At 44.8% G+C, this 288,358-nt stretch overlaps 2 protein-coding genes across 2 annotated transcripts; one reads left to right on the top strand and one right to left on the bottom strand.

The window, feature by feature from the left end:
- Window positions 1–99,514: 99,514 nt before the first annotated feature.
- On the bottom strand, window positions 99,515–136,758 carry LIG4 (DNA ligase 4). The gene is made up of 3 exons (XM_086934165.1): window positions 136,516–136,758; window positions 100,017–103,230; window positions 99,515–99,932 (listed from the first exon to the last, which is right to left on the bottom strand). Exon 2 carries the CDS (start codon window positions 103,205–103,207, stop codon window positions 100,472–100,474), a length of 2,736 nt encoding a protein of 911 aa, XP_086790291.1. The 5' UTR covers window positions 103,208–103,230; window positions 136,516–136,758; the 3' UTR covers window positions 99,515–99,932; window positions 100,017–100,471.
- Window positions 136,759–137,077: 319 nt separating this feature from the next.
- ABHD13 (abhydrolase domain containing 13) lies at window positions 137,078–229,530 on the top strand. Its single transcript, XM_086934164.1, has 2 exons — window positions 137,078–137,213; window positions 227,277–229,530. The coding sequence occupies exon 2, from the start codon at window positions 227,313–227,315 to the stop codon at window positions 228,324–228,326; it is 1,014 nt and encodes a 337-aa protein (XP_086790290.1). The 5' UTR covers window positions 137,078–137,213; window positions 227,277–227,312; the 3' UTR covers window positions 228,327–229,530.
- Window positions 229,531–288,358: the final 58,828 nt, after the last annotated feature.

The following is a 288,358-nucleotide window of genomic DNA, read 5'->3' as shown; positions in this document are numbered from 1 at the left end:
TCCATAAAAAAACAATATGTGTAGTGATAATGATAGGTAATTGTCTATTGTTAGGAATAAGCCTGAAAAAAAATTTGCACAGAATTGCCTCATAAACTTTTTACTCTGTCTAACGTGACTCATGTCTCCTCCTACCTGGTTCTCATCTTTCCCCTAACCAAAAATACATTTTATTTTAAAGTAGTAAAAAAGAAACCTGACTCTTCTAGTGATCTTTGTCCTGTCACAACTTTAAAATAAATTCACTTCTTTATTCAATTATTTAGGAATCTCTCTTTCTCACAAGCTAATGGCAGGTCAATTTACATTTGCCAGGTGGGATTTTCATATTTACAAAACGTGAAGCAAATCCAGCCACCATAATTCTCGAGAGACATGTTGCCAGGCATATTTGTAACTTCTTGGAATCTGATATCACTTTGGACATCAAATAGGCAGGGGCATGATTCAGGGTTCGGCAGGGGTCACAACAGTGACCCCCTAGGGCAACCATTACAGCCCCTGATACCATGCTTGTGACCCCTTAGCCCGCATAATCACCACTCACTTCTCACTCTTGTTTCCAGCTTCCTGGGGCCGGACAGCGCGGACTTAACGATTATTTAAAAAAACAAAAGAATTACCACCACATGGGCACCCCCTAATGGTGTGTTTGCACACCACGTGACCTTCCCAGTGGTGTGTTTGCTCACAAGGCTGTCAATCTGTAGGAGCTTGTGAAAGCGCTACCAATGGCGGCCCTTGTATAATATCATACCTATCATATTACTTTGTCCTGCACCCGTGCTCTCCACCCACCCTGCGTCACCTAGTCAAACACCAGAGCCTCGCCTCCATCCTCTTCCTCCTATCACCACCGGCAACAGGAAGCACCTGGGCTCCCAGGCCCCTCATAGCCAATCACAATGTAGCAATGGAGCATTGTGATTGGTCTGAGTGCCATGTATCAGGGCTCAAATGGGGAGTGGGAGGCTTTGCATGTTCCTCACTGGGCTGTGTAAAGCAGGCCTGGTGGTGAAGATGCAAAGTGCGCATGACTGTTTCGGGCCAGCCAAGCAGTCATGTGCACTTAAGGAGTGTAGACCACTCCTCTCCCTGCTCTGGTTAGCCCCGCCAGAGAGCCACTGACTTTGGTAGGAAGAATAAAATGATGATAACAATAAGTTATTATGATTGTCTTTTTCCTTTTGAGTAGTGGGGTATCGCTCCTCCGCCTTAGCGGAGGAGCCACCACTGGTCACATGGTATCTGATGTCACTTCCACTGCGCCTGGCATTTTGATGAACCAACATCCATGCACATAGGCTGTTTTTTGGCCAAAGTTTTAGCACTGAGTCAGTGCTACTAATGGTCTTGGACAACTTCAGGATGGAAGTGGAACTGGGCTATGTCACGGAAGTCATCCAATGACCAACTTCAATTGGAGATGCTCCCTCCTTTACTAGCATACTTAGTGTCTGTGAACTGTGGTGCTCTCCAGGAATTCACCTTATCATCTCTCTGATTCACGCTCCATAGTTCAGATATGGCAAAGCTCATTTGCTCTGAAAGCTTTCTTTTATACCTGTACTATGATGACACCCAGTTTATCATCAGGCTGGGAGCATCTGTAATGGCATCTTTCCAAGTATCTTCATGTAATTTTCACCTGATGATTCCGCAGGAGCAAGATTAAAGGAATGATGCAAGGTCCCAACTTCCCACACCCACCAGAGTTAGCCCAACAATGTAAAAGCAACACGGTGGAGATGGAGGTAGAGGGGAAACAAAACAAGGAAAGGTTAGGCCTGGGCGAAGTTTGCAGAGTTCTGCTATGTGGAACTCCATAATGTGACAAAGAAACTTTGCGGGGTTCAGCAAGTAAAGATTGCGTGGCACGAACTGCAGTTCGCACTGATCTTCCCGTCGCTCGGGTAAAAATTCTACCAGAGCAGGAGCTCGTAGTCGCCAACTTAAGTTGGTGAGCACAAAAAACAATCTGCTGTGCTACGCGGAGCAGAGTTGTCTGCACTCCGCGCGTTCCACAGAGTGCAGAAAGCTCTGCTAACCCTGCGGAGTTCACCGCCCAGGCTTAGTAAAAAGGGAGACATGTCCTTGTTGTGCATCACAGACGAATATCCTTGTGAGGAGAAATGTAGGTGGTTTCTGTAGTGAAAACAAGAGAATAGTTGTCAACATGTACATGCTTTATGTTGAGACAAAAGATCAACATTTTGTGTCTTTCCCACAAAATATAACTACCTGGGTAGAATCCCTCTTCCATAAGGCTGCAGACAGGATAGCAGAAAGCAATTATAGTTTGATTTATATAGAAAGGAAAAAGCTTATAGTTAGGTGGTGTGCGTAATGTAACAGCAATCTATTATATGTACAATAAAGAAGAATTAACCTCAAATATATCATGTGAATTCAATAAAGCTCAATATTATCATATGCAATAAACAATTAGAAAAAATACAAAAACATATTTTCCCATACTGGATAAAAACATGACTGAAGAGGAGCTCTGGAACTCCAGTTCCCCCTTTGTGTTGCCCCCGAGTTGTGACAGAACTTAGCCATCCCACACTGGATTTCAATCGCCTGGAGTGGAAATGCTTCCCTGGGTGGTTGTGGCTTTTCCTTACCTGTACTCCAGATTGCTTTCCTTATAGCGCACTACACGCGGGGAGGTGCCTGGCTCATGCCCGGTAGCGGACATCTTAGGTCAGCATCTCTCAGACTGCTTTTACTTGGTTTTATGTGTTTCTCTTTCACCCTGTTTTAGTTTGAGTATTTATTTTCATAGATCCTTTGCTTTTCCACGAATTTCAATCTGGGACGGGAGGTTCCCTGACTGAAGAGGAGCGCTGGGCCTCCAGTTCCCGTATTGTGTTGCCTCCAAATTTTGACAGAACATAGCCATGCCCTTCTGGCCTCAAGCTATTCAATCATGTCAGCTGCGCGGAGCACTGGATTTCAATAGCACAGAGTAGAAACGCTTTCCTAGATGGTTGTGCTTTTTGCTGGTGATCATCTTAGGTCAGCGTCTCACCGGCTGCTTTTAAATAGGGTGAACAACTGGTATAGGTGCAAATTCAGGACGGTGAGTGTAAAAATTCAGGACATAGGGACAAAATTCAGGACAAAAACTCAGGACAAAGGGTCAAAATTCAGGACAAAACTTCAGGACAAAATTTACGTTTTACAGACATGTCAGAGGTGGTCGCGCAATAGTATATAAGTAAGTAAATAGACAACCACCTAATTACAAGTCAAAATAAGTTTAAATTAGGTTGAGACAACTGTGCACGTCACGGTTTTTCAGTATGGCCACAGCTTGCTATCTTAGACGATTCAAAATTTGCATCTCGCTCCAGTAGGTACATTAGTCACCAGACAATGATGAACCACACCTGAATATAAGTGAGGCCACTTTTATTGTTGTTTGAAAACTACTGGATATACAAGGGGATTTGCAGTACCAGCCCCCAGTAACAAAAGCGCTCTCCCCCCCCTTTCCGCCTCCCAGTGAAACACCCAATGCCCGGTCCGGCCAGTCCGGCCTTGCTACCACCCTCCGTTCGTGCCACTCATCTTCACTTAGACCGTCTCTCATGTGTATTTAATTTCTTTTATAGTGTTACTCATCCCAAGTATGTAGGGCAGGGTGTCGGAGTACGTTACATCACACACACATTATATAGAGACAATGACTCATATTAACGTGAAAGTCATTGTATAGGAAATGTTACTTAAGATAATGGGTGCTACAAGGTGCAATCATTCTTTCATCCATCATTCAGTATTTCACCATTCATTCTCTCCTTCCATCTGTGTGCCCATCTATATCCAAACATATTCAACCATTTGCAAACCTATCCACCATATATCCTTCCATCCATCATTTCACTCATCCATCCCTTCATCTACCCTTTCACTCTTCCATCATTCATCTACCCACCCTTTCACCCCATCCATCCATACAGTCATCCATCCATACAGTCATCCATCCACTCTTCCACCCATCCATCTATTCACTTACCCATCCAGCCATTTACCCTTTCACCCATCCAGCCATCCATTCACTTACTCATCCATACATCCATTCACTAGCCCATCATCTACCCCCCTCCACCATACATCCATCTATTTACCTTTTCTCCCATCCATACTTCCACTCATTCACTCATCCATCCTTTCTTTAATTATCTATCCATTCACCCTTTCATTCATTCATTCATTCATTCATCCTTTCAGTAATCCATCCAGCCATTCACACATTCCTTTACTTATTTACTTTCCCACCGTTTCACATTATGAGCTGAGACTTTGTCTGCAGAGTCACAGGCAGAAGAGGCCCATCAAGAACTTAAACTCGCTGTAGTTCCTAAAGCAAGGGGTGGGGAAGGGTTCACTATGCCCCTGCACATAGGCAACATTGAAAATGTATAAATAATGAGTCATGCATGATACACAGTGCCAGGATGTGAGGTGATTGTGACATGGTGTTGTTTCCATGGCTTTAAGTGGTGTAAAAAAACTTGGGGGTCTCTTCAAAGCGTGTGTTCGATGTAATTAAGGGCGTGGTTTAAAACACCTAGGCAAAATCTGCGCTTAGCGTATTCTTCCGCCCGACTGGTATTATGTTGTTTCTGTCATTTCTTTTTTGTATGTTCTTATATAGCGCTCGATCACCTGAGGAGGTATCTCGGCGCTTGCCTTGGGAACCCGTCCTGGCTTTTCCCTGTGAGATAGCCCCTACAGGGCATCCCCAAGGTGAAAGCCAGGCATCCCGCCGCAGGGGGGGGGGGGGCATTGTGGAGATTAAGCAAGCTTAATGCCCAGAGTTGCAGAGTGTGAACCCATGATTAGGTCAGGCACCGAAGCGAGAATTATCGAGTCCGTGGACATTTGAGCTCAAGACCCTGCCGCCTCGGGAATTGAACCCTGGCCCCGGGTCTGACCTCTGCTTCAGAGTTTGCCTGCTCTAACCAGTGAGCCACACTTCTCCTCTCATCCAGTTGTATAATACAGCAAGTATCATTACACCAACAAGAAGCCAGGACTATTGGCTTTGTCAATGGGTGTTAGTTGCTTAAAATAAAAAAAGCAGTACCCAGGGCTTTGTTGAATATATTATGGCAAATACCTCACTCTAAAATGATGGGACAGTAAAAGAACGATAACGCCTTCTTTTTAACTTGTTTTTCAGGCTTCTTTAAATAACCAGTTTTTTCACGTTGCAGCATGGGCGTTTTACCTTTTTTCTAACAGATTGCCCTGCTGTACACTAAGGTAGGAGGAGGCTGCCACATGCTTTAGCACCCCCAGACTGCCACATTGTCATTCTGTATGTGGCAATCAGCCTCAGACAGAATGACAATGGGCGGGTGGGGCTGCTCTTGTGCTCCAGGAGGAGTGGGAGGCGTCCCCATCAAGGGGGGTGAGGCCTCTCACAGGGGAGCAATGCTGCTCCCTGTCACGGCCAAAATACGGACAAAAGGCGTCCGTAAAAGAGATCCTCACGGACAACGGACGTGAGGTCCCATTTACAGACGGTCCGTGAAATTTACGGACGTTTGGTCACCCTACTTTTAATTGGTTGTATGTGTTTCTCTTTCACCCTGTTTTAGTTTGGCTATTTATTTTAATTGAGCCTTATTTTTCCCAGTACTTCAATCTGGGAGGGGAGCTTCCCTGACTGAAGAGGAATGTTGGGACTCCAGTTCCCGCATTGTGTTGCCCCCGAGTTTTGACAGAACTTAGCCTCACCTTTCTGGAGGCGGGCTATGTAATCATGCCAGTTGTGCGGACGCACTGATTTTAATCACCTAGAGTGGAAACGCTTTCCTGGGTGGTTGTGCTTTTTGCTTACCTGTACTCAAGATTGCTTTCCTTGTAGTGCACTAGTTGTGGGGAGGTGCCTGGGTCCCGTCCCTGTAGGGGCCTTCCTAGGTCAGTGTCTCACTGGATGCTTTTAATTGGTTTTATGTGTTTCTCTTTCTCCTTGATGGTTATGTATTTTAATTGATCCTTTCTTTTTCCCAGTACTTCAATCTGGGAGGGGAGCTTCTGTTCCTGATGTGCGTTGACCCTGAGTTTTGACAGAACTTAGCCACACCCTTCTGGAGGAGGGCAATTTAATCAAGACAGCTGCGCAGACGTGCCATTGGCACACAGAAGGTGCACCGAAGGCAAGCCCGTTTGTGCCCGTCCGCGCCTGAACGGCGCCATGGGCCAGAACCTCTGGTCCTTCTACCTTAGGGCTGATATCTTATTTTGCAAGGAAAATTGTTGGTATTGTGTTGCCCTACGAAGGAGGCTTTCTTACACTCTCTCACTGTGCTATCTAGTCCTGAGGGATGCAGCTGGTGTAATTTCTCCCTGGTGGTTTCAACCTTGAAGGGTACTCAAGTTAAGAACTGGCAGGTGAGTTCAAAGGTCAACCAATGCAGGGTACTAAACTGCCGCTCAATGCCTAAACATAGTACGAGACAGCAGACTTAATTACGTGGTATCAACCTGCAGCGTTCTTTTTAGTTGTAAAGTTGCTAACGGCTTCCGCAGCCCCAGACATTCTTGATGCTGTTCCTCCGCTCTATGCTATTCCAAGACTTGATCGCCCGCTGAAACGGGGTGTAGGTTTGACAATAATTTTTAAATGTAATCTGAAATGTAGACTGATGGAGCTGGACATTGCTAACTGAGGGGCAGCTTTTTTGTTTTAGCATTTTCTAATCACCGCACTTTAACAGGTTTGCTAATATATCGTCCTCCTGGTCCTGAGGCCAATTTTCTTAAGTCTCTCCTGGATGTCATCTCTGACTATATGGTCCAGTACGCCAACCTCTTGATTGTGGGAGACCTTAATATTCATATTGATGATGACACTTGTCCTGTAACCAAAGGTCTGGTGGAGGATCTTGGAATGCTTTCATTTAAGCAACTAGTTTTGACATATATACAGGTTCATGGACATATTTCAAACCCTTTTTTTACAAACTCTAATTTGATAACAAGTGCTCCGATTCTTGTGACTTGCTCAGACCATTACATGGTCCTTTTGATATCCTTGAACATCCCCCACCATTAGCACAACCTCCTAAAAGGAGTGCCCGTAAATGGTCCTGTGTTGCATCCAAAACGTTCATGGCAGCTTTGAAGCAGGAAACACCAGTACTAAACCCTTGTCTCCAGATTGCAAACAGACAACTAATGAGCTGGATTAATCAGCCCCTAGATGATCTGGCTCCCAGGAAAACTATCACTGGCATGCACTCCAAGCCATTGGCTGCATGGTATACGGAGGCATTACTGGTAAAAAAGAAATCATGAAAGCAGTTAGAACGCATATGGCGCAAAGACTAGGAAGAACACCACAAAATGACGTATCTGGACTCCCTGGAAAACTGTCATAAGGCTATAAGGCATGTACGCTGTTCTACGCTCAAAAAATCGGGCAGTCAAAAAATGCCCCGAAGGAACATTTCCAGACAATTAAATCTTTGACATCCCTGGAACGGACAGTGAAGTCAATCCCTTTCACCACTGCCCTCTGCGATCAGATCGCACTTTCCTTCCTTAGACAATATCTACTCTTCCTTCCCTGAGAGTGTTAGGAATTTCCAGTTTGCTGCATCTGACTGGACCGATACAGCTGGTCCAGGTACTTTTTTAAATCTTAAAGCAGTATCAGAGGCTGAGACCCACAGCCTAATGTCCAAAATAACTTCTGGATCACCTCTAGACCCTGCAGCTCCGGCTATACTTGAGCGAGGCTGATGTTCACAATTTATCCTTTCTCTCCGGGCAGGTCCCTCAGGAATGGAAGTGTGCCATGTTAATTCCACTCGTAAAGAAACCTACCTTAGATCCCTCTGTTCCCTGAGAACTTACGACCAATATCCCAGTTGCATTTCTTTGCGAAGATTGTGGAGAAATTCGTCAATCAACAGCAGATGAATTTTGTGGAATTAAAAGCTCTTCTACATGATATGCAATCTGGTTCCAGGCCCCTTTTTAGCACAGAATCTGGCCTCCTATTCGCATCGGAATCTTTCCGCTAAGCAGCTGATGAAGGTAATACAGCTGCACTTGTCATGCTTGACTTAAGTGCAGCTTTTGGTATGGTCTCTCAAGGACTGCTGCTAGATAGGCTGCAAAACTCAGGGGTGGGTTACCAAACAGCCGCACACAATCTAGGTTTGGATGATGCGTAAGGGAGTAGCTCAGGGCTCTGCTCCGAGTCTGACCCTTTTTAATTTTTATATGCAACCTTTGGCTGAACTTATTGAGGATCATGGCATTCGTACAGTGTCCTACGCCGATGACTCCCAATTGATCATCACGCTGGCTCAGGAGAACAACCAAGCAGCTGATGATTTTAAACACTGTGTAATAGATCTGGCCAGTTGGATGAAAAATATCTGTCTGCGAATGAATGCGACCAAAATTGAGATTCTGGTGGTAGGGAAACAACCGTCCATCTGGTCCACATTGTGGTTGCTAAATGAGTCAGGTCCTTTGCCGACCCCAAAACCTAAATTGAAAAACCTAGGAATATGGTGCGACTCCGCTCTATCTTTTGGAGATCACATCTCAACTCTTGTAGGTATGTGTTTTGGCACCCTGGCAATGCTCCAGAAGATCCTGGGGCTTCTCCCAGAATCTGCAAAAAGAGCTGTAGTCCAGACTCTTGTGTTATCCCAGCTAGATTACTGCAACGTTCTCTATCCGAGGGCTTCTAAAAGGTGCCTTCTATTGCTCCAGCGGATACAAGAGGCAGCAGCTCCCCTGTTGCTGACTAAACCTAGATGTGCCCCAACAAGGTTAGCCTTGACCAAACTCCATTGGCTTCCCATTGAGTAAAGGATTGCATTCAAAGCCATGTGCTTCACCCATAGGATCCTCCATATGAAAGGCCTTGGCTATCTCCATCCTCTGATTCAGCCTTATCTCCATGGGATCAGCTGGAATAGGCTTTCTTAGAACGTGTTTTGGTGGCAGCTCCTTTAGATTATTAGCAGCTAAATAATGGAATAGTTTGCCATCCCATCTCAGATTAGAACCTTCGGAGGCTCTTTTTCAGAAGCACTTGAAAACTTGGCTATTCAGGAAGAGCCATGCCGACTAACAACTAAGGGAAGCCTGCCGCCAGTTATGTTGATTGAAATCTAGTGCGAGGACACTCCGGATTGGAGTAACCAGGCGCTTTACAAACTGCTAACTTAACATAACCCTGTGATTTTTGTAAATCACTTTGTACATCTGATTGTTATTACTGTGATATGATACAGCCCATGTTCTTCCAAACTAATGCCAGGACATTTTAGTAGGCATACTGTAGTGTAGTTCCTATTTTCCCTATAGGCCCTGCGCATTGGAATAACATAAACAGCAGTGTAGACGTAGAAGTGCGGTCTTCCAGGTCTCTACTGACTATGTTAAACTTAATTGGGTTTGTACCAACTAGCTCAGAGGTCACTGGAAACTTTCTTGACTGAATAGGAAGTGATCAGCTTCCCAGGCACAGACAAGAAGGGATTCAGTTTTCCAACAACCGAATAAACATGACAACTTTGCTCCTTAGAATAAGAGTCAATCTCTAGAGACGTGTGAAACAATAGACAGCTATTTCACTCAGTCAGTTGTGCAGATTACTTTCACCATTATGCAGAGAATAGAGAGACGGGCGTTTTCAATAAAAGGTATTATTTATTGAACAGTCTTTCTTCTCATGCAAGAGAAATGAATTGCCACAATTGCAAGACTTGTTATTATAAAAAGTGCGTTCAGTAAAAGGAGGATTGCGAAATAATACTGTAAAAGCATTGATATGGTTTCTTAACCATACAATAGTTAAAATGAATAAAATATATACATTCATATATACATTTAGCTAACGTCCTCAACTGGTGCTTCTAACTACGCCTACCGCAGTGTACCTGACCTAAGCCTAATACTTGGGAGGGAGTAAGTAAGTAGCAGTTTAAGTTAAGTTGGTTTGCCAAGGGTTTGCTTCAAGAATTCTCTCTAAGGGTTTAGTTAACACTGTACCTCTGGAATAGAATTTTGGAGATCTTGTATCTCCTCTCAGGACTCGATATCCCAGTCACCCACAAGGGTAGGCTGGAAACGCCGGAGCTGCATTTTCTTGGCAGGAGAAAAGACAGCGTCTTTCTCAGCACGTCAAGGAGGAGGAGGGGCAGCGTCCGTGGGCTTCTCGCATCTACTGGGCTCTGCAAGGGACAGCTGTTCTGCTCCTGTATTCTCTATCACCACCACTGCTGTGTTTGCTTAAGGCAACGTTGGTATTATTTATACCTGGAAGGTGCCTTGTTTGACGTAAGTTTTTGGACATAAGATGTCAATAAAGATGTCACTAAGAACCGGTCGTTCTTAGAGTGCTTATTAGATTTCTATTACTAATCAAAACATAGCAAGCGGGGCTTTCCCAGGTTGCTGGAGGTTTTATCTGTTGAAAGAACTCGGAGTGTAATCTAGGAATCTAAGATAGTGGCTTCTGCTGTGTCATGTACTTTAATGAGCTGCAGAGACGAGTTTCTGAAATATAGCTGAAATATGGCTCTGATCGTTTATGCCATTATAGGGGTATGGATTGATTATAGCCGTATAGGGGCATAAGGTCACAATATTGATCGGGGTCCTGGATAGAACACGACACCCACTCCACGAATTTATGTCCATCAAATTACTAAAACTAAAGCAATAAGATGCGTGTGTAATACTTCCCACCCCAAAATACATGTTGCATTTGAAATGGCGTAATTGAAATACATGAAAATATAGGTGCTGTACGTCTTTAAGCATAGAAATCATTCAAAAATTATAGCATATGAAAACAGTTGAACGATTTTGCGAAAAAAAATTACACATGAAATATCTCTTTATACAGAAAAGAAGGGCGAGATCATTTCATCACATATAAATGCATTTGCTGTAAAATGTGCTAGAGGCTGAGGTAAAGTTATTTTGTCTCTAGATTTACTAAAAATAGAAGTTCTGTTCTTTATGAATAGTTCTACTTTAAGCAAAGGTATTCGTGCCAGGAAAAAAGGTAAATATTTTGAAAAAGTGTTCAAAAAACAAAATTTTCAAGGTGAACGGAGGAATAGAGTTCCAATGCTTTTCAGTAGTTTTTGTTGATCAAAACTGAAGGCCAAATTCAGAGTTCATGAGAACGCTGTGCGCAGGAATGCTTTTTCCAAACATTCATTGTTGTTGTTCAGGGGAGAACATCATATCAGACAGGCTCTTAAAGAACAGGTCTACATATTCAGGTGACAGTTCGACCAAGGTCGATAATGCTGTAACTTGGCAGGTGTGAGAATGATTGCTATCATCGATGTTTGGATCAGCAATGCTCACAGAAGGCCGTACCTGGGTGATGTTGCTTTCATGTATCGCTTCACTGCCGCCACCTATTCGTAGCGCAGGAGTCTCAACAAATGCCGTCATCAGGATTGGTAGCCGCTGGGGACAACACGATGCGTGAGCCGTTACAGGACTTAGCAAAGTATCGATATCCATTGGTACTGCTGATGGTAGTGCAAGACAGGTGTCTAACACGCATTCTTCGCCGCATAGCATACATCGAAGCACAGGTAAGATGCAGTTCTGCCATATAGGTCTGAATGAAAGAAACCAGGTCATGTTCAGATCTCTCAGCCTGGCCAATCTAAGGACTCTAGTTATGCGGTCCCGGTAGCGTACTGCTAGGATCGTTTCTTCCATCCTTGCCAGAGTCATGTCTGTGTTTTGGCTTGCCATATCGGAGCAGGAGGGTAAAAAATAAAATGCCTGCTACAAGTCCCAAAATTAGGGGTATGCCGCCAAAGTCTGAATGGACAAAATTGGGAATGATGCTCAGAATTGCTTTGAATGGTGTTAACAGTCCCGAAAAAATCGTCTTAAATACGTTTGTGAGACCTACGGTATCTGACATATTTAGAATTTGGCTAAGCATTTTTGTGAAATGCACGGGGCAATTTGTTGATAAAAGGTCATGTATCTCCAAAGCTGTCCTTGCATCTTGGAGATCATACGTCTCTTTTGATGACGTTATGGGCACTGTTGTCTGTAAAAGCACAGACTTCATTCTGCTTAAAGTATCAATTCGTATAGAAGAGACATTCAAAGGAGGCCAAATCGGCGTCTCGGAATCTTCAGGGCCGTTTGGAAACAATGCTTGCATACAGCAAGTGACCATGGAAGTTACGCTTACGAGATGTGCTTTCCCTGGCATCAAGCCACAACAGCTTTGATCCGTTATTAGAATGTAACTCCCGTTAGAGAGTTGCTTAAAGAAAGGCTCTATCTGCGTTGCAGGTGTGACATGTTGGTGGCATGAAAGGCAGTTTGAAGTTCCTTCACAGGCCCCCTGTAAATTAATACCCTGGCACAAAAGTATACCGCTTAGTGAATGTTTGCAGTTTTCACCACTAAGAAATACATTTTTGTTGCTGTCACTATAGCATGTGTGTGTATATGGTAATTTCCATGCTGACTTAATGTACCCTTTACCCAAATGTTCATACTGGCCAGTCGGTATATATTCAAGGCGATTTTTAAATCGGAAAGTTGTTATCGGAATTGTGATAATCCCGTGTATTATTCATTCAATGACAGGTCTTTCTGACATTGTCAATGACAATCTCTCAAGTTTTTCGATGCTCAGGATTGTATAGTCTGCTCCTTTCTGTGCCAAGCTGATTTGTTTATCAGTAAGGTTAAAAATGGAAAACAATGACGTTGTGTTGATTAAACGCCATGGCACATAGCCTGAATGAAGATTTTGCAGTGTCCAGCCTAACTGTACAATAGAACGCAATTGCGACTGGCCATGCTGTAACATTAGCAAGTCTTTATCTATTATATCGATGGCAGATGATACAATACTGTCCACTGAATATATTCTGGAGGACAGAGTCATTAACCCATTGTCCACAACAGAAAGTGATTTTTCCAAATTAATACGATCAATTTCTCGTATTTTTTCAGCTGTTTCAATTTGTGTTACTTTCCAAGCCTCGTTGTATGCCGCATATATACTTGCTGCTATGAAACGCTTTTGATGCTGTTTGCGTGGTCCCAGAATGAAATCGCGCAAATCAGCACCATCTTTAAGTAAAGATAAGTGTTGCTTAATTTCTGCCAGTGTGGATGATTCTAGCCATTCAAGGCACAGCTTCCCTACACTGTATGTTGTTACTATCCCTGGATGTTGTCTCTGGGAGTATCTAGGGTCTGGTCTGGTCATTGTTAACCCCTGTGTTTTGTTCAGGAATCTATCTTGACAGTTATTTGTGTCAGTAGGCCAGATTAACCACTTTTTCCAATCAGGATGTGTTCTGTTTTAGATGTAAAATTTTAGATATGTCTATTTCAATATCTGTTGTTGCATTATAAGGTATTGGCTTTGGAATAGACGGTTTGTTAAGGTCTTTGATTTTAGCTAGTCCAAGACAGGTTGTTTGGTGAATTGTGTCATTTAAGAACATTATTTGTTCTGGGATCATGCAGGCTCGAAATAATGCTTCTAGGCCTTGTACCTGCCAGTCTTTCGTACCCCAGATTGTTTTTGTTTCAATGTTATTTTTCCAAAAATCAAAACCAAATGTCATCATTTTTTCATAAAATGCTTCTGAATATATCAATTTAATATTTGTCAGCATGGTTTTTGTCCCTGTTTTATCCAACAGTTTATAATAAAACGTTTCTGCATCACTTGTGTTAAACCCTGAGAAGTACTGGAATTTCTCATAGAATGTTTTCGAACTGCTTTTAGGTGGAGTAGCACAATGTTCCCATTGGTTATATTTAAAAACATTTCTAGGTTGTGCAGATTTAAGTAAGTAATGGTCTCCGTAATGTGAGAAGCAGTACATCTGTTCATAATTAGACGAACTTTGTAAATAATCATGTTCTGTAAAACTGGCTGACAACACTAAATCTGGCATCATATTATTTATACTTTCAAAATCCCAATCATCAGAGAATGTACTTGGTTTTACAAAGTCATTTAATGAAACCTTGAACTGGTGAGGATATTTCAAGATCTCGACAGGGCCATATACTTCATATTCAGTCTTGTCCCATACTACCCTGCCGGGTATTGGAATGGCTGTGACATTTACAGATGATAGTCCTCTTTTCTTCACGTGAGATGATCTGTGAGGTTTCAGGACTAAGTTGATATTCTGACTTGCTGTGTCCATTGAACTGTATTTACCTTCAATGAATTTTCCCAAACAAAGTATCATGATGAGCCAAAGCAGGAGGAAAAATACACCCAGCCCAAACCAAAACTCTAACCATGGAGAAATAAGGTAAATTTCCTTGAGTTGATGAAAGAGTTCTGTTGCTTTTTCTTTAAAAGTTTTTGTTTCTGGCGTTACTTCAGGGTCGTTTTGATCTTCAGAAAAAGTATCGAAGTTGATGAAGTAGCCAGAGGCAGTTCTGTCACTTGTTGGAATTGTTTTCTCAATTTGTCTTTCACTAGCACATTCTGATGCCACATCATTGTAGACTGGTGTTTCATGATGAACTGTTTCAATCTGTGTTTCAAGAGGCACGAGTTCCATGGCATTGTTGCATAGTCCCTCTCTGTGCACTGTAGGTTTATCAAATGTGATTAGTCTTTCAGTTTGAACCTCTTGGATTGTTGAAAATTTGGGTATTCTGTTGTTTCTTGGGAGTCCACTTGGCCTACTGTTGATTATAGGCCACATGCTGGTGGTTTTACCAGGTCGATTGATACAACTCGGTTCTCCTTTTTACCAGCAAGAGGCGGCAGTACTACTGATCTTGTTCCGATGATTGCCAAGATAGGCACTGCTTTTCTGTAAGAAGGCCCAAATTCCTTCTTCACCGCTATTTTCTCTCTGACTAGATCCCCAATCTTTGGAATCCAGACAGGTCTTGCTGGGACAGGTGGTGTGTCTTCAGTGGTAGTTGGCTGTTGCTTTAACTTTATGTTGCTTAATGATTTTCTTGTTTCATTCAAGTCCTGTAAAACAGCCAAACAATCTTTGATGTCAAAGTCTTTATTCTCTAGTCAGCCGAGCGCTGGGGACACATTTTTTTAGTGAATGTAGTATTAAATAATTAATAGGACGCTGGATTGCATATAGACAGCATTACGCTACCTACATACCAGGCCATGGCATTACTCGGCTTGATTCGCTGCTGCGATCTCTGTCGCAGTCGGGACAGTTCTTAACATATTTATAGTGGTGCAGGCTCATCCCTGGCCACCAGTATACTGATTGTAATTCAGTCAGAGATTCCTTCATCTGTTTGTGCCTTGGACCTTCACCCATGTGTGCGTCTGCTATTAATAACTTCCTCCGATTCATGTTTGGAGTGACCCTATCCCCCACTCCAGGGATTCGAGCAAAAGGAACGGAGTTTGCATCAATTACGTATGTATAATTGAGTGGATAGTTCACGGGTAGTGCTGCACAGTCGCCTTTTAAGGACGTCTTTACTGCCAGCATGGTGTCCCTGTCTATGTACTTTTCTGAACGCTTTTTTGTGGCTACGGAAGCCGGTTTAGTTGCTTCCGCTGTGGCTGTATTAGCCAATGAATTCCCTGCAACGTGAACGCCATCACTTTGATGACTCAGAGTGTGTATCATGTGAGTCTTTTGTAGTTCTTTCTGTAAAAGAACTACCTGTGTCCAAAGCATTTTATGCTTAATTGTGGCACCTGTGTCATCTTTGTAATCATTTTGAACCCAGCTCTGTAACTTATTATTGTAAGAGTTGACGCAAAAATGCGAATCGCACACGATTAGTGTCGGGAATTCACGTTCTGCATTTTCAAGCGCCATCTTTAACCCCTTCCATGCTCATGACGAGCTCAGCTCGTCATGCAGTACACTGCTCGTGTGCTGATGACGAGCTCAGCTCGTCATGAACAATGGGGATCATTGATCTGCAGCACAGAGGGGAAATTGCTGCAGCAGTCAAGGTGTTAAGGATCTGATTTCAGCACGCTGAGCCGAACAGTTTCTCACTGATTCAGTTTTTGTTATTTTCGGTCTGAATTTACCGCACATCCAGCGACCTTTAACAATCGCGCATGCTGCATCATAGGATTTACTTTCTACGTTGTAATGTTGTACAAATCTGTCTGTTTAGATTATACAGGAGTACTGTTGGAGAGGCAGAATTTCGATTGGCAGAGGATATTCTTTTTCATAAGTTAAATCATTCAGTTTTTTCATGTGCGGGGCGAAATAGTATTTTACGTCTTCCGCAGGAAGAGAATTTTCCACTGTATCCATTTCGGATCCAGTGACACTGTAGGCAGGTTTACTGGGCTGAATAGCGCCTCGAAGGTGGATTCCGCCGTGAGGACAATGATCCTTTTGCCGTGTGCTAGTTCTCGTTCATTCGCTATTGCAGTTTGCACTGCTTTCACAGTATTTTCTGTGAGACTGAATGTTTTTTCTGCTTGTGTGTACAAGTGAGATTTGTAAGCTATTGGTACCGTTTCTCCCTGATTAGAGGTCAGGTACGTGAATCCGCATCTTCCTGGGATGACTCGGATTACAAGGTCGATTGTATTGTCACGTGTATCTAATTTTGTTTTTGCTAACATGTCTGTTTGCAATGATCTCAAAATTTCTGCTTGTTTTTGAGTCCAGTTGAATGGTTTAAAATCAGGTTTAATTAGTTCGTAGAGAGGTTTAACCCTCTCCGCATAATTTAGAATGTAAGTTCTTCCGAAATTCAGGAAACCTAGAATCGATTGGAAGTTCTGCAGCGTTTTTGGTGCTTGGAGTACAGCGCACTTCTCTAAGAAGTTGTCCGCCAGGCTTTTCCCTTCACTTGATAATTCGTATCCTAAAAATAATACTGTCAGAGGGGCAATTCTTGACTTTTTGAAGTTGAATTTGTAACCCTCTGCTGCGAAACCAAGCATTATGGTGTTCACCCTTTTCAAGTGAGTATCCAAGTCGTCATCTGTGAGATAGATGTCATCGACGTAAGATAATGCCTCATCATCATATATTTGTAGTAACTCTGTTACTCTGGCTGAGAATAGTCCTGGGCTGTTCTTGAATCCCTGTGGGAGCCTACAGAAATTTTTCTGAGACCCCATTACTGAGAAAGCGGTCAAGTATCTGCTTTCTGGTGCAATATTTTGACAAAAGAAACCATTAGACATGTCTAGTGTTTTATATTTTTTCCGAACTATGTTATTTATTAGTGCAGCACTATGCAAATTTTGTACTGCAAATGTTTTGCAACATGAGTTAAGGTGTCTGTAGTCCAAAACTAGACGATATGAATCGTCAGGTTTGGAAACAGGAAACAAAGGATTGTTCATTTGGGAGGTGCATGTTTCAATCACCCCCTGGTATTCAAGTTTATCTAAAATCTCCCTGACCTGTTTTTTAGCTTCTTGCTTAATTGGGTACTGCCTTTGTGCAGTCGGTTGACTTTTTAACTGGATTTTGTGAGGAGTAGAGTCCTCATGCCATCCTACATGATTTTTATATAGTGCTGGTGCCTGGGCTACTGCCCATTTCCTTGCATATATGTATTTAGTGTGAATCGGAATGTGATTCGGGAAGGCAGGCATAATTATTTCTTCACCACGAGGGCACTCCCTGACAAACTCTGGGGGCCAATCTTTTTCAGCTAACAGGATGTCATAGCCTTTTGAGAGTTTATCCCAGAATAGACCCCTTATTTTTCTAGTCTTATCTCCCTCTATACGCAGTGTTATTTCGTATATCTTATGAGGTTCGCTAACTCTGGTGTCTGCAGTTTCTACTTGAATGTATTCATTCGTGTCCACTGTCTCCAGATGACTCATCAGGATCTTGCGAGCTATGGTGATTTCTGCTGCACTGTCTAGCATTGTCTGTGCCCACTCCCCGTTTTTCAGCTGTGTCCTAAGTATTCTCGGCATGTTCGATTACTCTAATACTGGCTACTTTCTTTCTTGGAAATTGTGATTTTTTATTTTGAGCACGTTCCTTGTCTTTGGACTTGGTGTGCTCTCCTGGGTCTGACCGTCCTCTTCTTTCCGATTTCTAAGAAAAAGATCGAGAGGGACGTGTATCAATACTTTGATATCTATCTGGCTTTTTCAAGTTATCCCTATTTCTAAGGTTATATCTTTTGTCAGAGGGCTCCCTCTGGGGAGACTGGTGTTCTTGAGTCGGAGTTCTTTCCCTCCGTCGAGGAGACCTTCCTCTGGACTGGAAAACTTTTTCCTTGGGAGTGGATTGTTTATTTCCATCCCAGCTCTTTTTAGGAGTGTTTAAATTATTTTTAATAAATAATTTTTCAGGACTTTCGAGTAGTTGGGGTTTTACTGGTTTCCCACCCAAGCTGTCTCTACCTAATTCTTCATAGCATTTTACTATAATTCTGGCAAGCTCAATTGGTTGATCTGTTATATCTGTTTCCTTCAACTTCTGGCGGATCGTCACAGATGCTGCTTCTCCTTTTATATTGGCTAGTAATATAGCCGAGACCTGCTTGAAGTCTTTCAGTAATTTCATACCAAGAGTTAAAGCAGGTTCTGGACCATATTCATTCTGAATCTGTTTTAGCACATCCGGTATTACCGCCATTGACGGAACACCATGTGTTTTTGTGTAAATGGAAGCAAAGACTGTACCCCAAGTGTCACAGTCCTCCACGTGTGGTGCGACCCCCCATTGGAAGGCAGATGGTCAGAATTCTGTGTTTCTCAATAGGGGTAGTATTCGGAAATACTGCCTCTATTTGAGTAATTTTCTGCGCTAACCAGAAAGGAATTTGCTCCCGTTTTATGGGTGTTTTACCAAGACATGATTGTATGTTCTGTGGTGTAATTTTATTTGTGTTCCCCTGATGAGGGGTCAGCTGTGGAACATTAACAGCTGTTTGGACTGTTGCAGTCCGCATTACATATTGGACTAATTGTCTATGTATTTTGATTAATGTTTTTAGCTGTGCTAACAGCTCTTCTTTAGACATTTTTTCAATGTTCGGGTGTGGTGTGTAGCTGGCTAAAACCGGCCACGTTGCTCCTGGTCTACCTAGTGGACAGAGCCTGGTAATATGATCATCATGTTTTAGGGCACCTTTAAACCAGAGCAGGTGCTCTTGGTATTTTAATGGGATTTCAATCTCCTCGAAAGGAGCGTACTCTTCCGGTGGATCCTCTATTTTGTAATAGTGGAACTCGTGTGTTGCAGCGTTTGCCGCTGGAAATTTTATCCAAGAATAGAATACCTCTGTCTGCCGATATTCGTGTGCCTCTATCACAAAGACGACTGTGCCAGCTTGTGTGGTCAGTCCGTTTTCTATAAGTTTTAACGTTATAGTTTTACTTATGTTGACCGGGATGATTATTGCACCGGACTCATTAATTTCATTCGGATCCTGCTGAGTCGCATTTACTGCGGCATCAGTGGTTCCGTTGTTCCCGCCTTCTCCTGGCATTTTACTGTCAGGAAGGTCTTTTGTTGCAGATCAGGTTTCAAGAAAACAAAGATTAGGTGCACAATATTTTGGAACACTGTATCCTTCAACGTTGAATAAACCAGAGCTTTACATAGGAATCTCTTCCTACTAAGTTCGGGCGGATTTTAACCTTTCACCCACTCCAGACGTCTATTGGAGTATTTACGGTAGAAAGGGTCTGTGTATAAAAGCACGACTGAGTTACTCTAACGTCTTGCGTTAGTTTTATCGCCTTAGCAAATGTTGGGCGCCATGTAGTGTAGTTCCTATTTTCCCTATAGGCCCTGCGCATTGGAATAACATAAACAGCAGTGTAGACGTAGAAGTGCGGTCTTCCAGGTCTCTACTGACTATGTTAAACTTAATTGGGTTTGTACCAACTAGCTCAGAGGTCACTGGAAACTTTCTTGACTGAATAGAAAGTGATCAGCTTCCCAGGCACAGACAAGAAGGGATTCCGTTTTCCAACAACCGCATAAACATGACAACTTTGCTCCTTAGAATAAGAGTCAATCTCTAGAGTTGTGTGAAACAATAGACAGCTATTTCACTCAGTCAGTTGTGCAGATTACTTTCACCATTATGCAGAGAATAGAGAGACGGGCGTTTTCAATAAAAGGTATTATTTATTGAACAGTCTTTCTTCTCATGCAAGAGAAATGAATTGCCACAATTGCAAGACTTGTTATTATAAAAAGTTCGTACAGTAAAAGGAGGATTGCAAAATAATACTGTAAAAGCATTGATATGGTTTCTTAGCCATACAATAGTTAAAATGAATAAAATATATACATTAATATATACATTTAGCTAACGTCCTCAACTGGTGCTTCTAACTACGCCTACCCCAGTGTACCTGACCTAAGCCTAATACTTGGGAGGGAGTAAGTAAGTAGCAGTTTAAGTTAAGTTGGTTTGCCAAGGGTTTGCTTCAATAATTCTCTCTAAGGGTTTAGTCAACACTGTACCTCTGGAATAGAATGTTGGAGGTCTTGTATCGCCTCTCAGGACTCGATATCCCAGTCACCCGCAAGGGTAGGCTGGAAACGCCGGAGCTGGATTTTCTCGGCAGGAGAAAAGACAGCGTCTTTCTCAGTGCGTCAAGGAGGAGGAGGGGCAGCGTCCATGGGCTTCTCGCATCTGCTGGGCTCTGCAAGGGACAGCTGTTCTGCTCCTGTATTCTCTATCACCACCACCGCTGTGTTTGCTTAAGGCAACGTTGGTATTATTTATACCTGGAAGGTGCCTTGTTTGACGTAAGTTTTTGGACATAAGACGTCAATAAAGATGTCACTAAGAACCGGTTGTTCTTACAGTACTCATTAGAGTTCTATTACTAATCAAAACATAGCAAGCGGGGCTTTCCCAGGTTGCTGGGGGTTTTATCTGTTGAAAGAACTCAATGTGTAATCTAGGAATCTAAGATAGTGGCTTCTGCTGTGTCATGTACTTTAATGAGCTGCAGAGACGAGTTTCTGAAATATAGCTGAAATATGGCTCTGATCGTTTATGCCATTATAGGGGTATGGATTGATTATAGCCGTATAGGGGCATAAGGTCACAATATTGATCAGGGTCCTAGATAGAACACGACAATACAGGGGCTCAAAAGCATAACCTAACATATCTAAAGTGAAAAGAATTTATAAAAATAATGTACTCTTATTTCTGGTGCACTACACATACAGTAGAACAGTAGCGGCTGCCACCGGACAGATTAATGGGGCGAGGAATGAAAAAGAATTGAAAAAAAATGACTAACCTGGTACCGGTCGGCCACGGCCTCTCCTCCATCCTCTTCATCTTCCTTCTTCCTGTCACCAGTCCCGGCAGCAGGAAGCACCCGGGCTCCCCTAAGTCACTCACAACGCTGCGATGCAGTGTTGTGATTGGTCTGAGTGTCGTGGTTCGGTGCTCAGTAGGGGACTGGGAGGCTGTGCATGTTCCCCACCAGGCTGTGTATTCACAGCCTGGTGGGGAAAATGCAAAGTGCGCTTGACTGTTTGGCCGGCCCAAGACGGCGGCTAAACGGTCATGCACATCTAGAGGGTGCCACTACTCCCCCTGCTTTGCCCAGCCCCGCCCTGCATGAAACAGAGCCACTGACTTCAATAGGAAAAATAAAATTATTATAATGATTTTTTTATCATTTTATTTTTCCTTTTGAGGAGTGGGCTATGCTCCTCCGCCTTAGCGGAGGAGTCACCACTGCAGTAGAATAATCACTAGTTTGACAGACCAGAACCAAATGTAGTCTCAAATATTGTTCTTAGTTTGGCAAAATATTTCAGCTTTTTCAAAATTCATATCAATCGTTGTTTCGTGTTACTTTAAATATTATGGTAGAGCCATTTTGTTACCTACCAATACTTCAAGATTCTCGTAACCAACATTATATCAATGGGGAATAGTCACAAAAGCATTTGAAGTATTTTAAGTAGCAGTCCTGAAGCACACCTTTGGGTACTCTTACATGTCTTTGTGAATTGGCCTCGCAACATCTGAAATGGGAATAAAATGGGTGTTTCGTGGCGGATTCAGAGACATATAAACGTAGGTAAAAGAGAACTTCTACAGTACTACTTCCCTTACTCACAAATGCGTTTGGGAATGGGTCCCCCAATTTTCTCTAGGCCCCATCATTTTTGATTAGACCATAAATAATGAGACTTTGCTGATGTTTGCATGTATTATTTTACGAAACGTGGCAAACAAAATAGTTCAATGTTTTGCAAAACATATTTCAGTGGAAGACTTCAGGAGCAGATGTCACATTTTACTTTGAAGGAACAAGCTTGGCAAATTACGGCAATTATTTGTAATAACAGTTTTCCACGGTTTTAGATGGCTGGTTAGTCTTACTGAAAAAATGTTTTATCTTTCTTTCAGAAAAAATTATGACCTCACATGTGCACATCGGAGACTAGAAGATGTGTTTAGGTCCATTGCAGATGTAAAGAAACAAACAGCACACAGTTACATTATACCAAGGAATTCAGCCACATCCTTGTCTCCTAAGCAGATCAATTAATATTTGTATTTAGTTTATAAACCTTGCTAAAAAAACTTTCTAAAAGTAAACTTCAATTACTATTTTGCTCTTTCCAAGCATATCTTATCTTTACAACCGATAATTACATTGGGTTTCAGGAAAGAGTCTCGCTTTTTGTTAAAGCTGGTGCTGAAACTATAAATGGGAAAAATGCAATTCCGAAAGCAGACCTGTGCTCTTGAGACATGACACAGGGTGAAATAGGTTTCCATAAACGATCTCTTTTTTTTGTTGCAATAAACCACTGAACCCTAGAGAAGCTTGTAGAATGGATTTCGCAATTTGACCCCTTAACTGCTATACTTTTCCATACCCAGTGCGAAAGCCTTGCTTTGATAATAAAAGTCATTTAAAATGTAACGTTTTAAACCAAAAAAAACAATTAAATTCACCTGTTGTAGTTAACTGAAGTAACTATTCCTCGACCCCCACCATGCATACTGTTCATTTCAATTGTCATCAGTGATGTTATTAATGATGTCACAGAACATGTCATGAGTTTCCCAATATGTATGCTCATAAGCACTGCATGACGAGGGTGTGAGTTCCACTTATTTCAGCAAAGCATAACTGGTGAATTCACTGTTTTCTTTACTTTAAAACATTACATTTTAACTGACATTTCCCCTAACTATAACATCATTTTAACCTTTGTTTTGTCAGTGAATTTCTGAGTGTTTTTTTTTAATGTAAAGTTAGATGTTATTACTATACCTAAATGTTGGACCTGGCCCTCTCTCTGCAGGGTCATACCCAAACATTTTCTATACACCCCTCGTATTTGTATGAATTTGGTTTTGTTGGCTTTAGGACTCAGTGCACTTTACCACTGCTAACTAGTGGTAAAATAATTGTGCCCTCTCCCTAAAATATTTGAATATTGGCCTACATCTGATTGCCACATTTAATATATTTGTGCGTCCCCAGTATAGGGTAATACATGTACTCAGGGCATGTTAAGTGAATTCTACTAGTGGGCCTGCAACTCACATTATTTGACTCGCTCAAGTAGGCCTTTAAAATGCACGTCTCTGTCCTGCCACTGCAGCATGTAGTACAGTTTAAACTGCCACTTCGACCTGGCAAAACAAACCTTTTGCCAGGCCTAAACCATTCTTTTTAATACGTTTTAATTCAATCCTTAGGTAGGCCCTAACAACTCCGAGGACAGGGTGCATGGTATTTAAAAGTAGGACATGTGTACTTTAGTTTTACATTTTTTATTTTTTATTTTATTTTATTTTTGGAGTTTTCTATAGCGCTGGCCAGACCCGAGGGTATCAGAGCGCTTGACAGTCGTTCTGGAGTACAAAAGTGTTCATACAAGATCAGGGGTTAACAAACTTCTTTGGCGCGTGCGGGCGGGGTTGAGGTAGTGTCTTTGAGGTAGTCAGGGTAGCAGGGTGAGCTGCTGAGGTAGAGTTCGGGAATGCGCGATTGAGGTAGAGGGTTTTTAGGCGGCTCTTGAAATCTGGGAAGGAGGGGTTGGTTCTGATGTCCACTGGGATGGAGTTCCAGATTTTTGGGGCGTTACCAGCAAAAGAGCGGTTTGCGGTTTTTTGTTTCCGTGTTTTCAGGGGGATGAGTAGTAGTGAGTTTGAGCTTCTGAGGTTTCTGGATTGACCCGCTTTCTTGAGCTTGGAGGCTAAGTATTCCGGTTTCCCTGTGTGCAAAGCTTTATGCGTGAGACAGGCCGTTCTGAAGTTGGCGCGCATTTCCACTGGGAGCCATTTTAAATCCTTGAGTGCGGGCAATATGTGGTCGATTTTTTTTGCACCAGAGACCATTCTGGCGGCTGCGTTGAGGGTGTTTTTCAGTGGCACAAGGTGGGATAGGGCTGTGCCGGATAGGGTTGCAATCCCATAGTCTAGTCTGGATAGCACCAGTGCTTGTGTGGCTTGTTGGAGATCCCTCTGGGGGATGTGTGGTTTGATTTTGTTTAGGAGTTTCAGACTGAAGAAGGCACTCTTTGCGGAGTTCTTAATGTGGTTCGTCATTGACAGTTTGTGGTCAAGAGTGATTCCGAGTGATTTTACTGAGTTGGTCAGGGTGAGATTTCCTTTGAGAGCGTTAATTGCTTTCACCCATTCGGTGATATGGGGGTTGTCATCTTTGTTTGAGATGAGTAGGATCTCAGTCTTTCCTTGGTTGAGTTTGAGGTGATTCGTCCCTAGCCAGTCTTGGATTTCTATGAGAGTGTTGTTGAGCCTTAGAATGTCGTTGAAGGAGGTTGTTTCTATGTAGATCTGTGTGTCATCTGCGTAGAGGTGGAAGGGGATGTTAGCTTTCTTCAGTATGATGGTGAGGGGTACCATATATATGTTGAACAGTTGAGGGGAGAGAACGGATCCTTGGGGGACCCCTCTGGTCACGGGGAGAGGATCGGACGTGAAGGATTTTATTTTGACTCTTTGAAAGCGGTTCTGAAAGAAGGAGTCGAACCATTTCAGGACCACACCGTTTGCACCTACTTGTTCCTTGAGGGCCTTGATGAGAAGCTTGTGGTCAACCGTGTCAAAGGCCGCTGACAGGTCTAGGAGGATGAGTAGGCAGCATTGATCCGAATCGAGGGAGTTGCGAATGTCATCTACGATGTTCAGGATTGCGGTTTCGGTGCTGTAGCCTTTTCTGAATGGTGTAGGAAAGAAGGGTCCCAGTAGAGCTTAATACATTTACATGAATTTATTATAGAAAAGTCAAAAGTAGTCACACACAATGTCAATTAATCACAATGCATGAGCCATATCAGTTGGTCAATAAAAGTGCCCCAAGAAAGGAAAGGGAGTGGGATAGCGTGATGCTGTGAGGGAAAAGGACAGTGAGGGAATAAAGTTCGTGACAACTTATATATTGCAATGTTAATTCAAAATGCAATACAGTTTCATGGCTTCAGATCCCTGAGCCAAAAAATGGGGGATTATAACATATCCCAAAAGTTCATACTATTTCTGTTGACACAGAAGAATTCAAAATAATGGGGGAGTGTCAACTGAACAGGACATAGAGGTAGCCGTCGACGTTTCGACCCCACGCTACACTTGTAGGCGTTTGTCTAGCCTTACATCGGGGTCTTCATCAGGACAGGGTGGTCAGCAAAAGGGCACTACAAAATCTGGAAATATAAAACAATGAGGTGTAAAAACGCCGACAATCTATGTCGAGTTTACCGTTGTGAGCGGTAAACACATTACTAACGCTGTTACCATGGCTATTTGCGGGCAGAAAAATGCAGATGTTATGACCAATATCTATGAAATGACACGCACAAGGAATTCATCATAGCTGAGATATACATTTCAAACAGTTCTGTACAACCCGTCATGGGTATCTAGTTGTAAAATAAATTTTCGACGTATACAAGCTAACATACATAAACACAACAATCCTGACTCGGCCAGGGGAAATCAATTAGTCCAAATAGTGACCTCTTCAGATCACATTAGTCCATTCTGTTAGAGATGCTATATCAGAGATGACATTGCAGCATGATTAGGACCGGCCAAGAGTAGATGAGACATGGGGGACTCAGATTACTTAGCAAAGTTAAGGCAATATAGGACACAAAGAACATACCTGCTCAGATTCGAGCGAGTGGCAGGATTATGTCCTCATTATTCTCGTCGGGTAATTGGGCTGGATCTATGGGCAGTGGGACGGGTATTAATAGACCAAGCGACATTACTCTTAAGAAGTACTGCATTTTGTAGGAAGTGGGGCTTACCTCTATCATCACCAAAGGTTAGGAATATCCCGCTCCTATACCTTCTTTCTGTGACGGCGATGCGTTATTAAGAAACATCTGTGGTGGGCCGCGCCTCTAGATGGTAAATCAGGAGAGGGGAGTTTTAAGGCCGGCTCATCAATATAGTGGCTAGCGCCAGCGAGAGAGATTGAAGTCTCACCTTATTTAAGAGTCACGAAGTTTAAAAATGAAGTCTTCCACGGTTTTTCAGCAGGTGAGCGTGGCTCGTTGTAAGAGTTTGAATCACGTCACACGAACACACTGGGTCTGTGAACGGGTGAGCTAGTATAAGTGAAACGGTTTTTAATATGAGCGTTAAATCTTAACACCATAAGGAATCAAGGCTTACCTATGTAGCACATAAAGATCGAAGTGTCCTTATTTTACAGCTCAGCAGAGCGTCATAGCGATCGCATCAAAATGTGCCGCATCTATGGAGCAATTGGGGAGAGGGCGGGGTAAGTTGAGGTACGCTCGTTAGAGTTAGTAGACTGGGAGAAGTATAAAGAGAGGGGGTTAATCTTACCTTTAGTTAGTAGTCACGGAGCTCTCAGTAGCAGCCTTCCCGCGGTTGCTGATTGCAAGCGAGTGGGCGTGGCCAGTTGGGAGGGGTTTAAAGATAGAGAAAGGCCAGTGAATCAGGAGCGTTGTCATGACAACATGACGCTCCAGGGGCTGTTCGTGAAAACAGAGAAGGGACATTGAGTCCTAAGTGTTGCGAATGGTAACCTGACACATCTTAAATGTCGGCTATAGCCGCGGTGTGCCCATATAATTTTTAGTGGCCGAGAGAGATGGTGGTTACACTATGTCACGATTGCAGAAGCGGCCTAATCATTGCAAAATACCTGGAAGAGGTCACATTATTATCTGCGTAGAGGTGGAAGGGGATGTTAGCTTTCTTCAGTATGATGGTGAGGGGTACCATATATATGTTGAACAGTTGAGGGGAGAGAACGGATCCTTGGGGGACCCCTCTGGTCACGGGGAGAGGATCGGACGTGAAGGATTTTATTTTGACTCTTTGAAAGCGGTTCTGAAAGAAGGAGTCGAACCATTTCAGGACCACATCGTTTGCACCTACTTGTTCCTTGAGGGCCTTGATGAGAAGCTTGTGGTCAACCGTGTCAAAGGCCGCTGACAGGTCTAGGAGGATGAGTAGGCAGCATTGATCCGAATCGAGGGAGTTGCGAATGTCATCTACGATGTTCAGGATTGCGGTTTCGGTGCTGTAGCCTTTTCTGAAGCCTGATTGGTTGTGGTCAAGGAGATTGATGTTGTCGAGTTGGTTGTTAAGTTGGTTTAATACACATGTTTCTAGGATTTTCACTAGGAAGGGCAGGCTTGAGACTGGTCTGAAGTTGTTTAGGTCGTTGGAGTCTAAACCTTGTTTCTTCAGAAGGGGGGTAACCTGGCCGACTTTGAGGCAGTCCGGGATGGTGCCAGTTTTTAGGGATCTGTTGATGATTTCACACCAGAAAGGCGCCAGGGTGAATTTGAGGTCCTTGGCCATTTGGGCGGGGATGGGGACGAGGTTGTGGGAGAAGGGTTTGGAGGATGAGATAAGGTTGATTATCTCGGCTTCGTGAACAAGGTCGAAGCAGGACCAGGTGATCGAGGCGGGGCTCGTAGAGGTGGTTTCAGTTGCTGTTGGGTCGCTGTTGATGGTCGTGTGAGGGCTGACGTCAAGAGATAGTTCGATCTTGGCTGTTTTTTCATTGAAAAAACGTGACGAAGTTATCACACAGAGCTTTGGAGGGTTGGGTAAGGGCAATGGATGGTTTGGATGTTTGTTTTTTGATGATGTCAAAGAGTTCTCTAGGTCTGTTCTTTGCCTTGTCAAGCGCATTGCAGAAGAAGTTAGTTTTTTCGATGTTGATGTGATTTTTGTACCTTCTTCTAGTTGCCTTGAGTTCTTCTCGCCGGGTAGAGGAGGGGTTCTTTCTCCAGTGACGTTCTGTTGCTCTGAGGGACCTCCTTTCCTCGTTGATATCTTTGTTGAACCAGGTTCTCGATGGGATGTTCCTCGTTTTTTTTAGTTTCAGGGGTGCCAATTGATTTAGGATGTCGGATATGGTAGTGTTGTAGTGTGAGGTAAGTTCAGTAGTTGAGAGGCTTTCTGTGGAGATAGGCAGGGAGGAGGCTATTCTTTCTTCCAGTTCGGTTGTGTTGATTTGAGATAGGTTCCTGGACCAAGTCGGGGGGGCTGCGATAGGTGGATGAGATTGGATCTGTTGCGAGAGTTGAAATAGGATTAGGTGGTGGTCTGACCAATCTACCGGGAGGATGTGGTCAATAGAGATAGCATCCTGCCGGGCGATGATGGCGTCCAGTGTAGCCCCTTTGTAGTGGGTCTCTTCTGCGCAGTGTTGGGAGAGGTTTTTGGAGTGTAGAAGTTCGTTGAGGGATTTTATAGTGGGGTTGTTTTTGTTGTTCCAGTGAAGATTAAGATCCCCTAGGATGAGGGTGTTGGATTCTTTGAGAGAACAATTGGCTATCAGGTCTGAGAGTTGTTCTGAGAAAGTTACGTTGTTCCCTGGGGGGTGATATATTAGGTGGCATTGCATTAGACGGTTGTCGGTGGTTTTGATTTTGGTTGTGAGGCATTCAAAGGAGTTATAGTCAAATGCGGATCTTTCAGCCACCGAGAGGTCGTTGTTGTGGATGATTGCCACGCCTCCACCTTTTATTTGGTCCTTCCTATCTTTGTTGATGATGGAATAGCCCGGTGGGACAAGCATATCTAGAGTAGGTGTGGAGGCGTCGTTTAGCCAGGTCTCAGTGATGAATGCTATGTCTATGTTGTGGTTGAGGATGGTCTCTGCTATCTCTGTGGAGTGTTTGGTGGCAGATCTACAATTTATGAGCATGCAGTTGGTCCGTGCGGGGTCTTTTTTTATAGGTTCGGTAGGGATGGTGATGAGGGAGATCGGGGGTCTGGGTGGTTTGCGGGGGACGTTCTCGTTCCTAAGACTGGTGATTACTTGAATAGAGGATTGGGGGGGGGGGGGGAGGCTATTGGGGCTGGTGTAAGAGACGTCCAGATTGAGTGCCTCTTCCGTGGTCATGGCTTTCGCTGTTCTATTGGGTCTCCAGGCTTGGGGTGGGGCGGGCTGGGTCTTGGGATTGGGGTTGTGGGAAGTCGAGAGGTTGGAAAGGATAAGTTTTAAGCCTTGTATTATAGTGTTGATTTGGTATTCGATATGTGTGAGGCGGGAATGCGTCGCCTCCTGCGGGGGGGAGTGTTGATTTTGGTAGTCAGGTTGGGATGAGACGGTAGCTTGGGCCGTGGTCTTTGGGGGGGATGTGTGGTGCTTGGGGTGTGGGGGGCGGTTTAGCTTGAGGGAGAGTAGGGGTTGGATGTGGGGGGGCTGGGGTCTGTTCTTATTGACCGCTGTGGCTGGAGTGGGGGTGTTCCGCCTCGGGAGTGCTTCTGGCTTTCGGGCTTTGGTGGTGAACGGTGCTGTGTCCTTGTGTTCGCGGTGGTTGGGGAAGGATGGGGGATGAAAAGGGGTGACTGTGTTCATGGCCGGTGGGGTTGGGGGGTTGATCGTGTGTGGCTGGTGGTCTTGGTGGGCGTCATGAGTGACAGGGTTAGCAAGTAGTGAGGGGAATTGGCGGTCAAAAGCCTCCAGGTTGGCGTTGTTGGCTTGGATCAGGACTGTGCCATTGGAGTAGATGGTCACTGAGGTGGTTCCGTAGTTGGGCAGGTGAATCGGGGTATGGATAGAGAGCTTGCAGCTGTGGATCGTCTTGGTAGTTTTTGTTATTAGACGCTTTTCTCTCAGGATAGAGATCCAGTAGCTAGGTCTGGCTGTGTGGAAGATGAGGTCCATTTTTATTTGACCTTTTGAGGGGCAGTGATAGACATCCGCAAAGAGGGATTCGGGGAATTTTCTGATGAGTTTATGTTTCAAGGCTTTTCTAGCATTGGGTGAGAGGTTGGATGGGGGGGGAGATGGAGAAGGAGTTGGGACCATGGCGTTTTATGAGGGGGGAGGAGAGAGGGTTGGGGTTGGTCGTCATGTTGCAAGGCGGTGGTGGTGGGGAGATCGGAGGTGTAATCCTTGCGTAACTGGGAGGAGACACTGGTCGTTCGTAGGCTATGGGCTGTGTGTGTTGGCGGTATAGCACTAGGTGTCGGTATTATGCTCGTGAGTGGCTTACCTAAGGTGTTGATGGTGTTCGGTCGCAGCTGGGGCCTGTGGGGTCGCTTAGAATGAGGTAGCGTTGGGACTTTCTTCAGTAGTGGTGCTTCTTGTGCTCCAGTGCGTCTGGGAGTGCGGAGAGTTTAGATCAGGGATAGCGTTTTAGGTTCTTGTTTCGTTGTTGTGGTGGGGTTCAATTTCCAGTTGAGATTGGTGAGTGAGTGTAGGATATGGCTACTGGGTATTTCCGAATCAATGTCCTAGCTTGGGCGCCATCTTGGGGCCAGGCTAGATGAGGAGCGTCGGGTCCGAGTAAATCAGCTTCCAGAGTCTAAATTTGTTTATAGGTGCCTACTGCTTTGTCTTGCAGATCCGGCAGGTGATTAGTTCAGGGATTATACCCCTTTATTCCTACGTGGTACTAAATAGATATTTGTTCGTTATCTGGACGTTTGCCTAGGTTTGGGCGCCATCTTGGGAACAGGCTCGGAGGGGATCGCCTAAGTCCTTTCTTCTGCGGCTTCCTTCGTCCGTGGCTCGAGTTTCTGAGGTGTCTCGCTTGTTTTTTCTTATAGGTCTCGTGGGGGTTATAGGAAGTCTCTATTACCCCTTTGATGTTCCGTGTTAGATGGGAATATTGTCCAGTTCCGGGGTGGTGTCCTTATTTGGGCGCCATTTTCGGAGCAGGCTGAGTGGATATCGACTGGGGATGTGTTTCTACAGTTGCCCCTTGACAGTGTCAGCTCCCGCAGCCGAGGTTTGTTTATGGGCTCTCTTGTGGATCCGGGGGAGGGGTTAGTTGAAGGTTTTTTTTCTCCGAGATAGCTGCTCGGTAATGTGTGTAAAGTTCATTACCGGGACGTTTTTGTGAATTTGGGCGCCATCTTGGGGACAGGCTCGATGGAGATCGTCTGGGACCTCTCTTCAGCAGCTTCCTTGGTCCGTCGTCCAAAATTCTTAAAGTGTGGCACTTGTTATTTTATCTTTTTTTTTTCTCTCTATGGGTCTCGTGGGGGGGTTCTAGGTAGTCTCTTTTGCCCCTATGATGTTCCGTGGCAGATGGAGTTGTTGTCGATTTTAAGGCGATGTCCTTACTTGGGCACCATCTTGGGGCCAGGCTGGTAGGATGCCGTCTGGGATCGTGTTCTTTTCGTCTACCTCGGTCCAGAGCTGATTATCGGTGTGCAGCGTTTTCTTCTCCTGAGGCTCCGGTGGGTGTCCTGGCGTCGTGAGAGGCAGGTGGAGGTGCCGATCATCTGTGGTGGCAGCAGGAGTCCGCTGGCGTTAGATGTGGCTTATCTCCATGTCCTCGTCGGACTCAGGCTGTAACCTGCCCGGGGATCCGGTAAGTTATTTTCTTATTTTGTTGGGGGGTGTGGCGGCATGCTGATTCAGCTTGTTGGTGGGGACGATCAGTTGAGGGGCTTGGTTGTGTAGTTACTTCTCCGTTTGATAGGTCATCCTTGTTATGGTGGCGTTAACTCCGGATCCCTGGTGGCAGTGGGGGTCATAGTGGTATCATCTTGTGGCTGGTGTCTTCCGATTTAATATCCATGTCAGGGTTGCGGAGAGGCGGCGGTGGGTTGAGAGATAGCTGGGGGTTAATCTGTCGATGGTGAAGAGCTCATCGTTCCAGCGGCCATCTTCATGCTATTGGTTGCTCCATATCCTGGCACTGAAAAAACCCTGAAATAGTTTTCCACTGTGGAGGGCCTATCTCTCCTATTGACTATCACTGGGTCACCTTATTACATACAATAGGTGCTAACTATAGATCGGGAATTGGGAGCAGGTAGAGATATGCTACTTAGACTCAAATGAATTGTAATTTAAATTTCCCTTTAATGGTAAAGTCGCATTTTAAGTCACAATTCTGAAAATGTAAATTTTAGAAAATTGCAATTTTCCTGTCCCAACCATGTCTTTCTTCTGCAAGTATCCTGGGTCACTTGGCTGTGAATGGCTCTGTTGCTGGCGTTTGTGTATTCTTCCCAGGTAGTATCACAATAGGCATTAGATGTGGGCAGGATGGATCATCCTGCCAGGAAGTCTGGAGTAGAGCTGTAATCTGAGTAATTTTCACTTTGAAGAGCCTTACCTCAAGCCCACACAAAGTTACGTGACAACCTGCTTTGTCATTTCAGGCAGTTTGGCGCCTTGACGGGGGAAGAGACAAAACCAGACATGAGGGTAGGACAGGATGTTCCCAACCATGGAAAGGCTGGCACCAGATATAAATAATGGACCTGTGGAAAACTTAGAAAAAAGGTTGCTCTGCTTCCCTGATGCTGGAAGGACTGACTTCCTGCCCTGTTGCCTTAGGAAGGAAGACTGAACCTGCTCCTTGAACCCATGCCCTCCACAGTGACTCCAAGGGCTAGTTGGATGGCCTCCTTTGTGAGCTACAGGGAGACAACACGCTCCATTGGCCTTGAAACCTGCTAATGGCCTCTGCTGGAGTGAGTCCTAACCCCCCAACTAGTGCCTCCAGGTACTGGACCCTTGGATGTGTCATTGATCGTATTGCTCCTACCTAACCCGAACATCTAAGTACTAGAACATTTTTCAAAAAGAATTGCTATGAGAACTGACAGGAGACTGGGACCTACCTGCAAGTCAATCCAACTAAGGTGCATTGCCAGTGGGCTGTGATGCAGCTTCTGCTAAGTTCTTGTCCGTAGCAGTACATTCTTTTCAGCGGGAGCGTTCCACAAAGGTATCCTTGTGAAGCTCTCTGCAACTAAAACCTACTGTCATTTCCCACTGGAGGAATTCAACTTCCAAAAGTTAAAAATCTTCACCATGACCTCATCCAGTAGCTCCCCGTTAAACTCTCTTTATACACACTTTGCTGCCTTACCTTGCTGAAAACTTTACCTTCTGCTGGAAAGCTTTGTGATGTTGAATCTTTAAGAATGATGTTAAGTTTGAAAGTAAGATGATACTGGGCCCAAAACCAGTGCTTCTTCAAGGTTGGCCTTAAATTTTAACTTTGTCCCATTGTCGCGCAACCACATACCCCTCGGTTGGCATTTTGATATTTTAGGTGCTATTTTTCCACTAACATTTTTTTAAAGATCATAACTACAGTTCTACAGATTGGACTATATATGTCTTGCTGTCATTTGATGTATTAAAATAAACAGTGTTTCTAAACATGTTTTGGATTTATTTGTGGTGGTTTTACTTTGTTACTGTTTGTGTGCTGCATATATAATTTACACATTGCTTCTATATTAAGCGTGACTGCTGTTTGTGTCAAGCTACTAGAGGGTTAAGCACAGGTTACTTTAGTGACTTTTGTGGTTCACCCTGACAAGGATTATGGTTCCACCAACCCCTAACCAATGACCCTATTTTTAAGACTGACTATAACATAATTTTAACCTTTATTTTTTCACTGAAATTCCGAAGGTGTTTTAACATAAAGTAAAAATATAAAAGGACAGTGGGGCTTTGCCTCACTGCTTTTTCACAGTGAAAGAAGGCAGAAACATAAAACAGCAAAACTTCCATTTTATGTATCAGCCTCTCGCACTGCGAGAAAGCAGAATGCCTGGAGTGCCTGGTTGGGGGCGGTCCTTCTCCAGGGCCGGGGTGGGAGTAGCTTTACCCACTGTTGTGGGTAGTGACTGTTTGGTCAGCCTAAGAGCCGAACATAGCAGTCATGCGCACTCCCCCACTTTCTCTATGTAGGCTGCTGCATGCAACCTACATAGAGACAGGAGCGTAACAAACGCCCCCGCAGGCCCCGTGGTGCGGGGGGCCCCCCAGGCTTCAGTAAATGAAGGGGGCCCGGGCCCTCCTCAGCTCTTCGGTGAAGCTGTGAGAGAGGCTTGCTGAAGCCTCTCTCCCTCTGAAGCAGGTGCAGGCTGTCTGCTGCCTGCTTTGAGCCCCTCGCCCCCTCCCTCTGACTGAAGAGAAACAATGTTTCAACTTACATTGTTTCTTTTCAGTCAGAGCCGGAGGCAGGCCCGGAACAAGGGTGGTGGTGGTGGCCCCAGAGACAGCATTCCCCACAGGGCTCTGCTCCTCTGAGAAGTATCAGCTACTCCGACTTCCCACAAGTGCCAACCACTCACTCTGCCACCAGTGTCAGCCTCTCACACTGCCACCAGTGCCAGCCTCTCACTCTGCCACCAGTGCCAGCCACCCACTCTGCCACCAGTGCCATCCTCTCACTCTGCCACCAGTGCCAGCCTCTCACTCTGCCACCAGTGCCTGTTGCTCACTCTGCCACCAGTGCCTGCCGCTCACTGTCACCAGTGCCAGCCTCTCACTCTGCCACCAGTGCCAGCCTCTCACACTGCCACCAGTGCCTGCCGCTCACTCTGCCACCAGTGCCTGCCGTTCACTCTGCTACCAGTGTCAGCCTCTCACACTGCCAACAGTGCCTGTCGCTCTCTGCCACCAGTGCCAGCCTCTCACACTGCCACCAGTGCCTGCCGCTCACTCTGCCACCAGTGCCAGCCGCTCACTCTGCCACCAGTGCCAGCCTCTCACTCTGCCACCAGTGCCAGCCTCTCATACTGCCACCAGTGTCAGCCCCTCCCACTTCCCACCAGTGCCAGCCGCTCACTCTGCACCAGTGCCAGCCTCTCACACTCCCACCAGTTCCAGCCTCTCACTCTGCCACCAGTGCCAGCCTCTCACACTGCCACCAGTGACTGCCGCTCAGTCTGTCACCAGTGCCAGCCTCTCACACTGCCACCAGTGCCTGCCGCTCAGTCTGCCACCAGTGCAAGCTGCTCACTCTGCACCGGTGCCAGCCTCTTATTCTGCCATCAGTGCCAGCCTCTCACACTGCCACCAGTGCCAGCTGCTCACTCTGCCACCAGTGCCAGCCTCTCACTCTGCCACTAGTGCCTGCCACTCTCTCTGCCACCAGTGCCTGCCACTCTCTCTGCCACCAGTGCCAGCCTCTCACTCTGCCACCAGTGCCAGCCTCTCATACTGCCACCAGAGCCTGCCGCTCACTCTGCCACCAGTGCCAGCCTCTCACTCTGCTACCAGTGCCAGCCACTCACTCTGCCACCAGTGCCTGCCGCTCACTCTGCCACCAGTGCCAGCCTCTCACTCTGCCACCAGTGCCAGCCTCTCACTCTGCCACCAGTGCCAGCCTCTCACTCTGCCACCAGTGCCAGCCTCTCACTCTGCCATCAGTGCCAGACTCTCATACTGCCACCAGTGTCAGCCCCTCCCACTTCTCACCAGTGCCAGCCGCTCACTCTGCACCAGTCCCAGCCTCTCACACTCTCACCAGTACCAGCCTCTCACTCTGCCACCAGTCCCAGCCTCTCACACTGCCACCAGTGCCTGCCGCTCAGTCTGCCACCAGTGCCAGCCACTCACACTGCCCATGTTTGCTACACTCCTGCCCAGTGCCAGTTCCTGTACAGTGATGCCACCTATATCACACTGTGCACCAATGCCCAGCAGTGCCAGCTCTGTGCACTGCCCTCATGTTTACGTCAGTCCCCCTCAGGTAGTTGATGGAAAGGTTTAGACTCCTTGGCCAGCACTAATATTTGTTCACTGTCTTGCAGTTTATCTTTTTTAGCCTACGTTTTCACATGAAATCCCCTTAACTCCGTGCCCAGAATGCATTTGAAAAGGTACAGTCAAAGCGCTATAACTTAAGATGCCTCCTTCATTCCATAAACTTCTCACTACACAAAAGCCAAAGCAATTATCTCCATTAAGTAGGGTTCGATGAAGCAGTTGGAGCAATTAAGACAATTAGACACGCGGCTGTGAAATTCATTGGGGCCTCTTCGCAAAGGTAAGTTTACACATGTACATTTACTCAGGGCACAAGTCCTAAAAAAAGAAGTGGGGGGCAGGGGGTTGGGGGTGCTGTCGTCACAACAGGAAGTGACGTCACGAAAGGTGGATTGCACCATCAGACTCATTGCCTCCCCTTGCTCACCCCTTAGATGCGATTGCATCAGAGAAGCCAGCGCATGAGCGGCGTTCTGAATGAGCTCCGATCTCGCCCCAGAGAGGCCAAAGAGTGAATGTGTGGCTCCATTTGCTCCAGTTATCGAGATCCCAGTAAAATAAGTGGGGGGAGGCCGTCCACACGCGTGGTACCCTGACTCGAGCCCTGCATTTACTCTTGTAAACCCCTGCACCTAGGTGTAAATCTAAACCTTTTTGCCATCCAGCATATCCTACTGTAGATTTACACCTAAGTGTAAACTTACATGTTTCCACCCACTAGTGGACTTTCCTTCAATAGGATTTATGAGTCTAAAATAACTACTAGTAACTTTTCACTCGTAGGTAGTGATTTCCACCACTGTAGTGGAGAAGTATAGGGAAATTATTAAAGCTTATTTTTAATTTAAAAAAAAAATGAAAATATTGAAATATAAAATATAAATGTAAATTCATTTTGGATATTTATAATAAATATAGATGTAATAAAATAAAATGTTGCAGCTGGGGAGACAGTGGAGAGAGAGTGGAGAGAGACAGTGGAGAGAGAGTAGAGAGAGTGGGGAGAAAGAGTGGAGAGAGAGAGAGTTTAGAGAGAGACACTGGAGAGAGAGTAGAGAGAATGGAGGGAGACAGTGGAGGGAGAGTGGAGGGAGACAGTGGAAAGAGTGGAGAGAGAGAGACAGTGGAGAGAGTGGAGAGAGAGAGAGCGGAGAGAGAGACAGTGGAGAGAGAGTATAGAGAGAGAGAGAGAGAGAGTGGAAAGAGCGTGGAGAGACAGTGGAGAGAGAGAGTGGAGAGAGAGAGTGGAGGGAGACAGTGGAGTTAGAGTGGAGAGAGAGTGGAGAGAGAGAGAGAATGGAGAGAGAGAGAGAGAAGGGAGAGAGGGTGAAGAGAGAGAGTGGAGAGAGAGGAGGGAGACAGTGAAGAGAGAGCGGAGAGAGAGTGGAGAGAGAGTAGAGAGAGAGACAGAGAGAGAGAATGGAGAGAGAGAGAGTGGAGAGAGAGAGTGGAGAGAGAGTGGAGAGAGAGAGTGTTTCGTTTCGTTTCAAAGCTTTATTCGACTTTTAGTCATAAAAGCAACCTCCTAAACATCATACAATAAATACTTAAAATACTACATTAAAAAACATATTAAACAGCAAAAATCGAAAAGCTAGTAATACTATAAAATGTATACATACAGTTTTATAAAATTCCATATAGAAATGTTAAAAATGGACAAGGAAGGTTATACCAGCAGTTAATAAATCATATTATTCAATAGGCCGTGAAGCACGAGATCTTATTACCCACGCCCATGCAAGGAATTTTGCTACGCCTATTACCAGTGGTATTGAGGTGTCAGACATTAAAATTCTTAGGGCCTGTAAGCAAGAACGAGTACCCAAATTCCTACAGGTTGGTTTTAACCACTTTTGGCGCGGGGTCACATAGAGGGGGCAGATGAAAAACAAGTGTGCAATGTCCTCTATTTCATTTTTACAATGATTGCAATAAGCGTCCTTTAGTGGAGACCATTTTTGTGTAAAAGCGTTCACTGGGAGAGTTCCCACCCGAAATTGGAAATATAGTTTCCTATCCAATGGACGTTCAACTACATCCCAGTATTTTTCGTATGATGGAATTTGTTTTGTATCCAAAAAGCGTAAGGTCAGGGAAGATTGCAAACCTTTGCAGTACAGTGTTGCATATACTGACTCCCAGTAAATATCCTTGAGTTGTTTTTTTGAAGGAAATAGGGCAACATCCTTATTACCCCACAAATGGTCCAGACCCAATTTCACCAGCATGCTCCGCAGTTCATTTAGCCATACAATGGAATGAAAGCAATCAAACTTCACAACATCAAAAAAAGCAGATGCATAGTGACTTAACTCTGGGGTTACCATTAACCGCCTCCAGTATAGCAAGGGACGTAGGCGGGCAATGTCTTCAATATTTTTCCTACCTAGATCCATCTTAAGTGGGATAATAGGTGTACTTTGTGGGGCCCTAACAAGCCCTCGTAAGAATCTATTTTCCGCCCGCCCTAGGTCACCTAGATTTGAAAAACCCCAGAGCTCAGACCCATACAGGCATGCACTTACTACTTTCATATTATAAACTTCAAGTGCACAATTTATAGGTCTTGTCAAAGAAGTATTATGTTTGACTGTAACTGCACCTGCTAGCTGGCTAAATTTTAAAGATGCCATGTTGATGTGTGAATTCCATTTCATGTCATTTTGGAGGGTGATTCCTAAATAAGCAAAGGCATCTACTTTTTCCAGTGGTTCACCTTTGTATTTTATCGTCCCCTTAAAACCTGTTTGGGAGTTCAGGCACATAAATTTAGTTTTGCTGGTATTTAATTCCAGGCCTCGACTATCGCAAAAAACCCCAAAGGCATCAACCGCTTTCTGCAATCCACTAGGCGTACGTGATAATAAAAGCGTATCGTCCGCGAACATAAGTACGGGGACGTGTACACCTGCCATGGTTGGAGCATCAGTTGGAGATTTATTTAAATGCTCCACAATTCCATTTATGTAGATTGAAAAAAGCGTTGGGGCCAGAACGCACCCTTGCCTCACCCCTCGTTCTACTGGGAAGGGGGATGTCACTTCCCCGTTTGCCCCACCTTATTTTCGCATAATTATTTTCGTGAAGGCGCACCAGCAAAGTGAGGAGCTCAGGACTTATTCCCACCTCATCCAGGGTTTCCCACAATTTCTCTCTCGGCACCAGGTCAAACGCCGCTTTTAGGTCCACAAAAACTGCATACAATGTTCCCTTTCGCAACGTGACATTTCTCCAATACACGGCTAGAAAATAAAAGACTTGGTCAACACTACTAGTCAAGGGGCGAAAACCCGCTTGATAAGGTGACAGTATATTTTGGTCTTCAATCCATTGTTGCAGTTTATTCTGGACTAGTCGACCCATTATTTTCTGCGCTGTATCAATCAGACTAATGGGTCTATAATTTTTTGCCTGGGTTTTGTCCCCCTTTTTATAGATAGGGATGATTTCTGCCCCTTTCCATGAGGCTGGGACTTCTCCACCCATAGCGATAGCATTTGACAGCATTTTGAAATATGTGCACCAAGAGGCACGGTCAGATAGAAAGACGTCAGCTGGGATGCCATCCATGCCTGGCGCCTTTCCACCCGATACACAATCTAGTGCCAAGTTAACATCCTTTTCAGTGAATATATGATCGCTGAAAAATATAGCTTGGGGGGGAGATATGGATGCATATGTCGAGGCTCTTGCGTACTGAGGTTTAAAAAAATCATTCCAGCCATCTATTGGCACATGATTTTGTGGTTGATCTGCTGTCCCACCCCTATTCCATTTAATTAGGGCCCAAAACCGCTTGGAATCTTTGTTAGTACATGCCTGTTTTAATTCGCTCCATCCCTCTTCATCCCATCTCCTCTTTGCTTGTTTTTGTGTCTGCCTATAGATATCCCTTGCCCTTTTAACAGCTGTTGGGTTTCCTATTTTTAGTTTTTGACTTAAGTTTTGCCTTGCCATTCTACAGCTTTTATCGTACCAGCCTTTAACGGCTATGGATTTTTTGGCTGGGGTATGATCTACTGTTTTAATAAAAAAGCGTTGCAATTTATAGAATAGGTTTTTATGAGCCTCCATCATGTATTCCTGGAAATTACGAGTCCCAGATTGCACTATGATGTTACTCACTTCCTCTCTTACTTGACTTTTCATATTTTCTAGGTTCCTTTCATCTCTTAACAACATTCCCCATTTCAGGTGTCTTTGATTATTTGAGCAGGCAAGATCTCGTGTTACCATCAGCTTTTTATTAGTGGGTACTCTAGACTCTTGATAAGGATGGAAAGTCATATAGAGGGGTGGTGATCACTCTCTAATCGTAGGACGACTTCCATGTCTAGTAGTTGGGGCCATGCTCTTACATCAATTAAGAGATAATCAATCCTACTTGTGGCACGACCATTGTCAAAAGTGGAGTTCCCTTTTTGGTCGGATTGTGTTCTCCCATTCACAGCTCTCAAGCCTCTAGAAAGGCAGAGGCTCTTAATTCTAATGGCCGTGGCACTCCACCTTTTTATAGGAGGGAGCTCCAATTGTGGTATTCCCCATCTACTATCCTCCTCCTCCGTTAGGCTCCCATCCTCTTCACCTAGGGGCTCAAAGGTTGAGTTAAAATCACCACCCACTATAATGTGTGGATTAGAACAGAGGGTTTCAATGTCTTGTTCTAAAGTGGAAAAGACATCAGAAGGAATACCTGCACTAACCCCCCTGGCATAGATATTATACAAGGCTGTTTCTTGTCCATTAGGCCATTTGATATTTAGTGCTAGAATATCATTTGATGTTATTTGCCTTTGTGATATGGTACAGGACAATGCTTGACGAACCCATATCGACAATCCTCCAGAGGGACGTCCCTTTCCACCTTTAAGTGCAGGTTTAAAAAAAATTTAAATACCCCACTCGAAAAACTGGGTCGACTGACCAGGTTTCTTGTAACATAACTATGTCGTGCATGTCTATATAATCAAGCCAATCAGGGTTATCTATTTTGCTAGCTATACCTGCTATGTTCCAGGATATAAAAGTTAGTGTACATGCCAACTCCGTATTTATACTGACATCCCTTCTTGATGGGCCCCCCTGCTCAGGTCCTGTATTAACCCCAGCTACTGGACTAGTGTTGATAAGATCCTCTGGCCCTAATATAAATATGTTGCTATTTGGACTTTTGGGGACCATGTGGCCGGGATCCATGTTTTTATTATTTTGGACCATAGGATTGTCTAGTTGGCTTGTAGGATGTCGTACCTCATTTTTCACTAATAGTCCTTTATCCATTACGAGTCAGTCACACTCATTTAGATTAGACAATGCTGTATATCTGTTATCTAAGTTTAATCCCCAGACATTGGCTAGGCCCCCCTTCGCACATCTACTGGTCACTGTTGACCATTTAGTTCTCAGGATGCTCGGGTTTGATGCTAGGCCTTTCCTATTATAAAAAAAGTCCAGGGTTAGTGGGATTAACTCCGCTGTTCTGCGTTGAGGTGGAAAAAGGTTATTCAAGATTTCAGGTAAGACTTCAGGGCCTTTAAGACTCAGGATCACACAGTCCCCAGAAAATTTCTTAGTGCTACTCCCTATCCATTTTACCCGTCTTGCGGTTAATAAATCTTCTGCCAGTTTATGGTCGCCCCCGGGACACATATGCATGTTATTACTTAACCAGTTAAATGCCTTGTTTAATAGAGATTCTGGATGTTCTTGTTGACCTATATTTAAGGGGGGAACATTGGCAAGAACCAGGATAAGGGGTGAAGCTTCAACAATTAGCTCCATAGGGCTGTTTTCTATGTAGGGGCCCTGCAGTAAGCAATTGCCTTCAGGCTCGATTGATGGAATGGTAGCAAGGTTAGCTTGTTGTGGGCCACGCTCGGGTCGAGCTTGCTCGTTCTGAAGTAGCTCTATTTCACCTTGGGGTAGAACTTCTAATTGAGTTTTTTCAGCCAGCTTTTCTACCAACATGGTTGGCAATTCCCCCATTTTATTGTTAGTTGCTATTACATGGTCTTCCAATTTATTTATTTTAGCAGTTAGCTGATCTATTTTTGAGATTAAGGGTTTTACTAGCTGGTTTAACTTAATATCCAGCATACCCATGAGTTTTTTTAATATACCCTCTTCATCCCATCCTTGATTCATATCTCCTCTATTCGCATTCCCATCTACATTTTTCCTGTTAGGCGGAGTAGCTGGCTTTCTCCTGCTAGACCTTAGCCCTTCTCTTTTTGTCAGGATCTTGGCAATAGCTTTTGTTACTCTTGGAGCTGGAACAGGAACATCCGGTGGGGGGGGGGGAGGAATCTACTATCTCCAAATCTAGATCTTGTTCATGCAGGGGGGGTTCTATGTCTAGCTCAAAATCTCCAGCTGGTGTTTCAATAGTGGTAGCTAAGTGCTCTATGGCTGATACATTTTGTGGTAGCCCCATGTCCAGGTCATGGGAGGCTGGAGATGAAATAATCGGGGTGCCCAGAGCAATTAAATCTGTATCAGAGATCTCATTTTGGGGCAACGATAGTGGGGAGCTCAGACCCAACGAAGCCCTCCTTTCAAGATTAATTTTTTCCACCACTTGTACTAAATAATTATCCATGGTATTCCCCGGAACGTTAGGTTTTTTTGCCTTCGACATTTTGATGCTAGTGGTAATAGCTTACAATCTTTACCCCTCTAGAGTCAATATAGTCAATCAAGGTTACCAAAGAAGTCTTGTTACCTTCCTGCTTGAATTCCCAAACAGTCCCGGATCAGAGCCGACTGCGATGAGGGCAGCAAGTAAACACGGATCCTGACGGTAATGAAATAATGAATGAATAATGAATTTTATTTGGAACACGTAAGAGGGGTGGCCCGTCCCGTCACCTTAGGTCCCCTGAGGGCCACAGAGGGCCCGCCCTTTGCCCGGGGTTAGCCCCGGGCGTCCCGCTCGCGTCCCGCGACGCGAAGTTCACCTTCGATTTTAAAGCGCCTCCGGGCGCGCAATGGGTGGGGGCGGCTTCCTGCCGCTGAGACTGATGGTGGTTGTAGTGCCAGGTGACAGAAGGCACGCAGCAGCGGGAGGAGACCGGCAAAAAGAAACAGGCAGGAATGTCCCAGCTGCAGGGCTGAATCAGGTACGGCGTCCGATAATGCAGGGAAAGTGCTCCCAGTGTTCTATAAAGCAACCCGCTCCTCTGATGTTCACCTTCGATTTTAAAGCGCCTCCGGGCGCGCAATGGGTGGGGGCGGCTTCCTGCCGCTGAGACTGATGGTGGTTGTAGTGCCAGGTGACAGAAGGCACGCAGCAGCGGGAGGAGACCGGCAAAAAGAAACAGGCAGGAATGTCCCAGCTGCAGGGCTGAATCAGGTACGGCATCCGATAATGCAGGGAAAGTGCTCCCAGTGTTCTATAAAGCAACCCGCTCCTCTGATGTTCACCTTCGATTTTAAAGCGCCTCCGGGCGCGCAATGGGTGGGGGCGGCTTCCTGCCGCTGAGACTGATGGTGGTTGTAGTGCCAGGTGACAGAAGGCACGCAGCAGCGGGAGGAGACCGGCAAAAAGAAACAGGCAGGAATGTCCCAGCTGCAGGGCTGAATCAGGTACGGCGTCCGATAATGCAGGGAAAGTGCTCCCAGTGTTCTATAAAGCAAGTGAGAGAGTGGAGAAAGAGTGGAGAGAAAGAGTGGAGAGAGATAGAGTGGAGGAAGACAGTTGAGAGAGAGAATGGCGAGAGAGAGAGAAGAGAGAGAGCGTTGAGAGAGAGAGTGGAGAGAGACAGTGGAGCGAGAGTAGAGACAGAGAAAGTGAAGAGAGAGACAGTGGCGAGAGAGTGGAGAGAGGGGCAGTGGAGATAGAGTGGACAGAGTTGAGAGAGAGAATGGAGAGGGAGAGAGAGAGCGGAGAGAGAGTAGAGACTGACTGGCTGACTCAGAGACTGAATACTGACTGACGAGAGACCGACTGGCTGAGTAACTGACTGAGAGAGAGAGAGAGACTGGCTGACTGAGAAAGTGACTGACTGACTGACAGAGAGAGAGAGAGACTGATTGAGAGTGAGACTGACTGACAGAGAGAGAAACTGACTGACTGACAGAGACTGACTGACTGAGGTAGAGAGATAACTGACAGAGAGAGAGATTGACTGACAGAGAGAGAGAGAGGCAGAGAGAGAGGCAGAGACTGACTGACTGAGAGAGATAGACTGATTGACTGTGAGAGAGACTGACAGAGAGAGAGACTGACAGAGAGAGAGAGAGAGCGAGAGAGAGAGACTGATTGATGTAGAGAGAGAATGGCTGACTGAGAGAGACTGACTGACTGGGAGAGAGAGAGAGACTGACTGGGAGAGAGAGAGACTGACTGACAGAGAGAGAGAGACTAGGAGAGAGAGAGAGAGACTAAGAGACTGACTGGCTGAGAAAGAGACTGACAGAGAGAGAGACTGACAGAGAGAGACTTACAGAGAGAGAGAGAGACTGAGAGACTGACCTACAAAGAGAGAGACTGACTGACAGAGAGAGACTCGCAGAGAGATAGAGACTCACAGAGAGAGACTGACTGACAGAGAGAGAGACTGATTGACAGAGAGAGAGACTGACAGAGAGAGTCACTGACTGAGAGAGAGGGAGACTGACTGAGAGAGACTGGCTGACTGCGAGAGAGAGAGAATGACTGACTGAAAGAGACTGACAGAGGGAGAGAGACTGTCTGGAAGACTGACTGACAGAGAGAAAAAGAGTGAGAGAGAGAGACTGACAGAGAGACAGAGAGAGAGACAGATAGAGACTGACAGAGAGAGAAACTGACAGAGAGAGGGACTGACAGCGAGAGGGACTAACAGAGAGAGACGGACTGACTGAGAGAGAGACGGACTGACTGAGAGAGAGACTGACTGAGATAGAGACTGACTGAGAGAGAGACTGACAGAGAGAGAGACTGGGACTCTGACAGAGAGAGAGACTGACTGACAGAGAGAGAGAATGACTGACAGAGAGAGACTGACTGACTGACTGACTGACAGAGAGAGGGACTGACTGAGAGAGAGAGAGACTGGCTGACTGAGAGGAACTGACAGAGAGCGACTGTGAGAGACTAACTGACATAAAGGGAGAGACTGACTGAGAGACAGACTGACTGACAGAGAGACTGACAGAAAGAGAGAGATAGAGAGACTGACAGAGCGAGAGAGAGACTGACAGACAGAATAACTGACAGGGAGGGAGACTGACAGAGAGAGAGAAACTCACAGAGAGAGACTGACTGACAGAGAGAGAGACTGACTGACAGAGAGAGAGAGAGAGACTGACAGAGAGAGAGAGAGAGACTGACCGAGAGAGAGACTGGGACTCTGACAGAGAGAGAGACTGACTGACAGAGAGAGTGACTGACAGAGAGACTGACAGAAAGAGGGACTGACAGAGAGACTGACGGAGAGAGACCGACTGACGGACTGACTGACTGAGAGAGACTGAATGACAGAGAGATTGAATGACAGAGAGATAGACTGACAGAGAGAGAGAGAGACTGACTAAGAGAGAGAGACTGACTGACTGACAGACTGACAGAAAGAGAGAGAGAGACTGACAGAGAGAGAGACTGACTGACTGACAGACTGACAGAGAGAGAGAGAGAGAGACTGACTGACAGAGAGAGAGACTGACTGACTGAAAGAGAGAGACTGACTGACAGAGGGAGAGAGACGGTGATGGAATTGGGGTCAAAGTATGTATGAAGCTATGCAATGTCTCTTAAGATTGTTATTGTCTAATAATAAAAATGTATTATCAAAATGTGCTCTTTGTAGTTACATCCGCTTTCGAAATACTGCTTTGTCGCATTGTCTAATGTTTTCAAACAAAAAAATGAGAAGCAGCAGTGGATGCACTTTTGTCAAAACCGAACGATGAGTTGGCCCGGTGTTGTATATCATGACAGGAGTCTGCATCAGGAAACCCACCTAAAAATGGGCAAACTGCCCCGGACTGCTGATGGCAGGGGCCCTGTAATGAATGGACCACCACCTATGATAGCCTGCGGGCAGACTAAGTCCAACCTTTAACACCACCATCCAGTGTTACTTATAACGGCTGTATTGGTGACAGTGGCGTAACAATAGCCCCGCATCCTCTGCAGGATGGCGGGGCGCTGGCCTGAGAGATCTAGACTGGCACGGAGAATGGGAGGGGGGGCCCCTTCCATGTAGTTTGCAGGAGGGCCCCCTCAAGTTTCGTTACGCCAGTGCATAGAGAAAATGGCCTGGCTGGGGCGCTGTCCTTGCCAATCACAACGCTGCCATGGCAGCGTTGTGATTGGTGGAGGGGAGGGAGGCTGCCTGCGGGTGGCTTTCCTGTTCAGAGCGGAAAATGCGGGAGTCGGAGCCAGGAGCTGAGGTGGCGCACGGCAAGACGGTGAGTTTTATTTTATTTAATTAAACCCCTCCCGCCTCCCCCCTCCCCGACCCCGACTACCCCATCTCCACCCCCACCTGTCATGCCGGTGCAACTGAATGTAACCTATTCAGTCGTGCTTTTACTTTTAAAATTGGCCCTTTGGTTTCTGTTATAAATGCTAGCCGTAAAAACTAAAATGTACAGAAAAAGAATCGGTATACTTGCACACCAATATACAAATCGCATGTTTTTAATGCACAGTTTAAGCAGGATCCGACCTGGCTGGACCTGCTTCATCTTATGTTTAGAGCCAGTGCAGAGGAAACGGGGGCATCACAGAGCAGGCCCCGGGCACACACAGGCCAGGGTTACCGACCTCTGCTGCTTGTCAAACGGTCCAGGAACAAGCCCACCTCCGTCAATCATTGACCCTGAGGGACTTTCTGAGGGGCTTGTTTATTGCTCCCTGACACTGTCATGACCTGACACACAGACGACGGACAGGGCAACAGGACAGTAGGGACAGCGGACACTAGGACCCTGTAGGTCGTGAGGGAGGTGACCAGGTCACCGGACACCACATCCGGTCAGGGGACAGGAAGAGGACATTCAGACTAGGACCATAGGAGGGGATAGACGTGCTGCGACCCGCTCCTGTATGATAAATAAAGAGAAGCTGTAACTACATACCAGTGTCCTGTGGTTTGTGCATAGCGTGCAAGGACCAGCAACATGACATTTGGCGACGAGGGAAGAAACGATCGTCACGACGTGCGAGGAAAATCGTCGTGTGTGGAATAGCATCGTGGAAACATAAAGGTGACGCCAGGAGCTACACGGGAGCCCACCCCGATCAGCGTCCTACACACAGTGACAAAGCGCGGTAAGGAGCGCTCAGGAGCAGCGGAGCAGCGCTAGTGCCGAGCAAAGTTGTAAGGCGATCGCGCTCGCCCATTTAAACGCGAAGTCTCGCGAGACGTGGAAATCCCGGCGGCCATCTTTGGATCAGGCAGAATAAGCCAATGGGAGCCCAGCAATAACGTGGCGGCCATTTTGAAGTCAGGAAAGCGAGATTTAGAGCGCGAAATCTCGCGAGAACAAGGGGCGGCCATCTTAAATGGGACAAAAGTACTAACAGCAAGAAGAAAAGGACAGCGGCCATTGAAAGGGCAGGCAAGAAAAGAAAATAGCAGAAAAACAAAGAAAAGTGAAGAGTAAAGGGGAGAAAACAAAGAGAGATCGCCCAAAAGCAAAGAATAACTAACCTATCAAAAAGAAGAAAAAGAATAAGAGGCACAACAAAGAGTGTCACAGTAACAGGAATACAACAAAAGAACAGAAAGGAGAAGAAAAAGAAAACAAAAGGACAAGAAAAACCTAGAGAAGGATAAGAATAACAGAAAGAGAAAGAAGAAGAAAATAAAAGGACAAGGAAAAAAGGGGACACAAGAGAAAAGAAAGTAAAAAAAAAAAGTTAAATCAAAGTACAACACAAGAAGAAGAAGAAGACGAGAAAGACGATAAAAGGTAAACACAAGAAGACAGAGCAGATAAAAAAGAAGAAGGCGAGAATGGCAGATCCAAAGCCCAGCGCACAATACAGGAGACCACTACCGTTCAACTTATCGGAGCCACAAACAGGAATAAGGTGGGAGAAGTGGATCAGACGGTTCGAAAGATATGTAGAAGACACAGATGTAGCAGCTGGAAAGAAGCTGGGACTACTGTTGAATTTGGCAGGGGACGACGTCGAAGAACTTCTGTTGACACTGCCGACCGAAGAAACAAAAACATATGACCTACTAAAGAAATGTCTAACAGCCAAATTCGACCCGCAACGAAACATTGATTTCGAACGATATACTTTTACCATTGCATGTCAACACGTCGGCGAAACACTAGACGACTTCGCGACACGGCTGAGGAAATTGGTGACCCATTGTGGGTTTGACAAATTTGATAACGAGCAAGCGATAAGGCTACAGATCATAGAAGACTGTCGCGACACAGGATTCAGAGCAAGAATACTTAAGGAACCGACCTCATTGGAGAACATCCTGTCACTAGCCAGAGCAGAGGCGAGAGCAACGGAACATGCCAAGGAGATGGAAAGAGGGAAGAGCGTTGAAACAGAAACCGCGCACTTTACGACAAACAGATATCGCACAGACCAACGAAAGAATGACTGGAGGGAACAAAAGGAGAGGAGACGACCTGAAAGAACATGCTACAAGTGCGGAATGGAATTTCCGCACAGAGGTCAATGCCCAGCATTTGGCCAGACGTGCAGAAGATGTGGTGGAAGAAACCACTACGCCAGCATGTGCCAAGGTGCTCCACTAAGAGACGACAATGGGAGAACAGGAAGACAACAGGAATCGACAACAAGACATGTCAGGTATGTCGACAATGAAAGGAGGAGTTCATGAAGAGGGCCAGGCGAAGAAGAGAAAGTAGAAAGACTATATCACATGTCGGAGGTGCACACCGAGCAGAGCGAGGAAGAAGAAGCAGAAGAAACAACACAGCCAGCAGACAGAAACACCCGAGGAAAGATAGACCATGCAAAGATAAGAGTAGGAGTGCATGAAACAGACTTTGTATTGGACAGTGGTGCAACCTGCAATGTCATGTGCGCATCGGAGTATGAGAGAATGGAAGTGAAGCCGACCCTGAGAGCGTCCAAAGTAAAGATTTTTACCTTGGGGGGGCAAGGAAAGAAGTAACTAACCTGGGGAAGTTGACAGAGGAACTGAGATACAATGACAAAATAAATAAGGAGGACATTCATGTTCTACAAGGCGATGTCCCAGGGCAGGAAAAGACGACTAAGAAAGGGATGCAAAGGGACAAAGAGACTACGTAGAGATATCTCTCTCTCTCTCTCGCTCTCTCTCTCTCTCTCTCTCTCTCTCTCTCTCTCTCTCTCTCTCTCTCTCTCTCTCTCTCTCTCTCTCTCATGAGTAGAACCTGACAAACAGACGACGGACAGGGCAACAGGACAGTAGGGACAGCGGACACTAGGACCCTGTGGGTCGTGAGGGGGGTGACCAGGTCACCGGACACCACATACGGTCAGGGGACAGGAAGAGGACATTCACACTAGGGCCATAGGAGGGGATAGACGTGCTGCGACCCGCTCCTGTATGATAAATAAAGAGAAGCTGTAACTACATACCTGCGTCCTGTGGTTTGTGCATAGCGTGCAAGGACCAGCAACACGACAGACACTGTGGGAGCTGCAGTGGAGTCTGGAAACATGGTGGCCAGGCGGCTCACTGGGGGCGTCCTGTGGGCTGCAGGCTTCTTCCTTCTCGGCTTTACTTGGACCGGTAAGAAACACCTGGCTCTGATACATGTGTGTCTGATCAGGCCCTGTGCACGGCGCATTACACACACCGGGTATGTCTGAACGCAGGTCCTACTCACGGCGCACCACACACGCACCTTGTGCCACTGAAGGCAGCCCCTGCACATGGCGCACCACACGCGCACATGGTGACTCTGAAGGAGGCCCCTGCACACGGCGCACCACACACGCACCATTTGCCTCTGAAGGCAGCCCCAGCTCACCACACACGCACCATGTGCCTCTGAAGGCAGCCCCTACAAACGGTGCACCACGCACGCACCTTGTGCCTCTAAAGGCAGCCCCAGCACACGGCGCACCACACACGCACCTTTTGCCACTGAAGGCAGCCCCTGCTCATGGCGCACCAGCTCACGGCATACCACACACACCGCACCCTGTGCCTCTGAAGGCAGCCCCTGCTCACTGCGCACCACACACGCACCTTGTGCCTCTGGAGGCAGCCCCAATACATAGACTCCTTTCCATAATATTTCGGATAATTTCCTTAAAAAAATCAAACTTTTCTTGTGGGGATGAGCTCAGCATATATGTGGCAGATAAATCAAAACATATTATAATTTGATTTCAGTACTTATCGATTTTTAGTTAATTTATGTGCACATTTTGCGGTACAATGCAGCATTTGGTTCTTCTTTTTGCAGTATTTTCAGAAGAGAAGAACCCCCCCCCCCTAGCAGAAATCAGTATCACTCATTTCGCTTGCTCACCAATTCCTGTCCGATGCAGGTTTCTATGCCTCACTAGTTTTAAAGTTCACCAGCCGCCACTGGTTAAAGGATGTCACTTTAATTAATGCTGTAAATGAGCAATTTGAGAACTAGTGTAGTTTTAGAACAACAGCTCCTAATTGACCAGCTTCTCAATTAAACTGCCTTCATGCCCCATACTATGTTGATGCGTCATCAGGACAAAAACACATTTGCAGAGCATATAAATAGAACCTGGACAAATGAAGTAAAAATGTAGTGAGGAGAAATTAAAGGGGACTCAAAATAGTTCATCAGTGGTCTCCTAAGAAATTTTTGTTATAAAATTATACCAAAAGAATTGTGAAGAACTGTCCCTGCAAAAGGATAAATGGAGGAGCAACCATCAAATAATTGACTAAAACAGTGCTCTAGTGATAAAAGGTGATATTGCAATACTGTGTGCACTGTATGCAACTGAGAAAGGGAGGAGCTTTCTCGTTCTGATTCTGCAATAGTAATTACATTTCATTAAGTTATAACTGAAAAAGCTATAGCCTAGGTTATTTGAAGTTAGTTAATATTGGTAAAGAACAATCACTAACTCAGGGCAGTCCATGAAGTATCAGTACTAAAATGCTTAGTGACTTGAATAAACAAGAGCAAAAGGAGGATTGGTTAATTATTTTCCAGTCAGCAATGGCAAGTATTGCAAAGTCTTGATTTAGCTGAAAGCTACTGCTTTCATAACATAAGCACTTACTGCATTACAGCAAGTCAGGCTCCTGGTCTGTCACAGAGGACTGAGTCCAGCTGATAGCCTAACCATGTCAGAATTACCAATACACAGAAGTGAGCGAGTTTTGAAGGCACTCCATGGTTATATGAGGTAGAAATAGTCCTTTTTTCGTTTTTATTTAGCGTGCATTTCGTGTTTTTTACCACTAACTATACTTTTGTAGTCCATTTGTGTCATTTATCGATGGTTTTCCTGGGACTGAGTTGCAGTAAGTTGATGCTACTAGTCGAATAAGGTTAGACTTTTTTGTACGTTTTCCATCGGGTTGGGGGTTGGGGAGATGTAGGTAGAACCAGTTAATGGCATTCATTATGTTGGTTTAAATACAAATGGCTACAAAATGTAAAAAAATTATTGAAAATCTTATAAATATGTAAAATGCCAATTTTTTTAAAATGAAAATATTAACTAAATATGTAATGTATAAATAATACTAGAAAGAGTTTAAGTTATACAGTGTTATTTGTAATATATGTAAAAAACAATATAAAAAATATTTAAAAAAATATGTTGGAAAAATGTATATACTTAAAAAATATAAACGTACAATAATAATGTAAAAACAAAAAATGACAAACAATAAGCCTGATTATGATGTTCCTGGTGTGAGAAGTTGGCCTAGCTTATGCTGCCACTATTCTAGTGGCCACCTTGCACAAGTCCAAACGACCTTTATTGATGATAGGTTTAAAGACAACCGATATAGAAACCTATCCTAGTGGTAGCTGTGGAGAGCAGCCTTCAGGCTAAATCTTGAAAGAATGTAAAGCAGCTTGTTTTACCAGTCGATAATCTCATTAATGACCAAATAAAAGGAGAACCACACCAGGTATATATTTAAAATATATGTATTTATTCTAAACACATCTCTCTAGTCTCTTTATGAGGCTAGAGGGAAACGTGCATTCAGTAAACTTATTTAGTACACAGTAAATTAGAACACTATATGGTTAGCCCTGGGGCGTACCAAACTATATACTAAGAAAGTGGTAAAATGAACCACGATAGACATAGAGACCAGGCCTAGAGCCTGTAAAACCGCTGGGGCAACCAGGAACCACCCAAGGTAGTGACACAAGGGACCCACGGGGGGACGTGTGCAGTGTCTAAACACAGCCGCAAATCACCTTTGACTTCTACGTAGAAAGTTGGGATTAGAGTTTTAAAAAATAGGGTCACTTAGAAGTGGACTTGGAGCAAAACCCACAGGAGCACCGGAGTACTCGAGTTACCTCACCCAGGAAAGCCGGGTGCATCGGTGTCTTTTCGTCTCAGGTTTTGGCATCATTTTCGATGGCGAGCTGCTGAAAAATGCTTAAGGCGACCAGGTGGAAAGTGTCAGGATGGGCCAAGGGTGGATCAGAGATCTGAAGAAGGGGGACAGAGTGTGGGTCACTTGTCAGTGACCAGGAAGGCGATGAGAAGATGCCAACCAATGTCTGGTGATTTCAGGTGAAGAAGGTGAAGCTTGAATCTTCAGCCACGAGGACCAGGAGGTGTCAACGACAACCAGGAGCTGAATTTGAGCTGTCCCACAAAGGATGTCGAGTGCTACGGTGTCGGTTTCCGGATTGGAACCAACAAGCCTTGGCAACAGCAACCCATGCAGAAAGCAAAGATTGGCTTTGGTGCAGACCAGCAAGGTCTGAGGGACTCACCTTTTGGAGGGGAGTCAGGGCACTTCTTGATCAAGCAGGGAAGCCCACGAAACAGAAGAGTTACCTTTGTGGGACCCACCAGTCAATGGACCAGGGATCGCGAAGGGGCCTCAAGCAGAAATGCTAGAAGCAGGCTCACGGAACACTCGTGGAGTGTAGGCCCACAATCTTCCGTGCAGATGGTGCTTAGGGCTTGGACTACAAGTAACCCAATGCACAACTTCGGGAAAGCTTGGGAAGCTGATGCACTAGCAAATGTGCACGGTGTCCAGGGTTCCGGTTCCACGTTTCTCGTGAGGGCTGCGGGTCTCAGCTTTGCTGGGATCTCATGTTGGCCTTGGAGAAGTCTGGAAGTCTGGGTCCTGTGTCACAAATCCATTGGGATCCGGCAGGAAATGCAGACTGGCAAGATGCTTCCTTGGTGCCTGCTTGAACAGTGGAGTCACTCCCTGACCCCAAGGGAGATCCTTCCGTCTTCTAGTCAAAATAGAATGTCAAAGTTACGGGATATATGTTGCAGGGTTTTGTCCAGGTATAATCTAAAGTCCTAAGGACTGAGTTCCTATACTTATACTAAGTTTAGGGGTTGGACTTACTCTAGCTTCCCATCTATGGGAAGACCCAGGGAGGGGGTGGTTACACCCCTTTCCCTTTGTCCAGTTTCGCACCAGAGCAGGGGATGAGTGTCCCTGCAACCGGTTTGAACTGGGGTATGCACAGGGACACCAAGTGTGCCCCCAGCACTGTCTTAAAAGCATTCTATGAATGCACCCACCCAGGCCCAATACACTAAAGCCTGTCTGGGAGGTGGTTACACCTCCCCGTGACACGAAACCTATTGTCCAGGCCTCCCCTGCTGGAGTTTCATCCAGCAGCAGGAGGTCAGACCAGTGTCTGTGGCATTCATTTTGTGATGCCAGGGCTCTTTTTAAACTATTACCGGTTGAGAACGTCTGTACATGTCTTCTCCCTCTGGGAGGGTGGAATTCTACCCCTGCCATAAAGACTGGCAGGGGGTAGGATTCCAGAGTGTTTGACAACAAACACAACATGTTTCCATGCAGCCGTTCCAAAGTAGGCATTTACCGCAAGGTTATTATGCACTTAAGAGTATATGGTCCGGCTGCATCACAGAACAGCCTCAGAGAATAGATTCCGAAAGCTGCAGAGGGGCTCAGCTCATGTTTGGGAACCCGCTTACATAAAACCAAGCACTCTGCCTTCAGGATTGATAAGGCTTGCTATAGGAGTGACTTAAAGGTTTATATGTTTCAGTGATTAAAGATAGATATAGGTAACCTATATCCTAGTAAGGGGTGCAAGCACCACCTTACCCAGGCTGCATTAGCAGACCTGTGATGCCATTTTGGAAGGCTTACCCAACAGTGGCATAATACATGCTTCAGCTCCTGGTATTCCTCTGGGGTACACATGCCCTTAGTACCTAAGGTACAATATATAAGGGACTCGCAAGGGTAACCCAGTAACCAATCTGGAGTGTACCTAAAGTATATGCATCAAGTTAGAGAGGAAGCAGCTAGGCTGGGGTCCTAAATAGCAGTGCCCCAGCCAGACTAAAGTCGAAAAACAGTGAAACACCAGCAAAAAGGGGGGTTAACCATAGTAAGCAGATCCTACTCTCCTACACAACCCCCCCCCCCCCCAAACGCAGGGACATTAAACTAACCTTTACCAGTTGAGTCTTCATGTTCTAAGTGGAAATATCTGGAGAGTCCATTTGCATTGGCATGGTTACTCCCAGGTCTATGTTCCACTGTATAGTCCATCCCCTGTGGGGAAATGGACCACCTCAAAAGTTTGGGGTTTTCACCCTTCATCTGTTTTAGCCATAAGAGGGGCTTATGGTCAGTCTGAAAAGTGAAGTGAGTGCCAAACAAGTAGGGCATCAGCTTCTTCAGAGCCCAAACTAGAGCAAAGGCCTCCCTCTCAATGTCTGACCAACGTTTCTCTCTAGGGGTCAACCTTCTGCTAATAAAAGCTACTGGCTGGTCCTGACCTTCATCATTCAATTGTGACAGCACCGCCCCTACCCTAACTCAGATGCATCTGTTTGGACAATGAGTTCTTTGTAGTAGTTAGGACTTTGCAGAATTGGTGTAGTGCACATGGCCTGCTTCAGGTCATCAAATGCCTTTTGACAGCTTACTGTCCACTGAACTTTCTTTGGCATTCTTTTAGAAGTTAAGTCATTCAGGGGTGTCACGATGGAACCATACCCCTTGACAAATCTCCTGTAGTATCCAGTCAGGCCCAAGAAAGCTCTGCCCTGAGTCTGGGTAGTTGGAGCAACCCATTCCATGATGGTTTGGATTTTGCTCTGCAAGGATTGAACATGGCCTCCACCTACAAGGTGGCCCAAGTACACATCCCGACTCTGCCCTATCTGGCACTTAGTAGCCTTGATAGTTAGGCCTTCATTTTGCAGGGCCTCCAAAACATTTCTCAGATGGACCAGTTGATCCTCCCAGGTAGAGCTAAAGAAAGCAATATAATCTAGATATGCTTCACTATAGGCTTCCAGGCCTGTTAGGACTTTATTCACCATCCTTTGGAAAGTGGCAAATGCATTCTTTAGACCAAAGGCCATTACCACAAATTGATAGTGCCCACTAGGGGTTGAGAATGATGTATTTGGCTTTGCAACATCAGCTAGTCTGATCTGCCAGTAGCCAGCTGTAAGATCAAATGTGCTCAGTAATGTGGCTGATGCCAACATGTCTATAAGCTCATCTGCTCTTGGGATTGGATGGGCATCAGTACTAGTGACTGCATTGAGACCCCTGTAGTCAGCACAAAACCTTCTCTCTCTTACCACCCCGGGTGTGCGATTTAGGTACCAAGACTACTGGACTAGCCCAAGGGCAATCTGAGGGTTCAATAACTCCCAAATCCAACATTTTCTGGACTTCAGTCTTGATACAGTCCCTGACATGATCAGGCTGCCTGTAAATCGTATTTTTACTGGCAGACTGTCCCCAGTGTCCACTTCATGAGTGCACCAGGTGGTCTGACTTGGAGTCAGGAAAAACATATGTCTGAACTGATTGAGAACTTGTCTGCAATCAGTTTGCTGCTGGTTAGTGAGGCTACCTGCCAAGGCTACACCATCCACTGACCCATCATGAGGGTTTTGTGAGAGCAGGTCAGGGAGTGGATCACTCTCTTCCTCCTGTCCCTCATCAGTAGCCATGAGCAAGCCCATGTCTGCACTGTCAACATATGGTTTCAGTCTGTTTACATGAAGCACCCTATGGGGGCACCTGGGAGTTCCAAGATCCACCAAGTAGGCAACCTCTCCCTTATGTTCAATAATATTGTGGGGTCCACTCCACTTGTCTTGGAGAGCTGCTGGGGCCACAGGCTCCATCACCCACACTTTCTGTCCTGGCTGGTAAACGGTCAGTACAGCCTTTTGGTCATGCCAGGCTTTCTGTAATTCTGGCTAGCCTCAAGGTTTTTAATTGCCTTTTTCATGTACTCAGCCACCCTGGAGTGGAGACCAAGTGCATAGTCCACAATGTCTTGTTTAGGAGGCTTGAGAGGTAACTCCCATCCCTCCTTCACCAGACACAAAGGGCCTCTTGCAGGATGCCCTAACAGAATATCAAAAGGGCTGTAGCCAATCCCCTTCTGAGGAACCTCCCTGTATGCAAACAAAAGGCAGGGTAGTAGGATGTCCCATCTCTTGCTACAACAGGTGTTGTAGGGGTCCTAAGGGTAATAGCCTCTGGGTACCTAGTGGCATGGTCCACCACCACTAGGATAAACCTGTGGCCAGATGCTGTCTGAGGATCCATTGGTCTAACAATATCAATCCCCACACTCTCAAAGGGAACCCCCACCACAGGTAGTGGTATCAGGCGGCCTTTGTAGGGCTACCTGCCTTACCACTGGCTTGACAGGTGACACAGGAGCGACAAAACTCCTTTGTGTCTTCAGATATGTGGGGCCAATGAAAGTGAGGGACAATTCTGTCCCAAGTCTTGTTTTGGCCCTGGTGTCCTGCTAAGGGAATATCATGGGCTAGTGTCAATGGGAAGCCCCTGAACTTCAAAGGTATAACCAACCTCCTGGCTGCACCAGGCTTGGGGTCGCCACTCTCTGAGTACAGGAGTCCATCATCCCAATACATCCTATGGGTGCCACTAGCATTCCAAGCAGCCTCAGCAGCAGCCTGCTGTCTGAGGGGTTCAGGAGAAGGGCAGATCGGCTGCTCCTGACTCAGATCTGTCCTGGAAGGGCCCCCTGTCCCCAAGAACTCAACCTGATCAGGCTCAAGCTCCTCTGGGACAGTTCCTTCTTCAGGAGCATATCCATCTCCCACAAGTGACTAATCATCACTCTGAGTCAGGGGAAAAAGCACTGCCTTAACCGTACTGCTCCTTTACTTGGAAGTCACCTGGTCCATTATTCCAGAATCCATGGCCTGGTCAGTGTTAGACTTTTTAACTTATGACCTAGTCACAGCAAACACATGTGTGGAGATCCCTAACATTTCTGCATGGGTCCTAAACTCCACTTCAGACCAGGCTGAAGTATCTAAATCATTCCCTAGCAAGCATTCAACAGGGCCGTCTGCACTTACCACAATTTTCTTGAGGACAGTTACCCCTCCCCAGGAGAAATTAACAACTGCCAGGGCATGGTTGGTCCTGACATTGTTAGCATTGGTCACTTAGTAAAGTTAACCAAGTATGATCTGTCCAGGGTCCACAAGGTCTCGTGTCACCATTGTGACACTTGCTCCTGTGTCCCTTTAGGCCAAAGCCTCTTTTCCATTGATCAAAGGCTGTTGTCTGTATTTGCAAGTTACTGGGACTCACACAGTAGGACATATCCATGCCTCCATCACAGACCAAGACAGCCTGAGTTGTTACTCTGACTAGGCCAGAGCCCATCTCAGTACCCAGGGTTAGCCCTACTACAACCTTCTGCTGAGTACCACTACTTGAAGCTGGACTAGGGAGAACAGTTGCCTTAGTGGCAATTGTGGCTGGAGTTACATCTTTCTTAGTGCAATCACTAGTCCCATGGCTATTCTGCTTACAGATTTTACACCATGGTTTCATTTGGCCTTTCTTTTTAGAAGATTGGGAATCAACACCAGTAGAAGACTTTTGGGGGCCTTGTGAAGACTTCTTGTCTTTACCCTTCTCCCCACCCTTATTAGGACCGTGTTTCTTCTGGTCACCACCTTGGTTCTGTACATTCTGCTTCACACTGGTTCCGACCCATTTGTCTGCCTTTTTTCCCGATTCTTGGGGAGAGGTCAGATCAGTGTCTACCAGGTGCTAATGCAACAGCTGATTCTGACAGTTATTAAGGATCTGCTTCCTCATGATCAAGTTATACAATCCTGTATAATCACACACTTTACTTCCCATTAACCAGCCCTCCAGAGCCTTAGCAGCACACTCAACAAAGTCAACCCAATCTGGTGTCTGTGCCTTTTGGATATCTATGAACTGTATTCTATCAGTGCTTAGGCCAAGCCCATCTATCAGTGCACTCTTCAGTACTTTGTAATTATCAGCATCCTCTTCTCTGACAGTGAGGAGCTTGTCTCTACCTTTGTCTGCAAAGGAGAGCCACAAGATTGCTGCCCACTGCTCCTGGGGTACCTTCTGTACTTTGCAGGCCCTCTCCAGTGCAATTATCCATTTGCGGATGTCATCCCCACTCTTGTAGGGAGGGACAATCATGCTCAAGTTTGTATGGTCATAAGACCTATCCCTACCTCTAGGGACATTGCTGCCACCGTGGGACTATAGTCCCATCTTTCTTCTTGCTCTTTCAAGCTCCAGGGACTCCCTTTCTAAGGCTAACCTTTTTTTCCTTATCTCCAGTTGGGCTTCTTTAAACCTCAGCTGGTTCCCTCTCTTCTCCTGGGAGGTGTCCCTCCTATTAAAAGAGACAGAGGTCCTTACAGATGTGTCAGAATGGTCAGATTCCACTAAGGTGATCTGGGCCTTCTAGGCACAACCCAAACTCTTCCTGTGGGGACAAAGACAGGGCCACCTTGGCCATCTTCATCTCCAGTTGGGTCTGGATTGTCAGGTCTAGGTCATTGTCACCTCCCTGGTCAACATCAGAGTCTGAACCCTGTGGATTGGTACTACTGGCCTCTTCCCCTTCTGTTGCTTCCACCCCATTGTCTACCCTTTCAGCTTCTGACATCTTCCTAAGGTCATCCTGCAATAACACCTCTCTGAGATGTTGGGTGGTTGCATTATTTGGTGTCTTTAGTTTCCTCATAGTACACAGAGCCCTGAACTCTAGAAAAGGGAGTGTGTCATACTTGGATGTCTCTAACATACTGACATCTGGCAGGGACACAATGGTTTCTGGTCCAAAAGACATAACTAGTGAGGTCTGGTGTATGCACTACCTACTCTAGTTGTTTACCTACTAAACTTTCTTGAGTTGTAGAAAGGGTGTGCTTAAGCCCTTGACACACAACTCTAAGTTCAGTAGAACTTACTGTATTTAAGCTTGTATTATATGCACCACGGGTACCTTTAGTGATTTTCAAATTATCAATCACTTGAGATTATCTGGTAAAACAATGACAAGCTGGAATCCCACACGCTGCACACCAATGTGAGAAGTTTACCTGGCATATACTGTCCACTATTCTAGTGGCCACATTGTACCAGTCCAAACGACCCTTATTGATGGTAGGTTTAAAGCCAACCTATATAAAAAGCTTTCCTAGTGGTAGCTGTGGAGAGCAGCCTTCAGGCTAAGTCTTGAAGGAATGTAAAGCAGCTTGTTTTACCAGTCTATAATCTCATGAATGACCAAATGAAAGGAGAACCACACAAGGTATATATATATATATAAAATATATGTATTTATTCTAAACATACCCCTCTAGTTTCGTTATGAGGCTAGAGGCAAAAGTACATTCAGTAAACTTATTTAGCACACAGTAAATTAGCACACTATATGGTTAGCCCTAGGGGCGTACTAAACCATATAATAAGAAACTGGTATAAGAACCACGATAGACAGAGACCAGGCCTATAACCTGTAGTACCGCTGGGGCAACCAGGAACCATCCAAGGTTGTGACACAGGGGACCCACGGCGGACGCGTGCAGTGTCTAAACACAGCTGCAAATCACCATTGACTTCTAAGGAGAAATTTGTGATTAGAATTTTAAAGAATAGGGTCACTTAGAAGTGGACTTGGAGCAAACCCCTTTAGAACTAGGCAGTTCTAGAGTCAATATCCACGGGAGCACCGGAGTACTCGAGTTACTTCACCCAGGGAAGTGGGTGCATAGTTGTCTTTTGGTGTCGGGTTTCGTCGTCATTTTATATTGCAAACTGCTGAAAAATGCTGCAGGCGACCACGTGGAAAGTGTCCGGATGGAAACAAGGGAGGATCGGAGATCTGAAGAACCTGAAAGAAGATCGGAGATCTGAAGAACCTGAAAGCAGAGGGGACAGAGTCTGGGTCACTTGCCAGTGACCAGGAAGGCGATGAGAAGATGCCAACTAATGTTGGGTGATTTCAGGTGAAGAAGGTGAAGCTTGACTCTTCAGCCACGAGGACCAGGAGGCGTTGAGGACAATCAGGAGCTGTATTCAAGCTGTCCCAGAAAGGATGTCGAGTGCTGCGGTGTTGGTTTCCAGATTGGACCCAACAACCTTGGCAACAGCAACCCACGCAGAAAGCAAAGATTGGCTTCGGTGCAGACCAGCAAGGTCTGAGGGACTCACCATTTGGAGGGGAGTCAGGGCACGTCTGGAGCAACCAGGGATACCCATGAATTAGAAGAGTTACCTTTGTGGGGACTCACCAGTTGACGGACCAGGGATCGTGAAGGGGCCTCAAGCCGAAATGCTAGAAGCGGGCTCACGGAACACTCGTTGAGTGTAGGCCCACATTATTCGGTGCAGAAAGTGCTCAGGGCTCGGAATACAATTAGTCCAATGCACAACTTCGGGAAAGCTCGGGAAGTTGATGCACTAGCAAATGTGCACGGTGCCCAGGGGTTCTGGTTCCACATCACTCGTGAGGGCTGCGGGTCTCAGCTTTGCTTGAATCTCATGTTGGCCTCGGAGAAGTCTGGAAGTCTGGGTCCTTTGTCACAAATCCATTGGGATCCAGCAGGAGCCTTGGAAATGCAGACTGGCAAGATGCTTCTTTGGTGCCTGCTTGAGCAGCAGAGTAACTCCTTGACCCCAAGGGAGATCCTTCAATCTTCTAGTCAAAATAGAATGTCGAAGTTACAGGATATATGTTGCAGAGTTTCGTCCAGGTATAATCTAAAGTCCTAAGGACTGGGTTCCTATACTTATTCTAAGTTTAGGGGTTGGACTTACTCTAGGGTCCCACCTATGGTAGGACCCAGGGAGGGCGTGGTTACGCCCCTTTCCCTTTGTCCAGTTTTGCACCAGAGCAGGGACTGAGTGCCCCTGCAACCGGTTTGAACTGGGATATGCACAGGGACACAAAGTGTGCCCCCAGCACTGTCTGAAAAGCATTCTATGAAAGCACCCACCCAGCCCCAAAACACTAAAGCCTGTATGGGAGGTGGTTACACCACCCTTTGACAGGAAACCTATTGTCCAGGCCCCCCCTGCCGGAGTTTCGTCCAGCAGCAGGAGGTCAGACCCATGTATGTGGCATCCATTATGTGATGCCAGGTCTCTTTTTAAACTATTACCGGTTGAGTAAGTCTGTACATGTCTTCTCCCTCTAGAAGGGTGGAATTCTACCCCCACCACCAGGACTAGCGGGGTAGGATTCCAAAGTGTTTGACACCAAACACAACATGATTCCATGCAGTTATTCCAAAGTTAGCATTTACCGCGAGGTTATAATGCACGGTCTGGGTGCATCACAGGACAGCCTAAGAGAATAGATTCTGAAAGCTGTGGAGGGGCTCAGCTCATGCTTTGGCACCCTCTCACACAAAACCAAGCACTCTGCCTTCAGGATTGATACAGCCTGCCATAGGAGTGACTTATAAGTTTATATGTGTCAGTGATTAAAGGTAGATATTGGTAACCTATATCCTAGTAAGGGGTGCAAGCACCACCTTACCCAGGCTGCAGTAGCAGACATGTGGTGCCATTTTGAAAGGCTTCCCAGGGGTGGCATAATACATGCTTCAGCCCTTGGTAGACCTCTGGGATACCTATGCACTTAGTACCTAAGGTACCATATTACTAGGGACTCCCAAGGGTAACCCAGTAACCAATCTGGACTGTACCTAAAGTACATGCAATCAAGTTAGAGAGGAAGCAGCTAGGCTGGGGTCCTGAATAGCAGGGCCCCAGCCAGACTGAAGTAACAAAACAGTGAAACACCAGCAAAAAGTGGGGGTAACCATACTATGCAGATCCTACTCTCCTACAGGTGGGACCGCCACCAACAGGCCATCAGTGGCAGTCCCACCGACAAACAGGCCATCGGTCCAACTGCTGTATTATAATGCTGGGGGAAAACTGGGGAAGGCTTGGGTCCTGTCACTGTCCGGCCTGGACCACTACTATGAAGTAAACAAAACAATAGCAGGGCAGCTTGAGTCTCTGCAATAGTACACAGCCTAGTATAATCAATTGCTAGGTTGGACAACCATTTGTATTTAATCACTTTTTTGTTTTATAAAAGATTTTGAAAACGTTTTTTGGCATCCAGAGATACAACACAACATTTACAAAAATACAAAAATACATTCAATATACTGAAAAGAACATGTCAAACAAAGTACTTCAAACAAGAAAATTGTAACAAACAATTAACATGGACAACTGTACTATGCCTCAGGTTAATCAATCGTTGGGGCACCAATCCTGAATACAGACTGAACAAGTGGACTAACAGAATGAAGTAATGGCCTACTTGTTACCACCTACACAAGATACACAGTAAATTTGACACAAAGTGCTATGAATAGGAATAACACAGGAACTGATCAGCGATTTGTAAGTGTGTTAATTAAATTCCTATCAAGCCCTAGTTATTTGGTATCTTGGAGGTAAGAACGTCGACGCGTTTCGAACCCAATCACATTTAACGGGTTCTCCTCAGGACATGGACTGGGGGGTCGTTGTCACTTATTGATGAGAGGTTCGGATCACTCCCTCAAGGATGCGCAAAGATTGCGGATACAAAGGGGGGTGCCGGCACACGTCAGTTGTTCCATGTGCAGATCTATATGACTTAGTTTTGGGGCAATTATGTCCTCACTGCAAGGGTGTAGAGGCGGCGGCCGCCGCACGGGCTTGTGAATTTTCTGCAGAGTTTGGAGACGCTGCGGTCCGACACCCAACTCGTTCTGGAAGACAGCTTGTTATCCCGGGGGGCGTGGCAGGGGCGTGGCAGTCAGAATGCAGAGATCAGGGAGAAATACCACTGCCTCCAACAGGATCTAAGATCCAGTCAGGTTGGCAGTTGGAGCACTCATCCCTACATGAGGCGAGGCTGACTCAGCGACCACCATCAGGATTACGATTTTCCTTTCCAACAGGCTTTTCATGGTGGTCCCACAGCTATTAAAAGGCTTTAAGAAAGGGACTTTGGGTGCCCCAAACAAGGCCCTTGAGGGCCACTGCAATATAGCCCTAGGGGCACATGTACTGCCCCCACAGAAATCCATGCACCATATACATGGTGCATGGATGTGCTCAAAGTACTCCTAAACACTGCAGCTTGTGCTGTAGCCCTTTTGCTAGGCTTCAGCACAAGCTGCAGTGTTGAGGAGCACTTTGAGACGACCAACCTGGCGGTCATATTAAATAGGGGGGTCAGACCACCTGCATGCTTGTCTGCACTCTCCTGACAGCAGCAACTGGGGTCGGCGGTCCAACCGTGCCCCCTTGTAATGAAACGTAATGTTCGAAAGGAAAATATAACTTGTATTTTATTTGAAAAAAATATATTAAAATGTTGTTAAAAAATAACAATACATGTTTTATTCTTATGTATAAAAAGATATGTTTTTAAAAATGTATTCTTAGACTGAATGAATGTTGAAAAAATAAAAATTACAAACTGTGTCATGTTTGTACCTTTATTAATTAAAAGAAAATACAAACATTAAAAATGTATGTCAAAAATTCAATACTGACTCCAATCTAAACAAGTTTGAGGTAAGGTGAGGGACAATAAAGGGGTGACATTTACCATTCCCACTCAATTGTATGCCATTTTAAAGAAAGTGTTGAAAAGGAATAGGGTGAAATTAACTTTATCCACTCCCATCTTATAAATCTTTTTAGCATTATTTCAGTAAAAACATAAAACATATAAATTAAGGAAAACTATGAATATAAAAAATAATATTAATACAAATTAATACCTATTACATAATATGTTAACATAATCTAATAAATGAAAAAACAACAAATTAGCAATAAAATATATATTTAAAATTGAAATAAATAATTATAACACATACATAATATATATATTCATTCAGATTTAGACACATAAATATTTGTATTTAATGGAAAGTACCTAAATCAGAAAACTACAAACACATCAGTTTGTTACATTTACAAATGTAAATAAATATTATACCAAAGACAATAATACTATACATGATTTAAATAAATTAAACATACATTTCATTTTATGTGACATAATTGCATACAAAATCAAGAGATCACATAAAAAAGGAATTTTAGATAAATCCTATCAAATTTATATTTACAAATTATTAATTAATACAACATTAAATTATTAGTAAGAACTAAAGCATACCTTGAAATGTATTGCTTTCCTTTCACAAATCAAATTTTATATCAATGTATCTAATATAAAACAATATATAAAATACCAAATAAGCAGATCAAAGTGAAAATGTTCTTTGTAAAACATAAAGACATACATTCATATTATAGAGGTAAACAAAATGTTCTTTGTAAAACATAAAGACATACATTCATATTATAGAGTTAAACTTGCATTATTAAGGAAACAATAAATAAAATGCAAATTAATAAACTGTTCAAAAATATTCATGTATAATACATAGACATAATTTATAACAATTATAAGATTACTTAAATATTACAATTTTTGTACGCATTTATATAACAAATTAAGCAAAAAATATTCATAAGAAATTAATTGTGTATTTTAGTCAATTGTTCATTTTCAAAACAAATATGAAAATCTAAATAAAGTGAAATGTATTCATTAAACAAATTTGCAAAGTCTCATTTATATATTTTAGTAATCTCCCTAACCTCTTCCCCTACAAACCCAACATCCCATTCCTATAACATATGTTTTTTAATAATGTATTAGAACGAATAATAATAAAATTGACCTTGTCAAAATAGCAAAACAAATAACACCGCATATTAAAATTAACATACATCACTAATACAATAGTACAAAAAAGTTATAAAATCCATAAAAACAATATACCCTACAACATTTTACAAAATTATATTTTTACAATAATATTAAAAACATTTAAAATGATATTCTTACTTAAAATATTCCCATCACAATATTTTTTGCATTGCAATATTCTTGACACAATATTTATGTATCATAATATTGTGAATTAATATTTTGTTCAAGCACCCCTTTTTCTACCTTTCAGCAAATTCAAGAGTCAAGTAATACTTACCATTGCTTATTCTAAAACAATTAGGATCTGGTTACGTGTTTGATGGTCTTACTGCCATAACACCACAGCGGCAGTCCCAAGAAGACCGTTGAGTTGGCGGTCTTCCACCTGCCCTATTACGATGCATGCACCTGAACTGCAGACGGCGTTGACGAAGTGCGTCCACCTGCAGCGCAGCGGACTGCAATGTTGGCAATGTGTACTCCATCGCCATTAGGGCTCCGCGTTTCTGCTGAGCCGATTTTGAAAACACAGATGTACTGGCGGTCCCCTTGCAGCAGTTCCCAGACTGCAGTAGTCTGCTGCGGTACGCTCTTAGTAAAGCACCATAACAATGGCAATTGGATGCATACAAATACAACATACCTGATACATCTGCAAATCGCACTATAAAACACCACCCATTTCAGACCATGATCCTTTGCCACTCTACTGCAACACAGCAAGGCAGAGCCCACGTTTTTGGTAAGAGGGATAGGCAGCCCTTTTTCCTATCCCTCTCCACACTTTTTGTTGAACATTTTTTTGTTTTGTTCCTTTTCTCATTGTCACTTACTCTAATTTCTAGTTATGTTACACCCAAAAAATCCATGTTTTTCAGAGGCAGAGTTGTTAGTCATGGTGAATGAAATGATAGGAGCAGAGCCACGATTGTTTGGAGCCCAAGTCCAACATTCTACCCTCAGTAAGAAGAGGGAAATATGGTTCAGAATAGTTGACAGAGTGAATGCTGTAGGTACCACCCTGTGCACACAGGAAAAAATTAGGAAGAGGTGGAATGACCTGAGGGGAAAGTGCATTCCCTGGCCTCCAACCAACACCTGAAGGCCCAGAGGAGTAGTGTTGTTCCTCCCAGCACCCTCATATAACTGTTTCCCTGGGAGGAGAAGGTCTGGGCCAATCCACATTCTGAGGGCTTGACAGGAATCTCTGGTGGAGTAGAGTCTGGTAAGTTATACCTCACTAACTGTCACAATACCCCCAATTTCCTGTTTGCTCTCGACTCAGCTTTTTCCATTGTGTCAGGTACCTAGTTTCCCAACGTGCAATCCTCGAAGTATCAGAGATGTTGGTTTGTCGTCATTAATGTGTATTATTGCATATAAGGTCACATGTATCAATCTCCATTACATGCCACATGTTGGAAAGGTATCTGTAAGTGTATTACTATATAAATATCATTCCAGGACCCATGATATGCGTCAAACTGTAAATGTATGGTCAATCCCAACTTCATTTGGGCAACAGGTATGCTACACTAACCATTTTGCAAGTTGTGTCAAAAAGAGATTGAAACAACTACAACTACCTTTAGGCCCTGTTATGTAACTTAGACTGAATGAATGTTGAAAAAATAAAAATTACAAACTGTGTCATGTTTGTACCTTTATTAATTAAAAGAAAATACAAACATTAAAAATGTATGTCAAAAATTCAATACTGACTCCAATCTAAACAAGTTTGGGGTAAGGTGAGGGACAATAAAGGGGTGACATTTACCATTCCCACTCAATTGTATGCCATTTTAAAGAAAGTGTTGAAAAGGAATAGGGTGAAATTAACTTTATCCACTCCCTTCTAATAAATCTTTTTAGCATTATTTCAGTAAAAACATAAAACATATAAATTAAGGAAAACTATAAATATAAAAAATAATATTAATACAAATTAATACCTATTACATAATATGTTAACATAATCTAATAAATGAAAAAACAACAAATTAGCAATAAAGTATATATTTTAAATTGAAATAAATAATTATAACACATACATAATATATATATATATATTCATTCAGATTTAGACACATAAATATTTGTATTTAATGGAAAGTACCTAAATCAGAAAACTACAAACACATCAGTTTGTTACATTTTCAAATGTAAATAAATATTATACCAAAGACAATAATACTATACATCATTTAAATAAATTAAACATACATTTCATTTTATGTGACATAATTGCATACAAAATCAAGAGATCACTTAAAAAAGGAATTTTAGATAAATCCTATCAAATTTATATTTACAAATTATTAATTAATACAACATTAAATTATTAGTAAGAACTAAAGCATACATTGAAATGTATTGCTTTCCTTTCACAAATCAAATTTTATATCAATGTATCTAATATAAAACAATATATAAAATACCAAATAAGCAGATCAAAGTGAAAATGTTCTTTGTAAAACATAAAGACATACATTCATATTATAGAGGTAAACAAAATGTTCTTTGTAAAACATAAAGACATACATTCATATTATAGAGTTAAACTTGCATTATTAAGGAAACAATAAATAAAATGCAAATTAATAAACTGTTCAAAAAAATTCATGTATAATACATAGACATAATTTATAACAATTATAAGATTACTTAAATATTACAATTTGTGTACACATTTATATAACAAATTAAGCAAAAAATATTCATAAGAAATTAATTGTATATTTTAGTCAATTGTTCATTTTCAAAACAAATATGAAAATCTAAATAAAGTGAAATGTATTCATTAAACAAATTTGCAAAGTCTCATTTATATATTTTAGTAATCTCCCTAACCTCTTCCCCTACAAACCCAACATCCCATTCCTATAACATATGTTTTTTAATAATGTATTAGAACGAATAATAATAAAATTGACCTTGTCAAAATAGCAAAACAAATAACACCGCATATTAAAATTAACATACATCACTAATACAATAGTACAAAAAAGTTATAAAATCCATAAAAACAATATACCCTACAACATTTTACAAAATTATATTTTTACAATAATATTAAAAACATTTAAAATGATATTCTTACTTAAAATATTCCCATCACAATATTTTTTGCATTGCAATATTCTTGACACAATATTTATGTATCATAATATTGTGAATTAATATTTTGTTCAAGCACCCCTTTTTCTACCTTTCAGCAAATTCAAGAGTCAAGTAATACTTACCATTGCTTATTCTAAAACAATTAGGATCTGGTTACGTGTTTGATGGTCTTACTGCCATAACACCACAGCGGCAGTCCCAAGAAGACTGTTGAGTTGGCGGTCTTCCACCTGCCTTATTACGATGCATGCACCTGAACTGCAGACGGCGTTGACGAAGTGCGTCCACCTGCAGCGCAGCGGCCTGCAATGTTGGCAATGTGTACTCCATCGCCATTAGGGCTACGCGTTTCTGCTGAGCCGATTTTGAAAACACAGATGTACTGGCGGTCCCCTTGCAGCAGTTCCCAGACGGCAGTAGTCTGCTGCGGTACGCTCTTAGTAAAGCACCATAACAATGGCAATTGGATGCATACAAATACAACATACCTGATACATCTGCAAATTGTACTATAAAACACCACCCATTTCAGACCATGATCCTTTGCCACTCTACTGCAACACAGCAAGGCAGAGCCCACGTTTTTGGTAAGAGGGATAGGCAGCCCTTTTTCCTATCCCTCTCCACACTTTTTGTTGAACATTTTTTTGTTTTGTTCCTTTTCGCATTGTCACTTACTCTAATTTCTAGTTATGTTACACCCAAAAAATCCATGTTTTTCAGAGGCAGAGTTGTTAGTCATGGTGAATGAAATCATAGGAGCAGAGCCACGATTGTTTGGAGCCCAAGTCCAACATTCTACCCTCAGTAAGAAGAGGGAAATATGGTTCAGAATAGCTGACAGAGTGAATGCTGTAGGTACCACCCTGTGCACACAGGAAAAAATTAGGAAGAGGTGGAATGACCTGAGGGGAAAGTGCATTCCCTGGCCTCCAACCAACACCTGAAGGCCCAGAGGAGTAGTGATGTTCCTCCCAGCACCCTAATATAACTGTTTCCCTGGGAGGAGAAGGTCTGGGCCAATCCACATTCTGAGGGCTTGACAGGAATCTCTGGTGGAGTAGAGTCTGGTAAGTTATACCTCACTAACTGTCACAATACCCCCAATTTCCTGTTTGCTCTTGACTCAGCTTTTTCCATTGTGTCAGGTACCTAGTTTCCCAACGTGCAATCCTCAAAGTATCAGAGATGTTGGTTTGTCGTCATTAATGTGTATTATTGCATATAAGGTCACATGTATCAATCTCCATTACATGCCACATGTTGGAAAGGTATCTGTAAGTGTATTACTATATAAATATCATTCCAGGACCCATGATATGCGTCAAACTGTAAATGTATGGTCAATCCCAACTTCATTTGGGCAACAGGTATGCTACACTAACCATTTTGCAAGTTGTGTCAAAAAGAGATTGAAACAACTACAACTACCTTTAGTCCCTGTTATGTAACTCCAAACAAGATGAAATCGTGATTGTTCTCATTCTCACTTTTCTGACATATTACAACTGATGTCCATGTCTCAATTTAGCAAGTATTTGTAAGTAGGGATTGAAATGACCACAACTACAAGGAGACCCTGTCTCTGTAACTCAGAACAAGATGAAATTGTGATTGTGCCCAGTCTCACTTGCCTGATATGTTACAACAGAAGTAACATTCTCATGGCATGAGCAATCTACATGCAATGCTCAACTCAGAGACATTTCTGCCTACTTAGCTCTATGTTGTCCTTGTCTCCTGTCCTCAACTAAAACTATTGATGGTGAGTGACCCACCACATCAAGTGTGCAGGCCAAATATTTGTAAGGCATGAAGGTAACTCAGCTGATTGGAAGTGGCAGGTGACCCATTGATTCTGCACTGCCCACACGATGAGTAATGCTAAATATACAACCACGTTGTGTGATCAGCTGTTGTATACACAACTAGACCTTGTAAAGGTCAAATACACATTACCTCTCCACTGTGTTGGCTTAAATGTTTGGGAGATGTCATGCTTAATACTTAGTCCAAAGTACAACATCTCAGGCCATCCAATAAGCTGGTTAATGCAAGGACATATATTTAATGTCTCCAAATGTATTGTTACGAAGTTCAATAACACTGAAATATATCACAATAGCAATCGGTACCGATTTTGTTTTTCCTAGGTTTCTACTTACTGTGTCACAAAACATTTGGATGTAGATACCACACTTCCGCCAATAGCAATGTTCTCTATTTCACAACAGGTCAATCTGGCAAAACACCTCGCCAGAGTCTGGCCCCCGAAGAAACTCCACTCAACCCCAGGATCAAGCCCTCAGTGATGACAACACTCCTGGAGAATGAGATCTGGATCTGGATGACATTGCAGGTCCATCTGGTATGCCTGGGCAAACTGCAACAGTGAGTCTCACTGTGTCCACACCAACACCTCCTACCCCAGCTACAGCACCTCAGCCAACCTTAGTTCCCCCCACAGCACCTAGCACAGTTAAATTCAATGTGTGCCCCCAGTCCTGGATCCCGGGGTAGTAATCACCAGCTTAACTAGAGAGGAACAATGAGCCAGTGGGAGAGGGTACCCTGGGCCACAACAAAAGACTTGTGGGTGTAGGGGTAATTGGAGGGGTACTGTAGATCAGCTGAGCAAGGCCACTGGGGACACTCACACCCAGGCCACCATGGAACAAATCTTTGGAATCTATCAGGACTCCCAAGGCATGATTGACCAGGTACTAACTGAAATCTAGGAGATGAAGCAGTTGCAGAGGGACATACACCATTAGAAGCAGGCCCATAACACCAACATGGTATCTCTCATAGGGGTGCAGCAGGACATCCACACACACCTGAGCAGGTTTCTTCTGAAACATCTACCTCTTCCTGTGGTCCAACATCGGGCCCATCTATATCTGTGGAAGCCATAGGAAGGGAGGCCCTGCTAGATGAAGACACACATGCAGACACCCCTGTCCCACAACTGTGGATCCCCCTGCACTGCCAAGCGGGACGTCCTTGTAAAATTCCAGGAGTTGTGAATGGCAATACCTCCACTATCACCAGCAAGAAACCTTACACGTAATTTCCTACAGTGTGTTTACACATTCACTCTGTGGACTATTTCAGGACACATTTACCTTTCTAATGGCAGTAACATGGTCCTCTTGTGCTGCTGTAAATAGTATCTGTGAAAGCAAAAACACTTTAAGAATGGGGAATCCTGATCTCGCTCCCCAACAAGCTTGTTATCCCGTAGCCTTTTTGAATAAGGAGCACAAACCCGATTCCAGCCCGACATCCATTAATCATGTAAATGTCTATTGATGCCAAGACAGAGATCCCAATCACAAACGAGTGTCACTAGTAAGAAACAAAACTGGTCCGCTACAATCATTGGCCCTAATACACCAACAACCATTAATCATTTCCCTGACTAATAAGCTTGGAAGACAGTGCACCTTAGCCGCTAACCAGCAGAAAAATCTCAGTATAACTGGGGCTGGCTTGTGAAAACATTGGCCATCTCAAAAGATCACTGACATGCATCCAGATCTTGCAACAAATCTAATTTAGGAAACAAGATAAAGTTCTCAACAATTTCCATAGTCTCTTGGAATGTCACTGGCCTTGAAAACCTTCTAGGCAACCCCGAAACAAAGGGCTTCTTAACCTCGCATGACATTATATTTATCAAGGAGTCCTGGCAAGAGATAGAGACATCAATAGAAGGATACTGCGAGTTTATTGCCCTGCAACGAGATCACACACAAATGGCAATGCAATGGGGGGCCTTTCAATTTTTCTTTCAATCCATTTGGACTTTAGAGTTAGGGAGAATGTCACCAGCTATAAAAATCTACAATGTGTGGAAATCAACAACTGGCGACACAAACACACAATCTGCAACTTATTTTTAATAAATGTTTATATACATCCATCAGCTGTGGCAAAACAGCTTTGTGTGAAGAAGCTCGAACAACTGATAATGGGCATTAAACTCAATCGCATGAATGCTCACTTCCTACTAGCCGGAAACTTTAATTTAAATCTGTTACACAACCCCCAGCGAAGCATCACAGAAAAAAACAGCAGACAATGGTGGATTCCTTCACAGGACTCAAGGCCGGAAAGAGCAGACTCTTGGGGTGTACTCTGCTTGCAGCCCTAGAGGCACTGTCGCTGCGAGCATTGAACGGATGCTTTTTCAAAGACCACCCTACCTGCCCTACTCATTTCTGCCTGAAAAGGCCAGCAGTGTTAGATTATACATTCAGTTCAGTTACCCTATTTATCACCATTCAAACTTATTCCATCCAGATGAGCTGTGAAATTGACCATATGCCACGGGTCTGGATTTTAAGACCTTCAATCAACAGCAACACAACATTAATACTATAATACACACTACATAGAAGAGGGTCCAAGGGCTGGTTTAAAGACTCACAACTAGATACGCGCCCCTAGCAAAGACGCAAAGACATGAATTACATAAGAAGTATCTAGGAGTCAGACAAAAAAGTGAACTCTTTTCACCAAAAAACCTTGACATGACAAAAGCAAGTATTGTGAGTTAAATCGTTGGGTAACACCACGTGATTAGATATGACACCGTGCACGTGATTACTCTACTGGGAAAGACAAACCCAAGGGTATGTGAAAATTTTCCCATCAGTTGTCGATCTGTACCGCCACTTTTACATCATATGAGTTCTCCTTACCCAGGAGCTAGTGCAATCACAGTCACAAGAGTGTGGGAGGACTGTGAGAGCCGAAGACCCTTTGTTAACACCTAGTGGGCGGTGTCAGTGTGAAGAGACAACTGAAAAAAGCAGTGCAAATATGTGACTTGTGATAGAATAAAATTGGATAAGACTGAGTAGAAGTGTAAATTTTAATAATTTCTCTCAGCTCCCCAAGAGTAAAAACAATAGTGAATAAACAGATTAAACAAAATATCTGTTAAGAAAATAGTGGTCAACATGTTTCTGCATAGATGGAAAGTACCAATGCATTCATCAGGACCTAGGTGTTGCTACTGCTGTTGAATTAATGAGAAATATAAAAGATAAAATGGAATCATATCACCTGCATTTCAGGTTCAAAACTCCGCCACAATCCAAAATATCGTCATGTCAAATGGGAAGAAAGATAAAAAGAGACACACATTTTTTAGGAAAAATACACTCATCAATAGTCGTATTTCCTTTAGCGAATTTTCGTAAATCAGTATTTATATATATCAATATGTGTATATATCAACATATTGTCACTCACCCAATTTGTGTGGGGATAGAGCCTCACCTCACCTGGCTGCATCTCAGGTAATGAGGAGCACCGCTCTGCTTTGAAAAAATATATACATTCGTAAATATTCCACTGTTTGTCCCACATAGAAGTGAAAACATCCTTTCAGAAAGGTATTTTGAATTAAATTCGAAAGTCACTGGGGTACATGTTCTTAACATTCGGTGTCTTTTCTGTGTTATGATATGCCACGCTACACCGTATAGTTTAAACCAGATATAAGTTTTTTCTTAAAAGCAGACAAATCTCACTAAAGTCTGACACTCAGGTCACACCCTGCTCGTTACGACTCTGAGATCAAGCCAAGGCTGAGCAGAAAAACGGCAAATAGTTCTAACAAATATTTTTGAAACCAAGTATGCCGTTGCACAGATCGTATCATTGCAGCGAACCGTAATCTTAAATCAATCCAAAGCTTTTTACTCGGTGCCGGGCGGGGTAGCGATATTTAGTGAAAAACACCCGTTGCTCCCGCTTACCTAACTAAAATCTGACACTCAGGTCACACCCTGTTTGTTACGCCTCTGGGGTCAGAACAAGGCTGAGCAGAGAAACGGCAAATAGTTCAAATAAATATTTCTGAAACCAAGTATGCCATTGCACAGATCGTATCATTGCAGCGACCAGTAATCTTAGATAAATCCAAAGCTTCTACTTGGTATCGGGCGGGGTAGCGATATTTAGTGGAAAACACCCATTGCTCCCGCTTACCTCTCCGTCGGTGTCTCCCGGCGTTCCTCTGCGCTAACTGGGGAGGCACCGAACGGATGGAGAAAGGACTATTTGTTTGTGTGTCCACCTATGCGCTCAGGTGATCGCGCAAGGGATGTTGGACTATGTAGTTGATACTAAAGTTGTTATTATAAGTGGTGTAAAAGAAACACTCGTGGAGTTGTTTGGAGTTTATCGCCCAAAGAATTCAATTAATTTTATGTGCACACAGATGAGACATTATTAGGATGCATAAATGTAAATGCATCGCATTGTAGAAAGGAAATTATTTTTGTAGCATATACTGGCGTGCTTGAATTACCACTTTCGATCCGGGGATAGGGTAATGCATGCAACTTCAACTATGGGCACTCCCAGAAATGTCATTCGCCTCCTCTCCACCCCTCTCAGTCGGGTTTTCGAGCCCATCATTCTACAGAGTCAGCCCTACTGTCCTCAACAGAAGCCCTACGAGGATATGCTGACAAGGGCCAGACGGCGGCACTGATTCTCCTTGATCTTAGTGCCGCCTTCGACACTGTAGCCCACCACACACTGCTATAGTGTCTGAAAAATGGAGGAGTGAGAGGGAAAGCTTGGGAATGGATGAAATCTTTCCTAACCGACCGAACCTTCCAGGTCGCCCAGGGACAGTTCAAGTCTAAGGAAATAGAACTCAATCAGGGAGTGCCACAGGGCTCCAGTCTCAGCCCCACTCTCTTCAATCTATATGTAGCCCCCGTAGGAGGAATTACTGAGATGTTTGGGGTTGAGACAGTGTCGTATGCGGACGACAAGCAACTGACCGTAACCCTAACACAACCTGAGAAGCAAAGTGCCTCTAACTTTGCAGCTTGTATGCAGAAGGTGGCACGCTGGATGGCAGACAACTGCCTTCGTTTAAATGGCAACAAAACGGAGGTACTGATTATAGGCAAAGCTCAATCAGTTTGGACATCAGCGTGGTGGCCGGAAGAGTTGGGTGATCTGCCCACACCTAGCCGTTTAGCAAAGAACCTAGGGGTCTGGCTAGACTAAAACCTCACGCTCGACCACCAGACCAAACAGGTAGCAGGACCCTGCTTCGGGATACTACGAGTCCTCAGGAAAACGCTTGACCTTATGCCTGTATCGGTGCGCCAGACCATAGTCCACAGCCTAATAACATCTAGACTGGACTATGGGAACGTTCTGTATCTTGGAGCCAACGAAAAAAGTCTTTCCAGACTCCAATGAATACAAAACGCAGCGGCCCGTCTGATCTTACAACTTCCTAGGCGAGCTTCTTCTAAAAAAAGCTCTGAAAACGCTCCGCTGGCTCCCGATCAGGGAACGGGTGACTTTTAAGGCCTTATGCATAGGTCATCGCATTCTGCATGACAAAGGCCCCAGTTACCTCCGTGGTCTTCTGAAATGGTATGAACCCACCCGACAACTGAGATCAAGGGGGACGGGACAGGTGTATGTCCCGAGGGTCCAGACAGCCAAAATGGGCGGAAAATCCTTCAGAGTCCAAACGGCTAAGAAATGGAATCTACTGCCAGTAGAACTGCGGACCGAACCTTCAGAAACTAAATTTAGGAAACATCTGAAAACAATACTCTTCCCCAACAACTAATATCGAAAGTAGCGTCAGCAACGAACACCTTTTATTGGCATTTTCAGCGCGGGGACACACTTGCTAGTGTAACCAGGCGCTTTACAAAATACTAATAAATAAATAAATGTTATTGGGAGTTACGGCACTAATGTTGGATATTATTAGTAATAGATGGTCATTCTCACTTCTCTGATATTACATCCACACATCCAAATGTGAATACTATGAGGAATAACAATTTATAAACGCATAAGTACATGCGGAGAAGTGTAGATGCATTGTATGTGGAGACAACATTTAGATTTTGATGTTTAATGTATAACTATTTGTCAATATATGCACTTCAGTGTGGACTAGTATTTGCTACATAACAGAATATACTAATTTACAAGATCAGTAGTAAGTTTCAGGCTGTTCCATCTACAGGGATCACCCTATTGCTCTACAGCGACATCCAGGGTATTGGTTCATTTAAACCCTCTTTGTCGCTGGTGAGCTTATAAACCCATTTTTGTTCTTTTTTGAATAAAAATGTACTCACATTGGGGCAATGCTGGGCTGTTCCAACACAGTCCATGTGAAATCATTTGGACCATGTCCCACCTCTAGAAAGTGTGATGTTAAGCGCACTGCTTGCTTCCGACACTGTACTGTACTTTTATGTTCGCAGATACGGGTTCTTATTTTTCTTGTCGTCATGCCTACATACCTCTTTAAAGCTAAACCAACAGGGGTGGCTGGGCCTAATGGAAGAGAGGGTAGGCAGGGCCACACTAACGTGAAAAAAGAATTTTGCCTATGCCTCCAAGTTTTAAATTAAGCACTGAATGATTATGGATAAACAACACTTTAATAGTTTACCCAGACAATAACTTGTGTCGTTGAATCAATACTTAGTTGAACAGTTTTTCCATTCTAAAACAACAGACATTGAATCGCCATCAACTTCATATCTGGCCATATGTGATTCAAAAAACAATTTGTGCATATGTACAGTGCAAGGGTTCAAATATAAAACATTTAAAGGAGAAAAAAACATTTAGTCATACATATACAGTTTATACATGGACAAAATAAATCTTGGACATAGTGAGAAAAACTAATCAACAATTCACAGTAGAAAATCACAAATGTGAGGGGAGCAGGAGGAAATATTTTTCAAAAGTCGACTCCCGACTCCTGAAACGAATTCATTCTCTAGTATTCAGGAAAAGAGCCCATTTTATACATAACTGACATGGACCACTAATGTCAGATAGAGTGCCGACGCGTTTCGAATCCTGTTGCGTTATTTACAGGATTCTCATCAGGGCGGTGTGATTCTAGTCCATGGGAACTGTTTATAAAAAGAAAGGGGGAATATTTGTTTAACAAACTTGGTCCTCTAGCCAATTGTACTCATGAACAATACACGCATCAAAGTGCGGCATACCTTTTATTTAATTGCCCCAAGTGGCTTCTGTTTGGATGAAGGATCGTCTATGGCAGGCGGGTTTGGGCTGCAACAGAGCGAGATTGGAATAAGAAATTCATTGTGGAGAGTTAGTACTCACTGAAAGCGAAGTGCGTGGGTTTAACAGTTACCTTCAGTCTTCGCAACCCTTCAGCTGGTGTGCCGGTATCAGAAATTAATTTTCATTGCTGGAGTGTTTGTTTCTCTGGGAAAAAGATTGGGAAAGGGTTGGAATCGATATCAATCGATAAATCATGCACGGAGGCGGTGGCGCCTCGCAGGGGAACTTACTTTTGGACGGTTCAACACCGGCGTGAAGGATCCTCACCGGTATTGGGAACTGCCTGAAATCAAATCTGTGGGGCAAGGAGAAAAACGAGTATCACTATTGTGAAATTCTCTTAACTTTAAAAAAGGAAGACTGCAGTTTAAGCGCAAGTCACAGTGTGCGGGGGTCATGTTCTTACCCTAAATCGTCGCGGAAGGCTCCGCTGGTACATCCTGCTTCCAACCGGCACACTCTGTTTTTGGTTGTCCGGAGCAGAGCAAACATAAAACATGTGATCCGCTCTCGTCCAATCAGAGCCACAGTGGTTGCTGGTGCCTTATGGGAAATGAAGTCCAGGATTTGAATTTATGCCCGATTAATTTCACTAAGAGTGTTAAGACCCTTATTCACACTGTCAAATCTTAGAATTAGGTATGCCTCCTTGCGTAGTAACATAGTTTCGACATCTGGATAGCGTTTAGGGTCTATCCAAACAAGTGATGTCCATTTGAAATCATTTTCAGTGTGGTTATTGTTTGAAAAGTGTTCCACCATTGGTGCAGTCATGACTTTTTTCTTAATACGAGAACGGTGTTGTGTTATTCTGGCATGGAAACACGAGGCTTTTACAAATTGCAAGACCCGAGATATCGTCTATGCAGTGGTCTATGCAGTGGTTTGTCCATGCGACAGAGTCTACATTGGAAAAACAAATCAACCCATTAATGCCAGAATAACACAACACCGTTCTCGTATTAAGAAAAAAGTCATGACTGCACCAATGGTGGAACACTTTTCAAACAATAACCACACTGAAAATGATTTCAAATGGACATCACTTGTTTGGATAGACCCTAAACGCTTTCCAGATGTCGAAACTATGTTACTACGCAAGGAGGCATACCTAATTCTAAGATTTGACAGTGTGAATAAGGGTCTTAACACTCTTAGTGAAATTAATCGGGCATAAATTCAAATCCTGGACTTCATTTCCCATAAGGCACCAGCAACCACTGTGGCTCTGATTGGACGAGAGCGGATCATATGTTTTATGTTTGTGAGAACCGGCTCTGCTCCGGACAACCAAAAACAGAGTGTGCCGGTTGGAAGCAGGATGGAAAGGGGCGACCATTCGGTCCCCCCGAACGTATGGTGGAGTACCACGATCCCCCCGGGAAGCCATCTTGGGCGGGAGGCGAGTCTCGGCTGGTATGCCCGAAGCGGCGTAGCCGGGGCGCGCCTTTTCCCGCCCTGGAGTGGGTTGTCCTAGACACTGACGCGACCGGCCACGCCCTCGGAGGCAGGCGGGGGCGGGTTTACGCCCGCCCTGAAGACGGATAAAAGGAGCAACAAGCCAAGAAAGCATCCTCTTGTTCCTGTGCTCTGAAGCTGCACCTCCCCGCTGCACGTGAGCTCGAGACGGAACGAAGAGCCAATTTTGACCCACCCACCAGCCCCTGAGGACAGCTAGTTGTTTTGAATAAAGTTTTGATGTGGTAACTCTATTTTCTTACAGGTTGTGATGATTGTCGTGATATTTTTGAATATGCAATAAAGATGGTCACTTTCAGTATGTTTTGCAAATAAAGTATTTTGCACTAGTGTTGATCAGTAATCATGCTTGTAATAAGTTATAATTGTTTTTGTAATTTAGTAATTTAGGTAGATTTGTCGTATTTATTGTCGGGCGGTAAGGTCATGATCGGTGAGCAGTAATTGGAAGATCCCTATGGGGGGGCGTCACCCATTACGGATGGGAGCGCTCGGGGGAGGTGGCCATTGGCCCCTCAACGGGGAGGCGGTCCCGTCTAAGGATAGGCCGCTGGAAGGAAAGGAAAGGTGGTCAAGGCCCCTTCCTGGATAGGAGGGGCTACGGGCCCTCCTGGGGGAATTTCCCGGGGCCAGGACATCTGCGACGGCAGATGGGTAAGTTGTGTGGGGTTCGGGAGGGGGTTTACGCTACCTCTTAGACACCTCACACGAGTCCTCGGACGACCGTTAAATGGCGTCGAGTTCATTGGGGCCCCCGTCAAGTCCAAGGGAAATTGGTAGATGCACTTGAGGTACGCCTCTGTGCGGTTGGTCCCCTCACAAGTGAGGGTGGTATTTCTGGTTTAGGGATCTGACACCGGTTATGACCTTGCCGTTGGCCCTTAACGTTAGGATGTACAATTTCAAGTCAAATGTTTTGTAGGATGTTAGTTCGGCTAGGAGAACCTTTGTATTAGAGATCTGTTAAGGTTAGCCAAACATCGTAATGTGGAAATGAAATTGTACATAATATGAAACTGTTATTTTAATGTTTTGATTTTGTTTCATATTTTAATAAATACGGCCGGAAGGGTCACTCCCTCCCGCCTTCCAAAAGTTCAGAACCGTTTCCGGTTTCCCATCCTTGGGGATTGTGTTGAGAGGGGGTGGCGGGTATCTCAGCCATATGTACCAGCGGAGCCTTCCGCGACGATTTAGGGTAAGAACATGACCCCCGCACACTGTGACTCGCGCTTAAACTGCAGTCTTCCTTTTTTAAAGTTAAGAGAATTTCACAATAGTGATACTCGTTTTTCTCCTTGCCCCACAGATTTGATTTCAGGCAGTTCCCAATACCGGTGAGGATCCTTCCCGCCCGTGTTGAACCGTCCAAAAGTAAGTTCCCCTGCGAGGCGCCACCGCCTCCGTGCATGATTTATCGATTGATATCGATTCCAACCCTTTCCCAATCTTTTTCCCAGAGAAACAAACACGCCAGCAATGAAAATTAATTTCTGATACCGGCACACCAGCTGAAGGGTTGCGAAGACTGAAGGTAACTGTTAAACCCACGCACTTCGCTTTCAGTGAGTACTAACTCTCCACAAAGAATTTCTTATTCCAATCTCGTTCTGTTGCAGCCCAAACCCGCCTGCCATAGACGATCCTTCATCCAAACAGAAGCCACTTGGGCAATTAAATAAAAGGTATGCCGCACTTTGATGCGTGTATTGTTCATGAGTACAATTGGCTAGAGGACCAAGTTTGTTAAACAAATATTCCCCCTTTCTTTTTATAAACAGTTCCCATGGACTAGAATCACACCGCCCTGATGAGAATCCTGTAAATAACGCAACAGGATTCGAAACGCGTCGGCACTCTATCTGACATTAGTGGTCCATGTCAGTTATGTATAAAATGGGCTCTTTTCCTGAATACTAGAGAATGAATTCGTTTCAGGAGTCGGGAGTCGACTTTTGAAAAATATTTCCTCCTGCTCCCCTCACATTTGTGATTTTCTACTGTGAATTGTTGATTAGTTTTTCTCACTATGTCCAAGATTTATTTTGTCCATGTATAAACTGTATATGTATGACTAAATGTTTTTTCTCCTTTAAATGTTTTCTATTTGAACCCTTGCACTGTACATATGCACAAATTGTTTTTTGAATCACATATGGCCAGATATGAAGTTGATGGCGATTCAATGTCTGTTGTTGTAGAATGGAAAAACTGTTCAACTAAGTATTGATTCAACGACACAAGTTATTGTCTGGGTAAACTATTAAAGTGTTGTTTATTTATAATCATTCAGTGCTTAATTTAAAACTTGGAGGCATAGGCAAAATTCTTTTTTTACATACCTCTTTAGGCATGGGCAAGTAATGAGATAGATGGTATTCTCGCTGTTGCAATTAGTGAATTTGCGCTGCTGCCAGGGTCGACCTGTCCCAATATCAACTGTGGTGGACTTAGTTGTTTGTGGACAGACAGAACAATTTCCACAGGGGTGATGTCCTTCTACAGGTGGGAGATCCCACAGAGTCCCCACCTGTCTGCTGATTTTGTTTTTGGGTCTGGTATGTATCAGCTGATCTTTTATATTCTGGCCTCTTTTGAAAGCAAAAAGTGGCAGGGGCAGTTTGTCACCACTAGTGTTTAAAATAGACCAGTGTTTCTTCACTATCTTTTGGACCTGATTAGACTTAGTATGGAAGTTGTTCACAAAAGTTATCCTCTCTGTCTTCTCTTTAGGTACTGTTTCATCTAAAAGGGCTTCATGGTTGTTGTTGGATGCCCTTTTCTTGGTTCTGACACCAGAGACGTAACAAACAGGGTGTGACCTGAGTTTCAGACTTTAGTTAGGTAAGCGGGAGCAACAGGTGTTTTTCACAAAATATCGCTACCCCGCCCGGCACCGAGTAAAAAGCTTTGGATTGATTTAAGATTACGGGTCGCTGCAATGATACGATCTGTGCAACGGCATACTTGGTTTCAAAAATATTTGTTCGAACAATTTGCCGTTTCTCTGCTCAGCCTTGGCTTGATCTCAGAGTCGTTACCTGAGCTGCAGCCAGGTGAGGCGCTATCCCCACACAAATTGGGTGAGTGACAATATGTTGATATATACACATATTGATATATATAAATACTGATTTACGAAAGTTTGTTAAAGGAAATACAACTATTGATGAGTGTATTTTTCCTAAAAAATGTGTGTCTCTTTTTATCTTTCTTCCCATTTGACATGACGATATTTTAGATTGTGGCGGAGTTTTGAACCTGAAATGCAGGTGATATGATTCCATTTTATATTTATATTTCTCATTAAGTCAACAGCAGTAGCAGCACCTAGGTCCTGATGAATGCTTTGGTACTTTCCATCTATGCAGAAACATGTTGACCACTATTTGCTGAACAGATATTTTGTTACATCTGTTTATTCACTATTGTTTTTACTCTTGGGGAGCTGAGAGAAATTATTAAAATTTACACTTCTACTCAGTCTTAACCAATTTTATTCTATCACAAGTCACATATTTGCACTGCTTTTTTCAGTTGTCTCTTCACATTGACACCCCCCACTAGGTGTTAACAAAGGGTCTTCGACTCTCTCAGTCCTCCCACACTCTTGTGACTGTGATTGCACTAGCTCCTGGGTAAGGAGAACCCATATGATGTAAAAGTGGCGGTACAGATCGACAAATGATGGGAAAATTTTCACCTACCCTTGGGTTTGTCTTTCCCAGTAGAGTAATCACGTGCACTGTGTCATATCTAATCACGTGTTGTTACCCAACGATTTAACTCACAATACTTACTTTTGTCATGTCAAGGTCTTTTGGTGAATAGAGTTCCCTTTTTTGTCTGACTCCTAGATACTTCTTACGTAATTCAAACAACATTAATAGCCATTGACTCAAAAGAACAAGAACTCAACTGGAGATGGATTAAATAGAGTACGGAAGTCACCACAAAGTTTGATAACTGGAAAACACTATTATCTGATCATGGCAGGCCCTTAATCAACACAATCAGTGACTGGGAAGAGCTAACACAAAATATACTCTCCGTCCTTTCCAGTAGCCAACAAGGCACCTCTCCTATAAATCTCAGGAATACTAAACCAAGGTACACAAAAAAGCTGAGGATGCTAAAAAGAATACTGGACAAAAAGGGACTATAACCTAAAACCCAATCAAACCCCACTTTACACTCCGGGGTCGAAACCATGCACATTTACGCTAAAAAACTAATTTGGAGAGCTAAACGACAATATTTGGAATCACTCCAGACCTAATTGTTCATGTTATGTTGAAACAAAAATGCAAGACGTTTCTGGTTAATCATAAACAGGCTCAACAGTGGCTCAAATTCAACCCTGTTGAATGGAAATAATATCACTGCTGAAAACTGGAGCAAGCATGTCACCATGTTATACAAAGCCACATCTACAACGCCCAATCAACTTTCAGCCTCCAGTAAACAAAATTTAGCACAGCAGATTCCAATGCCTATCATTGCCAAACATCATCAATATGTGACAACCTTTAATGCCACCAGGATAGCAATATTAATTCGAAAAAGGGGGCAGATAGTGTGCTTGGCCCTAAAGCCATCCCAGCATCAGTCTACAAGCACAACATCAATTACTGGCCTGGTGTGCTGAAAAATCTATTTAAGAGATGCATAATCAGTAACATTGTTCCATATCCTGGCAAGGCTTGATTCTCCGTCCTAAATATAAAAAGATCTTATCTCTCTCTCAGACAGCTATCGACACATCGCACTGCTGGATACCAAGGCAAAAAAATGGGTCAGGCCCTGGGGGATGGGGTCTCAGGGCCCAAAAATTATTAATGGAAGGGGGGGCAAACAGAGGTAACAGAAGGTCTAGTTGGCCCCCAGGCACACTCAGGAGGCAAGGGGATGTCATCCCCCAACCAAGAGCTCGACAGGAGGTGTGTTTACAGTGTTGGAGAAAGGGGCATGGCCCCTGTCCACCTCTCAACAATCCCACTGTGTGGGGTTAACTGGAGGTAACAGGTAGGCTAGTCGGCCTCTAAGGACCCCCACAAGCGAAGGGGACTTTACTTCCCATCCAAGAGCATGCCAGGGAGCATGTTTGCAGAGTGGTGGGCAAAAGGGGCATAGCCTGTTATGAGAACTTACCAATCCTGCTGTGTGGGACTTAAAGGAGGTAATAGGAGAGGTAGTTGTCCCCCAAGGATATTCTTGGGGGCCAACTACCCCTCCTGTTACCTCCACTTAGTCCCACACAGTGGGATTGCTAAGAGGTCTTCGGAGGTCAAGCCCCTCTTTCGCCACCACTCTGCAAACAAGCCTCCTGGCAAACTACTCATTGGGGGATGAGGACCACTTTACTCCTGGGAGACTTTGGGGGCCAAGAAGCCCTCCTGGTATATCATGTAAGACCTATGCAGCCAAATTCCTGTGCACTGTTCGGAGGCCCAGCCCCCTTTCTCCACCACTCTGCAAACGCGACTACTAGTTAAAGAAGCATTTGCAATGTAATAGGTCTCGCATTTGCTATAGGTAGAGCTATTGGTGTTGTAAATGTAACAGTTTTTTACTAATGTTTTTTGGAGTGGAGTGGATGTACGTTGTGTGTAGTAAAATTATGTGGTATGTTGTGCAGTGGAGTTATGTGGATAGAAAGTATGTGGTATTTAGTGTATTGGAATTATGTAGAGTGGGATTATGTTATTGTTATTGTTAGTGTCAGTTTATATAGCGCCAAATCACCGGCAGGTCTCAGGGCGCTTTTGACCGCAAAACACAACAACCTAGTCAGCAACAGGAGAACGAGTAGAAACTATACTGAGATTATGTGTTATGGAGAGTACTTATGTGTTATGGTAGACTCTGCTGTGGAGTGGTAGCCTCAGGTTTAGTCTTCCTCATTTCCATAGAAGCTAAACTATAAACTCAATGAGACAAAAAAAGAAGGAACCACTGAGGAGCACTTCTGTACCTAGTCAGAGGTAAAAGCAGTGCTACTGGAGTAATGCAACTGTTTGACTGCACCGTCTTTCGGACAATTATACATTTTCTGCATTTATCATATAATCGATAATCTGCTGCATAATCTGCAGATTTAAACAAATGGCTCAAACGTTACCAAAAGTTCAGCAACAAATGTTACAGCATGGTGGAAGGCCCTTTGCAAATATAGAATGGTCACCTGTTACTTATTGCTAAATGTGGGTGTTAAATTGGTACTAACGGTGTGCAAACCACTCTTGCCTCTTTCTGAATTTCTCTTGCTTCTTTCGGGTACCTTTCTTCCTTTTTCTGCATTTCTCTTGCCTCTTTTTGCACATCTCTTCCGATTTCTGCATCTCCTTTCTTTCTGTACCTCCCTTACTTCTGTCTGCACCTCTCTCGCTTCTTTCTGCACCTCTCTTGCTTCTTTCTTCTACACCTCTCTTGCCTCTTTCTATATATCTGTTATTCCTCCTACATTTCTCTTGCCTCTTTATGCACTCTCTTTCCCCTTTATGTACCTCTCTTGCCTGTTTCTGCACTTCTCTTGCCTCTTTCTGCACCTTGCTTGCTTGCTTCTGTACTTCTCTTGCTTTTTTCTGTACCCCTCTTCTCTCTTTCTATACCCTCTTCCCTCTTTCTCCACTTCTCTTGCCTATTTCTGCACCTCTCTTGCCTATTTCTGCACCTCACTTGCTTCTTTCTGCACCTCTTGCCTCTTTCTACATCCATCTTCCTTCTTTCTGCACCTCTCTTGCCTCTATTTGTATCCGTGTTCCCTATTTCTGCACCTCTCCTGCATGTGTATGCACCTCTCTTGTCTCTTGGTGCACCTCCGTTGCTTCTTTCTGCACTTCTCTTGCCACTTTCTGCACCCCTCTTGCCTCTTTCTGCACCTGTTGCTTCTTTCTGCATCTCTCTTCCTTCTTTCTCTACCACTCTTGCCTATTTCTACACCATTCTTCCCTCTTTGTGCAACTCTCTTGCCTCTTTGTGTACCTCTCTTGCTTCGTTCTGCACCTCCCTTGCTTTTCTGCACACCTCTTGCTTCTATCTTTATCTATTTTCCTTCTTTCTGTACTTCTCTTGCCTCTTTCTGCACACCTCTCACCATTTTCCTGTACCTCTGATGGTTCTTTCTGCACTGCTCTTGCTTCTTTTTCTGTACCTCTCTTGCATATTTCTGCATCCCTCTTTCCTCTTTCTGCACCTCTCTTACCTCTGTCAGCACCCCTATTCCCTTCTGCTGCATCTCATTTGCCAGTTTCTAAAGCACTGTTGCCTCTTTCTGCAGTTCTCTTGCCTCCTTTTGCACCTCTGTTGCTTCTTTCTGCACCTCTCTTGCTTCTTTCTACACCCCTCTTCCTTCTTTCTGCACCCATATTACCTGTATCTGTAACTCACTTGCCTCATTCTGCACCTCTATTGCTTCGTTCTGTACCTCTCTTGTCTATTTCTGCACCTCACATGCATCTTTGTGCACCTCTTTTTCTTTTTTTCTGTATGTCTCGTTTCTTTCTGCAACTCTTGTCTCTTTCATCACCTTTCTTACTTCTTTCTACCTCTGTGCTTCTTTCAGCACTTCTCTTGCCTGTTTCTGTACTTTTCTTGCCTGTTTCTGCACCTCTGTTGCCTCTTTCTGCATCTCACTTGCCTATTTCTGCACCCCTCTTGCCTCTTTTTGGAACCTTCTTCCCTCTTTCTGTACCTCTTACCTCTTTCTCTACCCCTGTTCCCTCTTTCTGCACATCTCCTGCCTGTTTCTGTACCTCTCTTGCCTCTTTCTGCACTTCTCTTGCATCTGTCTGCACCTCTGTTGCTTCTTTGTGTACTTCTCTTGATTCTTTCAGCACCTCTCTTGCCTCTTTCTGCACATCTCTTTCTTCTTTCTGCACTTCTCTTGCCTCTTTCCGCACCTATGCTGCTTCTATCCGTACTTCTCTTGCTTCTTTCTGTACTTCTCTTCCCTCTTTATGCACCTCTCTTGCCTCTTTTTGAACCTTTTTATACCTCTAGTTTCTTTCTGCACCGCTCTTGCTTCTTTCTGCACCTCTGTTGCTTCTTTCTGTACATCTCTTGCTTTTTCTGCACCCCTCTTGCCTCTTTTTGGACCCTTCTTCCCTCTTTCTGTACCTCTTACCTCTTTCTCTTTCCCTGTTCTCTCTTTCTGCACCTCTCCTGCCTGTTTCTGCACCTCTTGCCTCTTTCTGTACCCATAGTGCCTCTTTCTGCACCTCTCTTGCTTCTTTCTGCCCTTCTCTTGCTTCTTTCAGCACCTCTCTTGCTGCTTCTTTCTATACCCCAGTTGCCTCTTTCTACACTTCTGCTGCCTCTTTCTGCATATCACTTCTACTGCCTGTTTCTGTACCTCTCTTGCCTTTTTCTGTACCCCTCTTGCCTCTTTCTGTACTCTTCCCACATTAGTCCAACCATTACTTTTCCAACTATTTGATGTTATTGGAAACTTTGGGATGTGTGACTACAGTTTTGTTTGTTTCATCCGGATTGCTGATACATTCGAAGTGGTTAGTATGTTCTGACCTTGGAACCAGTGCTGGAGTTACATAGGAAAAGGGGAGATTTTCAACGGATGTTTATGTTGGATGAATTTCAATTGGGGCTAACATTGCATTGGGTGGGATTTCATATGGTAAGTATTTCAGCTTGGCTTGGCCAATGTCAACATCATTTAGCTTGCACTTGTCACTAAGATGTAGGTTGGATATGTGTTCGGTGTGTGAAAGTTAGTTGTTTGTTATCCACCCATGAAGGTTGTTAAATTGTCAAACCATTTTAGAAATGTTTATGGACATGTGTCCATTTTCGTGTGTGTACCCTACACCTACTTCACATAAATGTGAGATAAATGTTGTTTCTGATGTGCTTGCTTTCATAACTAGAAATTACACAATACCCACACATGCATGGCACTTGGTTATGTTATTGGTTGTCCCAGATATACTTCAAGCCACAAATCTTGTGCACATAGAGTTTTTGAGGCATGTGCGAAGTGGACTGGGACCCAGTGCTCTAAGTTTTCAGGGGGCCTGCTGGTAAATACAAACTATTCTACAGAAAGTCTTTACATTGTGACCTCTGAATGCTTCTCACACTGATTAGTTGGAATCCCATTTGCCTAACATTACCTTTTAATATGTGTGATGGGTCAGAGCACATTACAGAGATTTAGCTGAGAAGGTGTGTTTTTGTTTCATGACACATCCATACAGATGTATCTTTGATATCCCAACAGGACCTTGCATGTGAGCAATGTAAGGGTGTCACAGAGATTAACAGCTGTGATATTGATAAGGAATGACTGTTGTGTTACACAATTTCATGCAGACATCATTATCACTGATTATTAGATGTAAACATGTGTTGACTTTGGTAGTGTGTGCCTATGCTGTGACCTGGCCAAATGTGCATTATAGAGCTGTAATTGTATCATACATTCTGAAGTATTCCGAACAGGGGCCCACAAAATATGTTTGGGCCAGGGACTCCAAACCTCTTACATGTCCATGACAGTGAATCTATTTGCAGAGGAGTCAATGGAAATGGGTAATTCGTCATTCATACTTTATTTGATTTGTAAAAATCATAAAAGGGTGGATCTTACCACCATGCAATGAACATCAACATCTTTGAATCAACTTAAAAACAACATAAAATGGCACAATAGAATGACTCAGATCATTAGCGACATTGCACGAATATGCAACAAATTATAAAAGTAGTATTAAAAAACGCACAGGTATGCCTCTGTGAAGGAGTTACTATCTCATTAAAACATCTAGACCAACAAATGAATACTGTGCAAAAGGATGCAATTTTCATTCGGAGGTTGTAGTTAACCAAGTATAACTGTCACATGGTCAGACTGATAAAGTGCATTTACAGAGAGAGATGGGGAGGAAAATGTCTATTAAGAAAATAAGAGCGAGTCCAGAATCGGCCACGGTGAGACCATGAAGCCCAGATCATCTTACATTGCGGTATTTTTTTCTAGCTCTTGGGCAGCGAAAGCCAGGAATTATATCGTTTTGCAGGAAAGTTGTATCGAAGACCTGCTGAGGCATTTTATCACCGCCGCCCTGCAGGTCCTGACTTGAGCTTCTCTTAAGTGTGATTTCAACAAGGACTTCCTTAAGTTTAGTAATGCCTGGCAAATACATAGTAGGTGCCATAGCTACTCATCACCCTTCTCACAAAGGCGGCAGTCTGAGGTTGGCCAGGTCCGTAGCCATCTGGGGGTAAGGTCATTATTCATGAAATAACCCAGCCTCAGGAGGCTTAATTTTCTCTTGTAGTGGTCCCTAAAACATTCTTGCAAGTAAGGTTGTTGCTTCAGTTGGTTATATGTTGGCATCACAATCCAAGCGTGACTTTTGCCAGCCACTGAGCCTTTGTCCATTTGCAGCGATGCTTGTTTGACAGCTATCTTAGTGATCTGTTTAAAAGCGTTGTAAGACATTGGTGAACGCCAAGCTTCTTCCAGATTTAGTGATAGAAGCGCTTGCCTAAGATACTTACATGTGTAGTTGGAATGCCTGGCCTGTTTTTCGACTTCTTCCCAGCAGAGGTGGGCAAGTGTGTTTTCTTCGGCATCCCTCATACGCAAGTAGTATTTGGCCAGGGCCCCTTGTCTTGCCGGAATCTGATTTGTTAACCCGTATTCCAGACGTATTAAAGCTTGTGAAATATGCAGCGGAATCGAGAAGAGATTTTTGAACTATCTTGATTGGGCAAGATTTAGCATTGTAGAATCCGTAGTAGCCATCAGTTCCGAGCCATATGTGAGCGAGGGCAGAAATTTTACTGCTACGACCTTTAGCACGTGACCCGTTGAGCTTCCACTTAAATGTTTTTGTACTGTTTTGAAAGCAAATTGAAGTTGTTTGGCTTTTGATTTCTCGAGATCTAACTGGTATTTGTACTTTAGATGATGGTCTAGTAGTATTCCCAAGTATTTGTATTTATCTACCTAGGTTAAGGGGCAAGAATTTAACCAAAAGTCTAAACAGGATCCCTGGAAAAAACAATTCATTCACTCGCACTAATTGTAATCACTGGTCACAAACTAATTTATACCGTTCACAGACTTATTTTTATTAAAAAAATAACATACACATATAGATAAAACAGAATGCATTACATAATAAATTTTGTTATTCTTAAAAAAACTGGCACTTTATGCAATCAATAAAAAACAAAGTTAAAAATAGTTCATCAATGTATACAGATAGGACAGCAGAAAAAAACCTTTTTAACACATTTTAGAGTGTCAACAAATCCTACCAAAGTTTATCACAACTTAATCTAAGGCAGACAATACAACACCTATAAATCAAAAAGCACAACCCCAAAGAGTCAAGAATATCTATTTCTAGTACTGATTGCAAGATTCAAAAAGCCCTTGCTGTATTTCTAGGACAAATCTCATTTGACAATCAACCTTATTCCAGAGATTTACTGGGCTTGAATTCTGACAACAACAAAAAAAGAAAGCGTCGACACGTTTCGGTGTCACTGCCTTAGGATATTGGCACACCTTCCTCAGGACAATTTTGTAGTCATTTGGGGTTGAACTCTTATATCCTTCCTGTGTGTTAGAAAAGGATTGGTTCAATACATGAAAAAGACGTTTCTAATACAAAATAAAAGACATTTCCTTATCTGCATCGTGTGTTATTCATACAGCTATAATACTATAAACACTTTGTAGACAGATTTTCGGTTTAAAATTTCGGTCATGTCCATTCCTCACATTGCATTACATATACTGATGTTCTCTAAATTACTAAGAGCTAATCACATACTCTGATACATTGTTCATCTCTTCAACCCTCCGTTATAACCTAGTTAATGACCAGTTCGATCTAGATCCACTCAAACATTCCATTCACTCCCATTATTACTGACCTTAAAATTAAAGTTCTGTTCCATTTTAGATGGATAAAGAGCCAAATCCACGTAATGCTGAGTCCTAGATAGGTATCTCTGGAGTATACGTGGTCTGGAAGGACACAATGTTATGTATTTGTTAGTCCTAGAAGTATACCATGTTCTGGTTTTTAAGTCTGAGATCTCTAAAGATATTTGTAACTCAGGGTATACAGAGTTAGCTGGTGTATTACCGTAAAGGGAGAATCCCTTGCCCTTACGTCTCTTCGGGTTCGTATGGTCGCCCTGACTGTATGAAAAACCTAGTAAATCACTCTCTAAAAAGAGCTAGATATTATAATAGAGACAGTCTTTTGGACAAAAAAGAAAAAGACACTAGTCTGGATAAAATAGTTATGGTCAGCCAATTCTCGACAATTGCAAATCAAATAAAAAATTTAATTAACCATAATTGGAAAATTTTAAATGAAGGAACTGAAACCAAACTTCCTAGACCTCTATATGCCTTCAGAAAAAACAAAAATCTACGGTCTACCCTGGTTCACACCTATAGAGAGGATACACTAGGCGGTCAAAAGACCTTATCAGGTAATAGAGCTAGAGGGAATCACAAATGTGGCTCATGTAGCGTATGCGACTCCTGTCTGGTGACAAAAGAAATATGCCTAAATGGAGTCACCCACAAGATAAATACTTTAAACAACTGCAGAAGCAAAAATCTAATATACCTGATCCTGTGCCCTTACGGCCAGAGATATATAGGCGAGACTGGCAGAGAGCTTAGGATACGTGTAGGAGAACATAAATCAGCTATTAGGTGCAACAAACATCACTCTGCCTCTAAGACCATCAAAGAGCTGCATTGGTTATCCATCAGAAACAGGATAAAGTTCAAGACCCTGTGTATTGTGTATAAGGCGTTGCACAACCAAGGACCAGCACATCTTGTCCGTAATCTGACCCCTTATCGCCCGCTCAGAACACTACGGTCATCTTGCTCAGGAGATCTTGTTATACCCCGGACAAAAACGGTCTCATGGGGCGATAGAAGATTCCTGGTTTCAGCCCCCAAGCTAAGGAACACTCTGCCACCAACGATTAAAGCCAGTTCATCTTTATGGTCCTTTCGGAAACAACTTAAGACCTGGCTCTTTAGTCAATAAATCATTCATTCTCCAGGGTAAACACTCAGACACTTAGCGCCGAGACGCCCTTGGGCCATTGTATGCGCTCTACAAATATCATAAATAAATAAATAATAAAGAAAATGCCCCGTTAGTGAACCACTGGAAAGAAAAAGGCCATAACGAATCAGAAGTCAAATGGGCAATACTTGAGCTAGATCGAACTGGTCATTAACTAGGTTATAACGGAGGGTTGAAGAGATGAATAATGTAGCAGAGTATGTGATTAGCTTTTAGTAATTTAGAGAACATCAGTATATGTAATGCAATGTGAGGAATGGACATGACCGAAATTTTAAACCGAAAATCTGTCTACAAAATGTTTATAGTATTATAGCTGTATGAACAACACACGATGCAGATAAGGAAATGTCTTTTATTTTGTATTAGAAACGTCTTTTCCATGTATTGAACTAATCCTTTTCTAACACACAGGAAGGATATAAGAGTTCAACCCCAAATGACTACAAAATTGTCCTGAAGAAGGTGTGCCAATATCCTAAGGCAGTGACACCGAAACGCGTCACACTTTCTTTTTTTTTTTGGTTTCAGAATTCAAGCCCAGTAAATCTCTGGAATAAGGTTGATTGTCAAATGAGATTTGTCCTAGAAATACAGCAAGGGCTTTTTGAATCTTGCAATCAGTACTAGAAATAGATATTCTTGACTCTTTGGGGTTGTGCTTTTTGATTTATAGGTGTTGTATTGTCTGCCTTAGATTAAGTTGTGATAAACCTTGGTAGGATTTGTTGACACTCTAAAATGTGTTAAAAAGGTTTTTTTCTGCTGTCGTATCTGTATACATTGATGAACTATTTTTAACTTTGATTTTTATTGATTGCATAAAGTGCCAGTTTTTTTAAGAATAACAAAATTTATTATGTAATGCATTCTGTTTTATCTATATGTGTATGTTTTTTTTAATACAAATAAGTCTGTGAACGGTATAAATTAGTTTGTGACCAGTGATTACAATTAGTACGAGTGAATTAATTGTTTTTTCCAGGGATCCTGTTTAGACTTTTAGTCTGCAGCACCCTGTTCCCTGGAACTTGTGGGGTCTTCTCTCTTCGTGTTGGCAAGAATTTAACCTCCAAACAAATTTAGAACGTTTTTTCTGGAGCTAGAGAAACATAGAATGTTTGATTTTTTTAGATTTATTGTTAGTTGTGCATTGGAAATGTACAGCGCAAGTTTAGAAATCAACCATTGTAAGCCACGCGGGGTTTGTGAGAAGAGCACAATGTCGTCTGCGTATTGCAGACTCACTATAGGTGTTTGTCCCAATTTTGGTGGATCTCCCTGGGTTGTGCGTAATTCTCGCTCTAGGTCAGCGGTGTATATGTTAAATAGGCTAGGGGCCAAAACGCATCCTTGCTTTAGCCGATTGAGTGTTTGGAATTTCTTTGTTAGGCATCGTCCATCTCCTTTTTTTATTTGAACCCAGGTATGCGAATACAAATTTATGATTGCTCCCAGTAAATTTGGAGGGGTACCCCAAGCTGGAAATGGGCAAGAGAGTGGTTGCATCCACGATGGTATTGGTGTTGCTCATTGAGCAGCAGCGGCAGGACAAAGGATCAGCTCAGGCGTGTGGAGGTGAGTACAGGTGAGTTTTAGCCTTAAATCAGTTCCTTTCTGCCTGCTCAGGTGTGGCAGTTTAACCGCCACAGTCATGTCAGCGAGAAAGCACATCATTATTGGGCTTCTGGTAACACTGGCAGTCTGTCCTCCCTCCAAAAGAAACATAGGCCTACCCTGCCATGTCTGCGGTCAAGGTTCCTGGCAGTGCCGCAGCGGTCTTTCGTCTATGAAACTGCATGCTTCGTGATTCGGTGGCGGTAATCTGATTCAGTTTTGACAGCAGTACCATGACCACCAATCTCGTAACCAGGCTCTTAAATAGTTCCTCCTCTTGCTCTGGTTTGTTGAAGCCATTTACTATTAAGTACTGATACATCACAGACCCAGCTGAGAAAGTGGTTGTTCCTTACCAATATTAAGTAACTTCTAAAAACCTTGTTTTGAGCTTTTCAATTATAATGTAATTACATTCAATTACTATTGCAAATTCTGGACCGAGAAAGCTACCCCCCCCCCCTTTGTAAGTTGCATGGAGCGCACACAGTATTGCACTATCACTCTTTGTCACTAGCTCGCCATGTCTATCACTTTTTTCATAGTTGCTCCTCCATTTATCCCTTAGCAGGGACAGCTCTTAATAATGAATTTGGGCAACTATAGAACAAATTCTTTTTAGAGAGATCACCAAATTTATTTTTGAGTACCCCTTCTTCGGGTTGCTAAATTTTAGCTTTATTTGTCTAGGATGTACTTGCATCCTGATGATGACCCTCTAAAATCCACCTATGAGTCGAAATCTCATCAGACATTGGATATAAAAACAGTTTGATTCAGACATTGGTCAATTAGGAGGAGCTGTTCTACAAGGATTGATTCATACGTGACTACATTTAATTATTTGACGTATTAGCCCTATCAGTGACCTCTTTACTGTCGGTTGCCTTTTTTATGATCACATTATTGTTTTTGTATCAATGCACCCATTTACAGTTTATGATCACTTTATTTCTCAGAGCATGATTTTGGTTTAATGCAGACCCTTATGTATAACATTAATATATAAAGGATTGTTGCACATAATTCAAGTCTCCTGATGTCTGCATTCATTTGTTCTTTATATTGGAGTCATTTAACAATCAATACCTGCTTTTGAATGTTCTTCTAAATGAGACCTAGAAGCACACTTGTTGTTCTCAAACTGTCTTTTCAAGAAAGACAGACTTAGCAGCGTTGTCAAAGAGTCTGAAACCTAAAATGTAAAAGGCAAGCCTACTGGCTTTGTCACTGGATCAGTGTATATATATATATATATATATATATATATATATATATATATATATATATATATATATATATATATATATATATATATATATATATATATATATATACACATATATAAACCGGATCTATTGCAATTAAATCACCACAATAACTAATCAACAATTATAATGCAATCTATTCTCATGCACATACATGGCAGATTGATAATAATTATTGGTACAAATTATTTTAAATAAGGCATTTGGAATCAAAACAGCCATTAACATGTCTTTGAGTCTTTCTTTAACACTGTTCAGGCAACCACAAGGAATGACTTTTGGTGTTATAGAGTGCTCTATACAGGAGCCGCTCTCCACCTAAACTTGGGAACTATCCAGATTGCTCTGCTTCTTTTTTGCTAATTTGTGCGGCACTCTAAGCCTAAAAGAGTATTGTTGTGACTTAAACTGGGTGTTCCCTTGTGTCTAGACAAAGATAAACCTCTCTGTATAGCTATAATGATAGCAAAACATGTCAGGGGTTGTTTTTATTAATTCCAGGTTGGCTTAGATGGTATTTTACCAATCCAAATCTGTAATACTGTGCCTGGACTGGTAAAAGGCTTTTGTCTTTTTGCAGCTCTGCATGGATTACACTGTGCTAATCCTATGCTTAAAGAATTTGCTGTGGAAATGGCCGAAGACATTATCCCCTTCTAGCTCAGCATCAATGGCACTGTGCTAACCCTATGCTTACAAACTTTGCTAGAAAAATAGACACTTGAGTTGAGCAGATTCAGAGTGTCGCTGGTGTTGTAGGGTGCTCTACACAGGAGCTTCTCTCCACCTAATTATAAATATTATATATATATATATATATATATATATATATATATATATATATATATATATATGTGGTTAAGTAAATATATCACTTCAAATATACCTTTTATACACAGAAGAAACTATGAAATTCACCAGGTATAGTTTTCTCAAGTAACTGTAACTGGTACCCTATAGTAACTATAACTTTCACCTACCCATGCACAGTGTACTTATCAATTATGTTAGTGATGCTATCATTAATGTAATGAAACAGATCATGAGTGATGTAAGATAATTAGCTGTGCATGGCAAGGGCATGAGTTATAGTTACTTTAGGACATGAGGTACTGTTACCTGAGATAATCATAACTGGTGTATTTCAGTGGTTTTATTAATTTAACTTCCTTTTAACCTTCGCTTTTTTCAGTGAATTTCTAAGGTTGTTTTGGATACCCAACTGTAACTGTGACTTTAACCATGTTTTTTCTGTGATTTCTATGGTTATTTTTAATGTAGTTACTGTCAAAAATAAAAAGCTAACCGAATAGCATCTATAGTGAAAGTGTAAAAATAAACATTAAAGGTGTCAATCTTTTTTTGCACTTCTTAGGGCACATATTAAAGCCATAATACAAACCATAAGGGATCTTGGTGTGTCCAGGCTGAAGAGCAAGATCTTCAGCTGTGGGAATGCTTAAATATATCAATAAATGTTCCCAGTATCATATTCAATAGACACTAAAAGAGATAGGCTTAATTTTCTTCCTAATTATTTTTGTGGATCTGCTGCACTTCCTGCAAAGGGGTGCGTGCGTGTCTGACTGGAACTGTGAGTGGGTGTGTGAGTCTCTGAGTAGATCTGTGACTGGATGCATTAGTGGGTATGTACTTGAGTCTCTGAGTGGGTCTGTGAGTATGTGCATGAGCCTCTCGGTGGGTCTGTGAGTGAGTGAATGAGTGCTTGAATGGATCTGTGAGTGGATGCATGAGCGTCTGAATTTGTCTGTCACTAGGTGCATGAGTCTCTGAGTGGGTCTGTGAGTGAGTGCATGAGTGGGACTGAGAGTGGGTACGTGAGTGGGGCTGTAAGTGGGTGCATGATTGTATGAGTCGTTCTGTCAGTGGGTGCATGGTAAAAAAGATAGGGGGAACATGGAATAGATCCTCATGCCAGCTCCCCCTGTGACTGTACTCCTGTCCAGCTTACCTGGTATCGCTACCTTCAGTTCTGTGCCTTCTACACTAATTTTTCTGCCTCTTCTTTCCTTGTTCCTGCTGTCTATTTAGCATCTTTCTTCTGGCTCCAGTTCTTTATTCTGCCTCTTGCTGCTTGTTGCTTACCACTATTTTGTCACTTTCTACTCATTCTGCCTATTATTTTGCCTCTTTCTGCTTGCTCCTGACCTTTATTTTGCCTCTTTCTGCCCGTTCCTGACCTTTATTCTGCCTCTTGTTGCTCGTTTCTGTCCTCTTTCTGCTTGTTCCTGACATTTATTTAGCTTCTTTCTGCTAGTTTCCCACTTGTATTTTGCCTATTTCTGCTCATTTCCCACCTTTATTTTGCCTTTTGCGGCTTGTTTCTGACCATATTCTGCCTCTTTATGCTCCCTGTTTGCCTTTATTATGCCTCTTTCTGCTCAATGCAGAATTTTGTGTGGCAGGGGAAGAGATGAAAACGCCACTTCCAGAGAGCAGGAGCGCTAGGAAAGCTCCCGCCCGCTGGAAGCAGAGTGTTTGCTTTAGCTTGGCAGGAGCTGTGAGCTCCCACCAAGCTAAAGCAATCTGCTATCTCCCAGAGGTGGGCACCTCAGAACATAGCAGGAGCCAGCCCTGGGGGAGTGGTGGTCCCCAGAACCATGTATGGTATGGCTCCAGAAGGGGAGCCCCGTGGCCCCCCTCCTTTGATTACAAAGGGCCTGCATGGGAAACCGCACTTTGTTTTGCTACGGATTTGCAGCAACATTGCGTTCCTGCAGCAATTTTTTTATGTGGTTTTGGACATATTTCAGTCCCATGGGGACCCCAGGACCACAGTTAGGGGAGTCAGGATATTCCTACCCTGAGCCTTTAAAAACATGCTGCAAATGCAGTATATGCGGCAGCTTCGGTCCTCAATCGGGCGAACCGATTGAGGACCGGACCTGCCGCATATACCTCTGAGCCAGGTCCCACTATCAGTGGAGGTACTTTGGGATCCTATCTTTATGAACAAAACAGGTTCACAAACTCCCAGCAATATCGCAGTGCAGAGCATATATACAAGCATCTTTTGGATTCCCACACAGGATCTAAGCTGTAGGTAACACCTGGTTGCACCTCCACTACTTAAACAGATTAGGAGGAGTGCTGCGCTCATGTATTAGAAGACTGTAAAACTGGTGCCTGGAGCCCCTAGGAGCCCCGCCCATATCAACTGAAGGATATAAATTTCTGTTCCATCCTTGTAACTGCCAAGGATATTGCTGGGTCTTTTCACAAGAGAGACTGTTATATAGCTTTAGTCTTGAAGGTGGTTTACATCAGAATAACATCACCGAAACGTGTAGGCGCCTGTGTTTTTTTTTTTTAACTGGTTGTATCCAAGGAACTTGTTAATGTCTAATAGAATATGAAGGGCTGTGGACACCTTAACAAATAACAAAACGAATTCCATAGGAAACAACCTAGAATAGATCTGATTAATAGTTTGCACTTGATTTTTTCTGTCTCTCATTGCCATATGAATGTAGAATAGTGTTTTAATGTGTTTTTTAATGTATTGTAATTTTTAACGATTATCTTGAGAATTTGATATAGATACTTTTGGAATAAATAAAAAATCTTTCGATGCATTTCTTTGTTATATTACATGTACTATAATTGACCAATAGGGTCTGAAGTCTTTTGAGTGACTGTGTATGATTGAGGCACTGGGTCGTGTAGGAGATACAATAGAGGACTAGATGTTAGTGTGAATTTTATTATTTTTCCAAGAGAACCTCGCATTGTATTCATATTCCGTATAGCAGTTCAGGATGTAGTCGTGTCTAAAATCCCTGTGGGGATTTGCATGAGGAAACCGCATTTTGGGAGCCCCCCTTTTTCTCGCCCCACTTGATGGATCACCCCGAAACTTTCAAGACAGCAGCTGAAGTGAGCGTCATACTAATTTTGAAAATCTTGCGAGTTATTGGCAAAACAAAAAATGCTCTTCCTACGGAAACAACATCCTATCTATCTATCTATCTATCTATCTATCTATCTATCTATACACACACACACATATATGTACACACATATGCAGATGTATGATGGAACAACACATTCCATTGTAACACAAGCAGTTGCAATGCAAATGCCTTTACCACACATATCCTTTACCATGCATATTTTTACAACAATTATGACTTTACCATGCATGCCTTCACAACAAATTCTGTTGTAAAAGCATGAATGTTAAAGGCATATGCGAGGTAAAGGTTTTCCCTGATCCCAGACCTAAGCCCTAAAACCGGCCCCCGGAGAAACACCCCGTGACCCCCCCAGCCCATAAAGAAATAAAACAGTCCCTAGCCCTGACCACTAAAACCAGACTCCTAGCACAACCCAACTGCTCCCTGCCCTCACGAAAATAACCAGCCCTGAGCCCTAAAAACTGATGCCGCCCCAGCCCTTAAAAAAAAAACAGGTCTCAACCCTGAGCCCTGAAACCGGCCCCTGGTGCTACCCCCCACACAAACACACCCTAGTTTCCTGCCCTAAAAGAAACACCCCAGCCCAGCTACAAACTTACACAGATTGTGAAAGCACAAGTCACAAATGACGCAAAACAATCCACACATTACCACGAATAATCAGTTTTTCTAGTAATACTATGCACCTTACTTAGACAACATATGCGAATAAAGCAAACATTATTATAAATATATGATTTATTAAAGTCTTTCTAAAAATAAATGTCCTTAACATAGTGCTTTTATTTTTATTGTATTCATATGTAAACATCTTTCAGGAGTGCTTTAAAAAAAACTTTTAAAGAAAACTGTTTATTGAGACGACAGTGCTTTAGGGGCACATTTGACAAAGATTCTGGAATCAAAAGTACCTAATTAATCACTACAGATGCAGTAAAACAATCACCAGCTAAAACATCACAAGTGTAAACGTCCAAAAACTGTTAGGATGAAGATCCGCAAATGGAACAGTTCAAAAGATAATGAAAGATGTAGATGGATTATTTAGTCAATCCTTGTCTTTCACATAGCTCAATACCATCTTGTGTTTACTATAACAGAAGCGATAAAGCCATAGAGAAAAGTGTAATGTTGTGCACTATGTTTTAGTAGATGAATTTTTTCTAAATATTTAGATACCTCATGAGTTTCTCCTTTCTGCACAAATGCAGCCGAAAACAACCCAAATCCACTCTCCTGTATGATCACCAATTTACACTAATATCTTTCTATACTTCTAAGAGATATGCAGTCAACAAGGCCTGTGTAGGTATGAAATATGTCATTGTTCATTGCAGGTAAAAGAAGAGACTAAAAGGTAAACTACAATTTGAAACACTATAAGCTGTGGGGAAAATACAGAATAAATAAAGTATCTACATATGGAATTGCCATATTATGCAATAGTGCTTGAAGCCATGAATGAGATTAACTATTGGAAAAAGCATCTAATTATATTCTGGAACTTAAAAAGTCACAAGGATTACAGGTCCGCTTTACAAACATTACCTGACTTGAAAACTTCTAAAGACAATTATCTCTGCACTGAACTCCAACATGGGACGCTTCCAGAAGCACGCAATACGAAGATTCTGAGAAATCATGAACCCATCACAAGCAGCCTAACTGCAAATCTCGTTAAATTAAATACGCGCTCTCATTCTGCAGGCTTCTTTCTTTCAGTGAATCTCTGACCCACAATTCAGATACGATTTTGAATTTCTTTTCAAAGGTCCTTCGGAGAGCTTTTATTTCCCCCACGCGAGTTTGATCATTTCCAAAAACGACATGCGACAGCCCTTCCGCTAGCTGCGTCACTACTTTTGCACCATGAAATCGCAGCTGTAGAGCTAAAATTTCTAAGCCAGACGCAGGGATTCTGGAACTAGAATCATTCAGTTTGGTAAACAGATCCACATAAATTGAGTATTGTCTAAACATTGTAAGGGGAGAGACATCCCATGAGTAGCGCTGCTCTAAGTCCGCTATCATATCTAGAGGAATCTTCTCTTTGCAGCTAGGCATTCGAGCAAACACTGCCCGCAACTGGGTTGGATCGGTGTCTGTACAGTAACTGTCACCATAGTTATCATATTCACTTGCAAAATGCGCTTTCGTGGAAGGAGACATATGGATCATGTGGCAGGGCTGCCAAGCTACGCACTGTTTGTTTTCAATGCATTGTAATAGCCACTCTGCTCTCACAACGTCATATTTGTTTGCCGAAATGATGTTCTTAACTCTCACATTCTCACTTCCGGCAATAACACAGTAAGTGTCCTGTCCAGGGTTCTGGACCACAATACCGGAGCATTCTGCAATTTTGCTCTCAAGATCAGCTTTGGAGTGCTCCTCTGTCCCAGTCATAACACAGAACTCAACATCTTCAAACATATTAGAAACTTTGCTGACACTGGAGAGATCAGGGGCTTTATGGTGCTCGAGAATGCCAATAACTTTCTTAGGTTTTGGCACAGTTTTACGCTTCTTTTCATGAGGCTCATCATCAACATCAAAGTGCTTGGAGGCCAACTTCCCAGATGCCTTTTCTTTGAGCTCATCCAATTCTTCCAATGTCATGCATTCGTACCATTCTTTATCCTCTCTAATCTTTTCAATTCTTGGGAACCGTAACGTGCAGCCTGTTTTGTACACATCACTGTCCACTATTTCTGCTGCCTTAATCTGAAGGATGACAGAATTACAAGGCTCAATATACACTTCAGGTTTTTCCAGTCCGCATAAAATATTAACAGGTGGATCTCTTTTGCGGTATACCTTCCAATGTGGCGCCAGCTTCAAACCAAGATCATATAGTTCCTTCATTGTATATCCAGAACCAATACGACAAACTGTGTGAAACACTGCTGGCTTTGCACCAGGAGGTGAAGCCTCTGCAACAGCACACAGGAAATGAGACATCATTCCACCCCGTTGACCTTTGCCCCAGTACCCGCCAACAATTAAAATATCAAGCTCATCCATCATCCCATTGACATATTCAGGTTTGATTTTCAACCAGCCTTCTCCACGCTTGTCTGGCTTGTAAATAGACAATGGATCTTTAACCATGATTCCTTCTTCTCTGTTATCTATGGCTTCATTCAATGCATCTACAACATTTTTCTTGGTGCTGGCCTCTGTTTTATCTACAAGATGGAGTCTACCTGTAATTGGAGTAAAAACCTTATGGAGGATCTCAAATCGTTTTCGCAATGACTCACGGGCCAATTTCTGATCATTTAGCATCAATATATCAAACACACAATAGCAAGTTTGCAATTCCGAATCATCCATCAATCGCTTGATGTCAAACTTGCTTCCTTTCTGCATAAATGTTTGTGTATTAGGATTGTAAGCCATCATTTCACCATCAAGTATGCAGTTTTGCACATCAATTCTAAATACATTATGAATAAAAGGTGTCAGTGATCCATCTAGAGGTGATGCCCCAAATTGCTGAGTGTAATCAAATCCATTTCGGGAAAAATATTTATACACATCGCCATCTTTGTGCATTTGCATACGCTCACCATCAAGTTTAGTTTCTATAAAAAAACTTTGGTTGTTCATTTGCTTTTCAATATTTTTTATGTTGGCAATTGCAGCAAGCATAGGCTTGAAGGCAGAAAACAGCATGATAGAAACATCACTGAGGGAGACAGTAGGATCATGAAGTTGCATACACACCTTCTCCAGATCTGTTGTTACATTATGTAGCTCAGTGGCATCAGGGTGGAAAATGGAAAAAACGGTTTGCTGACTGAACCCAAGTTTCATGTCTTTTATTATCATTCGGATCAGCCATTTCTGTTCCAAGGCTGAGCTCTGGGTTATTAGCTGAAGTAGAGATTTCTTTACCTGGTCTTTCTTTTTTGCAGCATTGTTGTTTGCAATGGCATCTAACAAGCCATTCACCTCCTGTATGGTCAAAGTGCCATGGGTTGGGAATCTTGGCTTCAGGACAAAATAGGCTATCATAGCAAAGTCACCAGCATCCCCATGAGACCCACTGGGTGCTCTATAGTTCAGAAGCTTTGATGCATCTTTGCCTTCTTTAGGTAAACCTAGCACTTCAATATAAAGCTTGGCAAGCATCGTTTCTTTTATTCCATAGGCCATCCTCTCCCTCTCCAGCTGGGGAAGAATAAGTCGCATTGCCGGATAAAAAGAGTCAGATGTATTAATTTCATTTTTATGAAGCGCATTATGGAACTTCCTCCAGGAATCTATAAATTCCCTTAAATATTTTGCTTTGTCTGGGCGGGCCTTTGTTTTCTGTATTTTCTCAAGTGTCAAACAGAGATCCACGAAAGGAACTTGAGATGCCACATTTTTCCTCGGCAAGGAATCTGAAGTTGCAGCTGAAGACATCACTTGTTCATATAGTTCCGTGTCTAAAAGAATAAAAACAAACCAATGAAAATATGATTTTATACACTTTAACATTTATTATTATATTTTGAATTGATTAAAAGGCAGCACACGTCTCACGGTCATAAGTTTTTGAATAATACACAAAATGCTATCGCCAAATCCGAGCATTTTTTAATCAGGCATCAATTGGTCCATTCACATTTATACAATTAATTACGATGTCAGTGACAGAAAACGCTAATTATAATGAGGAGAATGAACAGCTGGGTGGGCTAGCCCTCCCTTCACACGATTTCAATATGTTTTGCTCCGAGTAGGGTTTGAAAGGATCCTAATGTTAACGGAGAAGGGCAAAAGCAGATCTAACGCTCCCCCATGTATACATCTGAACATCTACAATCTTGCCCTGTTCTCTCATCCTAATATGCTCGAGGTTCTAGACCCCACCGGACGCCATTACTGTATGTCTTCTCTGTTGCAAGGCCAGTTATAGTTTTGGATTGCGGCACTTCTGCTAACGTGGACCACTTTCTGGTTTATTTATTTTGTTTGGTGTGCTAGACGTGTTTTCATCATTAGAATGATTATGAGCCGAATCAGTGAAGCACCAGCATTCTCTCAAGACGGTGATGAACGCCCTTTTGATTAAAAGATAAACTAAAGATCGAGAAAGTGTGTGGCTCAAGAACACAACAGAATGAGCACAGACAAAACTTGTGTGACATTCACTGTTCCTGCCAAACCAGCATTCCTTTGAGGGAAGTCATACAGCCACCAACCAGATCCTGCTTTTGAGTCGAGGGAAGAGAAAGGGCACGTTTGTTTAGCCTAGCAGCAGCCTCAGTACTTTTCTTGAAGTGTGAAAAACTAATCACAATCTGACTGGTTGTAATTTTACACTTTCAGGGCATAATAAAAGTGATTGGGTTATAGGAATAAATAAGATGCTGTCCTGCTTCCGAACAGTTAGGAATAGAATTCGAAAAGGACCTGATTAGCACCCTCAAAATTAATGAGCATACCCTTCATAAAAAGATAGCTTCTCTCCTGGATGGTTGGTCACCAAAATTTTTATCGTGGTGGGGCAGAGCAGAGACTCTGAAAATGATGATCACACCTCTGGTCAGTTATCTGATAAGTATGCTCCCAATGCTACTTTCCGGATGACTTCCTCACCAAAATATATAAGCTCTTCGATACCGTTTTATGGCAAGGCAAAAAAAAAACAAGAATCTCCATGAAGAAGCTCCAATTAGCGAAAGATAAGGAGGCATAGGCTTCCCAAATTTCAGGTGCTACCAGACGGCATATTTGTGCAAACAAAGTGTGAATTGGTTCCAACCTCAATCCGAATACATTCCTGTTTGGGTTCATGTCGAAAAGGCCATCATTAACAACTTACCATTACCAGCTCTAATGTCAATGGATATGGCAGGTTTTCCTCACTCCAAGTACATATTTCTTAAGACCAGAAGGGCCCTCCTAAACCTAGAGAGACATTCTAAAGTTAAAATCAAAATAAGCAAGTCCAACTTAACCTCGTTGTGGTTCAACACAGCCATAAAGGAAGAAGGTAAACACCTCTACTGGGAGCAATGGTCAAAAAAGGGGTTGATCTTAGTGAAAGACCTTTATGAAGGGTCTGCGCCTCTACCTTTCGCCACTTTACAATCGCGATTTGGTCTCCAACCCCATGACTTTTACAAGTTCTTATGTCTTAAATCCTTTCTCTCTGCCAGAGCCATTTCGCCGAGCGATCCTACAATTTGTAACAAGCTGTTTCATCTCTTGTCAATGGGTCACATGGTGTCTAGAATTTATAAAATCCTCTCCCCGAATCTCCAGAAGACGCATAGGAAGTGCGAGCTCGCCAGGGAGAATGAACATAATTCCTCTAAAATATCTTTTGACTGGGATAAGATACATCTTACACCTTTTTCCAATAAAATATCCCCGATACTCTCTCAAACGAAGTTTATGCTGATAAATAGAACATATTGGTCACCGGAAAAACTCTACAAGCATTAACTCCTTGATAACCCTCTGTGCTGGAATTGCAAATCTCATGTGTAAATGTAAATGTAAATGTACAGGAATTTATATAGCGCAAATCACCGAGCGGTTTCTAAGCGCTTGCTTAGGGAACCCATCCTGGTATTCCCCTGTGAGATAACCCCGGCAGGGTATCCACAAGGTGAAAGCCAGGCAACCCGCCGCGAGGGGCTATTGTGGAGATTAAGCAAGCTATTGCCCAGAGTCACAGAGTGTGAACCCGTGAATCGAGTAGGCACCGGAGCGAGAATTGTCAAGTCTATGGACATTTTAGGACTCAAGACCCCGCCGAGCCGGGAATTGAACCTTGGTCCCGGGCTGACCTCTGCTTCCAGGTCTGCCTCCTCTAACCAGTCAGCCACACTTCTCCATGTGGGGGACTTAGCTCACATGCTCTTCAATTGTCCCATGCGCCAAACCTTTTGGGACAAGATTTATAACTACATTCAAAGAACCTTCCACTACCGACCTAGTACAGAATTTGCATATGTCATACTTGGGCAATAGACTCAAGATTAGTGAATGACCGTCACCTAATGGATCTCATGCTTACGCTTGCGTGTAAAGTCATCTTAAGCAAATGGAAAAGTACATCTGATGTTTCCTTCCAGATATAGCATGAATGGTTGGCCTCTTTAAGGGGCGCAGATAATGATACACTCCACTTCTCAACGTGGCGAAAATCGCACGCCAAGCTCTGGAGTTCACTTGGCTCTATAGAACTTTGCTATGATCCGCCTTCGATTCACACAGTGGTCATATTCACTGATCTAGAACACGTTGCTGTCACCCATAAGAGTACAACGTAGGCGCTTTTATCCCTCTGTTACGATTTGAAGTGCATAGCATGACTTTATGTTAATTGCTGTTTCTGACTTCATATCAATTCCGTCTTTCTTTCTCTCGTTCTTTCTCTTCTACATCTCTCTTCTTCTCTCCCTCTCCCTTCCCTCTCTTTCCTTCTTCTTCGCCTCTCTTTCGCTCTTCTTCCTTTCCCAAATCCATTCCTATTGCAACCATCCTTCTGATTAATAACTGCATATATTTATGTATGTTGTTTATTTACCTCATCGTCAGAGAGCCACTTGTTTAACTGGGATTGATACTCTCTTTAATTTAAATTGTGAAACTCAGGTTGCATTAACACATGAATGTAATTAAGTGTATGTTTTGTTTTCGTTTTCTTGTAAAACCCTGCTTCTTTAATAAAAAAGATTTGCAGAAAAAAAAAATAGCCTGAGCGAAACCCACAAAAGTCAAATAAATGGCTGCAGGAGGGGTGCTTCAAGTGTGAGCTGGCCAACTCTTCAAGGCCAGAACTAAGCCTGAGCGCTGTTAAGCATCTGACGGCCTGTTCTCATCCATTCCCCTAACAGTCTAGAGAGCTACCCATGGCACCCCGATGTCCCCCATGTTTGGGTTCCACAACCTCAAACCAGAGGAGGACTCTTCTACAAGTGCATGTAAGCACCTGCAGCAGTGACTGAACACTACAAGCACGAACGTGAACTACTAATGCACTTTGGCCCACATATCAAAGCAAAAACCGGTCGCAAACGGGCAGATTCTCAGAATCTGCCCCTTTGCGACCGGTATTTTTGCATTTTGGATGCATTATCTCAAATGTAAAAATCACAATTTAAGGAATCTCTAAATTGCGATAACTTAAATTGCGATTGCATTTAAGGAATATCAAATTGAGATTCCTTAAAAGCAATGCATTAAAGTAAAAAAAGTAATGAATTCGCTAATAGGGGCAGCAAATTACCATGAAGATGAACTTCATGTTAATTTGCAAAAACTTTGAAAAATGCACTAAAGTGCATTTTTCAAGGTTCCATTTTACACACACAAATGCCCTTGGAGCATGTGTATGTGTGCAAGATGTACTCATATGCAGATTTCAGGGGTGCAACAGGGTGTCCTTTTGACACCCTGGGACCCTTGAAATTGCATTCTCAATTTCCGATTCTCTAATTGAGAATCGCAAATTGAGAATGTCTTCCTATTCATTCCTATGGGCCTCTAGGCCCATAGGAATTAATGGGGAGGTATTCCTTAATTGTGACTTGCAATTTGCAAGTCGCAATTAAGGAACGTTTAGAAATCGATATTTTTTAAGCGATTTCTACATGCATAGCCTTTTGCTATTCCTTATTAGCGAATCCTTATTTTTCGCCAATAAGGAATTGCAAATGGCATTGTTGATGCATGTGCCAGTCAGTTAACTGTGTGGGCCCTTTGCATATCTTAAACAACAAATGGAGGAGTACCCCCAGGAGGCGCCTCAGTGCTTCCATCTAGGATATATAGAGGTGCACACGATGCTAAAAAGGACAAATGTATCCTTTGTTAGAAGACCCCTCACTCACCAACCTAGTTGGTGACATGCTTCATCATCGGGGTCCCACCCGGATAGCCGAGTACCATCTGGGTGTGCTGTGACACCAGACTTCAGTGGAGCGGTTTTGTTTTTTGGATTTTGTATATGAAACTGAAAGGTTTAGAGTGATTACTAAAAGTTGTCCAATAAACTACTCACTAACAGACTTTATTCTGGAGTGATTGGGCAACAGATAAAAATTATTAATGGGACACCTAGCCTAGTTAGGTAGGCTACTGGTGTCATGAGTCGTGTTGTAAGGTAAAATTGGTCTACATGTTTCAACCACTTATGCAAATGTAAGGTTTTCTTCAGGACCAGTGATGGTAGCCCGGGTGGTATACACTCGCTAAGGTGTACCCTGCCCTTGACTACATGAAAGAACCACTAAAAAATTCGTAGTGGTTTAAAAACTGTTGTTCTTCTCCAGTACTCCTAGAAAAGAAACCTGTAAAGAAAGAAAGACAAACACACGGTACAAAAACATTAAACATAGGGTGTGTCTGAGGTGATCCTCGTAAGTGTCATCCAAGGTATCGATGAAATATAGTGGATGATACTGAATGACTCATCACTAGTCATATCAGGGTGCCTTAGAGATAAAATTGGCACTGTTAGGCTTTTAAATGAGCCTGTGAATGTATTTTACAACCCACTCAATATGGTGTGTCTGTGCACTCATAGCCCACTCACAGGGTTGAAACGTGAGTGAAAATAGGGTGCAGTTTACAGGAAGGTAAATCGCTCCCAGAATCACACAGACAGATAATCAGATAGAGGGGGTCAATGGTCACAAAAAAAGCGAGCGCGATTAGTAACGCAAGTTGGACAACTAGCAGACATGTGTGGTTAAAATCGCAAACTGGTATTCTGGCAGACAATACAACAACCGGGCTACCAGCCAAACACACATATACACACAGTGAGGAAAGTCAGGCGCTTACTTGAAGCGCTTAGTTAGCAAACTTCATGGGCATCCGGGTTGCTGAGACTAGATCCTGCCACAATCTGGGTCGGAAAAAGAGGAAGGGGTTAGGACCGTAGGTGGGGTCTTCGCGAGGCCTAACCGCTGTAATAAGGTGCAAAATTCCTGGTGAGAGACTTACTTTTGGGGAGTCTTAAACTGCAGCTTCGCCTAAAATGCAACCTCCTCGGCGCCCCGTGGATTTGAAATATGGGTTCCGACGAGGTTAAAAAGGAAGCGGGCACTTACTGGTGTCGCGGGGCGTGGCTACACATAATCACGTGGCCAACATGAGGTCAGGGGTTACGGCGTGTGGAGTAGCCGCGTTTCCATAGTCATGGTGATGAGCGGAAAAAACAAGATTGTGTCTCCCTCATTAGTTTCAATAAAGCATTGCGTTATGCTCTTTGAGAATGACAATAAAGGCCACAAATGCCCGTGTGTAACGGGACACATCAAAAAGGCAATGTTATAGGGAGGCTGGTGGGGTGATCGGATTGCTCAATGGTTGACACAGGAGGGGGAGCGGAAGGGAGGAGGAAGGGGCGCTCTTGTCGCCCAAGGTACTCTAAATGGAGCTCTGTTCCTGATGGATGGCGTGCTTATGATAGACACTGATGAAGGGGGAGTGAATAAAGTATGCAGGTATGCATACGGATTGTTGTAGGGCCGGTAACAATGATTTATGAACCAACCCTTACTACATGCGAACAAATCTGCCTTATTACGGCCATACAGGTACCAGGGGTGCCATGGGTAATCAAGCTAAAAGTCATGAGGTGGGTGAAGACCGGGAGGGAGCAGACTAGAGGAAATAGTGTGAAAAGTGTGTGTGTGTGTGGGGGGGGTCACACTACCCTCTCCTTGGTAACATGTATTTTCTGAATCAATTACCCCAAGTTAAAAATACACAGTTAATAATCTAGAAAATACACAAGACTGGAAACAAATGAAATGGGAAGGATAGAACTGTTTGGGGAAATGGTAACATACTAAGTAATAGGGGATATAGTAAAATGGGTTTGCGGGTGAATGGAGGTTTTAAAGGGCAAGGTATACAGCAAGGTCTTACGCCAATAATGTAATTTAAAAAAAAAAGGAAATGCCATGATTAACCTCGGATTTCCCAAGAAAAATAAGAGGAGGATTTTACATAGAAAATATTGGTCCTGAAAATACCATATAACATCTAGAATGTTTTTGTTGTGAAGGCAAAAGTTAATCTTATGTATGATTAATAGATGGATTAAGGTGATTTAAAGTAATATAATGATAGTTTCATGATTGTGGAACATAACATAACATAACGTGTATTTGTAAAGCACACGTTCACCCAAGGGTATCTTGGCGCTGAATAATAGATGTTACAGGTTAAAGAGGGTAGGGCTCAGAGCTGAGCCCTGCGGTACCCCTTGCTTGGTGGCATACACTATGGAAACAAAGGGGGAGGCAGCTACCTGGAAGGTCCTCCTGGACAGAAAGGTGGCAAAACAATCCAGGGACAGAGCCAGCTATACCCACCTCTTCCAGACGCCTCAACAGAATCTGGTGGGAGACCGTGTCGAACGCAGCACTGAGATCGAGCAGAATCAGTGCTGAAGTAGGACCCTCATCCAAGGCCCATCTCAGATGCTCGGTGACAGCAAGAAGAGCAGATTCCATGCTATGACTGGAATGAAAATCATTCTGAGAGAGATCAAACATGTTGTTTTCCTCCAAATACCCAGTCAAGACGGTATTGACGTAGGCCTCTGAGATTTTAGAGACCCAGATTAGGAGGGAGATGGGGCGGAAACTCTCCAATTTGGACACATCCAAGTTAGGTTTCTTTAGCAGGGGGACCACCCTAGCATGTTTCCAAGTGCTCGCCACCAAAGCCGTAGAGAGAGATGAGTTAATCACATGACTCAACGAAGGAATAAGCACAGGTAAAATTTTCATCGCATAAACCGGTTTAAGAGGATCTGACTGGGAACCAGATTTGACTCTTCTGCATAGCACGGACAACAACTCTTAGGAGATGGCAGGGAAAGTAATCAAAGTGCACAAAGTAGGAGGATGAGACACAAAGACGGAACTAGACACAACCGGAAGGGAATGATTTATAGATCTTCTCCACCTTCCCAACAAAGAAGGAGGCTAGAGCGTCGCATTGCTCTACTGATGATATCAGAGTAGCAGTCTCGGTTGTCGATGGTTTCAGCTCTTTCAGTATCGAAAAGATACTTTTAGATGGATTTGCACTGCTCTTGATCTCCTCCACATAGTAGGAGGGCAATTCCGACTGGCTAGACCTATGATATAGCTTAATCGCTTAGTTAGGATTAGGGTCACAGTTCCTTCTCTATACTCTCTCCAGCCTTTTGCACTCTTTGCGCATAGAAGTGAACTTTGCATTGTACCAGGGACTAGATTTGGTACTACGGCTTTTAGACCATTTTACTGGAATAAGAGAGTCGAGGGCACCAAAGATCCAGTCGGACAATGATTTATCGGCAGAATCTGGATCGACTGGAAGACTGGGCGCCGATGATGAAAGAAGATCTTGAAATTCCACGAAATTAAGTTTGTGCCAAGGGCGCCTAAGTATGCGCTACTCATGGGCAAACCCCCAGAAAGTGTCATCGTTATAAGATAGTGATCCGACCACAACACATTAGGGAGGGAGGGTGGACGGTCAAAAGAGCAAGATTAGTAAAAACTGGATCCAAAAATGACTAGCGGAATGTGTAGGCCCTTACACCAGTTGGATTAACTGACATGTCGCAAGATCAGCCCGAAAGTTACCCATGTCAGCATCCTGAGGGTTGTCCATATGTAAATTAAAATCCCCTAAGATACAGAAATGTGCCACCTCCAGGGCTAAAGGTCCTACAGTGTCAATAAGAGTGGCTATAAACTCTTTGGAAGGTCCAGGCGGGCGATAGATCAGTAGACCCGACAGGGTGTAGTTGGCATAAATAGAGATCCCAAGATGCTCAGCTTCGCCGCCAGCGAGAGGCTCCCTCACAAAGTGGCACGAATAAGAAGATTTAAAAATAACTGCAATGCCACCTCCTCGAGAATCCCTATTGAGCATCTTGATACTAAAGCCTGGGGGAGCTCCAGACCTGGTTCAGCCACATTATCATCAGACAGCCACGTCTCGGTAAAGAAGAGGGCATCCGGGGCTTCATCCAGTATCAGGTCATAAATATTAGCGTGATGTTTTACTAGGGAGAGGCAGTTTAAACTGAGCAGTTTTATTTTAGGACTGGTATTAGGAACGAGACGGGGGCAGGGGACGCCCAGGAGTTAAGACCACATTGTAAACAACAAAAAGGCCCTTGCGGAGTGGTACAAGGAGGAAGTTTGCAGGGGCATAGACCCCTCCGGATAGTGAAGAGGTCTGCTACAGAGTAGGTGACCATACCTCTGGTGAAAGTAGCATGCCTGGCATCTGGCGACGGCCAGGCGCGGAGGGGCGCAGACAAGCTTGCCTTTGGCGCGCCCGCTGTGCACGTCCGCTGCGTGCTCGCCAGGGCATAGCTTTAAATTGCGCCACAACACAGAAATGTCACAAGAGCGCGCCGGCCCAGCTGACCCTGAGGACACACCCTCCGGTCAATTGGCACGCTGCCGTGGCAGAACCGGCAGAGATCAGGGAAGAGTGGGATGACCCTCTGCTGCAACAGGTGAGAAAGTGAAGCCCCAAAAGTGAAGTGTTGCCTGTTGGACTTGGCCCTTAAGGCAGGTTCACCCCTAATCTTTTTGCTTTAGATCTGTTATCTGTGTGGATGATTTTCTGGTCGGTGCGCACTTTTTCCCTGTGTCCCAGAGTAAAGTACGTGCATGTAGTTAGGCTGGCCTGCCCTCCCATAGGGATGCATGGGGAATGTCTGTGTCCCTAGTAGTTCCTGATGCGTGGGGAGTGCATGCTCGAATTTGGTATGTGCGAGTTCGTGGGAATGAATGCTTCGCAATGGTGTATGTGGTATGTGTGAGTCATGTGTAGAAATGCCATTTCTTGGACTTGGCATATTTAATTTAATTTAATTGCGGGTTTATATAGCGCTAGGAATCGACTCCCGGAGGAGTATCTCCGCGCTTCGACCGCTGGGGAACCCGTCCTGGCTCACCCTGAGAGATGGTTCCTAATGGGTATCTCTAAGGTACGACCAAGCATCCCCGGCAGTCTGGGGGGGCCGTTGTGAAGATGAGGCAAGCTAATGCCCAGAGTTGCCGAGTGTGGTCCCTGACTGGAGTAGGCACCGAGGCGAGAATTATCGAGCCCGCTGACCCTGGTCCACGACCCTGCCGCGTCGGGAATCGAACCCTGGTCCCGGGCCGTCCTCTGCTTACGGGTCTGCCGTCTCTAACCAGTGAGCCACACCACTTCACTTATTATGTATTAATGTAAAATATGCCTGCCGTGTGATTGGCTGGAGCTGGCTGGTGAGCCTGGCTCCAGGAAGGCTGGATGGGTCTGAGCGGTGGTGAGTGTGAGATTAGCATGTTGATGGCTTGGGAGGAGTGCACCTGGTCCCTGATGGGCCTGGACTTTCCCCACACAATGCTGGCTCCACCCCCTGTAGTGCGACTGATGACCCTAGCCCTGCCAGTGAATAGAGAGGGTGGTTGAGGTAAACAGAGTACTTCAAAACCAGCTGCGACTGGTTTTCCCCACCCTGCACTCATGAGACAAAGGGAATTTACTGTATAAGAAGGGGCTGTGTCCCCATACAATTGGTCCTTGGTTCTGCTTGTGGATCTTTGCCAGAGGGGGCTGCTGCTGCTGCTGGGGCCAGGAGGACCGCCACTTGGCTTGTCTCCCTGCCTGGAGACCCAGTGAGCTGGCTCTGGCCCTGCCTTGCCCCCCTGCCTCTTCCAGACCTTGCTGGAGCTTTGCTGTTGTCTGAGAGCGCTGCTCTCTTGCCTTTAGCGCTGTGGGAGCTTTTCCCTGCCCTGAAGCGCTTGGGAGCGCTGTGGATTGACCCTAGCGCTAGAGAGCTCTTTATTTTACTTATTGCGCTAGGAAGCGCTTTTGTCGCCCAGCCGGTGCCCACCCAGCGTTTGCCCGCTGGGATTGCCGATTTGCGGCGCATCGCGAGTGCCTACCTCGCTTCATATTTAATTTCGAAGCCGGAGCCCACCCGGCATTGCCCCATCCTTGGATACTTTATTTTTCACGAGGAAGCCCGCCTGCCTGCCTAAAACGGGCTGCTGCGCTGCCCGCGACGACCCGGAAGTGCTGGAACTGTCAGCCAATCGCTGCGCGGCCCGGGAGAGGCGATCCGGAAGTCCCGCCCCCCGGAGCCGAGCAGCGAGGAAGGAAGCAGCCGGCTCTGTCCTCGAGGCTCCCAGAGTGAAAAGGAGCCCCGCGCCGACCAGAAGGGGAGACGCATCCGGCCCAGGAGACCCGGTGAGTGCGGGGGCGTTTCTCTTTGTGTCCCGAGCTGCCCCAGTTGGCAGAGGGCCGCTCCCACGACGCCCGCATTCTTGTTGTGTGGAGCCCCGAGGCTCCTGGGAGGCATTTCTTCGAGCCCGAGAGGCTCTTAGGGCATTGTTAATTCCCGAGTCCCCCGTGAGGGACTCCCACAACCGCCCTGAGTATATTTACGAGCCCCGAGGCTCGAGGGGGCATATTTTGTTATTGAGCCGCGAGAAGGCTCCCGCCCCAGCCCACATGGTTTTACGAGCCTGCGAGGCTTGAGTGCCACCATATTGATCATTGAGCCCTGAGAGAGACTCTGGGGGCATTTTCATTATTTTGAGAGCGCTGAAGCTCTAATTTGCGCATTTGCTTTGCGAGCCCCTGAGAGGCTCCCGGTCCACAGTGGTTGTTCTTGAGCCCACCTGGCTCCAACGTTTGCCCAGTTCTGTTTTACAACTGTCCAGCACTTAGTGGACAGTTGCTACGTTTAGGCTTTGTGTTTGTGCTGCCTGCACAGACCCCCTGACACTGAGACCCAGGGCATTCTGCCCCTTTCGAGGCCAGTTGGCCTGAGGGACATTTCGAGTGTTGTGCTATGTGCACCCTGCGCATTGTGATTTATTGTTGATGTGAGTCTTGCGCAAAAGTTTTAACCTGCAACTCTGAATGTGTTTAATACATCATGTGCAATTGTTGATGTCCCACTTTATGTTTATCCCCTTTGTTAGGTGTGCCCTGCATAGAGGATTGTTGATGCCCCATTTTATGTTTAGGTTTCCTTCCCTTTGCTAAGAGTGAACTGCTTAGGTGTTGGTATTCCTTCCTTAGGTCCTGATGATGCAATTGTTGATGTCCCACTTTATGTTTATCCCCTTTGTTAGGTGTGCCCTGCATAGAGGATTGTTGATGCCCCATTTTATGTTTAGGTTTCCTTCCCTTTGCTAAGAGTGAACTGCTTAGGTGTTGGTATTCCTTCCTTAGGTCCTGCGTGTTTCCTACATTGTTTTAGTGTTGCGTAGGAGGTATTTACTCTTAATCAGTGATTACGGGATGTGTGCTGCATTTACAATTTTGGTGCTAATCATTCTATGTTTAATCCTAAGTGTATACTTACAAGTATTATTTTCTAACAAGTGCCTACCCCTGACAGTGGTCCATGTGGCCCTGTCCTGTACATAATTCCCCTTGTAATTTCTGCCTGTGCCCCTGGCACATTGTAAAGTTTGTGTGTTATCTAATGTGTTTTTTTTATTATAATACAAAGGCTATTTTTTATATATAACCTTGTGTGGAGTTTCCTTTGTGGTGGGCCTTGGGTGTTGTTGCTGGGGTGTGTGCGCAAATACTTAACTCATACCGCCTCCAAGTTTAGCCTTGCTGCTCGCGCCACGTTACCTAGAGGGTGAGCAGGGGTTACCTTGGTGTGTGACTCCCTTGCCCTGACTTAGAAATGGCGATCCCTGACTGACCTTGGCGTGAGCCTCGGCCAGCCAGGGTCCCGTTTCTAACATTGCCCCAAACGGTCCCCCCCAAAGCCTTTGTAAATTCACACAGAGGAGTCAGATAAATCAACAACGCAAAGTAGCTATTTAAAAAATTAGTGAACAAGTGGTTAAAAGCTGAGAGCAGCAAAACCACAGACCTCAGCAGTATCCACTGCTTTAGGTAGTGTAATTATTTTATAAACTGCAGAGAATCAGGAAATATCAAAATCCTATTTGATAATTTGGCTGCATTTGATTCTTTCACTGATGGGTACAATGGCTGGTTTCCTAAGAATCTTTCCCAATATGTGCCATCACATTTACCCACAGAGAATGGGTAAAACCCTTGATAAATCAGCCCCAGTTTCTACTAATAATAATAATAATAATCCACATTTGTTAAGCGCGAATAATAACCCGTAAGGGTCTCTAGGCACTGGGGGCCGTCGGGAAGATTAAGCAAGCTATTGCACAGAGTCACATGGTGCTGGGTTAATCTGCCGCCGGGGATCGAAACGTGATCCCCAGATTCCAGTGTCAGTTGCCCTGGCCGCGGCGCCACACCTATCCCTGACTAGTGAGTCAGTAATTATAGTAGGTGAAATGCCAACACCTCAGGCTTTAAACATTCTAGAATATATGAAAAGAGTGCTATCACCAAGCATCTGTCTGGGACAGTGATGAAAACATGACAACAGAGTTTTGGAAAACATGGAACGCAGGGTCACTTGGAATGCTGCTGCAAAAAGGTTCTTTCCAAGTTCAACAAAGATTGGAGTGCTATTGTTTGTATTTGCAGTGATTTAGCTACGTAAATGAAAAAGTTGTGTGATGACCTGTCAAAATCAATACCTGGGCTGAAGTGCCTCCCTGTAAGAGATCCTTGCCAATTGTTAGATGCTATGCTGAAAGCATCTTTACAATCTTCAGAGTTAGTGAAGAATGCTATTGACTTTTTTGTCCATTCTGGTGCACTGTTTAGTTATGCGCTGGAATTAAAAGGGTGGGCCAACAACCATCACGTATGATTTTTTGTCATTCCCCTACAGATCTAATTCTTCCATGAAGTGGACGAAGGATTTGAACAGAGACCCCTAGCAGTTCCCGCCATTAAAAACTTCATCTTCTGCGTATAATAAGGCTGGTAGGCAACGCTTCCACACCTGTGGGCAATCTACCTTAATATCAGCTAAAACTTGCACCAGTTTATTAATGTATAGGTTAAAAAGAAAGGGGGGCAGGATACATCCCTGCCACACCACTCATTGGATTTTAAAACCTTGTATAGCCTTTAAATCTTTGGAATAGAGTACCACAGCCACAGAATTTCTATGGAGATATCTCAAAAATAAAACAATGTCCCAGTCCAACTTCATAGATTGCGTGATCTGCCAGAGCTTAGATCTACTGACACGGTCAAACGCTGATAAGAGATCCATGAATGCCTGGCAGGTGGAACTGGGACGAGCAATGGTGTATTCCTAAGGACTAAGTACAAGTTCAGGTATAGATCTACTGTTGATATCCCAGAACGAAATCCCTACAGGACTTCGGATAAAACATCATTAAAATCAGACCAATCAGATAGCCTCTACAGAACAATATGCCCCATCACATTTAACCACTGTTGGACTTGGCCCTTTTTGCAGGGTCATCTCTGAACTTTTTACCTTCCTCCTAGTTTTTTTTTTACCTGGTGTTGGTGGTTTTAGGACTCTGGGCACTTTAGCAATGCTGTCCAGTGTAAAGTGTGTGTGCTCTCTGTGGTAAACATGGTAAGATTGGTGTACACCTGTTTGGCGTATTTAATTTACCTGTCAGTCTCTTGTAAAGCAGTATCTCAGATACCCAGGGCCAGTAAATTAAATGCTTCTGGTGGGCTTGCAATGACGATTGCGCCACCCACCAAAGTAGCCTTTCAAACCGGTCTCAGGCCTCTGCCATTGCAGGGCCTGTGCACGCAGTTTACTGCCGCTGTAACGTGGCAAAGTGAGTGCCAGGTCTGTGACCCCCCTTTTTCTACATATCAGTCATCCCATAGGTAGGCCCTAGCTAGCCCTATGGGCAGGGTCCATTGTAGGTAGAAGGTAGGACATGTACCTTATTTGTGTGTCATGTCCTGGTAGTGACAAACAGCCATTTTGGTTTCTCACTACTGTGAGGCTGCACTCTCCTAGGAATGTATTGGGGATTCCCTGATAAGTGTTTGAGTGGTGATTTCTAATATGAGAGGAGCAACATGGTCAAGTTTGGTATGTTGGGAATAGTAATAATAAATGCTGCGTGATGGTGTACGCAGATTTATTATCACTATTTTAGAAATGCCACTTTTAGAAGTTGGCATTTCTGTGCGCTGTGTGTCTTTGTGCCTGCCTGATGTGTATTGCATGTCTGTCTCTGGAGTGTCAGGGGTTGGGGAAGTGTGTGCTTCCAGAGGGGCTGGGTGAGTCAGCCCTAGGCTGAATGGGCAGATCTGCACTTGGAGTAGTGGGAGGAGTAGTCCCTGACCCTGAATAGGTCTGTGCCTGCTTTGTACAATGCTGGCTCCGAGCCCCTGTGGTGTGTCTGGGTCGAGGACCTACTCTGACAATGAGGGTGTTTGTGCCCTGTAAATAAAGGTTGGAATGCCCCCCAGATCTGGTTTTGACCGGGTCTAGGCCTGTGCTGGGGGGAGAACAAAGACAAACAAGGTATAAAAATATTGGGGCTATGACCTCATGAAAGATGTGCTTACTTGTACCTACTTGGAGCGGCATTGTTGCAGGATTACTGGGGAAGGAGGAACCGCCGTGGGGCCCAGCTGCTGCTTCCCGGGGGTCCCTACGTGCTGGCATGCCTGTGCCCAGCTCTGCCCCTAATGACTTTGGACTAAGTGCACTCGACGCGAGGAGGGCAATGCCCAGACTTGAGGGGGGTGATTGTCGGAGAGAAGGTGCTAAAAAGCTTTCACTTCTTTACCATTAAGCCCTAGAAGTGGGCACAATTTTCCTAAGTGCGGCGGGCAAGGGCGGGGCACCCATGTGGAGGAGAGAGCCCATGTGTAGTGCCCAGGAGGAGGCTCGATCCTTGTTGGCCAAGATAGAGCCCAGCGGCAGGAAATCCCAGTCGGGGATTGCCCGAGCAATCACACAGGCGGACGTCAAGCAAGTGCCTAATTGTAGACGGGGCCGGTGGTAGAAGCCAATTGTGCCCAACGTGGCCAGAAGCCAGGCAGGAGAAAGCCTGGTGGTGGGAATGGCCCGCACCCGATGGTGGGACGCCGCCGAGTCGGAGATCCAGGCGGGAGCCTATCCCACTTGGGTGAGCACTTAAGGAGGCAGCGGAGCCTCACGGGCTGCCTGCTGTAGTCTTGCTGCGTCCCGGGTCCCAGAAGGAAGTGGAGCCGGTGAGTGAGAAGGAAGCTGAGCACGGTTGGTGCAGAGTTCTCTTGCATTCTTACAGCTACACCGCCAGATCGCGTGTAGCTTTAACAATGGGGCACCTCTTTTGCATCCTCGCCCCATGGGAGTACAGACCAGTGGAGGCCTCGTGAGGAAAAGAGTCCCGGAAAGGAGGGGCTCCCAAGGCACTGTTGGTGCCTAACGTTGTGCACCCAGCTGCACCGCCAGATTGCGGGCAGCTGCAACATTGAGGGGGTATTGTTTTATGTCTCAAGAGAGTCTGGGGTGAGAAGCACCCTCGCCCCTACTTCTGGTGCCGGCCTGTTGGGCCTGCACCGTGCTGCAGTGGCAGCTAAGCGGCATTACTAGTTAGACATATGGCATGGCAGTGAAGTCCCAGATGGGCCCAGAGTCTGGCTAGTTGGTGTGTGGGCACCGGAGGTGCTGGTAGGGCGCAATGCCCTAATGTGGCCCATAATGTGTTTATGCCTAATGTTATTTTGCATATTGTGTCTATGCTAAGTGCTACTGAGGTGCACTGCGAATGTAGGACATCTGCCTAGGACGGTTTATACCTAATTTGTTTATGCCTAATGCTTATGCATAATGTGATATATGCTAAGTGCTATTGCCAGTAGTTACTGGTTGGTTTATGTTCACTACTTGTGATTCTAATGGTTATCACAGTGGGCCGATTGGCCCTGTCCTGTATATAAGTCCCCTGTAAAGTATTGCCTAGTGCCAGGTGGCACAGTGTATATTTGTGATTAGGATCTAATGTTTTTATGAGTAATACCAAGGCTATTTCTTCTATAAACTTGTGTGGAGTTTCTTTTGTGGTGTGCCTAGTGTGTCGCTGTTGTGTGTATGTTGCGCAAAAGCTTTACACATTGCCTCTGGGATAAGCCTGACTGCTCGTGCCAAGCTACCAAGGGGGTGAGCAGGGGTTATTTTCGGTGCGTAACTCCCTTGCCCTGACTAGAGTGGTGGTTTCTGCCTGGCTTAGGTACTAGCCCTAGCCAACCAGAAATCCCATTTCTAACATCCACTGAGTCAAGGAATGAGATGGGCCTGTAACAGTGAGTACTGTCCCTGTTCCCCTTCTTAAAAACAGGAGCAATAATGGACATTGTCCATGAGGAAGGGGGAAGCAGCAATCACTGCAAGGTTGATAAGGGTGGTCAAGATTGGAGCCCAAACCTCTGAATCCTGAATACAGAGATCGGGTGGTATCCAATGTTCCCTCTAATTTTTTTCCTCTATGTGCGGTAGTGTGAGGTCTCTGTGCGCTGCAACCAAAGCTATGTGCACCAAGAACAACATGAATACTCCATCCCCGCCAAGTAGCACGCATTAGGCTTGGTCCGCAACACCACTCTAAAATGCATTAATTACGCATTGTTAACACCATGACAATGCCTGTGTAATAGGAGTCAGTGATCACGAGTTATTGGGGCTGAATTTACAGCACTGCAGCAAGTTTTGGGCATATAGTGCTATAGGTGGGACACTGGAAAATGGAACAAGGGGCTTCCTGCTTGCGTCATTGTTTCAAGTAAGCATTTTACGTCCTGTCCGATTACTCAGCTCTGATGTTATGAGGTCGAGCGTGGGAAGCATCTACTACCTTCAAGAGGGTTCCAGGTGAACGCTGTGCGCAATCACAGATAAAAGCATGTGACTTGCACACAAGCCCTCAGAAGCCCTGTCTGGCGTCAGGCACTGGCAGGTGTGCATTGGTGCATGCGCCCCACGGATCACAGGTCCAACGTGAGAAGAGGGGAGGGCGCAGCTCGCACCCACAGACCGTGCACCGGCAGCAGCTCAGGTGTGAACAGGTAACCTTGGAAAGTAGGCTTCAATCTGGGAGGGCCCAATGTAAGTGTTCCTGCATGCACAGGAACGATGAGGGGAATGCAGATTTGTAAAGAAAGGTTCAACTTTAAATACAACAAGCATTGGAAATGCAATAGGGCTCGCATTAGGAAAGTTTGAGCTATTGGTCTTATAAATGTTTTTTTTATTTATGTGTTATTTTTTCAAATAGTTAAATTAATAGCTTTGTCATTTACAATGGCAATAGTTATAACTTTCGCAAATGTGACACCTATAGCATTTGTAATGCAACATGTTTTGTATTTACGTGACTTAGATGTATTGATATTACAAATAACAAGGCTTTTAATTTCTTTAAATAATTAATACTTAAATAATTTGTTTAATTTGTAATGACAATAGCTTACATTTTTGTAAATAACTTTTGTGAAGATTATGTTCAGTGTTTTTTATTGTGACGAAAATCCAAGAACAGAAGTGAAACATTAACATATTTTTGTGTTTTGTAATAAAGCGTGAAAGCTTGAAAACAGCTTGAAACATTGAAAGAACATATTTGAGCCAGTGATGCTGTGGTGGTACTGAGTGATGCTGTGGTGGTACTGAGTGGTGCTGTTGTTGCGCTGAGTGATGCTGTGGTAGCGCAGAGTGATGCTGTAGTTGCGCTGAGTGATGCTGTGGTAGCGTGGAGTGATGCTGTGGTAGCGTGGAGTGATGCTGTGGTAGCGCGGAGTGATGCTGTGGTAGCGCGGAGTGATGCTGTGGTAGCGCTGAGTGATGCTGTGGTTGCGCTGAGTGATGCTGTGGTTGCGCTGAGTGATGCTGTGGTTGCGCTGAGTGATGCTGTGGTTGCGCTGAGTGATGCTGTGGTTGCGCTGAGTGATGCTGTGGTAGCGCTGAGTGATGCTGTGGTAGCGCAGAGTGATGCTGTAGTTGCGCTGAGTGATGCTGTGGTAGCGCGGAGTGATGCTGTGGTAGCGCGGAGTGATGCTGTGGTTGCGCTGAGTGATGCTGTGGTTGCGCTGAGTGATGCTGTGGTTGCGCTGAGTGATGCTGTGGTTGCGCTGAGTGATGCTGTGGTTGCGCTGAGTGATGCTGTGGTTGCGCTGAGTGATGCTGTGGTTGCGCTGAGTGATGCTGTGGTTGCGCTGAGTGATGCTGTGGTTGCGCTGAGTGATGCTGTGGTTGCGCTGAGTGATGCTGTGGTTGCGCTGAGTGATGCTGTGGTTGCGCTGAGTGATGCTGTGGTTGCGCTGAGTGATGCTGTAGTTGCGCTGAGTGATGCTGTGGTTGCGCTGAGTGATGCTGTGGTTGATGCTGTGGTTGCACTGAGTGATGCTGTGGTGGTGCTGTGGTGGTGCTGAGTGGTGCTGAGTTATGCTCTGGTGGTGCTGAGTGATGCTGTGGTGATGCTGGGGTGGTGCCGAGTGATGCTGTGGTGATACTGGGGTGGTGCTGAGTGATGCTGGGGTGGTGCTGAGTGATGCTGGGGTGGTGCTGAGTGATGCTGGGGTGGTGCTGAGTGGTGCTATGGTGGTGCTGAGTGGTGCTGAGTGATGCTGGGTTGGTGCTTAGTGATAGTGTGGTGGTGCCGAGTGATGCTGTGGTGGTGCTGAGTGATGCTGTGGTGGTGTTGAGTGATGCTGTGGTGGCATTGAGTGATAATGTGGTGGTGCTGAGTGATAATGTGGTGTTGCTGAGTGATGATGTGGCGATAATGAGTGGTGCTGTGGTGGTGCTGAGTGATGCTGGGGTGATGCTGAGTGATGATGTGGTGATGCTGAGTGGTGCTGAGTGATGCTGGAGTGGTGCTGAGTGATGCTGTGGTGGCGATGAGTAATGCTGTGGCGTTCAGTGATGCTGTAGTGGCGCATATTGATGTTGTGGTGCCCCTGAGTGATGCTGTGGTGGTGCTGAGGGGAGCGGGACGAGAGGAGAAGAGAGAGGTAAGGGGGTAGAGGGTAGCTAGGAGAAGAGAGGTGAGAGAGAATAAGAGCCACTATAGAGCTCCGCCAGCTATGCGCAAGCGCATCAGCAGGCGAGCCCTAAAAAAAAGAAATAAAGGACTTCCTCTGGTAGAGAGCACCTGATAGACTTTTAAGTACCTCCCCAGTGCCAGCCACTCTCGGGAGCCGACAGCTACACGTTTAGGGTGAAGGTCAGGCTTTTGGGTATGCTTTGCTCTCTTGTCAGTAGTACATCCTCTCCATCAGGTAAGTTACCCCTCTTTCGCCCAGTATGACAAATGGCTCTAGGCTTTCTACTGCTACTCTGTGAGACTGGCCTTGCAGGATAGGACTTCAAAGAACAGCGGCTTCCGAACTATTTGTCCTCAAAGTACTGCATCAAGAATACTTGTCTCAAACAAATGTTGGGTAAAATGAAGGGTAGATTAGGCTAAAGCAAATAGATTGTGTTTCTGACAATAAATTTAGAGATTGAATTATTTTCCAATAAAGTCCCTAATTGCAGGAGCAAGGGAAGAGACAGCTAAGACACTACTGCTGTGACAGAGAATGTCACCACAATGGAAAGAAGTGAACATATCATAGAAGATGTGGTCTGCGGGCTCATTTGGAAAGTTCTAATACTAGCTTCAATATTTGACTGACAAGTCATTTGATTTTAAAGAAAACAAAGATTAGTATATTTCCCCACCACAAACTGGAAATATGTGGTGCATAAATACTAAAATCCACCTGGACAGTTTTCAAGTGGGATGACCCCAGGCTCATCTCCACCACATCATGGTTTTAATAATATGATATATCATGGTAATAATAATATGATCTATACTCGGTCCCAGACAACGTACATTTAGAAGTGCAACACCTCGTGTTTGAGATGTTGCAGCTAAAATGACAAAACAATTCTCTGTGTTTGTCTCCTTTTGGGTAAGGTTTGCAGTGTATGATATTTCTTGAATGAAATGAGAAAAATAGTGATAAAATTATGTAGTGAGCCAGGTCCAATAAGCAACAGAGAAGGAAGGAGTTTACTGTTCCTTTTAAGCATTTTTTTCTCTTGCTCAACTGATATTTGAGGTACTAGACCAGGGGCATACAATACACGCCCATGAAGGCAAGAGTTCTCACACTCTTTCCGGATATCGACATAGCACTAAGTTACACAATGAACCTAAACGGTAATAATTTAAAGAGCTACTGGCAGGTACCAAGCCCTTGTCGACCTACAATGGACAGTCGTGAGTGGTGCATTCCATTCCAGCAATCACCACCAATAACAGATGAATTGTCATTGTAACTAATATTGTCCACATTAGTGGAACCACAATGCACTGGCTTACTATCAGCAAAACTAAAGTGCATACATACTTTTTTTTTGCAATTTACACCGATGTCCACTGATCAAAGGTTTAAAATGGGGCAGGAGCCCATCGATTTTAACACTGCAACCTGAATGGAAGCAAAATCAGGAATGCGCAGTCAGAAGCGTGTGTGGAGATACAAAATTCGCCATTGTGTCCAACTGAGTGTGTGGTAAGTTGTAATTAAGTAATTAATTTGTACGTTTTGAAAAACCCTTAGGACTATAATACCGACAAATGTTATGAGGGGCATAAAAATTCGAAGATGCTGAAAATAAAAAAAGGTTTTCATAGCAACAGCTTCTCTGAATTTCCTATTGAAGATATCTTAAATAAACTGGAAATACGGATTAAAAAAACCACCACCTAAATAACTTGCTGTAAAAAACAAAATACATTTTAGTTAACTGTCAGTTAGTAAGAGAGAACTGATACCTGTGCTGTAATTAAAGTTGAGGCCCTTTCCAATTAGTTAGTCTGCAGCACTACAGGCTTCATGCTGGCTGTGACTCAGAGCTGACTCATCCAGCAAAACTTTCTTACAGAAGAAAATATCCAGGCATCGGCAACAGATACCAGATCAAAAGGAAATCAGCTCTGCAACGTTTTTAGCGAAGAAAGACAGTGTTAAATTTAGATGACCGGAAGAATGTAAAGCGACCTTGCAACACCCCTGTTTCCGGCCTCGGAAGGATGAAGGCTTAGCCGGCTGTGCTGGGAGTCGAACCGGTGACATGTACATCACAGCCAGTGTCAGAGGCTAGGCTGGGCGAGCTAGGCCTGGCGTGTCCTCTGCAGGGAATGCGGTAGTGTGTGCCGCCCGAACTTTGAATGCTGGTTTACAACGAGCGAGGGTTAAGGAACCGAACAGGACGTGGTAGCAGGGCACTAGAATAGGCCGGGGAGCGTGAACCCAAAGAGATAAGTCCTCGTTTCCAGAAACAGCAGCAGAAAAACTAGAATCACAGAGGTGGCAAACAGTATAAACAAAATGAACACTGCTTTACTGAAACAAGAAGTAGAAACTGAAAATTGTTTACCAAGATAAGTACCAAGAAAATAGCCCTGGACTTAGGAGGGCAACAATCGAGAACCTAATAACACCTTAGCTGCTTCGTAAATATCCCTCCCCAGTGCTGCGCTGTCCATTGGAACTAGTGCTGAATGGACGTCCAATGGTCGTGCGCAGCACTGGGGAGGTAGCGCTCGTGACGACCGTTGGCCGTCAGCAGCGCTTAAGAGGTTAAAATCAGAATATCTGAGATAAGGAAAACAAACCTCAAAAAAAAACTGACAAATAGCCAGAGCCAACAAACAAAATAACGTCAGACTCAGTGGATTAAAAATAAAACTGTTTAATCCAAGATTACGGTGACAAGTAAAACAAGTCCTCGTGGCGACAGATGGGAGTCAACAATTGAGAAAACAAGTTAAACGTGTTTTAAAAGGAGACGAAACTGAAAGCACGGCCGGCTGGCCGGGCGTGAATAATTAAAGGGTGAGAAATGCACTGGGAGGGCTGCCTTTGATGTGGTAATGCGAGGCAGGCAGGCAGGCGGCTGGTGGCATTGTGCACGCGCTTTTTAGGGCTTGCGCTTGCGCAATGACCTAAAAAGCACATGCACTGGAAGAAATCGCCAGTGGAATCGCCAGTGGTGGTTAAACACTGGATAAACCATAATAGAGCTTCGCCAGCGATGGGCAGAAGCGCATCAGCAGGCGAGCCCTAAAAAGGTGTGCATCCACAGGAATGCTGAGGGGGATATGCAGCTTTGTAAAGCGTTGTACTTTAAATACAACAATATGTTCTTCTCTGGTGAAGGAGGGGACTGCACAGGACAAGCAGGGCACACACTGCACAAATATCCTCACAGGACCCGAGCGGGATCTGTGTGGTTCCTCTCGCCCCTCCCACCAAGCAGCTGTTAATACCACCTTTATTAAAGCAACTCCTCTGAAGTTTTCAGAATGGCTCCCTTTGCCTTTCATTTGGAATTACTTTTAAAGACTAAAACAGCAAGAAGGTTTCGTGGTTTTTGATGTGAGAAAGATGGCAACTACTTATCTTTTGTGATGGCAAGAAAACTTTGAGAAAAGAGTAGGCAAATGTTGCATTTTTAAGTAAATTTGAGAAAACAAGGATGTTAATAAAGCAATTGTGAAAGTGCAGTTATTACATTAAAAAGAGATGGCATATAATATAGGTTGCTGCTTTTTCAGTATAACCACAGAGCTTCATAACATTGGTGGAGTATTGGGGGGTAGGGCGGGGGTGGGGGTCAAAGCATAACGAAGTGCACCTGGCTAGCAGATTGTCGATGATTTTTGTCAATGAGTTATTACAAAGCAAAACAATACCACCCTTTTCATGTGACAGAAATTGTTATTGTGTCCTAGAATGGGATGTTGAGTGGACCAGGAAGCATTGCCACCAAACAGTTGCCCTGTTGATCTGATAGTGGCACAGAATGGGCAGTGGCTTGACATGAAACAGCAGATGAAGGGGAGGGCGGATTACCTGCCTGTGCCCTGACTAGACCCCCCCAAACCCCAGCCTGGATGGAACAATCTATCATGAAGGAGAGGAGATCCCCGCCACCCCTCACATGGACACATGACTTGTTTGCACCTTGGAGGGTCCGGGGTGGGGTCGCTTGAGTTAATGAGCTGAGAGTAAATCACGTAATAGGTGCGAGAGTCAGAAATCCTCTTGCTGAAAAGACAGGTTGGGTGTATAAGTGTAATAATTTGTGTCATTGCCGTAGGTACAACAGCTGTAGACTAGGGTGAAGCATCGAAGCAGGACACTCTCACCCCTGTTTACCTCACGTAGAATGAAGGCTTTCTTTCCCCATTAGGGCTACTGAGACGTTGGGTGCACGTAGCGCATATTAGGGATCGATCATTAAGGATTAGCTTGGCGCTAAATAAACTTGGTAGAAAGAACAGAGTACCACAAATTACTCCCATGCCCCTCACATGTACCCACCCAGAGGCTGAGGCCGATCCGGAGTTCACGGGCACAAACCAGCTCTCCCTGCCAGTAAATGTGACTGAAACTAGCAAACATCAGAGCGCGGACCCACAGCTCGCACAGAAGGAAACCAGATACAAAAGCTCCAAAGAGCCAGGCTGGAAGAGCAAAAAGCACAAAAGTTCCCTTACCTCCTGAAGATAGTATTCATGTTAATTGCAGCGCCAGTGTGTGCTGCAATTAACATGAATACTATTTCAAAGGCCCACAATCAGCCCCGCAGCTGTGCACTATTAATAAAATAAATGTAGAGTCTCAAACACAACGTGTACTTTCAGAGTCTGAAAGCACACATCCTGCTTTGGATCTGCTGCATTCCTTTTCTTAATAGTACGTAGCTGCGGAGCTGATTGGGGGCCTTTGAGATAGTATTTATGCTAATTGCAGCACATGACGCCGCTGCGATCAACACAAATACTTTCACAAAGGCCTTCAATCAGCCCCACAGCTACACACTGTTAAGGAAAGAAATTGAGGAACTGCCAATTCCACTTGCTGGTGAACGAGAGCCCTCCTGAACCCCACAGACACTTGCTGCTGCCGGGATGTGCTGTGTGAACACACAATATTGGACACTGCACGCTCAGAGCGACTTCAGTGCGTGGGCGCGTACGTGCGCACGTTAAAGGCAATAGTGGTGGTATCCTGTCTGAACTGAGAGTGTGATTCTTAGACAGTCCCAGGATACCCTTCCTAACCTCCTAATCAGAAAATGTGAATAAAGCATTCTCTTCTACCACCCCCACAGGGTGCATAAAGCGGGAGGTTGTAGACTAGCTCAAAGAGGGCCACCCAACTGTCTTCAGAGATATATGCCTCCAGGGGGGGGCAGCGTCAGCTACAAAAAAGGGGCAGTTGATGATGCTACAAAATGTAGAACTACTTCTATAGGTGCTGTAGTGTCGGAGACACAAGGGGCAAGAATACCTATGCCACGTAGTTGGGCCTTAGTATACTGTTGCAATAACCACATGGACACTCACTGCTGGTTAGGGCCAAAGACCCCGAGCGGTCTTCCGGCCGTTTATTTATACCCAGGGGCTACCCCGCCCCTGAGGTGCATGCGTGCGTGTATGCGTACGTGAACGGGCCGGGTGGCTCCGTTACTACATCCCTCCAAACTCACGGATCAACAGTCCCGGTCGTGGGAGTCACTTAGGCGAGCCCACTCTCCAGACATAGTCTCTCAGTCTCTGGCTAGGAGTTGGATTTGGCCGGAGGTGATACCTTTGGCTTCGACGGCTCTCCACGTCCTCGACTTCCTCGTGTCGTTCAGGGGGGTTCCGGACTTCATTCGGGATGTTCTCAGGACTGGTGGTCTTTTCCGGTTCAGGCCTCTGCGGGGTTGTTCCTTCTTCTTCTCGTGGCCTTGTCGATGACTCGTTGTCAATTTGCCCATGATCCTCGTCCTCAGCTCCTTCGGATGTCGGTATTTCCACGCCCTCGAGAGATGCGCTTGAACCACGACACGTTCCGTGTCACAGTTCTCGTGCCTCTGGTCGCGGATACCATGGTGCCTTGGACATTTACGATCTACCACTCTTCAGGTTCAAAAGCAGGGTCATACTTTGAATTCCAATGTCTGTTTTTGAGGACTACTTTGTCACCGACCACTAGGGATCTGGTCTGGGCTCTCCGGGCCTGACTGGCCTTTTCATTGGTGCGTCTTCGTCGATCTTGGGTGGCACTTTGATTCATTTCAGGTAGGCACCACGAGGGTGCGGCTGGCACACAGTCTCTGGGCACCTTCTAAAACAGCAAATGTGCCGGGGCACAACGCGTGGTGGAGTGTGGCGTTTGCCGGTACACACTTAAGAACTGAGACAGACATTCTTCTGCATCCTCTCTTTTCTCTACCCCAATCTGAAGCGCGCGATTCAGAGTTCGCATAAATCTCTCAACTTCCCCATTTGCCTGGGGCCACTGGGGGTGATTTTCCTGTGATGGATGCCTCTTGCATCGAGGTAGGCCTGAAAGTCTTTTCCCTGGAAGGGCGGGCCGTTGTCCGATCTTATCTCTACTGGAAGACCCATCATAGCAAACACCTTTTCCAGGGCTTTTCTCACATGCATGAACGCAGTGGAGGGCACCACTTCCACAATAGGGAATCGTGAGTAGGAGTCAATCAGCACAAGGGTATGTCGTCCATCCGGGAAGGACCCAAAGTCCACGCTGACTTTTGACCACGGCTCGCAACACGGATCCTCGGTTATCACTGGGTGAGGAGCCGGGTCCTGGCCTGTGATGGTGCACGAGTAGCAGTTGCTTACTTCTTCCACCGCAGCGTCCATGCCGGGGAACCACACTTTGCTGCGTAGTCTTGCCTTCGTTTTCAACAGACCTTGATGACCCTGGTGAGCCAGGCTCACAACCTCATTCTGTAGCTTGGCGGGAATTACTATTGCCGTTCCCCGGAGAACTACCCCATGGGGCCCAACACTGAGCTCCCTCTGGGCTCTCCACATCTCTTGTCTTGACTGTTGTTCTGCGGCTGTGAGGGCACTGACTCCGTCCAGAAAATGCTTCCAGTTCCGATTTGTTAGCGTGGCCTTCACCTTGATGAGGCACTCGTCCTCGTCGGTGGCTTTCCCGAAGACTTCCAGCGTGAGGGCAGTTGGGCAGGCCTCTTGTGACACCATCCTTACATATTCTTCAACCTCCTCCGTGTCTGCCGACCCCTGATCTGTGGCGATGGTCCCCGGGTGTCGTGACAGAAAGTCAGCGGGGTTGTCGGCTCCAGGACGGTATATGGCTTCAAAGCGGTAGGTCTGAAGTTGGACAGCCCACCTCTCGATCCGGGGAGGGGCCAGCCTGGCCGTTCCCGCGAACAAAGGCACCAGGGGCTTGTGGTCCGACACGACCTTGAACTCATGGCCGTATAGGTAGAGGTGAAAGTGCTGGCATGCCCACTTGATGGCCAGCGCCTCCCGTTCAATCTGGGCGTACCTCATTTCGGTTGCCGTCAACGCCCTACTTGCGAACGCTGTTGGTACCCACTCGTGTGCTTCTGTCTCGTGCATGAGGACGGCCCCGAGACCGACGGGGCTCGCATCAACGACCACTTCTGTGCGTCGGTGGGGTCTGAAATATGCCATGACTGTCATCTATCGGTGCATTCTTGATCGCCGTGAAAGCCTCGCCTTCTCTGGCAGACCATGCCCAAGGTTGGCCTGACTTCGTTAGGACGCGTAGCGGCTACGAGAGGGACGCTAAGCCAGGGATGAAGCGGCCGCAGTAAGTGGCCATCCCCAGGAAGCTTCTGACTTCCGTGGCCGATGTAGGTTTAGGTGCCGCACGGATGGCTTCGGCTTTCTTCGGGTCTACTTTGAGCCCTTCCCTGGAGAGTATATACCCAAAAAAATCCACAGATTCCTTATAGAAGGAGCACTTGTCCCGATGCAAAGTGAGGCCGTGATCAGCAAGGCGTTGTAAGGTGGCCCGGAGGTGCGTGTGGTGCTCTTCTAGGGTCTTTGAGAAAACGAGTATGTCGTCACTTAGATTTAGGACTCTGGGCAATCCTGAGAGTGTCTCTCTAATGGCGTTTTGAAACATTTCGGACGCCGACGACACGCCAAAGCTCAAACGCTTGTACCTCCGGAGTCCAACATGAGTGGAGAAAGTAGTTATGTTGCGGCTGTCCGGGTGTAGCTCTAGCTGGTGGTACCCGGCGTTAAGGTCCAGCTTCGAGAACCAGCGGGCACTGTTGAGGTCAGCTACGATGTTGTCCATTGTGGGCGTCAGGTGCCTCTCCCTTTTCACTGCCTTATTGGGTAGGCGCATATCCACGCACAGGCGTATAACGCCCGGCTGTTTCGGTTTAGGGCTATCACCAGGGGCGATACCCACGGCGTCTGGCCTGATACCTTTTCTATGACGCCCAAGTCTTCAAGCTTTCGCAGTTCTTCTTCCACCTGCGGCCGCAGGTGAAACGGTACTCTTCTGTGTCTGAGGGCTGTCGGTCTGATGGTGGGGTCCACGTGTAGTTTGAAGGTCTTCCCTTTTAGGCAGCCTAGTCCTCGAAACATTATGGAGTCAGAGAACAGGTTTTTCAGTGTTCAGAAAAATGGCGCTCAGCTAGTCACGGTTAGTATTAGAATGTCGTGGTATAGAATTAGGTGCTTCTTGGCAGAGGAAAACCTTAACCTCTGTAAGAGAAGAGGTACCGGGACCTCTCTCTAATGTAATTGGACAAGAATCCAGAGCACACTTAGTGTATCAAATTAAATTTCAATCTTCAAACGAACAAATAGTTGAAGCGATGGGATAGATCAAACACGCATAAGTATTTTCAAAAAGATTTTATTGTTCAACAGTGTTCTTTCCTCAGAATCACTGTGCTTATCACTCTAGCCTACACGTGTTTCATCACAGCATGTGGCTGTGAATCTTCAGGGCTGATCTGAATGATCAAGGCGCGTTATCGGGAGACCGGTGATAATTCCGCCCCGGTCCTAATCGGGATGTTTTGTGTTAGTAGGAAAACGGTACCGAGAGTAATCCGTTGCCGTCTCGTCAAAATGGGGATCGTGTGTATCAGTTCACACAGCGTCGGTGCTATTCGGGCTGTTAGCCCGTGGGTTGGGCCGAGTGCAGCTCCTGTTTCCGAATGCGGACACGCGGTGCACGCAGACATGCCCTTTTATGCACAGGGCCTTCCTGGCGCAGACACAATCGGCGCAGTGACACCTGCTCTCCTGGTAGGGCCTCGAGAACTGGGGCCGTTGGCGTGACCCAGGGCATGCAGAATATGAGGTGTACGTGAGGGCCGATCTCTCCCCCTGATCGAGATCCGCCGTCCGCCTAATGCGTGATCAAATGCAGGGCCCAGTGAACTTGTGTGATGCGCACGTGCACGAGCCGGAGCCTTCAGCGCATCAAGCGCGCACAGGGCGCGAGGGCCGATGCAGTCCCCCCGATGCGCTTGCCAGTCTGCAGGAGCGCACGCCGGCGCAGAGAGCGAGAGCACGCCGCACAAGGGTGCGACTGCGGGGCAGACTGGAGACAGGGCCGCAGAGCGGGCCGGGCAGTGCAACGGGCCACAGACCTCGTATGGGCAGAGGCGCGGGCTCACCTGTTGTGCCACGGGCTGGCACAGGGCAGACGGAGTACACCGGAATTGGTGCACGTGACGGCACCAGCGCCGAGGGCCCAAGCGCGACAGGCGCGAGCCCTCCAGGCGGGGGCCAAACTGCAGGGCACTGCTGCGTGGTGAGGCGTGGGGTGAGAACAGCCTCGTCGCCAGTGTAGTGTCTGAGACACAAGGGGCAAGGATACCTATGCCACGTAGTGGGGCCTTACTATACTGTTGCAATAACCATACGGACACTCACTGCTGGCTAGGGCCAAAGACCCCGAGCGGTCTTCCGGCCGTTTATTTATACCCAGGGGCTACCCTGCCCCTGAGGTGCATGCGTGCGTGTATGCGTACGTGAACGGGCCGGGTGGCTCCGTTACTACTGGTGCTAGCCTCAGTAAGGTCTGACCAGGCCTCCTCCTTAGGATGGTTTTGCTTCTGGACGGCTTTAGTTTATACAAGCTACAGGTCTTCTCTACCATGGAGAGATCCTTGGGTTCAGCACAAGGTGCACACGAGATTTCCCAATGCTTGGGAGCATCCAGAGTCAAACCACCGTGGCTACGAATCCTGTTGCCGTGAAGGGGGGGGCTTCCAGAGGGATGAAATAGTGTCCGGGGTCGAGGAAAAGGCATTGAAAATACACACCGGGCCGCTCAGTTGGAAGGTGCAAATTTTAACATCTTTCTTACAATGAGTATAAAGGGAATTTTGTTTAAAGCGTCTGTTTACTTCTCATGTTTAGAAGTTAATGCTTTGACTTTCATTCAACAGAAGTCATGTGAAGGTTTGTTGTCCACACCATGCATCTGCTTCATGTCCCCCTACACCAGAGGTCTTCAATCTGTGGGGCGCGACCCCCAGGGGGGTCGTGGAGTCCTGAGAAGGGGGTCGCAGATTCTGCCAGAGTGCAGTTCCTGGCGTCAGGCTGATGGAGGGTGCTCACGGCGGAGGCCGCCTGATTCACACCGAGGTGTGAAACACATCAAAGCCTCATTAACAAGTAAAGGTCTTTTAAAGACCTGTGATAGTACTCTGGTGTGCCTTTGTGTGTGCCCAAGCTGTTTCAGCCAGGCTGACATACACGAGCTGGGGGGGAGGCTGTAGCCCTTTGAGTTTAATGGACTTAGCTGTGGGTTTATTTTTACTTTTAGTTTTAACGTTTTATATAGCACTAGTTTAGTAGGTATCAGAGCGCTTTACAAATACACAGTAAACAGCAGAAGGACAGCAGAAGGACATTACAATCATTGGTTCAAGTCCCACGAGCCCTCATACCTGGCGCCTGTGCAGGAGAAATGTGGCTGAGAGTATGTATGTAAATGTAAATGTATAGGCATTTATATAGCGCACTACTTACCCGTAGGGTCCCAAGGCGCTTCGAACGCTGCGAAACCCTTCCTGGCTTCCCTGAGAGATGGTCCCTTAATGGGTATCTCCAGGGTGAGACCAGGCATCCCCGGCGGTCTGGTGGGGCCGTTAGTGAAGATGAGGCAAGCTAATGCCCAGAGTTGCCGAGTGTGATCGCTGATCAGAGTGGGCACCGAGGCGAGAGAATTATCGAGTCCGCTGACCCTGGTCCAGAAACCTGCCGCGCCGGGAATCGAACCCTGGTCCCGGGCCGTCCTCTGCTCTCGGGTCTGCCGCCTCTAACCAGTGAGCCACACTGCCGCCTCTATCCAGTGAGCCACACTACTTCAGTCTGTTCTTCATGGTGAGATGTTTTCACAGCTGGCTGCCCCCCCCCCCCCCCAAGAAGGGAGGCACAGGGATGCCCTGCCATGAGAGAGGAAGAAGAAGGAAGACGTAGCAGAGAGATACTGACCCCCCATGAGAGATGCACAGACAAGGTGGGTGAATGAATGATGGGTGGATGGATGGATGAAAGGGTGGACGGATGAAATGTATGGATGGATGAAAGGGGCTGTATGGATGGAAGGATGAAAGGGTGGACGGATGTGTGAAAAGGTGGGTGGATGAATGATGAGTGGATGGATGTAAAGATGAAAGGGTGGATGGATGGATGGACGAAGGATGGATGGATGTGTGAAAAAGGGTGGGTGGATGGATGGATGAAAGGGTGGATGGAAGGATGAAAGGGTAGTTTGGATGAGGGATGGATGTATGGATGGATAAAAGGTTGCATGGATTAATAATGGATGGATTTTTGAAAAGGTGGGTGGATGAGTGATGGGTGAATGGATGAATGTAAGGGTGGATGGATGTACGGGTGGATGGATGTAGGATGGATGTAAGGATGTAAGGATGAAAGTGTGGGTGGATGGATGAAGGATGGATGTATGGATGGATAAAAGGTTGCATGGATGAATGATGGATGCATGGATGGATGTGTGAAAAGGTGGGGGATGAATTATGGATGGGCGGATGGATGGATGAAAGGGTGGGTGGATGAAGGATGGATGTATGGATGAAAGAATGGATGGATATATGGATGGAATAATGAAAGGGTGGATGGATGAAGGATGGATGTATGGATGGAAGGATGAAAGGGTGGATGGATGAAAGATGGATGTATGGATGGATAAAAGGTTGCATGGATGAATGATGGATGGATGTGTGAAAAGGTGGGGGATGAATGATGGATGAGTGGGTGGATGGATGGATGAAAGGGTGGGTGGATGAAGGATGGATGTATGGATGAAAGGGTGGATGGATATATGGATGGAATAATGAAAGGGTGGATGGATGAAGGATGAATGGAAGGATGAAAAGGTGGATGGATGAAGGATGGATGTATGGATGGATGGATGGATAAAAGGTTGCATGGATGAATGATGGATGGATGTGTGAAAAGGTGGGTGGAAGAATGATGGGTGGATGGATGGACGGGTGGATAGGTAAAGGATGGATGTATGGATGGAAGGATGAAAGGGTGGATGGATGATGGATGTATGGATGGATAAAAGGTTTCATGGATGAATGATGGATGGATGGATGAAAGGGTGGATGGATATATGGATGGAATAATGAAAGGGTGGATGGATGAAGGATGAATGGAAGGATGAAAAGGTGGATGGATGAAGGATGGATGTATGGATGGCTGGATGGATAAAAGGTTGCATGGATGAATGATGGATGGATGTGTGAAAAGGTGGGTGGAAGAATGATGGGTGGAGTGATGGACGGGTGGATAGGTAAAGGATGGATGTATGGATGGAAGGATGAAAGGGTGAATGGATGATGGATGTATGGATGGATAAAAGGTTTCATGGATGAATGATGGATGGATGGATGTGTGAAAAGGTGGGTGTGTGGATGGACGGGTGGATGGATGGGTGGATAGGTAAAGGATGGATGTATGGATGGAAGGATGGATGGATGAAGAATGGATGGATGTATGGAAGGATGAAAGTGTGGGTGGATGGATGAAGGATGGATGGATGTGTGGAAGTGTGGGTGGATGAATGATGGATGGATGGATGTGATGAGGTCTAACAGGCGCATTTATGGTTGTCGATAGTTGTTTATGATGAGGAGTACCAGTTTCTAGAATCTTTTTTTGTCGGAGGGGGGTCCTTACGCCTAAAAGGTTTTACAAGGGGGTCTCGGCATCAAAAAGTTTGAAGACCTCTGCCCTACACCCAGATTTCATCATTCCAATCCTTTCATTGCTGCCATCCGGGCGATCATCAGGCATTCCACAGAGAGTACTTTGCGGCCCCGGGGGAAATGTCTGTGAGTACCCATGATTTAACGTGTCACAGTTTATGTTTGAAAACAACACACACACAAAAGACCTGCCACATCAGTCGGGGCCAGTGGAATAATGGGTTTCTGCTGTTACAGCATTTTCTGCATCCTTATGAGTTGGACGCATTTGCCTCATAGTTTGAAGATTTTAACCCAAAAAAATTCTACCTCAAAGAGACAAAAAGGTTATTTATTAAAAAAGCGGCGACGTCATCTTCGCAAGGGTTGACACGTCATCTTTCTTTTTCCTATTGCCGTTAATGGTTGTCAAAATGATACTGGTGAAGTTAAATATTTACCCAGACAGCGTTAACAGGTGTAAAAGTTACAACGTAGTAGTATCACAAAATGATCTGCATTTATTCTGTACGATCTGCCTTTTCTAGACACATAATTTGGTACCCCTTGTCACATTATTGGTGTTTCCCTTGCCGCATAATTCCATTGGCCCTGACCAAATGGTGACAAGGAATTAAATAAAAGTAGGTACTGGTTGCCCCAGAGTACCTGTGAGTTACCGAGAAGTGTCGGTACTCTGTCTACTACTATAAGTACTGATCCCCAACTGAGAAGTGCAGATACTCTCCCTTTCAAATTGAAGCAGTCGCCCAGAACCTAAGAGTACTTGCTAAATAAAGACACTGACCTGACAACGAAAATTAAAAGCCCGGCGTCCGTCCTTGCATTTGGCAGCTTAAATCACGAACATTTAGGTTTCAGAAGTGTGGATCGATGGTGGAATCGACAGCTTTCTCCCGCGGAGCGATAAATGTACGAGTGACGGAGGGAGCAGAGGTGCTAGTTAAACTAACCACAAACTTGATAGCCTAACATGGAACAGAGGTAGAGTGCCCAACCAGGAAGAGGGGGGGGTAAACAGTAGAAAGACGCGCTAGTGACGCGAAGGCTGACCGAGTGGCTCTGGGCAGAGGACTGCGCCTCAAAACCTGCGTTAGGGGGAGTGTACATTCAGTCATTTACATTTACATTTGGTCAGCCTACGGCCGATTCACTGGGAGGCGGGCGAAAGTCACTCTGTGCAGAGCGAGGCCGACCGCCCACTGATAGACAGACAGGGTCGCCCAGCATGTAAAATTCAGACCATACATTGCTTTTGATAATAATGGCCACGCCTCCTTCGTGACTTGCTCAACCAGACGGCTCCTCCCTGCCCGGAAGCGGCGTGTGTTGTGACGCTGGCGGAAGACAATGCAGCCTGTCTCAGTGACAGACCGGCCTGTATGTCCTGCTAGCTGCTGACCTGCTGGTAGAGTAGACCTGGGGAGCATGAAGCACCAGCGACCACCCCCACGCCTGCCGAACACGATCAACAGGGTATCCCAGGTGAGTCGATGCTGGGTGAAATATAAAGGTCCGCAAACAAAGGGTTCGGACAGTTCATGTGGTTCTCACTAATAAAAAGCCACCGGAACTGACTGGTTCATGTACAGTTTGAAGAGGTGTTTCCTCAACCACAAATAACATACATTCCCCTACAAAATCTACTCTCGAGTTCGCCCGTGGAGCGAATTTGGGTGGATTTTGCGATTTTCTAGCAAAATTCTTCTCTCCACACTGAAAAAATTAGGATTTCGCCTATTCTGTATTTTGTGAAATATTTTTGTCCACATCCTAATGTAGGCCAAGCCATAATGCTAGGCAAAGGATTCTGACCCTGTTAAGATCCTGTGTACCTCTTAACAATAAGAGCAGACATAACAAGCATTGGAAATGCAATAGGTCTCGCATTAGAAAAGTTGGAGTTATTGGTATTGTAAATGACATATGTTATTTATTTGTTGGTTTTTAAAATTGCTAAATTGATGGCTTTGTCATTTACAATGCCAATATTTATAACTTTTGCGAATGTGACACCTATAGCATTTGGAATGCAACATATTTTGTATTTACGTGACTTAGATGGCAGCTCTTGTCGTTAGGCCACATCTCTAGAGAGCAGGAGAGTGCAGCAGGGGAGAGAAGCACAGCAATGCAATAGGTCTTGCATTAGGAAAGTTTGAGCTATTGGTATTGTAAAGGACACATTTTTTATTTATGTGCTTGCTTTGAAAATAGCGAATTAATAGCTTTGTTATTTACAATGCCAATAGTTTTATCTTTTGCAAATGTGACACCTATTGTAACACAATATGTGTTGTGAGGGTGGGTGAGGGTGAGGGGTTAAGGGGGAGGGGTCGAGGGTGAGGGGTTGAGGGTGAGGGAGGGTGAGGGGTTGAGGGTGAGGGAGGGTGAGGGGTTGAGGGTGACTGAGGGTGAGGTGTTGAGGGTGAGTGAGGGTGAGGGGTTGAGAGTGAGTGAGGGTGAGTGATGGTGAGGTGAGGTGTTGAGGGTGGGTGAGGCTGAGGGGTTGAGGTTGAGTGAGGGTGAGTGAGAGTGAGGGTGAGTGAGGGGTTGAGGTTGAGGGTGAGTGAGGGTGAGGGGTTGAGGGTGAGTGAGGGTGAGGTGTTGAGGGTGAGAGAGGGTGAGGGTGAGGGGTTGAGAGTGAGTGAGGGTGAGGTGTTGAGGGTGAGTGAGGGTGAGGCTGAGGGGTTGAGGGTGAGTGAGGGTGAGGGGTTGAGGGTGAGTGAGGGTGAGGTGTTGAGGGTGAGGGTGAGTGAGGGTGAGTGAGGGTGAGTGAGAGTGAGGGTGAGTGAGGGTGAGTGAGGGTGAGGGGTTGAGGGTGAGTGAGGGTGAGGGGTTGAGGGTGAGTGAGGGTGAGGGATTGAGGGTGAGGGGTTGAGGGTGAGTGAGGGTGAGGTGTTGAGGGTGAGTGAGGGTGAGGGGTTGAGGGTGAGTGAGGATGAGGGTGAGTGAGGATGAGGGGTTGAGGGTGGGTGAGGGTGAGTGAGGGTGAGTGAGCGTGAGGGTGAGTGAGGGTGAGTGAGGGTGAATGTGAGAGAGGGTGAGTGAGGGTGAGGGTGAGTGAGGGTGAGGGTGAATGTGAGAGAGGGTGAGTGAGGGTGAGGGTGAGTGAGGGTGAGGGTGAGTGAGGGTGAGTGAGGTTGAGGGTGAATGTGAGTGAGGGTGAGTGAGGGTGAGGATGAGGGGTTGAGGGTGAGTGAGGGTGAGGGGTTGAGGGCGAGTGAGGGTGAGGGGTTGAGGGTGAGTGAGGGTGAGTGAGGGTGGGTGAGGGTGAGTGAGGTTGAGGGTGAGTGAGGTTGAGGGTGAGTGAGGTTGAGGGTGAGTGAGGTTGAGGGTGAGTGAGGTTGAGGGTGAGTGAGGGTGAGTGAGGGTGAGTGTGAGTGAGGGTGAGTGAGGGTGAGGATGAGGGGTTGAGGGTGAGGGGTTGAGGGTGAGTGAGGGTGAGGGGTTGAGGGTGAGTGAGGGTGAGTTAGGGTGAGGGGTTGAGGGTGGGTGAGGGTGAGTGAGGGTGAGGTGTTGAGGGTGAGTGAGGGTGAGTTAGAGTGAGGGTGAGTGAGGGGTTGAGGGTGAGGTGTTGAGGGTGAGTGAGGGTGAGGCATTGAGGGTGAGGTGTTGAGGGTGAGTGAGGGGTTGAGGGTGAGTGAGGGTGAGGGTGAGTGAGGGTGAGTGGTTGAGGGTGAGTGAGGGTGAGTGGTTGAGGGTGAGTGAGGGTGAGTGAGGGTGAGGGTGAGTGAGGGTGAGGGGTTGAGGGTGAGTGAGGGTGAGTGAGGGTGAGTGGTTGAGGGTGAGTGAGGGTGGGTGAGTGAGGGTGAGGGTGAGTGCGGGTGAGTGCGGGTGAGTGCGGGTGAGTGAGGGTGAGGTGTTGAGGGTGAGGGTGAGGGGTTGAGGGTGAGTGGTTGAGGGTGAGGGTGAGTGAGGGTATGTATGTATGTATGTATGTTGAGTTTGAGGGTGAGTGAGGGTGAGGTGTTGAGGGTGAGTGAGGGTGAGGGGTTGAGGGTGAGTGAGGGTGAGGGGTTGAGGGTGAGTGAGGGTGAGTGGGTGAGGGGTTGAGGGTGAGTGAGGGTGAGTGAGGGTGGGTGAGGGGTTGAGGGTGAGGTGTTGAGGGTGAGTGAGGGTGAGTGAGGGTGAGGTGTTGAGGGTGAGTGAGGGTGGGTGAGGGTGAGTGAGGGTTAGGGGTTGAGGGTGAGTGAGGGTGAGGGTGAGTGAGGGTGAGGGGTTGAGGGTGAGGGGCTGAGGGTGAGTGAGGGTGAGGGGTTGAGGGTGAGTGAGGGGTTGAGGGTGAGAGGTTGAGGGTGAGTGAGGGTGAGGGGTTGAGGGTGATAGAGGATGAGTGAGAGTGAGGGTGAGTGAGGGGTTGAGGGTGAGGGGTTGAGGGTGAGTGAGGGTGAGGGGTTGAGGGTGAGTGAGGGTGAGGTGTTGAGGGTGAGGGTGGGTGAGCGTGAGGGTGAGCGTGAGGGTGAGTGAGGTGTTGAGGGTGAGGAGTTGAGGGTGAGTGAGGGGTTGAGGGTGAGTGAGGGTGAGGGGTTGAGGGTGAGTGAGGGTGAGGGGTTGAGGGTGAGTGAGGGTGAGGTGTTGAGGGTGAGTGAGGGTGAGGGTGAGTGAGGGTGTGGGTGGGGGGTTGAGGGTGAGGGGTTGAGGGTGAGTGAGGGTGAGTGAGGGTGGGTGAGGGGTTGAGGGTGAGTGAGGGTGAGGTGTTGAGGGTGAGTGAGGGTGAGTGAGGGTGAGGTGTTGAGGGTGAGTGAGGGTGGGTGTAATGGCTGGATTTTCTGTTTAGATGGGATCAGCCCCCAGGGGCCCCTGTGACCCAGCCAAAACGTACTCACCTTCCGTCCTCAGGACTCCTCTATCCAGGCACCTGGTACCTACCTGAGGATAGGGAACTCGCAATATACAAGCTCATATTATTAAGAACACCACTAAATCTATAGGGATACTAAGAATACTCACTGATTACTAGGGATATCCATACCCTACACCACACTTATTCACATCAGTTGGTCTCGCGGCCACCCTGACCCAGACCGTTCTACCCTAGGGCAGATCTGACACACAATCTGGTGCGTCTACACACGGGCCTGCAGAACCCAATGCTCCCTTTTCCAAACCGTTCGCGATCCTGCGAAACTTACACACTAGTTCCACTACCTAGTGCTCTCATTTACTCAAGCCACAATCCTGTGGGTATCCACACTGGTTCGACCCCCCAGTGCTCTCATTAACGCCGCATATCAACGACGACCACATTCCTATGAACACCTATACATATATATATATATATATATTGGGATATTATCTCAGCTGTCTACTCGGGATGAAACTACAATAATAACTTTGAATGTGGGTCCAGATTATTGTGTATTACCTGCTCTTGGCATCAAAGGTCCACTCACTCCCTATTTATGTGATCACCACTTACCTGATTGGGATTACTCATCCATTCATGTGCCTAGTACTCACCTAGGAGCTTCATTTACCTTCAGTGAACAAGAATAGGGGCTACACACCAGTTTGTTATAAACTGGGGGTTATTTATTACAGTAATATAAACATTAATACATATCTGACAAAGGCTATAGGTAGAACACACCACTTGAAAGAGAAGGATTACACATAACAGGAACACTCCGCTAAAAAGGGAAAAGATTAAGTGTAGAGTGTAAATGTAACTAATTCAGACTACCTCACCTATTAGAAGGAAGATTTCTCTCTCTGCCTCTGGTGGGATTAGGGCTCTCTCTGTCTCTCCCTCCTTCACCACATCACCACGCCTCTGGTTCAGTTGCTCCAGCTGACAGCCTTCTTTGATGCTCTCTGCACTGCTTTTCTCTCTCCTCATCTTCAGCAATCGTCTGCCTTCTTTCTCCATTCAAGAACTGCACTCTATTCTGCAGCTCCTAGCAGACATCCTCTCTCTCTCTGCAAGCTATTCAGAGCTCCAAGTTGTTCTGGGCTCCCAGCAGTCCTGTGCTCCAAGTTGTTCTGAGCACCACGCTGAACTGCACACCACGCTGCAATGACTTCCAAAACTGAACTGACCACTCCTCCTCTCCTGTAGCTCGCTATTATGGATTCCTCTCCCCTCATGGAAATTTCCACCGGAGGGCTGTCTCCTACCGAATTCCTGTGCCAGCTCCCAGGCTTCCACGCAACCGCAGTGGCCATCTGCTTGTTACGTCTGGGCCCAAGAGAAAAACACATTTCTCGGATAAGAAGCAGTCCTAACTGGATCTTCCCTCTAGCACAACAGCCTTAACTGAAAACATTGCCTTTGCCCTAAAAAGCCTCTCTGCTTCCATCAAGATGGAGTCTCTCTAGCTTTAGGCCTGAAAGGGGTGAAATGCTCCTTAGCTCTGTCAGAATACCTACATAAACCATACCAATATGTCTAATATGTCAAAGCCAATAGGCAATAGACAGGTTAAAGCCAAGAATAAAGGCATATTAAGCAGCTATCCTCTTCTAGGTCTGGAAAAAGTGCTTAAAAGGGCCAACACAGGCTAAGAATGCCTATACTAGATGCGAGCAAGAATAATGATCTATTATCACTGCTAAATAAAGCCAAAAACCCTGCCATTACAGTGGGTGAGGGTGAGTGAGGGTGAGTGAGGGGTTGAGGGTGAGTGAGGGTGAGGGTGAGTGAGGGTGAGGGGTTGAGGGTGAGGGGCTGAGGGTGAGTGAGGGTGAGGGGTTGAGGGTGAGTGAGGGTGAGGGGTTGAGGGTGGGTGAGAGGTTGAGGGTGAGGGGTTGAGGGTGATAGAGGATGAGTGAGAGTGAGGGTGAGTGAGGGGTTGAGGGTGAGGGGTTGAGGGTGAGTGAGGGTGAGGGGTTGAGGGTGAGTGAGGGTGAGGTGTTGAGGGTGAGGGTGGGTGAGCGTGAGGGTGAGCGTGAGGGTGAGTGAGGTGTTGAGGGTGAGGAGTTGAGGGTGAGTGAGGGTGAGGGGTTGAGGGTGAGTGAGGGTGAGGGGTTGAGGGTGAGTGAGGGTGAGGGGTTGAGGGTGAGTGAGGGTGAGGTGTTGAGGGTGAGGGTGGGTGAGCGTGAGGGAGGGGTTGAGGGTGAGGTGTTGAGGGTGAGTGAGGGTGTGGGTTGAGGGTGAGTGAGGGTGAGGGGTTGAGGGTGAGTGAGGGTGTGACCATATCCATTCCAGACACTGATAATTAATTGGCGACAAAAGTTATTATTTGACGTGGCATATCTTAATTGCTAGGTTTTTTAATTACTAGTTGATGTTTAATTTTTGTAATCATTTTTTTAAGTATGCACCTCTTAAAAAATAAATAAAAATATTGCTTGTTATGTATTTCCATTTGTAGACCTAGAATAGTTATGGTGCATTGTATGTAGCTTTAAAAAATAAAAATGTAGACTGCTCAATGTATTTCCGTGAATAGATGCAGGTTGCCTCTTTCTGTTAAATAATATCCCTTGTTCAACTTACTATAGTGGCGCTGCATGCTATGAAGCAGAGGAGGACTGACTGTCAGAGCCTTGCTCTTTCCTCTCTTGCCAACAGGGCTACTCCAGAATAAGACCACGAAAACCATAATTTGTGAAACATGGCCATTTGACTCGCAGCCCGGTCAGTGGAGGGGCTCCGCTTTCTGATCCGTAGAGGCTGATGCGCAGTCACTTTCTTGAAGAGGAAATGGGGAATAAAAACTTTACTTTTGCAGTGATGTCGATGAACCTGGCTTGATGTCACACTGCTGCATTGTGCTGATTTTCTAAGTAAAAACATGCATAGTGAGGAGCACTAATACGGGTTTGAGATGGTGGAAGAGCTGCTTATCTCTTATGGAGATAGATTATCTGGGGGGAGGAAGGGCTCCTAATGGGAAGTGTAGACGGGGAGAAATTGAGAAAAAAAAGCTGAGCAGGGAGGGTGTTATTGCGGCTATCTGTTTGCCCGAGGGGAGGAGAAATGCAGGCCTGAGGCAGAGCACACGCTGAGAAGCTTGTGGGAGGGGGGCTGGGCTGCCTTTGATCTGGTAATGCGAGGCAGGCAGGCAGGGGGCTGGTGGCATTGTGCACGCGCTTTTTAGGGCTTGCGCTTGCGCAATGACCTAAAAAGCACATGCACTTGAAGAAATCGCCAGAGGAATCGCCAGTGGTGGATCAACACTGGATAAGCCGTAATAGAGCTTCGCCAGCGATGCGCAGAAGCGCATCAGCAGGCGAGCCCTAAAAAGCATGATTACTGATTTGCATGGTGAAATCTTGGCATCATATAAAACTATTAATACGTGAATTCAGTAAACTACAGCGTTATATGTCTGGTTAAATCGATCGTGGAAAATATGAATACAATCACCACTTTCTACTGTTTACTAAGTTTAATATTACATTAAGCTTTTATTTTATGTAGCATGTAGTTCTGATCTGAAACAATGCTTTTTCACGTCCAGTAGTTTTTAGAAAATGTAAAGCAATATAGCGAAATTCTAGGAAAGAATGCTAAAATAGAAGTTACAGTGATATTTTCTGCTCCAGCACAGAGCAGCTTAAGTCATGCAAGATCAGGTTCTCAGTACTTTCTCCAGCCTCACCACCAGCTAGAGCACAAGAGCTCCCGGCTCCATGGAGGGCTGGCAGGCAATGCAGGTTGTGGTAGCCAAAAACATTATTTTATTTCTACCACATCCATCCCAGATGTGGACTCATAGAGTAATGGTACAGAATGCAATGGTCCACAAAGCCCAACACCCAAAACTCCCAACTAGCTAGACAGCGAGTTGGGCCAAAATAAGACTAACTTGTCAAACAAATCAGGGACTGACGTATTTGATGTATGCTGCTTGTAGAACGACCTTGAATGCAAATGCTATTTAAAGGGAGCGGTGCTGACCCACAACCCTTTTAAGTATTTTAGTTGATGTATATTTGGAATACCTCTGGAGAACTGTCTCTAACGAAAACAGTCCTATAGATAAGCTAGATATAACTGTGTAACTAAAAAAAACTGATAAAATGCACTTTTTAAACCTCAGGGATTTTGGGCGAAATCCTCTGCTGAAGGAACCTGTTCTTCACTGGAATTATAACTAAATCCAACAAGGCTATTCAGAATGCGCAATATGAACTCCACAAGAAGAAACACATAGTAAACTTTAAATTATGTGTTGTGAAAAAAAGATTATGGTGCTGAAACTCTCCCTTCAAATTAAAGAAGCACAGGTGTTAGACTTGGCTTCCTTGGCGTGGTTTCCCCTGACTTTTTGCCTCTGCCTCCTGCATTTTTTAATGTATACTGGATTTTGCGTTGCTGGTTTAGATGCTCTGGGCACTTTGCCACTTCTGATCAGTGTCAAAGTGCAAGAACTCCCTGTATACATTGTGAATTTGATTTGTTATCCACAATTGACTTATTTGCTTTCCTGGTAAGTCTCTAGTAAAGTGCACTGAGTGTGCCATGGCCTGTAAATCAAATGCTACTAGTGGGCTTGCAGCACTGGCTGTGTCTCCCACATGAGTAGCCCTGTGAATATGTCCCAGACCTACCACTGTAGTCCTTGCAAGTGCAGTTTTAAACTGCCATGTTGACATGGCAAGTGGGTGCACTTGCCAGGCCTGAACCTTCCCTTTTCTTACATGTAATGCACCCCCAAGGTAGGCCCAAATTACCCCCGTGGGCAGGGTGCAGTGTAGGTGAAAGGTAGGACATGGACTGGTGTGGCTGACATGTCCTGATAGTGAAATACTGTGCATATCTTGTTTCACTGTGGAAGGGCTTTCTGTCCCATAGGCTTATTGGGATTGCATTGTAACATTTTACATGTGTAACTTGCAATTGGGACAAGATGGAGAAATGGAGTTTAGGCTCCCTGAACTCGAATTTAATAACGCACCTTTTAGTAAAGATGGTTTTTCAATCCTGTTTTTGATAAGAAAATTTACTTGTGTTTAACCATTCTGTGTGCCCCTACCTGTTGTGCGTGTACCGTCTGGTTCTGGAGTGACAAGAGCTGGGTTTGTGCATTCACTCTAGGCAGTCCCAAGGAGAGTTGAGGTGTGCCCTGCCTTGCCTGGGTGACTCATCGCTAGTCTGAATATACCTTATTTGCATTTAGAGTGGTGGGAGGGGTTTTCACTAGCACCTGAATAGGCTGCATCTCCTTTTCAAAATGCTGTCTCCACCTCCTGCATTCATGCTGCACCAAGGAGACCAGGACTGGTTTGAACTGGACTCAGTGACCCTTGTCACAAAGAGAACAATGAAAAAATGGGGTTTAAGAACTGGACCTAAAATGCCAAGATTTTAGATTCACTTCTAAAAACAAGAGGACCCCGCCAAGAAGACGAGCTGCATGAGGAGCACTGCCTTTTTTGTTTGAGTTGTGAGGTGGCCTGCAGTTGCTGCTTCTGTCTGTGGTGGAGGAAAAGGACTTGCTCTTTTTGCCCTGCTGTGGTATCCTGCTTGTGAAGAAATCTCCAAGGGCCTGTGTGTGCTGACCTCCAGTTTTGGAAGACTCAGGGACATCGATCTCTTCCTTCCTTGTGCTTATTTGAACTTCCTTTTGCTTTTCTGAAGAGCTTGTATGCTTTTTCTGGAAACACCTGGTGCTATATTTTCTTTGAAAAAGCCTCCCTGGGCTTGTATCGCTGGGAAACTCTGTTTCACCTCCTTGATCACCAATTCTTCGTGCCCACTTCAGCTCCGTTCTTCAGTAACGCCACCTCCCGACGTGCCATGTCGTCAGGAAGTGGGCTGGGAAAAGGTCTGAAAATCAGCTGGGCGCGGCCGCCTGGCAGGAGCCAATGCATAAGAACCCTATTGTTGCCCCGGCAACCACTGAAGAACCCATGGTGGTCCCGCACAGAGCAAGGAACAGCAATGAGTGCTGCAGCTGCCAGAAAAGCCTAAGTGCAAACACTTACAGAGGGAAGCAGGATTCCCCCAGCTGCACCAGACCGATGTGCAGCGAGAAGCAAAGGCCTTGCACCTCTCGCCCCGGAAACCAGAGGAAAGGATCTCAACTCTGCATTAGCGTTCCGCATCTCTCCCTCTCAGAAATTCTACCTGGGGCTTTGTGCTGGTTTCCATTGAGTACATGCAAATCACCGCCCATGCACTGGGATGGTGTTCTCAGGTACGAATAGTACAGAGGTAATAATCCCAAGGTTGTGATTTTGTTAGTTTTCTTTCCCTGCAATTCATAAGTAATTGTGATTGATGCCATTTGCCTGCTTCTGCTGAACTCAGTAGAACACACTTCCCGATAGCAGGAGCAGTTCATTGTACATGCAATCTAGAAATGTATTTACTGTCTGGCTATAAATGCTATGTTCAGGAACTGTATGATATGCACAGTAATGGCTTTTGATGCTGGAGTTTATGATGTGCAACCTATAGGTATTGACTTGGTGCACTAACTGTTTTTCTCATGACGAATGCCTAGTTGGTACATTGAGGCTGATTTATGCAATATTGGTCTATGTGTTTTATATACAATATAAGAGAATATTTTTATATAACCTTATGTGGAGTTTCCTTTGTGGTGTATTTTGTGTGTGTGTGTTGTGCAAGAGCTTTACACATTGCCTCTGGGATAAGACTGACTGCTCTGCTAAGCTACCAAGGGGGTAAGCATTGGTTATCTTATGTGTGTAATTCCGTTACTCTGACTATTGTGGTGGGTTCTGCCAGGCTTAGGTGTATACCCTAGCCAACCAGAAACCCCATTTCTAACAACAGGTATTCTGTACCTGACAGTACGTGCCCATTTAAAGCACTGGTGACATTCAGTCAAACCGTAAAATACCTGCCATGAAAACTAGGCACTAGGCGACCAACTGGATCACTCCAGTACCTCAAGACACCCACACCCTAATGTTGCACGTATCTTACACACGGTTATTCATGATAAATGCCTACAGGATGTTTGGCGTCACAAACATGCTGCTACAAATGAGGGCACTTGCCTTACAGCGCACCTAAATGTATGGTCGAGAACTGACTACTGGCTAGTTTCTCACAGCGTCCATACTTGGTCTCTGGGTGTTACGCATTTGGACCGATACCTCTCGGATCATGCCCCGGTCAAGCAGGAATTGCTAATTCCACAGGCAGCCCCTTGCCCTTTCAGCTGGTGCCTACCTCTAGGGGCGCTACGGGACACGGCATTCCGCGAGGAAATTTCAGGGAGATAGTGGAATATTTTGCCTATAATAAGGGTCTTTCAGGTCGCCCTCCACGGTGTGGAAGGCTTTCAAAGTGGTAATACTTGGGGCTGGCATTGCAAAGCAATCTGGTGTGCTCAAGGCTAACTGTGGGAGGCTGTTGTGTCTAGAAAATGATATCCAGGATTTAAAAACGGCATATTTTCAATCTATCAAGGACTCCTTGCTGGCCCCGATTCGGAACAATGTAACTGAATTCATGGAAGAGGCTCCTTCCTACACCAGGCTGTGCAGGTCCAATGCTACGGAGAGGACCACCGCCTGGGCAGGACTTTAGCCGGTCTGCCCTGTCCATCGCGGGCGTCCTCTTACGTTGCAGAACTACTGGATGAAGATTCCAATCTTGTGTCTCCTCCGGGATTGCTAAACGTGATGGCTTCCTTTTATTCTAAATTATACACTGTCACTCCTATCCTCAGTGGCGTAATTAAACTAGAGGGGGCTCTACTGCAAACTACATGGAGTGGGTCCCCCCAACTCTGGGCCCTGTTTGGAGTTTCAGGCAGGGACTTGAGGGGGTGTCCAGAGTTTTTTCGACCCCCCTCCCTGCAGCAAGGGGGCTGCAGGGTCTCTTGTTACGCCACTGCCTATCCTAGGCCTGTCAGAACTGCCGCATATCTTGATACACTCCAATTGTTATGGCTGGACCGGGCTCATTATTTTTACTTGGACTCCCCCATAACTAATGAGGAGTTAATCAAAGCCTCCTCGATGAGCAGGCCCCTGGATTAGGTGGTATTACTACTGCCTTCTACAAACAAAGAGTTTGCTTCTCTGCTGATGCTGCATCTTTTGGCAATGTTTAAAGACTCTGTGGGGACTGGTTCCCTTCCCCACTCGCTCAGAGAGGCAGTTATTGTCATGCTCCTCAAACCAAACAAGCCGGCCTCCCAGTGTGATTCTTATCGGCCACTTTCCTTGATCAATGTTAACGCTAACATATTTGCCAAAATCCTGGCGACTAGATTGCTGCCACTGCCCGATCAATCCAGCTTCAATCCTGGCCGCTTGACGTCACAAAGCATCCGCACCATCTTCACAGTGATGCCCCATCTAGACCCCCAGATAGTCGCAATAATAGCTCTGTTTGATGCCACCAAGGCATTCGAAACCTGGAAATGGCCGTACCCGAATTCGCCTGAACGGGCTCTTGTTGGACCCCTTTTATATTACACTTGGCACACATATTTGCTGCCCATTGTCCCCATTCTTTTTGTGATTGCGATGGAACCGCTGGTGGCTAGACTAAGGTATCACTCACATCGGGGCATTGGATTCACAACTAGGGGTCCGATAGTCTCGCTTTATGCAGATGATATGACACTGTATGTCTGTGCCACAGCACAGGTAAACATGCCCCCCCCCCCACAATGCGAAAAGTGTTACGTTTGGGCGGTCATTCTGGCATACAGATTAATTAGTACAACACCATTTCCCTCGGAGTACCCTCTAAAATGGGCGACCGATCCGGTGAGGTACCTGGGCATTTGGCTCAGTGAAGATCCTGAGGAACTCTGACGTGATAACTACGGCCGGGCTGTGGCATGGTTGGAAGTTCGGTCCCTATGTGTACTGAGCTGCCCCATCCCTTGTGGGGTATAGATTCTGCCTAAATTCCTTTACCTTTGTCTTAACAACCCCATTCCTCGTATGGCGCAATTTTTCCAACGTTTAAGGACCAGCTTGGTCTGGGCAGGTAAACAGTCATGGGTGTCATGGGATCTCCTCACATGCCGCTCACGCAGGGGGCCCTTGATGCACCAGACATGACATTGTATGCCCTCTGTGCGCAAGCCCAATCCTTACTATTCTGGATCCACCCCATGCCTCCCCCCCCAGCCCCCCTTCCCTCCCCCCCCCCACATAGCGATAGAACCAGACCGAGCGGCCCTTGGCAACAGACCACGGCACTCTTTGCACCCTACGGGACGCCAAATGCGGAAATAGACACCATTAGGAATGTTACATGGGCCCGGGAGGGATTGAGGAAGAGGGCTCGATTGCCCTGCCTCTTTGCCCCCTCAGTTCCCCTTGGTAACAATCCTCAAATTCCAACACTGCAGGATAGGTGTGCCAGGGAGCGGGCGCATCTTCACAATCTTATACCCTATTCTGACCTGTACCCAGACAACTTCTTTAGTCCGACTGTTCCTCTCGCTTCCCACTTGACTTTGAGTGTTTTGTGTGCTGTAATTTGTTTTGCATCTAAATGCAAATAAAAAGATTTTTAAAAAAACATTAGCATGTCTACAATGTTCTTTCTTTATTATTACCCTGGAAAATTCTTAATTCTTTCATTTGTTCATTTTCGTGTGTTCTTAAAGTACCAATACATTATGTTTTATTGACAAATTATGACACATTTACATATATGTTAATCTAATTCCTAATAAAGGCTACAGTTAACTCTTTCTCCTATAATAAACGATGCAAGGTTCAGCTAATGTTTGGCTTCGAAAGTGGTTGGCATAGTTTTATCTAATGAAAAATTGATTGGTCCGACAATAGATCCGTCCGTATTTTACCCCAACTCATTTACAGGCCATTAATAGAGCCGTAAATGTACTTTTGGCGAAAGTGCTGGGAATTTCTGTCTCAGGAAAAAAGGATTTGCACCCTTTGGTATCTTTTAGCTTATAGACTTTCGAAAGGGATCCTTGTTTTTTTTTCTTTATTTTTTTCCTCTGGTAAGCTCTATTTGCGAAGCACATTTTATTGTTTCAAAAGCAACGCTAGACAATGCATCATTTACAGACATTTTTCTAATGGGCTTAAAATACGTTTTATTTAGCATCCATCTCCTCAGCATTTGTTTACTCATTAGTTGTGTACAATGTGGTTCGGTACGGTGCATCAACCCCAGAAAATAAACAAACTAATACAGAAGTTTCACATTGTTACTATTGCTTCTCTTGGTGGGGGGGCTGGTACTGGTCAGAGATAGTCCTCGAAGTACCACTGAACTCATATACAGCTCGAACAATCTGCACCTGGGACCAGATTATCACTCATTTCAGGGGTCTGGTAGATCTCCATCTACATCACTGACCATAAACAGTGGTTATTTTGTCTGGCGCATCCTCAAAGACCTTCTTCCTCAACCCTCTCCTGGGCTCCATGTTCAACAATGTGCTCTTGCACTAACCCCATTTCAGCACTTCCTGGCTCCCTTTAGTCAAACTAGTTCCACTACCTTCCAGTTCATCACTGTTGACTTTTCACGAGTACCAATGCTAGTTCAACAAACCTGCTAATAACTTTTTTTTTCTGGGTCATGGAAAGAGACCCAGTAAAACATTTTTCTGGTGTGTGTGATCTGTGCACTTGCCCTTTTTTTCACTGACAAGACGTACACTTCCTCCCTGTATGTCCCTAGGTGCGAACAACTCCAGACCTTATGGAAGAGTCCTGTGTCTTCCTCACTGTATCTCGGGCATTATGCCGGTGCACCTTGGTAAAACTTATTGATTCTCAGAGGCTTAACGCAAGTCCTGTGCTAATAATTTGATTTTATCTGTATAAATATAGCGTTTCTGGAAACACTCAAACTGTGTTCCGAATCACATTTGTCAATCAGTTTACCAATGTCTTCCACTAATTTTTCCCTAGGCTAGCTAACGAGCAAGTAGTGTGGTGACGGAGTACTCGGTGCATGAGGGACACAGCTCTAGAACTTCCTCAATTGTGCATATTGTCTGAAGCCCCCATGGGTTGGTGGTTTGATGTTCTTCATTTTCCACACCCACTGGATCACAGCTCTCAAAGATCTGTATAATAGAAAATGCCCAGTGTCAATTTCCTAATCATACTTCAAATCGTGATAGTCCCTAAAGGCCCTGCCTTCTTGTAAGTTGTTAATTGACATGAGCCCCTTGCGTTACCAAGTCTCTAGTCATAAACTGTTTCTCTTGTTTTGGAGGTCAAGCAGCTTTCAGTTCCAGCTCCAAAGCTTGTGGTGTCTGCACATGCATCCTCTGCAGGCAACACTCCAAACAATATTTAAGGACACCATCCAATCATAATGGATGCTGAGGCTCTGTTCTAAGCCTTAGTTCAAGTGCAGCAACTGCAGTATTGGAGGGAGAAGCCTGTTTGCCAGGACCTTGATCAGTATTTTATAATGTGTGTTGAGCACTCAGAGTGGCATGTACAATGCCATCCCTGTCACATCCCTTCCCAGCTTGAGTACCAAGACCAGTAGGGCCTCTTCTGCCATACAATGCGGAACTTGTCAGTCAGTTCTGGAACCAAAGGGGCTTTATAGCATGCATTAAGCTCGGCAGCGCAACCATCCGAGCCAGTTGTCTTTCTGCTATCTAACTTAACTGCAGTCTTTACTTCAGTTACCAAAACGTCTTCCACAGGATGTCAACTGCCTTTGGGGCCAGTTGTGTTAGTCTTGCCTTCCTAATGCAGTCTTATAACCTCTGGTTGCCCATTACTTCATACACCTTGTTGCAGCACCAGGTTTAACTATCCCCAGGACGATGGATCTTTGATGCTGACAGAGATGTGAAGGAGCTGAAGTCAATATAAAGCATTCTCAATTATCGTTTCTTTTAGTTCAGCCAATAAACAGATTTAGTGTGAGTTAAATGGTATTATTTTCAAATCTTTAGTTATTCATTCCTTTATTAAAGTATTATTTTTGAAGTCTCATCTTTAAAAGTTATTATAATCAATTGATATTTAGTAATAAAGTAAATCGGAATATTAATCAATAAGGCATTGATACAATAATAATGCAACAAGCGTGTTCCATAAAGAAACGTCCCTATTTTAAATAAATCAAATATTAGATGTGAGAAGGAAAAAAGCGAAACAAGGTGACTTTTCAGATAGCCTTAAAGGATTCTGATGAGAGAAGCTTTAGCATTATAAGCTGGAAAGTATTCTCAGCTCAAATAACAACAGACCAAGAAATAACCTAAGACTTGTCATAAACAGATGTCTAAGAAAACTCAGTAAAGAGTCTCCCAGATATTCTGCGACAAGGGACACACACCTACAGTGCTAACTAGACTAAGAACATACACTATTATAAACATCTTCTATGTTGCAACATTGATATTCTTTCCACTTTGTATTGACCAATATATTTCAGCACACTCCTGAGAACAGGTTTACTCCCCATCTTCTCACCAGAGTACAATAATCTTTTAACCATATGTTTTTGAATGTTGCTGCACATCCTCTCTTGTTTTCCAAGAACTTCTTCCCATGAATCATTCTCCTTGTCATCTGCATCTTTTATGGTGAGAACCTCACTATCAATCGTCTATTCTCTAGCTAATAAACAGTCACTTCCAAAATTGCAAAGTCTGCAGCAAAGGGAAGTAAAACATCTGAACAACGGTCGTTTATTGTTAAAAATAAGCCTTTCAGTATTAATGTCTTCTTATTCATGCATGGCATCTATAGTCATGTCAAGTTAAGAATTCATGCTTAATTTCTTTGCTACAGGCCTATAGTTTTTTAAAAGTATATTTGCCTACCACAAATTATGTTTTTAACATATTTCATTTTTAAACGTAAGCTCTGCCGATTATATTTTTAATAAAGCATTTTGCAAATCATTGAATTTGTGGCAGCAGCTGTATACAACAGTCAATAGTGGCTATCAAATGCCCTGTTTTAACTCTGCCTGTCAGTAAACCATGCTCCCACTCTCTCTGTCTAGAGGTCCGAAATAGGGTGGCGGGGTCTTTTCTGCATTCAACAACCATACCTGTATGCAACTGTTGCAGGGATTCAGCTCAGGAACAGAACAATGCTTGGGACCAAATAACATCAGTAGTCACTATACCACCTCAGTACCATGAGCCAGAGTCTGACTAGCTATGGTGTTTCCCTTGCTCTCCTACACATATCCAGAAAGACAGGTGAATTGACTCCCCGGAACACAACACCACTAACCCTCTAAGGGATGGCGGTAAGAGGACCCCCCTTTCGCTCACACACTCATACTCCACAATAAGACATGACAGAGACACAAAGGTAGTTTAAAATGTTTATTTAAACTTTCGTGCTCTAGAATGCATTATACGTGCCACAATCTAAAAATAACTACCTAGCAAAAATCCCATCAGCATTGTCAATAAACTATATTATGAAAAGCCCTGTCATATTATAAGACAGAATAGCCTTTTGCCGTCCCCTTCTGTAGAAGCAAACTGATTATGCAGCAAAGATCTCTGGGCTTAGTAGCGGACCCCATACTGTAGCATACTCAGATGGACATTCTGCATCTCAGATACAGTAGTGATCTTCTCTCAGAAAATATCTGTCTCTTTCTGTGTGTTACATTGTGGGCATACTTATATGACAAGGTTTACATGTTCATAAACAACAGCTGAATTTCGGTGTTGTGTCTAGGTGCGAGTGTCTGACTAGAACAAAATAACAAGGGACATTGTTGTTTGACCTTATCTGATGTTCAGACTAAACACCAGAAAAAAAACAGAATTAAAAAACAACTGCAGGTTCTGTATGAAAATATAATGTGGCAGAAAAGCAAACGTGTTTATCTAGTGACATGTGCAAAGCTAATGTGGCCTGTCCTGTGCACAGTTAGGGAAAACCACAATGGACCCGTATAGAACTCATGACATAACGAGCTTTATTGTGCAAGTTGTGGGTCTTGGTCATGTATGCCTAATAATATAGGCAATGCAGCCGCTTCACCAGGTGCACCCGTTTCCCCCTCTCTACCATTAACATCTGCGGTGCAGAGTTTTCAGTTCTCTCATTTTCTCCACTTAGTTTGCTTTCTTCTTTATCACAGAATAACATTGGTCTGACCCACACTATCATAATAAAGCAATGCCCATGTATAACTGCCTTTAAGCTTCCTACTCGGTCAATAAGGGGTACTCTGTTCATATGTTGGCTCTGGAATAGTTCTGTATTGCCTAACACATCAGACTCAAATACCTGATCGTCCTGTGGCAATATAGTCAACCATTAACTCAGAACCTACTCAGTCCTCTTCGACACATAAGATGGTGTTGGTTGGTGGGATCTGCTCTGTTCTCCATCCTCTGTCAAGTTTGCTGACCCCTACAATTGTGGGATAGTGAGTTGATTCTGCCAGTTGTGTCGATATCACATTTTGCAACAACATCAAGGTGATGGATGGAATCCTTGAAATAATCTAAGCCACTGGCAATTGCACAGGCTGCATTCTATTCCATCATTACTTCTAATCCATCTAATCCCTCTCCGTTCCCAGACCGGTCATCAAGGATTCTCAGCGCCAAGATGCTCCTTCCGGAGCGAACGTCGCGCTTTACAAATACCCCTACAAATACTACAAATACAAATACAAATTACTTGCCCGCTGTGGTAAAGGCCCCTCTGCCTTACGCAGATCAGTACTGAACCTGCTCCTCATGGGAACAGTCTGTCCTGAACTGCCATGCGAGCCTCCCTCCAGACAGGGCTAAACACAACCCCAGACCGGTTAAATCCAACTTGGAGCTTGTCAGTAGAGTGTAGCTTGAGTCCTCTGGCACAGTGAGCTCAGGACCCATGTCTGGGCAGATCTGTCATGCTTATGACGTCAACTCCATCAAGAACAAGGTGATGGAGAGAATGCTTGAATTAATCTTAGCCTCAAGCAGTCGCTCATGCCCGCATTCTAGTCCATCATTCCTCTTCTACCCTGCCACCCAAATGGGCTGGAATGTTCCCATTAGAGCAGAATCAAGGGTGATTTGCAAGTGCCCGGGTCTAATCTGAAGAGGCTGATGGGGAAAAAAATGACTGTGATGGGAACCTGAGTGATTATGAGATTAATTCAAGCATCCCACCCATATTTTGTTTTTGTGATGACTATAGTATGACGCCATTTGTGCAAAGGTTAAGCCCAGACTTGTGTCCCTTACTCACTGTGCCACTGGAGCCACACAGGACTGTACTGAAGAGCCCACACTAGGCCAAAACTGGAATTTGGTAGCTTGTATTGCTGATCAGAGAGGAGCTGGCTTGGCAATTTGGGCCGGACTATTCCAATTGGAGCAGGATCAAGTCTGATTTGGTTAGTACCTATAATAAATATAATTTTGTGTCTATCTCTGATACCGTCACAGATCACACTACCACTTGCTTTGTCCCACGCATGATTTGAAAACACTTCCCATATATATAAGCTCAAAATAAAAACAACACCCTATACGGAGCAGCTTGCTTTAAGTGTGCGTAAGAGCTTCTGTGCCGCACAATAGAGAAGTAAGGGCTATACAAATGCTAAAAAACACTACTCTGTAAGGTGTCACCCTTTATAGATGTTATGCTTTCTTTGGTGAGGTAATGCTCAACTTCTTGTCCTTAAAAAGTATTTCAACTAATCAATCAAAGCTTACCTAGTACCGGGGTACCTATCTCCCTCGCATGTTTTGAGTAAAGCTGTTTGAAGGTACAATTGAATGAACAAAGCTCAGAACATAATATAGTCTGACATTGTGCCCACCCTGAAAGCTTTAGCCGCATCAGCCCATTTAGCAGAATATAAACAACTTTTATTTAAATATATGTAGCTGATTGTTAAAAAGAAATCAGAGTATTTTACTGAGAAAACTAAATCGGCAAAAAATTCTGGAAAGGAGTTATTAAATACAGTAAAAAAACTGGTTAGTTTGGACACTCCTAACACTATTGCACCGGAAGTTAGCTAATTCCTTTCAAGAAAAGATACGGGAAATATTTGGTAACTTTACACCTAGCCAGAACACTAATAACTCAAGGGATTGTTCAGAGAATGCTCAGACTCTCTGGGATACTTTACTAGAGTTCTCTTTGCTGCCGAAAGAAAAGTGATTTCGCTTCCAGAGTCCATTAAATCTGGCGTCTCGCAAATTGGGATGCACAACAGTGTCTGAGACACTGTTAGCAATGGGGTTGCAAATTGCAAGCCTCATTCATAATAATGAGGCTGTCGCAATTTGCGACCCCATTGGGAATGGCTGGCACTCCCAGGGATGGTGGCCTGCTGGGGTCAGCAGATCTCCATGTCTGGGACTGCTTAATTGCAAGTGCTTTACAACCCTTCTGAGTAGGGTGGTAAACTGCGAATTTTTTGCAACCGCAATTGCGGTCGCAAAACATACTTACATAGCTTAAGAAGTCAATATTAGGAAGGGATGCCCTTGGAATGCCCCTTCCGAATCGCAATCCTATTTTGAGAGTCACAAATTGATTTGCGACTCGCAAAATAGGATTAGTACATGGGCCACTGTTTTTTTGCGGGCGCAAACGGGTCTAAAACCCATTTGTGCCCACAACAACCTTGTTCATCTAGACCATAATCTTTTAAGAAATTACATAATAAGAAGGGCACTCCCATATAGCCATATGTTCTGAAGAAAAAAGCGAACCTAAAGCACTTGGCAGTCTTATTGAATAAACCTTGTCGGGCCATTTCTGCCAAATTATGTAATACTTGAAATATATTCCCCCCACGAGATCAGAATACCTTGCCAAACTCCATCTTCGCCATCTTCCCCAAGAATAGTTATGTTTGATTGTTTCATGCACCGATTTCCACTGAATGGGGAACTAAGCCTATTTTGAAATTCATGGGACCTTCCATTGTTTCCTGTGATCCGTCATGTTACAAACGTAGTGACCCATGATGGCTGCAGCATTATTGGTAACCATGTCCACAATGCCTAAAGGCGAGTGAAAAAAGTTAGGTTGGCCTTCTCATGTGAGCTCCCCCCATCTGCCCCCGCCGCCCTGCCCTTATGGATAACATTTTACAGGTGGAGAACGTTGTTAGTTGTGTATTGGGATGAGAACCAAACAGATTTACTGATTCAACCCACATTTTAATTCCAGGGCATAAAGACCTCCGGATCCAAAACGTATTCTCTGGGGAGCCTGTAGAATTTCTAACTCTAATCTACCACCAGTTTCTGCATGCTTGTGTTTTTAACAACCTGATGAGGAACTTTTAAGGGGGGTTCAAGTACACCATTGAACAAATAAAAAGTCCAGAAAATTCTGCTGCCCCAAGTAGACAAAGTTTGTAGTAGCAGGAAGGGTACTATCTTGGAAAGATACAAAGGAGATCTTTTAACTTTACCTAGTACCTGGAGATAACAAAATAAGTTAGAATTATATAGCCACCAGGTTCTTCACAGACTGAACTGCTAGCAGGGGGAGTACCAAGGGCAGAAGGCTATTCAAACCCCAGCAGAATGGTCTTTTCCAGCTGGAAGCATCTACGTTTCACCAGCGTTTAAGCATTATTACTTGGTGTGGATCCAGACCTTTTTTATCCTGCTGATACACCGTGATGTAAATATGGTCAGGAGCAGCACCATACAGATCCACCATGATTTGTACGAGGAGGAGAGGAAACCTAGAGCACATGGGGTGGAGGAAACGAGAGGATGCAAATTTGAATATGAAAAAGAAAATATATAATTTACCTCCTCATTGTTTGAGTTTAAATTATGCTAATCCTATGGGTTTCCTAGGCCTAAATACAGCTGATGAATACCTCGGAAACAAGGGCTCATGTCTATAAACGAATTTGATGTTATTGCAGTTAAAATAAATTCAGTTGTAAAATAAAACAGTATTTCAGCGCAAAATGTTCGTATAACGGTGTTATTTCATGGGGACCCAGGCCCCTCATTCTGAGTGGTTCAGAAATAGCAGGTGTAAAATTCTTTAAGAGGAATATATATCCCGTGGCAGTGTGTGTGCCCAACTAATTCCAAGTTTTACCAGTCATAATGGGGAATAACATGGTTTCGGTCTTACCAACCGGTAAAACTGCAAGGTATTGTACTTTCCATACGGTATTTGTGCATGTAAAAACACAGAGTACAAATGTTATTTGCAATGGGCATAAATATAGAATTGGTTGCAAAGGTTTTTTGCACATTATTTCGTAATTACCACAGTACTCCGAAAGAGGCTGCAAGAATAAAAAACAATTTTTGTCCCTGTCTGAACTTGTGGTATATGAGAAGATTTAGAGTACATGATCTCCACATGCTAGTGTAAAATACTTTAATCTACAAAACAGATCCTTGTATTGGTATGCTACCATTTTCTGGCTAGAAATACAGCGATTCGCTAAAGATATACTCTCAGGCAGGCACATGCAAACTCACTTTCACTAAAGCATTCTGTTATTCTGGAGACAACAAATTAAATAATCAACGATGCACCCATGGAGCAAATTGCCTTAACCATGTGTGAGAAAAGCTGCATTTATCACCAAGTTCTTGGAGGACACTGATAAGAATGATTTTCTAGTAATGTATAGTGTGAGAAGTATTCGCTCACAGTGGTATTTTCTTAGGGATTAGAGTAAGGCGTCGATACACAACCATAGTATGAAATATGATTGGAATAGTGGAGTCCATTATTTATATATATATATATATATATATACTGACATGAAGTTGTGTTCAAAATGTCTGTTAATCTCTTTAAAATGATCATCTCAGTTTTTGCTGTTTAACTTTGAGGTTTCGCTAGGATGTCAGAGTAGGATTGAGGGAGAGCAATTCGAGGCCTGGATGAGAAATGAATAAGTTGATTATGCAGATTGTTTTTTAAAAGATGAGGTTGTTTTTAGGTCTCGCTCCTGCGAACTGATCGCGAAGCGATCGTCTCTGCGAGACTCTATTGCAATCGTTTTTGCTTTCAAGGAGGTACAGGGAGCGACAAGAGATGTGCACGCGCCGCCTGCCGTAATCCGATCAGGTCGCACGCGCGTTCAACCTCTCCTGTCTCCCTCAGCACGGGTGTGATCGTGCCCTCCCGCCTAAAGAGCCTCACCTCCTCCGTCGCACCTCTCCGATTAGTTAGTGGTCACCCTGGAGACGATGCGAGCGCCTGTTTCTCCCCCCCCGCCTTTAAACACTCACCGGCTGCAAGGGGGGGCTCCTCTGACGCCGGCAGGACGTCTGTGGCTCTCACGGTGGGGGCAGGCACCGACAATGTGCCTCGCGCCCCCTCCGCTGTCCAACAATGCTTGCTGGTTCTTCTGCCAGGGCTCCCTCCAGTACATGGGAGCCCCGCAAAGCTGTGTCTCCTTTCGGCTGGCGGCCCCGGGCTCTCCACACTCCACGGGAGCCCCGGGCCGCGGGAGGACGTCCCATCTTCTTCTGGGTGGGCGCTGGCCAATCACAGCGCGGCGACGGCCGTCACTCCATGTTAGCCTCGCTGCCGTGCTCCCTCCCCCGCTCCTCTGTGGTGCGTGCGCACCACTCGTTTTGTTTTGTTATATCTTGATACGCTGGTGTAGGTCTTTAACAAGCACACGTGGATGAAAAAAAGTGATTGAGTTTTTAATTCTGCTCAGGTGGCGTGGCACGTGGTCACACTTTAATCTCCGCTTCTCCCCTTTCATTTTACGCGGCCTCCAAGAAACTGCGGACTGGTTTGTTTATCTCCAGAGAGTTGTTTCTCTGCGATCATTTCGTTATTTTCTTGATTAATAATCGGCCTTTCACTTGAGTCCAGAGCGCCGCAGGGACTCGAGGCGCTGGTTGGTCGGTAACAGTTTGTGCTTCACTGGAGGAGGCTTGTCCTATAAGGTATATTTGCAGGGGCCTCATGACGCATTGTTTGTGGCAAGGTCTGCGCCCCAGCCTTTTTAACATTGCGCATTTTCTTAGACCCGTTCACTTATGTTCATATTTTAGCACCCTCGTGTTTATTAAACTATTTTAAAAACTTTGGATAATCGGGTGGTGTTTGAACTCACTCAGCTCTTCTACTAACTTGATAGCAATTTTTTGTTTACTCTGTACTTGCAAACTAAGATTTATTAGCCAGCCACTCGTGTAGACCACTGCGACTTTATAGGATTTTTACCCACCAGTAATGAGCGTTCTGGTACTTGTAGTTTCCCATTCGAGGTTCTAATCATGAGTTAACAATGGCATTTTTTTTTATTTATGTACCTTTAGTCAAACCTGGCTTAAGCTTTCGTACTTGCTATGGGGCTCTTTATCAGGTAAACCTACACAGCCTGGATAGCTACCAAGTCAGATCTCGGCGAAGGTGTCCTAAATGATACAGGGCCATTGGGTTGCTTTTGGAATTTATAGTCCCTGTCGGGGCTTGAAACCTGCCCTGGAGAATACCATTAGCAGCCCCGCGTTCCACTGACAGCTATATGCAATGGGTGGGTTTGACTATAGCCAGGTACTGAATGTCAAGGGGAGTTCTTCTTTCCATCCTTTTTAGGTCTTGCGAAAGAGCGGTCTCGTTAGAGACCTATTGTGAGCGACTCAGCTTTCCAGGAGACAAGAGATGGCCACGCGCATCTTCCAAAAGAGGATCAGAGTGGGCCACGAGCGCGAAAACGCGCACGCTGTGGCCATCTCCTGTCTCCTTGGAAGCTCCAACACACACACAGCCACACATACCCCTGCTTTCACACACGCATGCGCACCCACACGAGCGCACATACACACACGCACACATACAGAGACACCCCCCCGCCGCCGCACACATACACACACACACACACGCGCACACACACACACGAGCGCACCGAGAGCCCCCCCCGCCGCCCCCCTACAACTAAGGCCCACTTACCGCCACTCCGGACTTCAGCAGCCTCCAAGTGGTGATGACGTTGCGCCTGACTGAAATATGTTCCTTGGGCTCCCTACGCGCATATGAGCATGCGCAGATTATTAGTTGAGCCGCTCTGCTGCTCTGGCTTTCCGGGCGTCTGTGTTGACGTCATACCCGTGGGCCATGCCCCCGGTCCCCGCGCTCCCGGCTCCGCCCCCGGTGCCGTCCCCCGTTGTTCGAGCCGCCGCAATAGCATCAATAACAGATATGTATCCGTAGACAGGTTAGTGTTGAGGTGAGTCCCAGTCATTCCTACTAGATGTGAACATGTGAAGACACTGCCTTCACCCCACTCACTTCCGTGCATACACCTTGCACACATCAGCAGAGAACATAGAGGCTCATGTGCGTGAGGTGCATCATCAGAGCTGTGTGGATAATAACAGCTGTGAGCCCGAGCCTGAGGTGCATCATCAGAGCTGTGTGAATAATTACTGCGTCAGCCCCATGCGTGAGGTGCATAATCAGAGCTGTGTGAATAATAACAGCTGTGAGCCCGTGCCTGAGGTGCAGCATCAGAGCTGTGTGAATAATAACAGCTGTGAGCCTGTGCCTGAGGTGCATCATCAGAGCTGTGTGAATAATAACTGCGTCATCCCCGTGCGTGAGGTGCATCATCAGAGCTGTGTGAATAACAGCTGTGATCCCGTGCCTGAGGTGTATCATCAGAGCTGTGTGAATAATAACTGTCAGCCCCGTGCGTGAGGTGCATCATCAGAGCTGTGTGAATAATAACTGCGTCAGCCCCGTGCGTGAGGTGCATCATCAGAGCTGTGTGAATAATAACAACTGTGAGCCCCGTGCCTGAGGTGCATCATCAGAGCTGTGTGAATAATAACTGTCAGCCCTGTGCCTGAGGTGCATCATCAGAGCTGTGTGAATAATAACAGCTGTGAGCCCGTGCGTGAGGTGCATCATCAGAGCTGTGTGAATAATAACAGCTGTGAGCCCCGTGCTGAGGTGCATCATCATGAGTATGCGGTCGGGTGAGGAAGCATCAGGTAGTACCGAGCGGGTTTGCCGATAGGAACAATGTTTCCACGAGGCGTTCCTGCCCTTGCCTAAGACCATGGGGTGTAATCAAACACTCGTTTATCATTCCAAGTAAAATACAAACCGTATGTACAAAAACACGCATGTTTTATTATTAACAGCGTATAACATAAATAATTAGTATTTATTTTTACAACACCTTTCATTTGAATACAGGAGTGGCAATACAGGGCTGGACCCTGTATGGTCCTGATGAAAAGCTTGGGGGAGCTTGAAACATGTTGACCATGACACTGATCTAGCTCAATTAAAGTTAGAATACAGTGTTACCCCTTTTTAATTTTTATACCACACTAGGAGCAAAATAAATTGTTGAGGCCCACTAGCACGGTATTTTTAATTTCACACCCACTCCACCATCACCACACTTGCACCACACATAGTCATCTCACAAAACCAGTGCTCCAGCGTAGTCGCCTTGTCGCAGCACGCCCCTTTTTGTAGAGAACTGGGATGGCCCCAATGATGAAGCATGTCACCGTGGGGTAACCCCGGTGAGTGAGGGGACTCTAGAAAGAAATTTTTCTTTCTTACATAATTTGGTACACACTGACTTAGTAAGCAGTAACCACACAATACCTACCAGGTCTCTGAATAATAACTGCGTCAGCCCCGTGACTGGGGGGCATCATAAGAGATGTGTGAATAATAACTGCGTCAGCCCCGTGCGTGAGGTGCATCATCAGAGCTGTGTGAATAATAACTGCGTCAGCCCCGAGCGTGAGGTGCATCATCAGAGCTGTGTGAATAATAACAGCTGTGAGCCCGTGCATGAGGTGCATCATCAGAGCTGTGTGAATAATAACAGCTGTGAGCCCCGTGCTGAGGTGCATCATCAGAGCTGTGTGAATAATAACAGCTGTGAGCCCGTGCGTGAGGTGCATCATCAGAGCTGTGTGAATAATAACAGCTGTGAGCCCCGTGCCTGAGGTGCATCATCAGAGCTGTGTGAATAATAACTGTGTCAGCCCCGTGCCTGAGGTGCATCATCAGAGCTGTGTGAATTATAACAGCTGTGAGCCCGTGCGTGAGGTGCATCATCAGAGCTGTGTGAATAATAACAGCTGTGAGCCCCGTGCCTGAGGTGCATCATCAGAGCTGTGTGAATAATAACTGTGTCAGCCCCGTGCCTGAGGTGCATCATCAGAGCTGTGTGAATTATAACAGCTGTGAGCCAGTGCGTGAGGTGCATCATCAGAGCTGTGTGAATAATAACAGCTGTGAGCCCCGTGCTGAGATGCATCATCAGAGCTGTGTGAATAATAACTGCGTCAGCCCCGTGCCTGAGGTGCATCATAAGAGCTGTGTTAATAATGACAGCCGTGAGCCCCGTGCCTGAGGTGCATCATAAGAGCTGTGTTAATAATGACAGCCGTGAGCCCCGTGCCTGAGGTGCATCATCAGAGCTGTGTGAATAATAACTGCGGGCAGCCCCGTGCTGAGGTGCATTATCAGAGCTGTGTGAATAATGACCGCTGGGAGCAACAGCATACGATTGCACACACTCTCACTGCTCACCAATTCAAAGTTTGCTAAAACATTTATGCAACGGATTGTCATACACAATGCCAATAACTCAAATTTTAATGCTGCGAGACCTATTGCATTGTAAATGCTTGTTTTAAAAGATGAGGTAGGTTGAGAAGTTGTAACAGTGAGAGAACGTGCTGAGGTAGGGAAGAGGCAGGTATAGCAATGTTCGAGGAAGGAAAAGTGGTCTTTGACAGTGAAGGAATTGCAAGATGAAGGGGAACTAGCAGCAGATACAATCCTGAAATGGTTGATAGCTTGATAGAATTGGGAAGATCCTGGACAAGTAGACGTTTTCATGTTTAGTTAACTTTATAAAGGCATACATTAAACCCCTTTCGTTGAAACCTTTTGATGTATGGGCAGGTGAACATCCAGATATCATTGTCTGTGAAACTTGAGGATTGCTATCTTCATCGGCTGCCTGTGGTGATATTGGGACTACCTGTGCGTTCCCTCATATTAAGATGACATCCCCCTCACTATACATTGTCAATTCCCTCGGTCAGACAGGTTGATAAGTCAGGTAACAGCAACCACTGGTAGCACATGTTTCCGTTATAGACACCCTAGGTACTGCAGGTACCTAAACAGACCTCTGCGTACAGTCAAAGAAATAAAATCAAAGGAGCCAGTTATTTAATATAGTTGATGGTAGCGTGCGTTTTTGTATTGGTTTAAATGTTATGTTTTGAATTTGAAACCTCAAAGTTTTTCCTCGTAATCCAGCAGATGGCAGTGCGACTTAATGTTGTGGCCCTTGAGCAGTTGCTGTCGTTTTCAGTTACATGCAGGGATAATGGAACATGCTTCAATTTGTATAAAACTTACCTTTTATAACTCTGCTCTTCGCCGATTCAGATTCTTGAGATTATGAGCTTTGATTCCAGACTTTTGTATGAACGTTAATTTAGTTACATTTGAAAATGTTTTTTTTCTTGCTTCACCTATTCCAGCTAGTTTGATTGCTGTGTTGTCAATAAATATTGGTTGCACACTGTAGGTTTCCCTTGGACTCCAGGTAATAAATATATGCCAGTTTACCAACTGAAGCAGGGAAGACTACTTGTTCTGTGAACCTGTCTCATAACTTAACTGAAACAAGCATTTGCAATGCAGTAGGTCTCACATTTGCGGGATTTTGAGCTGTTGGTATTGTAAACGACAATGCCTTTTATTATTGCAGGTTTTTTACACATACATAAATGACATTGTCATTTACAATGCCAATAGCTCAAAATCTTGCAAATGCGAGACCTTTTGCATTGCAAATGTTTGTTGCCTATACGGTTTTGGGTGATCTAGGAGTAGGATTTAAGATTATACAGGGAAAAAGTCGGCATAAATCTGCTGCAGAACCCATCTCTATGCCACTGTTTGGAGAGTTAAGATGAAAGCAGAAACAGATGGTCGGCTGTTTTAGCATCTAATATATACTGCTTAAAACTTGAATTCGCCAAGTAGAGGTTTCTTTTTTGTTGTTGTGTGTTGTGTATTGTGAAAACCTGGCTTCAGAATCAGCCTGTGGAAAGTCTGCATACTATCAGCACGTGAGCGGGGTGTGGTGTCTAGTCCAGAGCCACGGGTGAGGCGCATGGACTGCCCCAGCTAAGTCAGTGATCGCATTTCTTAGGCCTGTGTGCTGTGTCCATAAATGCTGGAATTGTTAACCACAGGCTTCAAGTACAGCGGATCTGTGTCAGAGAAGCACTTCAGCGCGCATGAAAAAACTTTAAGCTTGTGGCCTTTCCTACAGGGCCTCAGGGTGTTTTCAGGCTAACTAGGCAAAAGAAACTCTAAATCAAATAAGCTAATGTTAAGCCGAGCTTGGGACACGGTTAACAAGACTGGCGCCGGCAGAAGGCGGCGGTGCAATACCAGCGCCTGCTCCTGCTGCCTTGAGGCGCTGCACGCCCCCAGAAAATGTAAAGTAGGACACTGCAACAAAACAGAGACACACCGTCCCCCTGTCCTTGCCGTGCACAGAACCAATAGACCATGTGCGTAAACAAGCAGGTGGTCACAATTGCGCATGAAAGACCCTCATGTACTAAGAGAAAATCATTAGAAAACATAGTGCTTAAAGACTAAATAAGATGTACTATGTAACAACCAAAGTAGAAGGGCCAGTCCTAGTGGGAGGTTACAATTGAAGACAAGACGGTACTAAGGAGGGACTAGCAAGCCTATCAACCAATCAGAAGCCAGCATTTATGAAGGACAATGACACAAGCCAATAAAAAGTAGGGGTGGAGAGTGGGCAGGACTTCAAGTCCATACTCCAATACAGCATGTCTCGCAGAGCAGCGCATGTGCATGTGCACGCAATGCCTAGGCTCGATCTCAAAAGGATCTAGTTTTGGGACCGGACAACACATTCCAGAGACAAGGAATTCTCTTGGACTTTCCTCCCCATCGCTTCAGATACAACACATGCAAGAAGTCCAGCCTAGACGTATTTAGAAGAAGACAGAACATATGCAGGATTAAACTATCAAGTATCACAATGTTGCAGTACTGAATGTAAATAGTATTTCAGTAACTCCACTTCCTACCGAGTCTTTGGTAATTGCAATTAGTATCTAAAAGGACTACTTGTGCGTGCTGCTGCACTATCGCATCCCTGTTTGGCAAGTGAGGTCTTCCCCTTGCTCGTGAGGCCATGCACAGCCTGTGAGAATCAATCTGGGTTATCAGTCAGTGTACTTGGAAGGACGAACTCCCTGAGTCCAAGCTTTGTCATGCCTCGACCTGAGAAATTACTGAGGATTGCATATCTACTGGTTCCTACTGTCGTGTGGTTGCATAGGCCCTGGGCATAAACGCATCCATTTTTACGTTCAAAGTTGACTTTTGTAACCCATTTTGCTTGCACATCAGTGTACTCAGGAAATAATTGCTTACATGTTCGTCTCTTGGAACATTCTGTACAAGGTCTCCGGTACTCTGCGCAAAATGTGTTATGGATTGTTGTCTGGTAGGCAACAGCCCTGGGTGAGTAGAATAAACAAGATGCGGCCGGACAAGGCTCATGCACGGAATGCATGGATTTAGTTTAATGTATAAACCGCATGAGCCCTTGCTTAGGCAGAGGAGCAATTCTACAGGATTGTCATGGTCACCCTGTGCCCGAATTCTAACCCAGCTGGATTCCATCCCGATCCTGAGAAGGATGACGGCCTGCTCGACATCTGACCTACCTGTCGGATGATGCATGCACACAGGTAACTGGGGAGTTGGATCACTTTATGGGGTCTGGCAGATTAGCACATTAGCTCATTAGGATAGGCAAAGTTTGGTAGGAGTACAATTATATGTATTCATATAATCAAATGCAATTGTACATTGGTTCAATTATTCATCCTGTGTACTATTCTTGTCATGCTGGTGACATCAGTTTGCTTCATTCTATTAATCATTGCAGCGCATATATTCTACACACGATTCCAACTGCCTCAATAAATATTTAAAACTACACTTGTGAACTTCTTGTATACCTCTTTGGGCATGCCTGAGTTACAAACGAAAGGTTAGGATTTGTTCGTCAATTTTCTTGGGGGAATTAGGGTTGTCATGTTCTACGGTTGCAGACACCATCCGGTGCCCTGTCAGTTTAGGGGCCCACATTGCACACTGTGAGCTAGCCAGAAATCAGCTCAACATTTTCCTATGGTATATGTGGATTCTCTTCCACATAGTTTTGACACTTATATTGCCCAAACACACAGTCCTATTGAGAAAGTAGGAACCGTATGACTCTTTAAGTGCCCTATGTAGTATGTGGTGCAACATGCTAAAAGTTACATTGGCATTCTTGCAGTCTTAAAGATGAAAACTTGGGAAACACAAAAAAAAATTGGTAGGTTGTATATGCACGTAGGTCAGGTTATTGATGGGAGCCTCTCCAAAATGTGTAGAAGCACAACATTTTTGTTCCATACTGTTAAATGTGATGTGTTCACCATTCACCAGCGGCCATGATGTATAGAGTATTCCCTGTCTGTGCTGCACCTGGTGCAGAGTGTAGCATTATGCCATTTTACATACAAAATACGCTGTCACCAGTGCACAATTGAACTCCCATATGCACTGGTATAGCGCTGCATTGAAAAATGGAACTGTACTTTGAAGCCGCTGTATGTTACGGTGGGAGTATGCAGACCACCTCAGTCAAATTCTCTTTTCGACTGCACTTGCTGATGGCAGATGGAGGGGGCTAACCCTGTGCTCTCTCTCGCAAGGAGTGCCCTCTTGAGGTCGGTGGCACTGACTGTGTGCCGTACTTATGTGTCACACGCATTTAGTGTGCATCCTGATGGCCTCTGTCCCCCCCCCCACCCCCCCCCCCCCCACTTGAGATCTCCAGGTGCATAAAATCTGCGCCCACGCAATAGGTATTACAGAAGACACCGACTAAGTGTCTGTGGCCCTAACTCTAATTCTCTAATACCAAAGTGCCCAGAGGTGTAAAACAGGCACAAATGACTTGCTCCCAAGGGCACTTTCTGTAAAGCAGCCCTGAATGCGAACAGTTTCTCTTCGGCAATGTCTGGAATTCATCTACCAATGATCTCCAAGTGAATTATCTGTATGTCTTCTTCCTTTTGGATAAATCACTATCTGCTATCTAAATATATAGTTAATGTACAAATGCCCTGTGGGACTAATCAGTGGTGTTTGTTTCATGTATTTGATCGCCTTTCTCTAAATAAGTCTTACACAAATAGTAACACTTTCACTTTTCTCTTTAATTGTTGTCTGATTTTTGTGTCTCACAGTTGGCTCGTATTACCTTCAAATATGCAACTGGGGAAAAACTAGTGCTCATGGGATATGGTTTCACTTTAATATATACATACATACATATACATATATTCATTGTTTCTTTTCAGTTGGTTCATCTGTCAATTGACTACAGTCCCCCAATAAAATGAAAACATCACTATTACGTGGAAAACAGATTTTCCAAGGTTTGCAATGGCATTAATTCAAATTGAACTATTTAAACAGGTTTTGCTCCTGTGAACCTATAACCCCAGCGTGTATATGTGTTTTCGTTGTATCATTAAAAGCGATCTAGCTTCAATTTGCAATACAGCTGGATTTCTGCCAACTTTGCATATCTAATAGACCCACTTACTTGACTCACATTCCAAGACTGTTTCAATTGGTGTGAGTTAAAACTTTTTAAAGTAATGATAACCTCAAGGAAATTATTCTTTAGAACTGACCTTTTGTTAAATGGGGGGGGGGTGAGATTGACACTTGACAGACCCCTGTTTGTATGCAAATGCAGCAAGAATCTCAAAAACTTACTAGGCCACACAAGGCCCAAGAGATGCTACTCCACAGACAAAGAAACTCCCTCTGTATTTTCAACAAGTTCACAGCCCATTTTCTTTGTGCTAACAATGCCAACCAACTGAACTTGGGACTCCCAACCCCACAGGAGCTGAGAAATCTTGCAAACTACAACAGTCTAGGGGTTGTTTACCTCATCACCTGCCCTTGTAGACATTTCTATGTGGGCTTGACCTGTAGAGAAATCAAAATTCATATAATTTCCCACTTCAGTAACATCAGGCGTAGACAAACCACTACAAAACTGGCATCTTGATCATGTGGAAAAATCACATGATAAGATTATATTCATTGAACAATAATGGAAAGACCCTTTTTGGAATCTTCCAGTCTTTGATAAAACCCTCAGACTTAATGATGAGATTCCATTGACCCTGTGCGTGGTACATGATCCTCAAGATTTGTCCACATAATTGAGGTCACATAAAAAGCAGATCATTGTATTTCCATCATAAGCTATAAGGATGTTGTCCCTAGCACTGCATGATCATGTGCAGTGCAGTTTCCAACACCACCACCACACATTCTGTCTTCTGTCTCCTCAATGATAATCTGAGTAATTCCGTTTTAGTCTTCCTCCAAACCCTTCACTTTGGACCGGCTGCCTAATATACTATTTAGGCTTTTTTGTCTAATTGTTTATTATTCATCCTTATTTCTTTTCTTTAAACCATGCTATTTTTTCTATGTATACATAGCTTTATATCCGTTCCAATTTTGGACAATATTGTTCAATAAACTCACACTTCACAATAAGTAATGGTTTCTAGATTACAACTGTTGGTTGTTTGAACTCCTCGCCAGCAGTATACACCAGCTCTACATTTTCTAACGAGCAGTGCTTGGACATGTCACAGCGTGTCTTGGCTAATCTCGACATGGACCGACTCGATTCAGGAAAGGGGGTGGTGATGGACAGAGTATCTGAATTAAGCAGAACACTCGTACCCAGTCAACAGATCAGGGCTTGATCCATCACCGTTTTTTTTAGCTCACTGCACCATCCCAGCTCAGAACCTGGCTACATGCAAATTAGTCTGTCCCTGGCCCAGTGCATCATGGGAACAGGGCAGACCAAACTACCAAGCCAATTCTTTAACTGGAAAGGAAACAAGCTTCCGGGGACCGGTTTCTGGCATTACAGCCGTCTTCAGCCCGGCTTGCTTGAATCCTGATGGTGCAGTGAGCAAGGGACTCACATCTGAGTATACCCTTCCACGCTTATGGTGGACACAACGATTCAGAAAAGGGGGTGGTGATGGACAGAGTATCTGAATTAAGCAGAACACTCGTACCCAGTCAACAGATCAGGGCTTGATCCATCACCGTTTTTTAGCTCACTGCACCATCCCAGCTCAGAACCTGGCTACATGCAAATTAGTCTGTCCCTGGCCCAGTGCATCATGGGAACAGGGCAGACCAAACTACCAAGCCAATTCTTTAACTGGAAAAGAAACAAGCTTCCGGGGACCAGTTTCTGGCATTACAGCCGTCTTCGGCCCGGCTTGCTTGAATCCTGATGGTGCAGTGAGCAAGGGACTCACATCTGAGTATACTCTTCCACGCTTATGGTGGACAGAACGATTCAGAAAAGGGGGTGGTGATGGACAGAGTATCTGAATTAAGCAGAACACTCGTACCCAGTCAACAGATCAGGGCTTGATCCATCACCGTTTTTTAGCTCACTGCACCATCCCAGCTCAGAACCTGGCTACATGCAAATTAGTCTGTCCCTTGCCCAGTGCATCATGGGAACAGGGCAGACCAAACTACCAAGCCAATTCTTTAACTGGAAAGGAAACAAGCTTCCGGGGACCGGTTTCTGGCATTAGAGCCGTCTTCGGCCCGGCTTGCTTGAATCCTGATGGTGCAGTGAGCAAGGGACTCACATCTGAGTATACTCTTCCACGCTTATGGTGGACAGAACGATTCAGAAAAGGGGGTGGTGATGGACAGAGTATCTGAATTAAGCAGAACACTCGTACCCAGTCAACAGATCAGGGCTTGATCCATCACCGTTTTTTAGCTCACTGCACCATCCCAGCTCAGAACCTGGCTACATGCAAATTAGTCTGTCCCTGGCCCAGTGCATCATGGGAACAGGGCAGACCAAACTACCAAGCCAATTCTTTAACTGGAAAGAAAACAAGCTTCCGGGGACCAGTTTCTGGCATTACAGCCGTCTTCGGCCCGGCTTGCTTGAATCCTGATGGTGCAGTGAGCAAGGGACTCACATCTGAGTATACCCTTCCACGCTTATGGTGGACAGAACGATTCAGAAAAGGGGGTAATGGAAGCATGGCCTTCCATTACCAGATGGCCCATGGAAAAATGTGAACCACCTGCTTTATTGTGTCTCCTCACCCATTAAGGACAGCACAGAATGCTCACATGTTGGGAAGACTCGGTGAGGAGCATTATAAACCTCCATATCAAGAAGCATACTTGACCGCATCCTTTTTTTTACCAAGATAGCTTTTCGTCCTACTTTTTTCTTTTTTCAACATTGCAATACCTCAGCTCAGTGATATGCACCTCTGGATTTTTTTTGTGTGCATTATCAGATTAGGGAACGTTTTTTTTTCTTGCTATATTCAACTTGATGCATTGCTTTCATTGTTTTATGTTATGCATTTAGGCATCTCTTGCCTGGTCTGGAGGGTGAGTTTAGGCAATAACCTAAGAACTTGTGTGCGTTTTGAATTAACAAGTCAACGTGTGTTGTACCTTTATCATTATTGTTTTGTTATAAACTGTGTAACTAACTGCCATATCTCTCATATATGTACAGAGACCTCACCAGAGCAAATGTTTGTGGTGCTGTATAAAAAAATTGCTGTATTACTTATTTAGAACACATACTAGCAGAGATTGTATGGTTTTGACTATTGCCTTTGCACTTTTCCTGAAGGCGCAGCTCAGGCAGAAACATATTGACTGCTCTCTTCAAGTGAATTGTTAACCCTCCATATCCTTTTAACCTGCTGTGTATGGTCAACATTAACATTTTAGTCCAAAAGAGGCAGTTCTTACCTTACTTCCTTCTTCACATATCTCCCCTCAAAATTGTGTTATACCTCTCTCAATCTACTTTCATAGGGATGCCCTCCTATTATATCTCCTTAGGAACTCCCCTATGAGTAGGGCTGTAGCCAACACTAACATCTTTCCTTGATGAAACATACCAACTCCGGTTGGTGGGAGGTTCCATCCTTAAAAAAAGGACTTCTGCTTCCAGTGACATAGCCACACACAATGTTTCAGCACACTTTGGCCAGGAGTATCTTTGTAGTATCTCCGGGCCTAATTTAATTCTTTATTTAATCGGTCCTGCCGTCACTTTCTCGACGGTGTCATGGCCCACCTACTTGGCGGTTTACCCGCACGATTTAGATGTTGGTTAGTTCATGGATGAAAGATCGCCTGAGTTTCGCTGAATCCACCAGGATTTCCCTCCTGTGTAGGCGGTGCCATAGACAACAACGGCTGTCTGAGGGAGTCCAGCCAGGATTACCACTGACCTAATCACAATATGCCTTTCCTGTGGGACAACTGTGGCGGGGATACCACCATAGTTGAGCTACTGGAATTGAAGGAAATGAGGTAAAAACGTATCTTTTTTACTGTTTCCCACTTCCGTTACCGCCTTGAACTCCCTTGTCCAGGTCCGTCCTTTGCTGCTACAACTTGACCAGGAACCTAACCAATTCTGTTGTTGCCAGGATCTATACTTTTTTTACATGTCTTACTATGAATCGTGTGTTAACATTTCCTTTAGCCTTGTGTATTTTTACATTGCCCTTACATGCAATTTCTTTTCTGCTGAGTAATGCATTAGAGTTCATTTTCCAACTCATCATTGTAAAATGAACACGTCTGTATTGCAATGTTTTTTTTATTAGGTCTCGTCTACGCAGCGTGCATTTGCTGCATAGGACAGAGACCTGTAGCCACCGAGCTGCTTTTTCAGGCTAAAACGTGCACACTCTCCATTGCCTTCAATGGCAACGCGTGCACATGCTATTCCCCTGCGAGAGCGCGCGCCACCATATGGTAGCAATTATCGCTCTCGCAAGAAAATTGCGCAGCCCCCCTCCTCCCTCCTGCTGCCACCTGAGGCTCGCACGCTCTTCCTTTTGCTGCCGGCAGCCTGCCTCGCTTGTTTCTTTTCTTTTGGAGGTGGGGGCTGTTTTCAGTTCTCACTCTTAGCATTGCCCAAAGTGCAGATTCTGCAGAAGACACATAACCTGATATTTTTTTCCACACAACAGCCCCTTCAGCGCTCTGCGTACTACTGGGGGTTAGCTCGCTTCGTGGAAAATGCTCGGGAAATCCGAGGTGCTTTTTTCCTAAATAGCACGACGGGCAGGGAAAAGGTAAGGTTAAAGACTCGTTGACACCGTCAGCATCGGCGAGGCGGGCTCTGAAAGGATTGTCCGTTTTAGCATAAGAGTGACAGCGATGTCTCCAAAAGCCAATATGGAAATGGCTCTTAAGTTTAAACACTGTGCGTTGGGTAGCAAAGCTGATGTCCTGGCGGGAGGGAACGTGGTGTCACCCAGGGGGGGGGGCTGGTGGAGGGTGGGGCAGAAACAACCCCCACCTCGTTTGTGCGCGGTTCATGGCACCTCTCAGGAGTGCTTTGCAGACCAGTCCGCAGGTGAAGACTCCCTGAGATGCAGGAATGTAGAGAATTTACATGCAAATATGTTAATGTGGTTTCAGATTTGTTCCCCTTCCTCCTAATCATAGCAGAGCTACTTAAGATGAGGACAAACCCTAGGGGGGAGCGACAAGATGGAAAAGAAAACGCCTTACCCTTCCTCGCAACATCGGATTAATTAAAGACCCGCTATATTCAGAGGAAGTACTTCAGGGCCTTTGGTCTCGTGACATCCTCTCACCCCAGAATGAACTACCTTATTTCAGGTCACGAAAACACTAGTTTAAAAATAGTATTGAAATTAGTAAATGCAACATCAACCATATTTATTGATTTGAAAAGAAATGACTGCTACGTATACACTCAATATGTATCTTAATTTGTTTATTTTACAGCTTCTCGTCGGTGGCTTCGTTATTATTTCTTTTTTTGCAGTATTATATAGAGCGAACGCGAGTTACGTGACTCGTTGGTATTTGGACCTCTTTACATTACACAAGATCACTTTATTTTTTCTTACGAGGGAATTCAGTGATTTGCCTAGAATCATCACAGGATGTTAAGCCGAGATCCTAGGTCGAGACCTGTGGCCATGACACTAGATCCTCTCTTTTCTACGTGCAGTTGTAAGATGCCATACTTTACAAATGTTTTTTAATTTTTTTACTTTTCGTATATGCACGTGCTTTTTTGCACCAAAGGAGATGCTTTGCTTTTTTTCTGTTATTTTTATCAGAGCACTACGTACTAATAAAGCATGTAGCATATAAAGTGTGTACCACTGTTATGGGTATTTCGCACCTGTAATTTACAGTGAATCAAAATACAGTCTCGACAGTGACAAGCGCTGTGGAAACACGTCCGTTTTATCAAGGTCCAGACACGTTTCAGACACACGTGCACGGCCACCAACCCTCAGAGATTTACACATAAAATCACACCCGTTCGGTGCCACAAACAATGCAATCTAGACAAAAATATACACAGTGCCAGCAACCATTGCACAGTAAGCTACAGGTATATATACACAGGTGCAGCGCTACAAACCACAGAAAAACGTGCAGTGTCATACCCTTTGGAGGCTTTAGAGACACTTTTTTAGTTGCACCCACCGTGCAGGCTTGCCAGACACACACCAGCAGTGCAACCAACCTTGGAGCTGCACAGAAAAACATGTGCAGGGCTGCTGAGCCTGCGTGGCTTACAGGAGCGCGAATACCAATCTTGCCAGTTACGTTTTACAGACACATGTGCAGTGCCACCCCTGCTGCAAGATTTACACAGGCCTACACTGACACCTGTTCCACTAACTTTACAGGCCCACTTCAACCTCTGGACCAACTATGTCAGTTTTGCAGCTCACATGTTGGGTGCCAACAGCCCTGTCTTACAGTCTCACACCTGCAGTGGCACATATACACACACTTGCAGTGCCAGTATCCTGAAAGTTTCACAGTGCACATATCCAGTGTCTCGTAAGATTTACACACACAACCCAAGCCCAACAGTCTTTAGACACACATGCAGTGCCTCCAACCTTGCGAGATGTATTCAATGTAATTTACTCTGAGTGTCTCTCGTTCACACTTGTGCAGCACTAGTAACGCTGTGTTTTCTTTTTTACGACAAACTCGTGCCTTGCGGACGTGCCTTCATAGTCACAGGCACGGGTGCAGTGCCACGTAGCGCGTGAGCTATGTAGATATAAATGCAATGCTTCCAATCCTGCGTTAGTTTCACACATACACAGTGCTAGCAGTGACACACAAATACATTGCGTCATCGGGTATGTAATATTTACAGATGTGTAAGTGCAGTGCCACCAACTTTGCAAGGTTTACAGACACACATACTTCAGCGCCACAAGGCTTTAAACTTATAGACTTTACAAATGCATACAATCGCAGGGCCTCCAAACACTTCCAGTTTTACAGACCCACGTGCAGTGGCATCACCCCTGCAAATTCTACAGATACACATGCGCCGTGTCACCAGCCTTCTAAGCTTGTGTATAGGAACACAAACCTTATGAGCTTTACTGGAATTTACGTGCAGGCTCAACAACCCTGAAAATGTCACAAAGACACAGGTGTAGTGTAACCAACTCCACAGGCTTTAAAACACGTGCTGTCCCACCAAATCTGATAGTTTTGCACACACCAACTCTGCAAATTTTAGACACACTCACTTTACACACATACAGTCTGCAGTGCCTCCAGCCTTGCAAGATTTGCACATGCTCACATGCACCAGCCTAGTTAGGTTCACCGACACAACATCCAGTGCCCCAACGCTTACATCTGCAAGGGTTATAGTCACATCAGGGCAACAGCAACCCCCCGCCCCAACATACCCAACATCCCGCAAATAACACACAGACACAAGTGTTAGATTGGGAAGAGTTGCGGCAGGTTTATTACATACAACGTTATGTAATCACGGTGGGTTATCTTACGGGTGATCCAAGGGCAGGTGGCATTCTCGCCACCTGCCCCAATCAGCAGCACAGTGGCGAACCACCCAACTGCTGCGCCATTATGGTAATCACACTACTCACGCCCCTTGCGGGGCATATCTAGGCAAAACCCCGGTTGCACAGGCCCACAACCGCCCGAAGGAATACTGGGGCGCCGACACGGGTTCCTGACCTCCCATGAGGTTCGAGGTTGGGCTCTGGCACCCCTATGTGCCCGCTGAAGTACAGTGTTGCACCTCTCTGCTTCCGGATCGCCCTGTAACTCTGCCTGCAACGAAAAAGAACACATTAAAGCTCCCCCAGGAGCCCCCCCATAGCGGACACTCTGGGTTAGAGGTAGGGAGGGAAAGAGTGTCCCTATGTACTACGCGCGACGTCCGGAGCGGCAAAGAGGCCACAACAATGGCGAGGGGGAGAGATATACCCCCTCAGCCTGCCTGTCGCCCCGGACGCGCGTCACCGTCCCGCCCACATTCCTGCCGGGCAACGCCTGCCCGGGGGAGGAGTGGCTGACCAAAAACAAGGGGCGGGGGCAGCCCTCTGGGACTAAGGGCCCGCCCTCCTGATGGCCACCGGGTGCCTCGGGCAGCCGCATAGTCACATCAGGGCAACAGCGATCCCCTGCCCCAACATCCCGCAGATAACACACAGACACAAGTGTTGGATTGGGAAAAGTTGCTGCAGGTTTATTACATACAACGTTATGTAATCACGGTGGGTTATCTTACGGGCGATCCATGGGCAGGCCTCATTCTCGCCACCTGCCCGCCTAATGAGCCAAGCAGCAGCACAGTGGCGAACCACCCAACTGCTGCGCCATTATGGTAATCACACTACTCACGCCCCTTGCGGGGCGTATCTAGGCAAACCCCCGGTTGCACAGGCCCACAACCGCCCGAAGGACTACTGGGGCGCAGACACGGGTTCCTGGACCACCCATGAGGTTCAAGGTTAGGCTCTGGCACCCCTATGTGCCCGCTGAAGTACAGTGTTGCACCTCTCTGCTTCCGGATCGCCCTGTAACTCCACCACAGCCCGGGCGGTGGTCCCTGCCGCAGCCCGGGCCCCCCACCACTTTGCTACTTAGAGTACCTGCATCCTTCGCTCTGCAGAGCTTCTCATCAGTCCAAGAGGAACAGGTCCAAACCGGCAGGTGAGAGGTGGACCCTTTCCACCTCAAAGTGACCTTTGATCCTGACCTGAATCATTAGCTGCCTGATAAACCAAAGCCCCTCTGACACTAATCTGCAGATTACCCCCGGGACCATATTCCTCTACAACATGAGTGTAACCATCCCAGGTTCGTGAGGTCATACTCCCAGGAGAATGACCAAGTGATGAGGAGGGGCCCCCACTGCTGAAGGTGCTTCCTATGATCTATACAATAGGAGTTCCAGTGCATGCCACTGAGACCCAACCATACACCTTCACACAAAGCGTCAGCAGAGTATACCCAGGTTAAGTTGCAACTTCTGCTGTGACGCCGACCTCCGAATAATCAGATAAACCGTGCTTTTGTTTAAACGCTAGTGCTGCTATACACAAAAGAGCACAGGGGCTTATTCTAGGGATCAATACATATATTTTATAATATATAACTGGTGTGGTGTCCCTTCATATGCTATTACAGGATTGTAAAGGTAAAACAGCTGGCTACACCTGCCCTCTTGGGTTTAGTCTGGAGGCAGCTTAGACCACGCTACCACTATGATAGCTTGTCTATAAGGTTGACTTAAGACTACCACCAAAAGGGATGCTTTGACTGGTACAAGGTGCCCCCATAATTGGAGACATCAAACATCCGGCCGACTTCTCCCAATGGGAGGGGCATCAAGAGAATCTATAGGTTACTCAAGATTACTCACGAGGCCATTCCGGCACAAGCCAGGGAAGCCCAACCACACGTAAAGTGTTCGTGAAGCCGTGAGTCCAATTCCTGAAAGGAGCCCACAGCGCAAAGTCACCACCCAGCTGAGTTAGAACGAGTAAAAGGGGTGTTAGGTTACCAGATTGATCAGTGAGAACCCCCGCCACTTCGCTACCTCGAATACCTGCAACCCTTGCTCTGTCCTGGATCGTTTCATGCCTGATGAAACCCATACCCCCCTGTTGGGTGAATCGCGCTGTGAATCTTCTCCTGGACCTGTCTACTGCTACAAGAGAATGGCGCCCTGCCACACCCTGCGTGGCACAGTTTCTGACCACCAGACTTCGCACTCCCCCACTAATCTGCAGATATCTCCCAGGTCCAATTTCAACCTCTGCAAGAGGTGGGCCTAACATACAGGAGTGGCAAGTCCAATACACCCCCCACCCTGGCATGTTCACTAATCGGGGTGTGGAGCCTACACCTGCCCCCACTGAGCAGCTCCAGGGAGGAGAAAACCGGCCCAGCTGACAGAAATTATTGTTGCACACTAGACGTGCCAGAAGTTCTAATACCAAGACTTTCGTGCTTGCCACCTTATTTCCCCCTTTACCTGGGACCGCAGCACGGGATGACCTGCCAACAGCTTGGTGTGCCCCCCTACCGCAGTGCTCCTACAAAACAACAACAAATTTGAGACACCAGCCACAAGAGCTGCACTTCCAGTCCAGTACAAGCCCTGAAAGGAACCCGGGGGGCGGGCGGGGGGGGGGGGGGGTGACCCTTCAGTTGAGATAGCGCCAGAGGGATACCTTATGTGCAACTACCTTCAGCTACCCGTATCTTGGGAATGCCCAATGTTCTAAAATACCCTGTCTCCACACAGCTCCACTCAGTGTGTACCGCCTCTTCGCACAGCAGCACACCTGATTGCTTACAACACAGAACCCTCGCCTGCTGGCCTGGCTAAGGCGCGGTGGATGACATACTGCGACCTGTAACCCGTCCTTGTAAGTTAGCATGTAATTGCCAAGGGTCAGGGTAGGAATGTGCTGTCCCCACAAAGAGCTGGAAAATGGCTGACACCCATGCCGGTACCAATAAACCACACATTATAAGAGGGGTGTGTGCGCAGAGCACCCAAGAATTACTGTATGTTATGAATTTAAATTGTTATAGGCCAGATTCTCATAACATGTAGGACACGTAGGTCGGTTGTAACCTGAAGTGTCAGGTGGTTCCTGGTTGTGATTTCGTGAAAGACATGGGGGCCACAATAGTAACGTTGCTGCTCCGCAAGGGAACTCCTAAAAAAGCGGTGAGGGCCTGGCCCTTGGGGGGGGGGGGGGGGGCTATAGGACAAAACTGGACGTAAAAGATCTCCTTACCGCGTCTTAGGGGTGAGCCCCGTCTGCTGTACTCAGAGAGTTGTCCTACGAGCTGCATAGGAGCTCTCAGAATATCCCTAGAAGATTCACAGGTTAGAAACCCAGTGATGCCACAGCTGGCATTGCAGTCATCACAGGCTATAACATTTCTTCAAGCCAGAACTGTGTAAACGACTCGTAATCATTATATACGATAACAGTGTCCAGAACTAGAGCAGACCCAGTATGTGTAGTGAGGCACCAGACACTGCTACTGTCCTCCTAACACCTGCCAGGTCCCTATAGGTGTGTGGGGAGGGGGGGGGGTCAGCTGGTGATCCCTGGCAGCTGCTAAGCTCAGGTTATAGCGCAACACCTAGTGGAGTTCACCCGCTCGAACTAGTAGTGCCTGGTAGAGTACCATCGCTAGTCAATGCATTTGCTCGAGCTGAGCCAACAGGGTGCAACAGTGAAATTCAAGTTGAGGTAACCCGAGGGAAATGCACCACCTTACATTATGAACGTGAATAGTTTAACGCACTGCAGAGGATAGTGTCTGAACCAGAGAGCCAGTGAAATTAGGGACTTCGGTATATTTAGTGCTGTGAAGCACCCAGCCTGTGGCAGGAAGCACAGGGAGCAAGCAGGCAAATTTAAACTTGCAAACCCTTTGCATATAATGGTTGCTACGATGTGGAAACTCATTGAGATAAACAGCTTCTGAAGATAAATGTGTTAAAACCCAGGCACAAAGTCGTGTAAATTATTATAAATTCATGACTGTCTTAATATAAGCATACACTACACCAGAGAGCTCATAACTCCCTTGCAACAACTCTCACCCAATGCTGGCCACCGAGTATACTTCATTTGTAGATTAGCATGTGGTGCACAGGGCATGAAGATGGTTAGAGTGTGGACTAATGCACTCTTAATCAGACATTTCAGTCAAAACCCTTTTGCTCCTAAGCACACCTAAACGATTTAAACGAGCCATCTTTGTGAAACAGCCTGTAAAGGACACCGAAATGCTACCCGTGTGCCTTCAAGCAGCTGGGTGTTCTAGCTGTCAATTCTTGACTACAGGCTATGGCAACTCCTCCGAGTGCCTTTACGCAGCGTTAAGATGCATGGACGCTATCAGAGAGAGCATATCATTGCTGCCCACCTTGGATACAATTCCAAGTGAATGTAAAATTTGCGAAAAAGTGTATTATTGATTTCTAGTCACCATGTTAATCAATAACACTATTGGTTTTGATGCCCGAATGTGCTTATTCTGTGGCCTTGGCTGTACAAAGGTAAGTTGCCTCGTTTGGTGAATACAAGTAAACTTCATCCCAACTCAACAGCAAATATTTACCAGCCTTGAAAAAACATTGCATTGCGTTCTTTTCCAAGTCAATCATAGTCGTAGCCGAGGATTTTTACATGCAGTATATCGTGTATGAAACAATTCGCATAATGAGAAGATGTATATTAATCGCATGCACAATGACAATAACACCAGTCCGATCGAGTGCAGATAATCCCCCGCAAACTTCTATATTCTGAAGCAATCGTTCTTTCTGCAACTAAATTATTTATTGGGCGCCCCTTTCTATCAGACTATTGATGTAAAATAACATTTCTAAAATTAAAGCAGCCTCAGAGCAACACGGACGACTGAACCAACAAAACACATTCCCGTCTGTTAAATTACATGGCGGTGCCAGGGGCAGAGCCCATCAGGGGCACGGCGGCTTACGTCACTCTGATACTGATATTACAGCAACCTCTCAAACATGAAAGTGACCTGAATCACGTGCACTTCCACTTGTGCATTCAGTGCAGGTGTTAACATCAGGAAGCGTGGCAGTTCTGACGTGCGCGCCAGAGGTTTAGGACACGAGGCTTTTGAGCAGTCATTCGCATTCTTTCTCAGCACCGCTGCTGCATCCTTCATTCCAATAGGATGCCAACCTTACAGTTGCACTATTTAACAAGTTTTTTGACAAAAGAAGGAACTTCGGGAGGACAATTTTTAACGGGGTCCAGTGTACACCTCCAAGACACTAGTAACAAAGAAGAAGTACAAAGTTCCCCAGTAGGACTGGAAAGAGGTAAATGTACAGGAATTTATATAGCGCAAATCACCGAGCGTTTTCTAAGCGCTTGCTTAGGGAACCCGTCCTGGTATTCCCCTGTGAGATAACCTCGGCAGGGTATCCGCAAGGTGAAAGCCAGGCATCCCGCCGCGAGGGGCCATTGTGGAGATTAAGCAAGCTATTGCCCAGAGTCGCAGAGTGTGAACCCGTGAATCGAGTTGGCACCGGAGTGAGAATTGTCGAGTCCATGGACATTTTAGGACTCAAGACCCCGCCGAGCCGGGAATTGAACCCCGGTCCCGGGCTGACCTCTGCTTCCAGGTCTGCCTCCTCTAACCAGTGAGCCACACTTCTCCACAAAGAGGTAGTGTGTGTGTGTAAAGCGTAGATGGAGAAAACCAAGAGGGAAAGAGGAAAGGGGAAATTCCCTCTTGGGAACTAGAACCCTCACACACCCAGCAAGCTAGGTGTCATGCTTCATCATATGGGTCCTGCTCCTCGTCAGACTGGTGCTGCAATGTCTGACGGGCACCCGCAAAGGGGCTCTTTAGCGGAGATCTTCTGTTCCAGCCATATGGTGCATGCGTGTGAGAGGGCAGAAAAATGTGTAGGCGTGTGAAAGTGGTGGTGATTAGCCAAGAGATGGTCGCTGAAAATACATGATAACAATGAAGGAGTCTGTTCCTGTGTCCGCATTCTATACTGCTAGCCCTACTTCACCTCTGGACTAAAGATAGGAATGCAAACCCTTAAGGGAGGGGAGAGCCGTGCAGCGCTCACTGCCCTCCCCCAGCGCATTCATCAACTCCGAGCACCCGTACTAGTAATTAGCCCAAGCAAACGCACATAACCGTAACAGCGCATGCTTCAGCATAACCTTAGTGACACCTAGTATAAGTGACAAACTAATAAACAAAGCCATGTCATGTCTCAAAACGCCACTAGTGTTTCTGGCAGCCTTGCAGCCGCCCGGGCCTCCACAACCGGCCCAATTGACTGTTGTGCCAAGCCGTGGCTACCACACTCGCGACCCAGTGTGCCAAACAGGCAACAATGCCAGCACTGCCAGTTCGCCACCCTTGATGCCCCCTTCACATCCCACACCCGGCGGTGAATACACCAAAGAGCCAGACTGGAAAGGACAGCAAAAGCCCAAGCAACAACAAGGAATACAAAAGTCACAAACTTGAGATACGCTGAGGCTAAAGGGACCCAAGGTGCTGTGCGGCCAGGGAGATAAGCTCAAGCCTGCCTGAGAGAGTGAAGAGGGAGCGGAGCGTGGGGACCCGCTGAGGCGTAGTGAGGTAGGGCCACCTACCACACAAAGCCCCTTCAATGCACTTAGTTGCATTCGCATGAAGCCCCGATAGCGAGCAGCCCTGCCCGCTCCTAGGGTATATGTAATTTATGAACTCCGAGCTGGGCCACAGTCGGCCCTGAATTAATTAAGCCACACGCGCACCTTCCAAATTGTAACACACTGCGCTTCCCACCAAAGGTCTCATGCAAATGAAGGAGCACAACTGGTTGAAGCTGCTCCAAACCCGCTAAGCTGGCACACACTTGCGCCCGAGGTGACACAAACTAGAGGAGCGGAGGCCGCCCTAAACACCGCTACTGCCAACGCATAAACAGTCCGAGACAGCCCGCGCCGGGAACCAAGTATTTTACACGGACTCTCGGCGCCTAACACTCTATGACTGAAAACCTGTACATCATAACCACCATCTGCCAACCTTCGAGTAAGGCCGACGCAGTACCGGCTATCCCAATCCTATTATCCTGTGCTATCTAATAGACCAGTTGATTAGTGAAATAACCCTGGTGACCAGAGGTCGCAACAGAGCGCCCACGGTGCGCAGGCTCCAAACAGCCATGGCGTCCCAGTCCTTTCAGCGACATGGAGCCGAAACGTCACAAAACCCCGATGTGCCAGATCACTTTCAAATTCACCAAGGGAGTGAGGGAGTCTATTCCCGGAGGGCAACACACAAAATAAATAATAATCAGAACTGACGGGAGTGCGGCTGCCCGATGACCCCGCCGGGGGGCAATCAGGAGGGCCTCAAACCAAGCGAGGAGACACGACTGGCTGAATCTGCTCCCCCGCTACTGCAAGCACTCACTCGTACCCAGGATGCCCTTTAATGGAGCAGCAGGTGCCGCCGAAGCGCTGCTATGGCCAGGCGCATGTACCAAACATGCGTTCTCCAATTGTAAAACAAAAGTAATCATTTTAAACATACAACAGCATCCAGTTACCTCGCCTGCCGATCTGTTCCAGACGAATCACTGCTCCCCTGCGGTTGGGAAGAAGATCATACCGCTATCACGCTGCCTGCCACCGCAACCCCCGAACAGGGCGTGGGTGGGGTGCAGACCACGTTGAATAGACTAGGACGCCTGGCGGAGGCAGGGCGTCCGGCCCCAACCGAACGCCACGGGGGTGATAAAATTACCCCGGCTCCCACAGGAAAGCCGGACTTGGCCGAAAGGTCCCCGCAGGCCCGCGGGACCTTCAGATGATCTCACACGGCGTGCCGGGCTCGCCTTGATCATACATGCCATTCTCGGCCCGCCAAAGCATGCCCGAAAGCAATCCATGGCAATCTGCCCCACCCTGAGGCAAGTCACACCGCCCCAGCAAAGGGGGGGGTTGAGGGGGGGGGGGAGATTCACCGCAAGTAATCCATGGCGCCCGCATCAGGCACCACACAATTAGGGCCAAGATTTTGTGTCCTTCACGAAGCGTGCAGCAAAAGGGTGGTGCCGAACGCAAAAGCCCCCCCATCACACACCACCGGTCAAATGTAGGTGCACGCCTTCCCGAAAACCAGGCCTCAAATGGCGTATCGCCCAAAGCCTCGACCATCGTTCGCCCATTCAGCTCTCAGTCATAGCGGCCAACGGGCCCCTTGACAAACCATGGTGCCTAACCCAATAGCCCCCTCTCAGCACCTCCAGCCCACTGGTGGTGCAGTGCTGCCCCGAAAGGATGCCCAAGATGTCTCATCCATCATTAGCCCATTAACCATTTACGCGCGAACGGGAGTTGGGAGGGGCTGGTGTGCGGGATGGCCTTTGGGAATGAGGCCACGAAGTTGCCGGAAGAAACGGGAGAGCTTCGACCCCGCTCTCTCCAGGACCCCGGCATCAAGGGGGTTGCTGATTTCCAACCTGGATGCTGGACTGCCCAACTGCTCCCGGATCAAGGAGGTGGGACATGGGAAGGATGCTCCAACGATCGGACGAACCCCCCAAGCGGCGTCTCCCAAACCGACACAGACCCCGACAAGACTGCGATCCCGGAGCCCGCCCCGCAGCCTTCAGCCAGCGCCACCCTCCGTGGGTCAATCGACCAAGACTCGAGGTGTTGCCCCAGGCCCCGGCCTCCTCAGCGAACCGCTGCCACACTGACCGCCTAGCCCGGCTCTACCTCCTTGGAAGGAGGGAGTAGACGGAGGAAGGGTGAACGGGCCTACGGCCCTCACTCACCGCAAGTCTGAAAAGAGTGTCCCATTGTACTACGCGCGACGTCCGGAGCGGCAAAGAGGCCACAACAATGGCGAGGGGGAGAGATATACCCCCTCAGCCTGCCTGCCGCCCCGGACGCGCGTCGCCGTCCCGCCCACCCTCCTGCCGGGCAACGCCTGCCCGGGGGAGGAGTGGCTGACCAAAAACAAGGGGCGGGGGCAGTCCTCTGGGACTAAGGGCCCGCCCTCCTGATGGCCACCGGGTGGCCTCGGGCAGCCGCACAGACACACGTGCATCTTCCAACACATTTACAGACACATGCATAGCGTTCAACTGCAAGTTTCACACCCACGTGCAGTGCCATGAACACTAAGTTTTACAACACAGCTGTGCAGTGTCTTCACCCCCCCCCCCCCCCACGCTTTACAGACACACGTGCAAAGCGTTTTACTTCACACTTGCTGTGTCACACACACCGCATAATGTACACCGCACACAACCCCATACGGCGCCACCAATGTTTTCAGATGCTCGAGCAGTGTCACGGGCCTTTTAAGTTTACAGTAAACGTTCAATGCCACAGGCCCTGTTGCTTCACTCACACATGTAAAGTGCCGCCAGCGTCACATCACACATTAGTGACTGAACTTCTTTTACCCATAAAATATCCTGCATTACTTACTTACCCTTAAGATTGCTGGCAGTGTTAAAGACGCGTCTTAGGTTTAGAAGGCCCATGCAATGACCGACAAACTTCCAGTAAAATGTGCAGTGTTGTAAACTGGAATAGGCGCAATAGGACAGTAATATTTTTGTTATATAACATGGCGCTTGAGTGTGAGAAACTTGTCTTAATTTTTTTTCGTGTAAGTCCATAAAATAGCGCAAATGTTTCACGAAATTACACACAATTACTTAAATGCAGCAACTGTCCTTTAGCGTTCTATTTGAGTGTGAAATTTGGAATGCTGTGGTGCATTTTAGGCAACTCCCTTCCCCCCCTCCCCCCCCCCCCCCCCGCCCCCACACACACACACAAAAAAATGGTGCAAAAAACACAACTGCCAAAAACAACCGTTGCTCTGGTTCCGGTCGTTCAGGTGATTGTCATGTTTCCGACCTAAAATTGAGGTGAAATTTGAGTATATTGCCTAATGTGAAATACGCAAGATTACGCCAGTGTGATAGGAATTTCGTTTGATGGGCCTAGTGTTCATAAGCGGTGTAAATAAAATGTGTTACGATTATAACAGCCCATCATTCATATTTTATACACACATCTCAGTTCCTTTACCTGCTATGACTTGCATCATTTAAACGCAGGCAAAACAAACAGGGCACGGTGACTATACATTTATTTTGGGGCCCTTCGCTCCCTATAGTGTTGACTTTGAAAATATGGTCGTGTTAGAGAAAGTGTAAATATGCTTTAAACTTGATGCGAGAGGAACATTTTCTATAACTGCACCTGGACACCTCTGACTCGAAAAAAAATCTGAAATGAGTTTGAGAGTGGTCGGTCACATACGGGCCACATGCGTTTCCTGCATAATTGATTCACAGAAGGCGGCTGCTTTTATTTGGGCAAGTTGATGTAGCTACTCGGTTGGGCAATGTAGCTGCTGTGGCGATCGCTGCGTAACACACATTTCACATATTCACATTATGACGCACCTTCGCAGCTTTTCATCCTTCTAAGGTCGATTAAATTAATGCCATTGGGTGGGGCCGACAGCAGCGTCGGTTTTAACAATCACGATCATCTGTCTATCAGGGGCGCAGCTTCCAGTGGTGCAGCAGGGGCAGTGGCTCCGGGTCCCTGACGATTGAGGTAGGGTAACCTGAATTTTAAAGCCAAAAACCGGGACATTTCACAAAAGTAGAAGAAGGACTACAATTTTACTTCAAGCGATGACAGCGTTCCTCAACAGAGAATTACAGAACAGGCAGTACAAACATACATAAAATGTAATTTTTAAACCCAGTAGCTTGCCTGTTAATTCAATTGCTTTCTTGAAACAACTGCTAACTTGCCCTGCTTAGTAAAACATAAAAAACACCTCCTACCGTTTTCAGTCGACCCTCCCTAAAAACTGGGACATGAGCTAAATTTCTTGAAATTTGCTGGGACAGCTGGTTAAAAACGGGGACCGTCCTGGCAAAACGGGGACGCCTGGTCACCCTAGATTGAGGGGCCCATTGACCTCTGAATAATGGTGTCATTTATGATCTAATTAACAGTAGAAGGGCGTTGTCATTGCTTGCTCTGAGGTCAGTGGCACACTTGCTACGTCACTGCTGTCCATACAGAGACCTCTACCCCGAATGACCGGTGCGGCCATTACCAGATTCAAATGAACTTTGAAAGGTCAGGGTTTAGTAAGTCCTGGTGGCATCGCCCGGGCTGGGACCCTGCACAGGTCCCACACAGCTCTTAACTGGCATCCCCGGGAGGGACAGTGCAAGGCCCCAGCTGGCATCCCCCGGGAGGGATAGTGCAAGGTCCCAGCTGGCATCCCCCGGGCAGGGACTCTGCACAGGTCTCATGTCGCGATTGCAAGCGGCGCCAATACCTTCGCGCACCACTAACCTGAGCAATCCGGTCAGCAGGGACGATGAGACGAAAGTCCTTTCGACTTGCCTAAACACCACACCCAGGGGTGTCTTAGAGAGCACCTTCTGAATGGATATTGCGAGAAGCCGGAAGGGTAATGCGCAGGAAAGAACGGAGTGAAGGATGAGGCCCTCTGAGTCTGGGTCCAGGGAAACCTCCGTGGAAGGATGTGCTGCAGCGGGGAAAGACAATTGACAGGTATAAGTGCCTTGTTCCCCTATATTCCCTGCTCTTCCCTGTCCTCGCGCAATCACACTTACCAAAGTTAATGTCACTCGCACTTTAATCGGAACCGATCTGTTCCTCTTATTCCAAAGGGCTGAAGTGAAAAGTTGAAAGTCACTTTCACGCACAGCGCAGTAATCCTTAGAAGGCGTTTCGGTATCTGGTGATAATAGTATTTTCCTCCGTTCGTTTGTACCCTCAATAACGCTTGAGAATACAGCAAATGTCATATAACACTGGGATTGAGTTAGTACTAGCCTCGTTAGAAATAAAGAAAGAATAACGGGAAACTTCAGTGGAACAATATCAATCTCTAGGGTCTGAAAGGGAAGAACGATCCCGTTCTTCCGTTTTTATACTTGCGGTTCTCTGGAAGTTGCTCCACTTCTCTGACCACACTGATTCCTACTAGGAACTTGGCTTGATGATTATCTGACCGCGCTGGCACTTGCTCGGCGCAGACGATATCCTCTGACCACGCTGGCACTTGCTCGGCGCTGGCGATGTCCTCTGACCATGCTGGCACTTGCTCGGCGCTGGCGATGTCTTGAGAGTTAATTCCGGCGGGGAACACCATCCGCCCTACTCGAATCCACAAAAACAATTGTCAAGCACCGAGCCTCATCTGAGGCGGAGCTATATAGAAACGACCTTCCTTCCTGTTCTCCCGGTCCGCTTGACATTCTGGGACTTGTAGTGCAGCAGGAGTGATCGCGCATTTTGACCTTTCTTAAGTCCTCTCGCTGTGGCTGCGAGAGCGATCATGACAGAACCCCCTCTCGAGGACTGCCGACTCGGCGGTCGACCCGGCTTACCAGGGAATCGTTCATGGAACTCAGCAACCAGATCCGGGCAATGTAAATGGTCCACAGGTTCCCCGGTTCTGTCTTCGGGCCCATATCCCTGCCAGTCGACCAAATACTGAACCTTGCCTCGCACCAAACGGGAGTCTAGTATCCGTTGCACTTCATATTCATCCTGGCCCTCCACCTCCAGAGCAGGGGGACGCTCCGGCAAGCGCATATTCAACGGACAAGGCCGGAGGAGAGACACATGGAACACCGGATGAATGGACCACGCCACAGGCAGGGACAGTTTCATGGCTACAGGGTTCACAACCTCACTGATACTATAGGGACCAATAAACTTAGGCTTAAGCTTATTTACTCCCTTCAAGTGGATATTACGTGTGGAAAGCCACACCTTATCCCCCTGCTTATACTCGGGCTCCTCCGACCTCCTCCGGTCTGCAAACAGTTTGTGAGCCGCCTGTGCCGACTGCAAACAATGTCGCGCATCGATAAGAATGGCCCTTAAATGCGCATGATGTTCATGTATTGAAGGAACCAAGGATTCCGCTGGCCAGTCGAAGGGAAGCATATTCGGATGGAAACCGTAAAGGCAGAAAAAGGGGGAACACCCCAAGGTGGAATGAACAGCATTGTTATAAGCAAATTCCGCCATCCACAAGAGCGTGGTCCACTCCATGGCATTCTGCATGGTGAAGCAGCGGAGGTATTGCTCCAGTGTCTGGTTAAGCCTTTCGGTTTTACCGTCGGTCTGAGGATGGTAGCTAGTTGATAACTTGGCATCGATTTGCAAGATGGCACAGAGAGCTTTCCAAAAATGAGATGTAAATTGCGTGCCTCGATCGGTTATCAGTACACTGGGCACTCCATGCGCCCGGACAATGTGTTGAAGAAATACTTTAGCCAACTCCATCGACGTAGGCAGACCCGGTAAGGCAATGAAGTGTCCCATTTTTGTTAGATGGTCTACTACTACTAGAACCACAGTTTGATTGCCGCAGGGAGGCATCTCCACTATAAAATCCATGGATAAGGTGTGCCAAGGTTTAGGAGGAATGGGCAATGGACGTAGGAGACCCGATGGTTTCGTATGTACTGATTTGCCCTGGGCACAAACCGCACAAGTCTTGACGTATTCTTTTACGTCCTTTCGAACCTCCTTCCACCAAAAAGAACGCTCCACATTAGCGGTGGTCTTATATATGCCCATGTGTCCGCTCAATACTGAGTCATGCGCCCATTTCAACACTTGTTGTTGCAACTGTATCTGGGGGATATACAACGCTTGGTAATGGTAGGCCAGGTCGTTTTCCATACGATTTTCCGGCTCTTCCTGTATCCACGAAGTTATGTCCTGATCAGCTATTGCCACTTTCAAATCATCCAGAAAGTCTTCGGAGGATACCAGGGCAAGCGATACCTCAGAACAGTCTGTGCCTTGAAGGATATACGGAGGCTCCGGTGGTTCCACCGTCTCTTCTGTACCTAGGCGGGATAAGGCGTCTGCCTTCCCATTACGGGATCCAGGTCGATACTTGATTACAAAATCAAAATCGGAAAAAAACAAAGTCCATCGAAGCTGCCTTGGGGTCAGAGCCTTAGCCGTTTTGAGGAACAAAAGGTTGCGGTGATCCGTGATGATCTCCACGGTGTGCAATGCTCCTAGAAGATAATGTCGCCACTCTTCACAGGCCCGTTTAATAGCGAGGAGTTCCTTATCGGTGATAGAGTAATTTATCTCACACGGTGTAAGTTTCTTTGAGTAGTATGCCACTGGGTGCAACTGACCCGTCTTTGGATGTGTTTGGGACAGGATTCCTCCGAGAGCGTATTGGGATGCATCAGTCTCGAGGACATAAGGCAACTGAGGATCTGGATGTCTCAGAATAGGAGCCTGGGTGAACCTGTCTTTGAGAACTTGAAAGGCCTGTGCTGCTTCAGGTTCCCATACGAATGGGACGTTCTTTCTCAGGAGGGAAGTGATGGGATGTATGGCCTTCGAAAAGTCCTGGATAAAGCGTCTGTAATAGTTGGCAAAGCCTAGAAAACTCTGCACAGCCTTAACAGTCTGTGGAGTTTTCCAGTTCAGGATTACCTCGACTTTTCGTGTGTCCATTCGGAACCCTTGGGCGTCGATGATGTACCCCAAGAAGGCGACTTCCTGTACATGGAAGAGACATTTCTCCAACTTGGCATATAATGAGTTTTGTAGAAGCTTCTGCAATACAGTTTTCACATGGACTATATGTTCTGTCATTGTTGTCGAATATATCAGAATATCGTCTATGTAGACCACGCAGTATGTTTCCAAGCATCCCCTGAGCACCTCATCCATGAAGAATTGGAAGGCAGCAGGGGCGTTGCAGAGTCCAAAGGGCATCACCCTGTATTCAAATAAACCGAATTTGGTTCGGAACGCTGTCTTCCATTCGTCTCCCTTTTGCACACGAACAAGGTGGTAGGCCCCCCTAAGATCGAGTTTCGTAAAATATTTTGCCCCCTTCAATTGGTCCATCAAGACCGGAATGAGGGGAAGAGGGTAGCGGTTTTTTATCGTAACCTTGTTAATTGCACGGTAGTCGATGCAGGGTCTTAACTCGTCACAGTCCTTTTTTGCAATAAAAAACATCGGCGAAGACGCAGGGGAGGTGGAGTGTCTAATAAATCCGGAAGCAAGGTTGTCGTCAATATAGGTTTTCAAATATTGGGTTTCTTTCTCCGTTAAAGCATAAACCCTGCTACAAGGGATATCCGCCCCCGGTATGAGGTCCACCCGACAGTCATAAACCCTATGGGGGGGTAACTGCGCAGCTTTTTGTTTGTCAAACAAAGCCTTATACTCCTGGTATTCGACGGGAAGCACCGTGGCACAACAGTACAGTTCCGTGCCACAGGCATTCGCCAAACAGGCCGCAGGCGAGGGCACCGGAATGGAGGGACGAATCTCATGATTCCTACAATGTTCCTTACAATAAGGAGAGGTCATACTGACCGTACGGGATGACCAACTAACGAAAGGATCATGCAAAGTAAGCCACGGCATACCCAAGATGAGCCGGAACTGCGGGGCATCGATCAGAAGGAATTGGATGTTTTCCTGGTGGTTCTCGCCGAATTCCATCAATAGAGACAAGGTGTTATAAACCACCGGACCAGATGACAGGATAGTTCCGTCCACCGCCTTTACTGTCTCGGGACGCAGCTTCTTTTCGCAAGGTATGCCCATCCTTAACGCATAGTCCTGGTCAATATAATTTCCGGTGGCCCCAGAATCAAGAAGGGCATCAATTTGTAGTTTGTTGTGCGAGACAATCCTGAGAGATACTCGTACGTTCATGTGGGCAACCGCTGGATGAAGGGTGTTGGCCAATACGGGGGAGATCATAGGAAGCTGGCATCTTAAGTCAGAGACCTCCGTCTGACTTAAGATCTGAAGTTTTCCGCCGGTTCGCTGTCCTTCTGAGTAGCTTGGACCCTGGGAAGGGTAGAACGCCCGGGAACGTAATTACGGGCTCTACATTCTTTGATAAAATGTCCTCCTTTTCCACAATAAAGGCAAAGTTTCAGACGTCGCCTTTTGTCCTTTTCTTCGGAAGTGAGGGGGCCTCTGACTCCTCCAATCTGCATGGGTTCAGGTTCATCGACCCCTTTCATCTTTTCCTCTCCTCCAAATTTGGGTCGAGAAGGGGGATAGTAGAAACGATTTTCCCCTCTGGGTCTTTCTCCTCTACGTTCAAGTAATCGATGGTCTAACTGTACGGTGAGATCGATAAATTCTGATACCGTGGTTGGTAGTTGCACCACCTGGGCCAACACATCTTTTAATTCTCCTCTCAAACCCTGATAAAAGAGGGAAATCCGTTTCTCCACCAGCCAATCCGTTTCCACGAGCAGGCGATTAAATGTAGTGATATAAGACAGTAAATCTTGAGACCCCTGTCTCAGTGTCATGATTTCCCTGTCAAGGGTTAGCATATGGGATTTCCTGTCGAATAGCTTACGCAATTCGAGACAAAAATCAGAAAAATTATGTAATACCGGGTCGTTACGTTCTAATAAGGGAATGGTCCAACTTGATGCATTCCCTCCCATGTAGGACATCATGAATGCCGTTTTAACAGCTTCCTCCTGGAAGACCACAGGTTTACACAAGAAATGAAGACGGCACTGATTCAGGAACGTTTCGAACTTACGGGGATCCCCATAAAACCTCTCCGGAGGGGCCAAAGGAATCCCCTGGTTCTGGATCACCTGAACCGTCGGTAACGCATCCGGGACTGCTGCGGGAGTCGATAACGGCAAGAAGTAACCCCCTGTTCGAGAGGACGAAGGTGGAGGCAAAGTGGCTGGTTTAAGTATAGGTCTAGCCGCTGGTTCCTTCAGTGATAAGTCAGACATCTCTTTACGCATCAGCGTAACTTCTTGGTATAAGGCCTGATTCCCGGCACGAGAGGTAATGACCTCCTGGCGAAGCTCCGAGAAGCTTTCCATCAGGGAAGCAAGAGTAGCGTCGACTTCCATCGTCCGGGCTGAAGAGTATTCGTGGGCTTGACAATCTGTCGCGATTGCAAGCGGCGCCAATACCTTCGCGCACCACTAACCTGAGCAATCCGGTCAGCAGGGACGATGAGACGAAAGTCCTTTCGACTTGCCTAAACACCACACCCAGGGGTGTCTTAGAGAGCACCTTCTGAATGGATATTGCGAGAAGCCGGAAGGGTAATGCGCAGGAAAGAACGGAGTGAAGGATGAGGCCCTCTGAGTCTGGGTCCAGGGAAACCTCCGTGGAAGGATGTGCTGCAGCGGGGAAAGACAATTGACAGGTATAAGTGCCTTGTTCCCCTATATTCCCTGCTCTTCCCTGTCCTCGCGCAATCACACTTACCAAAGTTAATGTCACTCGCACTTTAATCGGAACCGATCTGTTCCTCTTATTCCAAAGGGCTGAAGTGAAAAGTTGAAAGTCACTTTCACGCACAGCGCAGTAATCCTTAGAAGGCGTTTTGGTATCTGTTGATAATAGTATTTTCCTCCGTTCGTTTGTACCCTCAATAACGCTTGAGAATACAGCAAATGTCATATAACACTGGGATTGAGTTAGTACTAGCCTCGTTAGAAATAAAGAAAGAATAACGGGAAACTTCCGTGGAACAATATCAATCTCTAGGGTCTGAAAGGGAAGAACGATCCCGTTCTTCCGTTTTTATACTTGCGGTTCTCTGGAAGTTGCTCCACTTCTCTGACCACACTGATTCCTACTAGGAACTTGGCTTGATGATTATCTGACCGCGCTGGCACTTGCTCGGCGCAGACGATATCCTCTGACCACGCTGGCACTTGCTCGGCGCTGGCGATGTCCTCTGACCACGCTGGCACTTGCTCGGCGCTGGCGATGTCTTGAGAGTTAATTCCGGCGGGGAACACCATCCGCCCTACTCGAATCCACAAAAACAATTGTCAAGCACCGAGCCTCATCTGAGGCGGAGCTATATAGAAATGACCTTCCTTCCTGTTCTCCCGGTCCGCTTGGCATTCTGGGACTTGTAGTGCAGCAGGAGTGATCGCGCATTTTGACCTTTCTTAAGTCCTCTCGCTGTGGCTGCGAGAGCGATCATGACATCTCAGCTGGCATCCCTCGGGCAGTAACTCTACACAGGTCTCAGCTGGCAACCCCCAGGCATGGACCCTGCACAGGTCCCAGATGGCATCCCCTGGGCATGGACCCTGCACAGGTCCCAGCTGGCATCCCTCGGGCAGTGACTCTACACAGGTCTCAGCTGGCAACCCCCGGCATGGACCCTACACAGGTCCCAGCCGGCATCCCCTGGGCATGGACCCTGCTCAGGTCCCAGCTGACATCCCTCGGGCAGTGACTCTACACAGGTCTCAGCTGGCAACCCACAGGCATGGACCCTACACAGGTCCCAGCCGGCATCCCATGGGCAGGGCTAGGACCCTGCACAGGTCCCAGCTGGCATCCCTCGGGCAGTGACTCTACACAGGTCTCAGCTGGCATCCACCGGGCATGGACCCTGCACAGGTCCCAGCTGACATCCCCCGGGCATGGACCCCGCACAGGTCTCATCTTGCAACCCCGGGCAGGGACCCTGCACAGGTCCCCGCTGTCATGCACCGGGCAGGGACCCTGCACAGGTCCCAGCTGCCATGCACCGGGCAGAGACCCTGCACAGATCCCAGCTGGCATGCACCGGGACTCTGGGTCCCTGAACCATCCAATGGCTGCTATACGCTCTCAGAGACTTTGTATGTTAGTGCTATACAAAAGACCAGCAAATATTTTTAATTTATCCCAACACATTGCCCGTAATAGGTTGGGAGCAGTTCTTTACTGCTGCACATGGCTGAGGTGCCTCAACCCGGGGGAACATGCCAGCTGGACCTCATGTGAAGCAGACAACGCCCACAGGAGTCTCCTTCCCGTTCTTATTGGAGGGCTGCACTGGGGAGCAAAAGCAGCCTTGACAAACACAGTCAAACTAGCCCTGCCCCGTCCTCTTCTCCGCAATCGCTCTATTTCCATCCATACATTCTCTCCCACTCCTTTCTTCTCCCCTCTCTCTCTGTACTCCCTTGGTAGTAGCAACAGCATTAAGGGGTTGTCTCTAATCCAATTTAATTCCTGTGAATAAATCTACATCTCACACTACAAGCTGTGTAGTGTCTTCACTACAATTCCTTTAAAACAAATTAATTTTAGAACTTTACTTTACCTGTATTTTCGCCAATCGTTCACAAACCTAAAACAAGCGTTGGCATAGCCAATAGGTCTTGCCTTTGGGACCTTATAAGTGTTTAGCCATGCAGCAGTTGATGTTGTTGCACCGAGGATATTGTGCTGGATAACTAAACAATTAAAAGGTCCCAAAGGCGAGACCTATTGGTCCTATTATATGCCAATGCTTGTATTATTGAGGTGGTTGTTGGTGTTGTGTTTGTGGTTCATGTGGGTGTACATTCAGTAGTGTGTGTATTTTGTATGTGTTTTCTATGCTATATGTACAAAAAAGGGCATGACGCTTTACCAACATATATTTTTTAACCATACTCAACCTATATGTGTAATTACACATTATAAAAGTGGTACTTACCAATCTCCACTCCACCAGGGGCTCACTCAGTCAGAAAATCGCTTCTAGGACACCACCAGCACAACTGGGAAGTCTAAATCATCTCGGCACAAACCAGCCAGCTTGATGGCAATGGAGTACAGTTAGCCAGCAATGGGTTCCACCGCGTCAACAGAGTTGCGCCACTTAAGTGCTGGTAGGCAGTCTGTCGATGCAGACGGCGGTTCAGCCAGCACACATCTAAATATGGCAGGCGGTACTCCGTCAGTTGTCGGTGTACTTGTAACCGCCGCCACGGAGGGACAACGGGAGTCCTGACAATTTCTAAATCAGACCCATAGAAACGTGCATATAACGGTGTCACTTCATGCTATTGGCTGTTTGGTGTATCATGCCACCCTCGAGGAAGTGCTTCCGCTGGAATGCACGTTGGACTATTTTATAACTGATGTGCACACTCCGTCATCACAATGTTTGCTTTATTCAGTTCTTTGCCCTCTTTGTGCATAATTTACGGTAAGAAATCAATTATTGTTACTTTTTCAAAGCATTGGCAAAACCAGTAAAATAGTCTTTACTGTGATAAACAAAAGGATACAAAAGTGATGTCTAGAATGCATGAATTAATCTCAGCTACTGTTAATTACGTGGGCCGCATCCCAGTCTCCGACTTTATTTTGCTCACTAAGCTGCCTTAGTTTGGGATCAGCCTTGTCAGTGTGACGGATATACAGAGATGTAGATCCTGAGCTCACTGTGGGACGTAATAATTTTTTTTTACCTCAGGAAAACTTGGACAAGTTCCCAGAAAGGTCTCACCCAAGGGGACTACGAAATTTGTTTGTCCCACTTGTAGTATTTTGCCTTACTGAAAAATAGGTTCAGCTGGATATTGTGATGAACGTATTGCGCCTCGTGGATCCTTACCCTGCTACGGCTTCCAGCCTTGCCCCACTGTAATATTCAGACTTCCAAAAAGTAATTAATTACAAATGCAAAAATGTGGCCTGTAGAGAATCGTCAAATATTTGTGACCCACAATGCGACCTCTCTAGCCACGAAATCTAAGTTTATCCCACTCTAAGATTTTGGCACCAAAAACAGCTTCTTCAGTGGGAGCTCAGCGATTATGTACCCCATTTGAAGTGACCTTTGCCAGCCACAGCCTTGGACAATTTCTACTTCCATGAAAAAAAGTATCAGGATTCTGCTTAATTGCAGTAGGACTCAGATAGCACCTAGATCCCAGTCAACTTTGAACAATGACTTTTGAATGATGTCCTACGTTTTCTTAGCACGTTTTTCCCAAAACTTAAAAAAAAAAAAATTACTCTGGTTCCCCTTAACCTATCTTGATTTGGGTATCCTTTTGCTCATTAATTGTTTTTTATAAATTGGCTTATACATTTTATTGTGTTATGTTCTTTATTTTTAAATTGGTGGTGCTGTTTGAATATAGCATGCACTTCTTTGGGGATTGTTTGCAGCTTGTGCCATATGTACCAGTGTTTGCGAAGAGAATCTCACGGTGTTTGTTTTAACCTAACCAAAGTAGATGATTAAGTTGGTATGGACACCCACGTCGCAAATTAATAACCTCATTTCTAATACTCACGTCAATAGGGAGTGTAAGAAATGTTCTTCCAAAAATGTATATTCTTTTTTTTTATACAACCTTACATTTTATCTTAAATGCTTCCCTTATAACACAGTACTTGGGGACATCTTCAAAACGAATTGACAGAGCCCTTTTTTATAGATTCTTTTAACTATTTTACAATAAAAAACTTCTCTATATCTTTTAATTGTTATAGGTCAGTTTACATAAACAGCTGAAGTTATTCTGCTTCTCATTAATCTAACATCTGTGAAGTCATCAGGCTAATTGTTTGTCAATTTGTGTTCATACTCAATTCATAAATATAACTCTACTGTTTTTAAAATTTTAACCTTTATAATTTAAACAGTTCATCAATGGCATTTTGTATTAATGTTGGGAACTGCACTGGTCTCTTATGATTATTATATCTCATGTCAGATTACTACTATGTTTTTGTTTTATGAATGCAAGTCTATAGTAGCACAACCTCTAAAAATAAATAGAAATATCAATCTGTCAAAACTTGTTCCCAGATAATAACACTAATGTTACTGTTCACTTTTCTTAATGTTAGACGTACTACCAACTAATTGCTGCCACAGTTCTCCCGAGTATCGAGAGATTATAATAGTTCACACCACTATATTATATCTCCAAACTCACTTTAAATACATGGCATGAACATCTGTTTCAAAAAGAGGTGTGAAAATGTGCCAAGTGTTTAGAAAGTGCTCAAACAATAAAATATTCCTCTAAAGGAGTATATAACACTTTGAAAAAAGGGTTTATGTTAAGAAGGGAACTATTATTTGAATCTTGATCTTGAATTTTAACCATACAATTTTAATTCTGCATTGTAGTTTAATAAAAAAAGAAAACTCCCAGAAAATCATACTGAGCTACTTCTTCTACGGTGGGAAGAATTGGAACTCTTTGTTTATGAACCAAAATCTCCACTGTTAATACTTTCTGCCCCATAGCCTTTAGTTACAATCCATGTATATATTTTCTATGTTTTATATACCACTTTTCTATCCTCATCCATTAATTTTTAAATACACTCCAAAGAGTGTTATTTAATACATAAACGTGATAAATGAATAGGCATATGCCAACCTGCATTCCTTTCGTACAACAATACATTTTTGTTACTTCCGAAGACCTAACCAGAAGTGAACATCTTGTTTATCCACATTCAGGGAGGTAAAATGTAAGCTTTAGGCCATCCTTTCAAAAAGTCAATACCTTCTCCATCTGACTATCCACAAATACCATTTGGTTCATATCTTACCCTCTAACTGTTCTCTCAGTCCTTGGGGATTCAGGTATTACTAACAGTTAAACAGGAATTTTTATATCCTTGTCCTGTATTGTTTGTGCAAATAACCTCTGAGTTGAAATGTCCACTGATCCAACGATAGTATCAAGGACTTCGTATATCTTTTTCTATATGCATAATGGCCCAGTTATATGCTTGAAACACCTATTAAATGTGATCGGGATACCCAAGATCACACTATGGTCAGGGTAGAAATCCGGGATTAGAAACAGAACGATTCAGTGGTGGTCCTATCCTCCTGCGACCACCCCAAGCACAGTTATGGGCAAAAATGCAATCCCAACCAAAGGCCCTGCAAAGCTTTATGGGACGAGATTCTAGAGTGCAGTGAATATTATAGTATGCAATACCAAAACATTCCTCAAGGGGCAGCAGCTCTCCCAGCTCATCTGAGAGCTAATACTATAATATTCACTGCACTCTAGAATCTCGCCCCATAGTGCTTTGCTGGGCGTTTGGTTGGCATTTTATTTTTGCCCGTAACTTTGTTTGGGGTGGTCCTAGGAGGATTGGACCACCACCGAATCGTTCAGCATGATATGCTCTTTGTGTTCAAGGCATCTGCTTGGTCCTCCCCCTAGGATAGGGGGAACCCCAAAATCATCACCTCTCTCATTACCTGATATTTTTCAAAGCTCACTTTTGTGAATTGGTTATATGTTTTTTAGCATGTTACGGTAAAGTTGTTTTATCAGAGGGTTGTGGGTGCAGTAGCTAACTCTGCTACGTGGTGGAGTCAGAGTTTTTGCATGAATTCCGTGTTTTCAATGTAATGCATAGTTAGCAAATCTCCACAACCTCCGCTCGTGGACCTGAGTTCATTGCCCACAGTTTCTTCAGTGTCTTGGGCTCCTCCCTTCAGCTCCAGGAAAGTAGACAGTACACATCTACTGTAATAGGGCAGCTCTACTCCACCCTCCATTTTGTGCCATGTCTGACCACAGGCAATCCAAAGTTGGTCCCGCAGGTTACAGCAACCATCCTTTCACCACCGGAGAGTCTTGGTTATATCCAGATCTTATATAAACGTTACACACCACACCCTCCTCTATCTATCTATCTATCTATCTATCTATCTATCTATCTATCTATCTATCTATCTATCTATCTATCTATACGCAAGGGTCTGGGTGTCACAGATATTGGAACTTTACAAGGCAGGCCACGCAACACCTGAACCAAAAAGAAGGCCTGTTCAGTACTATAGTCTAAAAAACAAGTATGCTGGCATCACTGCTTTATGTTCGTAATGCAGGACATGAGTAGTGTCATGTCCAGATAGGAGCCATGTTTGATGCACTCCTCCAGATTACAGAACTTGTTCCGGACCTCAGAATCCTCATGAACATGCCTAGGCATATGCGCACACCCTAGTTTATATTGTTAACTGCACTAAAGAAGAGCCAGGTACAAGTTTCATATGCATTCGGGTCACCTCATGTCTTACTAAATCTGCTTCCACAACTAGGTGACATTTGGTTTTGTGATGTCTGCTGATCTCTTGGTAGGAGCTCGGAATTCATGAAACCATGGTCTAATGTCAAGGTTGGGTTGTATTTATGCTGTGTCTGACTGATGTTTATTTTTCTGTATTTCACTGGCAGTTCTACTTGTTATTTGTTGACTGCCTGTTGATATAATAATGCTTTGAAATTTGAACTTGCATACTGTATTGCTTGACCTTTCTGCCTAACAAAACAATGTGATTAAACAAAAGAGTTGTGTGGCCTCTAGTCTGTAGTGTAAAATAATGTTATGGCTTATAAGCTAATCACTCTCTCCCCAACCTCTACAACAGGGAAATAGCTGTGGGTGCCAGGTGACACGACAAACTCTACTGATTTTATCTATGTCTTAGCCTAAAAGTGGTCTGTCCGCTGCAGAAAATTTCTCCACCAGTAGTTTATTGTCTCCAAACCACAGGTTGGACCGCCACATTTAAACAGGATGTGACTTGCTGCATTTTTTCTAGGTTATGTTTTTTTTTAAATGTGAAACCGCAGATAGGTCATATTTTAAATTCCTCCCTTTGTGAACAACATGACATTTATGGGTCGCCAATTTGGTTCATGGTAAAATTTCTCCAGCCGTCCCACTTTAAGTTACTGGAATTGATTAATATATGTTTGACGTGTTTCTCTGATGGGGCATTGCCTTTTGATGTTTTCCGGTAATAAGTAATGGCGAGGAGCACTTGCTGTCACAGTCTTCTGATTTTATAGTAAAGTGTTGGTGGTCCAAAATTGTTTTTAACCCCTTCACTATTCCGCCGCAGTGCTAAGGGGGCGGGGCGGCCGCGCGGCGGCCGCATGCTCGTTACGGAGCCGCTCCGTCACGAGCCGCGGTTGAGCTGTGCTCATGACGGAGCGGTTCCGTCATGGCCCTGCCCGCTCAATGGAACGTCCAGCGCAGGCGTGAAATTCGTCATGGCCGAGCGGGCCATGACGGAACCGCTCCGTCAACCGAGGCTCCGTCATGAGCATAGAACGGGTTAAACACTGATGCAAACATTTATCCCTGTTTGCTCTGCCCAGATCATCCCAGGTCTGATTCATGCTTTAGAAATACCCCTAGCAACACAGAATGGATTAAATGGATTGCACAAGGAGGAGATTTTGTGCAGTGGTGGATGATGGAAAATAGATGCACGCAAATTATTTTCTGAAATGCAACATCTTCCAATATATGAAACCTATCAAAGTCTGGCCTAAAAGTGGAGCGAGACACTTATTTCTCAGGCACCTAGCTCAGTTTCATGAAGGACATTTAAGTACGCCTTTTGAATGTCACAGATATTCAACACTCTAAACCTATCTCCCAAAATATGAACACATCATGGTGATAGCACTGCTGCCTTCACTTTTTACATTTCATGCCAATAGAGGACTATGGTGTATTATATGGCATGGAAGTACGACCTTACCATGTAATACTCTCGCCAAAATTTCTTGGGTCCAGTCTGGCTCATTTGTAAAACCTTTAGCTCAATCCTGGCTAGATGGGGCTACGAGCAGCATGGCTTAAATAAAGGAACTATTGTAAAGCACTGGGGATCGAACCGTGAACCCCGTGAATTGGAGTCAGGCACCCTGGCCACTGCACCACACCTCTTCCAGGGGTGTCCTTGCGGTTATTCCTCTGTCCACAGGTAAGGTGGGTTGACTTTGGCCACCGGGGCCAGTGTCCCTTGAAGTAGTCTTTGAGCCAGTAGAATACCAGCTGATGCTTGACTATTGATCTCTATACACAGTGGGTCCAGCGGTATCCTTTGGTCCTTTAGTTAGGGCTGGTATCCATTCTTGATGATCAATCTGGACTCCGTCTACACTTCTGGGTCCGGCAGATTCGTGTGAAACTTTGGGCCATCGAGAATCAGTTTATTGGTTGCTCAGTGTGGTCAGCAGTGATTCGAAGAATGCAGCTACTGACTTGCAGGAATGAGCTACTTCAGCTTTGCTGGCCCTAGTACTGGTTCCAGGGAGTCAGCTGACTGACCCTTGGAGTCACTTCTGTGGTATAGGGTTCGGAGCTGCTTGTTCAGGAGCTTCAGGAGTTCACAGGCTAAGTCCTCTCTCTGCTAGCCAATGGTGCAACAGGTGCAGTCCAGCAGTCAGTGCAGCCACTCTTGCCAGGTCCAGGGGGTCAGCAGGCAGACCTTCAGTCCTTTCTCCAGTTCCATAGTGATCTGAGTGTCGGGGCTCCAGAGGTGCAGTATTTATGCCCAGGAAAGAGCCCGGGGATGATGTTGTTACTAGCCAATAGGCTGCTAGGATCCCCCCTGCGTTGGGACTACTTTCAGCTGTGTGTGGCATCTAGCATGCCCAGAGTGCACTATTTTACCAGCTCTCAAGATGTTAGAATACTTCCTTGCATGTTAGGAGCTTGGTAGCCCACCCTAGATTTCTGGCTACCTGTAGGCTACACACCCACAGGAAAACTGGTTTCGTCATCTGTTTCCCCTCTCTTTTTCCCACTGCCAGCCTGTCTCCTTGAATAAAGGCGGCAGCTCTACATGAGTGTGATCGCCAATTGCCCACTAAAGGCGGCTTTCCCCTTTGGAGCTCGCCGTTTGGGTCAACACCCTGTGTGACATCTTCCAAGGGGAAGGCAACATCTCTCTCTGTACCAGGCTTCTATTGTTCCTGGGCAGCTGAGTCGTCCACATGACTCCCCAGGTGGGCGGAAGGCTGTCTGGGGGCCAGCAGCTGCGCGAGGCCACTTGACAAACTGGGTAACAGAGAGGAAACTTTCGGAAAGTTGCCTTTCCCTAAAAGTTACATTCAATTAGACATAGGCATCAAGGCGGATTTAATGCCACAATTAATTTGATACCTTTCAGTACACAGTTTAGTATTCCCATTCAGCAGTTAGCCGGGTGAGGGGTCAGCCAGTAACTTTGTGTAAGCCAATGGGGCTATTAACTCCTCCACAGCAGAAACAACAATGTGGAAGCTTTGCTGTTTAGACATATTGAAAGTATAATTTCCACTTAATAATATACAGCTCCCTGCCTTAGGGCTCTACAGGTCTTCCTTAGGGAAGACTTATGTATATTGTTAAGGGAGGTGTGGGCTTTGAAATTTGTTAAATGGCACAGTCAATCTAGCAGTTTTAAAATTGCTCTTCCAGGCGGCAGTGGCAGGCTGGGAGGCATTAGATACTTTGTCGGACCCACTGTGGCACCAGTGCTGCAGTCCTGGGTGCACACTCCAACTTGCATGCCCTGAATACCCTTGGTATCAAATACTAAGGACTTATAAGTAAATCGGCATATAAGAATTGGGGTAGCAAATTGTAAATGTGTAAATGTAAATGTATTGGCATTTATATAGCGCACTACTTACCCGTAGGGTCCCAAGGCGCTTCGACCGCTGCGAAACCCTTCCTGGCTTCCCTGAGAGATGGTCCCTTAATGGGTATCTCCAGGGTGAGACCAGGCATCCCCGGCGGTCTGGTGGGGCCGTTAGTGAAGATGAGGCAAGCTAATGCCCAGAGTTGCCGAGTGTGATCGCTGATCAGAGTGGGCACCGAGGCGAGAGAATTATCGAGTCCGCTGACCCTGGTCCAGAAACCTGCAGCGCCGGGAATCGAACCCTGGTCCCTGGCCGTCCTCTGCTCTCGGGTCTGCCGCCTCTAACCAGTGAGCCACACTACTTCACTAAATTCAACATGTACTTTTAAATGGGCTAGAACGCTGGCACTGAGGTCTGGTTAGCAGACCTCAGTGCACCCTGAGTCAAAATACCAGCAGCATCCTTTTGCATTTCTTTACACACTATTTATAAACCCCCTGCGCAGGTAGTGGAGCTACTAGAACACCCAGTTTATACATCTTGTACAGATAGTACTAATGCTGCAATTGTTCCGTATATTTAGCTGGGAAGGTAAAAATGTAGAAAAATAGTACATTTATTTGAACTAGGGCACAAGCGAGCTAACATTCTTTCACCACATCTGTATCATTAAGAGATGGCGAGGTCTTCTATTATTTTTTTTCTCAGGACAGTACTTGGACTTTTTTAACAAATATACTACTTTTGGCACAGTATATAAGCATTTATATTAAATGCAGCGGGTACTTGGCCCACCCATACAAATGAGGTACCATTTCTATTGGGATACTTGGAGAAATGCTGGGGGGGGGGGGGGGGGGTGAAAATTTGTTGTTACTTTCTGCAGTGTGAACATTTGGGCACAATAATGCAAGGAAAATGTCACAGTCACATTTTGAGGTTTGCAGGACATTGTGGGTAAGATAACTTGTTGGGATCCACAAGAGAGACATCACCATGGGTGTTTAGTTTACAACAAAAACTACAGTTGTTAGTTTATTCTTAGATGAAATGTACAGCTTAGTAGAGACAAAACAGACAAAGATTACTGAACAGCCATCTATTCCTCAAGCACACACACATACTGGTTGGGATTGGCATGAGGGCGAGTGATGGTTCAGTAAGTAACATTTTATTAACAAGAGATTCACAAAAATGAACTGCACTGTCAACAGTGACTCGCAGCTCGTAAGTTGTAAAGCCACTTCAAGGCACCAACTGCTTTACAGGCCATTCACACACCTTTCTCACATGATACACAAGACCATTCACATGACCAGGCACAAAACCAACACATTACAACATTCACAAAAAAGAACAAGGTACACATCATCAACACCTCCTTCGACACCGCTACCTTCCCGGAGAGCTGGAAGCACGCCGAACTCAGCGCTCTACTCAAGAAGCCATCGGCTGACCCCATGACCTCAAAAACTACCGCCCCATCTCGCTGCTCCCGTTTCCTGCAAAAGTCATCGAGAAGACCGTCAACAAGCAGCTGGCCGCCTTCCTCGAGATGAACGGATCCCTCGACCCCTCGCAGTCTGGCTTCCGGGCCAACCACAGCACCGAGACCGCCCTGATCGCAGTCACTGATAACATCCGAGCGCTGCTCGACAACGGAGAAACAGCGGCCCTCATCCTCCTAGACCTCTCCGTGGCCTTCGACACTGTCTGCCATCGTACCCTAGTACAACGCCTCAGCAACGTCGGAGTCCAGGAGAAGGCACTGGAGTGGATCATCTCCTTCCTCGCCGGAAGGACACAGAGAGTCCGCCTCCCTCCGTTCAGATCTGAAGCCACCGAAGTCATCTGCGGTGTCCCTCAAGGCTCCTCGCTCAGTCCAACCCTCTTCAACATCTACATGAGCCCCCTCGCAGACATCGCACACCAGCACAACCTCAACATCATCTCCTACGCCGACGACACCCAGCTGATCCTCTCCCTTACCAACGACCCCGCCACCGCCAGAGTCAACCTTCACGAAGGGATGAAAGAGGTAGCCGAATGGATGAAGAACAGCCGCCTGAAACTGAACTCAGATAAGACGGAAGTCCTCATCCTGGGATCTTCACCTGCCGCTTGGGACGACTCCTGGTGGCCCCCCGCCCTAGGCAGCGCACCCAAACCAACAGACCACGCACGCAACCTGGGCTTCATCCTGGACTCCTCCCTCTCCATGACCAGACAAGTCAACGCCGTCTCCTCGTCGTGCTTCAACATCCTGCGCATGCTACGTAAGATCTTCCGGTGGATCCCCACCGAGACCAGGAAGACGGTCACCCAGGCCCTCGTCACCAGCCGTCTGGACTACGGCAACACCCTCTACGCCGGAACCACCGCCAAACTCCAGAAGAGACTCCAGCGGATCCAGAACGCCTCAGCACGACTCATCCTGGACATCCCCCGTCGCAGCCACATCACCGGACACCTGAGAGATCTGCATTGGCTCCCGGTCAACAAGAGAATCACCTTCCGTCTCCTCACCCACGCACACAAAGCCCTACACAGCCAAGGCCCAGGATACCTCAACAGCCGCCTCAACTTCTACGCTCCCAAACGCCAGCTTCGATCGACCAGCCACGCCCTCGCCGCCGTCCCCCGCATCCGTAGAGCCACCACAGGGGGACGGTCCTTCTCCTACCTCGCCGCCAAGACATGGAACTCCCTCCCCACCCACCTCCGCCTGACCCAGGACCACCTCGCCTTCAGGAAGCAACTCAAGACCTGGTTGTTCGAGCAGTAGCAGATCCCCCCCCCCCCAGCGCCTTGAGACCCTCTGAGTAAGTAGTGCGCTATATAAATGCAATGATTGATTGACCCTGCTTGTCAAAAACAGAAAAGACACATTTTTATACACAACCACAGATTCCTCAAGCACACCTACATACTGGTTGGATTTGGCACGAGGGTGAGTGATGGTTCAGTATATACAGTTGTATTAACCAGAGATTTCACAAAAATAAAATGCACTGTTAATTGAAAGGATGAGAAACTGAACCATTGACTCACAGCTCGTGAGCTGTAAAGCCACGACAAGTCACCAACCTCTTTACAGGCTATTCATACATCTTTCATAATTGTGACACATACACAACCATTCACAATGCCAGCTGTGGGCCCAGCTCATTACAACACTCACACCAGCAGACTGCCCCATTTAAGGGCCCATCACTTTCACACACCCACATTCCTGACACTTCAACCACACCAGCTCACGTATTGCGTTGAGTGGCGTTTGGCTAGGAGTGTGTGTAGTGACCAGCAGCTAGTCACTACTCACAAACTGCCAGCCAAGCGCCAGTCCACGTACACCGCCAGTCGAGCACCAGTCCTTGCACACCACCAGCCAAGCGCCAGTCCACACACACCACCAGCCAAGCTCCAGTCCACGCTCTCCGCCAGCCAAATGCCAGTCCACGCACTCCGCCAGCCAAGTGCCAGTTCACGCACACCGCCAGCCAAGCGCCAGTGCAAACACACCGCTAGCCAAGCGCCAGTGCAAACACACCACCAGCCAAGCGCCAGTGCAAACACACCGCCAGCCAAGCGCCAATCAAAACACACCGCCAGCCAAGTGCCAATCAAAACACAAAGCCAGCCAAGCGCAAGTCCACGCACCCTGCCAGCCGAGCACCAGTCCACGCACCCTGCCAGCCGAGCACCAGTCCACGCACCCTGCCAGCCGAGCACCAGTCCACGCACCTCGCTAGCCGAGCGCCAGTCACCACACCTGCCAGCCAAGCGCCAGTCCACGCACACCGCCAGCCAAGCGCCAGTCCACGCACACCGCCAGCCAAGCGCCAGTCCACGCACACCGCCAGCCAAGCGCCAGTGCAAACACACCGCCAGCCAAGCAACAGTGCAAACACACCGCCAGCCAAGCCCCAGTACAAACACACCGCCAGCCAAGCGTCAGTACAAACACACCGCCAGCCAAGCGCCAGTACAAACACACTGTCAGCTAAGCGCCAATCAAAAGACACCACCAGCCAGAGCGCCGATCAAAACACAGCACCAGCCAAGCGCCAGTCCGCGCACACAGCCAGCCAAGCGCCAGTCCACGCACACCGCCAGCCAAGCGCCAGTCCACGCACACCGCCAGCCAAGCACCAGTACAAACACACCGCCCGCCAAGCGCCAGTCCGCGCACACCGCCAGCCAAGCGCCAATGCAAACACACCGGCAGCCAAGCGCCAGACCACACACACCACCAGACAAGCACCACTCCACGTACACCACCATCACATTTAGGATTTTTTTTTATATAAATAAGAAAACACAAATAAATTGCAAATAGATACAAATCTAATAACACACAATCTGAAACTAAATACACTACACAAATGGCAACCTTGAAACTGAACAAAAAATATTAAACAATAGAGGCCAGGCAGTTCACTTTACCACTCATGGATGCTCCCAAATTTTTTTTTCTGTGTGGTACATTGTAAAACAAGCAGGCACACACAGCCCAGGATTAGAAGGACACTGGGGGCAGTACATACGAGTCTCCTTCCACATACCTCTTCGTCAACAGATTCTACATCTCCTACTGGGAAAGTCTTTTAAGGGTGTGGGAGAAATGTGATCAGGAAAGTGGCGATCTTTCAATCTAGCAACATTCTCCACCACTCCAACCCTAGGAACACTTGCCTTTCCCACTAAAACAAGGCTGCCTATTACAGACTCCTGAAACTTAGCAAAAGTCATCTTTCACTCAGGACAGGAATCCTGGAACACGACAAAAGCATTAAAGGTTGCCAAGTGGAAAATATGGATAGCCAACTTCTTATACCAAATGTAAGCCTTACGAAGAGCAGCGTAAAGTTCCAACCTCTGATCTACTCTGTCAACACCAACCATGTGCCTATTATAGTCCAAACTGCACACAGATTTGTGCGCTTCAGCAACCTGACCCCAGTCACAGGTGCAGTGCTTTCATCATGGATGGTAGTCAGCATGTAGACATCTCTCCTGTCTGAAACCTTTACAGCTAGAAGCTCCTCACAACGCACTGCACTGCACTGTCCCCGCACAAGCTTTTGACAAACAAGTTCTTTTGGGAAACCTTCATGGTTAGAGCAGATTGCACGGGTGGGGGAATCATATCGCCCGACGCCCGAACCGTGTTGATTTTTATGAAGGGCAAGAAGATTTAACGTCTCTTTTGTCTGTTGGATACGTAGACATTAAATCACTTAAATAATATACGAACTGTGGGGGTCACAGCCAATCAAAAATGCTGCCAGGGACCCTTTGGCTGGGGTAGTGAAAAGTCATATCTCTGCTTGAGGTAGTTTGCTGCACCTAAATCATAAACGCTACCTGTGTCTCCAAAGGTTGGCCCCATTCCAGGGATGAGTAACGGTCTAGTGAACTTGGGGAGTTTAGCAGCAATCACTTTGCCATTGAGGAGCATTTTTATAACTTCAGTTTCCAGGGGTCACGGGGTGAGCATGTTTATCTTTGTTGCCCTATGGGTAGTGCTAAAATTCAGGCTTTCACATGGATAAACACTTACGGGACCAGGAGGTCGAGTTTTGTTTCCTTACGATGAGAAAGGAGTTTGGAGCCCCTCACAGGTAATCAGATGTGGTGTTTTGAATTTTCGCCCTCTACAACAGAAGATAGGTGCCAGGTTTCTACAGAATGCAGCATTAACTTTTGGTAGGACGAGAAGGCATTTCTTCGTATCCCTGCATTATTTATGTATGCTAATTATATTTGCAGAATGCAAATGCCCTTTGAAGGAATATAATCTCCCTTCAGTTGTTCTGACCCATGGAAGCAAATCAAGACTGTTTTGAGTGCACATGTGCACATCAAGGTAGCGTGACGATTATTTCTTTCCGTTATGTGCAGTTCGGCATATGCAGACTAGTCTTGTAAGGCCATTCTTTTGCCTTGTTCGAGGAATCATGTTCCCGAGAGGCCCGTAAGGAAAATTACATTCAGAGCCTCCGGATTGCCAGATGATAATCACGCTCATCTCTTTGTTCTAATAGTAAGACTTGTTTGACTGCACACACCTCGTTAGGTGTACTCTATGTTCCGCTGGACTAGTCGCACTATCCATGTTTCCAGTCAAGCACCTTTCCATTTCCTGCTATAACCCTATACACCGGCCTCAGGAGAGTGAATTCAAGCACAGGTGTCTTCTCAAGTTCTCTGCTTTGGTGATTTATATTTCGTGACGTTTCTGATGACCGAGGATTGTAAATCTAATGGAACTAAGTAGCACTTTATATTTAGTGTTCATATTTGAACGTGTGGCTTAGTGATATTTTGTCATTACAGGCTTAGGGTGGCCTTTGGGGTCGTACATGTGTGGCAACCCAGAGGAAGGTATTTGTGCATGCTTCGAGGAAGATTGATTAACCACATTAGGATATAATAACATTAACATAAGAACTAAGAACACTGTAAAGAAATAGAGTATGTAATTGTCAAGAAATAGAGTATGTAATTGTCGTGACCAGAGTGTGTTGTTGATTTATGATTTGTTATACTTTAAGAACATAGAAGCAAAGTTCCACAGTGAACAACTTTTCCGAGTTGGATGCAGAAACGTTTAATTTAAACCACACTCATATGAAAAGAGGATTTAACCAATGTCTTGTGATTTATCAAACCTTTTTGTGTGAGGAATGCAGTTGATTGAGACATGAATGTGGATGTGAATAAGTGTGTTTTAAAACGTCTTAGCAAAAATAAGGTTTTTATATTAGCTAGAGTTTTGTAGAAAAGAAAATTATCATCCTAAGTCAAGAAATAAATATTGTTGATGTGAACACAAATAATATTTGACTGAGCCTTTGTCACATTCATGACAAATTGGTGACGATCGTGCATTGATAAAGCCGGACTGGTTTTTTGTGTGAGTTTTTTGAGTCTGTTTCCCTGCCCCGTCCACTAATTCCAAACAGGGTGTCCTTAGCGTTTTTCTAAAGGTTGGCACCCTTACCATTGGCAGAGTGGATTCAAACCCCCTTTCGCACCAGGCGTGCAACAACCTCATTGGATGGCTGATGCAGCCTTTGTCGTTGTCACAGTGTGTTGGCATCTGAGTTTGAATCACGAGGCAGAGTGACAGCAGCACGAACACTTCAATCAGTAGCCTGGGGCCACATTTCCTCCATTGCACTAGAGCCCTTGACACGGTGGGTACTTCACTGCTTGAGAGTAGGTATACAGAGGTTTAAATATGCAAATATCACACATGTCTGGAGCGAGCGATACACTAACTTAACCTAGGATTGCATGGTCCCCTTCTGCACAGCTCTCATTATAAAATGAGCCTATACCCTTGGATCTTGACCCTCTGCAGCTATAGGTGTTCGGTTTGCCATGTAAGCATTGCTACCTTGTACCTGCACAGCACCCTGGAGCCTTGAATTGTTTTTAAAAAAAAGTGCATGCTGATTAATAAACTATATATTTAAAGTAGCAGAAGTGTGCAATATATTTTAGTGATCTACTAGGATCTGCAGAATGTACACAAAATATGCAGGGGAATCTCGCATTATCATTTTCAGGTTGCTTTTTTGGCACTTTTGCCCGGAAAAATACAGTCTAGAGGGTGTCTGTTACCCCGTGACTATTGGCTGTGTCTTGATTGAGGTGGTTTGCTTAAATATGTGCAGGTTATTGGGTTTTATGTTTCGGAGTCCCCCTTTTGTTGTGTTCCCTGTTTATTCTGCTTTCTTCAGCCTCCAGGGTGTCCACCTACTGCCAGCAGGGGAGAAAGATGCTTCTATAAACCAGAATATTGGGGGTTAAACCAGATTGCTCTTTCTGCGCAGAGTAAACAGCCCCTTGACCACTTGAGAAGAAAAGTAAAGCCATCATCTTACAGATGCATGCCTCCTCATCCTGATGCCTCCTGTTTGCCTTGGATATTTCAGTTGCTTGTGGCTATATAGTCCCTTCTTGACGCCACCATCTTTCCTTCTGCTACTCACTTCCTGATTAGTGCCTCCACTCCTGTTCTACAAACCTGCCCACCTCTCTTCCCAGCATCCTCTTTGCACACATTCTTGCAGTCCTGTACACTACTTAATCACTTTAGCTCCCCACTTCTAACTCAGATCCCACATATTTCCACGCTGAACTCATTGCAACAACCATCTGTCTCTGTGCTCCTGGCTAGTAAGTCAGCCTCCAGTGTCTTTTTTGCTACATGCTCACGAGCGACAACACTACTCCCCCTAGTACTACATCATCCTTGCATTCCTCGAGGTCTTCACTATTACTAATAACTCGCTTTCACCACAGTGCTTTGTACACTCCAGTTTTTAATGGCACTTCATTTATCCACCTCTGAGTATGGCAGGCAATCTATCATACTTCGAATCATGGCACGCAGATCACACCAGTTGTCAGGGCAGTTCCAAAATACATGGACTCACCTTGCCGGTTCACAGAATTCTGCTTTTTCTCTGTTCATGCTGCCTGTGTGAGGTAAAGGCAAGGACTCCGGTCTTCCCGTTTGTGCCCTAGTCTATTCACTTGCTCTCCGTGTTCTAATATTATCTGACTCTCTTATTTTCATGTTTTTATTTCTCAAGGCAGTCTGGTTTTGTCCATGTTGTTCAGTATTGCTTTCCAGTATTTCTTTCCTAACACCTCACATCCCTTTACATTAAGGTCCCCCATGTCATTAATTTTCTGTGGCCTTTTCCTCTGCCTCAATCCAAACCGCTCAATGTTGTTAATATAGCCATTCATACCACACGTCTGTCTGTTTAAGAGCTATAATTAACAGATTTAATTGGGCTCAATTTTATGTTACTACATGTACTGAACTTGAACGATGGAAGGTGGATCCTTGTCAGGATTTGAACTGCCACCTGCATATCACACTTCTTGTCAGGTGAGCCCCAACCTACTGAGCCATCTTGCTAGTTTGCAGATGTTGCCTAGCAATGGTGCTGGTCTCTCCCACTGTGGTAGGATTTAGTCTCCTGCTCTTTCATTGTCCCAGGATTCTCTGACTTCCTGCACTTTCACACCCTGTACTTGACCTGCATAACTTTCTCTTATGATTCACAGTTTATTTCTGTGCCTGCTATGGACACTGCATTTTCCCATTCACAGAGTCACCCTTATCTCGGTGTCCTTGACCTTTGGCTGACGTCGCATCCCTCAAGTCAATCCTCAATGTAGCCACAAGATCTCCTCGTAAGTCTCTAAAACTATCCCTAACCTGTCTGCCCTCATACTCCCTTTCATATGGTTTGCTGGTCCTCAAATTCATCAGTGCATAGCTGTTGCTACCTTTATCCCTTTATCTAGCTCAACATTTTCAAGTATGCTTAATGGTCCGATGTTGGTCTCATGGCCATGCCCTCACTGATGCAGGTAGTAAGTTGCTGGAATAGCCACTCTTCAACAGCTGCCCAGTTTGGTTCAGTATTTACTTATTCTTGCTTCACCATTCCATGTTCTTCTTTTTGCAATTGGCCTGTCCCTTACGCTGCTTTCTTCCCCCCAGAATACAGTTATACTGCTTTTCCATCTTCCTTTCACCTAGTTGTTTTGTCACTAGAGTATGCCTCCAGCCATGATGCTTGGCTTGTTCCTGCTGATAGCTAACGTCCTATTTCAGCAGGAATTTACTTGCTCTGTTTCAATGAATAATGCACACCTCTGCCTAAGATTTTGTTGATGCCAATGTTAGTGGACATAAATATATCTTTTGTCATATACATTTTGTCACCCCGGCACTTGTCACATTAAGGCTATCTAGGTTTGTGCCTCAATCAACACGTGTTGTTTATAGTATGCCTGTAGTACTGTGGTTGCTGTAGGGGCAGAGTGCAGGGCTCATGGTGTACAGGGAGGGGTGGTTTGGTGAAGAGGTATCGACTGCTGGCTGCCTTTGTTAGCCAAGCACAACTCTCAAATAGTCTTAACAAATGCAGGTTGATTGTTGTGAAAGTGTGGACGCAAGGGTTTTAAAGCAGTTAACAGAACTACAATAGAGTGATCTGGTGTTGAAATAAGATATTGGAGTGGAAGAGGTAAGGAACCTGTGGAGAAAGGGGCATAGAATATGTAGTGCGCTGGAGGCAAAGGGACTAAGCATGAAACCTGTATTGTGTGTAGTGGATGAAGGGGCATGGAACGTGTGGCCGGCAATGAGAGAGTGGAGTTAAAACCCTATTCAGTCTGTATTGAGAGAAATGGGTAAGGAGATAAAGCGTACATTGTGAACGATCAGAAGGAAAGGGTGATGGAGCCTATGATGAGTCTGTGGAAGGGTTATGGGCTGTAATTAAGAGGAAAGGGGACCAGTTTAGTATATGGTGAGAGGAAAGTGGAAGCTTATAGGTTGCTATAAGGAAATTTGTGTGGTTGCTTACAACTGATGGGCAGAAGCAGAGGGGCTGTTGATGATTAATAAAGCAAGTGTGCTGTCTCATCTAAATGATTTAGGTAGTAAAAGGGACACGTGGATTTCATTACAGGACAAGGAGATTTATGTAACACTCTGCCCCTTGGACAAGTAATTTTTTTTTTTAATTCCACACCCCTGATAACCTTTTTGAAGGAGTGGCTGGATATGCTCCCATACAATCTTTGCCGTGACTCCTAGCATGGAAGGGCAATCTATAGGCTTTAGAGCGGATTCCTTCACTGTGTACACTCTCAAGCTGTAGACATGGCCATTAGAGCTCTTACATAGTAGGCCTTATTCACAAAAATCCTCTGCACTCGTGACGGAGGCCCCACAGTTGTGGGGGAGTCTCTGCCCTTGGTGTGAATCTCTGCACTGAGAATTTTCATTGCAAAGATTTCCCTCTGAGTGCGGAGACTTCTCCATGACTGCAGGGACTCCGCCACAAGTGTGCAGGCCCTTTGCGAATCAGTCCCAGCATGTACAACTTGATGCCATAAAAAGCTCTTTTGCTCGATATACACTGCATGAACAGCAGCCGTCCTTTGTACAGGATCAAGGACTTATTAATGGCTATATTCTTTTCCAGGAGTATAATTCTCTAGAAACCTGGCAGATAAATGTTCCAAACCTGTAATGGTCTGGATAGAATTGTGAAATGAGGCTAATTGTGGATTATTTTGCACACTGCTGCATATCTTATTGCATTTTACCTAATTGTTATTTGTTGCTGTTAAATAATGACTGTCTGCCCCATCTCTTAAGGGGTAAATTCGAACAATAAATAGGACTGTATCTGAACATAAGTATGTTGTCTATGTCCATAAATTTTGAAATTCTTTTTGCATTTTATTTTGTAATTTGTGTGAACATTTTTTGAATCATGGTGTGTAATTTATCACTGGTTATCAAACCGTACACCAACTTTATGTAAGTTGTTGATAGTAATGGTACATCGGTACAACACTTAATGGGAGTATTTCTTCAGTCTTTACAACGTTTTTGCATTTATTTTTAATGGTGGTGGGGCTTGTAACGTTGACAAAGGCGTGTTGGAGTTGAAATGTGTTAGAACAGGTGTTTCTTTGCTGCAATAAATCAAATCTGGATATAACGCCATGATGGTGGGGCATCGTGGTCGTGGTGCAGCACCCGCACACCTGGTGGATGTGGCCACTTGATTATGATACCTTTTGAAACATATACATATTATATGTATATTACCTAGTGGCAATTGCCACTACGTAGTTCTAGTTAGGTCTGCTTTTCCATAGATGTAACAATTTTTGGTTATCCTGATAACTTTGGCCCCATTTGATGAATCTTCACAAAACTTTCCCAAAAAAGTTAACCCACCTCAGCTCCTTCCTGGAAAGTTTAGGGTGATCTGTCAAGCTGGGTGGGAAAAAAGAGGGGACCCAAAACACAAAGTCCCCATTCATTTTCCATAGACTTCTTTAGACGAGGCTACAGCAAAAACTGCTGAACAATCACACCAAATTTTGCAGGAAGCTGGATCTTGGTCCGCAGATTGCAATTTTTGTGATTTGGTGTAAATCAGTTCAGTAGTCTTTCAGATGTTATGGGTCAAAATAATATAAATATGTGGACGGTTGTGCTTGCAAGACTCTCACGAGCGTGCCTTGAGGGCTCAAATTATAAAATGGAGCCCTGTGATTGGGCAAGCGGCCCGTTTTTCCTGTGAGCCTTTGCACTGTCGCAGGAGTGTGAAGGCTCCTGCAAGTTTCGCGAGCGATTGGCTGGCTGTTATAGGTAAAAAAATTAAATGGCCGCAGTTACTGTTTACTGTGAAAAATTACATGCGCTGTGGAAATGAAGTAAAAAAGCTGTATTAGGGGGTAGCAGAAAGGCAATATGTCCCCCTAGATTTGGAGGGGAGGTCTCTAAGGCATACCTGCTGTGATGAAAATAAATGGATATTGTTTGAAAAGATTTTGCAGGACACATACAGGATCGCGTATAGTAAAAAGGAGTAGGTGAGTTCTCAATGCATATTGTGGCCCTTGTTATCTAGAGGAAGTGTGTGAGACATAAGTAAGACATAAGTACTGTGATGAATAGAAGGCAGTTTTTTTTTGTTTTTTTTAATGTTATGATTTCGTGAGACTCTAGCGGGATTTTGAGACAGGTGATCTTGGAATACACTCTGGTATGCACACCTGTTACTGTAGGAAGGAGTCTTAGTGGAGATGGTGTTTATCAGAGTCTCCAATTGATGCCCATTGGTTTGGGAAGAGTTGTTAGTAGAGTTAAGGCCAACACCCTACTCTGTACATGTACAGAGTAGGGTGTACATGTACAGAGTACATTACATGCACATTTACATTTACATTTACAAGTTACTTACCTTCGGTAACGCATTATCTGTAGATTCCTTACCTTTAAATCAGTATTCGTAGTTCGGGTGATTTTACTTCGGTCCACTGTGCAAACACGCCCTGTGGCGCTTTTTAAGTTGGGGAAATTCTCCTTCAATCCTGAGGGTCCCCAGGGTCCAACTAGCCCACTAGGTACATCCAGTAAGCGCCACAGAGCGTAGCAGAGAGATGTAAAAAGGGGCACAGCCTAGACCACCTCTCTGCAACACAGTGCAGTGGCGCTTACTGGAAGCATCTGATGGGCTAGTTGGCCCCCATCGGGATTGAAGGGGAATTATTTCCCCAACTTAAAACGCGCCACAGGGCGTGTTTGCACACGTCACCTCCCTTCACCACTGTGTGGGCGTTCTAAGTTGGGAGATTAGGTCCCCATGAATCCTGAGGGTCCCTAGGGTCAAACTAGCCCACTAGGTACCTCCAATAAGCGCTGCAGAGCTGCTTTGCAGAGAGGTGTAAAAAGTGGCGTGGCCTCTGAACACCTGGCTGCAATGCTGCTCCCTGGCGCATAATGGAGATGCCTGTTGGGCAATTTTGGCCCTCAGGGACCCTCGGTATTGAAAAAAAAATTCCCCAACTTAAAGCACGCCACGGGGCCCGTTTGCACAGTGGTGAAGGAAGGGGGCGTGGCCTGAGGTGATATGTCTGCTTACACACCCTGTGGCGTGTTTTAAGTTAGAGAATTAATTCCTCCTCAATCTTGTGGGTCCCTGGGGGCCAACAAGCCCACCAGGTACCTCCAGTATGCGCCAGGGGGCTGCATTGCAAAGAGGTGTCTAGAAGCCACGCTCCTTTTTACAAAACTCTGCAATGCAGCCCGTGGCGCTTACTGAAGGTACTTGGTGGGCTAGTTGGCCACCAGGGCCCCTGAGGATTGACCAGGAATTAATTCCCCCAATTAAACCGTGCCACAGGGTGTGTTTGCACACATGTGAACTCAGGCCCAGCCCCCTCCCTTCATCACCCCATGGCGAATTTTAAGTTGGCGGATTAACTCCCCTTGAATACTGAGGGTCCCTGGGGTGCAACTAGCCCACCAGCTACCTCCAATAAGCGCTACAGAGCTGTGTTGCAGAGAGGTGTAAAAAGGGTCGTTGCCTCAGAACACCTCAATGCAACGCAGCCCCCTGATGCATACTGGAGGTTCCTGGTGGGCTAGTTGGCCCGCAGGGACCCCTAGTATTCAAGGGGAATTTGTTTCCCCTCTGCAAATGCGACAGGGGGGCGTTTGAAGACTATTGCAAGGAGGGGGCGTGGCCTTCGGTGCGATCCCGTTTTGTTTTCTTTTTTTAAGAAGGGGGGCACCCCTTCTTTTTCTAATTTATTGGCCCTGGGGACCCATCCCCCAGGTCCTGTCCCAATTTTTCTAAAAAAAAAAGTATACATTTGGAAGGAGCCTGCAGGCCCCCTTCCTGAGGCCATAATCTGCCCTAGGAACCCCATTTTTTAATATTAATTCTTGGAGAGGGGCTGCCTTTGACCCCATCCCCCGGGGCCAGCCTTTGTTTTTTTTAATATTTATTGATTTTTTTTCCAAGTAGGGGAGGGGGCCGCATGTCGACTAATAGCCCCGGGGACCCCATCCCCCGGGGCTGGCCCTCTCCGTTGTGGGCCGGTCGGGAGTCCCCAACACCGCCACGGTCCCAGCCGGCTTCCCGCGTCCTTCGGGAGCCGGCATTGCTTTTCCACATGGGGAGTAGCTAACATGCTGCTCCCATGTGGAAAGGCTATCTGCTTTGCTATTTGGAAGAGATAGCAGATTTCCTGCTCTCTCTTGAAAATAGCAAAGCAGTTTGCAATGACAGGGTGGGAGTCGCGAGGCTCCCAGCCTGCAGGAGCAGTCCCTGGGGGGTGGGGGTCCCCAGGGTCTCGACCTGGCTCCAGGAGGGGGGCCGTGCGCCCCCTCACACATTTTACAAAGCCCGGGGGGGTCCCCGGGCGGACCCCCCAATTTGATTTTGTAGTGCCCCGGTGAGGTGGCGGTCCCCTGGGCGTGTGGGGGGCGGGGGGGCTTTGGCCCCCCACACAGGGTATTCTTAAAAAAAATAAAGCCCCGGAGGGGTGGCGGTCTCTGGGGCGGCAGTGAGCCCCCGCCATTTATTTTTTAAAGCCCCGGGGGTGGTGGTCCCCGGGGCTGGTGGGCCTGAGAGCCCCCCACCAAATTTTAAAAAGCCCTGGGGTGGTCGTCCCTGGGGATGGGGGGCCCTGAGAGGCCCCCACCCAATTTAAAGAAGCCCCAGGGGGGTGGCGGTCCCCAGGGTTGCAGGGGGGCCGTGAGCCCCCTGCCTATATTATATTAAAGTCCCAGGGTTGGCGGTCCCCGGGGCAGTGTGGGGTGGGATTGGGCCCCCCGCACATATTATTTTATCATGCCCCCGGGATTTGGCCCCAGGGGCTAATTAGCATTGAAGCACGGGAGCCCGCACTTCGTTTTTTTTTTAATCGGCAGGATCCGCGCATCCTGCCCGGATTTTGCCAATTTAAAAAAATTATATTAATTGGGGGTCCTTGTGGGACCCCTGAACAGGCCTAGGGGGTCAGGGTGTGTCTACCCTGCCCCATTTTCAAGTTTTGCGTGTTTTATTTGATAGGTTTATTGTGCCTAGGCTGCCAACACTTCCTGATTTGGAGTGTTGACAGCCAATTAGAATATAACTTGTGCACAACAGGGTGCTCTTTGGATGCGCGGATCCTGCGTGGCCATAGATATATATGTATCACACACAAATGTCTACGGGTCTAGAGTCAAAAAAGACAAACCTTTTACCTCCTATGATGCAACTGAGCAACTACACTTAGTTGAGATCAGAAAATATTTCAGAAAACATTTTTTGTAGATCAGAATTAATCTGACCCTGACACATCCCTACAAAGATAAGGATACCCATCAGTCACCACTCGAAACCGCCCTTCATCATTTGGGACTCCTTATGGACCTCACTCCCTGAGATCTGTATGATGGGTAAAGACTAGGTGGAATGTCTGCCATGCACTCGGAGGAAAGAAACAGACACCTAGGATATCAGGTGCTCACGTTCTTTTTTTTTTTATTATTTCTATTATTCATTATTTTATTTTTTTCACATCGTTGCAGTAGCACTTATATATTGGTCCTGATGAAGGCCCACCATTTACTCCGAATCTTGATGTCTTTTTCTGGGGAATTCTCTGGCATGATAAATGGTTCTTTCCTGCTGGGCACACCAATCCACACACTGCGTCAATTGGAAAGAGCAGGCACGTCCGCAGGCTTCCTTTTCCATACAATGTCCCTGTACCCTCCAAGATATCCATTAGTGCAACGTTGGGGGTTAAATCAACAGGCCGTCAAGAACCCAGTAAACAACATCTTTATCTGGCACAAGTAGGCAGCAATTTTGGGGCATTGCCAGACCATATGAAAGGAAGTGGAAGTACGGTGAATTTTGTCAGATATGACACATGCAGGTAATTTGATTAGATTAGCTGGAGGCAAGAGAATAAAACAAGTTCCCAGGGAGCTACAGAGGCATCGCACCAATCAATATTATCGAGGGGATCCACCTAACCGACCCACTTCTAAGGGTGGCAAGACAGTCAGGGCATTGATAAAGAGTGTGAGGTATATTTGAGAGATGCCACGTTTCCCAATGTCTCGCATCAGGATCTTGGCTTTGAGGGGGCTGTATTCAGGTAAAGCAGTTGGTGCAATTTCAAGGCTGGAAATGGGTGATAAATTTGCAAATATTCGGGAAATTGGGTCCAGAGCAGGTGAAAGTGGAGATTTTTAAAGTGGCCAGGCATTCCCCAATCCAGACGTCTCCCAAGGTCTTAACATCAATCTTTTGCCATTAGGAGAAGCCGAGTTAACGACCTGTGTGGAAAAGGCGTCGGCCATGTAAGAGCATAGTTTGTTGTGCGAGTGTCTTGTCCCAGCCGATGAAGCACAATCCCCCATGCCAGTGCATGAAGATCACTTTGGTGATCTCAGGGAGGTCTTATGGAATGGGCTCACTGTAGAGCAGCGGTTCTTAACCTTTTGACTCTGTGAACCCCCAACAAATCATTAATGGAATCCAGGGACCCCCGCTGATTCCTTATTGGAAGCTGTGGACTCCACAGCTTAAATAATTTCTATGGGGCGTGGCCAAGATGGCGACAGTGTGAGACGTGTATCTCAGTCTCTCCAGCGCGGCCTCCCCGCTGGCCCCCGTAAAGACTTACCAAAGCGGAGTATAATACATGCGGAGCATAGTGGAAGGAGGGGAGAGCCCCTATTAGACCGAGGGTGGCCCCGGCGAAACATCTGCTGCCAGAAGGACGAGAAGGTGATCCGGGCACAAGCCAGTCGCAAGCAGAGCAATTTCCCGGCCCAGACCGGGGTCTGATCGCTAAACAGCAAGTCCAGAAGGGCCTCAGCTGGAGCTGGAGGACGCCACAGAGGTGATATGAGACCGTAAATGGGCCCCTCTGGAGGGTGGCCTGCGACGGGGCCCGACCGGCCATCTTGGGCTGAGACGCAGCTCCTGGCGGGCAGCGGCAGAGGGCCAGGAGGAGGTGGTGCCGGCAGTGGTGGAACCCAGAGCAGCGGCATGATCTACCGGCTCCGGCGGCAGCTCAGCTCAGCACCAGTGACTGGGCAATAACTCACTTAATTTGTACGACGACCCCAGGGCCTTAAGATCCATAAGGCTGAGTAGTTCGCGTTTTACGAAGACGGATTTACATTTTTTTTCACACCTGGGTTAGTGGCTGGAGCCATCTGCTGTGGGTCACTGCGGGTACTCTGAGCCCTGGCCAAATTTGAGAGCCAGGAGATCCGCTGTCGATCCACCAGCAGAGAGAAGAGCAAGGTCAGAGAAAAGACACCAGGACAACCCAGTGGGGCAACTTGGAGTCCCTCGAGGTAGGGGCCCGGAGGTGCCACAAGCAACAGTGTCCACTTTGGTCTATTCCCTGAACAACCGCACACCAGTGTAGAAGTTATTTACATATAAATGGTTAAACCCAATAACTTCTTCATCTCTTCCAGATCTGTGGGAGTCCACCCGGATAGCTCTAGAATGGGTCTTAAGGCTGTCACTGTTGTCCCTCAAAAACTGTTTGACATACCAATTAGTCTGCTCTGCAATCTCTGCCACAAATACATCGTCCATAAACAACCGAAAAAAATCTATTGGCAAAAAGTTTTCAGTATTCACTCTGCACCCTGGAACACATGTAAAGTCTGGCAATGCCGGCTGCACCATGCCTGGGGCAACGCAGAGGTCCACACCTTCAACGGGAAGCCTTGCAGCCCCAGGCTGCAGCCCAGATGCCTCTTGCCGCACTATACCAACGGGAAGCCTTGCAGTCCCAGGCTGCAGCCCAGATGCCTCTTGCCGCTCTATTGGCACAATGTCCTCCTCTAACACTGGCACTTCATCCGCATTAAGAGTAGCTTGATCCGCACTGAGAGTAGCTTCATCATCCGATGATTCCATGTAGAGATGAAACTCACTGCCTGAATCTTCCCCTGCCTCCTCTGCCTCAGATGCAGAGTCAGTCTCTGAACCATGGTCAGAGGAAGACTCAAAAAGCATACCTACTACCTGCTGAGCAGTAATCCTGCGGCTAGCCATTATCCTTACTAAGAAAAGAGACTACACAAACAAATCCACAACAACCTACACTGTGTAAAATAAGTAAGTAAAAAAATGTGTGCCTTTATCACAAAGATCTATATACTCGAAAACAATACAATTCACTTACAAGAGACCGCTACACTCACCAGCACCTACTCTGCAGACACACAGCAAAAACCACCAATATCCCACCAGAAAGAAAAAAAAAACCAATTACTCACAAGGCAACAAAATACACATCGAGCACAAATGTAAAAAATGTTTGACGCTCAAAAAATGGAAGCCAAACATACTGCTATTATTACACCATTTTCAAAAACACATCCATGCAGAGAAATGTAACTCATTTACATTGTACAAAAAAAAGTCTCTCACCAAACACATGCAACTACACAAACAGCAGCACCACCACTAACGAAACTGCAACCTGGAACAGTCTAAAGAGGAAAAGCCTTAGACTAAAACAAAAAAGGAGAACTAAAGCATTACAATTGCAATTCACAAAAAACAAAACAATTAACATTATAACACTCTATGTTACTACCCAAATGGTCAATCGGCCAGAAATAGGGGGTGATCTTGCCCAAGGGATTGGGTGAGGTTGTCTGCCGGGCCAATCTGTCCCCCAGGTGGGGCAGAAAACAGAAGACAGAAATTTGCCCCTTTGCAAAAGTAATAAATCCCTAGTGCCTAGTAGGGTTTTCTGCCTCCCGCCTAGGGCAGAAAGGCCAAATAATGGGGCAGATCTGTCACCAGGAAGCAATAATGTCGTTTCCATTACTCACAAAACAAAATCCCTGGTTCCTAGTGGGGTATTCTGGCCCTCCCCCGGGGGCAGAAAGGCAAACAAAATGGCATACACAAACTATATCCCCCCCTGGAAGCAACCCTTGCACAAGGAGTCACTTCCATTTCATTTCTAAAATTAGTCCATGGCGTCTTGTGGGGTTTTCTGCCTCCCCTGGGGGCAGAAAGGCCTCAAAAAAATGCTGATCTGTCCCCAGGGGGGCAGAATTCCAATTACAAAAGCAATGGTCCCCTGGAAATGACCCTTGCCCAAGTGTTCACTTCCATTACAATTTAAATGAATTCCCTGGTGTCTAGTGGTGGTAAGGCCAATAAAACGGGGTGATCTGCCCCTGGGGAGGGGGGGGGCAGAATTCCCAAACCAAGCAAATTGGCCCCCTGGAAGCAAACCTTGCCCTAGGGGGTCACTTCCATTTAAATTTTAAAATAATCCCTGGCGCTAGTGGGCTTTTCTGCTCCCTCTGGGTCCAGAAATGGCCCAAAAAACGTCCGATCTGTCCCCATGGGGGGAAGAAAAATCTTTGAAATAATTCGCCCCCGCAGGAAGCGACCCTTGCCCAAGGGGTTGCTTCCGTTTAACAAAAAAGGACATCCCTGGTGTCTAGTGGGGCATTCCTGCTGCACGATTGCGACACTGCGCGCAATCGTGAAGCAGGAATGCTCTGCATTGAGACATCATGGGAGAGGAAATACTCTTTCCTCTCCCCCGATGCCTCAATGCGTCCCCAAATGCCCCCCCTCACCCCCCCACCCCGCCCCACAGGGGCAGAGAAAACTCACCTCGCTCCTCTGGACGCCTGGAAGCAAATGGCTTCCAGGCGTCCAGCGCTTCCTGATGACGTCAGCGTGCGCTGTGCGCGCTGATGTCATGGGAAAGCTTGGGGGGTCGGGGTGGCAGCGGAAACTCTTCTGCTTCAATCCCCCTATGTGGAGGAAAGATCGATGCCCCAGGGTAAGAGCACCAGCGCTTCCCCAGGGGCTGTGCTCATGACGAAGCGCTTCCGTCATAAGCACAGCCCAACCAATGCTCATGACGGAAATGCTCCATCATGAGCATCGAAGGGCTAAGCGTAATATTTAATTGCTGAGGTAAATAATACATATTGGGACATGGAAAAATATAATACTGTAAATGCATAACGAGTTCTGTATTACTGAAAAGGGTTTAGAACTGATGCACTATTGAATGTTCACAATTATTTTACTTGTAATGGTTTTTCAGCCTTGAGAAAGCATCAGGAGTCGCGAAACACATGTTGACTGATTAAAGGCTGTTTTTCATCGAAGATTATTACGGTGGCTTCTTCAAAAACTACTTTAAACAACAAGAGAGAAAGGGAAAAAGGCATTCTTGTACCCCCTGTAAACTAGTACTAAACAACAAAAGAGTGACTAAGAGACAACTAAAGGATAATTGCTCTGAACAATTAAAGAGAAAAGGCACAAAAAGTGTTTATTAAAAAGAACCCTCACTCACCGACCTGGTCGGTGACATGCTTCATCATAGGGTTCCACCTGAGAAGCTGAGTGGTTCCCTGGTGTGCTTCCACGCCTGATTTACAGCGGAGTAGGATGTTCAGATGCGTATGTGCATAGGTTGTGAAATATGAAAGTGATGATTAAAATGTGTTTGGAACTGGCCCATCCAATGTTTTATTCAAGGCTGCCCAAATACTAATAAAAACGTGAGGTGGATGCAAACCAGTCCTATAAAGTAGCTGGTGGCATCCAAATTTATATTTAAGAAGTGGTCAACATGTTTCTGCTTAAACGTGCTATTAGCAAAGCATTCATCAGGACCCAGAAAAAAATTCCACGGCGGTGTGTGCACGCTAAGGCGCACCCTAACCTGTGGAATATTGCAACAAATGGTACAACTCACGGTTATACCCAGTGGTCTTGCGTAGATTCAGAGACCTCTAGGTTAAATTCAACCTGTAAGAAAAATACTTTTTGTCATTGTGTCCTAACTTCATTCTAGTTAAGTACAATTACATGTTTGAATAAACACTACAGAAGTGATTAATCTCTTTAAATCAATATTGTGTATACATTTTTGCATTTTTTTCAGTGGATTGTAGGAAAAACACATCTGAAGTTAACAGGATGTGTCTATTAATACAATAGCAGCAATAATTCAGTTGCCTTTGCCATTTCATTAAATGTTTCATCAAAGCGCATCGAGGTCTTTAAGTTCTTTATAAACTATTCATTTCTTTTTTGGTGCTTTGGAATAATGTTGCAACTGTAATTTAAATTTGATTATTCAATACTAATTTGTGAATTGTTAAACAGAACACTGTCAGAAGAAGATTTGTGTGACTAATAATAAATATTTGTAAATAAATAATAACACCAAATCCAAAATAACTGCATTTCGATGGTTAATGTGGGGCTTTCCAATAGGGTGTATTTAATTTACACCTGACATGGTCAAAACTGTTCTCTTCTTTACTGTGACTGTGGCATGTCTGGAGGGGCACTGGGAATAAATACGAGAAGCCTGGTATCTCTGGTATGAGGTGTCAGAAGAAGCCGTGCTAAAAGCTGCTCTTTGTTTTGCCAACTGTTCTGCACACTTCCAGGTAGCAGATCCCTGCTTAGTGGTCAGCAGTTAACACCCACCTGCCATTTATGAGCTAAAGACAAGCTAATGTCCTCAAAGTGAGTGTTCAGGCCTGGGGTTGCTGTGTGCCACTGCTAGTTTTGACTCTGGAATGAAAGAGTACAGTTATATCAAGTTAGTTTATTTTTTTTTTAATCTAATTTAATTTTGAAATCAGATTTTTTGATGACTTAACTAAGAAGTACATTTGAAGCATTTCTCTATAGTGTTCTGTATTTTTATATAATCACAGCTTACTCTGCGAGTTTACAAGGCGCGCTTAGTGCTGACATGTGTCACTGCAGTTCATTTAAACTGCAGCCAATTTTTGTATACTTTTGTCATATCTGGGTGATGTAAAGACATGCTGCCGCCCGCGTATGACATTCAACCTCCTATGCCTCTAGTGAGGGGGGCCTGGATTAAAATGGAGTAGTTTATCAGACAATATAATAGAAAAAGTTTATGCTATGGAAAATACTACTCTAGCAATGTATAAAAATGTAGGACAGATCTTGACATTATTCATTTGTTTATCATCGCTATGAGAAAAAAGGCAATTTGTTTATTTGTGGTACGAATGCATAGGAGAGTACTTCAAATACTTGTTTACCCAACAAATTAGAGAATATTCAGTGGTTCCTGAAACCAGTGTTTTTTAAAAAACAAATAGGAATAGTTTGTGAAGCTCTTAATTTACTTTTCAGAGTAGTGTCAGTGAAGGTCGGTATTGCCGTAGCTTGGTATTTAAAAGCATATTCAGCCAATAACATAGAGGCAAATAAAGCAATGTGAATGTTTGAATAGTCTACACTAGTGAGGTAGGGAAATTTAGATGATGAAATGCCATTTAGTGTTGGTAATTGACTGGACTAACTCATTTGTTCAAACTCTAGACTTGTGGAACTTTGTAAATGTGTTTGAATTTAGTGTATGTTTTTATCATAATGTCATACTGTAATTGTGTATCCTTATAGGCATGCTTTAAGTTGTTGGGAGTGTTTTTAAAAAGTTTCACTATTTTAAAGAATGCAGTCACTTGTATTGTGTTGGGCTTACATTTAGTGGCAACCTCCTTTTAGAAAGCTATTTCTATAACGTTTTTAGTACAAGCACACACTCTCTAATAAGCTGTCTCACTCCAATTTAAGCATGGCCACCGTCCTGGCTTTTTGTCAGAATTAGCTCTAAGTACATCAATAATCTGATCTAAGACTGGGGTTTGACTGTTGGAGTGTGAAATGTATATAGCATTTAAGGAAAGGGTGTCTGTTCATGTCATAGTCTCACCCAATAAGACTTGCTTCTGGTTAAGGATAACAGGCAGTCATCCTTGCTGCAAGTTTTTAGTTAAAACTATGTTTTCAAATTAGGAAATCCTGCACTATTAGACCACAAATTGTGGTACAGCCACGGCATTCTGTTGAATCTTGTGTTGTAAAGTTAGAAAGAATTTTAATTGAGAACCATCTTTTCAAGATGCAAATAGAGATGCTAATGTGATCTTTTAGTGGATGTGAAGTTGTAGAGACTGATTTTATTGTTATTTCTTTTTCCAGGTGTCTGATGGAAAATAATTGATTCTGGCCTTCGCTATGGAAAAGTCATGGAAGTTTTGGGCATATGCTGAACGATGGCTGTTTTTGTTAGCTTCCTGGTCATGGGCTCTATGCCGGGTGTCTCTGTTACCTTTGATATTAACATTTAATATGTATGGAGGCATACTTTTACTTTTATTAATATTTCTATCTATTGCTGGTATCCTGTACAAGTTCCAAGATGTGCTGCTCTATTTCCCTGAACAGCCCTCTTCATCGCGCCTCTATGTTCCTATGCCTACTGGTATACCCCATGAAAACATCTTCATTAAGACTAAAGATGGTATAATTCTCAACCTTCTTCTGTTAAGATATGTTGGAGACAACCCGGGTCACACTCCAACTGTTATATATTTTCATGGCAACGCCGGAAACATCGGGCATAGATTACCAAATGCTTTGCTGATGTTGGTAAACCTAAAAGTTAATCTGCTTCTAGTGGATTATAGAGGTTATGGGAAAAGTGATGGCGAAGCTAGTGAAGAAGGACTCTACCTTGATGCTGAAGCTGTGCTAGATTATATGATGACTCGGCCAGACATTGACAAAACAAAAATTATCCTTTTTGGACGTTCCTTGGGTGGAGCTGTGGCTGTTCATCTAGCCTCTGGAAACTCCCACAGGATTGCTGCTGTAATGATAGAGAATACCTTCCTCAGCATCCCCCACATGGCCAGTACCTTGTTTTCTTTCTTTCCAATGAGATATCTTCCTTTATGGTGCTACAAAAATAAGTTCTTGTCATATCGAAAAATCTTGCAGTGCAGAATGCCTTCCCTTTTCATTTCTGGACTGTCGGACCAGCTAATTCCTCCAGTAATGATGAAGCAGCTCTATGAACTGTCCCCATCTCGGACTAAGAGGCTGGCAATATTCCCTGATGGAACTCACAATGACACTTGGCAGTGCCAGGGCTACTTCACTGCTCTGGAACAATTTATCAAGGAAGTAACAAGCAACCAGTGTCCTGAGGAAATGGCAAAGACATCATCAAATGTAACAATAATATAAATGTTAGCGTTCTTATTTTTTTTCCATTGATAACTGTGCTTTGAGTTTTCGAAAACAGTAAATTAATTATATGTTGAAACTGTTTTTTTTTTCTTCAGTCAAAGGAAATGAAAGTTTTCAAACTGTTTTAAATTATGTCTGCTGAAAATCCAAACGTTTGTTTCTGCAGTTTGTTGGTCGTGTGCACAACTGTTCTGATTTTTACCATACATGATTTTGATATCTGTAGGCCTTGATGTTGTTTTCACAAATGATGGTGTCTGGTCTGAAAAGTTATCTGCAAAGAAGTGCAATCTGGTAAATTGGAACACCTGTTAATGTGAGTTGACAATTAGGCAATAGGTAATCGTCCAATAGGATCTGTTTAGCTTTGGAAGTTTGAACGGTTGGTGAAAGCCAAAAAATACCCACAAAGTTAGAATTCTCCTGTGGTTAAATATTTAAAGATTATATGCATGGCAGTATTTTGTTCATTGCAGCGTGCTACCAAATTAAAGTTTATATAGCTCCCTATAGGAGATAAATTCCACTGTAATGCTAAATTGTAAGGGCCTGTCAGTATTGTTCAATGAGTGCTCATCTGAACGAAACTTTTACCTGCACATTGTTTTCCAGCTGGTCACTGCAAAGTAGTTTGCCTACTGTAAATTCGATTAGCAGCATGTAGTTAGTTGAAATAGTTTTTGGGTAGCATGTCAAAATGGCAGAACTTTGAGGGATATTTTTTATTTGCATAAAATTTATTTTGTGCAGTAACCATAAGAGTCCTGATAAAGTGTTGGTAGCACATTTCCTGTGCAATAAGGGCTTCTGATGCTCACTTCTGTCAATAACTTTCATTGTTTTATTTCTTGTTTATATTGTCTAACTTTTTAAGGGGGTTGTTGGACAGGAGCCGAATGATTAAACGTGGTATTACTGCTCTTCTGTCCAAATGTTCGCCATACAACGGTTTAAGCAAAATACGTTTCTTCCTCCATTTGCCAACTGGACGTTTTAGGTGTGTTCTTTCGAACTTGTTCTACATTGCTGTTTTACTACTTTATCGCATGTATTCTGGGATCTGATAATCAAACTCTCTCTAAAGCTGTGAAATGTCTACATTCACAAATTGCTTATCAATATGTGTAAATAAGGAACAGATGAGCCCGCAATACCAGCAATTTAGAAAAATGTTTAAAATAAAGACGAACCTTTAACTCTCTTTTTCCTGGTTTTTGCAAAGCAGTAAACCTTACAATACAGAAATCTAGGACACCTTTTCAAATTAAATGAGACACATTTATAGAAAGTGATATGCATTTTAAGTGGACATGCTCGAAGGTGGGGCTCCTCAAATGTATTTCACTTTGAAATTGATAAGAGACCTCGGATCTATCAAAGCAATAGCTATTTTCACAAGAGATACCCAATTTGCTCGGTGCACAACAGTAGCAGAAATAAAGCTTTTAAATGTATACAGCCAACAAAATAGGTAATGCTTACAGAATGTGCAGACAGTATGACTGACCATATTTACCAAAGCCTTAAAAACAAGGTATGTGAACATCTGAGTTTTCTCGTATATTTCGCTGTTATAGAGTCTGCCACTTAGTATTAAATTAGACTATTCACCTGCTTCAAATCTGATTGTAGTGGTTGTCTTGGGATATCGTTACCCCGACACCCACTGTCTTGCTTGCCACCTCTCTTCTAAATGTGCAATATTCAGTCTATTGTTCTATTTTTACCTTACCAGCTTTAACACCTTTTGTGAGTTTAGAGAAATAGTTCAGGTCTATAGTTAGGGAAGTGCACCATGTTGCTAGTGCCCTACATGTAACTTTGATTTGACGTTTTCCTCAAGTTTAGGCCGGCCTGCCTTCAAAATAGTTGAGTTTCACCTCGAGCTCAATACATTTTGTCTGATTTGTTACCCGACTGGTGCAGCCATTTTATATCCATAGGTGCAGTAGTTAATGATCCGAGTATCTCTTATTAAATTTAAGAGATAACATTTGATCCCACACCTTCCTCTCTTTTCCTACCCTTTCTTCCTCACAATCTCCAATCAGCCTTTTATTGTCTGTGGAGTTTTTTTCCTGGTATTTAATGCCTCATAGCCTAATCATTGTTTTTAGAACACCACGATTATGCTGTTCTCTGAACAACGCGGTCTGGGTAGTGCATTTTGAGTTATTTATTGTTTTAGTTCCAAAACCTTCTTCTAATACATTGCAGTGTTCTGCAGCTGCCAGACTGGGTATAGAAACTTGAAAGAATTTCACAGCACTAGCAGGTGGTGCTACATTGTCTTGGTCCCTCCACAGACTTAATGAACAGAGCCATACAAAACGCCACACTTCAGGCTGACATAAGTTCTCAACTTTTTTACTTATATCCTCTGAGGCGGTAATCAGACTGACCTAATTAAAGAACAAAAGTGTGCAAATATGAGAAATAATCTTTGTGCCTTATCAAAATAATCTGCATGGCCTCTAAGTATGGGGAGGTGAGTATGCAGTGAACAATCTGCAGATGGATAAGAGTATCCACCACAATGATTATTATAGAAGGTAAGTAACTTATAATTCAGATTGATGCTCTCACCTGCAGATGAGTTACTTTTTGTATAAGCACCCTAGAAGTATTACCAGATACTGGGTATTTGAATAAAAAAATTCCAAAACAAGCTTGCATTATGAATGTGGCAAAATGATCTTTGCAGAGTTAGTATTTAAGGCACTAGTGTCTAGTTAAGGTGGTCCAAAAGCCATCTTGCAGCCTGACAAATGTCCAGAACAGCAGCACCTTTGGACAATGCTACGAAAAAGTCACTTTTTTGCTGGTAGAATGCACCCTGCCACCTTTACGTTCCTTTTTGGCAAATGCTATCCAGTAGGAAATCTCCTGCTTCTAAATTGCCATGCTCTTTTTGTGTCTTGAAATACCCATGAACAGCTAGTCATACATAGTGTTACATGGGTCTGTCAAGTGTAAATGATCCGGTCTTATTGCTGTTTCAAGCAATGCAGCCACTGCTTACCCTTATTAGGATGCAGATGAGGCATGAAGACCGGAAGGGGTTATACTCTGATCTGCTTGAAAGTGTGAAACCATCTTTGGCAAAAGAGAAGCCCAAATCTGTAGCACAAACTTGTCCAAAATGAGGCAGAACAGAGGTAGAGGAGTGAAAGTTTGCAGTTTGCTCGGCCTCCTAGCTGCGGTAATAGCGAGAAGAAAGAATGTAGTGACTGGCCTCAAAGAGCAGTTGTCCATAGACTCAAAGAGTACCTCTATTTAAGCATAAGCAATAGTTCTCAGCAATGCAAGAGCTATAGGCTTTGTCAATGTCTTTTAGCAATGTTGTATAGCAGCGCCATAGTGCATATTTCAGACATGTTGAACAGCAGCCCTGCTGCTATACATCATGGCTAAAAGACATTGACAACGGCAATAGCTCTTGCGAGGTGTATTGGCTTTTTTAATTCTGGTTACTCAGTGTCCCGGCTTATTATGGTAGAGCCCAAATCAACAGGGTTACACAGCCCCCCACAAACCTCTGCCACACAGCATCTCTTGCTGATCATAACTGATACAGTACTGCTTATAATGCACCCTTACTCTTCCGTTCAAAACATAGTATGGTAGGAGGAGCCTACTGTCATGGAAAACGCAAAGGGGAAGCATAGAGGCTGCGCAGCGAATGGCACTCCGCAATATAAAAACATCAAGATGTCAAGACAAGCTTGCTTGCCTCTCTTCCTTACCACTGAAGACAGGCTTATCAAAACAGAGCATGATTCACTTGAAATGAATGAAATACAGCAAGGGAAGTCGTCACCTGCTCGTGACAGGAGACTGCTTCGGAAAAACAGAAAAAACACGCCTCAGCAGAGAGCACACGATTTGAAGCTGATTCCTAATTAATTAATTTTTACTGTCTAGTTTCCCAATCTCGGAGCCAGGACACCTGATTGATGGATATATATCTAAATCAGTTATCTGATTGTACTAAATACAATGTGGTATCAAAGAGTGATTATGAGGCAGCAAATAAGGAAGTGATGGAGAAATTGACTGGGTGGCGGGACCAGAGAATACCTGTTTTTGCACTGTTTTTGCACTGTAAAGATCCCAAAATCCCCATCTTATATCTCTTGCCCAAAATACACAAAAATGCCACTGTACCACCAGGGAGACGTAAGTCATCTCAAAGCAGCTCCCTAGAAAATATGTCTCAATATGTAGACCACTTTCTTCAGCCCCTTGTACAAGGACTGCCTGCATATGTTAAAGATACTAGTGATTTTTTTAACAAAATTAAGGACATTGAGTGGAAACAAGGATACTTGCTTGTGAGTATCGATGTGTGTAGCTTGCATCCCACAAAATTAAGGAGTAGATGCTTGCAGACATTTCCTTAAAGGAAGGTCATTATCATTTCTCTTGCATACAGAAATGATTCTGGAAATGATATCGATCTGTCTGAAAAATAATTTTTTCCTTTTCAATAAAGTTTTGTACAAACAGACCCAGGGGACGGCAATGGGAACCTGCTTCGCCCCCAGCTTTGCAAGTCTATACCTCGGTTGGTGGGAGGAGCAGGTTGTCCGGAACATCAGTCAATACCATGACCATGTCGTCCTCTGGGCTCGATACATTGATGACATTTTCTGTATTTGGGATGGAAACCAAGTACAGGCAGATGAATTTGCCCAAACTAAATCAAAACTGCTTTGATCTACAATTTACCTGTGAGACAAGAGAAGACAGGATTGAGTTTTTAGCTCTGAAACTAAAAATTGTGAATAATAAAATCTGTAGTAAGTTGCACAGAAAGAAAACAGCTGGTAACAGTTTACTACAAGCACAAAGTTGTCATCCCAAAAATCTCATAAACAGCATCCCCTTTGGGGAATTTTTTGCGTGCAAAACGCAACTGCAGTACAGAGGATGACTATAGTAGAGAAGAGCTAGTCCTGTCACAAAGATTTAGGGATCGAGGTTACAGTCTAACCATCATCAAGTCAGCTGTTGACAAAGTGGCGAAGTTACAAAGAGAAGAACTTTTTATGGAGAAGGAACCCGAACCAATGAACAATCAGCTTAGGTTTATTACCACGTACCATAACCAGTCTTGGGAGGTACCGAAAAGCTTGACGAAATTTTGGTAGATTCTCAAAACATGATGATGATTTAAGCAACAACATCAGTGTATATCCTTCATTGACCTTTAGAAAAAATAGATCATTGAAGGATGCTTTGATGACTAGCAGTATTAAGGAACCTAAGAAGCTTAATCCTATACAAGGATTCTTCACTTGTACTAAGTGTAAACCATGTAGACCCAGCCAGAACTGTAAAACGGTTAAAATATGTAGAGAAAAAGCACCTTTAAAGATTATGAGACACTTTTCATGTGATACAGATTTTGCAGTTTATGCACTAAAATGCCCCTGCGATCTATATTATATTAGAAGCACTATTAACAAGGTCAAACTGTGCATCCTGGAACATTTACGTGCGATCACCAAAAATGATAAACAATATCCGGTCGCTCGCCATTTCAGTGTTAAATATAATCAGAATCAAAATCTTCTAAAGTTCTGTGTGCTGGATTCGATCCCACTAAGAGAAAGGGGAGGGAACCGCACTCTTGAATTGAGAAAACTGGAATCTAGATTGATTATAAAGTACAATACAATGAGTCCCTGGGGTCTGAATCAGGATGAAGAGATGTCGATACATTTGAGATAATTTGAACAGTTCTGAGTTGCTCCCGTTCGTTACTGCCTTTCTTTTAATACGTTTTTAACAAGTTTTGGTTATGGTTTTTAAAAAATTTAAGGAGTTCTTATGTTTTGTAACATGAGCTGTATTTGGTTTTTGTTGCAAAAATGAAGAAAAAATAATTTGGAGTTGTGGCTGATTCCATAAAAAGGACAATGATATTTAGCTCACTGGAGCTTGATTATCATCTATCAACTATGGGTACAACATTTTTTATATCTATAATAGAAAGGAGAGTAAATTACCAATAATGCCTATAATGTTGGGCTAGTAACTCTTTCATGTTTATATTTAATGATACACTTTTCTTTTAACCATTGGGTTGAAAGACGTAATATTTTCACCATAATAATTTGTCTATAAATTATACCCTTATATATTTTTTGGAATGTTAAGCAACCATGAACAATTTGTAAATGCCGTAAAACCTCTTTCACATAGTATGTTTACTATGTTTATTTTTCCAAACTGAAAAGAAGCCTACACCTTTAAATATTTGTACTGCACTTGTGCAACTTACCCGTGAACAGAAGACTACACCTTTAAATGTTTGTACTGCACTTGTGCAACTTACTCGTGAACAAGCAGTGAGGTAACTGTGAAACGCGTTGGACACCCGTTGCAATAAAGACCGTCTATTTGCTTTGAGGCCACGGCTCCAGAGAGTTTTATTGCTCGTGAAACTGTATCCTTGTTTGGATATATATATATATATATATATATATATATATATATATATATATATATATATATACACACACATATATACACACATATATACATATATATATATATATATATATATCATCTTTATACTATTCAAACTCAATTGTTCAACCACAGTGGGTTTAAATTTATATTCAGTCCGATATTTTAGCCCGAACAATGGTGTTGCAATCACGCTCAAGTGAGCTAATATCATTGTGTTCATATAGAATTGACCACACTCTTCAGATTCTTCATTTCTGCAACAAAATCAAATATAATATGTGTTACAAAACTTCTGAACTCCTATTTAAAACATAAACAAAAACTTGTTAAAAACTTTAAAAGAACAGTTACAAAAGGGTATAACTATGGACTATTTCTTTCATCTCAGGTGTATCGACATCTCCTCATCAAGGTTCAAACCGAAGGGACTCGTGTATTCAATTTAATAATCATTTTTGATTCAAGTTTCCTTAGTTCTAGTGTGCGGTTCCCACCTCTTTCTCTTGGTGGTATCGAATCCAGTACACAGAACTTCAGGAGATTTTGGTTCTGGTTGTGTTTGGCACTGAAATGGCGGGCAACAGGGTATTGTTTATCATTTTTAGAAATCGCACGTAGGTGCTCAAGAATACGCAACTTGACCCGGTTGATGGTGGTACTCCCAATGTAAAACAAATTGCAGGGGCACTTCAGTGCATACACTGCATATTCAGTATCACAGGTAAAGTGTCGCATGATCTTGAACACTGCTTTGTCATTACATAATTTTACCGTCTTACAGTTTTGACTATACCTGCATGCTTTGCACTTTGTACAGGTGAAAAAACCTTGTATAGGATTCAGTTTTCTGGTCTCCTTAATACTACTTGTCATCAGTTTATCCTTCAATGATTTGTTCCTTCTAAATGTCATCGAAGGATATAACCCAAGGTTATCACTTAAGTCGTCATCTGTTTTAAGGACCTCCCAGAATTTTTTCAAACTTCTTCGTACCTCCCAAGCCTGGTTATGGTATGTAGTTATAAATCTTAACTCATTGTTAGTTTGTTCAGGTTCTTTTATACTAAACAGTTCTTCCCTTTATATTTTACTCACTTTGTCATCTGCTGATTTGATAGTAGCTAAACTGTAGCTTCGATCTTTAAATCCTTCGATCATAACTAGTTCCTCCTTTTCATAATCTTCTTCTGTACTACAGTTGCGTTTCGCACGCAATAGTTCCCCAAAAGGGATGCTGTTGATAAGGTTTTTGGGGTGGCAGCTTTGGGCTTGTAGTAAACTGTTGCCGGCAGTTTTCTTTCTATGTAGCTTACTGCATAATTTATTATTCACAATTTGTGGGTCAAGGTCTAAGAACTCACTTCTCTCTTCACTAGTCTCACTCGTAAATTGTAAATTCAAGCAGTTTTGGTTCAGTGTCTGGACAAATTCATCTGCCTGTGTTTGATTTCCATCCCAGATGCAGAATATGTCGTCAATGTACCGTACCCAGAGGACGAAATGATCATGATAATGACTGATGTTCAGGACAACCTGCTCCTCCCACCAGCCGAGGTATAGACCTGCAAAGCTGAGGGCGAAGCAGGTTCCCCATGCCGTCCCTTGGGTCTGTTTGTATAAAACTTTATTGAAAAGGAAAAAGTTGTTTTACAAACAAACCGTTATCATTTCCAATATAATTTCTGTATGTAGCAGAAATGATAAAGACCGTCCTTTTAGAAAATGTCTACAAGCATCCACTCCTGCTTCTTGTGGGATGCTTGTATGGAGACTACACACGTCCATACTTATAAGCAGGTATCCTTTCTTCCACTCAATTTCCTTAAGCATCCTAAAAAAATCACCAGTATCCTTAACATAAGCGGGCAGCCCTTGTACAAAGGGCTGTAGGAAATGATCTACATATTTTGAAACGTTCTCCAATGAACTGCCTCCAGAAGACACTATAGGTCTCCCTGGTGGCGAAGTGGCATTTTTATGTATTTTGGGCAGGAGGTATAAGATCGGAGTTTTGGGATCTCTACAGTTTAAAAACAGGTATTCGTCTTGTTCCAATACACCCTGGTCCCGCCACCCAGTTAACTTCTCAGTCACTGCCTTGTTAGCTGCCTCATAATCACTTTTAGCCACCACATATTTTGTACAATCAGACAGTTGCTTTAGTCCTTCCTCCAGGTACATCTGTAATTGCCAAACCACCACATTGCCCCCCTTGTCCGCTTTTTTAATCACAATGTCTCTCTGTTCTTCCAAGGTCTTAATGGCATCTCTTTGGTTTTTAGATACATTTTGTTTACATTTAAAGCCTTTCTTTTCGATATTTTTGACTTCCTTAATCATCCCTCTTTCGAAGCAATGTATTGCATCATTATTGATCTGCGGGATCAAGGTGGATTTTGGCTTAAAGTTACTTCCACCGCTCATTTCAATGTCTATTTCCTGATGATATTAACACACTGCATGTGGTTCAGGAATTGGGTAATCCAGAAGCATTTATTGATGATCCCTTTCTGAACTTAATAAATACGGAAATAGATATTGAAATGAGCGGTGGAAGTAACTTTAAGCCAAAATCCACCTTCATCCCGCAGATCAATAATGATGCAATAAATTGCTCATGGGAGATCCCAGGTGTACCTATGCCCTGGGTACCTTAGTACAATATAGTAGGGATTAATAAGCGTACACCAGTAGCCAAATGTGGAGGTACCAAAGTACTAACCAAAGCCATTTTGGGAGAGTGTGTACAGATGCCGGGTTCCTGGTTAGCAGGATCCCCACAAACTACAACCAAAACATACTGACACCAGGCAAAAAGTGGGGGGAACCAAAAAGAAGATAGTATGTATATATATATATATATATATATATATATATATATATGTATATGTCACAAACGCCGCTTGCCTGCTGAACTGCTTGGGGCGGGTGCATCCTTCGTGCAAACGGCAATGCACGTGTAAATATATATATCCAACATAGCTTTTGGCGGACTCCAAACCTCTATACACTTGTCTGTGCTGGTGGAGTGGCACTATTCACCCACGGATGGAAGGTCGTCACATTAAGCTTGGTCCTCTATTCCACAAATGCCATTCCATGCAGGTACACACTCTAAAACTATTTTTCCTTGTCTTTTGTTCCCCTCGTATTTTTCCCTACAGGGTTATCGTTAACCTTCAGGCAATGCATTTTAAGTCCTGATAATGATCCTTTATTTTAAATGGGATCGAAATGCCGTCGACAGTTTATGTAGTTCTCACGCTAGTTTTCCATTGTGTTACCCAACTGTGTTTACTACATGTGGTCAGGTTGGTTAAAATCCAACTCATTACCAGCGTCCCCCTACTTTAGAATTGCCTGCCAATTACCCCCTTGTGTATTGTTCTTGTTTTATCTCTTTTGTGTTATATGTACTGGATACAGGACTGTATCCCACTGTATAATTTTTCACCCTATTTTTCTGAAATATTTCAATTGATTAAATTATTGTCCGGCTGGACAATTTCTCTTGTAGTACACATTGTTGTCTATAAATCATTAAGTGCTCTATCCAATAGTATGATGTGCAATCGCCGGATTGCAAGGGATTAACTTCCATCTCGCTCCTTTCCTGAGTGGGTTTCCTGTTCCCGTATATATCGTTTTATTTGTTGTAATTTAAATTGTGTTAACCGTTTACCTTAGGGCATAGCATGTTCGACCTTGCTCCACTGTATTCAGATGAATACATCAAGAAGATCTGCGAGGGACACTCTCTCTCTTTTCAGACTCCACTGACAACACCCCTTCTAATATTACATCTACACTTCCCAATTAGAGAAATTACGGAAGAAACAAGTACGCCTTCAATTAATGACTGATGCTAAGGCAATACTTAAAAGCAGACATAATCCCCGTTGGACTTCAAGTCCGTAATATTCCCGGTATATTTACCGACAATCCCAAGTACATTCATACCTTTAGTCACATTGGGACTACATGCTCCAGACATTGGCTGGTACTGGGCATTGCAATAGCCACAGAGACCCTCGCAGCCCTTGCCACATGAATTGATACTATTGAGAAGGCACTTCAGGGCACAAATCCTTTTCCTGAGGCTAAGAAACTACTTGATCAAGTCCAAACGACTGTAGACGACTTTTACAGGATTGAGCAGAATAAAAAAACTAATAAAGTAAAAAAAGACATTAAGGCCAATCACATTGAAACCACTTACCCATACCTACAGAAAGATTTCTACAGGTCTTGCGCGAACCCCCGTAATAATAAACCCTGGGGACGCTTTAAACAACATCAGACATTAGTAGGTTTTTCTGACTCATCCATTGACTGTTCAGATAACTCTGAAGCAAACCCAGGTCCCTCCAGTAGGAACCAAGGCCCCTCTACCAATAATTTTTTAGGCTTTTAGGCAGAGGCTAGCACGAGACACCCAAGTGGGGGAGAGTGAAGCGAGTTCCACGATGGTACAACCCACCGGGAGAACGGCAAATTCGCCAGAAGTTTTACCAATGATAAACCAACAAACGGATAACCGGTCAAATTCACAGATCGTTCCTATATTTAATCTTTCAGCGCATAGTCTCTCCTCTGCTGAAATGTCTCTCCTCAAGAAAGGCTTATCCTTCGTGCCCAACTAAACAGAGAAGGGGGTTCCCCGTGGGTATCTTGGTGATATAGGCAGGTAATAAGGGGGAAGACACCAATTATAGAAAAGGAGAGAACCCTGCCTCAGGATATATAGGCCCTAGCTATGGGGTCCTGACTGATAAATATGTAGGGGTGATTAACCAAGGGGTTGACGGCACATAGCAGAATCACATGGTCGAATCAAGGGGACTAAACAGCTTCATTTTATGAAAATATATTTTTATTTTTATTTCATGATACAGAAAATACTCTTTTTGTGGGGCGATATAAATTTAATTGGGATATATCACAGATGCATATAAAAACAATTAGATTTGAAGGCAAAATTGTCACAACAATTCATCCTACCCAGTAACAGCCTCAATTAACACACATATACTCATTCATTACAACCCTACTTACACTTTCTCTCCTAGTTGCATACACCATTCGCTCTCTCATTCATTCTACTTTCCCTTGCAATTATAGCACATAGGTGGTCAAGTCGGGATGTTCATCCGGGTGGTTGGTTTTAGCTACGGGTCCTGGTGTTATGAGAACAATAGCTGTATTCAGGGGACATACGCCGACGCGCGTTTCGGTGACCGGCCAGTGAGGCCGCACCTTCGTCAGGGCAAGGGGCAGTATACTGGGGCAGGCACAAAGGTATAAAACTCTGTAATAGAGAGCAGAACAAAATACATTTTTACTATTCTGTTTAGTTATGTACATAATCAGACAACTGATCTCTCTCTTTTTTTTAAAAAAACAACATCAATAATAAGTTTTCATCCACAAAGATTATAACAATTATCAAGTGTTTGAGCAGACATGATTCTAATGTTTCCATCAGTTGCTTTACACTTCAAACAGTTTTGCAGCAAAAAACTCCTGAATTCGGCCAGTGACCGCCACGCCACGTCAACCCTCTTAAGACACTCCCTAATGCAGATTCCCTAGTGAGTGAAATCTGGAAGGCATCATGGTAGCCTTAACTGTATGGACCATGGAGGACATTAAGCACAGAGCGAGACATCTTCACTTACATACAACTGTATTTTTATTTTTTCCACAACACACATTCACTTGTATTCAGATTTATTTCCGTCTTCACCTCGGGTACACGCATGACACGAACAACCCTATAGTTAACTTCCCTGGTTAGTTGGAGGAGGTCCTATTGGCGCATTTTTTAGATGTTTATGATCATCAAAAAGAACGGTTGGTATATACTTCCTCCGCCATATAGCATTGATGGTTTCAATATTTTACCTGATTATTTATTCAGATCTGCTGTTCAAAGAAGGACCTCATAAGGTGCAAAGATGTTTACGCTGTGATCGTTTCGTAGGACTTCATATTTACTGAATATTAACGGTTAAATTCCTGTAAAAAGCAGATGGAAAACCTATTTTATTTCTAAGCTGGATCACAGTTCGGGTACTTTACTAGAACCTTAGTTTTTCCAAGTTTAGTGTCATGTAGAATTTATATGAACTTCTTTCTTCCAATCCTATCAATTATTCAATAGGAACAGATTTTATAGACTCCTACTTAAAGTGACACCTATTTATTACAGATCACGCTTTAGAAACTACCCCAAAATGCATAAATCACCTACCTATTTAGGTATAGTGGTGTTCAAACTGATTTCTGGGAGGTAGTTCAAGACAGTAGTTGACCGCAACAGGGCCTATCAAGTAAAGCACAGTTTTATCAGTTTATGGTACTGACCCCCCTAAGTAGAAAGTCATCGCTGTGGGGGGATAGAGGGGGCATTTGTTGACACATCCTAGCGCACCTCCCCATGGTAAAACGTTTGATCAGGTGTATAGCTGGGGTACACACTAGGTCCCTGGTAATCAAGGGCATGATCCACCCATCCCTCTTATTTAAATTATTATTATTCACATCCTTGAATAGTTTCAATTACCTTTCAGAGTTCAAGATAGAGTTGGAACTCTAGAATGCCACTCAAGTTCAAATATAGATATTTTCTTTCTCAGTGGGTTCCTGGAGCACAGAGATACACGGTTCCAGAAGGCGCCTATATGCCTGCGAGTAAGTACAATAATTAAAGGCGGCTAGTACCCCTCGTTATCCCTCTTCAATAATTAGTAGTAATAGCTATCGTTTTTACCTCTTTGTAGGCGGGCAGACATCTCGAAAGCGGTTTCAATATTGTTCAATTTCCCTGCTATTTACAAGAGCCTTTCACGCAGTTCCGGGCCGTTTTCGGTTTGCCTACAGGGGGATAATAGAGGAATTTTTTTAGAAGCGGGGAATATCCCTGGTGGTGTTCCGAGATACGCGAGGCTCCCGCATAGCACTTACCTTATTCCAGGACGCCTGTATCCTCAAGATGGGGTTCCGCAGACTCAATCCGTCGGCCAGTTGGGAGATGCCGGTTTACTCGCATTTTCGGCGTCCTATTTAAGTTTCTGCATATCCGCCCTTCGTGGGCGTTCCTTCTCAGCTGGCCCTGATTAGAACGATGGAGACAGAGGACGGACTCTCGCTACCTATGTCGCCATATTGTGTATACTACCGGCAGTCCTGTTAATCATAATCTGAGGGACTGTGGCGGCCATCAGAGTAAAACCGATCGTCTCTTGTCACAATGTCTGATGTTATCAAGCGGAATGTTACCCACCGTGATCACCAACATGTTATTTGTTATCAGCGGCGCTCTAGCTTTTTAGAACATTATTTTTCTCTCGCTGCCTTAATTACCCAAAACGTCATATGGAGTATATCATCAGTCATATTGATAATAGTCAGAGGAAATGTAAAAGCCATCAAGAAAGGACCGATGTTCCTTTTTGCCGCAATGCCTATCATTATATTGTTAGATTCCTAAGGATAGAGTTATTCTCCATATAAGTTGGCATATTATTTAGTGTCCCCGGCGCTATAGCTTTTTAGGGCATTATTTGATGTAGGTGCACCCGCAGTTAGACTTCATAAGGACTCAATTTCAGCAATATGTAATCAATCAAAGCAGCAAATTGGGCAGTATTCCTAAGATCTGTTATATATCTAAGCTAGTTAGTAAACCTAGTTATACAGTTTCATCTTGACACAATCAGAGGTACATTTAGTTTTGAGTTATTAAAGAAATGTCTGGTGCCAGGGGCACTCCTCATTCAAGCCTTTTTTGACAGAGTCCAGATAGAAGATCCAAAACACTTCCCGTTTCTTTCGGAGGCATGTGGGGTCAATTCCAGGGTTGGCCTTTATCTTTTCTAAGATAAACCAGCGGATTTCCGTGTCTGCATGGCTTTTCTCTAACCAATGGGTCACAATAGGAGCTGCTGTCTTCTTGTTCCTTATATTTGACTTATGCTCACCTATGCGTACCCGGCATTCTCGACCAGTTTCTCCAACATATGGGAGATTGCATGGACACAAAATAAGGTAAATGATGTTATTAGTGCGACAATTGGTTAACGTGGTATTCCTGCTGACAGAGATAGTCCGTGTATTGGTGATAACTGTATCACCCACTATCGCCTGTGGGCAAATGTGGCATGTTCCACATCTATGGTTGCCGTATATAGGCTCCAATCCTGTTAGGGAGGTTTGTTTGTTTGTGGGTGGTTCCTGTATTTTTCCTTTTACCAAATGACTTCTTAAATTCCGGTTTTTCTTAAAGGCAAAGATGGGCCGTCGGAGGTGTGCTTTATTGTCCTCCAGGTTTAGGATATGCCAGCTTGAATTTACTGCCTGCCTGATCTTGTGGTTTAATTCCGAGTGACGGGTGACGCACACCAGTTGGTTCAGTTTCTCCGATTTGTTTTCCGCAAACATAGCTTCCCTGTTAGTATATCTGGCTCTTTTAAAGGATTCTCTGATCAATCTTGGGGGATATCCACGGAATCGTAGTTTTTCTTGGAGTATGTCCGCTTGAGTCAAGAAGTCTTGTAGGTCCGTACAGTTCCTTCTAATCCGAAGGAACTGACTGTAGGGAATGCTGTCCCTCTGACTGCGCGGGTGGAAGCTACCATATTGCAGCAAGGTGTTTCGTGCTGTCGGTTTAGTATACAGCGATACTTTGATGACATTATTTTGATGTTCAATCCAGATGTCTAAAAATTCAATTCTAGACCTACTGGTGTGACTCGTGAATTTCAGATTGCAATCCGCTAAGTTGAGCCAATCAATGAATTCCGTCAATTGTTCTTCTGCCCCCTTCCAGATAAAAAAGATGTCGTCAATGAACCGTTTCCAGTTCATGACGTTCTCGTAGAAGGGGGCTATTTCGTTGAAGATGTTCATCCTTTCGAATTCCCCCATATACAGACAGGCAATGCTGGGGGCACAGCTAGCTCCCATGCTGACCCCGGATGCCTGTCTGTATATGGTGTTATCGAATTCAAAGTAGTTTTCAGATAATACCACTTTCAAACATTGCAAGATGAATTCAGAGTTAGTTATACCATTGTTTCTGGAGAGTACAGTCTCAATTGCATTGTATGCTCCTTGTTGTGGTATGTTAGAGTACAAAGACTCCACATCCAGCGTAACCATAATTTCTGAGTTTTCGAGAAACGGCATCCCTTCCATTTGCTGGATAAAGTGCCCAGTATCTCTTACATATGATTTTAGCTCTGTCACCATAGGATTTAAAAACTTATCGATATACTTCGATAAGGGCTCGGTGGCAGAGCCAATGGTAGAGACTATTGGTCGCATGGGTGGATCTATACTGTTTTTATGAGTTTTAGGTAAGCCATATATAATGGGTATTTTGGTGTTGGATGGAGTCAAATATTCTGCCTCAGCTTCACAAATGTGGTCTTGGTTAACCGCTTTTTGGACCATATTTAATATCCGTTTCTTAAGGGCATTCTCGGGGTTTCTGATGACACGTATGTAGTGGCCTGAGGACGATAGTAGATCATTCATTTTCCTTTTGTAGTCAGTGGTGTCCAGAACTGTTATCCCACCACCTTTATCACAAGGTTTGATAGTGATATTTTTATTTGTTTCCAGATCCTTTAAGGCTTTCTTTTCTTTGATGGATAGGTTGGATTTAGGAAGGGGCACATATTTGGTCACCTTATTGATCTTCTGCATGACAGTTTTTTCAAATATATTGACCTCGGGTCCAACCATCTCCAACGAGGGTGTAAATGAAGATGGGGGTTTACAGCCAGATTTGTTGTTTTCGTTTCCGGTGGGGGGAGCTTCCAGGAAGAACTTCTGGAGGCGTATTTTCCTAAAGAATAATTGTAGATCTTTGTTAAGTTCAAATTTGTTAAAGTTGGAAGATGGCACAAAAGAGAGGCCTCTAGATAAAAGTCGAGTAGCCTCGGGGTCTACAGTTTCATTAGATAAGTTAAATATAGGGAGCCCCCTTATGTTCGCCAATACTGCTGTTGGCGAGTCTGCACGTACATCTGCGGCTGTCCGCGACCCTGATGGTAACTCCTCGTTTGGGGGGTTCTCGGCGGTGGACGGGTGTTGCCCCGGCGATTCCCTAAAAAACGGTTAGGTTGGTAGTTGCGGTCATATCCTCCATTTCTGTTCCCTCTGTTGGAATTGTGTCCCTGATTAGGGTTGTGTCCTTGTTCATAACTTGGGTCATATTCCTCTGGGGTGTCCCCCTCAGAGTCAGTTGTTTCAGAGAAGGTAGTGACCTTTCTTCCCTGTCCCCACCTAGGTGCTTGTCCTCGGGGGGCATTTTCTTCTTGGTTGGTGTAAAAATTAGTCCCCAAGTAGGGATAGGCCCTTTCTTGTGAGAACATCCGGACATCCTTTCTCAGTTTTTCTGTTTTCCTTTTTAAAAGGTAATCTGAGAAGGATTCCAGTTCAAATTGAATTTCTTCAAGTTTCCTTTTTCCCTCATCTACTGGGTCTCCCTCCTTTAACTTATCTTCCAACTCCCTAATTTCTTTCTCAAGAATCTCCATCACAGTTCGCGCTGTTTCCACGATCAACATCATCCAGTCCCTAGAGCAACGGTTAGAAATAAGGGCCCATCGCTCCAGGAACTGTCTGATTTCAATGAACATTCCAGGGATGTTCCGGACTCTGAGCCCAATCGGGATAGTGCCAGCTCGTAAATAGTCTAACATGAACTTAGCATGTAACTCTGTTCTCTTTGATTTTTTCCGGAGATTTAATAGTTTGTTCCAATCTCCATTTAGTCCCTTGGGTACAGTAAAATCTTGGTTGCCATCAACTGGGAGGCCCAACATTTTAGCAAAGTCATCGTCCGTAAAGCCGAACGTTTTTATGGCGTCCATTCTAGTTTTTAGTGAGGAGAGAAAGGGCCGACAAGTGTTTAGCTAGTTAGTAGGGGTCAGTCAAGGAAAGACCACTTCTCTGGGTATGATGTTAATATATTTTTCTTTCCAATTTGTTTGGCCTAAGATGGAATTAGGCACAGGTCATGCGTGTATCGCTATTGAAGTCTTCAAACAAGTTATCCCAACATTCAAGCACAATCATTCAAATTCCATTCATAAGTTTTTCCCGGTCCATTCAGTTAGAAGAAACCCAAATAAACCCCCACAGCTCAAGGCTGGGAATCAACTAAACAGAGAAGGGGGTTCCCCGTGGGTATCTTGGTGATATAGGCAGGTAATAAGGGGGAAGACACCAATTATAGAAAAGGAGAGAACCCTGCCTCAGATATATAGGCCCTAGCTATGGGGTCCTGACTGATAAATATGGAGGGGTGATTAACCAGGGGGTTGACGGCACATAGCAGAATCACATGGTCGAATCAAGGGGACTAACAGCTTCATTTTATGAAAATATATTTTTATTTTTATTTTTATTTCATGATACAGAAAATACTCTTTTTGTGGGGCGATATAATTTAATTGGGATATATCACAGATGCATATAAAAACAATTAGATTTGAAGGCAAAATTGTCACAACAATTCATCCTACCCAGTAACAGCCTCAATTAACACACATATACTCATTCATTACAACCCTACTTACACTTTCTCTCCTAGTTGCATACACCATTCGCTCTCTCATTCATTCTACTTTCCCTTGCAATTATAGCACATAGGTGGTCAAGTTCGGGATGTTCATCTGGGTGGTTGGTTTTAGCTACGGGTCCTGGTGTTATGAGAACAATAGCTGTATTCAGGGGACATACGCCGACGCGCGTTTCGGTGACCGGCCAGTGAGGCCGCACTTCGTCAGGGCAAGGGGCAGTATACTGGGGCAGGCACAAAGGTATAAAACTCTGTAATAGAGAGCAGACAAAATACATTTTTACTATTCTGTTTAGTTATGTACATAATCAGACAACTGATCTCTCTCTTTTTTTTAAAAAAACAACATCAATAATAAGTTTTCATCCACAAAGATTATAACAATTATCAAGTGTTTGAGCAGACATGATTCTAATGTTTCCATCAGTTACTTTACACTTCAAACAGTTTTGCAGCAAAAAAACTCCTGAATTCGGCCAGTGACCGCCACGCCACGTCAACCCTCTTAAGACACTCCCTAATGCAGATTCCCTAGTGAGTGAAATCTGGAAGGCATCATGGTAGCCTTAACTGTATGGACCATGGAGGACATTAAGCACAGAGCGAGACATCTTCACTTACATACAACTGTATTTTTATTTTTTCCACAACACACATTCACTTGTATTCAGATTTATTTCCGTCTTCACCTCGGGTACACGCATGACACGAACAACCCTATAGTTAACTTCCCTGGTTAGTTGGAGGAGGTCCTATTGGCGCATTTTTTAGATGTTTATGATCAAAAAGAACGGTTGGTATATACTTCCTCCACCATATAGCATTGATGGTTTCAATATTTTACCTGATTATTTATTCAGATCTGCTGTTCAAAGAAGGACCTCATAAGGTGCAAAGATGTTTACGCTGTGATCGTTTCGTAGGACTTCATATTTACTGAATATTAACGGTTAAATTCCTGTAAAAAGCAGATGGAAAACCTATTTTATTTCTAAGCTGGATCACAGTTCGGGTACTTTACTAGAACCTTAGTTTTTCCAAGTTTAGTGTCATGTAGAATTTATATGAACTTCTTTCTTCCAATCCTATCATTTATTCAATAGGAACAGATTTTATAGACTCCTACTTAAAGTGACACCTATTTATTACAGATCACGCTTTAGAAACTACCCCAAAATGCATAAATCACCTACCTATTTAGGTATAGTGGTGTTCAAACTGATTTCTGGGAGGTAGTTCAAGACAGTAGTTGACCGCAACAGGGCCTATCAAGTAAAGCACAGTTTTATCAGTTTATGGTACTGACCCCCCTAAGTAGAAAGTCATCGCTGTGGGGGGATAGAGGGGGCATTTGTTGACACATCCTAGCGCACCTCCCCATGGTAAAACGTTTGATCAGGTGTATAGCTGGGGTACACACTAGGTCCCTGGTAATCAAGGGCATGATCCACCCATCCCTCTTATTTAAATTATTATTATTCACATCCTTGAATAGTTTCAATTACCTTTCAGAGTTCAAGATAGAGTTGGAACTCTAGAATGCCACTCAAGTTCAAATATAGATATTTTCTTTCTCAGTGGGTTCCTGGAGCACAGAGATACACGGTTCCAGAAGGCGCCTATATGCCTGCGAGTAAGTACAATAATTAAAGGCGGCTAGTACCCCTCGTTATCCCTCTTCAATAATTAGTAGTAATAGCTATCGTTTTTACCTCTTTGTAGGCGGGCAGACATCTGGGAGATGCCGGTCCCTTGGGTACAGTAAAATCTTGGTTGCCATCAACTGGGAGGCCCAACATTTTAGCAAAGCCATCGTCCGTAAAGCCGAACGTTTTTATGGCGTCCATTCTAGTTTTTAGTGAGGAGTTTTTAGTGAGGAGAGAAAGGGCCGACAAGTGTTTAGCTAGTTAGTAGGGGTCAGTCAAGGAATAACTCAAAACTAAATGTACCTCTGATTGTGTCAAGATGAAACTGTATAACTAGGTTTACTAACTAGCTTAGATATATAACAGATCTTAGGAATACTGCCCAATTTGCTGCTTTGATTGATTACATATTGCTGAAATTGAGTCCTTATGAAGTCTAACTGCGGGTGCACCTACATCAAATAATGCCCTAAAAAGCTATAGCGCCGGGGACACTAAATAATATGCCAACTTCTATGGAGAATAACTCTATCCTTAGGAATCTAACAATATAATGATAGGCATTGCGGCAAAAAGGAACATCGGTCCTTTCTTGATGGCTTTTACATTTCCTCTGACTATTATCAATATGACTGATGATATACTCCATATGACGTTTTGGGTAATTAAGGCAGCGAGAGAAAAATAATGTTCTAAAAAGCTAGAGCGCCGCTGATAACAAATAACATGTTGGTGATCACGGTGGGTAACATTCCGCTTGATAACATCAGACATTGTGACAAGAGACGATCGGTTTTACTCTGATGGCCGCCACAGTCCCTCAGATTATGATTAACAGGACTGCCGGTAGTATACACAATATGGCGACATAGGTAGCGAGAGTCCGTCCTCTGTCTCCATCGTTCTAATCAGGGCCAGCTGAGAAGGAACGCCCACGAAGGGCGGATATGCAGAAACTTAAATAGGACGCCGAAAATGCGAGTAAACCGGCATCTCCCAACTGGCCGACGGATTGAGTCGGCGGAACCCCATCTTGAGGATACAGGCGTCCTGGAATAAGGTAAGTGCTATGCGGGAGCCTCGCGTATCTCGGAACACCACCAGGAATATTCCCCACTTCTAAAAAAATTCCTCTATTATCCCCCTGTAGGCAAACCGAAAACGGCCCGGAACTGCGTGAAAGGCTCTTGTAAATAGCAGGGAAATTGAACAATATTGAAACCGCTTTCGAGATGTCTGCCCGCCTACAAAGAGGTAAAAACGATAGCTATTACTACTAATTATTGAAGAGGGATAACGAGGGGTACTAGCCGCCTTTAATTATTGTACTTACTCGCAGGCATATAGGCGCCTTCTGGAACCGTGTATCTCTGTGCTCCAGGAACCCACTGAGAAAGAAAATATCTATATTTGAACTTGAGTGGCATTCTAGAGTTCCAACTCTATCTTGAACTCTGAAAGGTAATTGAAACTATTCAAGGATGTGAATAATAATAATTTAAATAAGAGGGATGGGTGGATCATGCCCTTGATTACCAGGGACCTAGTGTGTACCCCAGCTATACACCTGATCAAACGTTTTACCATGGGGAGGTGCGCTAGGATGTGTCAACAAATGCCCCCTCTATCCCCCCCCAGCGATGACTTTCTACTTAGGGGGGTCAGTACCATAAACTGATAAAACTGTGCTTTACTTGATAGGCCCTGTTGCGGTCAACTACTGTCTTGAACTACCTCCCAGAAATCAGTTTGAACACCACTATACCTAAATAGGTAGGTGATTTATGCATTTTGGGGTAGTTTCTAAAGCGTGATCTGTAATAAATAGGTGTCACTTTAAGTAGGAGTCTATAAAATCTGTTCCTATTGAATAATTGATAGGATTGGAAGAAAGAAGTTCATATAAATTCTACATGACACTAAACTTGGAAAAACTAAGGTTCTAGTAAAGTACCCGAACTGTGATCCAGCTTAGAAATAAAATAGGTTTTCCATCTGCTTTTTACAGGAATTTAACCGTTAATATTCAGTAAATATGAAGTCCTACGAAACGATCACAGCGTAAACATCTTTGCACCTTATGAGGTCCTTCTTTGAACAGCAGATCTGAATAAATAATCAGGTAAAATATTGAAACCATCAATGCTATATGGCGGAGGAAGTATATACCAACCGTTCTTTTTGATCATAAACATCTAAAAAATGCGCCAATAGGACCTCCTCCAACTAACCAGGGAAGTTAACTATAGGGTTGTTCGTGTCATGCGTGTACCCGAGGTGAAGACGGAAATAAATCTGAATACAAGTGAATGTGTGTTGTGGAAAAAATAAAAATACAGTTGTATGTAAGTGAAGATGTCTCGCTCTGTGCTTAATGTCCTCCATGGTCCATACAGTTAAGGCTACCATGATGCCTTCCAGATTTCACTCACTAGGGAATCTGCATTAGGGAGTGTCTTAAGAGGGTTGACGTGGCGTGGCGGTCACTGGCCGAATTCAGGAGTTTTTTTGCTGCAAAACTGTTTGAAGTGTAAAGTAACTGATGGAAACATTAGAATCATGTCTGCTCAAACACTTGATAATTGTTATAATCTTTGTGGATGAAAACTTATTATTGATGTTGTTTTTTTAAAAAAAAGAGAGAGATCAGTTGTCTGATTATGTACATAACTAAACAGAATTGTAAAAATGTATTTTGTTCTGCTCTCTATTACAGAGTTTTATACCTTTGTGCCTGCCCCAGTATACTGCCCCTTGCCCTGACGAAGGTGCGGCCTCACTGGCCGGTCACCGAAACGCGCGTCGGCGTATGTCCCCTGAATACAGCTATTGTTCTCATAACACCAGGACCCGTAGCTAAAACCAACCACCCGGATGAACATCCCGACTTGACCACCTATGTGCTATAATTGCAAGGGAAAGTAGAATGAATAAGAGAGCGAATGGTGTATGCAACTAGGAGAGAAAGTGTAAGTAGGGTTGTAATGAATGAGTATATGTGTGTTAATTGAGGCTGTTACTGGGTAGGATGCATTGTTGTGACAATTTTGCCTTCAAATCTAATTGTTTTTATATGCATCTGTGATATATCCCAATTAAATTTATATCGCCCCACAAAAAGAGTATTTTCTGTATCATGAAATAAAAATAAAAATAAAAATATATTTTCATAAAATGAAGCTGTTTAGTCCCCTTGATTCGACCATGTGATTCTGCTATGTGCCGTCAACCCCTTGGTTAATCACCCCTCCATATTTATCAGTCAGGACCCCATAGCTAGGGCCTATATATCCTGAGGCAGGGTTCTCTCCTTTTCTATAATTGGTGTCTTCCCCCTTATTACCTGCCTATATCACCAAGATACCCACGGGGAACCCCCTTCTCTGTTTAGTTGATTCCCAGCCTTGAGCTGTGGGGGTTTATTTGGGTTCTTCTAACTGAATGGACCGGGAAAACTTATGAATGGAATTTGAATGATTGTGCTTGAATGTTGGGATAACTTGTTTGAGACTTCAATAGCGATACACGCATGACCTGTGCCTAATTCCATCTTAGGCCAAACAAATTGGAAAGAAAAATATATTAACATCATACCCAGAGAAGTGGTCTTTCCTTGACTGACCCCTACTAACTAGCTAAACACTTGTCGGCCCTTTCTCTCCTCACTAAAAACTAGAATGGACGCCATAAAAACGTTCGGCTTTACGGACGATGACTTTGCTAAAATGTTGGGCCTCCCAGTTGATGGCAACCAAGATTTTACTGTACCCAAGGGACTAAATGGAGATTGGAACAAACTATTAAATCTCCGGAAAAAATCAAAGAGAACAGAGTTACATGCTAAGTTCATGTTAGACTATTTACGAGCTGGCACTATCCCGATTGGGCTCAGAGTCCGGAACATCCCTGGAATGTTCATTGAAATCAGACAGTTCCTGGAGCGATGGGCCCTTATTTCTAACCGTTGCTCTAGGGACTGGATGATGTTGATCGTGGAAACAGCGCGAACTGTGATGGAGATTCTTGAGAAAGAAATTAGGGAGTTGGAAGATAAGTTAAAGGAGGGAGACCCAGTAGATGAGGGAAAAAGGAAACTTGAAGAAATTCAATTTGAACTGGAATCCTTCTCAGATTACCTTTTAAAAAGGAAAACAGAAAAACTGAGAAAGGATGTCCGGATGTTCTCACAAGAAAGGGCCTATCCCTACTTGGGGACTAATTTTTACACCAACCAAGAAGAAAATGCCCCCCGAGGACAAGCACCTAGGTGGGGACAGGGAAGAAAGGTCACTACCTTCTCTGAAACAACTGACTCTGAGGGGGACACCCCAGAGGAATATGACCCAAGTTATGAACAAGGACACAACCCTAATCAGGGACACAATTCCAACAGAGGGAACAGAAATGGAGGATATGACCGCAACTACCAACCTAACCGTTTTTTAGGGAATCGCCGGGGCAACACCCGTCCACCGCCGAGAACCCCCCAAACGAGGAGTTACCATCAGGGTCGCGGACAGCCGCAGATGTACGTGCAGACTCGCCAACAGCAGTATTGGCGAACATAAGGGGGCTCCCTATATTTAACTTATCTAATGAAACTGTAGACCCCGAGGCTACTCGACTTTTATCTAGAGGCCTCTCTTTTGTGCCATCTTCCAACTTTAACAAATTTGAACTTAACAAAGATCTACAATTATTCTTTAGGAAAATACGCCTCGAGAAGTTCTTCCTGGAAGCTCCCCCCACCGGAAACGAAAACAACAAATCTGGCTGTAAACCCCCATCTTCATTTACACCCTCGTTGGAGATGGTTGGACCCGAGGTCAATATATTTGAAAAAACTGTCATGCAGAAGATCAATAAGGTGACCAAATATGTGCCCCTTCCTAAATCCAACCTATCCTTCAAAGAAAAGAAAGCCTTAAAGGATCTGGAAACAAATAAAAATATCACTATCAAACCTTGTGATAAAGGTGGTGGGATAACAGTTCTGGACACCACTGACTACAAAAGGAAAATGAATGATCTACTATCGTCCTCAGGCCACTACATACGTGTCATCAGAAACCCCGAGAATGCCCTTAAGAAACGGATATTAAATATGGTCCAAAAAGCGGTTAACCAAGACCACATTTGTGAAGCTGAGGCAGAATATTTGACTCCATCCAACACCAAAATACCCATTATATATGGCTTACCTAAAAGTCATAAAAACAGTATAGATCCACCCATGCGACCAATAGTCTCTACCATTGGCTCTGCCACCGAGCCCTTATCGAAGTATATCGATAAGTTTTTAAATCCTATGGTGACAGAGCTAAAATCATATGTAAGAGATACTGGGCACTTTATCCAGCAAATGGAAGGGATGCCGTTTCTCGAAAACTCAGAAATTATGGTTACGCTGGATGTGGAGTCTTTGTACTCTAACATACCACAACAAGGAGCATACAATGCAATTGAGACTGTACTCTCCAGAAACAATGGTATAACTAACTCTGAATTCATCTTGCAATGTTTGAAAGTGGTATTATCTGAAAACTACTTTGAATTCGATAACACCATATACAGACAGGCATCCAGGGTCAGCATGGGAGCTAGCTGTGCCCCCAGCATTGCCTGTCTGTATATGGGGGAATTCGAAAGGATGAACATCTTCAACGAAATAGCCCCCTTCTACGAGAACGTCATGAACTGGAAACGGTTCATTGACGACATCTTTTTTATCTGGAAGGGGGCAGAAGAACAATTGACGGAATTCATTGATTGGCTCAACTTAGCGGATTGCAATCTGAAATTCACGAGTCACACCAGTAGGTCTAGAATTGAATTTTTAGACATCTGGATTGAACATCAAAATAATGTCATCAAAGTATCGCTGTATACTAAACCGACAGCACGAAACACCTTGCTGCAATATGGTAGCTTCCACCCGCGCAGTCAGAGGGACAGCATTCCCTACAGTCAGTTCCTTCGGATTAGAAGGAACTGTACGGACCTACAAGACTTCTTGACTCAAGCGGACATACTCCAAGAAAAACTACGATTCCGTGGATATCCCCCAAGATTGATCAGAGAATCCTTTAAAAGAGCCAGATATACTAACAGGGAAGCTATGTTTGCGGAAAACAAATCGGAGAAACTGAACCAACTGGTGTGCGTCACCCGTCACTCGGAATTAAACCACAAGATCAGGCAGGCAGTAAATTCAAGCTGGCATATCCTAAACCTGGAGGACAATAAAGCACACCTCCGACGGCCCATCTTTGCCTTTAAGAAAAACCGGAATTTAAGAAGTCATTTGGTAAAAGGAAAAATACAGGAACCACCCACAAACAAACAAACCTCCCTAACAGGATTGGAGCCTATATACGGCAACCATAGATGTGGAACATGCCACATTTGCCCACAGGCGATAGTGGGTGATACAGTTATCACCAATACACGGACTATCTCTGTCAGCAGGAATACCACGTTAACCAATTGTCGCACTAATAACATCATTTACCTTATTTTGTGTCCATGCAATCTCCCATATGTTGGAGAAACTGGTCGAGAATGCCGGGTACGCATAGGTGAGCATAAGTCAAATATAAGGAACAAGAAGACAGCAGCTCCTATTGTGACCCATTGGTTAGAGAAAAGCCATGCAGACACGGAAATCCGCTGGTTTATCTTAGAAAAGATAAAGGCCAACCCTGGAATTGACCCCACATGCCTCCGAAAGAAACGGGAAGTGTTTTGGATCTTCTATCTGGACTCTGTCAAAAAAGGCTTGAATGAGGAGTGCCCCTGGCACCAGACATTTCTTTAATAACTCAAAACTAAATGTACCTCTGATTGTGTCAAGATGAAACTGTATAACTAGGTTTACTAACTAGCTTAGATATATAACAGATCTTAGGAATACTGCCCAATTTGCTGCTTTGATTGATTACATATTGCTGAAATTGAGTCCTTATGAAGTCTAACTGCGGGTGCACCTACATCAAATAATGCCCTAAAAAGCTATAGCGCCGGGGACACTAAATAATATGCCAACTTCTATGGAGAATAACTCTATCCTTAGGAATCTAACAATATAATGATAGGCATTGCGGCAAAAAGGAACATCGGTCCTTTCTTGATGGCTTTTACATTTCCTCTGACTATTATCAATATGACTGATGATATACTCCATATGACGTTTTGGGTAATTAAGGCAGCGAGAGAAAAATAATGTTCTAAAAAGCTAGAGCGCCGCTGATAACAAATAACATGTTGGTGATCACGGTGGGTAACATTCCGCTTGATAACATCAGACATTGTGACAAGAGACGATCGGTTTTACTCTGATGGCCGCCACAGTCCCTCAGATTATGATTAACAGGACTGCCGGTAGTATACACAATATGGCGACATAGGTAGCGAGAGTCCGTCCTCTGTCTCCATCGTTCTAATCAGGGCCAGCTGAGAAGGAACGCCCACGAAGGGCGGATATGCAGAAACTTAAATAGGACGCCGAAAATGCGAGTAAACCGGCATCTCCCAACTGGCCGACGGATTGAGTCGGCGGAACCCCATCTTGAGGATACAGGCGTCCTGGAATAAGGTAAGTGCTATGCGGGAGCCTCGCGTATCTCGGAACACCACCAGGGATATTCCCCGCTTCTAAAAAAATTCCTCTATTATCCCCCTGTAGGCAAACCGAAAACGGCCCGGAACTGCGTGAAAGGCTCTTGTAAATAGCAGGGAAATTGAACAATATTGAAACCGCTTTCGAGATGTCTGCCCGCCTACAAAGAGGTAAAAACGATAGCTATTACTACTAATTATTGAAGAGGGATAACGAGGGGTACTAGCCGCCTTTAATTATTGTACTTACTCGCAGGCATATAGGCGCCTTCTGGAACCGTGTATCTCTGTGCTCCAGGAACCCACTGAGAAAGAAAATATCTATATTTGAACTTGAGTGGCATTCTAGAGTTCCAACTCTATCTTGAACTCTGAAAGGTAATTGAAACTATTCAAGGATGTGAATAATAATAATTTAAATAAGAGGGATGGGTGGATCATGCCCTTGATTACCAGGGACCTAGTGTGTACCCCAGCTATACACCTGATCAAACGTTTTACCATGGGGAGGTGCGCTAGGATGTGTCAACAAATGCCCCCTCTATCCCCCCACAGCGATGACTTTCTACTTAGGGGGTTCAGTACCATAAACTGATAAAACTGTGCTTTACTTGATAGGCCCTGTTGCGGTCAACTACTGTCTTGAACTACCTCCCAGAAATCAGTTTGAACACCACTATACCTAAATAGGTAGGTGATTTATGCATTTTGGGGTAGTTTCTAAAGCGTGATCTGTAATAAATAGGTGTCACTTTAAGTAGGAGTCTATAAAATCTGTTCCTATTGAATAATTGATAGGATTGGAAGAAAGAAGTTCATATAAATTCTACATGACACTAAACTTGGAAAAACTAAGGTTCTAGTAAAGTACCCGAACTGTGATCCAGCTTAGAAATAAAATAGGTTTTCCATCTGCTTTTTACAGGAATTTAACCGTTAATATTCAGTAAATATGAAGTCCTACGAAACGATCACAGCGTAAACATCTTTGCACCTTATGAGGTCCTTCTTTGAACAGCAGATCTGAATAAATAATCAGGTAAAATATTGAAACCATCAATGCTATATGGCGGAGGAAGTATATACCAACCGTTCTTTTTGATCATAAACATCTAAAAAATGCGCCAATAGGACCTCCTCCAACTAACCAGGGAAGTTAACTATAGGGTTGTTCGTGTCATGCGTGTACCCGAGGTGAAGACGGAAATAAATCTGAATACAAGTGAATGTGTGTTGTGGAAAAAATAAAAATACAGTTGTATGTAAGTGAAGATGTCTCGCTCTGTGCTTAATGTCCTCCATGGTCCATACAGTTAAGGCTACCATGATGCCTTCCAGATTTCACTCACTAGGGAATCTGCATTAGGGAGTGTCTTAAGTGGGTTGACGTGGCGTGGCGGTCACTGGCCGAATTCAGGAGTTTTTTGCTGCAACACTGTTTGAAGTGTAAAGTAACTGATGGAAACATTAGAATCATGTCTGCTCAAACACTTGATAATTGTTATAATCTTTGTGGATGAAAACTTATTATTGATGTTGTTTTTTTTAAAAAAAGAGAGAGATCAGTTGTCTGATTATGTACATAACTAAACAGAATAGTAAAAATGTATTTTGTTCTGCTCTCTATTACAGAGTTTTATACCTTTGTGCCTGCCCCAGTATACTGCCCCTTGCCCTGACGAAGGTGCGGCCTCACTGGCCGGTCACCGAAACGCGCGTCGGCGTATGTCCCCTGAATACAGCTATTGTTCTCATAACACCAGGACCCGTAGCTAAAACCAACCACCCGGATGAACATCCCGACTTGACCACCTATGTGCTATAATTGCAAGGGAAAGTAGAATGAATGAGAGAGCGAATGGTGTATGCAACTAGGAGAGAAAGTGTAAGTAGGGTTGTAATGAATGAGTATATGTGTGTTAATTGAGGCTGTTACTGGGTAGGATGAATTGTTGTGACAATTTTGCCTTCAAATCTAATTGTTTTTATATGCATCTGTGATATATCCCAATTAAATTTATATCGCCCCACAAAAAGAGTATTTTCTGTATCATGAAATAAAAATAAAAATAAAAATATATTTTCATAAAATGAAGCTGTTTAGTCCCCTTGATTCGACCATGTGATTCTGCTATGTGCCGTCAACCCCTTGGTTAATCACCCCTCCATATTTATCAGTCAGGACCCCATAGCTAGGGCCTATATATCCTGAGGCAGTGTTCTCTCCTTTTCTATAATTGTTATCCTTCGTGCCCACCATACCAACGAACTTTCTGGACTTTCATACAGAAATTCTTAGAATCTTTCGTAGGGTTAGACTCGCGGCCTTTTTTCAACTGAACCCCTCACCTCTCAGTATCTCCAATACCCCTTTCAGACCTCCATCCACTTTCTCCCCTACAGCGGGGATGATCCCACCTGAAGTCATAGCATTTGAAAAAATGGTCACCAAGGACCTTACATCTTTTAAAGAAACCAAGAAATTAATTCCTTACAACTTACCCTTGGAAGAAAAGAAAGCTATTAGATCTCTCAAATCTGTTGAAACACTTATCATTAAAAGTGCGGACCAGGGCGGAGGAACTGTCCTACAGGATAGAGATTCTTATACCACTGAAATCCTTAGACAACTGACCAACGGTGACCACTGTATCGGACTTCCCACCAATCCCACTAAAGACCTGCAAGGCCTTATCTCTGAGATAACCACTGAGGCCCTAGAGACAGGGGTTATCAATCAGAAAGAATTTCTCTTAACGTCAAGGCACCCAGGACCCCTGTAATCTACACCCTCCCCAAGGTCCACAAAAATGTCACAAATCCGCCTGGCTTACCAAAGTCCATTTTGGAGCCCCCTCGGTAACTACGTAACTTCTTTATAAAAGACTTTGTGCCTATCACCCAATGCTATGTCAGGGACAGTATGGCGATGGTCAACCTAATTGAAGACCTCCCTTTTTCTGAAGATAACCAATTACTGTGTACTTTAGACGTGGAATCTGTACACGAATATACCCCAAACTGAGGCTATGTTCGTAATACAGAATATTCTTGAATCCAGACCAAGACCCCACAGAGTACCCTCGCTTTTCATCCTCCAACTTTTTGAGCTTTGTCTAACGAGGAACTTTTTCACCTTCGATCAACAATGCTACCAGCAAGTAAAGGGTACACCAATGGGGGCTATTTTTGCCCCCAATCTGGCTATATTATTTATGGATTACATCGAGATACACCATACTTGCCCCCACAAACCCATTCTCCTCAGCTGTCTCAATTTGGAGACGCTACATTGACGATATTTTCCTCATCTGGCATCAAAGTGTGGACAGTCTCCAACAATTTATTCACTGCCTCAACAACAATTGTTCAGGCCTTACATTCACCTGTAAGCAGACAGATCTTCTATATCATTCCTAGACCTAACCATTTATCACTCTGAGGGGGCACTCCACACAAGATTGTTTCGCAAGCCTACTGAACGGAATGCCTTGTTGAGCTACTCCAGCAACCATCCCAGAGCACTTAGGGACTCATTACCATATTCCCAATTCCTTAGAATCAGGAGGAATTGTTTTGCAAAAGAAGACTACTTCAGGGAAGCCACCATACTATCAAACAAACTCAAAGACAGAGGCTACCCTAAGAGATTAGTACGTAGGGCAGTTAAAAGAGCCTGGTACTTCCCTCGCGAGGCACTACTCAGTCCCAAACGAAAAAAAGCAAGCACAAAAATAATTGCCTGCGTGATGACTTTCTCACCGGTTTCTAATGACTTGAGGAAATAGATATTGAAACATTGGCCCCTACTAAATGCTGGCACCCTTGATATTGAACGTCCAGTCTTTGCTTTTCGAAAAAGCTCCAACCTCAAGGATCATTTGGTTAGAGCAGCACTTCCTTGCCCACCACAGCGTCAAACACTTGATGCTCTTTGGAACCCAACTCCACTAGTTGGGCATGCAAAATGTGGTTCATGTAATGTCTGTGAATACAATATAGAAGGAAAATCATTCAAGTTGAATAATGTACAGATAACATGTCAGTCCTTCACAAATTGTAATACCAGTGATGTTATTTATCTGATTGAATGCCCTTGTCTCAAAGTATATATTGGCCAGACAAAACAGAAGATCAAGACCCGAATTGGACAACACCCCAGCCGGGTCCGATGCGAGACACCCAACGCCCCACTTGTTGATAATTTTACACTAGAAGGCCACACAGAGAATGACATTAAATGGACTGTTCTTAAAGCATTGAGACTGCCACCCCGTGGAGGGGACATGGCTCTTCTACCTAATAAGGAAGAATTGAAAATGATCATCCTTATGGACAGCATAAAAAGTGGTCTCAACAGAAACGAGGATTGGACCTCCCTCCTGTAACCCTGCTATGCTCTGCTTCTAGTAATTCTGTAACCCATTGTCCTTAACAAAAATGAGTGAATTACCTTGGTTGTTGTATCCTTGCATGCTGTTGGGCTGCATGCTTAATTGGTTTTGTCTCCCACTATACCTAATTAGTACACGTATGCCCCACTCCCCAAATCCCCCTTCACTGTCACTCCCTGAACATGGCCAATTGTGCACCCCCGAATGGCTCACCGGCCCCCCATAATATGATAATTCATGCCTTTACCAACAGCGTGGGCGACTGGCCACAACCAAGATGGCTGCCGCACTGTCCCACCACGCCAACGTCCGCCTCATTCAAGATGGACGCCTCCTGTATACGCTTATTAAAGTCCATGCACGCCACAGCAGATCGCAGACACAAGCCATTGCGCCTTGTCGCGTCCGTTTGCTGATCGACCCGGCTCACTAAGGTAAGGAACGATTGCTGTTTACCTTTTGCCCCCCGCGCCAATCGGAACCACAAGCCCCTTGATCCTAACTTCCTCCCTTTCCTATGGAATCTTTACCGTCTCTGCTGCCAGGAATGTATCCATGCTGGCCGCACATCCATCCAGATCCTGTGCAATAGGACCCTGAGTCCTCTGTAAGCTATTGCACTTGGCTCTGACACTGGATCCCATAATAATTTCCCCAACCACAGACCTAACCGTCAACCCTTCTCTCCAGACTACTAGGTCATGGAACTACCCTTCCCGCTCCCTGGAACCATTGACTCCCTCACTGCTCGAGAGGCCCTGGAATCCCTCCGCAATCGTGCGGAAATCACACGTTGGCGCCCCGCATATCCACGACGTTCTGACTGTAACATCCCCCTCCAGGTATGTTAGTCCCACCCTTAACTCACAGTGGCTCTACATGCCCCCTTGCCAACCTGTTCTAACCAGGTTCCCTTCTTATAGGGTAACTAGAAGCGCAGCAACCCGCCAGGACCACAACAATTTGAAATTGTGTCCCTGCCTCTCAATTGGAAGGTGAGATCCCCTTCCAACCAACCGCCCAAGACCAACCAACCCACGTGTGTCACTGTCACAATCCCCGCAATCAACCCGGCCCTAGTACTTGGTTTGCCCTTCACTCAATTATCACAGTATACATTTGTCTGTGCTGGTTGAGTGACACATTACACTATTCACCCACGGATGGAAGGTCGTCACATTAAGCTTGGTCCTCTATACCACAAATGCCATTCCATGCAGGTCCACACTCTAAAACTATTGTTCCTTGTCTTTTGTTCCCCTCGTATTTTTCCCTACAGGGTTATGGTTAACCTCCAGGCAATGCATTTTAAGTCCTGAAGATGATTCTTTATTTTAAATAGGATCGAAAAGCCGTCTACAGTTTATGAAGTTCTCATGCTAGTTTCCCATTGTGTTACCCAACTGTGTTTACTACATGTGGTCAGCTTGGTTAAAATCTAACTCATTACCAGCGTCCCCCTACTTTAGAATTGCCTGCCAATTACCCCCTTTATGTATTGTTCTTGTTTTATCCCTTTTGTATTATATGTACTGGATACAGGACTGTATCCCATTGTATAATTGTTCACCCTATTTTTCTGAATTATTACAATTGATTAAATTATTGTCTGGCTGGACAATTTCTCTTATAGTACACATTGTTGTCTATAAATCATTAAGTGCTCTATCCATTGTACTATATTAAGGACCTTTGTTTTTTGTAGTAACTGTTACCCCTGATCCATGATTACCTAGAGGGTTCCCTTGTTGTTTTGAAATAGCATGTATAGTGCCACCCATGGGAGTCTACTTAAACTCTGACTGCAGGCCTGCCATTTCAGTCTGTATGAGCTGGTGCTTTCACCACTCACAACAGATATGTTTTCCTATAGTTGAGGTCACTACAACTAAAGCCTATAAGTTGCCCTATGGCAGCCCCTTCAGTCCTGAGGGCAGGGTGTTTGGTTATAAGTGTGAGGGTGCCCCTGCATGAGCTGGACACCCCTACAAACCCCAGAGTCGATCCTCCAGGCTTTGTAAGTGCTGTCAGCCATTTGTAGACATATAGTAGACATCAGTCATTACGAGATGTCTAACTATACAGTGGCTGCACCGAACCTGCTCATTTTAGGGAATAAAACATGTTGGGATCATACCCCAACACTGATTACGGTATTGGAGGTATGATCCCATGTACGGGGGGCTTCTTAGAGGTGCCCTGTACCCGCAGTTACAGCCTTTCATGGCCGGACAGCAAGCTAGTGCTGCTGCTGACCACAGACACTGTTCTGCCCTCCTTCTTCCGAGCGGAGCTCAAACAGGGGAAGGTAGAACAATAGGTATCCTGTTACCACCTACCAGACAGGACTTAGTGTATTTGGCTGGGTTGGGGTGGGGTGCTCTCCAACACCCCCAGACTGCATTGAAGGGCGCATTGAGTGCCCTCCTTCATACACCGGTTTGAGCCAGTTCAGGAACTCTCGGTTCCTGCTCTGGCATGAAACTGGTCTAAGGACTTTGAAATATCCTCCCCTCTGTTCAGCACCTCCTCTGGGAGGGATGTGTGAGTTGTTCCAACCCTTTTGTTGGGTATTTAAGGGCTCCCCCATGGGTGGATCTTCAGATTTATTGTGGACCAAGACTAATCTCTGAAATCAAGACCCTCTTTCACTGTCTGAGCACTTGGACTTCGCCTGGAACTGAGACTGCATCAAAGAAGACCCATGCTGCTCCTATTCTTGCTGTTCTGCAAGTATGCTTCCTCGTCTGTGCCTGTGCTTCACTCTGGATCTCCAGGGACCTGTGGGAATCAAGGACATCTGAAGTAATCTCCCTTGGAGTGAAGGAGTCACTCCCCTGCATCTGCAGGCCCCGCATCCAAGCTGACCGGCCTGCTGATCCTGTTGTCCTATGAACCTCCCAAGGCTCAGCAACATAGATGTTGGATCTGTGGCTCCCCAGAGGCCTGGCCTGTCTTCCCTTCAATTTGGAGGACAGTATCCCTCGTTTGAGCCACTGAGACCGAGCCCCCCCCCCCTGCACTGCGTCGACTTGTCATTGCAAAGGCTTGTTGGCTCTGCCGGCCAGAGATCTCAGTGCTACAAGAAGCTCCAGCCTCCAGCATGTCATGCATTGAAAAACGGTGTCCTCCCTGCATACCGTGCATCGTGGGACTCCAATTTTGGTGAGCTGCCAGAGGTCCTCTTGCGACTCCTGTGCCTTTGGCCTGTGTGTCCTCTTGATAGTCTTCTTCTGCTGTGGAGGGCTCTCCTACTTGCTCCGGGCCTACTCTATCTCTCCTGCATGTGGTGAGTCACTTGGACCTTGCTGGCGCCTACGATTGCCTCTTTTCGTCTTCCATGCCAGTTGAGGCTACCAAGGCTTGTTGGTGCTCTCGCCGGACACCGACCACTTGTTGGTTCGTCCCCGTTATCAGGCTGGGACACAGATGCCATCGACCGATCTCGCTACCAGTCACAACTAGGAGGTGTACAATAAAAACTTGGGGTACTACGTTTACAGTGATTTATATAAATAAGAGCGTTTGGAAATACGCGCCCCGCTCTGGAACTGATATATATTTTCTTGAGTATATTCTATGTTTCATTGGATCTACGTTTTTCCTAAGAGCTTTTGGAAATACGTGCCCCGCTCTGAAACTGATATATGTTTTCTTGAGTACACTTTGTTTTATTGCATCTCCGTTTTTCCTAAGTACCTTGTTCATGACCCATCGTCATATGATATCCTCAACTACATTTTGATATCTATATATTGGCTTACTATACGCCACGTCTAAACACCTGCCCTGACGAAGTTACATATTGTAACGAAACACGTTGGCTGTTTCTATCTGGTTTAATTGACCGAAATAAAGAAGAAGTTATTAGAAACATTAATATTGTCTCCTTAATCTAGTTGAGTGCGCCTCCTACTATTTGTTTATCACTTGTTGACCGGCATCCGATGTGGGACAGATCATGTGCGGCTCCTGGCCTTCTACAGTGCCCCCGGGTCCCCACAGCTGCAATGACCAGGTCCTCGTGAACTCTTCTGAACTTCCCGATAAAGGGGGAAATTGTGCTTCCATGCCTCCTGTTCACTTCTAAGAGGCATATACACTGTCCCTTCTGCTTGCAGGTTCACCTCTTCAAGAATCCACCCTTGGATTTCACTGGACATCTTCACAGACTTCTCCAGAGGAATTTCTTCCTGAGTCACCTATTGTCATCCACGGATGGTTCCAACGTCACTTCACCCCCATGCACCCTACTGCCTGGTGCATGTAACCTAGTTCCTGGGGCATCCATGGGTAGGGTGGCTCTCCAACCTTCCGTCCTCCAAGGGTTTCTTTGAGTCCTCTGGAAAGGATCCTTCTTATTTAAAACTGCAATCGTGACTTCTCCATTGACTTCTGTTGAAAACGCTGCTGTGTTTCCACTCTGCACACAGCCTCCGGAGGTTCCTAGGTACCTACCTTGTGTGGTTCCTGGTTCACCGAGCTCTTCTAAGTACTTAGTTCCAAGTCTCGTTCTACTTTGCAGATCACATTCCACTTATTTAGCATATGGTTTGGTCTCCCCTTGGAGACCAGTCTATATTTCACCAACTATCGGATTCCGTCCAAGTATTCCTGTATGTATCATTAATATCTTCGGGTAGGAGATATACCAAGTGGTAGTGATTGTGTTGTGTTAATAAATATACTTGTTTTTCATAGGCACTGTGTGTTTCTGTCTCATCTAATCTACACTATTGATTAAATTTGATGAAACAAGCTGCTTTACTTTCCTTCAAGATATCCTAAAGGCTGCTCTTCACAGATACCTTTGAGATCTTTAAGGTTATCAAAGACCACTAAAATCACCATAAGGGTTGCCTGAATTAGTGCAAAGTGTTTCACTCCTTTAATTGTGCACCATATACTAAGCCAGCCTCCTACATGTATGTATGTGGATTGTTTTTGGAAAACCAAGGAAAACGGAGAGCCCCCCGAAGCAGACATCCCGGGACGATAAGCGCTGAACAGACTGCACAGACGTGAGCCGCATACTTAGGGGACTAAGAATTCTAGTAGCCCGACCTACGAAAACCAAGACCCTGCCATTCTACAAGAATGGGCTTACAACAGCGCCCAGTCATCACGAAACATGTTGCAGACATAATCAGATTTGCCACGTCTGACAGAGAAAGAATACTGGCCAGAATAGATAAGATATGCAAAGAGCTTGACAATATAGCTAATCAGGATGATGTTAAAAAAGGACTGACGGATATAAAGACTTGTGTATTAAAATATGATCAAACGATAAAAGAAAGGAAAGCCAACAAGTTCCAACGTGACAGGAATGACTACCTGTGTGGCAGAATCTACACTTTTGCCAGAAAGTTTGACAACATTCGTTGCTAATAATTATCAGCAATGGGCAGTGGCCAGCAGAGATACAATGAACCCAACAAATCTGACCTTAGTTCTGAAATTGAATCCGACCCTGAAGGAACGGGAAGTGGGAGCCAAACACGCAGAGTCCCTACACCCATCCAAGAGTTTGTTTTTTGACGAGTGGACACCTGATGAGCCTTCGACCAAGACCCCCACGACAGGATCAAGCCCCAAACAGGACTCCCAATCAAGGAGTGGAGTGGTGTGGCTCACTGGTTAGAGGCGGCAAACCAGAGAGCAGAGGACGGCCCGGGACCAGGGTTCAATTCCCGACGCGGCAGGGTCGTGGACCAGGGTCAGCGGACTCGATAATTCTCATCTCGTGCCTACTCTAACCAGGGATCACACTCGGCAACTCTGGGCATTAGCTTGCCTCATCTCCACAACGGCCTTCCCCCCCACATACGCCCGGGATGCCTGGTTTCACCTTGGAGATACCCAGTAGGGACCATCTCACAGGTAAAGCCAGCACGGGTTCCCCAGCGGTCTACTGCGCAGAGATACTCCTTCGGGAGTCAATTCTAGCGCATTACAAACCCACAATTAATTAATTAAAGGAGCAGAAGGAAGAAAAACAGGCAATGGAGCAGGGTCAACGCAAAGAACAGAAAAACCAACCTACAGACGGAACAGAAGGAGATGAATGGCACAACAGGGACAGAAAACATAGTCATAAATCTAACAAACATAGCTCTAACACTTAAGGAAGAACAAACTTTTGCACTTGGCTTATCATTTTGCAGGGAAACAAACTTTGACTACACACAAACCAGGATAGACATGCATCAGTTCATACGCAGATTGAAATTGCGTAAACATTTTTTTAACATGCAAGACAAAACCAACGAAGGATCAAATGGAAACATAGCGTCCACAAAAACGAACACTCTGAATGTAGCCGATATTTCATTTTTGCGCGACATGGCTGAATTAGACAATGGTGACGAAATCGGGATCATGAATACTGGTGAAGCGGCAACCCGATCAGGTGTTAACATTTACACAACCATCCCCACTCCGTTCAAACCTAAATCTGTGTTCACTCCACTCATGCCCAAAGATAACATTGACATTTTTGCAGACGAAGTGATTAAAGAGCTTAAAGATCTTAAAGAGCTTGCCATTGAAAGCCTTCCTTTAGTTAGTTAGTTAGAGTTATTATGGGTATTACGTGGCTATTATGATGATGGAGTTAGCCTTGTTTTAGATTCGAATACATATGCACTTCTATGTCATGACGCTAACTATATCGCGTGTTTTGTGGAATCTTGGACTTCATTGGAACTTTATACATAATTTTTACTATCATTCACCCTGCCAAATCGATTTTGAAAGGGGAGAATGGACACTGTTATGTTCCTCCTTTTAGTTTACTTAATCTGATTTGTTTGAAGATTTGACCTTTGCCCCTTAGCATTGTAGCGTCATTACGTTCCGTGATGCACTTGCGCATGCGCATAATTACTGGTAAACACTGAGGGAGCTATCGCAAGGAACCGCGGACCAGGACGCTCCTGCCTCGGCCAATTTTTGCCTTGTAATACGGACCCCCTCGAGGACGCCACGGTCAGGCTCGTTTAGGTAAATTGAGTCTTGTAATATTTTGGACTTTAGAGAGATTGGTCCGTTTGACTATTACTGATGGCAGCTAATAGTGTGTTCTTTTTACAGAACCGGCTGCTTGCTTTTTAAAAACCGTCCAAGGGACTTCTTTAACGTAGCGGTCAGACACATTTCAGGTAAATTGAGATGCCTTTTAGCATTGTGGACCTTAGAGAGACTAACGCCCCTGATGTCTATTGGAGAGAGCTAACAGTGGTTTCTTTCAACAGAACCAGCTGCTGGTTTTTCTATAACCTCGAAGGGACACTTTTAACCCCTTCTTGCCCTCACCTTGGTAGTGACTCGGTGAGTGCATGTTTTGTGTAATGAATTTGTTGTTATTGGACCTGTATATGCAGCATTTTTGTGCTGTTTGATGAAGTAATTATATGTTTTGTGTTGTTTGGTGAAGTAATTATATGTTTGGTGCATTGATTATTCTTTAGAACATGGATCGGAAATAATTACCTTGTGGCATTTTTTAACTAAATGCGCACATCTATATGAAGGCAAGATTTGGAACAGTTAGGCACACCATTAATCGGTGAGTGCCCCCCCCCTCTCTTTTTTGAAATCAAACATATGTTGATTGACTAGTTGTTTTTGTGCCATTGGAGACAGGCACTCAGCCAGATTTTACTTTGTGTTTGCAGGTCGCCTTGAACTATTATTGGTGACTTATCTGCATTTCTTTTGAACCTGGGTAAAGTACTTTAATTATTGTTTTATTCCCCTCAATTGGATGAAAAGCTGGGATAAAGAATTAATATATTATAATAATTTCCTTCCCAGGTACCCTCCCGCTTCTCCGTCCCACCCCCTCCTGTCCTGAAGAAGACCCGTAGCAGAGGTGTTAATCTTCCCTCAATTGCACCAGGGTCGAAACGTCGACGCTTACCCCCTTTTTTACTGTGTGTTTAGGGGCCTGCACCCTTGTGCCCCTTCCCGCACCTTCTTGTTTTGAATTGTATTGTGGGCAGGCTCCCTTGTTATGTATCTAGAATAATTGGATTTGAGTTTTCTCTTAGAAAATTGGTTCAATTTCTTCTTCACTCACTTGAGCACGTACCTTTTCACCCTTCATGCTGCATCTAGCAGTTCTTTTCTAAATTGTCCTCAATTGAAATGAGTTTTTAACCCTTTCGATGCTGATGACGAGCTCAGCTCGTCATGATGCACGGTTGAGGTGTGCTGATGACGAGCTGAGCTCGTCATGAACAATGGGAAAGTGGGGGCCTGCAGCACAGGAGGGGAAAACACCTAGCAGCCAAGGTGTTAAATAATGCTGTGCTGTAAATAAATTGGTTGCATTTGAATGTTTTGAAAATGGATTTTTCATAAAATTGGCTTAACCATCTACCAATGGTATATATATCTGGCTGTTGAGTTTTGTGTTGTCTCCTTTTTTCCTTTTCATTTTAGGATTGAAAGACCACAGCAAAAATAAGTTCATTTTATTCATTCATTGATGATTAAGTAATGTAAAGAACCACCTTGTTTTCTTTACCAATTGTTACCCAGGTCCTTTGACTTTTGTTGGGTTACCCCATTGATTCAATTGGGCCATTGAAAGCAGTCATGATTTCATGAAATCTAAACACAACCAAAGAACAGAGTATTCAGCAGTCATGCAAAAAATAAAAAGTTGCAAGGACATAGTTGTAAGGTGGTCTGACAAAGGGGAACGTGGCCCCTGGACATGTATAAAACTACTACACCCGCATTCAGCTCTACTAACATTGTCAGCATCCAAGAAAGATACCACATCTGTATGAATGGAGAACAGCAGGGCTGATTTCAAGAAATTAGTTTGAATTCATGAAAAACTATTATCCATTGACACCGCAACTTTACCTGATCCCTAAGGTCCACAAGAATGTGCAATGTCCGCCAGGCAGACCAATTATATCGGTCTTTGAGGTCTTTTCGAAAATACGACACTGGTGACTTTCTAGCTAAAATCTTTGACTGTAATTGGCATGATGACTATTTATTTGTAACACTAGACGTGCAAAATCTTTATACAAGCATTATTCATAGGGATGGCTTGAATACCCTGAAACACTACTTGGGCACCAGAGACATAGGATTATACCAACACACAATAATGCTTTACAGATGACTGAATGGTGTCTGGAAAACAATATCTTTATGTTTGACAGGCTCCTGTACAAAAAAACACAAGGCACAGCCATGGGTACTTGCTTCGCCCCCAGCTATGCTAATTTGCATATGGGCTGGTGGAAGGAGCAAGTACTCATGAAGACGTACAACACCCAAATGTCTGAAAATTTAGTTCTCTTCCGCTACATAGATGACATTTTCATTCTATGGAAGGGCACTCAACAGAGCGCCATTGACTTTGCCAATGAAATTAAAAGCAATGCTCTGAATCTTAAATTCACCTGCACCACCAGCAAAAATTCCATCATCCGTGATTTGGAACTGTACATCTGTAACAATAAGGTACAATCGAGAACCTTCAGAAAGCAGACATCAGGGAATGCCATTCTGCATGCCCAAAGCTTTCATCCCACCAGTCTCATAGAAAGTATCCCCTATGCAGAGTGTCTGAGAATGAAGCGCAATTGCAGCACTGAAGAAAGCCTCAAGAAATCCACAGAGGGTCTTTTTTGTAGATTAAGAGATAGAGGTTACAACACCAAAACCTTAGAAAGAGCAGCGCAGAAATGTATTGCCACCAAAAGGGAGGACCTCATCTATAAAACCAGTGCCAGTAAACTGGCCAACAAACAAAGAAACAAAACAGGCCAACAAACAAACATACATCACACCAAGATTGATCACAGGTTACAGCACATACCAATCAAATCTACATAAGATCCTCTACAGACACTGGCCAATTGTTCGCAGTGACCACACTATAGGCCCCTCTTGCACTAAGCTCCCATAATTAACCATCAGACGAGCAAGGTCCATGAAAAAAGAGATGGTGACCATTGCACTAGTGCAAGACAAGGGCTCTACCTGGTTCAAGTCCCAGAAAGGCTTCCACAAACGCACCAAGTGCAAAGCCTGCAGGTACGGCACAAACACCAAGAAACTCTCTCTGCCTCTAAGAAAGACCCTGCTTGAGATCAGGGAGAATTACAACTGCAAAACTGATTTCACGGTGTACGTACTACCCTGCACCTGCAACAAAATGTACGTAGGGAGCACCATTCATCCAGTGCATGTGAGGATACTCCAACATCTGAGGGCGATTGGCAATGACGATCCTGCATATCCTGTAGCCCGCCACATAAACACACACCATGGCGGAAGAGCAGAAGACCTGACATACTTTGATAGTGTCAAAAAGAACATCAGGGGAGGCAACAGACCGCTAGTCCTCAGGAAGCTAGAATCCAGATACATAATCCTACTTGATTACAAGATCCCTAATGGCCTGAACGCTGATGAGGCAATGAGTGTTCATCTCTAACGTGCCTTTATCAAACAGGCAATAACTGTAGTAGCCCCCTCTATTTCCTTAACTCCCTTCCCTAATATCTGACTCACTTTCTTTTCTCACATCTTGATTCTTTTCTCTTGTGGTATAGGCACACTGCACTCACTTGCCAACTAGAAAGCAACCTTTCACCCACCAACTAACCATCCAATCGATATTACTGTTTCCTCACTCAAGTATCCACATCTCATGACAGTGACGCAAGCTGATACACTGCCCACTTCGGTCGCATATACCAGTAGTGTATGTCACAGATCACACACGCCCGCATGCCCAGTTAGTAGTCTTCGCACTTGCGAACCGCTGTGGATATTGCACTTGTACCACACGGACATTGGGCAGATTGTAATATGCCACAGAGACCAATCACGCACAGTCATGTACGTATGTCTCAACATTACTCACACCGAGGAAACCAGTTCTAAACAACTAGAATGTGCACTGGCTAAACACATGTCAAACACAGTTTTCCATTTTCATATATATATTTTATTCATTATTTAGTTGGTGTAAATTTGTGCTTATTTAACTAATTTATGTAATATACAGAGACTGTATTGTATAACGGTGAATCGTTGAATAGAAGAAACACTGTATGATACAGCATGACATGCACTATTTCTATCGCATACAATTCTTCTATGTCCTTCGTTACAGAGTTGGTTGCCATGACAAGTCACTTTCGTTTGTACTAAGAGAGTAAAGTATGAAATGCATTTTACCGTAGTGTTGACAGATGTGAGCAAGCAGACGCATCAAAGTCCTTCACTTATGGAATAAAACTTCTCTTTGAACGCACCACATCCCACGGAGTCAGCGCCTGCTTGTTAATCTGATATTCGGGATTGGAAATAATATATATACAAAACAGAAGAGCTTTACGAGGCATACAGTGGATTAATAAACACTCGTACACTACGAGGTGTACATGAGGAATTCTGCACGATTCGATATAAATAAAGATATTACCAACCTCTTAAAGTGACACTACACACCAAGTGCGAAACAATAATAATGAACCCCATTTAACATTTAACTGAACAAAACAAACGCATGATATATATTCAAATAACAAGATCAAAGAACCTAAACAGGCTTTACGAAATTAAAGAATATAAAATAAAAATAAGACATGGCGGAAAGAAATCCAAACCGGGCACAGAGAGCCAATGTGCTTTTGGATGACAATTTGGCAACCACTGACCCACCCAGCACCAACAGTGCACATGTAGATGGGAGGAGAAAAACTGTCCAGACCCTTGTTCAAGAATTACAACAGACAAAAATAATGGAAATAAATAAGTGGTGGGAGAAAATAATACTGGAAAAATACATCAAGTTTAAAAGAGTACCCAGGGGTTTACGAATTTTAATTATGCCCACACTTGATGATCTAGACATGGATCTAATTAAACAATGGCAAATGGACACAAATGAATGCTCCTTAAGGTTAATGAAAACATTAATCATATGCGCTGAACGTGAACTGGAAGGCACCCTGGAAAGAATAAAAGCCATGGAGGAAGAATTACACAAACTCCTGAATAACAATAAGAAAAAAGAACTGATGAAAGCAATGGTGAACAAGATAACCAAACATGAAATTGATGCGGAAAAAAGAAAAGCCCAAAAATTTAATTGCGATCGCATTGATTATGCCAATGGCCGTATCTATACATTTGCCAAGAAATGCGACTCCCTAAGGAATAGAGTGGCAATGGATAAATGCATTAGTTATGACACACAGGGAATGTATGACAGCTCGGACTTGAGCTCGGCTGATGAGGATACAGAGATCTCTAAACTGGATTTTTGTGGGGAAATGAGATTAGCCCAGATGGAGACGCGACAACGAGGCAGAACAAGAACAACAACATGGGGAAGGGGGAGGGGACAAAACCCACCCCAACAAGACGTGGCAAGAGAAGGAGCAAGGCCCAAAAGAGGCGAAGAAAAGGAAAAGAAAAAGCAAAAATAAAAAATATATCGCTCAATAAAGATCTGGTCATTAACCTTTCAAGAATGATTTTAAATCCAGACCATATCAGCCTGCTCAACAAAGGACTCACCTTTTGCCCAAACACAACTTTAGACATTCCAAATGTACGCATCGCCCTATATAAATTTTGTCGCAAAGCCAAGCTGAAAAAATATTTTGAAGAGAAATCAACACCAGCAAGAGGTGCATCAGCCTCCAAATCTCAGGATATCCCCCTACTCAATCGAAAAGATTTGCCAGCCCTAAAAGCAGTGTCCAACCTTGGGAGTTCGAATCCCGACAATTGTTTGAGTTCCGGTTCTAGTATTGAAGATGATTTAATATTCTGTCAAGAAGAAGGCATCAACACTCATTTAGGTGGTGAAAGTGGATTGAAGTTTCAGTCAAAATTTTGGCCGCAGCTACCCCCGGGAATAAGATTGACTTATTTCATGAGATCGTGGTAGAAGAGATCAACCAATTCTCTATGAGAAAACAAGAGAAACAAAGAATTATCGTGGAATCTCACACAGAGAGAACAAAAAACATTGAAAGAACTAAGAGACAATCCTAACATCATCATAAAGGCCGCTGATAAAGGCGGGAATATTGTTCTGCAGGATCGAGAGCAATATGCTGCTGAGGCCTACAGACAATTGAGAAATCAGAACCACTACCAGAAATTGGATAAAAAACCGATGGAACAATGGACCATGGAATACCACTCACAACTATTGACCTGGAAGTAGAGGGGGCTAATCAACTTCGAGGAATAAATGTACCTCAAGGTGGAAAACCCAGTTACACCTACAATATACTTTCTGCCGAAAGTGCACAAGTCAACCACGGAACCCCAGGCTGGCCGATTGTTAGCTCCATGAAAGAACATCTCACTACATCGATGTGTTCCTGATTGAATATGTGATGAAGTTACCTTCATATCTAAAGGACACCACGGCCTTCCTGGACAGATTGAAAACCATCCATTGGAATGACCATCAGATCATGGTCACAATTGACGTGACCTCATTATATACATCCATCTGCCACAAGAACGGCCTATCAGCAGTGAATAAATTCCTAGAAACCAGATCATTAAGCTTTTTGGAACATTCACAAATGATTGTAAACATGTTGAACCACTGCCTGACACACAATGTTTTTCTTTTCAACGAAGAGACATTTCTCCAAAGGCAAGGTATGACAATGGGGACTTCCTTTGCCCCAACGTATGCCAACCTATTTATGGCGGTCTGGGAAGAGGGCATCTTACAGAGCGGGTACAAGCTCAATATTAAAGCGTGGATGAGGTACATCGACGATTTATTTGTAGTGTGGGAAGGAGACGAGTCGACATTGGTAGAATTCATCCTGAGCTTGAACTAGAACAACTACATTCTATCCTTCAAGTCTAACTGGAGTAAAACTGAAGTAATCTATTTGTATGTAGAGGTGTTCATACAGAAACAGATGCTCTGTACTAGAATCCATCGGAAACCCACGGCCACCAACAGCATCCTCCATGCCCATAGCGGACACCCACAACATCTTTTTTTTTAAATTATTTATATTGAGAGTTCATAAAAACAAGATCAGCATTACAGAATACATTTGTAAAAAGCTTTAGTACAGTACATGGCATATGGATATAAATAAATATTCAACGATCAGGTGTCCACGACATGATTATAAAGTGCAAGAAGTAATTGTAAAGTGCAAAAGTGCTTAAGAGTGCATATAGGAAGATTGGTGATTATGAAGGTATCTTTTACAATTCAAAAACACTCCAAAACTTTTCATATTTTTTGAGCGCCCCTGATCTAAGCGCATATTTTCTTTCCCTGCCCTGGGTTCGTATTAATTTAGCCTTTAATGCCTGAAAGGTCTGTACTTGGTTGGTTTTCGAGGACTGCAGTATAAATGATTTAGCTATTAGAGAAGTTATGAAAAGAAATTTGTAATGTTGGGTGTTGGTCGCTGAGCAGCCTAGAACAGGGACTAGATAATCGAATATTATAGGAGCTTTAAGCTCAAAGGAGAGGTATTTTTCAATTTCCCTCCAGAGCGCTTGAATTTTTTGGACATTCCCAGACAATAGGTTTCCAAGTCCCTTTTTCCTCACATCGGAAACATTTATCGGCAACTAGGGGAAAGATATTGTGGAGGTAAGAGGGGGTTCTGTAAATCAACCATTTATTATAAAATTGCATGCGTTTCAAATTAGCGCCGCGGAAGATTGTTTTATTAAATGTATTTATTTTATCCCAAATTTGTTGATTGATTTCAATATCCTCCCTTTTTTTCCACCTCTCGATAATCTTACTAGAGGATTCCTGCTTCTTGTCCTCTTTTAGTATTTTAATCCAAATAGTTATTTTTTTTTTAGTTTTATTATTCAGTGCTGTAGAGATAGTTTCCTTAAAATAAAGATTTCCAATATCCAGCTCCCTGAGTATTGGATTCAACATATTTTATTTATTTATTTATTTGTGGTATTTGTAGAGCGCAGCATTCATCCCAAGGGATATCAAGGCGCTGAATAAGAAAGGGCTGCTGAGGTTGAGCAGGGGGGTTATTATTTGGGGAAGAGATGTGTTTTTAGTTTTTGCCGGAATGAAAGAAGGTTCACAGTGTGTCTCAGATCCATCGGTAGTTCATTCCATCGTTTGGCCGCCAAATGCGAGAAGGCTCGTCCTCCTGTTCTTGTTTTGTAGATACGCTTGGGTTTTGCTAGGGCTGAGTTAATGGATCTTAAATTCCTGTTTGGAATGTAAAATTCGATTTTCCCTTGCAGGATTGTAGGGCCTGTTTTATGGAGGGCTTTGTGCGCATGACAAAGTAGTTTGAATGTGGCGCGCTGGCGCATCGGCAGCCAATGGAGTTGTTTTAGACATGCCGATGCAGAGTCTCGTTTGCCTTTGTTGCATACCAGCTTGGCAGCCTGGTTTTGCAGAACCTGAAGGCAGGAGAACAACTGCTCGTTCATTCCTTCGAATAGAGCATTGCCATAATCCAGGCGGCTGACTAGGAGGGCCTGGGTGATCGTACGGCGACAGTCAAGTGGGATCCATGTGAAGATCTTAGCGAGGAGTTTCAGGATTGCAAATCCCTTACCCCAAAGTGTGCGCACATGGTCCTTCATGGATAGTGCGTCATCCATCATGATGCCCAGATTCCTGGCATATTGTTTCGGGGCGGGGGCTGTTCCCAGGGCCGGTGGCCACCAAGAATCATTCCACGATAGTTTAGCTCCTCCGAACAATAAAATTTCGGATTTTCCGGCATTGACCTTTAGGCAGTGGTTACGCATCCAGTCCGCCATTTCGGAGAGGCAGCTGTGGAGTTTATTTTTAGTTGTTTCTAATTTTTCCGATCTTTCATCCAAGGTCACCATCAGCTGCGTGTCGTCGGCGTATGAGCAAATGCCGATGCCCCACTTTCTTCCGATGTCGGCCAGAGATGATACGTAGGCATTAAAGAGAGTGGGGCTTAGGGAAGCCCCTTGTGGGACTCCACAGCCGATGGGGCGGGGTTCTGAATGGAATTGGCCCATATGCACTGCTTGGGTGCGGTTGCACAGGAAGGATTCAATCCATTGCAACGCTGTGTCTTGTATACCTTTGCTCCGGAGAATGTTCAGTAGGCATTTGTGCGACACTGTGTCGAACGCTGCCGACAGGTCCAACAGTATCAGAGCCACCGAACCCCCTTGGTCAGTGATGCATCTGACACTGTCCGACACTGCCAGCAGCGTAGCCTCGGTGCTATTGTTGGATCTGAATCCAGTTTGGGTGGGGTCCAGAAGCGAGTTGTCCTCAAGATATTTGGATAACTGTGAGTTAACCATTTTCTCCAATGCTTTGGAGAGGTAAGGGAGTTGTGAAATTGGCCTTTAGTTCTCTGGGTTGAGAATATCGGCCCCAGCTTTCTTCAGGAGGGGGGTTACAGATGCGTGTTTCCAGCAATCTGGAAAGGACGCGGAGGTGAGAGATTGATTAAAAAGTTTGGTGATGATTGGGCATAGAGTCGGTGCAATTTCAGAGAATACAAAGTGTGGGCAGGGGTCTGCAGGGGAGCCGGATTTTATTGCTCTAAGGACTGTTAGTACTTCCTCTTCGGAGAGTGGTTGGAAGTTGGATAGGCGAGGGGAGTTGCCCAAGTCTAGGCGATCGTTGTCGGATGTAGATGGGCGTACGTCAGAGTTAACATAGGGGGGGACGGTATGGGAGGGGGTGAAGGTTGAGTAAATTTTATTGATTTTTTTCAGAGAAGAAGGAGCTAATCCGTTCGCATGCTTCTGTTGAAGGGGTGAGGTTTTGCGAGGTGCAGGATGGGTTGCTGAGCTCCTTCACAATTTTAAACAACTCTTTTGCCGAGTTGTGGTTTTCGTTGATTCGTTGCACGAAAAATGCCTTTTTTGCCTCTCGGATGGCAAGGATGTATTGTTTCCTTTTGGCAGTGTAGTTGGCTCTGGTTGTGGGGTTTTTCGCTTGTCTCCATAGGTGTTCTGTTTTTTGGCATTCCCTTTTAAGGCTCTTGAGGGATGGGGTGTACCATTTTTCGTTAATGGTTGTTTTTTTCCTAACTTCTCGCAGGGGTGCTATTTTGTCCAATGTTTGGCGGATGCTGGTTTCTAGCCGGATGGCATTGTTACCAATAGGTTCGTTATCTGGTAGGGAGACATCTGTCTCGTGAAAATGGTTTTGGAAATTGGAGTCTTTGATTAGTTTCCAGGCTCTGTTGGAGGTGAGGGGGGAGGATCTGATTTTCACGGGTTTGCCAGGAAGTTCAAGTAGGAATGAGAGCATGAGATGGTCAGACCATGACAGGGGGAGAGTTTCCTTGAGAGTGGTCGACTCGATGTTCGTAAAAAGGAGATCCAGGGTGTGCCCTGCTATATGCGTAGGGCTATCGACCAGTTGTTTCAGTTGGAGGATTTCCATGTCGTATTTAAGCTGAGCGACTCCAGGGGCATTGGGGTTTTCGTAATGGACATTAAAGTCTCCAATGATTTTCCGGCATTGAGCTTAAGGCAGTGGTTACGCATCCAGTCCGCCATTTTGGAGAGGCAGCTGTGGAGTTTATTTTTAGTTGTTTCTAATTTTTCCGATCTTTCATCCAAGGTCACCATCAGCTGCGTGTCGTCAGCGTATGAGCAAATGCCGATGCCCCACTTTCTTCCGATGTCGGCCAGAGATGATACGTAGGCATTAAAGAGAGTGGGGCTTAGGGAAGCCCCTTGTGGGACTCCACAGCCGATGGGGCGGGGTTCTGAATGGAATTGGCCCATATGCACTGCTTGGGTGCGGTTGCACAGGAAGGATTCAATCCATTGCAACGCTGTGTCTTGTATACCTTTGCTCCGGAGAATGTTCAGTAGGCATTTGTGCGACACTGTGTCGAACGCTGCCGACAGGTCCAACAGTATCAGAGCCACCGAACCCCCTTGGTCAGTGATGCATCTGACACTGTCCGACACTGCCAGCAGCGTAGCCTCGGTGCTATTGTTGGATCTGAATCCAGTTTGGGTGGGGTCCAGAAGCGAGTTGTCCTCAAGATATTTGGATAACTGTGAGTTAACCATTTTCTCCAATGCTTTGGAGAGGTAAGGGAGTTGTGAAATTGGCCTATAGTTCTCTGGGTTGAGAATATCGGCCCCAGCTTTCTTCAGGAGGGGGGTTACAGATGCGTGTTTCCAGCAATCTGGAAAGGACGCGGAGGTGAGAGATTGATTAAAAAGTTTGGTGATGATTGGGCATAGAGTCGGTGCAATTTCAGAGAATACAAAGTGTGGGCAGGGGTCTGCAGGGGAGCCGGATTTTATTGCTCTAAGGACTGTTAGTACTTCCTCTTCGGAGAGTGGTTGGAAGTTGGATAGGCGAGGGGAGTTGCCCAAGTCTAGGCGATCGTTGTCGGATGTAGATGGGCGTACGTCAGAGTTAACATAGGGGGGGACGGTATGGGAGGGGGTGAAGGTTGAGTAAATTTTATTGATTTTTTCAGAGAAGAAGGAGCTAATCCGTTCGCATGCTTCTGTTGAAGGGGTGAGGTTTTGCGAGGTGCAGGATGGGTTGCTGAGCTCCTTCACAATTTTAAACAACTCTTTTGCCGAGTTGTGGTTTTCGTTGATTCGTTGCACGAAAAATGCCTTTTTTGCCTCTCGGATGGCAAGGATGTATTGTTTCCTTTTGGCAGTGTAGTTGGCTCTGGTTGTGGGGTTTTTCGCTTGTCTCCATAGGTGTTCTGTTTTTTGGCATTCCCTTTTAAGGCTCTTGAGGGATGGGGTGTACCATTTTTCGTTAATGGTTGTTTTTTTCCTAACTTCTCGCAGGGGTGCTATTTTGTCCAATGTTTGGCGGATGCTGGTTTCTAGCCGGATGGCATTGTTACCAATAGGTTCGTTATCTGGTAGGGAGACATCTGTCTCGTGAAAATGGTTTTGGAAATTGGAGTCTTTGATTAGTTTCCAGGCTCTGTTGGAGGTGAGGGGGGAGGATCTGATTTTCACGGGTTTGCCAGGAAGTTCAAGTAGGAATGAGAGCATGAGATGGTCAGACCATGACAGGGGGAGAGTTTCCTTGAGAGTGGTCGACTCGATGTTCGTAAAAAGGAGATCCAGGGTGTGCCCTGCTATATGCGTAGGGCTATCGACCAGTTGTTTCAGTTGGAGGATTTCCATGTCGTATTTAAGCTGAGCGACTCCAGGGGCATTGGGGTTTTCGTAATGGACATTAAAGTCTCCAATGATCATGTAGTTTTTGTGTTTTAGGCACAAAGGGAGTACTTGATTCAGGAGTTTCGCACTGAGGTTAATTTGTTGTCCAGGTGGATTATAGACGACTGCGCCCGCTAGCATGACATGATTCTCAACGAGAATTCTAAATGGTAGTAGCTCATGTTCAGGCTCCGCATTAGTTGTATCCGTTAGGCAAGTTAGGTGGTCCCTAAAAATTACGGCGACTCCGCCTCCTTTTTTCTTGCTTTGTCTGTTTTGTGTTATTATTTTATAATTGGGGGGGAGAGCGTTGGCTAGGTCCGGGGCACTGGCATCTGATAGCCACGTTTCGGTGACAAAAACCAGATCTGGCGTTTTGGAGGTTAAGGTGTCCCATATGTCGAGTGCATGCTTGGGTAGTTATCTGGCATTAAAATATAGACATTTTAGTTCATGCTGGGGGTTGGTGGGGATCATGTGAGGATCCGTTGAGGATTGACCCAGGCTGAAAAAAGTCCATTTCAGAATGGAATGAGAATGGCTCACCTGGCTGGCAATTTGATCCCATGTCTTCCACCAGTTACCAGCCAGGAAGTCATCGATTTTATCAAAACCATTTTCTTTCCAGAGGTTTATTATTTGTCTGTCCATACATCCCTCTTCCCCTAGGTTGAAGTTGTTCAAATCGGTTGTGTTACTTATCCTAGGAATAGAATGGGATTTCAGAAACTGGGGTGTCTGTCTAAAAATCCATTGGCGAGACTTGCAGCGGATTTTCTTTGGATCTTTAGTGACTCTAATTGGATCGATTATTTTTACCTCTGGCAACATCTTCTTCATAAAAAAATTGTCTGCATCGTTCGTGTCTAAAAAGAAAAACCTAAAACTATGGTGTGCAAAAGACGCAAAATAATATTCTCTTATGTTTGGGAGGGATAACCCTCCTTGTGCAAATGGAAGATATAAAGTGCTAAGTCGAATTTTAGGAGACTTTTTGGCCCAAAGAAATGAAGATATTAGAGAATCCATTATTTTAAAAAAGGAGACCTGAATAACGCAGGGTGCTGCATTAAATAAAAAATTGAAAAGAGGTAGGATCGACATGCGTATCAATGCTGCTCGGCCCAATATGGACAGCGGTAATAAATTCCAGCGTTCTAAAAGGGACTCAACCTTTTTTAGCAGCGGTGAATAATTAAGTGAGAACAAGTCATCTAAATTGTCCGATATAAATATTCCCAGATATCTCTTCGGCATTGGGTTATAAATTTGCCTAAATTCTGGTATTAAAGTGTCTACAGTGCAGTTTAATAAAATATTTTCCGTCTTTTTAACATTAATTTTATAGCCCCCTAGTTTTTGAAAGTCGGAAAATATTTTTAAAATGTTCGCTTGACTTAGGGGGTTGGAATCTAAAAACAGGGCAATATCATCGGCCTATAATTTTATATTAGTCATACCAGCTACCAGGACTGTATTAGTTCGTATATTTCTAATCGCGATCGTTAGAGGTACAAAAAATAATAAGAATAATATTGGCGATAGGGGACAGCCTTGTCGGGTACCTCTAGTGACCTTGCATGTACCGATGTTAGAATTATTGATGATAATCTGTGCCCTAGAGTTCAAATATAGTTGTTTTAAAAGAGAAATAAAAGCAAATATAGCAAATAGGCAGTCCCTGGACACTAGATCGAAGGCTTTCTCCGCATCTAGGAACCAGATTTGGGCCTTCACTTTATTAGTTTTAAAAAAATCTAGTGCCTCCAATACAAACTTTGTATTTGTATGGAGCTGCCTACCTGCAATAAAACCTCACTGATCATTAGCTACCAGACTTCCCACTATTTTATTCAATCGATTTGCTAAAAGCTTAGTAAATATTTTATAGTCTGTGCTTAGTAGACTTATGGGTCGGTACAAGTTTATATTCTCCCTATCCTTTCCCTTTTTTTAAATACTAACTACAACAGCTGAGCGGAAAGAATCCGGGGGGATCCTCCTTGGAGCAAATTGTTTACTAAGATTAAAAGTTCTTTACGTAGAGTTGCTTCAAATTTTTTTAAAAATTCAATTGGAAGACCATCGTCACCGTTGGCCTTACCATTGGGGAGGGGGCCGATTACCTCGTCTAACTCAGACTCTGAAAAGGTCTCGATGAGGCATTTCTTCTCTTCATCATCTAATTTGGGGATTGTAAGTTGAGCTAAAAACTCCCCTATTGAATCAGATGAGGCCTCTTCTGTTGTTTGATAGATTCCCTCATAATGTTTCAGGAACCACTCACCAATTGAGGCTGTGGTCTTGGCGTGTATTTTAGTGATTGGGTCAGTTAGTTGATCACATCTGTTGCAAGCCTGTTTTTCTTTAGTTTGCCAAGCCAGGAGCTTCCCTGTATACTCGCTATCCTCATACATCCTCTGGGCGTAGCAATTGGAATTGGTTTCGCCCAGGGCATAATAGAAGTCCCTCATCCTACTCTTAGCCTCAGAGAGTTTTGGCTAGAATATGTTGTTCTGGCCCTGTAGTGTACTTGGGTTGCCTCTGTAAGATCTGTTTGTAATCTGCTCTCCTCCTCCTTTCTTGCCTTATGTTTTGGTATATCTTTAGATGTAATAAACCGCCATAAAGTGGCCTTAAATGCATCTCGAGTCGTGTTTAGTGGGGCTGTACCTCTATTGCGTGTAAAGAACTCCTTAATGAATTCTTCAATTTCTGCACATCATTGAGGATCTAGAAGGTTAGATTTATTAAAAAAACATCGTTTTATAGGGCTTATGTCTTGTGGTCCCAGATTTACCTCCATGGAGACTGACGCATGATCTGAAAAAGCGTTTGGTAGATGAACATAGTTATGTAGCTTTAACTCATGGGAGGTTAAAAAAAATCTAATCTTGAAGCAGAATTATACTTTGCCGAGAAACATGAATATTCTTGTTTGCGAGGATTGTTAACTCGCCAATAATCCATGATATCAAGGTCTAATTTACAACTTTCAATCGCCAAAACAGATTGGGGTTTATTCTGACGGCGATCTTTTTTAGACGAGTCCAATACTGTATTTTGCAAAAAATTAAAGTCACCTCCCCATACTATTAACCCGGGAAGGCCAGTTATAGCATTCTTTAACTGTAGTATTGGCTGAAAATCGTCTAAAATGGGAGCATAGATTGTAGCAAGGATTATATTTACATTATGTAATTTACCATGGGCAACTGCCCATCTACCTCTGGGTCTGTGGCTGTGCCTGCCAGAATAAAACCTAGATGTTTTCCTATCAGTATACATACTCCTCTCTGTGTCAATCCAGCTGAGGAGGATATTTTATGGCCAGCCCAGCTCTTGAATGTTTTATCTGCATTGGCCTGGTCTCTATGATGGGTCTCTTCTAAATAAATAATATCAGGGTTTAGGTTTTTTAACCAGCATTCAATAGCGTTTTTTTTCCGAACATTGTTCAGACCATTTGCATTAAAAGAGATAAGCTTCAGCATGCTATTTGCTTTTTTAAAAAGGCCATAGTTAAAAACATGCTAAAGCATGGATATAATAAGTATGTATGCTAAAAGGGTTATTTAACAGTACAATAAAATAGTAAACATCAATAACCTCTCTTTGTGCAAATAGGCAAATAGTCAAGAACTCTTTGTATGTCAATAGGTAAATACTCAGTGCAAATATAGTAGCAGAAAATATAGGTAGCAGCAGACCCTTACTTTGTGCAAAATAGGCAAGTAAACAGTGCAGTACAGTAATATAATAAATATAAAAAAAACTCTCTTTTGTGCAAATAGGCAAGTAGACAAAAGCTCTTTGTACATCAATAAGTAAATACTTAGTACAGATGTAATAGCAGCAAATATAGGTAGCAGCAAACCCTTACTTTATGCAAAATAGGCAAATAAACAGTGCAGATATTAATAGCAGCAAACCCTTTCTTTGTGCAAACTAAGCAAATGAGCAGTATACATATTAATAGCATCAGTCTAGATCCTTCCATGTGTAAGAACACAAAAGCGTAAAAAACAGGGGCCTCAGCCATACCCCTTTTAAAAAAATGCCGGAACCTTATCCACATTAGAGCCATGTTAAGAGCAGATGATCTTGTCTATGCCGTATCTGAGCTAATCTTAATAATAGAACAAACAATTCTTCAATATATGAACTCTCTTTTTTTCCCCTGCAACACCTCCCTTCACCACCCCAACTCCCCCAATCCCCCCTAGAGTGGATGGAACCCCCCGTGTTCCACTTCCGTCCTTCTCTTTAGTTTCTTCTTTTTGGATGCCATTTCATTGCAACCTTGTGTGCTTCCTGTAGTCGCCTTAGCCCCGCCTTGCAAATCAAAACAGGGGTCAGCTATAGGCTATACTCCTAAATATACTAGAAAATGTGAAACAGAATGGGAATCAGCTATAAGCTATACTCCTAGGCCTTCTAAAAAAGTCTGGGCTTCGTGTACAATTGTAAATCGCTTTTAACTTGTGAAAATACTGTGTTTTTAGAAACTTGCACTGATCCCCTGGCACTTACTTTAAGCCTTCCCCGAGCAGCAGATTGAATGCTGTTACAGGTAGAACCCTCCTTCCTGCTGCCATTACCTGCTTGTGAGGGAGCCACGAGACACGCCCACCTCTGTTGGCCACGCCCCCCCTCACCAGGTATAAACAGTGCGCGCTGAGCACTAGCGCCGCATTGACCAAGAACCTCCTGAGGCGGAAAGCCGGAAGTCGTGATAGCCGAATTTTACTGCTTTTAACTTGTGAAAATACTGTGTTTTTAGAAACTTGCACTGATCCCCTGGCACTTACTTTGAGCCTTACCCGAGCAGCAGATTGAACGCTGTTATGGGTAGAACCCTCCTTCCTGCCGCCATTACCTGCTTGCGAGGGAGCCACGAGACACGCCCACCTCTGTTAGCCACGCCCCCCCTCCAATGGCCAGAGCATCTATCATAAATCATGTGTATCTGCCGGAAGCGCAGCGGACGAGCGCAGCGGGCACGAAGATGGCGCGCCAAAGGCGCGCTTAAGGCAAGCTCGTCTGCGCTCGTCCGCGCTAGGCAGAGCTCAGAGCCAGACCCTATAGATAATACCATCTACCCCACGCGCAGATACTCAAGGGATGCACTAATACATCTTAATAAAGAGTTAAAGGGCCCCTGTCAACACTCTGTATCCGGGGAACATCCCCATAACCGATGCTCCCACTGCCCGTATAAATTTACACTCACCGTGCCTGAAAACCCTTCCCCCATCCCAATGCACATGGCTCTGATCAACTGTAGATCCCTTCCCAAGCACTCATTAGAAATCTACCAATTGCTGGAAAACCATGAACTTGACGCTCTCTTCCTAACGGAAACCTGGCTAGGACCGGACTCTGATCCCGACATTGTAAATTCCCTACCCCTGGGCTTCCTAATTCATCACATGGACCGCTCCAAAGGGAAAGGTGGGGGTGTCGCCATAATCTACAAAGACCATCTTTCCTGCCGACTGCAAGGCAGTCCTCTCTTAGACTGTGAAAATGTCTTGTTCTCAATTCAAGTTTCCCCATGTAAATCCATGTCGGGCTTTCTCATCTACCGCCCTCCAGGACCCCTAGGCCAGTTTTGTGAATCTTTTATGGAACACACATATACACTGGCCGCCACGCATTCCACCTGTTTGATCCTAGGTGACCTGAATATCCACTTGGATAAAAAGGAAGCCAAACCAGCTGCTGACCTAATAGCAGACCTCGAAATCCTCCAATTAAAGTTACTAAGCCGACTACCTACCCATTCACTGGGACATTTGCTGGACCTGATATTCTCCAATATTAACGATCTTACTGTCCTGGACCCTATCCCGTTACCTTGGACTGACCATTTATTAGTCCCACTAAATTGGCAGCTAACTCCCACTCCACGTCCCACTACCCCACCCAACAAGCCCACGCGCTCCTGGTCCAAATTAGATCCAGAAAAATGGAAACTTCATGTAGAGCGATCCCCTCCTAAACTTGATGCCAACCCCATTCACGCGGACGCAGAATTTTCGACTTGGATAGGAGATACACTGGATAAAACGCTTCCAAAAAAACTCTCCGGTAAACCACGGGGTAAAGCTACCTCCCCTTGGTTTACCCAGGAAATGCGGCTCCTAAAGAAAGCTTGCAAGAGATCAGAAAGAGACTGGAGAAAAAATTTCGATCCCACAAAAAAACGGAATATAAAAAAATCCTTCTTAACTATAAAAAAGCACTCAAAGCCGCTCAAGTCAATTACTTTGAGGAGAAAATCAGATCATCTACTAACTCATCCCGGGAAACGTTTCAAATAGCTAAGAAACTTCTCAAAGTGCCAGAGCCCCCCCCCCCTAGTAGAGTCATCAGTTATCCGTTGCAATGAACTTGCAGAATTCTTTAATTTGAAGATAACAAACATCATCAACTCCCTCCCACGCCAACTTCGGACGCTCCCTCTGTTGTCGACCAGTCCTGTCACACACACCACGCAACAGCATGTCAATTGTCACACTTCACTCCCCTGACTATGGACACTATCCTTCCTATACTCAACTCTATTAAAAGCGGTAGCCCTACTGACCCCGCACCACTCAACATCCTTAAATTAGTTGGGCCCACCATTCTCCCTTACCTGACTAAACTGATCAACAGCTCACTCACCCTCGGCATCGTTCCCCCTAGCTGGAAAAAAGCAACGGTGAAAGCATTGATAAAAAAAACACACCTGGACCCACTAGAACTAGGCAATTACAGGTCGATTTCCCTACTCCCAGGCATTAGTAAAATAGCTGAGAAGCACGTCAATTACAGCTTATCCCACCATCTTGAAACCAATGGACTCCTGGAGCCTTCCCAGACTGGATTTAGGCCCGACCAGAGCACAGAATCTGCGATATTGGCGGTTGTCGAAGAGGCAAGGAAAATCATAGACTCAGGAGGATCAGTGGCAGTGATCCTCCTGGACCTAAGCGCGGCCTTCGACACCGTCAACCACTTGATGCTGGTCCACAGGCTCAGTGAGCTTGGAATCGCGGGAACGGCCCTGGCTTGGCTTAAATCCTTTCTTGATAATAGATCCTTCCAGGTAGCAGATGGCAACTTCACGTCCAGGCCCACGGCCATCAGCTGCGGGGTCCCTCAGGGCTCGTCCCTGAGCCCGACCCTTTTTAATGTTTACATGTCCCCCCTTGAGAAAGTTGTCGCCCCTTTTGGGATCAAGCTTCTAACCTACGCTGACGACACTCAATTGGTCGTATCCTTAAGTCAGCAAGACCACTCCCTCCCTAACCTCCAAACCTGTCTAATTGAAATAACTAAATGGATGAATCTTTCCCACCTCAAACTGAACAACGACAAGACAGAGATAATGATCCTGGGCAATAAATCTCTCTACCACTCTAAATCCCTATGGTCATCCTGCATGGGTATTCCTCCCGTTCCGAAACAGGAAATCAAGAGCCTGGGAATATGGCTAGACGAAGGCCTCAATTTCTCCGCCCAGGCAAGGAAAACGGCTGGAATGTGCCACGGCCTCCTACGGTCAGCGCGGAAAATTCTGCCCCTACTCCCAGCACAATCCCGAAAACTCCTAATCCATGGCCTCGTGCTGTCTCGCCTGGACTATGGGAATGCCCTATATCTGGGGGCTCCTAAAAAAGTACTGTCAAAACTCCAGACAGTACAAAATACCGCAGCCCGCATCCTCACAGGAACCCATCGCCGCTGTTCAGCCAAACCCGCTTTGAACGCCTTACACTGGCTACCCGTTCAGGAGAGATTACAATTCAAAGCACTCTGCACAACATATAAAATCCTGCATGGTAAGGCCCCACCAATCTTACAAAACCTCATCACACCTCACACCACCAAAAGAACGCTTCGATCCTCAAACTGCAATTTAGCGTCTGTTCCTAGAATTAAGAAAGCCCGCTCTGGCAGTCGACTGTTCTCATACAATGCCTCCAAGCTATGGAACACATTACCCCCAGACATCAGAGCCCAACCCAACCTTCTCTCATTCCGCAGAGCACTTAAAACTTGGCTGTTCCCGTGAGGTCCACCTACATCTGTTTTTTTTGTCATTTAGCGCTGGGACGCTCACGGGCAGCCATGCGCTCTACAAATCGGTAAAATAAATAAATAAATAAATAAAGATAAAAAACTTCCCTTTGGCCAATACTTTAAGTTTTGACTGCTGCACGATCATAGCTTGAGCTCCCTTGCTTTTAAAAGAGTCGATCATCTTAGCAAAGTCTCTACGTCTGTGAGCAGAAGCTGCCGACATATCTGAAAAGATTCGAAAATTATTTACACCTTCCGCGATGAATGATTTCTTAGAGTATGCAGTGTTTAAGATTCTCTCCTTCACCCTGAAATAAGAAAAATTAAGCAAAGTTGTGCGCAGATATTTCAGATTATTGGGTGTATATGCCGGGACTCTGTGTGCTCTTGTAATTGTTAAATCCCCTTGGAGCTCGGGTATGGCTTTTTTCAAGAGGGACTCTGACCACTTGACTACATCCTTATCTTCCAGTCCCTCTGGAATGCCTACCAGATGTAGGTTTGACCTCCTGTTATAGTTTCCGGGGTCCTGCAGTTTTTCTAATAGCTGGGCTCTTTCTCTATTGGCTACCAGCAGATCTTTCTGTATTGCTGATAGCGAATCCTCCAGGGATGAAATCCTGGTTTCAGCTTTGGTGACCTTTGAAGGAAGACTCCCAAAATATTCTTCAATTTTTGTGAGCCTGCTGTGCAGTTGTGAGATCTCCTGGGCCTGGGAATGTTTAAAATCTCTTAAGTCCTGGAGAATGGTTCCAAGCAATATTTAGATGGAATTTGTTTTTGTGGTATTCAGAAGGGAAAATAACCTGTTCTCTTGAGATGCTTGAGATGTCTGTAGGCTTAACTCTTGACTAGGAGATCCCATGGTGCGCTTATGGCTTGGGCTTGGGCTTGGGCTTGCGCTGTTGTCCAGAGCCGATGCTATAGGTACCATAGGAGCCGCAGATATTACTTCCTCAAGGTCCTAGTCAGCCCCTACCGATAGCGCTGTCTCTGGTAACTCAGGTGTAATAGAACTAGTTGACACCCCTCCAG

The sequence above is a fragment of the Lissotriton vulgaris genome, chromosome 8, assembly GCF_964263255.1.
Source record: "Lissotriton vulgaris chromosome 8, aLisVul1.2, whole genome shotgun sequence".
NCBI classification, from domain to species: domain Eukaryota; kingdom Metazoa; phylum Chordata; class Amphibia; order Caudata; family Salamandridae; genus Lissotriton; species Lissotriton vulgaris.
The sequence above is the reverse complement of the archived record's forward strand: the minus strand, read 5'-3'. Positions and strand labels throughout refer to the sequence as shown.

Coding starts and splice junctions, on each gene's coding strand:
- LIG4 (XM_086934165.1), bottom strand. CDS start 103,207: ATGTCTTCAGCTGCAACTTCAGATTCCTTGCCGAGGAAAAATGTGGCA.
- ABHD13 (XM_086934164.1), top strand. CDS start 227,313: ATGGAAAAGTCATGGAAGTTTTGGGCATATGCTGAACGATGGCTGTTT.